Genomic DNA, 288,358 nt, shown 5'->3' with positions numbered 1-288,358 from the left:
AGGAGCAGATGGTCAGAAGACCTGGGGTAAGGTTTGACCTCTCTGTCTCCCCCCCCCCCCCCCCATCATTCTTCCTAATTACTGCCACATAATTACCTGGTGTCTTGACCTCTGAATGCTCGGCTATGAAAAGCCAACTGACATTTACTCCTGAGGTGCTGACCTGTTGCACTGTGATTACTATTTTACCCTGCTGGTCATCTATGAACATTTGAACATCTTGAAGAATGATTTAAATTTTTTACATTTTAGTCATTTAGCAGACGCTCTTATCCAGAGCGACTTACAGTTAGTGAGTGCATGCATTTTTCATAATGGCCCTCTGTGATCTGGCCTTAATGACCATGTACTCTTATAATCTCCACCCGGCAGAGCCAGAAGAGGACTGGCCACCCCTCAGAGCCTGGTTCCTCTCTAGGTTTCTTCCTAGGTTCCAGCCTTTCTAGGGAGGTTTTTCATAGCCACAGTGCTTCTACATCTGCATTGCTTACTCTCTGGTGTTTTAGGCTGGGTTTCTGTATAAGCACACACACATATATACACACATACACTACTAGTCAAAAGTTTTAGAACTCCTACTCATTCAAGGGTTTTTCTTTATTTTTTACAATTTTCTACATTGTAGAGTACATTGCTTTTTCCATCTTTACTAACGACATGCCATGAGTAAAGCCAGTGTGTCTATGTATGCGGATGACTCAACACCATACACGTCAGCTACTACAGCAGCTGAAATAACTGCAACAATTAACAAAGAGTTGCAGTTGGTTTTGGAATGGGTGGCAAGGAATAAGTTAGTCCTGAATATTTCCAAAACTAAAAGCATTGTATTTGGGTCAAATCATTCACTAAACCCTAAACCTCAGCTACATCTCGTAATGAATAATGTGGAAATTGAGCAAGTTGAGGTGACTAAACTGCTTGGAGTAACCCTGGATTGTAGACTGTCATGGTCAAAGCATATTGATACAACAGTAGCTAAGATGGGGAGAAGTATGTCCATAACTAAGCTCTGCTCTGCCTTCTTAACAACACTATCAACAAGGCCCTAGTCCTACAGGCCCTAGTTTTTTCGCACCTACAGTCGTGGTCAAAAGTTTTGAGAATGACACAACTATTGGTCTTCACAGAGTTCGCTGCTTCAGTGTTATGAGATATTTTTGTCAGATGTTACTATGGTATACTGAAGTATAATTACAAGCATTCCATAAGTGTCAAAGGCTTTTATTGACAATTACATGAAGTTTATGCAAAGAGTCAATATTTGCAGTGTTGTCCCTTCTTTTTCAAGACCTCTGCAATCCGCCCTGGCATGCTGTCAATTAACTTCTGGGCCACATTCTGACTGATGGCAGCCCATTCTTGCATAATCAATGCTTGGAGTTTGTCAGAATTTGTGGGTTTTTGTTTGTCCACCCACCTCTTGAGGATCGACCACAAGTTTTCAATAGGATTAAGGTCTGGGGAGTTTCCTGGCCATGGACCCAAAATGTCGATGTTTTGTTCCCCGAGCCACTTAGTTATCACTTTTACCTTATGGCAAGGTACTCCATCATGCTGGAAAAGGCATTGGTCGTCACCAAACTGTTTTTGGATGGTGGGGAGAAGTTGCTCTCGGAGGATGTGTTGATACCATTCTTTATTCATGGCTGTGTTCTTAGGCAAAATCGTGAGTGAGCCCACTCCCTTGGCTGAGAAGCAACCCCACACGAGTGGTCTCAGGATGCTTTACTGTTGGCATGACACTGGACTGATGGTAGCGCTCACCTTGTCTTCTCCGGACAAGGTGTTTTCCGGATGCCCCAATCAATCGGAAAGGGGATTCATCAGAGAAAATGACTTTACCCCAGTCCTCAGAAGTCCAATCCCTGTACCTTTTGCAGAATATCAGTCTGTCCCTGATGTTTTTCCTGGAGAGAAGTGGCTTCTTTGCTGCCCTTCTTGACACCAGGCCATCCTCCAAAAGTCTTCGCCTCACTGTGCGTGCAGATGCACTCACACCTGCCTGCTGCCATTCTTGAGCAAGCTCTGCACTGGTGGTGCCCCGATCCCGCAGCTGAATCAACTTTAGGAGACGGTCCTGGCGCTTGCTGGACTTTCTTGGGTGCCCTGACGCCTTCTTCACAACAATTGAACCTCTCTCCTTGAAGTTCTTGATGATCCGATAAATGGTTGTTTTAGGTGCAATCTTACTAGCAGCAATATCCTTGCCTGTGAAGCCCTTTTTGTGCAAAGCAATGATGATGACACATGTTTCCTTGCAGGTAACCACGGTTAACAGAGGAAGAACAATGATTTCAAGCACCACCCTCCTTTTAAAGCTTCCAGTCTGTTATTCTAACTCAATCAGCATGACAGAGTGATCTCCAGCCTTGTCCTCGTCAACACTCTCACCTGTGTTAACGAGAGAATTACATTTACGTCATTTAGCAGACGCTCTTATCCAGAGCGACTTACAGTTAGTGCATACATTATATATATTTTTCCCCCTGTGGGAATCGAACCCACAACCCTGGCATTGCAAACGCCATGCTCTACCAACTGAGCTACATCACCTGCCAGCCATTCCCTCCCCTACCCTGGACGAATTGTGCGCCGCCCCATGGGTCTCCCGGTCGCGGCCGGCTACGACAGAGCCTGGATTCGAACCAGGATCTCTAGTGGCACAGCTAGCGCTGCGATGCAGTGCCTTAGACCACTGCGCCACTCGGGAGAATCACTGACGTGATGGCAGCTGGTCCTTTTGTGGCAGGGCTGAAATGCAGTGGAAATGTTTTTTTGTGATTAAGTTCATTTTCATGGCAAAGAGGGACTTTGCAATTAATTGCAATTCATCTGATCACTCTTCATGACATTCTGGAGTATATGCAAATTGCATTTACTTAAGCTGTTTTCTAGTTACATTTATTTGGATGCATCAATAACAATGAGCTAATGATGCGCGATTTCGCCTGGCATAGAAAATAAGCTCTCTCGTCAGGACACTGTTGTTCAGTGGAGCTAGCCAACAACACAGCTAACACAATCACTTCAAACTGAAGCTGGAAAGACTGCATACTAGCTGCATTTCGTTTTGTTTTACCGGTTTTCTATTGACATTTCTTTGTATATATCCATAAAAATGATGCCAGCTGATTCATGATTTCGACTGGCTGAGAAAAGCTGCCTGCCTGTCTGTCTCGTCCTGACTCCCAACACTATTATGGGACAGCTGGAGATCGGATTTCAATATTGGAACAATGTTGCAAATGTCGGAGAGACAGACAGCAAGTTTTATACAAATCTCTGCTGTTGAAAACCAAATGTTAGTCTAAAAGAAATGGGAGATAATGTCTAGATGCTTTCTATAGTGGAGATCAAGTTTATAGATTCCCTGGCTGGGCTGATAAGACAGTGGATTGCGCAGTCACATGGAACAGTGTAAATAGGCTTTTCAACATCATAGCTTTAGCCGATGGTAACTTGTGGAATAGACACCGGCTGGAATGCGGTTTTAATCGATCAGCATCCAGGATTAGACCCACCCGTTCTATAATAAAAAACAAAACACACCATTAATTAATAAACAAACAAATATAAGTAAGTACATTCAAGAATAATGGTTAAATGTTGCACAATCCAGGTTGTGAAAACCTTACATTTTATTTTTTTGTCAGTTTAGCAGACGCTCTTATCCAGAACAATTTACAGTTAGGGAGTGCATACTTTTGTTTTGTCATACTGGCCCCCCGTGGGACTCGAACCCACAACCCTGGCATTTCAAGGGCCATGCCCTACCAACTGAGCTACACAGGCCCTACTCAGATTCACAGCTGTAATCGCTCCCACAGGTGATTCTAACATGTATTGACTTTTGTGTAGATCTTGACAATTAAATAAATTTTAATCCGATTTTGTAACACAACAAAATGTGGAAAAAGTCAAAGGGTGTGAATACATTCTGAACGCACTGTATATTTATTTGAATATCTAATAAATACAATAGGGCAATTGCACCCCAGGAAGGCCCGAAAATATTGTTCTGGCAATTCTTACATAGAAAATTCATTGGGATGATGATGAAAGTGGCCTTTTAGACCTACAGTTGAAGTCGGAAGTTTACATACACTTAGGTTGGAGTCATTAAAACTCATTTTTCAACCACTCCACAAATTTCTTGTTAACAAAATATAGTTTTGGCAAGTCGGTTAGGACATCTACTTTGTGCATGACACAAGTAATTTTTCCAACAATTGTTTACAGACAGATTATTTCACTTATAATTCACTGTATCACAATTCCAGTGGGTCAGAAGTTTACATACACTAAGATGACTGTGCCTTTAAACAGCTTGGAAAATTCCAGAAAATGATGTCATGGCTTTAGAAGCTTCTGATAGGCTAATTTACATACTTTGAGTCAATTGGAGGTGTACCTGTGGATGTATTTCAAGGCCTACCTTCAAACTCAGTGCCTCTTTGCTTGACATCATGGGAAAATCAGCCAAGACCTCAGAAAAAATGTTTAGACCTCCACAAGTCTGGTTCATCCTTGGGAGCAATTTCCAAACGCCTGAAGGTACCACGTTCATCTGTATAAACAATAGTACGCAAGTATAAACACCATGGGACCACACAGCCATCATACCGCTCAGGAAGGAGACGCGGTCTGTCTCCTAGAGATGAACGTACTTTGGTGCGAAAAGTGCAAATCAATCCCAGAACAACAGCAAAGGACCTTGTGAAGATGCTGGAGGAAACAGGTACAAAAGTATCTATATCCACAGTAAAACGAATCCTACAGTGGGGAAAAAAAGTATTTAGTCAGCCACCAATTGTGCAAGTTCTCCCACTTAAAAAGATGAGAGAGGCCTGTAATTTTCATCATAGGTACACGTCAACTATGACAGACAAAATGAGAAAAATAAATCCAGTAAATTATTTGCAAATTATGGTGGAAAATAAGCATTTGGTCAATAACAAAAGTTTCTCAATACTTTGTTATATACCCTTTGTTGGCAATGACACAGGTCAAACGTTTTCTGTAAGTCTTCACAAGGTTTTCACACACTGTTGCTGGTATTTTGGCCCATTCCTCCATGCAGATCTCCTCTAGAGCAGTGATGTTTTGGGGCTGTCGCTGGGCAACACAGACTTTCAACTCTCCCCAAAGATTTTCTATGGGGGTGAGATCTGGAGACTGGCTAGGCCACTCCAGGACCTTGAAATGCTTCTTACAAAGCCACTCCTTCGTTGCCCGGGCGGTGTGTTTGGGATCGTTGTCATGCTGAAAAACCCAGCCACGTTTAATCTTCAATGCCCTTGCTGATGGAAGGAGGTTTTCACTCAAAATCTTTACACGGATCAGTCGTCCTGGTCCCTTTGCCCCAAAGCATGATGTTTCCACCCCCATGCTTCACAGTAGGTATGGTGTTCTTTGGATGCAACTCAGCATTCTTTGTCCTCCAAACACGACGAGTTGAGTTTTTACCAAAACGTTCTATTTTGGTTTCATCTGACCATATGACATTCTCCCAATCCTCTTCTGGATCATCCAAATGCACTCTAGCAAACTTCAGACGGGCCTGGACATGTACTGGTTTAAGCAGGGGGACACGTCTGGCACTGCAGGATTTGAGTCCCTGGCGGCGTAGTGTGTTACTGATGGTAGGCTTTGTTACTTTGGTCCCAGCTCTCTGCAGGTCATTCACTAGGTCCCCCTGTGTGGTTCTGGGATTTTTGCTCACCGTTCTTGTGATCATTTTGACCCCACGGGGTGAGATCTTGCGTGGAGCCCCAGATCGAGGGAGATGATCAGTGGTCTTGTATGTCTTCCATTTCCTAATAATTGCTCCCACAGTTGATTTCTTCAAACCAAGCTGCTTACCTATTGCAGATTCAGTCTTCCCAGCCTGGTGCAGGTCTACAATTTTGTTTCTGGTGTCCGTTGACAGCTCTTTGGTCTTGGCCATAGTGGAGTTTGGAGTGTGACTGTTTGAGGTTGTGGACAGGTGTCTTTTGTACTGATAACAAGTTCAAACAGGTGCCATTAATACATGTAATGAGTGGAGGACAGAGGAGCCTCTTAAAGAAGAAGTTACAGGTCTGTGAGAGCCAGAATTCTTGCTTGTTTGAAGGTGACCAAATACTTATTTTCCACCATAATTTGCAAATAAATTCATAAAAAATCCTACAATGTGATTTTCTGGATTTTTTTCCCTAAATTTGTCTGTCATAGTTGACGTGTACCTATGATGAAAATTACAGGCCTCTCTCATCTTTTTAAGTGGGAGAACTTGCACAATTGGTGGCTAACTAAATACTTTTTTCCCCCACTGTATATAACCTGAAAGGACGCTCAGCAAGGAAGAAGCCACTGCTCCAAAACCGCCATAAAAAAGCCAGACTACGTATTGCAACTGCACATGGGGAAAAATATCGTACTTTTTGGAGAAATGTCCTCTGGTCTGATGAAACAAAAATAGAACTGTTTGGCCATAATGACCATCGTTATGTTTGGAGGAAAAAGGGGGGACTTGCAAGCCGAAGAACACCATCCCAACCGTGAAGCACAGGGGTGGCAGCATCATGCTGTGGGGATGCTTTGCTGCAGGAGGGACTGGTGCACTTCACAAAATAGATGGCATCATGAGGAAGGAAAATTATGTGGATATATTGAAGCAACATCTCAAGACATCAGTCAGGAAGTTAAAGCTTGGTCGCAAATGGGTCTTCCAAATGGGCAATGACCCCAAGCATACTTCCAAAGTTATGGCAAAATGGCTTAAGGACAACAAAGTCAAGGTATTGGAGTGGCCATTTTAAAGCCCTGACCTCAATCCTATAGAACATTTGTGGACAGAACTGAAAAAGCGTGTGCGAGCAAGGAGGCCTACAAACCTGACTCAGTTACACCAGCTCTGTCAGGAGGAATGGGCCAAAATCCACCCAACTTATTGAGGGAAGCTTGTGGAAGGCTACCCAAAACGTTTGACCCAAGTTAAACAATTTAAAGGCAATGCTACCAAATACTAATTGAGTGTATGTAAACTTCTGACCCACTGGGAATGTGATGAAAGAAATAAAAGCTGAAATAAATCATTCTCTCTACTATTATTTTGACATTTCACATTCTTAAAATAACGTGGTGATCCTAACTGACCTAAGGCCTTGGAATTTTTACAAGGATAAAATATCAGGAATTGTGAAAAACTGAGTTTAAATGTATTTGGCTAAGGTGTATGTAAACTTCCTACTTCAACTGTATATATGCCTCCTGTAAGACCCTATGATCTGTGAACCGTACATGATGGTGTCATTACTCCTTATAGTGTGCTCTAACATATGTAGTATGTCTAGATTCTGAAATATAATCGTTCACGTGAATTTATTCAACATTACAAATATTAATATCTCAAAAGTATCCTTTTTGATTTTGCTTATTTTGAGACATTGTTTGAACAACGTACTCTTCAAACACGTCAAATTCCTTGAGTGGGGCTCTCTGGTACTTTGAAGTTATGATGAACTTCAAAATTGGGCTCTCTGGGTCATCGTTGAAAGAAATAATGCACCACATTACTGTAGCTACAAAACTTTGGGGAAAATCCCACAGGTCTGCTGTCAGGTTCCCCACATTATGCAATGCCTTTCCACTGTACTGGGCTCTATTTTGGGATTGCTTACACAGGATGAGGTTTGATCACGCAAATCATCACAAGTAAAGATCATCAATCTAAAAACATTCTCAAAGACTCTAAACAAATCTAAAGCAGTAGGTAGGTTAGTTCAAAGTAATTGTTTCCTCCAAAGAGCTGGGAAAGATACACTATATATACAAAAGTATGTGGACAACCCTTCAAATTAGTGGATTTGGCTATTTCAGCCACACATGTTGCTGACAGGTGTATATAATCGAGCACACAGCCATGCAATCTCCATAGACAAACATTGGCAGTACAATGGCCTTACTGAAGAGCTCAGCGACTTTCAATGTGGCACCGTCATAGGATGCCACCTTTCCAACAAGTCAGTTTGTCACATTTCTGCCCTGCTAGAGCTGCCCCGGTCAACTGTAAATGCTGTTATTGTGAAGTGGAAACATCTATGAGCAACAACGGCTCAGCCGTGAAGTGGTAGGCCACACAAGCTCACAGAACGGGACCACCGAGTGCTGAAACGCGTAGTGCGTAAAATTAGTCTGTCCTCGGTTGCAACACTCACTACCGAGTTCCAAACTGCCTCTGGAAGCAATGTCAGCACAATAACTGTTAATTGGGAGCTTCATGAAATGGGTTTCCATGGCCGAGCAGTTGCACACAAGCCTAAGATCACCATGCACAATGCCAAGTGTCGGCTGGAGTGGTGTAAAGCTCGCCGTCATTGGATTCTAGAGCAGTGGAAACGCGTTCTCTGGAGTGATGAATCGCGCTTCACCATCTGGCAGTCTGAAGGATGAATCTGGGTTTGGCGGATGCCAGGAGAACACTACCTGCTTCAATGCATAGTGCCAACTGTAACGTTTGGTGGAGGAGGAATAATGGTCGGGGGCAGTTTTTCATGGTTCGGGCTAGGCCCCTTAGTTCCAGTGAAGGGAAATCTTAATGCTACAGCATACACTGACATTCTAGACGATTCTGTGATTCCAACTTTGTGGCAACAGTTTGGGGAAGGCCCTTTCCTGTTTCAGCATGACAATGCCCCCATGCACAAAGCGGGGTCCATACAGAAATGGTTTGTTGAGATTGGTGTGGAAGAACTTGACTGGCCTGCATAGAGCCCTGACCTCAACCCCTTCTAACACCTTTGGGATTAATTGGAACGCTGACTGTGAGCCAGGCCTAATCGCCCAACATCAGTGTCCGACCTCACTAATGCTCTTGTGGCTGAATGGAAGTCCCTGCAGCAATGTTCCAACATCTAGTGGAAAACCTTCCCAGAAGATTGAGGCTGTTATAGCAGCAAAGGGGGGACCAACTCCATATTAATGCCCATGATTTTGGAATGAGATGTTCGACGAGCAGGTGTCCACACATTTTTGGTCATGTAGTGTATGTGGTTAAAAGGCGTGTTTTTATACGGATGTGGGGAACCTAAGTGTGCACTCTTTCAGTTCCCCCACAGCCAATATTGGCTTGCTCAGCTGCTCAAGCTGGAAAATCATTCCCATGCACTCCAAAGCTGACAATATTCTGTTGTTCATGAGTTCTGACTGAAATGTACAGCGCTTTGGGCTGTGCTTTGAGGGGCAGATCCAGCCTCCATGACCCATTGTGCGTGAGTCTGTGGGTATCTGTGTCTGTGTCTGTGTGTGTGTGAGTCTGCATGCTTCGACCTCCCAGGACAGCTGACCTCTCAGTGGCACCACTCCAACATAGACGCGGCTGGGTCATTCACCAACTAAGGAGATCCAGCAATAAGACAGTCGGTTTCATGTGGTCCTCTGTAGCTCAGCTGGTAGAGCATGGCGCTTGTAACGCCAAGGTAGTGGGTTCGATCCCCGGGACCACCCATACACAAAAAAAAAATGTATGCACGCGTGACTGTAAGTCGCTTTGGATAAAAGCGTCTGCTAAATGGCATATTATTATTATTATTTATCCCAAAGCCAGGTTAACCTCTCAGTCCAACCTGCCTCCTTATCTTTAGTGGCCTTTGGAATGATTTAGAATTCCTATCTGTGTAAAGCATAAGTACACCTGGTGATTCTCTTGTTTCCACTCACAAACTGCCTCAAAGTTACAATTCCCTCTCATCTCTGTTCTGCTGTGTATTGTATTTACTAGCGTTTTTGCAACATACAGTAAATAGAAAATGTATGGTGTAGTGTAGCATGTAGTGTCAGACAATACTCAGTGGGTTAGGATAGGTCGTTGCATGGGAACTAGGTCCCTATCCAAGCCCACCAGGATGCGTTGACTGTTTCGAGTGACTATTGATTTTCTGACTAAAGCAATGGCTTCATTAATATCAGCATTAGTCTGCCATCTGACGCTGATGGCTGGGAGGGGGAGCATGCAGACAATAAGACAGACATTTTACAGTATAAAGTATTATGCACATAACATTTAGAATGGCAGTTCGGCTGATATCCACTTCTTTTGATGCAGAACAGTGTTCAAAAAGAAATCCATCCAAAAACTAAATTGACTAAGCAGAGCCAAAAAGGAGATTTGCGAAATAAATGGAAAACCTAAAACCCGCAAGGTAAAACAATATCAACATTACTCCTGCCTAAGCACCCACAAACATAAACAGACATTAGCCTCAAATTCTCCTTTCATCGTTCAATTTAAACTTAATCTGTGAAATATGAGAGAAAAATCAACAGATCGCTTTTCAGCGGGCTTTCAAAACAAAAACAACAATGAAAGAAATATTATTTTCCTTTTAATCCGGGGGCACCAGCTTAGCAAAAACAAAAGCACGATCATGGGAACACACTGAGGAATAAGACTGCATACTATATCCACCGAAGCCAGCTCTCCAGAAAACTACAAAAGAAGAACAAAGAGAGAGACGGAGAGAGAAGAGAGAGAGGGAGAGAGAAGAGAGAGATGTAGAGGAAAGGGGGATTTGAGATCTATATTAAAACTGAAAATAGCTTTGAAAGATTAGTGACGGGCAGAATGCGGTGACAGCAATGGGATATGTGAAATGTGGATTGTCACTCTCTTCTGTGTGGATGTTTTTGATAGCAGTAGGGTTGACAAGCATCAACTTGAGTGAAAGTATGCAACACACGCTGAAAAGCCTTGACAAGTTTCTTTGAGGCGTGTACTCATCTTTTGGTGACTGAATAGAACACAAATCGGGATTATGAATTACACAGTGCAACTCAAACAGCTGGCATTGGGAGCTGATGTATATTTTGGCAAGATACTTCAAGGATGGATGTCTCTATGACTATGTAAATACTGAGATCTGTGCCTTTGGAAAATCTCACCTTGCTTAAAGCAAAGGTCAAATAGGGGGTGTTTATATTTGTCCTGTTTCACACATGTACAAGTGTGTGGTGAAATGGAAGTGTTTTTTGCATATCCCACTCCCCCTGAGAGTGAGGTCACGGCATGGGATCAGCCATTATTGACAGCAACCCGGAAGCAATTAAGTGCCTTGCTCAAGGGCAGATCGACAGATTGTTTACCTAGTCGGCTCGGGGATTTGAAGTAGCAATCTTTCGGTTTCTGACCTAACACTCTAACCGCTAGTCTACCTGCCACCCCTATAAACTTTTTGCTTTTGTTTTTAACAAATGTCCCACTGAGTGAACACCAAAAAACTAAAAATCTAAAATTAATCACTAATTAAGTCTATTTCATGACTCTGTCATTACGATGTAGGATTTTGTACAAATTAAAATAAACAAATTTTCTTTGTATTTTCAGCCTAGCGTGCGAAGCCGAAGCATCCAGAGATTTGCGTGGGCGAGAGTACGTCCCGTGCCCTGCACTTGTTTAAACCGATCACCATGGTCATCACAGTCTCTGCAGTTTTCTCTGTTGTCAGAGAGGCGTCTCACTCGGCAGCATTTGTCAGGATTAGACAGGGGTAATCCCCAAACAAACTCTATAGGATGTAATTTGGAGATGTGCGCTGGCACTGAAACTGTGTCGGCTTACCCCCCCAAAACCCCATCTTCCATCCCATCTCAGTCTAGATACCAGGCCTTAAAACATGTCACATCAAATCAAATTGTATTTGTCACACGAGCCGAATACAACAGGTGTAGACTTTACAGTGAAATGCTTACTTACAAGCCCATTCCCAACAATGCAGAGTTAAAAAGTAAGACAATTTAGATTTAAAAAAAAAAAAAATAGTAACACAATAAAATAACAATAATGAGACTATATACAAGGAGTACCAGTACTGAGTCAACGTGCAGGGGTACAAGGTAGTTGAGGTAATTGAGGTAACACAGTATATACATGTGGGTAGGGGTAAAAGTGATTAGGCAATCAGGATATATAATAAACAGAGTAGCAGCAGTGTATGTAAAGAGTGTGAAAGTCTATAAATCTATGTGTGTGTGTGTGTGTGTGTGTGTGTGTTTTTTGGAGTGTCAGTGTAGTGTGGGTAGAGTCCAGTGAGTGTGCATAGAGCCGATGTCTGATTTCTTGAAGTGATAAAAAATGTAAAACATTGAAAAAGACATTTCACAAATGGCACTATCAACTTCCCTTCAACCTATTCTCTCATCCCTCTCTCGCAGTCTCCCTCCCACCCCACGCCCATTCACTGCCTCCTCCAGGGAAACAGGCAGGCAGGAGGGAAGGAGAGACGCTCATGGAGGGGGGGCGAGAGGCCCTGTCGTTGACATCCATTCCAATGATTCTCAACACTCCACCGCTGTCACATCACCACCCGGCATTAAGTCATCATGTGTTCCACACAGGGGCTACTCTGTGGTCCCAGCCCCTGCCCCTCTCCCAGGCAGCCCTGTGCCCTGTGCCTCCCCTGCAGCACTCCTCTCTCCTCTCTCTCTCTGCCAGTAAGAGGACAGCCAGTGGAAAAAAGCCCCCCAGGGCCCACTGAAGATGGGCTCATAAATCAAACATGTGCCTGAAGCCTCCCCTCTTATTGCCGAGGGCAGTGCAGGCATTAATACGCCGCGGCTCGGGGGAGCTACCTACTGTGACCTCCCCTGGCTTCCCCCGAGCAGAAGGGCACGGTCCTCAGGAGCCAGAGTCAGCCCTGAGAGGGCCTCCCTCCACCAGTCACTTTACATTACATCCACACTGAGAGAGGGAGGGAAAGAGGGGGGTGAGTGAGCGAGAAGAGGCAGAGGGGGAGAAGGGGGTAGAGGGATATAGGTAGAGAGAGAGGAGAGAGAAGAGGAGAGATCAAGAATATACAGAAAAACCAAAAGAAAGAAAAGCAGCACCAGCAGTCCAGTGCAGCATGGGTAAAATCCACTGTGTACACAGACCCTTTCAAACACCACCAATCTTCATCGGCCAGACGGGAGGTGATATATGTGACTGTCTGCCAGCGTAAATTAGGCAGTCCAACCCGCTGTGTGGTAAAGCATGACGGGGGCCGGAGAGTGCACTAACTCAGGCAGCCAGGTGCCATGCGCACCGGATTCTCCCGGTGCTTTTAGCTGGCCCATAAATCACCGGCCGGGTACAATTAATCGCCAGCCGTCAGCGCTGGACGCACCAGCTGGCACCGCCGTCACCTGACCAGCAGGATGCCCGTGCAGAGGAGCATCCATGCCGAGCGGTTGGAATCAAGAAAAATGAGGCGAGGAGACCGACGGAGCCGAGCCCCTGTGGTCTCTCATTATTGTCCTCTGGGCCTCCTCCTCCTCCTGCTCCTTCTCGCTGAGGAGCAACTCGGGCTGCTCGCTGCTCACTTTTCCTCCGACCAAAGGGCACCCAGATTGTATTTCACGAGTCACTCAAGGGAAGGAGACAAAAAAACAAACAGAAATGATCCCCCCTGGGCTCCTCACACGTCTAAAGTCAGAAGTCTGGAGAGACAGCAGGCTTGAGGCAAAGCACAGGGCCTTTGAGGGGGGACAGCTTTGTATTCACAGTGATTCTAATGGGGTTATTTTACCGAGAGTAATGACTTGACTAAACTGGAGATTCCACTCGACTAAACTGGGGATTCCACTCGGCATTCAGATGTGGTTAACGAAAAACATAATGAATAGATTTTTTCGCAATATAGCTGAGTTGCTGGTGGAGAGCCCACTTATATGCTGACCACTGTGATTATGAGGAGCCGAGTGTGATTCAGAAGCGAGGCTCAAAAGGGAGGAAATGACATCAATATACAGCCCTACAGAGAGAGTAGCATAACCCTGAAACAACACTAACGTTATCCTCTTCGATGGGTGAACATGCCACGTTAAAGAAACTCAAATTATCAGAGAAGATACACAGCCAGATGTTTTTTTCCCTCTGCTCTGGGACGGAGACGACTAGCTGACAAACAGCAATGAAACTGGGTTTAAAAAATATATATATCAAAAAGTCAGATTTCGCCTGATGAGTCTATAATTGCCTTTAACGTGAGAATGGTGCTACTGTACGTCACTCATCTTGACTGACACAGCCAATTTTCTGTAGTTCCCCCACACACCACCAGCAGTTTTAGCTTAATTTCTTTCCTGCTGCACTTGTCCTCTATAGCGCCCTGTCTATCACTGTCTGAAAGAGAGGATTAGTTAGCCTAGCCCCCTCTCTCCTCCTGCTCAAGTGAATGTGCCTCTCATGACCACCTGGTGATGAATGGTAGGAAAGGTGATGTAAATGGGCTCTGGGATCAGTTCGGGTGGCAAGGTGAAGTCTGGCCTGGCAGACTGCCCCTGTCTCCCACCTCACCTCTTCATCCTCCCACGCCACTGGTCCAGGCAGTGATCCCCTGTGGGGCTTCCAGGTGCACATCTACTCCACAGACCTGCAGCCAGCCAGCCAGCCTACCTACATCATCAGCCTGGCATCTGTTTTGACAAAGTGTCCAATTCGATCATCACGTCTCAAGATCCTTGCTTGGACACAGTGGATATAGTCAGTCTAGTGTCTATTGCTCTTGCATCCATATCAAAGAGGTGAGATTCGTTGAGGGGTAAGATGACCCAACACAAAGTATCCTGCACCTGCCTTAAGCTGAAAAGCAATGCACATGATCTTATATCGGCTGTATTTCATCACACTTAAAGATAAGCTATATGAAACCACAATGTATGTCTTTAAGGAAGCTACAGTACAAAGAATAGAAACTGTAGCTTAAATACAGTACAGTATGATTATCTATTCTAGACTGTAGAAAGTTGCACAACTCCACTCTCTCCTTCCCCTCTCAACTTGCCTGTAGTAGACGAGGCTCAGCGGCAACCAAAACAACTGCTCTCTAATTTCCTGTGGGTCCCTGGTCTCTGCAGCTGTTGCTGTCACCCCCGCCCTCTTCCATTTCAACTGTAATCATGTAACCATGCAAATGCTGTGTGGTGAGAGGTTCGTGCTCCCCTCTCTGGGACATTATTCCTAGCTGTCAGAGCCCTTGACTTGACCACCCAGGGGAGGGGAGAAGAGGAAGTAATCACAGCCCAGGCCGGTGCACTCTGCATGCCGCAAGGCAGCCGCTCCAACTCGTAGTCCTTGACGACTTCACTAAAACATCCCATTTACAGTCAGACCCCATTTGGAAATGACAAATAGAAATCAATCAGTTATTTTTTATTCTACATCTACTTGTTTGGCTGACCGAAATGGCACCGGAGAAAAGGGAACCTTTTTCTCCCATGGTGCTGCTATTCTACCCACATCTCTGTGATATTCATAATTCATCATCTTCGATTCCTGACATCTGCCGCTGATTGTGCTGGTGAGGCTGGCTGGAATTAGCCACTCCTGGGAGCCGGCGCTAATGTGCCGGTGGGCATGCCAAAAGGAGGGTAGGGGGTTGGGGGTTGGGGGTTGAGGGGGGGGGGCCTTTCACACTCCTAACGTGTAATTAGGAGCCATTCTGGAGCGCTGCCTTCCACCATCAAAATTAGTTGTCTTTTATTAATCAGGCAGGCCAGCACAATGGCATGCTGGGTCCCCGTATAATCTAACACCAAATGTTGTTCTTAATTACATGGCTGGGGGTTAGGCAGCCCTTTTAGTAAGGAAAGGGCTGAGCTCTTATGTGTATGCCCCACCCCAGCACAAACATCAGACCGACTGAACACACACACACTCAACGCTCACACACTCCATAGTCAGACATACAGAATGTAAAATAAACGGACCATTAAATACATTTGCATTCGTTGAATGGCAGCTCCACTAGTGAATGAGATTATCATATATGTGATTACAAGTACTGGCCCTCCGTGTTTAGTGTAAGTGCTGTGACCCTGAATGTGTTGCCCATCAATGCTGATGCACTCATGACTAGTGATGAGGATGAATATGTGTGTGTGTGTGTGTGTGTGTGTGTGCCTTCTAGGCTTATGTGTAATACATACAGTGGCTTGCGAAAGTATTCACCCCCCTTGGCATTTTTCTTATTTTGTTGCCTTACAACCTGGAATTAAAATGGATTTTTGGGGGGTTTGTATCATTTGATTTACACAACATGCCTACCACTTTGAAGATGCAAAATATTTTTTTGTGTGAAACAAACAAGAAATAAGACAAAAAAACAGAAAACTTAGTCAATACTTTGTAGAGCCACCTGTTGCAGCAATTACAGCTGCAAGTCTCTTGGGGTATGTCTCTATAAATTTGGCACATCTAGCCACTGGGATTTATGCCCATTCTTCAAGGCAAAACTGCTCCAGCTCCTTCAAGTTGGATGGGTTCCGCTGGTGTGCAGCAATATTTAAGTCATACCACAGATTCTCAATTGGATTGAGGTCTGGGATTTGACTAGGCCATTCCAAGACATTTAAATGTTCCCCCTTAAACCACTCGAGTGTTGCTTTAGCAGTATGCTTAGGGTCATTGTCCTGCTGGAAGGTGAACCTCCATCCCAGTCTGAAATCTCTGGAAGACTGAAACAGGTTTCCCTCAACAATTTCCCTGTATTTAGCGCCATCCATCATTCCTTCAATTCTGACCAGTTTCCCAGTCCCTGCCGATGAAAAACATCCCCACAGCATGATGCTGCCACCACCATGGTGTTCTCGGGGTGATGAGAGGTGTTGGGTTTGCGCCAGACATAGCGTTTTCCTTGATGGCCAAAAAGCTCAATTTTAGTCTCATCTGACCAGAGTACCTTCGTCCATATGTTTGGGGAGTCTCCCACATGCCTTTTGGTGAACACCAAATGTGTTTGCTTATTTTTTTCTTAGACTTTTTTTTCTGGCCACTCTTCCGTAAAGCCCAGCTCTGTGGAGTGTACGGCTTAAAGTGGTCCTATGGACAGATACGCCAATCTCCACTGTGGAGCTTTGCAGCTCCTTCAGGGTTATCTTTGGTCTCTTTGTTGCCTCTCTGATTAATGTCCTCCTTGCCTGGTCTGTGAATTTTGGTGGGCAGCCCTCTCTTGGCAGGTTTGTTGTGGTGCCATATTCTTTCCATTTTTTTATAATGGATTTAATGGTGCTCCGTGGGATGTTCAAAGTTTCAGATATTTTTTTATAACCCAACCCAGACACAACTTTGTCAATGACCTGTTTGGAGAGCTCCTTGGTCTTCATGGTGTCGCTTGCTTGGTGGTGCCCGTTGCTTAGTGGTGTTGCAGACTCTGGGGCCTTTCAGAACAGGTGTATATATTCTGAGATCATGTGACAGATCATGTGACACTTAGATTGCACACAGGTGGACTTTATTGAACTAATTATGTGACTTCTGAAGGTAATTGGTTGCACCAGATCTTATTTAGGGGCTTCATAGCAAAGGAGGTGAATACATATGCACGCACCACTTTTCCATAATGTATTTTTTAGAATTTTTTGAAACCAATTTTGACTATTTTGTGTATGTCCATTACATGAAATCCAAATAAAAATCCATTTAAATTACAGGTTGTAATGCATCAAAATAGGAAATACGCGAAGGGAGATGAATACTTTTGCAAGGCACTGTAGTATGTTGCTGTAGCAACAGGGCACATTGAATAATAGACATGGCAAAACATTACTATTCCAGAAAGTGGAGAGTACTTTTACATTCATAGGGGGGAGAGCTAGGGCATTGATGAATCTCAGATTCTCTGAGTGACATATAGTGCTTATTCTAAATCGCTAACACCTACAAAAACTCCCTCCAATCTCTCCCAAATGCCCTTCATCAGAAAAACACCATCCTCACTTTCATTCCGAGAAGAGCGTCTGATTCCTTTCAACAGGCAGTGGATGACACTGGCCCTTCCTTTGTCCACTAGCTGCACTGCAGTGGGAGGTGTCACGTCACAGAGGTCATTACCGCCTGTACAGCCTATAGTCTGCATCTCAAATGGCACCCTATTCCCTACGTAGTGCACTATATAGGAAACAGGGTTTCATTTGGGAAACATCCATAGTCTGCCTTGGGATTCATCAGACAACACGCTTGACAAGAGAGCCTGTCAATCAAAGCATTATTGACTGGATGTATACTAGTGGACAGAATGGGGAGCAGCGTGTCAATAAGAGTCAGAGGTGTAAGGACATTATACACTAAGCATATTAAAGGTATAGGACGACCAATTTGATCACAAAAGGGTTCAGAGGGTCAGGGCTAGAAGGGATCCAGCTTTTGTCAGAATTGACTTTTCGTAGCAGGTTTAGGAGAACTTACGCAGCAGGTTAGGAGAATAAATGTGGCAGGTTAGGAGAATTAGGTTAATGTTAGGAAAAGGGTTATCTAAAATACTAATGAAATAAAATAATTGTGATGTAAATTTGACAAAAGATGGATCCCATCTAGATTTGACCGTTTCAGAGTAGAGGAGGGCTGATATAGGATCAGATTTCCCTTTAGATCATAATGAATAAGATGATATGTGTAGCTCAGTTGGTAGAGCATGGCGCTTGCAACGCCAAGGTTGTGGGTTAGATTCCCATGGGGGACTAGTATAAAAAAATGATGAAAATGTATGCACTTGCTCTGGATAAGAGCATCTGCTAAATGACAAAAAATTATTATATGGACCTGATCCTAGATCAGCACTCCTACTCTGAGATGCTTTGTGGATACAGGCTCTGCTTTTTAACCTTTTACTGCAGTGGGCTAAATCAGGGTCTCAGAGTGATTCTTGGTAGTCTTAGACAAATCTACTTTGAAACAAAATTATACACCTAGCACACATGGTTATGGGCTTAAAAAAAGACTGTACCATGTCAGATATAGAGTTGACATTTATTCAATTTTGAGTTTGCATCCCAATATTACACTTTATATAAATCACAGAAGACCGAAATATAACAAAACAGTTTGACATAGAAACATATAATCTTTATTAATGATGAAACTATGAAAAATATTAGTAACATTCCACCCATGAGACCAAAGAGGGCGCTTTTGGTCATTGACTGCAGGAAAGGGCTACCTTCTCCCTCACCAAGACAGAAAACAGTTACTTTCTAAAATGATCAGAACCCATAGTTTATTAGTATGTTGTGTAGGTCTATATGGCTTTGCTGCAGTGATCAGGGTAGACTTTCCAGCATGTTTTAAAATGGCATCGACTGTAGTGCTTCCAAGTGTGCCCCCACATTGTCACCCACCTCAGGTCTCCTCAGGGTTCCCCTGGGAGGGCGGGGAGGGCAGGTAGGGGAGCGAAGGAGCTGTACTGTCTCTGACCGTGAGCCACTGGGGAATGGAGGCGACCGACGGTGCGCTGAAGCCTGAGTGTGCTACCTGGGCTGTCTGTCACAGGGCTACAAACACAGACTTATGTGACACATGACAGGACAGCAGTTGAGGATGCAGCACTAGAAGTCAAGACCCGGGTGACAGTGTGGATGAGGTGCACGCTGCTAAACTCCATAACATCCCTCCCTCGACCACTGGAATCCCAGCATCTCTCTCTCTCCTTCTGTCTCTCTCTTGCCTGCTCTACTTCTCTCCTTTAAAACATGTCAGGGTCCTGGGTTCAAGCCCACAGCCATAGGCGTCTGAAGAGTGCCTGTGAAGTGTGACTGGCTCAGAGGAGGGGAGCTGGTGTGCTGCAGTTAGACAGAGAGAGCTTCACGAGGAAACCGAGACGAACAGGTTCTTAAGATGAATTTCCCACTCAACATTACTAAACTAAACTGATATCCAATTATGTTCCCCACATTGACAGGCTAACCGAGTGGTGGTGAGCCACACCAGAGCTCTTCAGCGCTGCAGTTTGGGCCTGGAGTGTCAGAATTGGCCAGGCACGAGGCAGGCTGAGAAACCCCAGGACCTTGAAAAATGTCATGAGGAGGCCGGAGTAAGTCTGCCGCTTGACCGAGCGATGGTCCACATGCTTGCCTGAAATCATGACATTGCCGAAGGGAGAAAAACACAATTTTATCATTCAGTGCCATTCGCACCCTCTCTCCCTGTCAAACATGCCATATGTCCCCATCACAGGTTACCCTGCTGGCTTATCGAATGTGACAGGGCTATTCACACACTGCTCCCAATCAGACAGCATCTCCTGCAGAAATAAAGGTGGTGTGGGGGGGTTATGAAAACGCTGCCACCTTGGCACAGTGATGGGCTGTCAGACAGCGGGCACCAACCTCCACAGGGCTCTGGCTGAGGACCTGCCAGCCGGGGGAGAGGGGCAAAGGGCCGGGGTCAAGATTTGGAGACACAAGGTATACACACGCACACACACACAGTCCAGTCACTAATGCAGTGAAAGTACAACAACTGGGTTCTGGGTTCATGTGAGGGCATGCTTGAGGGTGTGTGTAACGATGGCAATCTAACCTCTAGTCCATTTTCCTAACCACCAGCGATTTCGGGCACTAATTAGCATAATATGTATAAGATATTAATACGTACATTTTCACACAGTAAGTTGCATACACAACCGTTTGAAAGATGGGGATCTCCTCTTTCCGCCCGTGGTATTCAATCTCTGGCGTGACCAACAACACGGAAGCTTAAGCCTTCCATATAAGGGCAGTGCCCACCCACAACCTCCTTCTGAGGCTGAAAAAGATGAAAGCTACAGTGGGGAAAAAAAGTATTTAGTCAGCCACCAATTGTGCAAGTTCTCCCACTTAAAAAGATGAGAGAGGCCTGTAATTTTCATCATAGGTACACGTCAACTATGACAGACAAAATGAGGAAAAAAAATCCAGAAAATCACATTGTAGGATTTTTTATGAATTTATTTGCAAATTATGGTGGAAAATAAGTATTTGGTCAATAACAAAAGTTTCTCAATACTTTGTTATATACCCTTTGTTGGCAATGACACAGGTCAAACGTTTTCTGTAAGTCTTCACATGGTTTTCACACACTGTTGCTGGTATTTTGGCCCATTCCTCCATGCAGATCTCCTCTAGAGCAGTGATGTTTTGGGGCTGTCGCTGGGCAACACGGACTTTCAACTCCCTCCAAAGATTTTCTATGGGGTAGAGATCTGGAGACTGGCTAGGCCACTCCAGGACCTTGAAATGCTTCTTACGAAGCCACTCCTTCGTTGCCCGGGCGGTGTGTTTGGGATCATTGTCATGCTGAAAGACCCAGCCACGTTTCATCTTCAATGCCCTTGCTGATGGAAGGAGGTTTTCACTCAAAATCTCACGATACATGGCCCCATTCATTCTTTCCTTTACACGGATCAGTCGTCCTGGTCCCTTTGCAGAAAAACAGCCCCAAAGCATGATGTTTCCACCCCCATGCTTCACAGTAGGTATGGTGTTCTTTGGATGCAACTCAGCATTCTTTGTCCTCCAAACACGACGAGTTGAGTTTTTACCAAAAAGTTATATTCTGACCATATGACATTCTCCCAATCCTCTTCTGGATCATCCAAATGCACTCTAGCAAACTTCAGACGGGCCTGGACATGTACTGGCTTAAGCAGGGGGACACATCTGCACTGCAGGATTTGAGTCCCTGGCGGCGTAGTGTGTTACTGATGGTAGGCTTTGTTACTTTGGTCCCAGCTCTCTGCAGGTCATTCACTAGGTCCCCCCGTGTGGTTCTGGGATTTTTGCTCACCGTTCTTGTGATCATTTTGACCCCACGGGGTGAGATCTTGCGTGGAGCCCCAGATCGAGGGAGATTAACAGTGGTCTTGTATGTCTTCCATTTCCTAATAATTGCTCCCACAGTTGATTTCTTCAAACCAAGCTGCTTACCTATTGCAGATTCAGTCTTCCCAGCCTGGTGCAGGTCTACAATTTTGTTTCTGGTGTCCTTTGACAGCTCTTTGGTCTTGGCCATAGTGGAGTTTGGAGTGTGACTGTTTGAGGTTGTGGACAGGTGTATTTTATACTGATAACAAGTTCAAACAGGTGCCATTAATACAGGTAACGAGTGGAGGACAGAGGAGCCTCTTAAAGAAGAAGTTACAGGTCTGTGAGAGCCAGAAATCATGCTTGTTTGTAGGTGACCAAATACTTATTTTCCACCATAATTTGCAAATAAATTCATTAAAAATCCTACAATGTGATTTTCTTAAATGTTTTTCCTCAATTTGTCTGTCATAGTTGACGTGTACCTGTGATGAAAATTACAGGCCTCTCTCATCTTTTTAAGTGGGAGAACTTGCACAATTGGTGGCTGACTAAATACTTTTTTCCCCCACTGTAGATAGGAACATGGGGATAGAGTCCTCTGAGACATGTAGCCCTGAGGGAAAAAGTTGCAACGATAGAAGAGATGCATGGAGAGGCCAGAGATAGCCAGGTAAATTGGGCTAAAGAACAGAAGTTGAGTTTTGGAGAGACGCCATCAGTGCGTGCTCTGCAAGCAATATAGTAGATGAAGGCGTGGCAAGAGCATGGTGAACGGATAGACGTGGTTATGGATAGCGAGGAAGAAGGAGAAGAGCCGAGTGCAGTGGGAAGATGTGTGTTGAGGAAGAATGGTGCCAAGTACAAACCGTATTCTGCTGACTCTGATGGCTCAAAAATGTAACCTCACGAGAGTGAGGATGAATTACCTGTGGTGGAATGTGTGGTGAAGACCTCCGAGTCCGAGCCTGGCCCCGATACTCATGCAAAAGATGATTCGGGCCCAATGGGAGTGACATTTTTTGAGAAAGTAGATCCCGGTCTTTTGGCTGATCCATATGTAGTCTCAGGCTGGGTAGAAAATAAGTTGGGTACTGGTAAATTGGTGAGGGTAGCGCGAAGTGGAATTGTGATTATTTTCCATGTTTCTTTGCATCATGCGACTAGGGACAAGACCTGTGACTTGCTTTGTCTCCGGAGCAGGGCGCCTTTGAAAGGAGTGGTTAGTGAGTTGGAGTTAAGTGTTGAGGCGGAGCAACTGAAATGGAAAATTCCCTGTGTCTGTGACGCCCGAAGTTTTGTGCGATGCAGACCCGGTGGCGAGCTTGATGAAACTTAGAAGACATTGTCTGTCCTTTTAAATTTTGACCTGATAAAGTCATGTTAGGATATGTCAGTTATCCAGTGAGAGCTTTTGTGCCTAACCCACTAAGGTGTTTCAGATGCCAAGCTTATGATCATGTTGCAGCAGTGTGTAGGAGGGAGATTCCTAGATGTGAGAAGTGTAAAGGAGGGCATGGGACAAAGGAATGTGTAGTATCAGTGGGAAAAAGTGTGTGTGTCAATTGTGGGGGTGCCCATATTGCTGGGGATCAGAAGTGCCCGGAGCGAGAGAGACAGGTTGAGGTTGCCAGGGTCAGAGTAGAACAGAAGATGTTGTATGTTAAGGCAGTGAAGAGAGTAGAGGATGATAGGTCAAGGGTGAGTAGTAGGCCTAGGCCAATACAGTGTGATACAAATTTGTGCTTCAATAAGGCTGGCTTCTTAGCATTCATTGCCATGGTCGGCCTGGTGTAGGTTCAGTTAGGGTCAAAGTAGTGGAATGGAGTGGGGATTTTTATTTTTATGAAATAGTGGTAGGCCTATATAGGTGTAGGGTTAGTTGATTGGGCAATATTTTCCTTTTTCCTTTTTGTATCACAAAACGTAACGTGACTGACCACACACTACCACACAGTAGGTGGTGGCATTCACAAACAAAATATGCGAACGCCATAATACCAAAAAATAAGAAGAAGAACCTCCTTCTGAAATGGTGACGAGTTACACTTCGTTCGTGGCAGAGAACAGAAAACATCATGGACAAACTTGCTATATTCTGAAAGCTGATAGTCTACTGATTTCGATTTCACCCAAAAATAAGTATTTTATCATATGAGTTGTGCACTTGTCTGTGATTGATGAAAAGCTACAAATGGGGTATCAAATGAATTGTTAGGTTGTTCCGAACATAACCAGCCTATTTGCTGACCAAACCGGCCGCGTTGAGTGCACAGGCGTTGCAAAATAAATGTACACATACACTACCAGTCAAAAGTTTGGACACACCTAGTCATTCAAGGGTTTTTCTTTATTTTTACTATTTTCTACATTGTAGAATAATAGTGAAGACATAAAAACTATGAAATAACACATATGGAATCATGTAGTAACCAAAAATGTGTTAAACAAATCAAAATATATTTTATATTTGAGATTCTTCAAATAGCCACCATTTGCCATGATAACAGCTTTGCAAACTCTTGGCATTCTCTCAACCAGCTTCATGAGGTAGTCACCTGGAATGCATTTCAATTAACAGGTGTGCCTTCTTAAAAGTTAATTTGTGGAATTTATTTCCTTCTTAATGGGTTTGAGCCAATCAGTTGTGTTGTGACGTGGTAGTGGGGTATACAGAAGATAGCCCTATTTGGTAAAAGACCAAGTCCATATTATGGCAAGAACAGCTTAAATAAGCAAAGAGAAACGACATTCCATCATTACTTTAAGACATGAAGGTCAGTCAATACGGAACATTTCAAGAAAGTTTCTTCAAGTGGAGTCGCAAAAACCATCAAGCGCTATGATGAAACAGGCTCTCATGAGGACCGTCACAGGAATGGAAGACCCAGAGTTACCTCTGCTGCAGAGGATACATTCATTAGAGTTACCAGCCTCTGAAATTGCAGCCCAAATAAATGCTTCACAGAGTTCAAGTAACAGACACATCTCAACATCAACTGTTCAGAGGGGACTGTGTGAATCAGGCCTTCATGGTCGAATTGCTGCAAAGAAACCACTACTAAAAGGACACCAATAATAAGAAGAGGCCTGCTTGGGCCAAGAAACACGAGCAATGGACATTAGACCGGTGGAAATTTGTCCTTTGGCCTGGAGTCCAAATTGGAGATTTTTGGTTCAAACCGCCATTTCTTTGTGAGACAGGGTGTGGGTGAATGGATGATCTCCACATGTGTATTTCCCACTGTAAAGTATGGAGGAGGTGGTGTTATGGTGTGGGGGTGCTTTGCTGGTGACACTGTCTGTGATTTATTTAGAATTCAAGGCACACTTAATCAGCATGGCTACCACAGCATTCTGCAGCGATACGCCATCCCATCTGGTTTGGGCTTAGTGGGACTATCATTTGTTTTTCAACAGGACAATGACCCAACACACCTCCAGGCTGTCTAAGGGCTATTTTACCAAGAAGGAGAGTGATGGAGTGCTGCATCAGATGACCTGGCCTCCACAATCCCCCGACCTCAACCCAATTGAGATGGTTTGGGATGAGTCGGACGGCAGAGTGAAGGAAAAGCAGCCATCAAGTGCTCAGCATATGTGGGAACTCCTTCAAAACTGTTGGAAAAGCATTCCAGGTGAAGCTGGTTGATAGAATACCAAGAGAGAGTGTGCAAAGCTATCATCAAGGCAAAGGGTGGCTATTTGAAGAATCTCAAATATAAAGTATATTTTGATTTGTTTAACACTATTTTGGTAACTGCATGATTCCATATGTGTCATTTCCATATGAGCCACCTGAGCCAGGTCAAGGACAAGCCTAGCAGCGAGCCCCCCTGTGTAGCTCAGTTGGTAGAGCATGGCGTTTGCAACGCCAGGGTTGTGGGTTCGATTCCCATGGGGGGCCAGTATGAAAAATGTATACACTCACTAACTGTATGTCGCTCTGGATAAGAGCGTCTGCTAAAATGTAAATGTAATAGTTTTGATGTCTTCACTACTATTCTACAATGTAAAAATAAATAGTAAAAATTAAGAAAAACCCTTGAATGAGTAGGTGTGTCCAAACTTTTGACTGGTACTGTACATGTTATTCAATCATTTCCAAACTGCTTGTGCGCGTAGCCAGGCTCTATAATAGAACTTGGTTCTATTTTTTTGACCTGCTGCAAGTCCCGCCTCTCCCATCTACTCAATGGTTTTTAGGAGCATACTAACCCACATGTGCGATTGAACGATGAACAAGGTCCACACTCCAGTAGGTGGCGGTAATGTACATTAAAGTTTGTTGCCAACCGGCAACACAGAAGAAGACAAATGAAGCGGAGACCTTAAACAAAGAAAACTAACTAAAAACTAACTAGGTTTCCCATTTTATCAGTGGATGAATTGTCAGAGTTGGGAATACATGGTTTTGTGTTACTAAAAATGGGTCAAAATTCTACAAAGATCCAACAAAAAAAGGACTATATGCATTTCAGGTAAAATAACAACACAATGTTGATCCCCCACAACAAATTAGCTAGCAACAGCAAGCTAGCTAAATGTCCATTAATGTTTCATGTGTGTTTCGACCTGTCCCCAAATTAATATAGTTGGTTCACAGTTGGTTTTGGTATTTTAACCTGCATGTCATGAACGCATCTGGTGGGGATAGACAAGATCATGATGGCGCACGCGCGGAGCCAGTTTGGTCAGGGCCTAACTGTACGTGCTCCAAATAGCCTACATGCCAGTTTTGCCAACTTAGCGACTTTGTCGCTATATTTAGCGAGTATTCAGACCCCTCTAGCGACACATTTTCAAAAAATGGACTAGTTACAAATCTAGCGACTTTTTCTGGTGTTATTGGAGACTTTTGGAGACCGTGGGCCCCACCCCCGTCCCCAAAGCACTCACAGGCGGCCCAGTCCTCGCACAGCAGTCCCTCCCAGCTGCAGTCAGAGCAGGAGATGTTCACCCCTCCGCGTCCAGACTGCAAATGAATCGCGCATGCGGGAAGCCGCCGCTGGCTGATCGCGCCCTGGCTTACATTCAGGGCGGGATGTAACTGTAAAAAACTTGTCTCAAATAAATCACTGCACAAAAATAAATCACTGCATTTGACTCACACAGCCTCAGTCACTTACTCACCTCGTCCACTGTGTGTGTGCCTCTCTGTGACATAAGCTAAACATCTAGCTGGCTAGCTCATCATGTCTCAGTCTAAACTGTACACTCAAAAATACAGAAAGGAGTGGGAATCAAACCCTGAATTCAAAGGCTGGTTGAAGCCATTTATTGGAGATGATACACGGGCATACTGCCTGTATTGTAAGGCCGATTTCTACGCCAAACTTAGTGATGTAAAAAACACATGACAACTCAAACCATACTCAAAAGGCAAAGCCTTATAACAGTTCCACCCAAAACAAGCTGCCATTTATGGTTAAATAAATTGACTGCAAAAAAGGCTGAGGCCAGCATGGCATTAGCTATCGCTGAACACTGTTCAATGCTGGCATGTGATCACATTGGAGAAGCATGTAGAGCTGCTTTCTCAGACTCCACTGCTGCTACCCACTTCAAAATGCACAAGACAAAGTGCACAGAAATGATTAATGGTGTTCTAGCACCATACTTTCTGGAAAAGTTGGTCGCAGATGTGGGTGACAAGCGTTTCAGCCTCCTCCTCGATGAGTCCACGGATGTAAGTGTTTCTAAGTACCTGGGGGTTGTGATAAGGTACTTTAGTGACACCAAGCAGACAATTGTATCAACATTTCTGGGGCTTGTTGAGTTGGAGGGAGGAGATGCCCCATCTATAGACCGTGCTGTGGTGGCTTTCCTCGAGAAGTGTTGTCTTAAAAAAGAGAAACTCCTGGGGATATGGACTGACAATGCCTCTTTTATGACAGGGATTAACAATGGGGTCCATAAAGTGCTGAAGGAGGAGTATGGCCTCAAAGATCTGGTTCATATTCGCTGTGTGTGCCACTCTCTGCAGCTTGCTGTAAGTCATGCTTCAAATGCCACACGTTGGCTCTCCATTGAACCCGCGGTTTCACGCATTTTGGACCAGTGGGAGGAGCTTAGGCTGCATTTCGCAGTCACCAAGTCTCAAAGGGCAAATATATGGATACATCAGTCCCAAACCGTACCTTGGTTACCTTTTTGAGTCAAAGGCAGCTGAGCTCCACCTTGCGCCTGAGAATGAAAACAATGTCAGTGTGTAGCCTTCACCATCTCCCTCACTAATGAGTTGAGGGTGAGACTGCCGGACAACATCGAAGAATTGCAGTACGTGTCAGTTTTCAATGTCGAGGAAACTCTAAAGCACAATAAGAGCCCTGGAGAAATTGAAAAAATAGCCAAGCTCCTTGGCTACTCCCCTGCAGAGATAGACAAGATTGTCCAGCAATGGCGTGCCATCCATCTTAGTAAATGGAATGAGACAAAAAAACACACTGGGCTTCTGGAGTGAGATTTGTAAGTTCAGGGATGCAGCTGATATCAACCCGTTTCAAGAACTTGCCATGGCTGCTGTGTCTGTGTTGTCCTTGCCACACTTGAATGTTGAAGTCGAGAGAGTATTCATCCAGATGGGTGTGGTAAAAAGCAAACGTAGAAATCGGATGTCCTTGCAGACCCTTAACTCCATCCTGTACATTCGATATGGACTGAAGCTGTCTGGTGAGGCTTGCTATGAGCACCAGCTGCCTGATAATGTTTTGCAGCTTTTTGCCACATCAGCTGCTTACACATTTAAGTCAACTCCCTCAGTTGCTGAACCTGCCATAGAGAGCCTTGACCAAAATGACGATGACCCACTCCTTCTGTGAGCCAGCACAGCCTGTGTGTGTGTGGAGGGGTGTCTGAAAAAACAACAACAATGAACCTGAATTAGGGCCAGACTAGTTACCATCATTTTCTCACATTGCCATTGACAGTTTTTTCTATTGTCTCTTTTTGGTCCATTTAGATTGTAAATTTTTTTTTTAATGTTATGGTTAAAAATGTTCATGTTTTACTGTGACTTGTTGTAGGCTCCTAAGTGGACCATAAGGTTAAAAACCAAACCAAACTTAAGAAAACTAAACTAAAAATAAAAAAAGAAGAAAAACTAGTCATGGCTCATCCTATATAACTACTTGGCACCCCACTTAGTCACTGTTCTAGCCGGCTACCATCCGGTACTCTACCCTCCACCTTAGAGACTGCTGCCCTATGTACAGAGTCATTGAACACTGGTCACTTTAATAATGTTTACATACTGTATTCAAGTGATGGCTCATCCTATATAACTACTGCTGTACACACCTTTTCTATTCATATACTTTCCATACTGTCTTTACACACCATTATATGTATATATATTTATACTCAGTTCTCTGACATTGCTCATTCTGATATATATATTTTTTCTGTATTGTGTGTATTGTGTAGTTTTTTTTTGCACCTGCAAATCTGTGTACGTGACCAATAAAACTTTGATTTGATTTGATTTATGATTCTGGAGGATAGGGCGACCAACACGGAACATATGGAGGATAATAGCAGCGACTCGGACAGCTGTGATTCTGCAGAGGAGTTATCTTTTTAAGGGCTCCCTGGATCCTCTTTTGGATTATTATAAGTACATTTGATTTGGATTTGTTCTGGTTAGTTATGCATGTAGTGTCATTGCTTGTTTTTGGATTTGTGTTTTTTAGGACAAGTCTCAAATTGCATTCTATTCCCCCTATACAGTGCACTACTTTTGACCATGACACTATGGGCCCTGGTCAAAAGTAGTGCACTGCATAGGGAATAAGGTACCATTTGGGACTCAGTCTTAGCTATAAGGTCCAGGCTCAAAGCATTACTTTTGTTTTGGTTTAGATAACTAGCAATCTTTATCTTTTCATAGTAGGCTATGTTTTTACCTTAGTTAAAAAATATTGTGTGAGTGTACCACTGGGCAATACTGCTCAATGCTTCCGTGCCTTTGTACATATTTATCGTTTTTTGTGAGTGCACCTCTGTGTGCCTCAAATCAAATACATATTTCAGGCTTTGTATTTTGCACCAGTTTCCACTGTAATGTAATGTAGCTTTCAGTATGATAATTTATCCTCATTCTTCCTACCCAGTCAGGACACTGATGATGAATGGGAGCCAATAACCAGGCTGCGGGCCTGGTCCACTGTCTCCCCTGTTGGCACCCCTAGCCAACATCTCCAGCTTGACTGCTGCCAGCATTGTTGATTGTTTTGTGTGAGTGCACCTCTGCTTGGCTCAAATCAAATACACATTTCAATATGTCCCCAGGACACGGTTTTATTGTATATTGTTGAAAACATTGCCCTGCACCTCTGATATTTTGGATGTTTGAGGCCTCCGTTTTGAAAACTGCTTGACCATTTGTTTTTCTGTGAAGAAATGTTCTCAATTTTGTAACCGTTTTGTATGTCACACTTTGGGTACATGTTGGGCTACTTGGACATAACTCCAAAACATTGTTCAGCACTACTTCTTCATGTGATGTGAAACATTACTTTGAAAGTTTAAAAACATAACGGTTTTTATTTCTGCACCTTGTCTTGTGTAATTCCTATCTATGATATGAGCATTTCTATACAAACTACAAAGTGTTTCCTTTCAAACGATACCATCCATATGCATGTGCAGCAAATCATTCCTGAGTTATATACTTTTTAGTTTGGGTATGACATTATAGGCGGAAATTCACATTTTTGCCTGTGTTTAATTTGATAATAGAACAACCCTGCTGAGCTGAGCCATTCAGCCCCAGACACAACACTGCAGATGCAAAAATATTCAGCAAGTGAGCATTCAATTTAAAAGCAGGTTGAAAATTACATATATTCCCCCTATGATGATGATGATATGCATGGAGAAATAAATCAGAGTGCAAGAGGGAGAATAGATGAGAAACGGGGGAGACAGTATCACCCGATCTGTCATATCTTAAAAAGCGGAGGGATGTGGAGGGATGTGTCACCTCAAGTCTTCAAAAAAAAAGAGAGAGATAGAACCTTCCTGCCACATTCTGATATGAAAGGTTTCTGTGATTGCTAATCTATGCAAAACAGTGACTCATTCATAATGCATGAGAATGAAGAGATACCAATTTTGCAACGCTTTCAGATTATTAGATGTTATCGTGAATGCAGCGGATGAAATATGAACACTCCTACCTGTCCCATAGTAATTACATGAGTGGAGTGATCTAAACAGGCAGTGGAAGAGAGAGGGGGGGTGGGGGGGTGGTATGGCTGGTGTGTGTGTGGCCCCCAGTGGAGCACAGACCAACGGGATATAGGGATGTGGACACAGAGCTCCTAATAGGGATTAATGTGTTTCCCCCCATTCTATGAATCCTGTTGTACCCCTTGATTTATTCACTTTAATGCGGAATCTTTTAGAATGAGTGGTTGACTGGGTTTTAAATGGGCCATCAATCACACTGTGGTGACACGTGATTAAATACGAAGATCTTCATCCTCTCAAAACCTCGTCGACACACAACAGGATTAAATGAATTGGCAGGTATCCAAAGGAAAATTATGAGTATATTTTCTATTCATAAGGCAGTTCAAAGTATTCATGTTAGATAAGATGGCTCTTATTAAATTAATGCTAATCAAATTTCTGCTTGAATATTTGGGTTCTTTAGAGAGCCAAGTGTAATTGCATTGAGTTCTATGCCAGCTTCTTCTGAATGCGGGTGGTAGCATGACTAAAGAATTGGCATTCATGTTTGCATCGCTAGATTTAGAATAATAGATGCAATGAATTGTACATATTTCTGATTGAAGCTTCATAACCGAGAGAGATCAAGAGAAACCACTTCAATTGAGCAAGTTCAATATTATTTACTAGAATATTCACCCAAATGCTACAGTAGATACCATTCATTCTACAGAAGACAACCACACAACCTGAGAAATCATTGTTGCCATAGTTTTGGTGGGCATTTTTGACAGGGTCAGTTCATTTAACCATAACAACAGGAGCACAGCTGCTTTAGAGTTGGGGTGAACTTGACTTGTTCAGTAGAAACCTTAATATATATATTTTTTAACGGAGTTGGTGATGAGCTAGCCAGACCACGGGAATAAAATACAGCCTCAGTACTTCCTCTCAACCTTTTTAAAAAGCAGAGGAGCCCAATTCTTCTAAACTTCAGTGTCAAGACATCTGGATTGCACATGAAAGCCTTCTGTGAGAAAAAAAAAAACGCAGACAATTTTATGCTTTTACATTCCCGGTAACTTTGCCATAAGAGATTTGCTCTTAAAACGAGCAGAGCAGGGATGAGGGGTGGTATAAAAATCAATAAGGCTCTTCAAAGGCAACAAGAAAAAGCGAGGCCTTAGCCTGCAATTAAACAAGAGAGCTGCCGGCACTAAGGGGATGACATACCACTGTGTAGGTGTCCTCCGCTACTTCACACAACCAGTTACCTGATCGATGCAATGACATGAATATGGTATGTGGAATGGACACTAGTCATGTGCTGTGGTGGTCAACGCTCTCTATGTTGATGTAGTTCTGGTAACTCTGTCTAGTTATGTTAGTGCTCATGTGAGTCACAAGTGACCCATTGTTTTGCCACAAAGTGGCACCAATGTTTCAGTCCTCTTCAAATGAAGCGTGGAGACTCTGGGGAATTCTGTCACAGATTCTACCACACCCCGCTGGCTTTAATAGGGTCAGCAGACCCCTGCTTTCACCACAGCCAGTTGCCCCTGGCCCCCTCCACCCCCTTCACTTCCCCAAAAGGGCAACCTCCCCACAGGAGGGTCACAGAGCCCTAATGAGTGAGGGGGTTCGGAGGCTGATGTCTGTCAGCCGTCTGTCTATGCCTGTGTCTGGAGGCTGGGAGAGGATGGCCATGCACGTACGCACACACACTATCAACCCTCACCCAGACATATAGCTCTGTTCGTATACTATATTATACAATACACACATAAACATATGCATGTTTTATCCAGGAAGAGTAGCTGCTGCCTTGGCAACAGCTAATGGGGATCCTAAGAAACTACTAAATGTTAAAGACCACATACTGTACTCAAAATCTCCAACTAACATAGATACCGATATAATGACCTGTAAGGAAAAACATGCATAGGCAAACATTAGTCATGGCCAAGAACAAAGTGATATCTTGTCAGCCAGTTCCAATTGTGTGTTGAATGTGAATGGGTCCTGACAACATTTCACCAGCTCATTGAGACCAAAGGGATGGTGGTGCCATAGTGATCATGATTCATGACCACAACATTTCCCAAGCAAAATTAACCATTGCGTTACTCTTGCTTGAGCAGTACGATTTCTGCATCCCTTATTATTCTCCCACAATGATTCAAACACTGCAAAAATGTATATATTTTCTCCTGGGAGAACTCTTAAGGCTTTCTTAGTGTTTTCATGTAATCTCCAGTGCTGACATTCTCCCTCTATCCTTGACCCCCTTTCATTGCTCCTTCTGTTATCTGAAATAATGTCAGGGCCTTCTTAAAATCTATTCATCAGAGCAAAAAGAAGCTGGCACTGACATTGATAAAAAAATAACACATCTGTGCCTCGCAGGGGTAAAAGGAAGAGAGAGGAGAGAGAGAAGAGAGGAGAGCGAGAGAGAAGAGAGAGGAGAGAATAAAGAGGAGCTTCAAATGAAACAGGAACGGTTGGGCTGCTGTCTCCCTCTTGTCCCCCCTCGTCAATGCCATTTCAATTGAAAAGTGCAGTGGTAATTAAATTGCAGCGGGGGTTAGGGGCGACTGTGCTGAGCAGTGACGGGGGCAGCCCTGACATAAAGATGACACAATTCAGGGGGACGGAAGGGGCGACAGGCGGAAAGGGATGGAGGAGGGTGGGGGGCATGTGACAAATGCCGTTCATTCATACACACTGCCAGGTCCACACTACTCAATCTTCATGACATTTGAAATTAAATAAAATGGAGATTCAAGACTCAGATATCCCGAACTGACCTTTTCTGAAATTAGAAGTTTTCTAAATTAGGCTAATCCATATCTTATATGAATGCAGCATAGGCGGAAATTTCTGTTATGCTTAGGGGATGAGCAGTTAAGTAAAACATAATTTGAAGATGCCCGTGTGTGTGTGTGTCAGCACAAAAGTAAGTGTGAGTCACTGCTCGCCACAGAGCTGTTGATCCACATTAGGACGGTAATCCAGGCTCCCTGAAAAGCCTTAGAGATCCAGCCTCCCCTTCCTCATGTCCTACACCACCTTTCTCACTCAACATTAACAATGATCAAAAACAAACGCTTTCCTAATTTTGTAAATAAATCACTAGAAACATGGGATGCATATGTACCAGAGGAGGCTGGTGGGAGGAGCTGTAGGAGGACGGGCTCATTGTAATGGCTGGAATGGAATTAATGGAACAGCATCAAACACATGGAAACCACATTTGACTCTGTTCCATTTATTACATCCATTACAATGAGCCTATCCTCTTATTAGAAATCTTAAAGAAATCAGATAATGGCTGTCATTTTAAATTTCATACTCCGCTCTTGGAAAGAAGAGCTTCAGGGGCTGTCTTCAAAACATGGTCTCACCACAAAAAAAAAAATGGAGAAATTAAATTTTTGCTTTGGACCTTGAGAAAACAATTACCCTGCTATGCTTCTTGAGAAAGTGGTTTATGTTAAAAATCCATTTTGTATTTTTATTCTATGAATTCACTATAACTAGTCTTGGATGGTGGCCAAGTGTGCAATAGCTCCTTTAAAGACATACACACACCACTTATGTGACACATAGAAACAGTTTATTTTCTATTTTAAAAAGGTTAGTTTAACAAGTAATGCATCTGCCATGGCATTGTATTGACACCTGAAGCAAACACCGAATGACAATCTATCGCTCTGATTCGCTCAGTCCCTGTTGAGGTTAGTGACTTCTTACAATTTGCTGCCATCTATTGGACAAACGGATCACAGCACCCTCCTTTGAAATGAACAAGAAGTCAATGAAGGTACTGATATTCAAAAACAAGACTAAAAACCGCACACTGAAAAAAGACAGATGACCAACCTTGAGTTCAAAAACAAATAAGCACTAAAGTCAAGGTTGGTCACCCATCTTTGTTATATTTTTCAGTGTGTTTGTTTTTACTCGTTTTTGAATACTAGTTGTTCCTGCCAAAACCAGCAGCTAGACAGAGACTAGCTGAGCACAGGGGTTCTCTTGCTTTTCTGCAGCATCCTCTTTAGAAATGTCATGATAAGCTCATGCTAAACCTAAAAAAACTGTTCAAACCCACATCTGTAAACATTCATTTCAGGCCAGGGAAGGTTCATACAGGCCAGGGAAGGTTCATACAGAAAACTAGAAATCCACATTTCAAAGTGAGTGAGGTGTGATCATGAAATGGCATGATTTGAGAGTTAGAAAAATAAGTGATGAGCCAATATCCTCCCCTGACACAAAGAGTCTGTCTTGACTGTTGGTAGTCTAATAGACAAGTGCTATTAACAGTTACGCGTCATCCCATACTGTAACCAACTCTTCTATTGTTTGTTGTCATTCCTTAACAATAGAAGAGTTGGAAGGCCAGAGTCATGGAGCAAAGCTCCCCATTACCCTGTAGGGAGGGCAGTGGGCACACCCACGGCCAGTGTGTCTCAGTAGCGCGCTAAAACCTCCAGGACCTCCTCTTTCACAGCGAGGGGAGAGTGCTGCTGCACGCCTGCTGCACCGATACTGGTCTCCCAGCAGTCATAGCCACAGTCCCTCAAGTCCTGTATAGTATTCTGGACCACCGAGAACTCAGTTTCTATGAGAGGAAATCACAAAGACAAAGAAAAACAAACCATCACACACAGTGAGCTACATTTAAAAACACACAACTTGTTTTTGACCCTCCGTTCCTGCCTACTGCGCCAGAGGATTCATTTACATCTGCAGAGCTTGGGAGAAGGACTAGGGTTGCTACTGAAATGGCACCCCTCGGAGTCCGCACCCTAGGGTTCTGTGATGCGAGACTCCCACTAGGAGGTAGAGTCTGACTGCCGCTGTGAGAGCTGAACCCACAAAGCCCTCTCTAGCAAAACACCAGCGTGCCCAATAACTGGATAATCATTTGTAAACATAGGCTAAAATGCTTAGGGTGTAAATGTGTCAAATAGGGGAGCAATTTCCAAAAGTAAAAGTAGAAAGCCTCACAACATGCAGCAAAGGAAACGTTTGTGTGACCAGGGATTTGAGAGACTGACCCTCGAGGAGGGCATTTAACCTGAACCGCTTCATGATATCTGTGGTGCTGTGTGGCTCAGCTAGGAAGAGCATGGCACTAGCAATGCCAGGGTCATGGGTTCAATTCCCACTGGGGTCAAATATACCAAAAAAATGTATGCTCCCACTGTCTGTACTGTACAGTAAGTACTGTACTTTGGATAAAAGCATCTGAAATGGCTACTATACTGTATTATTATTAGTAGTATTTATTCAGCTGAAGAGCAAACCATAAGCTAAAGTACATCTTTATGTGGAGAAAAAACACTACAATGCTCATTAAAACTAAATGATAAATACGTAGCGCGTCATCTGACAGTGGTGGGTTTTAACAAGGCTGCAGGATACTTGACTGCATGTTTCTCTCGCTCAAAGCTGATCTGAGAGCACTGAGGAGAAAACACTTGACTAAACCTTTTGGAAAATGGCTGCAAACCACAAAAAATGGCCAACGCATGCTAGTACAACCTCACTTGGGGCTTTATTTAGGAGGTCGTTAGCGGATTAAAATTCAGTGTGTTACGGGCTGCAGGCATAAACAATGTAGGCAGTGGATTTTTGTGGAAGATAAGCGTGAAACACAGAATCCTCCTGGCTAACTGAACCAGCTCTCCTTCTCTATGCCGTCAGTTTGAGACTACAGAACTTTTACCTCAAATGAGGAAGAGGATGACTGAGGGTGACATTTTGGCACACACCCCATATCTTGGCTCTCCGTCAAATCAATATAATGGAGCCAAATCTACTGATGTGTCGCCATACAATCAGCATGCAGATGTCATTTCACAGATCTCGCTCACTGTTAAGAGGTCACACGATTCATAACAAATGGACAACGCAACAAGGCTCTCAGCAACTCCCTGCCCCAAAATGAAGGCGAGGGCCATAGATGGTGGCGATGCCAATGCCGTGTAAGAACACATAGGGGCGATTACTGTGAGCCAGATGAAAGTGTAGGGAGGCGTTATTAGCAGACAGCTACAGTACCTGGTCTAAGCAAGGTGATGCCACAGCCCCCTCCTCCGGCGCCAGTAAGCTTGCTGTGTAGCCCTCTGGCCAGGGTGACCCGGCACAGGGTGTCCAGGGTCGGGTGTCCGACACCAATCACGTTCAGGTGGTGCTGGTTGATGTCAATAAGCTCCTATGGGAGACATAATAGCAGCTGTGGGTTTTATATTATTTCATTTTGAATCTGTTTTGCATGAAAACACTATTTTGTTCTGTATTTAGGCTTTTCATGCAGCTGTAGTTTTTACCATGTGTAAGAGGAAGTCAATCATTTCTACACTGTGTCAGACCGGTAGTATCTACCTCACCAGAACACACCGTCCATAGGCAACATGCGTTTCCATACCGTACCTCCAGGACATTGTAGTGCTCTGGTGTGGGGGTGTCGCTGGCCATCTCTGTTATGGTCTGCTCACAGGCGCAGGAGACTGCATCCACAGACTCCAGTACAGGGTTTATAATAGAGGGAAACTGGAGGGGGGAAGAGAACAGCAAATAAACATACAATTCATACTTTTTACAAATAATTGGGAATTCAATGTAAAAGGAATTTAACAACACTAAATATACTTAAGGAAGTCAACAGTGCGGACTAAAGCAGCAAATATTCATATCGTCGCATCTAGTGGTCATATCATTCTTTAAAACAGCCAGTACATTTTGTATAGCAGCACAAAAAGTCAGTCACTCAGTGCTGAGTGAAAAATGTCACTCTTTCCCCCAATCATAACACTGCCAGTAACACCACCTATGCCAATCTAACGGAACAGAAGTGCTCACACCTGTGGGTGTCGCCTAGGCAACGGCACACAAGGGTGCTAGCTAAGTGCTTCTTCTCCATGTTTTATGAAGGCAGTCAATGCCAGGCCCCAGAGTGTCTTTCCCATGCAAATTAAAGCACTGGCGATTACACTAATTACAGGGCTGGGGAGGAGAACACAGTGGAGACAAGACCGCAGCCATTTAGTACCTTGTTCATTTTGTCCTTCACTCCAGCAACAAGTACCTTGGTGCTGCGAGGGACCTTGGTGTTTGTGAGTAGGATCCTTAACATTGGGACCCTGCAAGTGGGAAAATATTAAAGGAAAGTTACCAATATCATACCACATTGTGTACCTGTATTTATTCAGGTGTTGCTATTGTCCTCGTTTCCCTCATATGAGCGGCAATAGCAGAATGGAGTCCATAGAGTCCAAAGAGAGGGAGCACAGACTATCTTTCACATTAATTGTTTTGTGACAGCATGGGCAGTGTCATGGAGGGCTGTCCTTATTCTAAAGTAGTCCATTTTAACTTCATTGGGGATTTAATGCCACCTGCCATGCTGGAATAATTGTTCAAGAGTAAAATCCATTGGCTCCCACTGACCTGGATGACATTCTTTAATCCCTACACAACACAGTAGCCTACTTTCAAATATTGCCTGCTATCACAGTCTGTAAATCTGTCAATGTAAATTAGGCCCATTGACCATATTCACTGCAATGAAATGGAAAGGGATTGGTTTAGTGTACAGTACCTGCTTAAGGCTGTTATCTTCCCAGAATGGTATCTCAATATGCCACCTACAAGAGTCAAAGCAGTGATAGAAATGGGCATCAATCAGATACCATAAGAGTAATTTGAGCAAAATAGCATTTTTTCATTACATGCAGCACATTTCCCCACTGTTAACTGTAACATCTGCATCAATAACGTCTGCCTGCTCACAGAGATCATACAAGAAAAGTTGTGAGATAACTCCCGCTACAATACTGTTCAGTGCTGTTCTGCAGACAGAACATGTTGCCAGATTGTATCACACCATTCCATTGTATTCTCCACAAACACCATTGCAGCTTTCATTGTATCACACACCACAACACAAAGCTTTGTGGTACCGTGGGGTCTGTGCTGTTGCGTGCACAAGGCAGAGGGATCCGGCTCTTACCCCATGTCCCCACAGCGTTGTCCACCCCTGAGGGGTTCCCATGGATGATCCTCTCCCCCTGAAACGCCCACCTGTTGATTAGCTCCATCTCCACCTCATCCCACCTGTTGAAACACAATGAAATACAGAAGAAATGATTACAATGAGGATTTACACTGGCCCTTCAAGCCCTATCTACATAGCCCTGCTGTCCCTCACTCTGTGCTTGTGATGAGTCCAGCCATGCCCATATTGACAGGTGAGGACATCAGAAACAAAGTCCAAACTGACTTCCAGAATTTATAACGGACTAGCATCCTCCAGTTGTGGCAACAGATTTAAGAAAAATGGGGATCTGAAAACGATCAAAATCTCTAAAGATGACTGAAAAACAAAATGTAGGATGCTGGAGAAACTGCGGCCAAACGGAAGCAAATTGTTCACATTGTGGGCAGAATATATTTGCATTGTCTGACTGTCTGGAGGGTGGAATAGCATATACAGTGGGGAGAACAAGTATTTGATACACTGCCGATTTTGCAGGTTTTCCTACTTACAAAGCATGTAGTGGTCTGTAATTTTTATCATAGGTACACTTCAACTGTGAGAGACGGAATCTAAAACAAAAATCAAGAAAATCACATTGTATGATTTTTTAATAATTAAATTTGCATTTTATTGCATGACATAAGTATTTGATCACCTACCAACCAGTAAGAATTCCGGCTCTCACAGACCTGTTAGTTTTTCTTTAAGAAGCCCTCCTGTTCTCCACTCATTACCTGTGTTAACTGCACCTGTTTGAACTCGTTACCTGTATAAAAGACACCTGTCCACACACTCAATCAAACAGACTCCAACCTCTCCACAATGGCCAAGACCAGAGAGCTGTGTAAGGACATCAGGGATAAAATTGTAGACCAGCACAAGGCTGGGATGAGCTACAGGACAATAGGCAAGCAGCTTGGTGAGAAGGCAACAACTGTTGCCGCAATTATTAGAAAATGGAAGAAGTTCAAGATGACGGTCAATCACCCTCGGTCTGGAACTCCATGCAAGATCTCACCTCGTGGGGTATCAATGATCATGAGGAAGGTGAGGGATCAGCCCAGAATTACACGGCAGGACCTGGTCAATGACCTGAAGAGAGCTGGGACCACAGTCTCAAAGAAAATCATTAGTAACACACTACGCCGTCATGGATTAAAATCCTGCAGCGCACGCAAGGTCCCCCTGCTCAATCCAGCGCATGTCCAGGCCTGTCTGAAGTTTGCCAATGACCATCTGGATGATCCAGAGGAGGAATGGGAGAATGTCATGTGGTCTGATGAGACAAAAATAGAGCTTTTTGGTCTAAACTCCACTCGCCGTGTTTGGAGGAAGAAGAAGGATGAGTACAACCCCAAGAACACCATCCCAATCGTGAAGAATGGAGGTGGAAACATAATTCTTTGGGGATGCTTTTATGCAAAGGGGACAGGACGACTGCACCGTATTGAGGGGAGGATGGATGGGGCCATGTATCGCGAGATCTTGGCCAACAACCTCCTTCCCTCAGTAAGAGCATTGAAGATGGGTCGTGGCTGGGTCTTCCAGCATGACAACGACCCGAAACACACAGCCAGGGCAACTAAGGAGTGGCTCCGTAAGAAGCATCTCAAGGTCCTGGAGTGGCCTAGCCAGTCTCCAGACCTGAACCCAATAGAAAATCTTTGGAGGGAGCTGAAAGTCCGTATTGCCCAGCGACAGCCCCGAAACCTGAAGGATCTGGAGAAGGTCTGTATGGAGGAGTGGGCCAAAATCCCTGCTGCAGTGTGTGCAAACCTGGTCAAGACCTACAGGAAACGTATGATCTCTGTAATTGCAAACAAAGGTTTCTGTACCAAATATTAAGTTCTGCTTTTCTGATGTATCAAATACTTATGTCATGCAATAAAATGCAAATTAATTACTTAAAAATCATACAATGTGATTTTCTTAGATTCCGTCTCTCACAGTTGAAGTGTACCTATGATAAAAATTACAGACCTCTACATGCTTTGTAAGTAGGAAAACCTGCAAAATCGGCAGTGTATCAAATACTTGTTCTCCCCACTGTACCAGGACTCTGCTAGTGGTGCTGCAGCAGCTACTAAATGAACTACAGTAACTGTAGATTAAGACATATGGCTTACAATGTTTTATTCATTTGTTCCATTAAACTGCTATTGAGAGATTCCTTTAAATGATTAAATGTTAATAGATCCAGTAGGGTATTTGGTGTGAGTTCATTACCTAGCTGTGTTTTCCTGGTCACTCAGTGGAGAAGGGATGGTCCCACTGGCAGAAAGCATGGCTGCAGCCAGGCACACAGAGTAGGCAGCGCTGGACCCCAGACCCGCTCCAGTTGGCAACTCTGACCACACAGACACCGTCAGGCTGGGCAACTCCCTGAGATGGACGAGAACCATTAACCAAATTCAATCAATTACTGCAAACATTCTCAGCTTTGCTTGCTTACATCTAGGAATGTGACTGTAGTATGATTTATTCAGCCTGGTTGGGTATGGCTGGGTGAAAAACTATAAAATGTGGATGAAAAAGCTAAATTAAATGAAAATATGTCCTTGAAACCACACAAAAATGGTGCAATTGTTTTTACCTGCTAGTGTTTGTAAACAGGTTTTTGGGCACTCAATCTCACACAGAAACCTCACACTTTGCAACAGCTCCTACAGCAAAAACATCCCCAAAAAGCACATTTCCTTTGATCTTAATCCAACTGGCCAAAGGGCCTAGGCACAGCAGTCCTTTTTATTGTGAACGACTAGTGTGGTGTGCATATGTGCATGGGTGTGACTGCAGTAGACTTGCTCCGCTGTCAATGTCCATGACAGCCAGGCTCTTTCTGGGCAGACAGGACAGGAGGATGCTCTAAACTAATTAAGGACCTGCTTTCCCCAGGGACAAACACATCCAGAATTGTTAAGGCTGCAGCGTGAGCCCAGTGCCAGCCTCTCATTAGTGGCTGTCCGTCCTGTCAGAGCCTGTCCACCCCTCTCTCAGACATGCTAGTATAGCGCCGACCGCGTCAACCCACGATTAGGCCAACTCCTTAGCATCTACCCAGCTCCTAGCTGCCCAAGTCTTTCTCACTAGGATGGGGTCTGTGGTGTTCATTAGGGAATTAAAGGTTTGGTTCTTGGTACCAAGATTAGCATTACCTTATGTTAACAGGCCTATATAAATCAATTTGCTCCATCAGTTGTCTCTCTTACCCTGACTTGGCAAAGACACAGAGGTAGATGTAGAGGAAGGCTAGGATGGCCATGCTGCGAGTATCCAAGGTTCCATTTGATACACCAACAAAGTTTCGCAGCATCCTGACAAGCTCTGCATCAAGCTCATTCACATTCCCCAGCTCAGCTGTGACAGAATGACACAAATAGATATTACAATAGGAGAATTAAACAAAACAACCACAACGATACCTTCAGCTGTTCTTCTAGAACTTTGCCAATAGTTTTTGGGTTCAAATCCAGTTCAGGCTATCTCCCAAATTTGCTACGTTGGTGTCTAGTGCTGAGTGATTAACCTAAATGTCTGTTCTTTTTCGTTTTTTAAACTAATAGACTGACATCGGTTCAATTATTTGAATTCCATTTCGTGTGAGCTCAATGCGCACATACGTTGCACAGTTTTTCTAGAGATAAATCAGATCGAGCCTGAACTGTGCGATGTAGTATGGAGTTGTAGTTTCCAACAGGCCAATATTCTACATACTTTAGTGCATAAAACATGGTCATTAAACCATAATCGAGAGACGGAAGAGGAAGCAGGTCGGTTTGCAGGAACGTATGGCGGATGGTTGGAAATGGTGGTGAGTAGTGTGGACGAAGTCGAGGAAATTGAGAAAAGGTTGGAGAAGCAACAGCTGTGATGGAATGCGATCAATATGGGTGACAGTTCTGATGATATGGAGTGGGAGGATGAGGCTCAAGGATCTGAATGGTCTGTAATGGAAAGACATAGGAAGAAGAGAGATCATGATACAGAAAGCAGTGGAGCATCTAGTATAGAAAGCATAAAGAGGGCCAAGGTAGGAAGCAAGAGTAATAATGTGTCGGATTGGAAAGTTGTGATGGTGTTTGAGTCCACGGGGCCTCATTTACACCCTTTCCGATTAACCAATGCCATAGAGAAAGAGACAGGTGAATTCAAACTAGCCCAGTTCATTGGAAATGTTAGACTTATGCTAGATTGAGGGGAGTCATCATTGGGGTCCCAATATCTATGTCCACAGATGATATTAAAGAAAATGTGAAGGGAGGCAGAGTGATTGAGACCAAAAGGTTGATCAGTAGGAAAGAGGGTCAAAGAAGTGAAAGCTTATCAGTGCTGCTGAGAAGGTTTTGCCTGGAAAAGTACAGATAGGATTCCTTAGTTTCAATGTCAGAAATGGAAAGCAGAAATGCCAGGTTGAAGGTTATTGTGGATACGACAAAATAGTTAGAGAGTAACAGATGTTACTGTCGAAATGGTTGTTGACATGCTGAATAATCCTAAGGGTGGATTGTTTCAGCATGATATAGATTAAGTTTATTGGGGTTGGGGTGCTTGATTGGGGGGATGGTGTGGTAGAAGTTAATATGGATTGATTTCTTTTCTTTTCTTAGTAGGGCAGAATTAGGCAGACCATGATTGATCGCACACTCCAGGACAGTAGGTGGCGGCATGCATCTTAAACGTTTGTTTGCGGACTGCCATGATATCATAGAAGGAGAAAAATAATAAGAAGCAGCAGCATAATCCATTGCGCATCTACTAGTCTGGTATGTTTGGTCTGTGTTTCTTTTACGCTTGCTACAGAAGAGGAAGAAGAATGCGCGATCGTGAGGGGATATAGAGAGCAGCTGTTGCTTCACGAGGTATCTCTACCTTAAAATACATGATCTAGGTAAAAGATAGTTGGTATTCAGCAGTCATAATTGTATGCCTTATTTACTTTGAAGAACTAAAAAATGGTGATATTGTCAGAAAGCATAGGCAGCAGCTCCATAGAAATGAGATGACTTGGAATGAAATAATAAAGTCATTAAATAAAACAAATGTAATATACACAACTGAAATATTTTAAAGTAAAGTAATGTGCATAAATGGTTAATAAGTGATGAGCAGTAATGGGCAGTCACTACCATCATGGGACTTTTATTAATTGTTTTATTCTGTGTGGTTACAGCATTTAATCCAAATAATTGAAACCGAAAACGTAATTATCTTTGAATAATTTAACCAAAACGACCTCAAAAAGCCCTAATCGCTCAGCACTACTGGTGTCAGAAGTGGAATAGAGCTGCTGGGAGGCCATTATGTCCCACAACATGGATGCCAGGAACCTGAAGAGCAGGGACAAGCTTTCCGAAGGAAGGGGGGTAGTGTAGCAACCTTAGTACAACACCTACCTTGTCAAGAGGTTCAAGCCTCTTGGTGTAATGGCTAAGGTGTTGGACTGACAGGGACCAGGGTTCAAATCCCACTTGGGTTACCATCCAAATTCGCTACTGTATATTTCAATCTGCCAGCCCTACAACATCTCACCTCCAGAGTCAGGGAGCAGCTGTTTCAACGCGGTCACATCCCAACTGAGGAAAGTGTTGATGTTGGGGAGATTGATGCAGACTTTACTGGTGGATGTGGCCTGCAACCGTAGGTATGTGCGCAGGTTCAAACTCACAGCCAGAGCCACCTAGCACGGGTTGGAGAGAAAATACCTCTGAATTATTGTTGTGGTTACTGTCAAATCAATTTAATTTCAACAACCAATCTTCTTTCGGTGCACATAAAATAATACACTGTCTGTCCTGGGGGTCATATGATGAACAAATCTAATGAATACATGAGTGCATAAAGATGATGGATTGGCATGGACAACTATCTTCAGTAAGATATTCATACAATAAAGTGAATCAGGCTCAAAATATACTGAACAAACATAAACGCAACATGTAAAGTGTTGGTCCCATATTTCATGAGCTGAAATAAAAAATCCCAGAATTCTTCCATATGCAAAAAAAACGTATTTCTCTCTAATTGTGTGCACAAATTTGTTTACATCCCTGTTAGTGAACATTTCTCCTTTGCCAAGATAATCCATCCACAGGTGTGGCATATCAAGAAGCTGATTAAACAGCATGATCATTACACAAGTGCACCTTGTGCTGGGGACAATAAAAGGCCACTAAAATGTGTAGTTTTGTTACACAACACAATGCCATATATGTCTCAAGTTGAGGGAGTGTGCAATTGGCATGCTGACTGCAGGAATGTCCACCAGAGATGTTGCCAAATAATTGAATATTAATTTCTCTACCATAAGCCATGGCGTTTTAGAGAATTTGGCAGTATGTCCAACCGGCCTCACAACCACAGACCACGTGTAACCACGCCAGCCCAGGACCTCCACATCCAACTTCTTCACCTGTGGGATCATCTGAGACCAGCCACCCAGACAGCTGATGAAACTGAGGAGTATCTCTGTCTGTAATAAAGCCTTTTTGTGGCGAAAAACTCATTCTGATTGGCTGAGCCTGGCTCTCAAGTGGGTGGGCATATGCACTCCCAGGCCCACCCATAGCTGCGCCCCTGCCCAGTCATGTGAAATCCATAGATTAGGCCCTAATTTATTTATTTCAATTAACTGATTACCTTATATAAACTGTAACTCAGTCAAATCGTTGAAATTGTTGCATATATATGTATTCAGTGTATGTCTGTTGATCCTAGCAAATCACTGGCAGGTGTTAGAGATCCACCCACCGATACGATAGCTACTAACTAGAGCTCTACCGTTACTTACCTTGCCATGCACGACAGCGTGTTCTCCGTGGAGGATAGCTTTCCCTGGTGCAGACACGATACATTCCTTGATTTGCATTTTGATAGCAAATTCACTGTAGCAAAATGTAGCCTGCCAAGTAAATGTTGAATTGTTAGTAAAATAGCTAACGTTAGCAACCTTAGCTAGCTTTTCCCAGTTAATTCATCAGGAAAACGTCCTGTAGCTATATATAGTAATACCTCCAAACCACTCCGTATGATGAGGGGTTGTCTTTACAAACTCCCGTTGTATTTTTAGAAGGGATAAAGCGTCCTTATGAAGCTGTCAGCACTGTTTAAAACCATAATCTTGAAAACATCAAGCGACAGTGAATGGTCAACAGAACACAAGCAGCCAGCGGGGCATGCCACTGGTTTCATGTCCAATCAGCGCTAGAGGTAAGATGTACAGATATTTTGCTAGCCAATCAAAATCCTACTCTCTCCCTCGTGCCATTGGTCGTGTGATAAGATTGGCTCAGCCCACTAACATACGGATACCACCGATAGACAAGAGGCACAACGAGCGTTTTTATTTGATGTAAACATGGTTTCAATGATTACTAAGACATCTCACCTACGTTGTATCCTAAGAACAGGAACATGTTTAACTTTGAATTGGACAAAGACATCATTTGGATCAGAAAGAAGGTAGTTAGCTGTATGGTGTACCTCTCTTCTAATGCTACAATATTGTATCTTGTTTGGTAACTAGCTAGCTAGCTTTGACACCACTGTCAGCACACAGCTAGTTAGCTACACATTGTAGTCACACAGGTAGTGCAGTATAGAGAATGGGATCAATAAGAATGATTGTAACTAGATGACAGCTAGCTATGCTATCCAATAATGTTGTCTGCACTGATAGAGCTAGCCGAAAGATTTTTATTATCTTTTTCTCCTGGAAAGGTATGCCTCCAAAAGTGAGGGAGACAGCAGGACGCCCAAAATATACACTAAAACTGGCGATAAAGGTACATATGCAAGCAAGTCATTGCACATCGTATGGTCATTTCAACAAAGAATGCTTTGCTCATCTTCTTGTCATTGCCAAAGGTTTCTCTAGCACTTACACTGGAGAGAGAAGACCCAAGGAAGATCATGTGTTTGAAGCATTGGGAACAACAGATGAGCTGTCATCAGCAATAGGGTAATGTGATGTCCATTCCTTCTATTGGGTATTTTGCTTTGTTCCCCCTGAGTGAATGTATTCACTGTCTTGTGTTGTCTTCTACAGCTTGGCCAGAGAGTTTTGCATCGACAAAGGCCATACATTCACAGATCAGCTGGACAAGGTCTGAGTTTGAACTTATTCAGTTAATCTGGGTTGAGTAATGATGAACTTGTTATTTTTACTCAATGCTTACCTGCCTAACCCTACAGATTCAGTGTGTCTTACAAGATGTGGGTTCCAACATTGCCACACCTCGATCATCTGCAAGAGAAAGTCATATAAGTAAATATATTTCTGCAAATCATTTTGTAGAATCATTACACCCAGCTCACCCCAGCCAGTGGCCTTCACATTCTATTCATACTCTCTCTTATCTCACTCTTTCCAACAGAGAAAACCAAGTTCAGTTCCCAGCCAGTGATAGACCTGGAAAGCTGGATCGACGCATTCACAGAGGAGCTGCCACCACTGACAAATTTTATATTACCTGTAAGCACCCACACTGGATGAAACTTTTCTGCTTCTCAGAACTTTAATTTATAATGTGATGTGGAGTTGTGTGGAAGTATTGATGATATGTTTACAGGTTCAAATTACAAATAGTCTTACCATACTTCAAGGTAACACATCAGATGAGGTATTGCATATGTTAATCCATGTTTAAAGCAACTCAATACATGTGTATGGACATTTACTATGCAGTGATGTTAGTTATCAGGTCCCTTTGTGGGTGAATACATCTATGCATATTGGTTTGATGTGCTCCATATTTTTTACTTATCTCTGTCTGGTTACAGTCTGGAGGAAAGAGCAGTGCGGCCCTCCACATAGCACGGGCCGTGTGTCGCCGAGCAGAACGCAGGTCAGTTTGAGCTAATCATACGGTTGTTCAGACAACACTGTCCTAGAAACAGCCATATTAACTATAACACCAGTCTTATTTGTTCAGCGTTTCCCCTATAGTGCGGTCAGGTGAGGCCGATCCTGATGTTGCCACATTTTTGAACAGGTATGTTCATGGTATAAATGTGCAGATGCATCATCATGTGTTTTAGAAAGTGGTGTGCTCTAGCTGATCAACATTCACCTCACGTCTGCCCACAGATTGAGCGACTACCTGTTTACAGTGGCCAGGTACACAGCCATGAAAGAAGGTAACAAGGAGACAATCTACAAAAGACCTGAGTGACACACATCTACACATGAATGAACAGACTGGGGACCTTTTGTGAAACAACATTTATTCTGTTTCAAGGTTGAATTCGTCATTGGCATTGGTTTATGTGAAAGACAGATTGATGATTGAAGTTTGAATATCTCGTAATGGAACATTCCAAATAAAGACTTGAATCCAAGTTGGACTAGAGGCGAAACCTTAACGTACTGATTTGCTTTTGATAAAATGTGGAAAAGCTGCTACAACAACCTGTGGTAATGTGACACCAGGATAATACAGAAAAAAATAAATTGAATTCTATAAAGAAGCGCGTATGTTACAATCCTGTATTGTGTTTGAAGCACACAATGTACATCGCTGTATTTAAATGTCACAGGTTGGATCACAACTAGAAGCTTCTTTATCAAGTATTTCAGAGAGCACTGAATGAATATCTTAATATCACATATACATAGTATTTCTACTGATGGGCTATCATGCCATGCTGCAGTAAATAAACTTGATGATCACCGTGACTGCATTAGCATCATGTTCTACATCTCAAATGTAAAGTGCTGAATATATTGTCATATTGGAGACCTATCACAACTGGTCCTCAGAACGTACTGTAGGTTCAGATATCCTCTTTTCACAATGGGCTTTACAGCATGGTTTCAACAACTATGGTGGATGTGTAATCAAGCCAGCACAGTACAGCTCAGCCCGGCTCAGTGTTGTAAAACTTGCACACGGTCACAGTATCTGGCACCAGCCCTGGCTCTTCTGGGAAAGGCTACTGGCCCAGGTCATAAGTGACAGATTGTGTTCCTCATATGGTGGGTAGCGCAGGTAGGTGACACACTCGATGCACGTGCTTCTGAGCAGGCATGATTTCCTGTGCGAGAAGGTGTCAAAGCTGTAGCGCCCATGGTAGGAACCCATCCCACTGGCACCTGACGGGTAGAGTAAAAATATATTTATTCATTCACTATGGTGCTGCCTGTCAGACCTTATTATGGAAGAGAGAGATCACAAGTCCATGGTTGTGTTCAGTAGGGAGATTTTTTTGGTTGAAAATTGAGATTCAGTTCTTGACACAAACCGGTACGACTGGCATGTACTACCATACCCTGTTACATTTTGTCTTGCCCATTCACCCTCTGAATGGCACACATACACAATCCATGTCTCAATTCTTAAAAATCCTTCTTTAACCTGTCTCCTCCCCTTCATCTACACTGATTGAAGTGGATTTAACAAGTGATATCAATAAGGGATGGCAAGAGCATTCATGTTTTTTATACTCAGTGTATATGTCCAACAAGAACAGATTTCTGCTGCAAAACATTTGATTACAGTATGTCCTACTGAACATGACCCAGGTCTCTGTACTGAGAAGGGATGAAGACCTGAGGCATTAATCTGACCCAGGCAGACCATTCTCGAACCTACCTACTCCCCCAAAAGGCAGGACCACCATCAGGCTCTGCAGGACACTGTCATTGGAGCAGAAGCTCCCACTTGAGGTCTCACTCATTAGCCTTGAGATTACCTGCAGGGGAAGCAGAAAGAGGCATGACAGCCAGCGTATATTGTATGTGTATAATTGTGTGTAAGCTTGTGCCAGTCACCTTGCTGTTGCTAGAGTAAGCGTACACACAGAGAGGCTTCTCTCGCCGACAGATGAAGGAGATTGCCTCATCTACGCTGTTGACGGTCAGAATGGGCAGAACTGGGCCGAAAACCTCCTGCTGCATGATAGGGTCCGAGTCGATCACATCTGTCAGAATGGTTGGTGCTTCACACAGACAAATATTTAAAAAATTTAAATATGTACAACTACTGTGGTACAGCACAGACTATAAATCAGGTGCATATACCTGTAGGAATAGTTTCCTGGACACCAATTAAGCCTAATCCTGGACTAAAAAGCACTTTCAATGGAGATTCTCTGTTGAGCATGCTATTTTCACAGGACTATGCTTAATCTTTGTCAGGGAAACCAGGCCTTAATTTTGAAGAGATTCCACCTTCCTCATTCATTTACCAATGTATTTCTCTGCTTCATTCACTTGGCCTCCTACAGCCACTTTGCCAGACCTCCGCAGCGGGTCCGTGGTGCGGTGTAAGTTCTCCAGGTTCACCATGCGGCCAAAGCTCCTGGACTCCTGGGGGTCTGAACCATAGAACTGTAGGAGGCAGCAGCGCAGGGCCTGGAGCAGCTGTGTTTTGGCCTCGGCATGGCACAGGACGTAGTCGGGGGCTACCATACTCTGCCCGGCATTATGGAAGCGCGCCCAGGTGATGCGGCGTGCCGTAGTGGGGATGTCACACTGCTGATCCACGTAGCAGGGGTTCTTACCACCGCCCAAGACCAGGGTGACGGGTGTGAGCGTGCGGGCTGCTGCCTGTGCCACTCTGCCCCCGTCCTCACGGTTTCCTAGGGGAACCATTATTACCTCACACACAGAGCACACACTGCTTCTGATACAACAAAGATTAGGAAGCAAAATTCAGATAAGATGATGGTGACATTTTTAATCTGACCCATTTTTTACCGGTGAAGAAAACATGATCAAATGTGAGGTCCACTATTTCAGTCAGGTCATTCACTCCTGCAAGGGTCACATGGTAACACTCCTTTGAAAAAGAGCAGGAATGTTTGTAGGTTAAAAGGTATACTCGTGTATATGACAGGTTACCAAAACAGCTACCTGTGTAACATTAAGTTCAACTCACATTGTCCAGGTATGACGGTATGAGGTGGTGTAGCAGCTCTGATGTGTGAGAACTACATTCTGAGGGGTTGAGGATCACACAGTTCCCTAAAAAACAAACAGATACACAACACAACAGTACAACGATTGGCAAGCAACATTCAGTATTGAATGCAAATGGAGGAGCATTGCGTTTGAGTGTGTGACACTTTGTGTATTGTTACCTGCGGCAATGGCCCCAACAAGGGGTACCAGACAGAGCTGAACAGGGCTACACCAGGCCCCCACAATCAGCACCACCCCCAGTGGCTCACACACCACCAGGCACTCGTCCAGCGTGGTGGTCTGCACCAATCAGAAGAAGGCAGAGGGGAGGAGCTCACATTACCCAGCCAACGGAAAAACTCATGAGTCACAGGTGAAACGTGCATACAGTCACTGTTTGGCATGACAATTCCATAAGAAGTTGGCAATAGAGCAGAAACAGACTGGCACCCAGACTATTCTAAGCGGTTTTGGCGGATTCAACACAATACATTGCTTTGTAGCTGAGAGACAGCACATGTTCTCTCAAAGATCATTTAACTAATTGATAATCCAAACAATGATATTTTTAGTGCCTTTAAAACTTGTGTATTACTACAAAGTCCAACTAACCCACCCTCCACACCTGGTCGTGTTCAGTAGGGTATACATAGCAAAAGGTTTTGCAACAGAAAAAAAAACCTGGTGTTCTTACTGGACAAATTCAGGTAGTAGTACCTCCCCATTTCACTCCATTTCAAAACGTTTCTCCCAACTGAACACGATCCAGTATTCAGAAAACGCACACACAGGCACCCTGTACCAGTCTTACCAGGTTCCTCTCCACACGTTGCGGCTCCATCCACTTCTTGAGGTTGTTGATGGCATGAAGAGCCTCACTCTTCACCAGTGTCAGTTCAGACACCACAGTCTCAAACCGCGGCTGGCAAAACACCACAAACGCTCAGGTTTCAGACAGAACGTTTGAACCTATAAGGTCCTGATGCTACCCGGTTTCTTTACACTACTGATTACCTTGAAGATGAACATAAAATGGCACACAGTGATTTATTGGAGAACCAATGTCTGCCTTCTTCAGGAATGTTGATTCCCTAAAAAAATCACTGGGAGTAATAAAGGTGAGGTATATATATATATATATATATATACAGGTAAAAGTCAGTAAATTAGAATATTTTGAAAAACTTGATTTATTTCAGTAATTGCATTCAAAAGGTGTAACTTGTACATTATATTTATTCATTGCACACAGACTGATGCATTCAAATGTTTATTTCATTTAATTTTGATGATTTGAAGTGGCAACAAATGAAAATCCAAAATTCCGTGTGTCACAAAATTAGAATATTGTGTAAGGGTTACATTTTGAAGACACCTGGTGCCACAAAATAATCAGCTGATTAACTCAAAACACCTGCAAAGGGCTTTAAATGGTCTCTCAGTCCAGTTCTGAAGCCTACACAAACATGGGGAAGACTTCAGATTTGACAGCTGTCCAAAAGGCGACCATCGACACATTGCACAAGGAGGGAAAGACACAAAAGGTTATTGCAGAAGAGGCTGGCTGTTCTCAGAGCTCTGTGTCCAAACACATTAATAGAGAGGCAAAGGGAAGGAAAAACTGTGGTCAGAAAAAGTGTACAAGCGATAGGGATCACCGCGCCCTAGTCAAGATTGTGAAAAAAAACCCATTCAAAAATGTGGGGGAGATTCACAAGGAGTGGACAGCTGCTGGAGTCAGGGCTTCAAGATCCACCACCAAGAGACGCTTGAAAGACATGGGTTTCAACTGCCGCATACCTCGTGTCAAGCCACTGTTGACCAAGAAACAGCGCGAAAAGCGTCTCACCTGGGCTAAGGAAAAAAAGAGCTGGACTGCTGCTGAGTGGTCTAAAGTCATGTTTTCTGACGAAAGCAAATTTTGCATTTCCTTTGGAAATCGAGGTCCCAGAGTCTGGAGGAAGACAGGAGAGGCACAGGATCCACGTTGCCTGAAGTCTAGTGTAAAGTTTCCACCATCAGTGATGGTTTGGGGTGCCATGTCATCTGCTGGTGTCGGTCCACTCTGTTTCCTGAGATCAAGGGTCAACGCAGCCGTCTACCAGCAAGTTTTAGAGCACTTCATGCTTCCTGCTGCTGACCTGCTCTATGGAGATGGAGATTTCAGGTTCCAACAGGACTTGGCGCCTGCACACAGCGCAAAATCTACCCGTGCCTGGTTTACGGACCATGGTATTTCTGTTCTAAATTGGCCAGCCAACTCCCCTGACCTTAGCCCCATAGAAAATCTGTGGGGTATTGTGAAAAGGAAGATGCAGAATGCCAGACCCAACAACGCAGAAGAGTTGAAGGCCACTATCAGAGCAACCTGGGCTCTCATAACACCTGAGCAGTGCCAGAAACTCATCGACTCCATGCCACGCCGCATTAATGCAGTAATTGAGGCAAAAGGAGCTCCAACCAAGTATTGAGTATTGTACATGCTCATATTTTTCATTTTCATACTTTTCAGTTGGCCAACATTTCTAAAAAATCCCTTTTTTGTATTAGCCTTAAGTAATATTCTAATTTTGTGACACACGGAATTTTGGATTTTCATTTGTTGCCACTTCAAATCATCAAAATTAAATGAAATAAACATTTGAATGCATCAGTCTGTGTGCAATGAATAAATATAATGTACAAGTTACACCTTTTGAATGCAATTACTGAAATAAATCAAGTTTTTCAAAATATTCTAATTTACTGACTTTTACCTGTATATATATATATATATATATATATATATATATACACACTGCTCAAAAAAATAAAGGGAACACTAAAATAACACATCCTAGATCTGAATGAATGAAATAATCTTATGAAATACTTTTTTCTTTACATAGTTGAATGTGCTGACAACAAAATCACACAAAAATTATCAATGGAAATCAAATGTATCAACCCATGGAGGTCTGGATTTGGAGTCACCCTCAAAATTAAAGTGGAAAACCACACTACAGGCTGATCCAACTTTGATGTAATGTCCTTAAAACAAGTCAAAATGAGGCTCAGTAGTGTGTTTGGCCTCCACGTGCCTGTATGACCTCCCTACAACGCCTGGGCATGCTCCTGATGAGGTGGCGGATGGTCTCCTGAGGAATCTCCTCCCAGACCTGGACTAAAGCATCCGCCAACTCCTGGACAGTCTGTGGTGCAACGTGGCGTTGGTGGATGGAGCGAGACATGATGTCCCAGATGTGCTCAATTGGATTCAGGTCTGGGGAACGGGCGGGCCAGTCCATAGCATCAATGCCTTCCTCTTGCAGGAACTGCTGACACACTCCAGCCACATGAGGTCTAGCATTGTCTTGCATTAGGAGGAACCCAGGGCCAACCGCACCAGCATATGGTCTCACAAGGGGTCTGAGGATCTCATCTCGGTACCTAATGGCAGTCAGGCTACCTCTGGCGAGCACATGGAGGGCTGTGCGGCCCCCCAAAGAAATGCCACCCCACACCATGACTGACCCACCGCCAAACCGGTCATGCTGGAGGATGTTGCAGGCAGCAGAACGTTCTCCATGGCGTCTCCAGACTCTGTCACGTCTGTCACATGTGCTCAGTGTGAACCTGCTTTCATCTGTGAAGAGCACAGGGCGCCAGTGGCGAATTTGCCAATCTTGGTGTTCTCTGGCAAATGCCAAACGTCCTGCACGGTGTTGGGCTGTAAGTACAACCCCCACCTGTGGACGTCAGGCCCTCATACCACCCTCATGGAGTCTGTTTCAGACCGTTTGAGCAGACATGCACATTTGTGGCCTGCTGGAGGTCATTTTGCAGGGCTCTGGCAGTGCTCCTCCTGCTCCTCCTTGCACAAAGGCGGAGGTAGCAGTCCTGCTTCTGGGTTGTTGCCATCCTACGGCCTCCTCCACGTCTCCTGATGTACTGGCCTGTCTCCTGGTAACGCCTCCATGCTCTGGACACTACGCTGACAGACACAGCAAACCTTCTTGCCACAGCTCGCATTGATGTGCCATTCTGGATGAGCTGCACTACCTGAGCCACTTGTGTGGGTTGTAGACTCCGTCTCATGCTACCACTAGAGTGAAAGCACCGCCAGCATTCAAAAGTGACCAAAACATCAGCCAGGAAGCAAAGGAACTGAGAAGTGGTCTGTGGTCACCACCTGCAAAACCAGTCCTTTATTGGGGGTGTCTTGCTAATTGCCTATAATGTCCACCTGTTGTCTATTCCATTTGCACAACAGCATGTGAAATGTATTGTCAATCAGTGTTGCTTCCTCAGTGGACAGTTTGATTTCACAGAAGTGTGATTGACTTGGAGTTACATTGTGTTGTTTAAGTGTTCCCTTTATTTTTTTGAGCAGTGTATATATATATATATACACACACACATATATACACATTTACATAAGTATTCAAACCCTTTACTCAGTACTTTGTTGAAGCACCTTTGGCAGCGATTACAGCCTTGATTCTTCTTGGGTATGACTCTACAAGCTTGGCACAACTGTATTTGGGGAGTTTCTCCTATTGTTCTCTGCCGATCCTCTCAAGCTCTGTCAGGTTGGATGGGGAGCGTTGCTGCACAGCTATTTTCAGGTCTCTCCAGAGATGTTCGATCTGGTTCAAGTCCGGGCTCTGGCTGGGCCACTCAAGGACATTCAGAGACTTGTCCCGAAGCCACTTCTATGTTGTCTTGGCTGTGTGCTTAGGGTTGTTGTCCTGTTGGAAGGTGAAACTTCGCCCTAGTCTGAGGTCCTGAGTGCTCTGGAGCAGGTTTTCATTAAGGATCTCTGTACTTTGCTCTGTTCAGCTTTGCCTCGATCCTGACTAGTCTCCCAGTCCCTGCTGCTGAAAAACATCCCCACAGCATGATGCTGCCACCACCACCATGCTTCACCGTAGGGACGGTGCCAGGTTTCCTCCAGAGGTAACGCTTGGCATTCAGGCCAAAGAGTTCATTCTTGGTTTCATCAGACCAGAGAATCTTGTTTCTTATAGTCTGAGAGTCTTTAGGTGCCTTTTGGCAAACTCCAAGCGGGCTGTCATGTGCCTTTTACTGAGGAGTGGCTTCCGTCTGGCCACTCTACCATAAAGGCCTGATTGGTTGAGTGCTGCAGAGATGGTGTCCTTCTGGAAGGTTTTCCCATCTCCAGAGAGGAACTCTAGAGCTCTGTCAGAGTGACAATTGGGTTCTTGGTCACCTCCCTGACCAAGGCCCTTCTCCCCCGATTGCTCAGTTTGGCCGGGCGGCCAGCTCTAGGAAGAGTCTTGGTGGTTCCAAACTTCTTCCATTTAAGAATGATGGAGGCCACTGTGTTCTTGGGGACCTTCAATGCTGCAGACATTTTTTGGTACCCTTCCCCAGATCTGTGCCTCGACACAATCCTGTCTCGGAGCTCTACGGACAATTCCTTTGACCTCATGGCTTGGTTTTTATAGACAGGTGTGTGCTTTTCCAAATCATGTCCAATCAATTGAATTTACCACAGGTGGACTCCAATCATGTTGTAGAAACATCTCAAGGATGATCAATTGAAACAGGATGCACCTGAGCTCAATTTCAAGTCTCATAGCAAAGGGTCTGAATACTTATGTAGATAAGGTATGTTTTTTTATTTTCAAGAAATTTGCAAACATTTCTAAAAACCTGTTTTCACTTTGTCATTATAGGGTATTGTGTGTAGATGGATGAGGGGAAAAAATTATTTAATCAATTTTAGAATAAGGTTGTAACGTAACAAAATGTGGAATAAGTCAAGGGGTCTGAATACTTTCCAAAGGCACTGTATATATATATATATATATATATATTATATATTGTTGTTATTATCTACTGGTCTGCACCTTGTCAACCTCTTTAGCTCCTACTAAACTATGGAGGTTGTACTCCATCTGGAGTACAACCTCTGTACACCCACCTTATGGAGGTCCCTCCCGAGTGAATCCACAAAGTCACACTCGTGTTCCACCAGCATGCGCACAAGGGCTTCCAGTTGGGCCTGTCTGAAGCTCTCGTCGAATGCGCGGCCAGCTTGGAAGGCTGCTCTGGCCCTTTTCAGCAGCTCCACACACTCTAAAAGACGGGTCTTCATGCAGGGCTCCTCCAGCCTGTTCCTAAAACACATTAGACAAAAGCCAGTGTATTCCTATGTGTAACGAAAACGAGTCTTGTAGTTAGTATTACAGATTAAATCATATTCAGTACACCTTCTGTAGGTTAGGCTGCCATTCCTTTTGCATGCATAACATGCTCTTGCTTTGCCCCGCATGCTTCCTTCTACACTGTTATTCTGTATAATGTTAATCTCAAACAGGCTTACAGATACACTACATGGCCAAACGTATGTGGACACCTGCTCGTCGAACATCTCATTCCAGAATCATGGTAATTGATATGGAGTTGGTCCCCCCTTTGCTGCTATAACAGCCTCCACTCTTCTGGGAAGGCTTTCCACTAGATGTTGGAACATTGCTGCGGGGACTTGCTTCCATTCAGCCACAAGAGCATTAGTGAGGTCGGGCACTGATGTTGGGTGATTAGGCCTGGCTCGCAGTCAGTGTTCCAATTCCTCCCAAAGGTGTTCGATGGGGTTGAGGTCAGGGCTCTGTGCAGGCCAGTCAAGTTCTTCCACAGCGATCGACAAACCATTTCTGTACGGACCTCACCTTGTGCATGGGGGCATTGTCATGCTGAAACAGGAAAGGGCCTTCCCCAAACTGTTGCCACAAAGTTGGAAACACAGAATAATCTAAAATGTAATTGTATGCTCTAGCGTTAAGATTTCCCTTCACTGGAACTAAGGGGCCTAGCCCGAACCATGAAAAACAGCCCCAGACCATTATTCCTCCTCCACCAAACTTTACAGTTGGCACTATGCAGTCGGGCAGGTAGCATTCTCCTGGCATCCGCTAAACCCAGATTCGTCTGTCAGACTGCCAGATGGTGAAGCGTGATTCATCACTCCAGAGAAGGCGTTTCCACTGCTCCAGAGTCCAATGGCGGCGAGTTTTACACCACTCCATCCGACGCTTAGCATTGCACATGGTGATCTTAGGCTTGTGTGCGGCTGCTCGGCCACGGAAACCCATTTCATGAAGCTCCCAACGAACAGTTAATGTGCTGTTGTTGCTTTCAGCAGCAGTTTGGAACTCGATAGTGGCAACCGAGGACATGCGATTTTTACGAGCTACGCTTCAGCACTCGGCAGTCCCGTTCTGTGAGCTTGTGTGGCCTACCACTTCACGGCTGAGCCGTTCTTGCTCCTAGACGTTTCCACTTCACAATAACAGCACTTACAGTTGACCAGGGCAGCTCTAGCAGGGCAGAAATTTCACAAACTGACTTGTTGGAAAGGTGGCAACCTATGATGGTGCCATGTTAAAAGTCGCTGAGCTCTTCAGTAAGGCCATTCTACTGCCAATGTTTGTCTATGGAGATTGCATGGCGGTGTGCTCAGTTTTATACACCTGTCAGCAACGGGTGTGGCTGAAATAGCCGAATCCACTAATTTGAAGGGGTGTCCACATACGTTTGGCCATGTAGTGTATATGCCTGGTGAAAAGTGTGTGCCAAACAGAGGACAGGCCCTGGGCAGTATCCATACCATTAAACCCCCAGTATCAGAGGAAAAATGACTCAGCCAATCAGGTTGTCTGGAAACCTGTTGAATTGCATTTAATTCTACATTGGGCAGGAATTAGTGTTTGAATAAGGAAAGTTTCCTCTCATGACCTCTACAAGCCAGAATGGTGAATACAATTATATTTTAATGTACTTTACCGGTTGTCCTTGTGGTTGGTCCTTTGGGCGGTACGAATGTGCGACAATATATCCACAGGAAAGTATAATTACATACACTTTTCAAAGCGCTGGTAGAGCGTTTAGTTTTCTATCACCTGAAGCATGCGCACAAGATCCAAATACGTGCATGAGAGGCATGCATACTTGCCAAGCTGGTGCACATGTTTATATGGTTCTGTGCATGGTTCAGGTGATAGAAATCTGAATGCACTACTTATTATTATACTTTCCTGTGGATATATTGTCGCACATAGCTACGGCACCGACAACCGGTAAAGTACCTTAAAATATACTTTTATATAACATTCTGGCTTGTAGAGGTGGTGAGAGGAACATTTCCTGATTGAAACACTCATTTCTGCCCACCTAGACGTCGGGTTTCCAGGCAAACAATCAGGCAATCAAAGATATGAGAATCAATCAAAGATATGGTGGTCCTCTGTAGCTCAGCTGGTAGAGCACGGCGCTTGTAACGCCAGGGTAGTGGGTTCGATCCCCGGGACCACCCATACACAAAAATGTATGCACGCATGACTGTAAATCGCTTTGGATAAAAGCGTCTGCTAAATGGCATATTATTATTATTATTTGAATAATGAAGAAATGAAGTTGTTCGAAGCTGTCACAAACTTTTTGAAAGATAAGTAATATTGATCTAAAAGATGAACAAAGTTTAACAATATACCTTAAGTTTGAGCAACAAAAGTAAATCAATAAAAAACATTACTGCGTGTTACTGCCAAAGTGATTCAAGTGAATTTAGACAGAGATTTGGGATGTGTCTGACTAGTTTTAATGTAGGCAACTTACCTCCGCAATGCTTTGAACCAGCGCGTTGGAGGAGTACTCATGGTTTTTGAGATGCAATGATCGTTAAAATAAACTAAACTACTTTTTAAAGTGTATGAAGAGGACGCATTGAAATTCAGGCTCACCTGACCCAAATTTGAGTAGACTGACAGATAGGTCTTCGGGCATGCGCAGTAGCCTATAAACCGCTATAGCCTAGTCGGGGAGGGTTAGTGCTATCGCTTATCCTTGGGACGCCCTCCACCCTAAACCATAACCAGGGTTACAAAATTCCGCTAATTTCAATATATTCCCTGGTTTTCCCGAAATCCCGGTTGGAGTGTTCCCGGAATCAAGATGGAATAAGCAGGAAATCTGGACTCCTCCAACCAGGTTAACCATTTTAAATTTCAACGGGGTAGGGACGTCCCAAGGATCCCGGATAGCAAGGACCATTCAGGGAGGTGAAACGATCAGAACTTTGCAGATAGAAATGTAATAAATAGAAAACTGACAGTCTGACACACGAATCCATGACATAACCTGTTCTACACAGCTGCTATTTCATTATTTAATATATAAATACCTCTGCACTATACAGAACTTCTCCCGTAGAAAAGAATGGCTTGATTCCTGAAGAAATAAGACACACTCATTTTAGTTGTTAAGTAAAGTTTTTAGAATAAATATGGTTAACATGAACAGAAATATCTTACACATAGACATGTTTTACATTGAAATAACCTTTTCAACAACCTGTATTTCACATAGTGCAACCAGTTTCAAAGACACTTTTAAAAAGGAGGGAGGCAACAGTACTTTCATAGGAGTATGTTGCACATTTCCTGGATTTTTTTTTCTTCTAAAAAAGATAGCAAGATCTCATGACATCATTTAAAAGTGAGGAGCGACCTCATCAAACACAACAGGGATCTTCCATTCTCTCTTGGACACTGAACATTTCTGTCTCTCACTGCAGCTCCATTTCCAAACCTCATTTCTAATCTGCATCAGGCTGTTGAAACAATTGATTGAAAGAATTGATGGGTAACATTTAGTCAGACACCACTGAGGTCATTGACCACTGATTAGTCAGAGAGGCCACAGTCAGAGGCCCTTGGGAATGAAATATCACAGTCACAACCGACTGAAAATTGAGGTAAGATCTTTCCATATACTGTAGTCACTAATAGTTGTTATTTCAATTTGTCAATGAAATTGATGGCATTCATAACTGGGGGGAAATACCTGTAGATTGTACCCCTTAATATTACTATACACAGACAAATAGATCACAGATTTCAGTTCATTGGTAGATTTAAGTAGCGAAGCAATATAAAACCATATAGAACCTTGTTTAGTGGCCCATAAAATCCCCATATCATCATCAGAAAGGTGTTTTTCTGTTAACTAGTAATTAATGATTAATGGCGTGAGGTGTTTTATGCCTTCAACCAAAGATGACAACAACCAGAGCCGTATCTATGGTTGACCACAACCACGCAGTTCACACACGTACGCCACTCATGAAACAGTTCTGCATAAAATACAGAATCAACAAACAGGCTATTTATATTTCACTTCATTCAAATCAAGACCCTAAACTGCCTTGTCTCCCACCACCTTGTCACTAACAACTGCCCCATATAGTCTATTTTTATTTGACCCTGTTAATGCAACATTTTGCATGGTATAATTCCTTCTTATCCTTAATTTCAACGTTTTTTGTAATGTTTTTTCACACAAAAAGAGCAGGGTTTTCTGTGCAAGAGAGTGGTTAAGAAAATAGGGGGTCTGAAGGAGGGTAGATAGATACAAAAGCAATGCTTTCAGATTCAGGTGATCAACCAACCCATGACATCATGTTGTAGTATGGTTTGCTCCCTGTGTAACCCCTTTCCATGTGGATGTAAGGTCCACAGACACAAGGGTTGGCATGCACAGTCAGTGACAAATGACACCAACATTTCCTGGTTTGGTTGGTTGGTTTGTTTAGTGGTGGACACAGTAGAGAGAGCGTTGGAATTGAATTGTCTCTAAGCAGGCTCAAGTCCTTATAAATACCTTGTCCTATGTGTTTATGGCTTGATTCCATTTCGAAGAGACATGGTCATTCACAAACACCACACTTAGACATATGAGCTGGGGACACACGAGGCACTCAGCATTTTTCAGAGGTGTAGTGAGAATTCTTCTGTGAAATCCTAGTGTATAGAAAGATTTTCATCATTGACTTCACTGTAACAGATTTGTTTGGGAAGATCACATTCAGCAACATGCAATGCGGAAAAAACAACAATTGTAAAAGTTGTCTGCTGTAGTTATAGGACCCAGATATTTCACAGCAAATCATATAACACATTCAAGAGCCACTGATTCATTATCAAAAGCAACCAAAAAAAGAGACTCCGGAAACACGACAGAAGATAACGGGACATCGTTTGTCTGTATCAAACAACCGCATGATCAGCGAAAGTATTGACAGTGTCGTGTTCATTTTTTACATGACAGACAGGCATCACTTTGGGTTACAAATGCATTGCTGTGTAACATGAGTTCTAATTTCAATACATTAGAGAACAGAGATACAGGGTCCAATGCTTTTGTCAGGTGACTGACTGTAGTGTGTGTATATGGGGAGAGAAAGAGACAGATCGTCAGGATTTAATTCCTTAATTAATCCATGAGAGCCAATATAAATATATGACACAGGCGTCAACAGGCGACCACCTCTCCATGGTCAGAACTTGTTGTTGAACATGAGGCAGTGATTTGTCGTCTCTTTATAAAAAGGTGCTTTCGTCATGTTCAACAAGGCTATTAAGACTCATCGAATGACAGTTGAAAGTTGCATGGATAACATTGTATTCCAATAGATAGGAAACTTTGTTCTATGGTTTTGCTCCAGTGAGGAGTCTATTGCGTGTCTAATGGCTTGCATTGCATCTATATTGCTTTCCAGTTAATTTGACGTGGGAGTGCTAGATCCAAGTATCGTTCTATTAAGCCTGAGAAGAAATAGTAAAACATGGAGCCATTTTAGTTTGCCAATGTGTTAGGTAACACATTCTTCTCCTCCTTGTTACGATTATTAGCATGGGGTTGGTTTTCAGGAGCGTTAAAGTTGAGAGAGTAGAAAGTGACCGTTCCAAATGTGTTGCTCCCACAGCACTTGTTTCTTTAGCTACTTGTCTATTTGAAGAAAACAATCTAACATAGGCAATGACTACAACTTGTCAGAAAATAGGTTACCCTGGTTACACAGGCAGCAAATGGGCTTGAGAGCCCTTGAGGTGGGTGGAGTTTCCAGAATCCAGTCTGATTGGGGTAAAAGAGGGTGGAGCTCTTCTGGTTTCCTAGGCTGGGATAAAGGAAAGGGGGGTATCTTATGTGTTTTGCCTTCCGCTTTGGTGAAGCGCCACTGACTTGACTGACTCCCACCTCTAGCCTGGGTAAGGAGGACGCTCTTTAGTCGTTCTCCCTTTAGTTTTGCAGGCAGCAGGCCACAAGCAGGGGGGAGTTTATTTTAGGAGAGCTCAAAACCTGTGTTCATACTGGTGGCGTAGCGGAGCTTGTCACGCAGGATGCTCTTCTTGCTGTAGTTAGGCAGCTTGAGCAGGTTGAAGCAGGTGGACGAGGTGGGGAGGCGACCGCCTGGTTCCTTCTTCCGGATGGTGAAGAAACCCCGGAGGACGCTGCCTAGGGTGTCGCCAGTGTCCTACAGAGAGACAGGCGACAGGAGCACACATACACATGAACACACAGCGACCCAAAGTAGTCCCAAGGGACTGACTTCCCAAAGCTATTTTCTTCTTCAACAAAAAGGCCATAGTTCAATGGAGAGTAGCAGGGGTGCTGGTGTCGGTGTGCGGTTGTAGAGCTGGGACGATAAACAGAAAATGATCGACACTGATCACTTATCGCAGGCATTTTGCTGATATCGTTCATTACGATAAGTAGCCTATGCTAGAGAAAAGTAAAGTTTGAAATGAAATAAGTTTGCTAATATGGGTGATTGTTAATGGGACAATTGATGGCTACAACCATCAAACTAGTAGTAGTAATTTAAAAGGATAATTTTAAACTGGTGCACATTCATGTTATAAACTTATAGTTCAGTTTATCATTATCACATCAAATCAGGCAATTTATCACGCTATGGATTTTTGTCCATATCGCCCAGCTCTATGTATAAACATCTGACTTTAGACTACGATTACAGTGTTCTCACCTGATCGTCAGACACCTCCACACAGCGGATGGAGAAAGGGGGCTTGAGGTAGGCAAAACCTAGGAGGGGGGGTCTTGAACAGCTGGTGACAAACTGTAACTCAAGAACAACAACAATGGACGATCACATAACAGGTACAAGTCTCAAACTGGTGGCCCGCAAGCCGATTTAATGCAGTTAAATGAATGAATGGTAAAATGGTCCCGTGTAGCTCAGTTGGTAGAGCATGGCGCTTGCAACGCCAGGGTTGTGGGTTCGTTTCCCACGGGGGGCCAGTATGAAAAAATGTATGCACTCACTAACTGTAAGTCGCACTGGATAAGAGCGTCTGCTAAATGACTAAAATGTAAATGTAAAATAAAAAATGTGTAACATTTGGGGGTGGTTATTACCTTGAGGAACATGGCCCTTTCCTCAGCGGAGAAGTCACTGGACAGGATGTCCCACAGCCAGATGATGACCCGATGGCTGCTGTGGAAACCTCCATAGTAAACTGTGTGTTTCCTGACAACAAGAGAGAGACGAAGAGAGAGGGAGACAGAAAGAGAGAGAGAGAGCAACAGAGTGATAGAAAGAGATATCGAGAGAGAGACCATGTCAGTGAGCACCTACACCTTGGCTTCATTACCTTCTTACAAAGTCAGCTCATTGTCCGCGAAACAATGAAATGGGACATTCACACTATTTGAACACTGTGGATTTCAGGATTTCCCTAAAATCTTTTGAGAATTGGCAGGTTGAAGAGCTGTCGAGTAACAACAGTAGAGTGACGTGGAGGGGGAGAGGCTGGTCGGGGTGAAAAGGGTTGAAAGTTACGCACTTGAGGTCGTCCAGGTCAATCTCGGCGTTGTCCCCAGAGACGAGGCGCTGGACCTCGGGGGTGGAGAACATGTGCAGCCACTCGGGGTTGATGATGCTGCGGTATCCTCGGATGAAAGCTGCTGTCTGCTCCTTGATCTGCGTGTGCATGCGGAAGTGCGCCATCAGATGGATGTAGCTGATCCTGCAGCACGGAGAAGGTCAAAGGTAAGGTTAAGTCAGACTCATAACACCATGGCACAGAGGAGCAAACTTCTCAAGACTTCCGGGAACGCTTGCGAAGCAGACCAGGGTTGAGAAGTCAATGAGAGAAGTGAAAAATTCTTCCTTGTTAATTTCCCCTAAATCTAAAGGTACAACCTAGATTTGAGCCTATGTCTTAAGTAGTTGAACATGGTATTACTCCAACCTTGTGAAAGTGACAAACTGACACGTTTTCATTTTCGTCAAAAAACACTTTATATCGAAGAAGTGCCTTTGATTTGACGGCCTGCACATGCGCAGTTCAGCGAGAGACGACTGTTAGACCCGATGACGTATTTCTGCGCATGATTTTAGCTAGCCAACGTCGCCATGACATCGCCTACAAGCGTGATCAGGATTTTTATTGGAGAAACAGTTTCTGCCCATCTTCATACTGTACCGTCTAGAAACAACCCCCTAGCCCTTCCCTCCTAGCCACTTGTGAACATACAGTTGAAGTCGGAAGTTTACATACACTTAGGTTGGAGTCATTAAAACTCCACACATTTCTTGTTAACAAACTATAGTTTTGGCAAGTCAGTTAGGACTTTGTGCATGACAAGTAATATTTCCAACAATTGTTTACAGACAGATTATTTCACTTATAATTCACTGTATCACAATTCCAGTGGGTCAGAAGTTTACATACACTAAGTTGACTGTGCCTTTAAACAGCTTGGAAAATTCCAGAAAATGATGTCATGGCTTTAGAAGCTTCTGATAGGCTAATTGACATCATTTGAGTCAATTGGAGGTGTACCTGTGGATGTACAGTGGGGGAAAAAGTATTTAGTCAGCCACCAATTGTGCAAGTTCTCCCACTTAAAAAGATGAGAGAGGCCTGTAATTTTCATCATAGGTACATGTAAACTATGACAGACAAAATTAGAAAGAAAAATCCAGAAAATCACATTGTAGGATTTTTAATGAATGTATTTGCAAATGATGGTGGAAAATAAGTATTTGGTCAATAACAAAAGTTTCTCAATACTTTGTTATATACCCTTTGTTGGCAATGACACAGGTCAAACGTTTTCTGTAAGTCTTCACAAGGTTTTCACACACTGTTGCTGGTATTTTGGCCCATTCCTCCATGCAGATCTCCTCTAGAGCAGTGATGTTTTGGGGCTGTCGCTGGGCAACACAGACTTTCAACTCCTTCCAAAGATTTTCTATGGGGTTGAGATCTGGAGACTGGCTAGGCCACTCCAGGACCTTGAAATGCTTCTTACGAAGCCACTCCTTCGTTGCCCGGGCGGTGTGTTTGGGATCATTGTCATGCTGAAAGACCCAGCCACGTTTCATCTTCAATGCCCTTGCTGATGGAAGGAGGTTTTCACTCAAAATCTCACGATACATGGCCCCATTAATTCTTTCCTTTACACGGATCAGTCGTCCTGGTCCCTTTGCAGAAAAACAGCCCCAAAGCATGATGTTTCCACCCCCATGCTTCACAGTAGGTATGGTGTTCTTTGGATGCAACTCAGCATTCTTTGTCCTCCAAACACGACGAGTTGAGTTTTTACCAAAAAGTTATATTTTGGTTTCATCTGACCATATGACATTCTCCCAATCCTCTTCTGGATCATCCAAATGCACTCTAGCAAACTTCAGACGGGCCTGGACATGTACTGGCTTAAGCAGGGGGACACATTTGAGTCCCTGGCGGCGTAGTGTGTTACTGATGGTAGGCTTTGTTACTTTGGTCTCAGCTCTCTGCAGGTCATTCACTAGGTCCCCCCCGTGTGGTTCTGGGATTTTTGCTCAACGTTTTTGTGATCATTTTGACCCCACGGGGTGAGATCTTGCGTGGAGCCCCAGATAGAGGGAGATTATCAGTGGTCTTGTATGTCTTCCATTTCCTAATAATTGCTCCCACAGTTGATTTCTTCAAACCAAGCTGCTTACATATTGCAGATTCAGTCTTCCCAGCCTGGTGCAGGTCTACAATTTTGTTTCTGGTGTCCTTTGACAGCTCTTTGGTCTTGGCCATAGTGGAGTTTGGAGTGTGACTGTTTGAGGTTGTGGACAGGTGTCTTTTATACTGATAACAAGTTCAAACAGGTGCCATTAATACAGGTAACGAGTGGAGGACAGAGGAGCCTCTTAAAGAAGAAGTTACAGGTCTGTGAGAGCCAGAAATGTTGCTTGTTTGTAGGTGACCAAATACTTATTTTCCACCATAATTTGCAAATAAATTCATTAAGAATCCTACAATGTGATATTCTGGAGAAAAAAATTCTCAATTTGTCTGTCATAGTTGACGTGTACCTATGATGAAAATTACAGGCCTCTCTCATCTTTTTAAGTGGGAGAACTTGCACAATTGGTGGCTGACTAAATACATTTTTTCCCCATTGTATGTCAAGGCCTACCTTCAAACTCAGTGCCTCTTTGCTTGACATCATGGGAAAATCTAAAGAAATCAGCCAAGAAACTGTAGACCTCCACAAGTCTGGTTCATCCTTGGGAGCAATTTCCAAACGCCTGAAGGTACCACGTTCATCTGTACAAACAATAGTACGCAACTATAAACACCATGGGACCACGCAGCGGTCATACCATTCAGGAAGGAGCGTTCTGTCTCCTAGAGATGAACGTAATTTTTGCGAAAAGTGCAAATCAATCCCAGAACAACAGCATAGGACCTTGTGAAGATGCTGGAGGAAACAGGTACAAAAGTATCTATATCCACAGTAAAACAAGTCCTATATCGACTTAACCTGAAAGGCCGCTCAACAAAGAAGAAGCCACTGCTCCAAAACCACCATAAAAAAAACAGACTACGGTTTGCAATTGGAGTGGCCATCACAAAGCCCTGACCTCAATCCTATAGAAAATGTGTGGGCAGAACTGAAAAAGCGTGTGCGAGCAAGGAGGCCTACAAACCTGACTCAGTTACACCAGCTCTGTCAGGAGGAATGGGCCAAAATTCACCCAACTTATTGTGGGAAGCTTGTGGAAGGCTACCCGAAACGTTTGACCCAAGTTAAACAATTCAAAGGCAATGCTACCAAATACTAATTGAGTGTATGTACACTTCTGACCCACTGGGAATGTGATGAAAGAAATAAAAGCTGAAATAAATCATTATCTCTACTATTATTCTGACATTTCACATTCTTAAAATAAAGTGGTGATCCTAACTGACCTAAAACAGGGAATTTTTACTAGGATTAAATGTCAGGAATTGTGAAAAACTGAGTTTAAATGTATTTGGCTAAGGTGTATGTAAACTTCCAACTTCAACTGTATGAATGGATTTAATATATATATAATAAGCAATGATAGGTATAATACGCAATGCAAGTACATCTACTATGCCCATCAGATCCTTTTAGATCTCCACAAGTGTCTAAGGGGGGCTAGGGGCTAGAGGTTATTTCTGGGCGGGACCCATGTCATCATCCAACACAATTTGTTATAACTACAGGGACAATAAATACATCTTGTATTTGGCAAACGATGGTGTGAACATCAAACGGCTTTAACAACTTTAACATCTAAGTTTAGTTGTATATCAGTGGTTCTCAAACCTCTCCTCTGGGCCCCTTAGACGTTTCACCATTTTGTTGTAGCACTGAACTAGCTCACCTGATTGACCTAGTCAAGGGCTTGATGATTAGTTGACATGTTGAATCAGGTGGGCTAGCTCTGGAATAGATCAAATACACGGAATGGGTGGGGGTCCTCGAGGAGAGGTTTGAGAACCAATTACAGTATCTAGAAACTGGATCAGCATCTTGCTCACTTGTTTTCGTTTGTGACTGGCATCGTCTTTCCTCCAGGAATCAGCTCGTGACAGACCAGCTGCCAGGAAACATGAAGAGAGTATTAAAAGAGATAAGAGCAGAGTTCTGTTTTCCTGCATTCAGAGAAAGAATATAGTTTCTACCTGTCCCATAACATCCTCGTCATACGATAGCGTCAGTCCCAAATCACCAACATCCCCGTCGTAGCGCTGGAAAAGGACAAGACCAAGATCAACCACCCATTTTGAGTCAACTTCCACAACTTGGAGTGATATTGATCGCAAAAAGTAGCAACAAAGCAAAACAAACGTCTCAAATCTAAAGAGCGCAATTATAACCATAAACCAGGGTCGTGTTCAACAGGCACCAAGCGGAAGAAAACGGACTGAAACAGGGAGGGACCACCTGGACTTATCCAATCAGAAACGCTCCTTTTCGTTTTCAGTTGCAAAAATATGTAAAACTTTTTCGTTGCATGCTGTAATAAACACAATACCAGGGAATATACGACTATGATAGTTGGGGTGGGGGATGTTTCTGACCTTGATGGAGGTGAGGTTCTTGTAGAACTCAGAGTCCAGGGAGGGCAGCTCGTCGATGGAGCTGTAGAAGGTGCTGTGGTGGTGACCCATGACCTGGCTGAGGAAGAAGGAGGCGAAGGGTACGTCCACCACGATGCCCTGAAACACACACACACACGCGTTGATCTCATGGACTATCAGGCATTGCATCCATAGCTCCAGCTATGAACTGTAGTTACATTTCTCCAGACCCATCCCTCAGTTTTATAGGGGGGACAGTGGTGGGCAGGGCTTGTGGCTTTAAAAGGAGTACTTCTTGTACATATATGGCAATTTCACATGACTAACATCCTCTGTGAGCGTAGACACACCTCATACATTGCTTTGCCAAGCATCTTCCCCACAAACTCAAAAAGCTGCAGGTGGTTCTCGTGGATGTAGGACGTAGGAGAGGGGTACAGCCTCTCGTTGCCACTGGTGGTCTATGGGGGAAAATACATCATCATCATCATCATCAGCAGTGGCAGCATGGTTGACAGAAAATGGCTAAAAGCACCTTGTGAGAGTAAATCTTTCAAAGCCTATTGGTTCCGGTGCAAGATACAACATTCAAAATTATTTCAAAAGTATTTGAAACGAGGTCTGGAGAGCAAACCTTAAAGAGGTTGAGTGCCGGGTTGAAAACTTTCTTGATGATCTCTTCCAGGAACTCCTTGAAGACGCCGTCTTGGTCGATGCCGGCCTCGTCCACACCAAGGTCGTTGACAAACTTCACACGGATCACGCCTTTGATGGAGTTGACAGGCAACCGGCGGAGCTGGTCATAACCATCCTGTGTTCAGAAACAAAGAGTTTGGGTGTTCAGTTTGGGCTTAAGTCACAGCCACCATACCTGACTGTATTTGAAAAACTAGGCTCTGTACACTTGCATACAGAATGCATCCTAAGTGGTATTCTAGTGTGGGGGAAAACATGCAACAGATCGATACATCAATTTCATACCTCTAACATCCGTGAGCGGCGAATGGTGATATGGGTGACATGCGGAGAGGCGGAGCTTGTCTCCACCAATCCCAAGGTTTCCTTCTCCTTGGTGATAATGTTCCGGAACAGCAGAACCCTCTAAAGTGGGTAGGACAGGATTACGAATGGGAGTGAGACACTATGTACATATTGATAAGGACACGGTACAGTGAAACTACAACTACAGATGCCCCAGAGGGACAATATTCTTTCTGTGCCGACTCACGTTTTTGTGGGGAATGACGTGTGGGATGTACTGAAGTAACAGCTGAGCTCTCCTCTTACCCTTCTCCAGTTCTTGGAACAAAAGGCTTGGCTTCAGATCCCTGGACACAAGGGGTGAAAGAGTGTGTGTGTGTGTGTGTGTGTGTGTGCCTTTTCCAACATCACAATTGTCTCCTACAGATCAGACCTGGAACAAATACATAAGTCAAATACTTGAGATAGGCCCGATATTTCCCCGGTGTACAGGGTGGTCAAAGTTGCTGCTTTTGGCACTAACATTCCATTGGTTCCATTGTGGTGGGCAAGCTTCATCAAGCGCACCTCAAGTATTTGACCGCTACTGATCACTAGGATCACCTTATAAGGATTTGGGAAGTATTGGAGATTAGGATCAGTACGTTTCCGGAGGGGCACTTACTTGCGCAGCCAGTTGTCATCAGGGGAGAACCTCCTCCTGCAGTCCCGCTCGTAGAGCACCATCAGCCAGCCGTGAACACTGTGGAACAGGTCCAGCTTCTCCCCCTTGGCATTCTCTGTCACAACAACACACTAAGTTAATGCACACACTCACTAACCATATCCCCAAGCTATTTTTCATGGTGCCGGAACCCGGGATTGGCCTTTGAGTTTGACAAGAGTTCAACAGGGGAAGGAGGCGACTCACCTAAGATGCCGTCCCAGACCATCTTGTACACAAACGTGTTGAGAAACGAAGAGATGGTGACAAGCTCCTCTGTCTTAAACGATATCTGCTCCTCGTAAACCTCAATGTCATCCAGGATCCTGTGTAAGACATATAGTATAACGTGTCAGTAACTACAGAGATCCAGTGGGTCTGGGATAATGTATTTAGGGACAGTTTTCCAGACACTGATTAGTACTGGATTAAAAAACCTGTTCAATAGAGATTCTCCATTGGAAGTGCTTCTTAGTCCAGGACTAGACTTCATCTATATGTGGGAAACACTCCCATACTGGATGTGTCTATCACGTGTCTGTTAAATGGTAGCAATTAATTGAGCTCACGTGATGAGGTGTCTGGAGCAGTCACAGAACAGCATGAGCATGGCCAGCAGCTGCTTAGACTCCTCTGTGTCGTTGTTCAGGCACTCCATGAACAGCTTGAGGCCTCCCTGGGGGCCTAGCTCGCAGATGAAGGCCCACAGCTTAGGCAGGAGGTCGTCCAGGTAGGTTAGGCCTGAGGGCGACACCGCCAGAGACAACATGAGAGAACATATGTTGTGTGTGTGTGTGTGTGTGCCTCAAATCACAGGGACTCACCAGTGAGGATTTGCAGTCGTATCTGAGTGAGCGTGGTGAGGGCTGTCTGGTACAGTACACAGATACTGCACACCTTCTGCACCTCAGCGGAGTCCACTCGTCTCCCGCCGACCGGCTTCAAGATGTTGCGCACTGAAGCAGACTTCTGAAACGCCCGCTTAAAGAGGCCTAAGAGAAACCCATGTCAATCAGAAACCAATCCAATAAGGTTAGTTCATTGATAAGGTTTAGTTCATTGTTTTAAAACACAACCTATAATGCACTGTCTGGATTGATCGACAACAACCCAGGTAAGTGATTTTTTTGGGGGATAATAATGGTGTCAAACTAATTAACCCTTGAAATGGATTGTTTAAGTGCCTGGGAGGAAAACAACAGAAACTGAAATCCAAATTCGACTTACTCTTGACTGGCAGGTTGTTCTGTGACGTGGTAGGCTGTGACTGTGGTGGAGGCGTGGCCTCTTGGGTCTCAAGCTTTTTGCTGAGGACGTCACTGAAGAGAGTCCGGATCACAGGCATGCCCCACAGGTACTGCAGCTGCTTGGTGACCAGTGGCATGGACTCATTCAGACTGGAGAGGGGGACAGGGAGAGGGAGTTAAGATCCAATTTAAATCCATGACATTCAATGGCTGAGATCCCATTTCATAGCCTGGTCCCAGATCTGTTTGTGCCGTTTTTCTCCTATGGTCATGAGTTTGGCATGACAATGACCACAAACAGATCTGGGATCAGGCTACACCTTTCAGGTTCTGAGGATGTCCCACTGACCCGTAGTCTACAGTTTGGGAAAACCAGCCTAGGACCGGGTGCCAGTGAGTGAGGTTGGATTTCTTCTGGGACACGTATCTCTGGCAGTAGGACAGCATGTCCGTCAGGTCCTTCACAAAGTGGTTGGCCTCCTCCTCCAGGACTTTCTCATTGAGGTAGCCCAGGTGAATCAGGTTACCTACAGTACAACAGGATGAAACAGAGGCCCCGCAGAGCAGCAACCCCAAAGAACCGATTCAGTACGCTTCCCACAGCACCTCACAGAGAAAAACAAGAACGAGTGATGCAAAAAAAGGCAACTCAAACTTGCACACACACACAGTAACCAGTTTCCCAAACTCTGTCCTGTCCTGCCCCCCCCCCCCCCTTGCCCTAGCACTACACAGCTGATTCAAATAACCAACTCATCATCAAGCTTTGATTATTTGAATCAGCTGTGTAGTGCTAGGACAAAAAACAAAACGTGCACCAGGGAGGGCCCCAGGACCGAGTTTGGGAAACTCTGCCCTATAGAAGAGAATTAAAAACGATTGCCATAGAATAGCTATGTGAGTCAGTGTTAAGGGCCGTACCCAGTAAGCACAGTGTGTGGCTCCCCTCCAGGCAGACACAGATGTCGACACACTGCTCCTCGCGGCTCAGGAACAGGGTGAACTTCCTCAGCAGGTCGTGGGTCTGTATGGTGGCCATGCACTGCACAGAGACAAGCACACACTCAGAGGTGTTCTCATTGTACAAGCTATGATATGTCTACACAATAAAGGTTGCGTCTGAAATGGCACCCTATACCTTACATAGTACACTACTTTCGAGCACCCTATTCCCTACATACAGTGCACTAGGTAGAGAACAGGGTGCCGTTTCTTCATGCGAGTGTCTACCTCTGGGGTGATGGTGTTGATGTGGGAGACCACAGCTGGGACAGACATGATGTGGATGAGAAGAGACCTCAGCAGGTTGTCAGAGAAGTGAGCAGCAATGACAGGTCTATAAAATAGAGACAAGTTACACTAATGGCTCCTGAAGCTTCTTCGGCTCCGAGCATTCTAAAAAGGTAACCAAGCAGATCACACACTATGATAGGATAGGACTTAATTCTCCATGAAGCTAAAACACAGGATTCTTTTCTTACAACAAATCCAGTTACAGAGAGGGAACGTGAGCAAGCTGAAGCCTGGGAATCTACTGCAATAGATCTGCTCCAGGCTCTAGTGATGCAGAGACAATTGATCCATTGTGGTTCAATGGGGATTAGAGCACTTCCAACAACCACTCACCTTAATGCCAATGTGAATATTGCTGTGAGTGTGCCCTTGGTAAGAGAGGGCCTGGAGCGCGCCAATCCGTTGGTGAGTAGAATCTACCAGGGAATCCAAAAGTGACAGGTCACGTATTTTATTTATATTTATATTGCAGAAACAACCAATAAACGTCAGCAACCAGAGTTGGGTTCAATTCCATTTAAATTCCAGTCAATTCAGAAAGTAAACCAACATTCTAATTCTAATTTTTCCAAATTGAAAAGTATTGAAGAGAATATGAATATGAATGTTAGTGTACTTCCTGAATTGACTGGAGTTGAAATGGAATTGACCCCAACCCTGTCAGCAACATCATAATAATCGTTCTAAAAGCACTGGGGAGAAGATGGAAGATGCCGCGTGTGTAACTGTACCTGCAGTATTGAATAAAATCCCTTTTGATTGAGATGCCCCATGATGTTCTCACAGATCCGGGTCAACACTGGCCTGAGGGCCTCTCCTAGAACAGAGGAGGTAGAAAATGTGTCTTTTTTTATTTCAATATCAAGAGACTTGTGATAATAGAGGATGTGTGTGCACTGCAGCAGTGGTTTGACCTGAAACTGACCTTTCCCTCTAACTATCTTCCAGGTTGATGTGTCTGTGAAGGTCACCAGCATGGTAAGGTACAAAGTCACCAGCTTATTGTCCTGAAGGATGTCAGGCTACAGGAGACAGAAGTTACAATTATGACATTTCAATATTTAAAATGATACACCTGTTATCTTATAGAAGGTTATTTTCCTAAATATTAATATTTACCTTTAATTTTTTCAGGAAATGACAGGAGACCCACAGAACATCTTTGATCTGCTTGATCCATGGGATGGTGAGGTCTTTGGAAAGGGCCAATGACACATACCAAACCTGATCACCAAGGACACAATCAAGTCACAGACTCAATCACACTCTGGTTCATTAAACATCTGTAATCACTGATGATTAATTATAATCATACTCACTTTGGGCTCATTTTCAACCTCCATGCTAGCAAGAATGGAGCGACAAAGCTTCTCAAACCTCTGCGTAGCAAAAAGCATCATAGCTCGTTAGTTAAATGTACACTAAGCAATCTGCAGTAATCTCAAGTACTATATTGATACATAATCGTTGAAATGCCTTTCAGTTTGTAAGTAAATAAGAGACATCATCCAGTAAGAGACAATTAAAACATTCAAATCAGTTATAACAATGTACAAAACATATGTATATATTATAAGTGAGGGTAAAGTGTATGTGTTAAAGAAACTCACCAGTTTATCATCTTGACAATAAATGAATAACAACTTCCGTGCAATTTTAAAAATGGATAGTGCGTTTCTTTTTGTTGTCCCGACATCTTGAAAGAAGTCATCAACCTCTTTCCTGGTCAGAAAGAGACAGAATTCACACATTACTTCAAGGGTATACAGTTGAAGTCGGAAGTTTACATTCATCTTAGCCAAATACATTTAAACTTTTTCACAATTCCTGACATTTAATCCTAGTAGAAATTCCCTGTCTTAGGTCAGTTAGGATTCACCACTTTATTTTAAGAATGTGAAATGTCAGAATAATAGTAGAGAGAATGATTTATTTCAGCTTTTATTTATTTCATCACATTCCCAGTGGGTCAGAAGTTTACATACACTCAATTAGTATTTGGTAGCATTGCCTTTGAATTGATTAACTTGGGTCAAACGTTTCGGGTAGCCTTCCACAAGCTTCCCACAATAAGTTGGGTGAATTTTGGCCCACTCCTCCTGACAGAGCTGGTGTAACTGAGTAAGGTTTGTAGGCCTCCTTGCTCGCACACGCTTTTTCAGTTCTGCCCACAAATTTTCTATAGAATTGAGGTCAGGGCTTTGTGATGGCCACTCCAATACCTTGACTTTGCAGTCCTTAAGCCATTTTGGCACAACTTTGGAAGTATGCTTGGGGTCATTGTCCATTTGGAAGACCCATTTGCGACCAAGCTTTAACTTCCTGACTGATGTCTTGAGATGTTGCTTCAATATATCCACATAATTTTCCTTCCTCATGATGCCATCTATTTTGTGAAGTGCACCAGTCCCTCCTGCAACAAAGCACCCCCACAGCATGATGTTGCCACCCCCGTGCTTCACGGTTGGGATGGTGTTCTTTGGCTTGCAAGCAACCCCCTTTTTCCTCCAAACATAACGATGGTCATTATGGCCAAACAGTTCTATTTTTGTTTAATCAGACCAGAGGACATTTCTTAAAAAAGTACGATCTTTGTCCCCATGTGCAGTTGCAAACCGTAGTCTGGCTTTTTTATGGCGGTTTTGGAGCAGTGGCTTCTTACTTGCTGAGCGGCCTTTCAGGTTATGTCGATATAGGACACGTTTTACTGTGGATATAGATACTTTTGTAACTATTTCCTCCAGCACTTCACAAGGTCCTTTGCTGTTGTTCTGGGATTGATTTGCACTTTTCACACCAAAGTACGTTCATCTCTAGGAGACAGAACGCATCTCCTTCCTGAGCGGTATGACGGCTGCGTGATCCCATGGTGTTTATAGTTGCGTACTATTGTTTGTACAGATGAACGTGGTACCTTCAGGCATTTGGAAATTGCTCCCAAGGATGAACCAGACTTGTGGAGGTCTACAATTTTTTTTCTGAGGTCTTGGCTGATTTCTTTTGATTTTCCCATGATGAGGCACAGAGTTTGAAGGTAGGCCTTGAAATACATCCACAGGTACACATCCAATTGACTCAAATTATGTCAATTAGCCTATCAGAAGCTTCTAAAGCCATGACATCATTTTCTGGAATTTTCCAAGCTGTTTAAAGGCACAGTCATCTTAGTGTATGTAAACTTCTGACCCACTGGAATTGTGATACAGTGAATTCTAAGTGAAATAATCTGTCTGCAAACAATTGTTGGAAAAATTACTTGTGTCATGCACAAAGTAGATGTCCTAACCGACTTGCCAAAACGATAGTTTGTCAACAAGAAATTTGTGGAGTGGTTGAAAAAACGAGTTTTAATGACTCCAACATAAGTGTATGTAAACTTCCGACTTCAACTGTATTCCAAAACTAGTCTCAAGAAAGATGATATGTCCTCCTAATGCATAATGGCAAGTATTGCTTGTAAAGTTAACCTTATTTGCTTCTGGAGTCTGCAGCGACAGAGGAATCTCCTGACCAGCGCTTGGATAAGAGTGGCTGCTCTCTCCCTCTCTTTGTACCCCTTCCTCTCTTCACGCGCCTGCCTGGCTTTGTCCAGGAACTCTGACTTGGAACTCTGAGTTGCACTAAACATTGTGCACTGCTAAGGTCAGGCAAAATTGACAGATTTAGTTGCTGCAGAAACACAATAGTGATGAATATTCAAGGACAAAATAAAAAACTTAGATGTAGCCATTCACTGCAATAGAATAAGAATACATTCAAATTAAGGTAATGACATCACACATAGAAATCAATAAAGCAAAAACAGGCCATGGTGTGTTATACCTTTGTTTTTCTCTGGTGATCTTGCCTTGACCTTTGCGCTATGCTTCTGCAGTCATTTGAACATCCTCGAGATCCAAGTTTCCAGAAACCCTTCGAGAGCTATAGCTGCGCTTTGGTTAGCCCAGCAAAAGCAGATCAATTTGTCATCTCTATGAAAATAACACATAAAGAACATATGTTACAAGTTAGCACATCATTACAACTTTGAGACCATTTATGCTAGCTAGCCAACGTTAGCTAAATTGTGGATGTTCTGTCTGGTCTCAAACGATGACACATTCCTAATTTAGCTTGAAAGCAAGCTAGCTAGCTAGCAACATAAACAACATTTTAATCCACGACAAACTGACAATGTGGTACAAATCAAGAGTAACAGTTAGCTATACTCGCTAGATAACTACTAGACCCGACAAATAACTCGCTAGCTTGTTGTCGCCAACAATCTACTGTATTATGGTTAGTAACGTCAGCTAGCTGCTGATTAGCATAGCAGGCTAACTAACGTTAGCTAGCTACTTCGTCACCACCAACTGATTGATATAACTGAGCTACTTGCCAACGCATTTTACGAACATGAAAAACTAGGTAAAACATTACTCAACAATAACTTGCCGTTCACTGGCAATGACAACCTCATTAAGTAGATGCCTTATGCTGTTTCAAAATGTAAACAATAACAGGATATCCATACATTGATTGCAGCCATTAATCCTTGCACTTTCGCACTGAAAACATTCCGGGAGTGGGATGTATTTTTCTGATAGTAAACAATTGTTATGATATTTTCCATATTGATACACTGTATGTACACTGAAATTATTTTTGTTACAATTATTATTTTCTCTAAACTGCATCTCTTCAATTAAAGCTTTTGGAGCAATTTATAGAACTATGGGCATAAATTTAAAGCTAAAGAAAATGGGGGCGCTACTATCGGTTACTCCTTTGCGGGGCGGAAGCTAATTAATGACGTATGGCCACAGCTAGTTATAAATACGCTTGTTCGACATTACAGCCGACTGCCTACTGACTGATCAACAAATCACCTTGCATCATAAATAACGACTCATTATTTTTGTAGATCAGTCAGTCGCAATTTACCCATGATACATCTCGGTTTTGGCCCTTCAACACGGCCAATCGCATTGGTATGGCCCATTCCCAAATGGACCACTAGACCAGAAACGTCGTAGGGATGCAAGAGTCCCCTGATACAAACGTCCCCTGATACAAACGTTAGACAAAGATTCGGTTGGAGAGCCTCGTAAATGGCGTCCTTTGAGAAAGCAAGAACAAGATGTATGTTAGGAGAAGTGCAGTATTATCATAAGGAGAAGTATACTTGGATTACGGAGGAGGAATGGAGGGAAAAGGAGAGGCAGAGGAGGTCTAAGAGAGAGAGGGAGGAAGATTGTGAGCTTGAGTCGGTTAAAAATGTTTGTTAAAGAAGAATGGTATAAAATGTAAGCAGAGTGAGCTGAAGACAGGAGGAGAAATGGAAGTGAATGAGGGTGAAGTATCGGAGGTGGTAGGTGTGGTGAAGTACTCGGAGCCCAAGGCTTGCACTGAGGGTCAGGATAAAGATGAGTCTGTGACCGTAGGAGTTAAGTTTTTGGAAAAAGTGGACCCTTGCCTTTTGGCTGATCCATTTGTGGTTTCAGGGTGGGTGAAAAAATAGTTGGGTATAGTGGAATCGGTGAGGGTAACCAGAAGTGGTCTAGTGATACTTGTTTGGGTTTCTGTTGGTCAGAGGGAGAAGGCGATCGGAGTTAAACAAATGGGGGCAAGAAATGTGAATTGTTTCGCGCTCAAGAAAAGGGCGCCATTGAAAGGAGTGATTACTGGGGTAGCAGTAAATGTAAAAGTGGATCAACTGAAGGAGAAGATTCCCGGTGTGTGTGATGCACGTCGTTTGGTGCGACGCAAAAAGGGTGTCGAGAGTGGGGAAACAGAAGAGTCATTGTCTGTTCTTTTGAGTTTTGAAGTTGAGTCTTTGCTCAACAAAGTGAAGTTAGGATATATAAGTTATCCTGTATGAGCTTATGTGCCGAATACATTGATGTTACAGGTGTCAAATTTATGGGCATGTGGCAGCAGTGTGTAGGAGGGAGGTTCCAAGGTGTGAGAAGTGTGCAGAAGGGCATGAGACAAAGGAATGTGTAGCATTGGGGAAAGTAGTGGTATGTGGTAATTTTGGGGTGCACATGGGGCTGGGGATCAGAAATGTCCCGTGCGAGAGAGGCAGGTTGAGGTTTCGACGGTAAGAGTAGTGAAGAAGTTGTCATATCCTGAGGCAGTGAAGAAAGTAGAGGAAGATGGGTCAAGGGGGAGGAGTTGTGAGAGTAGTAGAGATGTACCAGTACAGAGGGATAGGCCAACAAGTGATGTTTCAGTAAGATTTGGATTTTTAGCATTTATAGCAATGGTTATTAATTGTACTGCAGGAATGGAATGGAAGTCGAAGAAAATTGAGATTGTGGAGGCCGCTGCAGAGAGGTATTTGGAAGTGCGAGACTTGACATCAGAAGAGTTACAGGGTGTGTTAAGTGGTAATGTCCCATCCTTTCAGGTTGAGGTAGGAATACATATATTTAAATAGTGGAGTAGGGTGGTGTTAATTGAGTATTTTTAATTTTTTTAATTTGTGAGTGTAGTGATAGATGGTAGGTTATTTCTTCATTTTATTTTTCAAGCAAAATTATAAGGGAGTTGTACTCCAGTCTAGTAGGTGGCAGTAATGCAACATATTGGATGCCAACCGCCGTTAAACATCATCGAAGAAGAACCCCCCCCCCCCCCCAGAGATTTGACAGGCGCAATCAATATGGGAATAGCTCAACCTTGCCCTCTGATAGGCTAGGTGAATGTTCACCAATCACCATATGCTTATACCAACCAAATCCTTTCAGCTCGCCACAAGAGTATAGGGTCTAGATTAACGCCCTATAAAGAATGAGCTTGTTAGACATTGCAGCCGACAGTTCAGGCGACTGACTGATCTACAAAGTCCATAAATAACTACTCATTATTATTTGCAGATCAGTTAGTCGGTCACAATTTACCCATGCTAGATTACGGTTTTGATCCTCTCGAACATGGCCATTTTACTTGGTGACTCTTTTTACTTTGTGTTGAAGTGTTTCATTGTATTAAGAATACTAAACTAAGAGTGAACTTTATAAACTTTAGAGAAAATGAGCCACTGCAGCATTTTAACAAATTCTGTCTATCAACCAATTTAGGAATGAATGATGAGACAAAATGCAGGGGAAAATAAAAGGGGAAATTATTAATTTGTTGGTGCGCACTTTCCCTACCTGTAATGACGTCATCAATTGTTTGCTGGTCCGGAAGTAGGTGATTCCTGGGGCTGGTGCTAGTACAAGTCTGTTGGCGGTTCTATGGTAAATATGACTGAACAATGTTGTTTTAAAACACATGTTAGTTAACACTTTCGGAATAGAAAACAACTGAATCAATGATCACTAATTGGTGAAATGTCGACGTTCTTGTCCTTTTGGCCTAAGTTAGCTAGCTAATGTTTAGCCGTCTTGGTTCAGGTCTCCTAGCTAGCTAGCTAGCTAGCTAACCGGAACCGGTAGTAAACGTTACGTGTTGTTTAGCCCAAGAATGTACTCTTAAGTTGTGTAGGCGAGGCTACCGTTACTCCTTGGTCCAAAGACCTTATTGCTTCTTTTGGACTGTAACACCAGTGTTACACTAGTGTATGCACTCTTATGTTATGCTAGGGAAATTGTGTTTCCATAGCTAGGGCTGACAGTGAGGATTTCTGAACATGGCCGGTATTAACAAATCATAGGCCCCGGGGCTTTGGGTTTTTATAGGCCCAGTTTTTATTTTTTTTCAAGGTCTCTTAACTTACTGTTGAGAGTTAGAATAGTAGGATACACAAGGTGCAATTTCAATTTTTTTGTGTACATCAGCAGTTTCTCTTATGACAGTCACTGACAGTCACTCAATTAGCCAGTGGTGGAAAAAGTACCCAATTGTCATATTTGAGTAAAAGTATAGATACCTTAATAGAAAGTTACCCAGTAAAATACTAGTTGAGTAAAAGTTTAAAAGTATTCGGTTCTAAATATACTTAAGTATCAAAAGTAAATGTAATTGCTAAAATATACTTAAGTATCAAAAGTATAAATCATTTCAAATTCCTTATATTAAGCAAAGCAGACGGCACCATTTTCTTGTTTTAAAAATGTACGGATAACCAGGGGCACACTCCAACACTATCTAGCAACTAATCCTTTCCGATCCCAAGTCCATAAGGGCCATTTAGGGTTAAAAGGTTGGGGTCAATGTGGGATTGAATGGACTAGCTTTCCAAAGCTGACCTGTCCATGGGGCTCATTTTCTTGTTTGCCATCTTGACACTTGACTTGGGGGTGTTTTGTGCCCTTGTCACAGGAAGAGATGTCAGGAGAGAGCGTGGTGAGCTCGGCAGTGCCGGCGGCTACAACCCGGACCACCTCCTTCAAGGGCTCCAGTCCCAGCTCCAAGTATGTGAAGCTGAATGTGGGCGGGGCGCTCTACTACACCACCATGCAGACCCTCACCAAGCAGGACACCATGCTCAAGGCCATGTTCAGCGGCAGGATGGAGGTCCTCACAGACAGTGAAGGTACTGTATCTGTCAGACCTCCATGGCACCACTCATCTCAGATACGTTTGGCGGGATCCAGAGGGTCTGAGTGAGGAGTCTTTAACACCTCTATTATTACACCTGTATTTTGCTATCCTGGTCCGAGATCTAGTTGTACTGTCTTGCCAACTCCTAAATGGTCAATGTCAAGAGTCACGAGCATAGGAGTTACACACAGTATAAACAGAACTGGGATCAGCCTAGTGTTAGCGGTCTAACATTTTAAAATAGCCTATAAGTTGATCTGGTGCTTTTCCCTGTCCAGGCTGGATCCTCATTGACCGGTGTGGGAAACACTTTGGGACGATTCTGAACTACCTTAGAGACGGTGCAGTGCCACTCCCAGAGAGTCGTCGGGAGACTGAGGAGCTAATGGCTGAGGCCAAGTACTATCTGGTCCAGGGCCTGGCTGATGAGTGTCAGGCTGCCCTGCAGGTACCGTCACCCTCAGAACTGGTATTTTCTCCTCGCACTTTACCCCTTTTCACACTACTGAGCTGAGCCAAACTGCACTGCACAGGCTTGGTTATACATCCACCATAGCTGCTTGAACCGTGCTGGAAAGGACATGTCAAAAGGAAAATATCAGAGCCAATACTGTTTGGGTTGGCACAATGGTGTGAAATGGTCAGTCTCACCCCTCCACCCACACTCTGTCTTCATCTAGCTCTACCTCCCACTGCCTCTACCTACTACACATACACCATTATGGGCCCAGCCAACTATGTTAAAAATCATATCCATTCTAGCTAAAATCTGTCTTTACCATTCAAGTATTTTTGTTTATTGGTGTTCTAGAACAAAGAGTCATACGAGCCGTTCTGTAAAGTTCCTCTGGTGACATCATTGAAGGAAGAACAAAGACTCATCGCCACCTCTAATAAGGTATTGTTGACCGAGTCACACATCAGAGTGAAGGACATGCCCAGTATTTACTAGAGAAGATCTAGTCTCACGTATTCAATTCAGACTGATGTTTTACTCTGTTGTTTTGGGTCTACACAGCCCACTGTCAAACTCTTATACAACAGAAGCAACAACAAATACTCCTACACAAGGTGAGAGATTCTTACACCTATTAAAGACATGTAAATGATAAATGTCAAGTGAAACATTTATGGTTTAAGTACAGTCCACATCCCAGGCTGACTACATTGTAGCCAGCTGCCAGATCTCACAACGCCTGGATAGGTGTTTAACATCACCTAACCACATCATATGATTTAGCAATCTGATGTCTGACTGCACAGTCGATGACGTGGCACGCAACAGGTGGTTGCTCTGCAAAGGCAATTACATGGCTGCAGTATAGTCGGCGTGGAACGCGACCTGTTATCACCAACCAGGCTTCCCCATCCTTCCCTCCATGCAGTAACTCTGACGACAACATGCTGAAGAACATTGAGCTGTTTGACAAGCTGTCGCTGCGCTTCAACAACCGCGTGCTCTTCATCAAGGATGTGATCGGCGACGAGATCTGCTGCTGGTCCTTCTACGGCCAGGGCCGCAAGATCGCTGAGGTGTGCTGCACCTCCATCGTCTACGCCACAGAGAAGAAGCAGACCAAGGTAACGCAAAGAAATCACACTCGGCAACGGCGTATAGTGGGATGTCATTGTTAAGGTATTTTAATGAGCACAGACTCAGCAACTACATCATGTCTCTGGCTTCTAGCTCTGATGGTAGAACTCCTCTAGTAAACTACCTCAATTTGGGAGTTTGTCGCTAACCTGCTGTTAGAATACTGTAAAATATTATACTTTAATATGCCATTGGGACATTTGCTTTGCAACAAAGTACAGGCATTCTTGGCATTCAGATAACATAATGACCAGGCAGACCTAAATACATAAACCCCTTCTCCAGGTGGAGTTCCCTGAGGCACGGATCTACGAGGAGACCCTCAACATCCTGCTGTATGAGTCCCAGGATGGGAGGGGTCCTGACAACGCTCTGCTGGAGGCCACGGGGGGCGCCGCTGGCCGCTCGCACCACCTGGACGAGGACGAGGAGCGCATTGACAGGGTCCGCAGGATCCACGTCAAGCGACCCGACGATCGCACACACCACCACCAGTAACCCCTGACTGACCAACCCCCTCGACCATGACCATCCAAAGCCCAGCCCATCCCTGTACATCTGATCCTGGACTCTCAGTGACCAACCCCCTCGACCATGACCATCCAAAGCCCAGCCCTGTACATCTGATCCTGGACTCTCAGTGGACCATGTGTGTGCCTTACTTCCAACACCCAGCACTTCTCTCTCTTTTTCCCCCACTCCTACTCTCACCCGTCCCCCACAGCGGGAGCCCACTGCTGAGGAGAGACGAGTGGAGGCTTCGTGTGAAGTGGTAAAGTTGTTTCATGTGTGTTTACATGTAGGCCATCTTGTTTTGTGTAGTGCCCTGAGGAAGAATATCTGAGTCATCCTAAATTGTTTGGGTGTTTAGTGTGAAGTGGCTCAGGGGGTGGTGAATGCTGAGTTTGGAGGTGTTATTGTTTTTTCTACTATGTGTGAAAATGAATTGGATTATGAATGGACATTTTACATTTACATTTTAGTAATTTAGCAGACGCTCTTATCCAGAGCGACTTACAGTGAGTGCATAAATTTTTTTTATTAATTTTTTTAAAAATCATACTGGCCCCCCGTGGGAATCGAACCCACAACCCTGGCGTTGCAAGTGCCATGCTCTACCAACTGAGCTACACGAGGCTCATACTGGACGTCACGTGTGTGGAATGGAAATGTGTCAGTGGTTATACTGGAGGGAATTGCAATCTTAGCATCATGCATTTTTCTGTGGTCCTTGCTATGTTGCAGCCAGAAGAACAAGAATCATGATGTCTGTTGCCGAGTTTCTGGATGTTTGAAGTGTATGGAGAAACTGTGATGGCAGTCACAGGTGTTCTACAAGAACAGTCCACCAGGGGGCAGTATTGAATCAAACAGACAATCTCCTGTCTGAGACAGCATCGCTGCCTGCACAGGCTTTTGTGTTCTATCAATTTCCAATTAAATTGTTGCATTTTCCTTTTGCCCCATTCTTGAATATCAGTCAATATTCAGTCGAATTAAAATATATCATACAATGGAGTACCTCCACTCTCCCACAACCTCTTTTTTTTTTTATGAATAGGATTTCCCATTTAACCCAACATCCCTTCATGCCATGTAAGTGATTTTTTTAAAGGAGAGAACTTGAGCTGTGGAGTGAAGTGTTACCCGGGCTGATTGAATGATGGAGCGCCAAGGCTGAAATGAATGGCTGAAACGAGAGCTCTACCCCCAAGGAGGGCTTTTAACAGGCAGAGAAATTAAACCTGTTAACCGTATGTCTACACGCTATGTGTCCCATTTTAACAAACAATACTTGTAGAAGGATTCATCTGTACAATTGTACCTCATGAAATGTTTTACATATATTTATACATACCCTATCACAAATAAAATATTTCTACAAGAATGTTGTTTGCGTTTGCTCTTTTAATTTTCTAATTGAAGTATAAAATGATGGTACATAGGGCTTCATTGTTGCAAAATCAATCAATGATTCCTATACAAGAGTGGCCTGATGGTTTGATATAGTGCAAAGAGATATAATTGACTATTTTAGAGAGGAATGCATTCTGCTCTCATTCAGCAACACAGTAATGTATCGTTTACAACTGAAGTACTAAACCAGCATACACATACGCCTCCCTTAGCCTTGAATTCACAAAAAGAAAAATCTGAATTGAAAAATACGTCATAGAACTGAAATCCATAGACATCATGACAAATGTGTAGGTTTGTGCTGTTTTGAGTCCCTTAAATTAACACTTGTCTCCAGTCAATTCTCTCAGACAGGATGGGTGCATAAGAAGGGGGATTTATTTTCTTAGGAGCTCCGCCTAGAGAATGCCATTAAATACATTGAGCCATTGGTTCAATGGTTTGTAGCTTTCATGGTTTCCTGAAAACAACAGCTGTAGGTCTGTTTTGGGATTCATCTCTATAAAAGTCAGCCTGATCCCAGATCTGTTTGTGGTGTCTTGCCAACTGGCTATTGAGTTAAATATATGCACAACACAAACAGATCTGGAATCAGGCTATACAGGAGCAGAATTCTAGGTCTAATCCAGATGTTGTCCACAGGTTCTAATGTGTTTGGTCAGTCTCCTGCGACCTTGTCCGTTATCTCCTTAGTGTGTCTATGTCTGCTGGGCCCTGAGCAGGTCACCGAGCCCTGGTCCGAGTGGATACCTAGAGTGACAAATATGTCATTCATTCAGAATGCACGTGTTGATCACCTGCGTCAAGTTCATTAGGGAATATAACGGAAAACACTGAAAAATCCTTTGCAATTAAATGAGACATTTGTATTGGACTCCTCCAGGTAGTCCCTCTTTGTTTCAGTCCATTTCTTCTGTTTGGTGCCTAATGAACACGATCCTGGAGTTGCCTGCTGCAAAAGGACTCCGCATTCCTTTTTTTAATGGTTGACCATGTCCATAACACAAGGTAGTGCATACAAACCAAATCAGACCACCATACAAATCATACAATCACTGTATCTTACTCCAAACATTTGTTAAAGGCCCAGTGTATTAAAAAATGTGATTTTCCTGTGTTTTATATGTACTTCCACACTATGAGGTTGGAATAATACTGTGAAAATGATGATAATGCCCTTTTAGTGTAAGAGCTGTTTGAAAAGACTGCCTGAAATTTCAGCCTGTTTTGGTGGGATGGAGTTTTGGCCTGCCTGGTGTAACCACCAGGTGGTAAATTAGTTAATAAACCAATAAGAAAGAGAGTTCCAAACCTCTCTGCCAATAACATCTAGTTTTCAGTTTTCCGCTACCCACTCAGACCACTCCCAGAGAGTCCTAGCAAAATTCTTGCTTGAGAAATTGCTCGTTGCTAAGTAGCTATTTTATTTATTTATTTTGACAATTTTAATTGAAAACAATCACAGTAAGGTACTTACAGTGCCTTGCAAAAGTATTCATCCCCCTTAGTGTTTTTCCTATTTGTTGGATTTCATGTAATGGACATACACAAAATAGTCCAAATTGGTGAAGTGAAATGAAAAAAATAGCTTGATTCAAAAACGGCTAAAAAATAAATAACGGAAAAGTGGTGCGTGCATATGTATTCACCCCCTTTGCTATGAAGCCCCTAAATAAGATCTGGTGCAACCAATTACCTTCAGAAGTCACATAATTAGTTAAATAAAGTCCACCTGTGCGCAATCTAAGTGTCACATGATCTGTCACATGATCTCAGTATATATACACCTGTTCTGAAAGGCCCCAGAGTCTGCAACACCACGAAGCAAGGGGCACCACCAAGCAAGCGGCACCATGAAGACCAAGGAGCTCTCCAAACAGGTCAGGGACAAAGTTGTGGAGAAGTACAGATCAGGGTTGGGTTATAAAAAATATCATAAACTTTGAACATCCCACGGAGCACCATTAAATCCATTATTAAAAAATGGAAAGAATAGGGCACCACAACAAACCTGCCAAGAGAGGGCCACCCACCAAAACACATGGACCAGGCAAGGAGGGCATTAATCAGAGAGGCAACAAAGAGACCAAAGATAACCCTGAAGGAGCTGCAAAGCTCCACAGCGGAGATTGGAGTATCTGTCCATAGGACCACTTTAAGCCGTACACTCCACAGAGCTGGGCTTTATGGAAGAGTGGCCAGAAAAAAGCCATTGCTTAAAGAAAAAAATAAGCAAACACGTTTGGTGTTTGCCAAAAGGCATGTGGGAGACTCCCCAAACATATGGAAGAAGGTACTCTGGTCAGATGAGACTAAAATTTAGCTTTTTGGCCATCAAGGAAAATGTCTGGCGCAAACCCAACACCTCTCATCACCCCGAGAACACCATCCCCACAGTGAAGCATGGTGGTGGCAGCATCATGCTGTGGGGATGTTTTTCATCGGCAGGGACTGGGAAACTGGTCAGAATTGAAGGAATGATGGATGGCGCTAAATACAGGGAAATTCTTGAGAGAAACCTGTTTCAGTCTTCCAGAGATTTGAGACTGGGACAGAGGTTCACCTTCCAGCAGGACAATGACCCTAAGCATACTGCTAAAGCAACACTCCAGTGGTTTAAGTGGAAACATTTAAATGTCTTGGAATGGCCTAGTCAAATATTTTGCATCTTCAAAGTGGTAGGCATGTTGTGTAAATCAAATTACATTTACATTTACATTTTAGTCATTTAGCAGACGCTCTTATCCAGAGCGACTTACAGTTAGTGAGTGCATACATTATATTTTTTTATTTTTTCATACTGCCCCCCCCCCCCCCCGTGGGAAACGAACCCCCAAAAAAATCCATTTTAATTCCAGGTTGCAAGGCAACAAAATAGGAAAAATGCCAAGGGGGGTGAATACTTTTGCAAGCCACTGTAATTGTAACCCAGAAATGGTTTGATATTGAGATAAAAACAGCTGCATTGGACCTTTAACGTTTCCTATGTTTGACATCATATCAATGTGATCACAGTCGTTTCAATATTTGCTTGTCTGTTCTGTGTATAATGCCATGAGGAAGCCAAAGGAAACAATATTTGTTATTCTTCTTCTAGCAGCTAAAATAAAAGTAAGCAGAAAGCATGTGATTCTAGCCAGCTGTGCACAAGCCTGATCCCAGATCTGAGGCAAAGGACGGTGGGCAATGGCCATAGGAGTTGTCAAGACAGCACAAGCAGGTCTGTGACCAGGCTCCCAGGCTCCTCTGAGCAGCAGCAATAGCATCACTCACCACCATGAGGTGTCCATTCTTGTCCTTGTACACCATGGACTCCTGGCCACTGCTGAAGTCCACAATGCCCTCTTTCCCCGCCTGTATCTGAAACTTGATGCTGAAAAACAACAACATTTTCATATTCATCCAGGACTCCATGGAAAACAGTGGCACGTGTTACGGAGAGGACTATCCTGGCTAAATAAATTAAAATGAAATAAAAATGTCAGCTCATCTGGCCACTTGATCCATTGGACTACAACTCAAAAAATCCATCCTGTTGTCAGCCACAGCCTCACCTGCCCTGGACCACGTTGATAGCGCTCTGCTTGTTGGCGACCACACTGAGTTTGGTCAACACTTCAAACAGGTGGTCACACTGCATGACCAGGTCCCCCTGAACATGAGGTCAGGACACATTGGGTAGCATTAAGGGTGTGTCTGAAATGGCACCATATTCCATGCCATTTCGGACGCACGTAGGATTTCATTCTAAACATATCCTGGTTAGAATCACTTGAAAAACAGAGGCACTACACTGACATTATCGAGCTATTATACTATGCTGTGTGAGTGTGTGGCGACAGTGTCCTCCTACCTTCTGCTTAACGTCTTCACTTGCAATATGGAAAATGATGATGCCGTCACTCAAGGTACTGACAGACACACCTGCAATGGAGTAAGCAGCACTCACACAGATCAGTACACTTTGAAACCAAATACTGTATATTATATATAATACCAGTATTTTCCTAATTTACACTTCAGTAGAATTTTCAACTAGTAATCCATTGTGAAAATTTGACATAGATGGAAGTTAGGATTCGCCCCACTGAGATCAAATCTATTTAGCAAGCGAGACCAGACAAGCTCAAACCCCATGCATCCCATCCATACCATGTTGGAGGCTCACCTTTCAGATTAGTGTACTGCACTCTCTGTTTGATCTTGGCCTCGTCCACCGCATAGGCAGCCATCTGCGTGAGGATGAGCTGCCGAGGTCGGGGTTTAAACCCATTCCTGTCATACTTCACCACTGGTACGCTGTACTGCAGAGCGAGAGAGAACAGAGATGGGAAAGAGAGAGGGAGGGAGCGGGAGAGAAAGAGAGAGAATATATGTTTAAATGATAGAAACATTCAAAAATATTATTAAGGGTTAAGGATACACTGCAATGCAAATGTCTCGATTACCTTGACGCGTTCATGGCGAATTATCTGCAGGACCTTCATATTGATGTCCTGTTCACCTGAAATTACAACATAGTGCAAAAGGTGGTATTTTATCCTAAAATACGAGTGAGTAGCAAATATCTGCTATTATATACTGACTGATCCTGGTGTCCACAAAGGGTTGGCAGACACTCTGTGGGTAGCTGTCCTTCTTGCCCTTGAAGATGACACTGGTGATCCCCTTGAGTTGAAGCTGGGAGGGTGAGACAATAAATGAACATAAAAAAACATAGAACTACATAAAGAACTCTGATTTATAGGATCTCTGTGATCACAAATATGTTACACAGCATAGGCTATACAGGGCACTAAAAAGGTAGGTTATACCACGTCATTGGCAGAACAATTGCTGTGCAACACGCCACTCTGGCGTCTCCAAGCGATAGCTTGTCACAAAAACCTGTCCAGCTGACGTTTTAGTTCAACTGTACACTCACTATGCCATTATGACCACAACACACTAAATACAACCTAACAATGCAACATAGAGCACTACAACAAAAGTATATTGTCTACTATGTCCATTATGTAAATCATGATTTAAAAGGGAAAATTAGGGAGTAATTCTGGCCTCACCTGTGCTTTCTGTTGTGCAGTGATCCCTCTGACGTACCTCGTCACCATGAGACGCATGTGGAGCTGACGCAGGATCGCTGAGGCCTGTACAAGTAGAGCAAGCACAGTCCAACAGACATGTTTCACTGAGCTTCCCCTTTAACACCAAACTAGCCGTCCTCAATTCAATGGAATTGAATTCCAATGTGAATACATACCTCCGTCAATACAGGTGGAGGGGTTAGCCAGCTGGTTTTATCCAGAACCGTTTTTGGGAGATTGTCTTTCAGCCTGTTTAGGTAGTTCTGTCTGACAAAGGCCAGGTATTCAGAGTTATCAGTAGTCTTTGCCTCCCCTCTGGTCATGTATCCTTTAATAAACCTGGAATAAAAAAGAATAGAATTAGTCATCTACAGTATTAATAGTAATACTGCCCTCTGTCCTCTGGGAATGTGCTGTAAATTATAGGCTTTAATACACTATGGACCTGTAGTATGTGGCATAAACTTCAGAGTATGAAGTTATGATATGTAATTTGGGTTGATGGATCAACATTGCAGTGTTAGACCCTGAAGATGTGATGTCGTTCTCCCTCCTCTTACTTCTTGATGACCTTGACAGCCCATTGTCTCCTCTCTTTCTCTTTCCTGGCTTGTACTCCTCTCCAGCAAGTCTCAATCTTGGTGGCTAAAGAACACATTACACAACAGGTATGAAATCAAGATGGAGAAAAATGTGAATTTATTGAATGTCTGTAGATTTAGTTTTACTTCAAACTACTCCATTTTGTTTGCATGGCGAGTAAAACTTAACATACTGTATCTTGCCTACAATGTTTCTGCTCTCCAAAAAGTCACACCATTTCTCCTATGTCATGTTACACACATTATATTATATAAAGCAGATGCTTTTATCCAAAGCAACTTACAGTCATGCATGCATACATTTGTCTACATATGAGTGGTCCTGGAAATCGAACCCACTATCCTGGTGTTGCAAGTGCCATGCTCTGCCGACTGAGCTACAGAGGACCACATCCATGTAGCTTCGCTGTCACTTACCAGCTTCTTTCTGTCTTCTGAATTCTCCTTTTTGCCGGTATCCCTTGTACTGGGCCTGAATCCTTGATGCTGTAATATAAATTCATAATATTGAATTCATAATATGCAAATATATAAAATCTTGATTTCTCTTAGCTTTCCTGCCCTTACCAAGTTTATGTTTGCAGACCTCGAAGGCATCCTCTGTGGCAAAAAGTGTCCTGGGGTGGCGGATAAATATCTTGGTTCTACAGTGAAATGGAAAAGTAACAGAGGTTTGTACGAACCAATCTAGTCGAGGATAAATTTGTTTCCCAAACTGCTCTCACCTGCCCATTTTGTACTCATCTGGTAGGTATCCCAGGTGCTGCACCAGCACTTCCACTCCTTCTGCAGCCACTCCTCTCCAATGGGGCCAGGTGGCTGGGCATAAGGGCTTGTATCTGGAGGTGGATCACACATCACCTCATTGTCCTAGATGTACAGTATTTGGAATGCCTGTAATGCCTTTGCTTGTTTGTTTTAAAATGCAAGACAATGTTCCCCAAGGGGATACAATAAATAAATACATTAATTATTTGATATCAACAGCTCAAGTAAAGGGCAAAGTCTCTCAAAGGTTCTGGTAGAATCATTAGCCGGTGAAGTCTAATGTTATAAGGAAATTATTGTTTCTACAAAGTAATCAATGTGGTCTACTAAAGCAATACGTTCTGTTGGCCTACCTCTGCAGGAACACCTCGTAGCGGCGTCGGTATGCAAAACCTGCCCGTCTGACCCTAAGGTGTTCCATCAGCCCCAGGTACTTCACTTGGTGCCGAACCAGCACGTTGTCAAAACGGCCTGCAGTGTGTGTGTGTGCAAAAAAAAAGAATGAAAGACATATTGCTTCATAAACACAGCTGACAGATTGAAGTTTGGAAGTGCCACCAGCTGGTGTTGATATGGTGCACGTGGTGGAGGTCAGAGGGTCTCTCACCTGGCTGTTTGGACTCGTTGGATTTGAGGCAGCGCACATACCAGGGCTCCTTAGACATGAGGATGTCTGTCAGTCCCAGCAGACTGCTCTTAAACTGGCTAGCAACCTACAGAGAAACAGGCCTAGGATCAGTTGTAGTTTATCTGTCAAATACACATGGATGATGGACCACAATAGGCTGCCAGTGACAGAGGTAAATTATGTTTAAATGCTGCATAAGGGGACAATAAATAATCCAATGTAAACACAGAGACATCTATTGCTTTTCTCAGCTGTCCGTCATTCTGAAAACTGTGTGTTCCTATCCAGCTATACTGTACAATATGTTATACTATTGAGGCCGTGTACAAGGCAAGAAACAATGTCATTGTGACTTCAGGGGGACAGAGGTGGGGAAAACTTGGTGAGCTCTCACCGTCTCTGGTCGCCGCCTGCTATCCGACTCCGTGGAAGCAAAGCACTCTCTGACTATGGCATTTTTAGACTGCCGCATCACCTGTGTACACACATACACACACACACACACCTCCCATCACAGTGGATACTCAAAACCCATTGGCCAAATTCACTGCATTCTCCTCCTCCTGTATTATGTACAATACTTCTACAGGAGAGTAAATAATTAAGGAAGCAATTGAAAAGAGTCCCTTCCTCTGCCCCGCCCCCCCTCCTCTCCTTCCTTCCTCCCCTGTCTCACAAAATCCATCAGCAGAAACCTGCAGACTTACATCTTTGATGTTTCTGTATAACATGTCGTTGTTTTTGTCGATGAACCCTGGGATGACACAAACAACAACAACATGCGAGAAAGAGCGGTGAGTGAGAGGGACACGTGAGAGTGGCAGTGAGATCTACTAGTAGGACATGTAGGGACATTGAGGAGCAGGGTATGCCACCACTGGGCCTGAGACCATGGGTTCCCTTACCCACAACGCAGTAGGTGACCTCCCCAGCATAATGCAGAAGGCGAAAGTCGCCCCTATCCAGCGTCTTACGTGTCTTCTTGTCAGACAGCTTGTGCCTGCAGTCAACGGGACAGAGAGAGAGAGGAAGAGAGGGATCAAGAGTGAGAGGCAGAGCCTAAGCTTTCTTACTGTGTCGACACACAGGTTGAGAAGAGGACAAGAGGTCCATCCAGGGCCGGCTCCAGGCAGAAGTGACATAAACGGTTGCGTAGGGCCCCAGGGCGCTAGGGGGCCCCAGACCCAAAACAATAATATACTGCATATACACTACCAGTCAAAAGTTTGGATCCACCAACTCATTCAAGGGTTTTTCTTTATTTTTACATTGAAGAATAATAGTGAAGACATCAAAACTATGAAATAACACATATAGAATCATGCAGTAACCAAAAAAGTGTTAAACAAATCTTCATATATTTAATATTTGAGATTCTTCAAATAGCCACCCTTTGCCTTGATGACAGCTTTGCACACGCTTGGCATTCTCTCAACCAGCTTCACCTGGAATGTTTTTCCAACAGTCCAACAGAATGAGTTCCCACATATGCTGAGCACTTGTTGGCTGCTTTTCCTTCACTCTGCGGTCCAACTCATCCCAAACCATCTCAATTGGTTTGAGGTCGGGGGATTGTGGAGGCCAGGTCATCTGATGGAGCACTCCATCACTCTCCTTCTTGCTCAAATAGCCCTTACACAGCCTGGAGGTGTGTTGGGTCATTGTGCTGTTGAAAAACAAATGATAGTCCCACTAAGCACAAACCAGATGGGATGGCATATCGCTGCAGAATGCTGTGGTAGCCATGCTGGTTAAGTGTGCCTTGAATTCAAAATAAATCACAGACAGTGTCACCAGCAAAGCACCCCCACACCATAACACCTCCTCCTCCATGCTTTACGGTGGGAAATACACATGCAGAGATCATCCATTCACCCACACCGCGTCTCACAAAGACACGGCGGTTGGAACCAAATATCTCCAATTTGGACTCCAGACCAAAGGACAACTTTCCACCGGTCTAATGTCCATTGCTCGTGTTTCTTGGCCCAAGCAAGTCTCTTCTTCTTATTGGTGTCCTCTAGTAGTGGTTTCTTTGCAGCAATTCAACCATGAAGGTCTGATTCACACAGTCTCCTCTGAACAGTTGATGTTGAGATGTGTCTGTTACTTGAACTCTGTGAAGCATTTATTTGGGCTGGAATTTCTGAGGCTGGTAACTCTAATGAACTTATCCTCTGCAGCAGAGGTAACTCTGGGTCTTCCATTCCTGTGGTGGTCCTCATGAGAGCCAGTTTCATCATAGCGCTTGATGGTTATTGCGACTGCACTTGAAGAAACTTTCAATGTTCTTGAAATGTTCCGTATTGACTGACCTTCTTGTCTTAAAGTAATGATGGACTGTCATTTCTCTTTGCTTATTTGAGCTGTTCTTGCCATAATATGGACTTGGTCTTTTATCAAATAGGGCTATCTTCTGTATACCCTCCCCCCCACTTTCTTGGTTACCACATGATTCCATATGTGTTATTTCATAGTTTTGATGTCTTCACTATTATTATACAATGTAGAAAATAGTAAAAAATAAAGAAAAACCCTGAAATGAGTATGTTTGTCCAAACCTTTGACTGGTACTGTATATCTATATTTTGGAAATCAGTATTCGTCTCAAGTTACTGTTGAGAGTTAGAATAGCAAGGTGCAAGTTCGAAATTTGTTTGTGCATCAGCTATTTTTATTTTGTTATACCAGTCACTCAATTAGCCATGTCAGCTAACAATGTTTAAATTGGTAAGTTATTCTAGCCAGCTATCTAAACTTGTAGTAATCATGGCCGAATAGCGACCGGGCACGCAGGGCACGTGCCCAGGGCCCCTGACCTCCAGGGGGCCCCCATTTATTTTGTTAGTCACTCTCACTCAGATATCATTAACATGGCATACTGAAAGTCATGGCAAAATGTGTAGAATTGCAGAAAATCTGCTTTAAAACTAAAATAAATCTCTCCACCCCATAGCAAATGGTTAGATTTCTGGGAATTTGCTGTAAAACTGATACTTTTTTTAGGGATTGGAACTTAAGTGATAAGGGAGGTTGAAGTAACACTGTTGTATATCCTTGAGAAAGGTTGTGTGTGATCAACATGTATGTATGCAGGACTGTGGTTCCGGGAGCGAGGGAACTCACGTGATGAAATGAGGGTGACTGCCCATTTTCTCTTCAAGCCTCTCCAGAAATGTGAAGTCAGTGGCCTCTCCAGGCCTCAGGCACTCTTCATCCTGAGAAAGCAACACGATCATCCCTTTCATTTCAGCCTATGTCATTCCCAAGAGCAATAGGATGCATTATGTTACTAATTTACTGTATGGGTTCAGTCCTGATCAAAAGTAGTGCACTAGATAGGGAATAGGGTGCCATTTGTGTGTCCTCACCAGTACTGAAATGATGCCCCTGTGTTTCTCCTCCACTAAATCACAGATAATCTTATTGTTGAAGAACTGGACAGGCTCCCACTGAAGATGAAAGGAAATAGATGATGGGAAGACATGTGTGAGTGATGGGAATACTACCTAAGCTAAACTCAGCATAAACACACAAGGCATAGCAGGACGCAACAATAACTATAACACCAAAGTAATACTATGATAAGGTCCAAATGCCATATTACACATGTTGACTAAATAGAACCGGATAGAATAGGATAGATAAATATCAGTGTGTGGAAAAATTACGTGTACCCCAATGCCCTCTGCCTCGTATTCCTCCTGCTCCGACTTCAAGGTCAGCTGGATAAAAAGCTGCTGCAGTTTCTCGTTGCAGTAGTTTATACAGAACTGCTCAAAACTGGAATGGACATACAACAGATATCAATTGAAGTGCACCTTAAAATGTTGCCCACCAGTTTCTACAATTTACTGCACAACCTAGTTCCACCCAGAGCCATACAGTGCATTTGGAAAGTATTCAGACCCCTTCCCTTTTTCCACATTTTGTTACGTTATAGCCTTAGTTTAAAATTGATTACATTTTTAAAACTCCTCTACACAAAACACCCCATAATGACAAAGCAAAAACTGGTTTTTAGAAGTTTTGCAAATGTATTAAAAATTAAAAACGGAAATACCTTATTTACATAGGTATCCAGACCCTTTGCTATGAGACTCAAAATTGAGCTCAGGTGCATCCTGTTTCCATTGATCATCCTTGAGATGTTTCTACAACTTGATTGGAGTCCACCTGTGGTAAATTCATTTGATTGGACATGATTTGGAAAGGCACACACCTGTCTTTATAAGGTCCCACAGTTGACAGTGCATGTCAGAGCAAAAACCAAGCCATGAGGTCGAAGGAATTGTCCGTAGAGCTCCGAGACAGGATTGTGTCGAGGCAGAGATCTGGGGAAGGGTACCAAAAAATTGCAGCATTGAAGGTCCCCAAGAACACAGTGGCCTCCATCATTCTTAAATGGAAGAAGTTTGGAACCACCAAGACTCTTCCTAGAGCTGGCCGCCCGCCCAAACTGAGCTATTGGGGGAGAAGGGCCTTGGTCAGGGAGGTGACCAAGAACCCGATGGTCACTCTGACAGCGCTGTAGAGTTCCTCTGTGGAGATGGGAGAACCTTCCAGAAGGACAACCATCTCTGCAGCACTCCACCAATCAGGCCTTTATGGTAGAGTGGCCAGATGGAAGCCACTCCTCAGTAAAAGGCACATGACAGCCTGCTTGCAGTTTGCCAAAAGGTACCTAAAAGACTCTCAGACCATGAGAAACAAGATTCTCTGGTCTGATGAAACCAAGATTGAACTCTTTGGCCTGAATGCCAAGCATCACGTCTGGAGGAAACCTGGCACCATACCTACGATGAAGCATGGTGGTGGCAGCATTATACTGTGGGGATGTTTTTCAGCTGCAGGGACTGGGAGACTAGTCAGGATCGAGGGAAAGATCGGAGCAAAGTACAGAGAGATCCTTGATGAAAACCTGCTCCAGAGCGCTCTGGACCTCAGACTGGGGCGAAGGTTCACCTTCTAACAGGACAACGACCCTAAGCACACAGCCAAGACAACGCAGGAGTGGCTTCGGGACAAGTCTCTTAATGTCCTTGAGTGGCCCAGCCAGAGCTCGGACTTGAACCCAATCTAACATCTCTGGAGAGACCTGAAAATAGCTGTGCAGCGACGCTCCCCATCCAACCTGACAGAGCTTGAGAGGATCTGCAGAGAAGAACGTGAGAAACTCGCCAAATACAGGTGTGCCAAGCTTGTAGTGTCATACCCAAGAAGACTTGAGGCTGTAATCGCTGCCAAAAGTGCTTCAACAAAGTACTGAGTAAAGGGTCTGAATAGTTATGTAAATGTTATATTTCAGTTCTTTTATTTTTAATGCATTTGCAAAAATGCCTAAAAACCTGTTTTTGTTTTGTCATTATGGGGTATTTTGTGTAGATTGATGAGGGAATAAAAACTATTTAATCAATTTTAGAATAAAGTTGTAACGTAACAAAATGTGGAAAAGGTCAAGGGGTCTGAATACTTTCCGAATGCACTGTATATTTAGAGTTCGGCCAACTTTTAAAACGGACGCAATGTTGATGCCATTGAGCTTTCAACTGATCCATTCATGACAAGTATTTGGATTCTACTTTTAATTCTAGAGGTTCAGTTACATAGCTTTGTTTAAGATTAAGAAAATTCCATAAACTGCTATTGGTCAATATTGCCCATAGGGAGCTAACAATGCTGCCATATGGAATTATTTGATTGTACTGTGTCATGTAAATGCATCATAATGCAGAAACCTCAATGTCCTAACTCTCTAAATACACTGCTCAAAACAATAAAGGGAACACTTAAACAACACAATGTAACTCCAAGTCAATCACACTTCTGTGAAATCAAACTGTCCACTTAGGAAGCAACACTGATTGACAATACATTTCACATGCTGTTGTGCAAATGGAATAGACAACAGGTGGAAATTATAGGCAAATTAGCAAGACACCCCCAATAAAGAAGTGGTTCTGCAGGTGGTGACCACAGACCACTTCTCAGTTCCTATGCTTCCTGGCTGATGTTTTGGTCACTTTTGAATGCTGGCGGTGCATTCACTCTAGTGGTAGCATGAGACGGAGTCTACAACCCACACAAGTGGCTCAGGTAGTGCAGCTCATCCAGGATGGCACATCAATGCGAGCTGTGGCAAGAAGGTTTGCTGTGTCTGTCAGCGTAGTGTCCAGAGCATGGAGGCGCTACCAGGAGACAGGCCAGTACATCAGGAGACGTGGAGGAGGCCGTAGGAGGGCAACAACCCAGCAGCAGGACCGCTACCTCCGCCTTTGTGCAAGGAGGAGCAGGAGGAGCACTGCCAGAGCCCTGCAAAATGACCTCCAGCAGGCCACAAATGTGCATGTGTCTGCTCAAACGGTCAGAAACAGACTCCATGAGGGTGGTATGAGTGCCCGACGTCCACAGGTGGGGGTTGTGCTTACAGCCCAACACTGTGCAGGACGTTTGGCATTTGCCAGAGAACACCAAGATTGGCAAATTCGCCACTGGTGCCCTGTGCTCTTCACAGATGAAAGCAGGTTCACACTGAGCACATGTGACAGACATGACAGAGTCTGGAGACGCCATGGAGAACGTTCTGCTGCCTGCAACATCCTCCAGCATGACCGGTTTGGCGGTGGGTCAGTCATGGTGTGGGGTGGCATTTCTTTGGGGGGGCCGCACAGCCCTCCATGTGCTCGCCAGAGGTAGCCTGACTGCCATTAGGTACCGAGATGAGATCCTCAGACCCCTTGTGAGACCATATGCTGGTGCGGTTGGCCCTGGGTTCCTCCTAATGCAAGACAATGCTAGACCTCATGTGGCTGGAGTGTGTCAGCAGTTCCTGCAAGAGGAAGGCATTGATGCTATGGACTGGCCCGCCCGTTCCCCAGACCTGAATCCAATTGAGCACATCTGGGACATCATGTCTCGCTCCATCCACCAACGCCACGTTGCACCACAGACTGTCCAGGAGTTGCCGGATGCTTTAGTCCAGGTCTGGGAGGAGATCCCTCAGGAGACCATCCGCCACCTCATCAGGAGCATGCCCAGGCGTTGTAGGGAGGTCATACAGGCACGTGGAGGCCACACACACTACTGAGCCTCATTTTGACTTGTTTTAAGGACATTACATCAAAGTTGGATCAGCCTGTAGTGTGGTTTTCCACTTTAATTTTGAGGGTGACTCCAAATCCAGACCTCCATGGGTTGATATATTTGATTTCCATTGATAATTTTTGTGTGATTTTGTTGTCAGCACATTCAACTATGTAAAGAAAAAAGTATTTAATAAGATTATTTCATTCATTCAGATCTAGGATGTGTTGTTTAAGTGTTCCCTTTATTTTTTTGAGCAGTGTATATGTCTCTGGTTCCACCTACCTGTTGACATAGAAAACCTCAAAGCCATATATGTCAAGGAGACCAATGACTGTCTTCCTTGACGGTTCCTGTCGAAAAAGGTTTCAGGAAACAGTGGTCAGTCACACAGATCACCAGTGCTCCTGTTTCATCTTGACATGAGCTTGTCACTTACAGTATCTGCTAACCTTATTCTCCATGGAATCATTTATCTTATTGACCAGCCAGGTAAAGGTGCGTCCATAGATGGCTTTGGCCAGGGCATCTCTGGCATAGATGGCATGGTCCACTGTGAATGGGCTGAGCACCTGGATGGTGATGAAAAAAGGAAAACATTAGATAACGTGACTTCCGTCTCGCTTCCGCATTGTCTCCGTGCTGCTGTGCTGTTTGTTGCTACTTGGCTACCTGCCAAACTATTCACGTTTTACTTTTAATAAACGTTTAATCAATCTCTGTGTTCAACAAATTTACCAACTTTTTAGTTTTGTCCTCACTCATCTTTTTTCGTTAAACTTTTTCACCCCGGACGTTTTATCCCGAGACAGAAGAGTCATTTTCCTGTGCGTTTTAGCTGCCAACTTTACTTTATTTTCCTTTTTTCCATCGCAACTTTTTTCCCTTATTCAACTTTTTCACTCCGGACGCTTTATCTGGACATGGTTCGTCAACATCTTCAACAGCCGAAGCTAAGTAGTAACATTAACATGATGTCTTCTAATTGCAGTCGCTGTACTCATAATATACAGGAGAACGATCGCCTTACGGCGAGAATAGCTGTGCTACAAGCCCAGCTTCAGACGCAATCGTTAGGCAAGGGTAATTTCAGTGTAGGAAAGGAAGAAACAGCGTCTGTGCCACCAGTAAGTACAGACAGTAACGTTAGTATAAATCCCCCCGCACAGTCCCCGCAGCCGGACAACTTTCTCATGGCTTCTGGAGGGAAATACTGTTGGAATGCTCAACCGGTGTCGCTCATTCAGCCGACAGAAACCTTCAACCGGTTTTCCCCATTATGTAGCGAGTCGGAGTCTGAGTCTGAGTCTTCTCTTGTCTCTACTCCTCCCGTTACGGGGTCTGAGACGCCGAAGGCTCCCACCATTAGCTCTGACAAATTGAAAACCCTAGTCATTGGCGACTCCATTACCCGCAGTATTAGACTTAAAACGAATCACCCAGCGATCATACACTGTTTACCAGGGGGCAGGGCTACCGACGTTAAGGCTAATCTAAAGATGGTGCTGGCTAAAGCTAAAACTGGCGAGTGTAGAGAGTATAGAGATATTGTTATCCACGTCGGCACCAACGATGTTAGGATGAAACAGTCAGAGGTCACCAAGTGCAACATAGCTTCAGCGTGTAAATCAGCTAGAAAGATGTGTCGGCATCGAGTAATTGTCTCTGGCCCCCTCCCAGTTAGGGGAAGTGACGAGCTCTACAGCAGAGTCTCAGCACTCAATCGCTGGTTGAAAACTGTTTTCTGCCCCTCCCAAAAGATAACATTTGTGGATAATTGGCCCTCTTTCTGGGACTCACCCACAAACAGGACCAAGCCTGACCTGCTGAGGAGTGACGGACTCCATCCTAGCTGGAGGGGTGCTCTCCTCTTATCTACCAACATAGATAGGGCTCTAACTCCTCTAGCCCCACAGTGAAATAGGGTGCAGGCCAGGCAGCAGGCTGTTAGCCAACCTGCCAGCTTAGTGGAGTCTGCCAATAGCATAGTCAGTGTAGTCAGCTCAGCCATACCCATTGAGACTGTGTCTGTGCCTCGACCTAGGTTGGGCAAAACTAAACATGGCGGTGTTCACCCTAGCAATCTTATTAGGATAAAGACCTCCTCCATTCCTGCCATTATTGAAAGAGATCGTGATACCTCACATCTCAAAATAGGGTTACTTAATGTTAGATCCCTCACTTCAAAGGCAGTCATAGTCAATGAACTAATCACTGATCATAATCTTGATGTGATTGGCCTGACTGAAACATGGCTTAAGCCTGATGAATTTGCTGTGTTAAATGAGGCCTCACCTCCTGGTTACACTAGTGACCATATTCCCCGTGCATCCCGCAAAGGCGGAGGTGTTGCTAACATTTACGATAGCAAATTTCAATTTACAAAAAAAAAAATGGCGTTTTCATCTTTTGAGCTTCTAGTCATGAAATCTATGCAGCCTACTCAATCACTTTTTATAGCTACTGTTTACAGGCCTCCTGGGCCATATACAGCGTTCCTCTCTGAGTTTCCTGAATTCCTATCAGACCTTGTAGTCATAGCAGATCATATTCTAATTTTTGGTGATTTTAATATTCACATGGAGAAGTCCACAGACCCACTCCAAAAGTCTTTCGGAGCCATCATCGACTCAGTGGGTTTTGTCCAACATGTCTCTGGACCTACTCACTGCCACAGTCATACTCTGGACCTAGTTTTGTCCCATGGAATAAATGTTGTAGATCTTAATGTTTTTCCACAAAATCCTGGACTATCGGACCACCATTTTATTACGTTTGCAATCGCAACAAATAATCTGCTCAGACCCCAACCAAGGAGCATCAAAAGTCGTGCTATAAATTCTCAGACAACACAAAAATTCCTTGATGCCCTTCCAGACTCCTTCTGCCTACCCAAGGACGTCAGAGGACAAAAATCAGTTAACCACTTAACTGAGGAACTCAATTTAACCTTGCGCAATACCCTAGATGCAGTTGCACCCCTAAAAACGAAAAACATTTGTCATAAGAAACTAGCTCCCTGGTATACAGAAAATACCCGAGCTTTGAAGCAAGCTTCCAGGAAATTGGAACGGAAATGGCGCCACACCAAACTGGAAGTCTTCCGACTAGCTTGGAAAGACAGTACCGTGCAGTACCGAAGAGCCCTCACTGCTGCTCGATCATCCTACTTTTCCAACTTAATCGAGGAAAATAAGAATAATCCAAAATTTCTTTTTGATACTGTTGCAAAGCTAACTAAAAAGCAGCATTCCCCAAGAGAGGATGGCTTTCACTTCAGCAGTAATAAATTCATGAACTTCTTTGAGGAAAAGATCATGACCATTAGAAAGCAAATTACGGACTCCTCTTTGAATCTGCGTATTCCTCCAGGGCTTAGCTGTCCTGGATCTGCACAGCTCTGCGAGGGCCTGGGATCGGGAGAGACACTTAAGTGTTTTAGTACTATATCTCTTGACACAATGATGAAAATAATCATGGCCTCTAAACCTTCAAGCTGCATACTGGATCCTATTCCTACTAAACTGCTGAAGGAGCTGCTTCCTGTGCTTGGCCCTCCTATGTTGAACATAATAAACAGCTCTCTATCCACCGGATGTGTACCAAACTCACTAAAAGTGGCAGTGATAAAGCCTCTCTTGAAAAAGCCAAACCTTGACCCGGAAAATATAAAAAACTATCGGCCTATATCGAATCTTCCATTCCTCTCAAAAATTTTAGAAAAAGCTGTTGCGCAGCAACTCACTGCCTTTCTGAAGACAAACAATGTATACGAAATGCTTCAGTCTGGTTTTAGACCCCATCATAGCACTGAGACTGCACTTGTGAAGGTGGTAAATTACCTTTTAATGGCGTCAGACCGAGGCTCTGCATCTGTCCTCGTGCTACTAGACCTTAGTGCTGCCTTTGACACCATCGATCACCACATTCTTTTGGAGAGACTGGAAACCCAAATTGGTCTACACGGACAAGTTCTGGCCTGGTTTAGATCTTACCTGTCGGAAAGATATCAGTTTGTCTCTGTGAATGGTCTGTCCTCCGACAAATCAACTGTACATTTCGGTGTTCCTCAAGGTTCCGTTTTAGGACCACTATTGTTTTCACTATATATTTTACCTCTTGGGGATGTTATTCGAAAACATAATGTTAACTTTCACTGCTATGCGGATGACACACAGCTGTACATTTCAATGAAACATGGTGAAGCCCCAAAATTGCCCTCGCTAGAAGCCTGTGTTTCAGACATAAGGAAGTGGATGGCTGAAAACTTTTTACTTTTAAACTCGGACAAAACAGAGATGCTTGTTCTAGGTCCCAAGAAACAAAGAGATCTTCTGTTAAATCTGACAATTCATCTTGATGGTTGTAAAGTCGTCTCAAATAAAACTGTGAAGGACCTCGGCGTTACTCTTGACCCTGATCTCTCTTTTGACGAACATATCAAGACTGTTTCAAGGACAGCTTTTTTCCATCTACGTAACATTGCAAAAATCTGAAATTTTCTGTCCAAAAATGATGCAGAAAAATTAATCCATGCATTTGTTACTTCTAGGTTAGACTACTGCAATGCTCTATTTTCCGGCTACCCGGATAAAGCACTAAATAAACTTCAGTTAGTGCTAAATACGGCTGCTAGAATCCTGACTAGAACCAAGAAATTTGATCATATTACTCCAGTGCTAGCTTCCCTACACTGGCTTCCTGTTAAGGCAAGGGCTGATTTCAAGGTTTTACTGTTAACCTATAAAGCGTTACATGGGCTTGCTCCTACCTATCTTTCCGAGTTGGTCCTGCCGTACATACCAATACGTACGCTACGGTCACAAGACGCAGGCCTCCTAATTGTCCCTAGAATTTCTAAGCAAACAGCGGGAGGCAGGGCTTTCTCCTATAGATCTCCATTTTTATGGAACAGTCTGCCTACCCATGTGAGAGACGCAGACTCGGTCTCAACCTTTAAGTCTTTACTGAAGACTTATCTCTTCAGTAGGTCATATGATTGAGTGTAGTCTGGCCCAGGAGTGTGAAGGTGAACGGAAAGGCTCTGGAGCAACGAACAGCCCTTGCTGTCTCTGCCAGGCCGGTTCCCCTCTCCACTGGGGTTCTCTGCCTCTAACCCTGTTGCAGGGGCTGAGTCACTGGCTTGCTGGTGCTCTTTCATGCCGTCCCTGGGAGGGGTGCGTCACTTGAGTGGGTTGAGTTACTGACGTGATCTTCCTGTCTGGGTTGGCGCCCCCCCTTGGTTTGTGCTGTGGTGGAGACCTCTGTGGGCTATACTCGGCCTTGTCTCAGGATTGTAAGTTGGTGGTTGAGGATATCCCTCTAGTGGTGCGGGGGCTGTGCTTTGGCAGAGTGGGTGGGGTTATATCCTTCCTGTTTGGCCCTGTCCGGGGGTTTCTTCGGATGGGGCCACAGTGTCTCCGGACCGCTCCTGTCTCAGCCTCCAGTATTTATGCTGCAGTAGTTTATGTGTCGGGGGGCTGGGGTTAGTTGGTTATACCTGGAGTACTTCTCCTGTCTTATCCAGTGTCCTGTGTGAATTTAAGTATGCTCTCTCTAATTCTCTCGTTCTCTCTTTCTCTCTGAGAACCTGAGCCCTAGGACCATACGTCAGGACTACCGGGCATGATGACACCTTGCTGTCCCCAGTCCGCCTGGCCTTGCTGCTATTCCAGTTTCAACTGTTCTGCCTGCGGTTACGAAACCCCTACCTGTCCCAGACCTGCTGTTTTCAACTCTTAATGATCGGCTATGAAAAGCCAACTGAGAGACCTGAGCCCTAGGACCATACGTCGGGACTACCGGCCGTGGTGACTCCTTGCTGTCCCCAGTCCGCCTGGCCTTGCTGCTATTCCAGTTTCAACTGTTCTGCCTGCGGTTATGGAACCCCTACCTGTCCCAGACCTGCTGTTTTCAACTCTTAATGATCGGCTATGAAAAGCCAACTGAGATTTATTCCTGATTATTATTTGACCATGCTTGTCACTTATGAACATTTTTGAACATCTTGGCATGGTTCTGTTATAATCTTCACCCGGCACAGCCAGAAGAGGACTGGCCACCCCTCATAGCCTGGTTCCTCTCTAGGTTTCTTCCTAGGTTTTCGCCTTTCTAGGGAGTTTTTCCTAGCCACCGTGCTTCTACACCTGCATTACTAGCTGTTTGGGGTTTTAGGCTGGGTTTCTGTACAGCACTTCGAGATATTAGCTGATGTAAGAAGGGCTATATAAAATAAAATTGATTGAAAAAATTGATTGATAACACCTAACCTGACAAGTAAGAGTGTGCACATTTACATCTGATTGAAACAGCTGAAATCATGAATGAGAAGGAGTACTGGGTTTAACACTAGTAAGTGCAGTTAATTATTCATTAATTAATTCAGTCATTACCCCTCCTCTCTCTCTCACCTCATCTGTTTTGGCCTCAATCTTCCTGTATGTCAGCCCCTCCTGCAGTACTTGAACATTGATCCCCAGCAACTACAGATGATCACACACAACACAAAGTCAGAAAAGTGTAGACAGACTGTGGTCTCTAGGGCTTTGGCATGGTGTCGTTGTGGAGTGTCCAAGGAATAACAAGGCTTACTGTTGACACCCAGCGGAGTTCTGTGTTGTTGTTCAATGTGGCATAGCCTTTGCTGTCAGCTTCAAACTGCACATTCCCTAAGTGGAGGACGCTTGCTATGATCCCAAATAGGTGCTGCAGAGAATGAAGACATGTGAGGCTTAGAGTTAGGGGTAGGGTTAAGGTTAGGGCTGAGGTGGTGCCCAGGTGTCTGTAAGCAGCATGTGAGGCTTAGAGTTAGGGGTAGGGTTAAGGTTAAGGTTAGGGCTGAGGTGGTGCCCAGGTGTCTGTAAGCAGCATGTGAGGCTTAGAGTTAGGGGTAGGGTTAAGGTTAGGGCTGAGGTGGTGCCCAGGTGTCTGTAAGCAGCATGTGAGGCTTAGAGTTAGGGGTAGGGTTAAGGTTAGGGCTGAGGTGGTGCCCAGGTGTCTGTAAGCAGCATGTGAGGCTTAGAGTTAGGGTTAGGATAAGGGTTAGGGTTGAGGTGGTGGCCAGCTGTGTGTAAGCAGCTCCCCTCACACACACACATTCACAAAGCAAAGGTATGTGCAGCATAGTACTGCACAGTATATTGCAATAAGATATACAGGACATTTGAATGAATGTCATCACAAAATCTGTTTCCACAAACAGTGTGACAGCAACTCACTTGTATGTCACTCTCGTCAAAGTCGATGACGGACAGGGCGTTTCTCACCGTCTTCCAGTCGTTCTTCTCATTGATTGAGGTCACATTGGCACACTCGTCCTGCTTGAGAGAGGGAGTTGCCATTATAGAGTGGCACCCAGCAGTTAGCCTAGCCCTAGCTAGCCCATCAATGGACCACGGTGGTTGCCCATACTTGCACCAGGTAGCTGTAGTGCTGGCAGTTGCTCTCAAGGCCTAGCTGATGCAGCAGGTCTTCCTCCCCTCCCTCCACCAGCTGGTAGAAGATGTGGAAGTTCCTCTCTCCGTGGTTCTGGTGGACCACTCTGGACTTCTCCAGCAAGTAGCTCAGGATATGGCCCCCCACGGCATCCCCCTGGAGGGTAAACATGTGATCAATTATCAATTAGCCTCAATGAACTGCTTACCAGACCTGGATCAGAATTCACAAATCGTCTCAGAGTAGGAGTGGTGATCTGGGAAACTCCTACAATGACAAGCTTTGTCAATACGGGTCCTGGGTTGAAATAGAATTGCTTTGGTCCATCAAAATCAAGTGGAGCAAAAGTATTTCAAGGAAAAACCAAAACTCATGTCGTCTGCTTATTATAAGAACATAAGCCCATAGTCTCCATCCATCCTTACCTGGATGTCAAACTGGATATCCATGTACTTTCCAAAGCGACTAGAGTTGTCATTCTTCAGTGTTTTGGCGTTGCCGAAAGCCTGTTGGGAAACACTGAGGTATCAATCACTGAGGGACTTACTACTGGGTATTTCCACGAAATGAGTCCCTTTTGGGTAGTGTAACTTGGTGAAAAAACACTTTTCATTTCACCTAATTTTAACATTGACGAGCACATGTTCAACTTAATAAGAAACATATTTTCCTATCTCAAGAGGTTATAAAAGAAATGACTATAGTAAGTACCTATTAAGTGCCAAATAAAGTAACAGGGTTGATTGGAACAGGGTTGACGATGTCATCTTAAATCGTCCATAAATCCCCTTGTGACAGGGGGAATGGAAGCTTGTTGTGTGCAACAGTGAGGGGCAATTGAATGCAAGCCCCACCAGAAAATGTCCAAAAAGAGTATAACCAGCTCACCTGCTTTTACACTATGATTTGACTATTAGATGTTCAATGTTTCTTTTGAAAAAAAGTTTTGAAAAAGGAACAGTTTCCCCATAAAAAAACGTTTTTAAAAAGGAACAGTTTCCCCAAAGAGAGTTCAGTTAACATAACAGGGTCGACCTTAAAATGAGGGACAGGTTTTGTTTTACCTTAAAATGAATCACTAATCACATGAAATAAATAATTATCTTCAGAAATGACTTTGTAAAAGCAACAAAATAACTACGGCTTTACAGTGATGGTGAAAACTTGGAGAAATGTTGGTTTAAATCTTTTGAGAAGTCACAGAGGGATATTAAAATAAAATAATATTAATAATAATACATTTTCCATGTGGTCTATATTAAAGGGCACTTCATTTAATATAACAAGCTTTTAAAATCCAATATTGGGGCACAATTTTTACTTAAAACATCAAAGGGACTCATTTCAGGGAACGACCCTACTATGTGACCCAGAATGTGCGATAGCCTGGTCCCAGATCTGTTTGTACTGTATAGCTATGATGACAATAAACATAGCACAGCACAAATAGCGAGACAGCAGAAACAGATCTGGGACCAGATCTGACCAGATGTGTGATAATAGTGAGTGATAGGAACAGTCCGATCAGACCTCCAGCACAGGGTTGGACACCAGCATCCGGTCCCTGACGCTGTCCAGTAGGGTGGTACTAGGGCAGCTCACAGCATAGTACTGCAGGATCTTCTTGGAAGCCTCTGTCTTGCCGGCACCACTCTCCCCAGAGATGAGGATGAAATGGTTGTTGGCCTCAGACATCATGGTGTGGTAGGCGTTGTCCGCCAGGGCATAACTTCAGAAAAATTGATTGTGTCAAGTGATATGCACATTCACATTCCACAATTAATCATTTCTACATCGATGCTGGGCCAATAAGGAATAAGAATAATGAAATAAAATCCTTTACATGTGATATGAAAAAAAATGAATTATGCACTCACTAACTGTAAGTCGCTCTGGATAAGAGCGTTTGCTAAATGACTCAAATGTAAATGTAAATATGCTGCTCCTGCACTTTATTCCTGCACCCAGACAGACGTCAGACAGCGATGTTGTATAAACATTGTATAAACGTTGTACCGTGTGTGGGCTTATCCCGTGGATTGGCATATCATCTCACGAGTGACAAACAATAAGATTTAAAAATGCAGATAGACATACACATTGGTGTGCTATTTATGTAACACACTCACATATGTGGTGGAAGCTCAAAAAAGTTGACACCCATGTATATATCCATCTGTTTTTTGCTGTAGATATCCAACTCCTTGTAGGGGTTCACAGACACTAGCAGAGTGCCTATATACGTCTGCACAGGAAGAAAAAACAGGTTTATATCTGTAAGTTGATAGTTCTTCAACATTCGCTAACAATCCCAGAATGTTGCTTATAAAATAAGTATTGCACCAAAATAGGGTCTGCAACTGGGTCTAAAGTGATGGCGTCATTATACGGTGCATTCGGAAAGTATTCAGACCCCTTGACTTTTTCCAAATTTTGTTACGTTACAGCCTTATTCTAAAATGGATTAAATTAATTGTTTTCCTCAATCTACACACAATACCCCATATTGACAAAGCAAAAACAGGTTTTTAGACATTTTTACAAATGTATTAAAAATAAAAAACAGAAATACCTTATTTACATAGGTATTCAGACCCTTTGCTATGAGACTCGAAATTGAGCTCAGGTGCATCCTGTTTCCATTGATCATCCTTGAGATGTTTCTACAACTTGATTGGAGTCCACCTGTGGTAAATTCAATTGATTGGACATGATTTGAAAAGGCACACACCTGTCTATATAAGGTCCCACAGTTGACAGTGCATGTCAGAGCAAAAACCAAGCCATGAGGTCGAAGGAATTGTCCGTAGAGCTCTGAGACAGGATTGTGTCGAGGCACAAGTCTGGGGAAGGGTACCAAAAAATGTCTGCCGCATTGAAGGTCCCCAAGAACACAGTGGCCTCCATCATTCTTAAATGGAAGAAGTTTGGAACCACCAAGACTCTTCCTAGAGCTGGCCGCCTGGCCAAACTGAGCAATCGGGGGAGAAGGGCCTTGGTCAGGGAGGTGACCAAGAACCCGATGGTCACTCTGACAGAGCTCCAGAGTTCCTCTGTGGAGATGGGAGAACCTTCCAGAAGGACAACCATCTCTGCAGCACTCCACCAATCAGGCTTCTATGGTAGAGTGGCCAGATGGAAGCCACTCCTCAGTAAAAGGCACATGACAGCCTGCTTGCAGTTTGCCAAAAGGTACCTAAAAGACTCTCAGACCATGAGAAACAAGATGCTCTGGTCTGATGAAACCAAGATTGAACTCTTTGGCCTGAATGCCAAGCGTCACGTCTGGAGGAAACCTGGCACCATACCTACGGTGAAGCATGGTGGTGGTAGAATCATGAGGTGGGGATGTTTTTCAGCAGCAGGGACTGGGAGACTAGTCAGAATCAAGGCAAAGATTAATGGAGCAAAGTACAGAGAGATCCTTGATGAAAACCTGCTCCAGAGCGCTCAGGACCTCTCCATTTCCATTTTTTATCATTATGGGGTATTCTGTGTAGATTGATGAGGAAAAAAAACAATTTAATCAATTTTAGAATAAGGCTGTAACCTAACAAAATGCGGAAAAAGTCAAGGGGTCTGAATACTTTCCGAAGGCACTGTACTGTATATCATAATGCTGGTACTAAGTCAACCACTTCCAAACTCACATAGATGAGGTCCTCACTGAAGCGTTTCTTCAGGTTGTCTAGGAAAGCGGTCTCATTGGTGTGGGCGTCCAGCAGGACAAAGTCCTGGATCCCCACGCGGTCTCGGGCGGTCAGAGCCCCCTCCATGTCCAGCTGGCCCTGGGTACCCTGTGTCTTATGCCCCTACAGCCAATCACACAGCAACCCCGCGTGTTATGAAAGGTACCTACTGCACATAAGGACTTGAAGAAGAAGATTAGCATTTCATAAAGGTATTTTGAGCTGCTTAGGAATGTTTTACTAAGTCCTTATGTAGTTCTACATTTACAGACATGCATCCATGGATAAATAAGAGGACTTAAAGAGGCACAGAACTTTTGGCTTTGGGGGTCCACTAATTAGAAATTCATTGGAACTGGGCACAGCTCTCCACCCCAATTTTTTGTTGTTGTTGTTTGCCTAAAACTAAGGATTTATGTAGTTTCATGAGATAAGAAATCGATTAACATTATATCATATGTATGTCATATGTATATGAACCATACAGCCAACATTCAAGCCAACATTTGACGTAAACAATTAGCAACTCTTCCTCCATAGTGCATATTTAAGTCAAGTTACAAAAGGCTCTTTAGTTGAACAGCAAAAAAGCACAAGCGGAGTCCCTGTTAGTTTTACTGAAACAAGGGCTCTGTGGCTCTCATGGGGCTTTGGAGCAGAGCCCTCTGATTGTGCCGAGGTAGTCTACAGACAGAAGGTAATGTTGGCTACAGAGCACATAGTACGGAGGTGTTGGCCAGCAGCCCATAGGCCACCACAGCTCAGACCAACCAAACACACCACCCTCACCCTGTGCAAATGGAACAGGGGAACCCGAAAACAGCGGCACATTTGAGAAAAGCAGAGTGGGAAAATGTTCAGTAATCTGTTTTGCATTCTCAACACCAACACTTGGACCAAAGGTTTTTTCACAGCTTTAGTAGGTTTTCTTTTTTTCTCCTTCTTTAGAAGGCAGAAATCCTTTGATTCTCAACTCTCTCTGTAAAAAAATAAAACATTTAAAAAAAGATAATCCATTGGATCTAATTGGCACAAAGCCCTTAGTACCCCCCCCCCCCACACACACACACACACACACACACACTCCCCCTCCCATTCCATAGCCCTTGTTACTTCTGAGAAAGGCCAAGTGTTTTTGTCCTGTAAATACCACGGAGCAGAGACAAAAAGGAGGTTTTTAAAATGCAGTCTACAATCCATTACATATATTCCCCCAGCATATCCATTCAGTAATTATTCATTAGAAAACATTTAACGTCACAGTCAATTTCACACTGGCCAGTTGAAACACAATAGAGGAGATTTGCCCTATTTTGGGGTGAGAAGGGGAGGGGGGTGGGGGGCGGTTGGACAGAGGAAGGGTGAGGGCAAAGGAGGGAGGGAATGGGGGGGGGGGGGCAGTATTTGTCTGATCTGAGAACCCTCTGAAACGGGGCCGTCTTGAGACAACGGGGCAGACTAAATGGCGCAGTAACGGTCTGTGTCCCGCTGTTTGCTGTGACACTCATTTAGTGTGCCCTGGGGGCGAACAATAGGGTCTTGTTCCAAGCAATCCTGTGCTGTAATTTGGACTTCATTACTCTTCTCACACCAAGGCCCATGGATGGAAAGAGGGGGGGCTGGTCAGATGAGTGTTTTTTTTCCACCTGTCAGCCAACCCCCCCTTCACCCCCGCCACCCAAATCTCACCCCCTCTCTTTAACAATACCCCTCACCCCGTGCCCCCACCAATAACCCTCACCGACCACCTCCCCACAGTCTTCCCCCACTTTAAGCCATTGAGACAGGTGAACAATATCATTGAAGGCACCCCATTTGAGACGTCAAAATCAATCTGGCAATGTGATGGTAGTGGTGTGTTTTTTTTTGTTACACTGCCCTCCTTCATGGGAACAAACATCTCTCAAGGCAGTGCAAGCAGACGATGTGCAAAGCTCAGGGACGGACGGACGGACGGACGGGACGGGGGACGGGGGGGGCTACTGTACAGCTCCATAACATATCATATGTATTATGACAATAATAAATAAATAAACTGTTAATACAGCTACTGTACCTGTTGAGGCACAATTTCTGTACTCAGAGAATGGCCACAGTAAACCAATAACTGTGTACAAGACACTGACTCTGTGAGGTAACTGTACTACAGCTGTGTGGACTGGCGACATGCTCATATTACTGAACACAATATTGCAGAATTCCATGGACAAATGCCTTTTTTCCATCTAGGCTATATTGAATAACAGATAGAAGTGACTCAAGTACTGTGTACCTAAAACACTCAGAGATACAAAGCCCATGAAGAACAGTGGAAAGAATAGTTACGTCAGGAACCCAATCAGCCATTCATTGTCAGATCAGATGACCAATTGTCTAAAGAGATGCCCCTTCATCTTGGTCTAGAGTGTCAACCAACATCGCCTGAAACAGTGGTGACCTCATCTCATCCCTGTGAGAGATGGATGCGGTAGGGGAAAACTAACTAACGAGACCCAGTGAAACATGGGTCATATTCATTAAGCACCAAAAGGAAAAATATGGACTGAAACAGGGAGGGACTACCTGAACTTGTCCAATAAGAAACGTGCATGTTCGTTTTCCGTTGCAAAACATTTTAAAACATTTTCCATTGCGTGCCCTAATAAACAGGACCATCATGAGACACTCAACTCCATGGCAGTCTGCTCCTCAGTCAGGAAACAGGAAAACCTGTCTCCTAAAGATGGAATGAGTCTGCCTCCCTCCATTCTTCTATTCTGCCCCGCAGCATGGCGGCCAATCTCTTCACTTGATCAGCAAGATCCTGTTACGCCCCACTAAAGGAGTGGGCCTCCATCCCTTTACGTAAGCACTCTATCTACACTCCACTGGCTGGGCCTCTATGCAACCCTTCTGAAAAAACACGGTCAGACAGTGAGCCCCCAAAGGCATGATATTGGTTATTTTATATTTTTAACTTTTAAAGATTTTTAACTAGTTAACTCTCTTGGGGGACAAGGAGCATCCCACATTTTTTTACAGACTGTCATATGAAAAGTTTACATCCTAGCTTTAAAAGACAAAATGGCACACAAACACTACATTGGAACCTTCAACCATACCTGCATTCTCCAAATCTGTATTGGTCAGTTCTCAGTCAAACTCAGGAATGGGATGCAGACATCCAGGTTGGCTCCAAATTCTTCATTCACCCTCGCTGGACCAGAGCTATATCACACGTGTGCTGCCTCTCCATGTCCTCCCATACCCTAGTCAGTCACTGTGGATGAATCACTGACAATTAGTTGGCAAAAATCAAATTCTGTAGAAATCCTGTATTTACAGTACAGTCCTTCCTCCTCTGTAGCCACTACAGACCCATCACTGAGGATCTACCACAGGGGTTGGTGGTGCTGTCTGCAGTGTGGTGGTGTGCTGTCTACCTGTGTGTTCTGCTCCTCCACACCTTGGTCGTACTGACCCAGGCTCAGGGTACTGCGGCCCGGCTGCTTAATCTATCATTCATGCCGTGGGGGATGGAGGTGGAGGGACAGGGAGATCTTATTCAGTGCTTACTTGAGTGTCTACTAGCTCGACGGGGTGTAACACAAAGATGCAGAAACACAATCCAATCCAACCCTCCTCCGAGTCTCTCTCGTCGTGTGTGTGTGTGTGTGTTCGCACCAGCAGCACAGCAACCCCCACTGACATAGCATAGGACCGGTTACTGATCTTTGATTACATTGCAGGCTAATTATAAACTAATCAAAGTATAGTTCAACTGGGCCTCCGCTATTTCAGAAGGGTCTCTGACTGCTGCTGCAAATGCCCATAGCAAAATGTAGCAAAATGTTTTGCAACACAAAACTAAAACAAGTGTTTCTAATTGGACAGGTTTAGGTAATCACTCCCTGTTTCAGTCCATTTAGTGACTAATGAATGCGATCCTGATATTACATCTTACAGCTCTCTGATCAGATGTCGTTGATTGTGGATTCAAGATTTTTTGCTTTGCTTGTGCACCATAGAAAACTACACACGCTTGACAAGAAATGTCCCAAGGTTTACAAGATATTCTCCAAAAGGCCTGGGAATACGAACATAATGTCCCTTTATCCTCTCCATTCATATATAAATCAATTTATTTACATCTTTGCCCTATAAACACACAGTTGAAAGAAAAAAGAAGAGACAACTTTTAAAATATAAACTTTAGCCAGAGACTGTCGGGTCGTATCAGGATGAGAGCGTTTGTGGTGTTCCCCCCATTGGCTATTCACAGGGAAAGACCACAAGGGAGCAGTAACCTGGTTACCTCAGTAACATGGTAACCTATAGTAGCAAACTCACATGCACGGATGCAAGCAAGTACGCATGCACACACGCACAGGGAGAAGGAGAAGCACAGGTGTCCGTTTCCACTGGCCCGATGACCTAAACGAGAGAAAATATCCAATTTCCCTCTATTTGTGGCAGTTCAAGCTGCTTCCCACCATTGGAGTAAAGTTAGACATAATGGATGTTCAGATGTTGCCCATTTCAATTATCCACCCTCCACTCCGAAAGTTGTCAGGGGGCTACTTCTGCCTGAACCCCCCGCCTCTCTCTCCCCAATCCGGCAGCCCAGCAATGCTTGTCCAATCTTAACAAGCTTTGCGCTACCCACTGGGCTCTGATTCAGCACGAGACCCGGTTAAATCCAATTACACAGGAGTCAGAGAGGTTGATTTTCCCATTAGAGATTCCATGCTGAGAATGAAGGCTGGATGATAACACTCACATCATCAGAACATTACTGCCAGGTCCCTCCCTCTCTTGCGCTACCTCTCTCTCTACCTTTCTCTCTCTCTCTCCCTCTCTCTCCCTCTCTCCCCCTCTCGCTCTCTCTCTCTCTCCCATTCCCCCTTTTCCTCTATCCCTCTCTTTCTCTCCCTTTTTCTCCCCTTTTCTTTCTTTCATAGTCCATCAAAGTAATTTTTTCAGAGCAGCGGAACGAGGGCCGGGCTCCCGTCTTCAGTTCATGTTCCAGCCGTGGAGTATACGGTCAGCAAGGTTAATTACTCCCTGTATACATTGAAGGCAGTTCTTTACTTTCACAACATTTCATGTCTCTGTCTGAAGCTACAGTATATGACATAAGAACCACCTGTATGTATTTCTTTCAACTTACAGTATGATTTAATTTGTATGTGAACAGCATTTTCCCCTATTCTGTATGAATAGCAACGGTCATGAAAATTGTTAAACCGTTTTAAAAACAATTTTAATAAATGCAACAGTTGGACAATTAACTTTTTGAATTTTTAAAATCCATCAGATATTGACTTAATTATAGCACATAAAACATTTTACTGGCACGGACAAATAATGAGTTCAGGGATTTTGGTAGGAATTCAAGTATTCCATTTATTGTCAAATGTTACTTTTTAAAAATAGAATGCACTCATATACAGTGCCTTCAGAAAGTATTCATACCCTTTTGACATATTCCAGATTTGATTGTGTTACAGCCTGAATTCAAAATGGATGACATAGATATTTGGTCTTTGCGAGCCATTGGAGAACCTCCCTGGTCTTTGCGAGCCATTGGAGAACCTCCCTGGTCTTTGAGAGCCATTGGAGAACCTCCCTGGTCTTTGCGAGCCATTGGAGAACCTCCCTGGTCTTTGTGGTTGAATCTGTGTTTGAAATTCACTGCTAGACTTAGGGACCTTACAGATAATTGTATGTGTGGGGTACAGAGATGAGGTAGTCATGTTAAACACTATTATTACACACAGAGTGAGTCCATGCAACTTATTATGTGACTTGTTAAGCACATTTTTACTCCTGAACTTATTTAGGCTTGCCATAACAAAAGAGTTGAATACTTATTGACTCAAGACATTTCACCTTTTATTTTTAATTAATTAGTAAACACTTTGTAAAACATAATTCCACTTTGACATAATGGGATATTGTGTGTAGGCCAGTGATTTTTTTCTTCTCAATTTAAATGTTTTATTCAGGCTGTAACACAACAAAATCTGGAAAAATTAAAGAGGTGTGAATACTTTCTGAAAGCACTGTATACATTTTCTAAATAAAAAAATAAAATAAAAATAATAATAATAAATCATTTTCTAATGGTATCAGGTATTTACAAATATTTTGTGTTAATATAAAGACAATTATATGTGCCTTATTTGCATAAATACACTGGGCGTATTTTCATATATGAATAGATTAACATAAAGGGGTGGAACATGGCTGCAACCACCAAAAACGTGGCTCTGTCTAGGCCTACTTGCACTCACCTGCACTGTCTAGACTGCCTCATTAATTACTGTTGTTGTCACGTTCTGGTGCATAATTCAACAAGTGTGCCAACAGCAGGATACCCTCGGATTACACCTATCTATACATAATTTACATAGTTTGCAAGATCAGACATAATATCACTATAATCCGAGTGTTCATTTTCAGAAGTTGCTTTCATTTCAGCGCATCTAATTTGTAAACATTTAAACTGTATTAAATTATAACTTTTTTCAATTCCACACAAAATGAACACCCATCAAAATAACGTTATTCTTCTCTTTCTTGTGATGAAAGGGTCGAGACGATGTCTTAAATCCCAGACGAAGCTTTACCGTTCTTATAGATGCAACGAAAAGACAATGTATTCCATGAGCCCATTTCAGCCATCACCAGGATGTGTTTGATAGGACCTTATAAACACTTCCGCGGGCGTGACGTTTATGGGAAAAAACGACTGGCACAAGCAAGGGTATAAAAGAGTCGCAGGAGTAAAATTAAAGCAATCAATCCAGCGATATTTAAGTGACAATCAGTAGCAGTGCGTGGGTAAAATCACTGGGGAAGCCAGCATGGTCAAGCAAGTTAATGTTTCCGACATTTTCAGACCACTAAACAACTATTGACTTAGAACCACAGAGTTACCGCAAGTAGCAAAGAACAGGAGCTGCCTCAACTATTCCAGCACCATTTCAACTTCAACATCATCAAATCAACTATGCTTAGTCTAATACAGTGACACCTAAAAGATACCAAAAACAATTTAGTCCAATCAACTTAAGCTAAATATGATGTCCATGGTTCTGAATTCTGTGTGCTTGCGTGCGTGTGTGTGCCATGTTCTTGAAAGTAGAAAAACATGTTGACTCACACTACTTATAGAGAAACGCTAATGCCATCCTCCTCTCTTTCATGTTGACAAAACGGTCTACCACTCTGTCATACAGTACACACTTTTATTTTTTGTTGTCCTAGGCTACCTGGCTAAAATGCTTGCTCCCTAGCCTAACTTCCATTCATGGATAACATTAGCTAGTTAACATTAGCCTTCTACATCTAGCTAGGTATTGAACTTTCATCCTCCCAGGCCAGGGGCACAACAATGTATGAATTAATGGTTGGATCAGAATGGAGAATTAAGTAAAACCACAAGTCCAAATCCCTATCTCCATCCATGGCTAATTTAGGAAAGGGCCAATTTTAGCTAGCTGGCTAGCTATCCACCTGAGATGCAACAATTCAAGTTTTTCTGTCAATGAGGTATGATCTCAATGGGATTTGATAGGAGTGATGCCAAATCCAAGCTGGCTTCCCGTGACACTTTTTTTGGTGCGCCAGGACCATTAACAGTTGAGCTCGCTCAGTTTAGCTCAAAGCTGATTGGCTAATTTTTTATACTTTTTTGTCAAGGGATGCCAGATGCTCGCTGGCTTCCCTTGTCTTCAGTGCTACGGGCGGCAACAATGTCATACTCGTTTGGACCAGACAGCATCAGATAGATGGCCTACATCTAGAGAGACAGAGGGGTGCTGTTTCGATCGCTCGGATGCATTCTCGTGTGAGATACATTCAGCCTCTTGTGAAGTGAAGGAAAATGATGAAACACAGAGACTAAATTATTTTATGTTTTTATTTTATTGGTCCATTTTTGGGGGAAGCCTGGCTTCCCTTGGCATCTATGAAAACACGCCACTTGACAAGTGGATTTTTCACCCCTCAAACACAGGAAATAGTTGACTGAAAAATACAGGTCCTCAGGTGGGCGGGGCATGCGCTTTGCTAGTATGAACAACCTGACTATACAGCACTGAATACAGCTCAGCTGTGATGATATCCTTTACACCACTTAAAGATCCACAATGCAGAGAAACAGGAAGGCACAAAGGATAAGGGTGAAAAAGTGACCAAAAGTTATTCCCAACTTGGTCGACCTTGCACTATGGCCATTGCACTATGCCCAATGGGCCCTGGTCATTTGAGTAATTTAGCAGATGCTCTTATAAAGAGCGAATGACAGTAGTGAGTGCATACGTTCTCGTACTGGACCACATGGGAATCGCACTCACAACCCTGGCATTGCATCACTGGTGAATGAGAAGGATACTTTTTCTCCATCTTACCCTCTAAGCCAGTGGTTCTCCAACCTCTCCTCGTGGATCCCAGCCGTTCCATGTATTTGATCTATTCCAGAGCTAGCACACCTGATTCAACATGTCAACTAATCATCAAGCCCTTGATGAGGTCAATCAGGTGAGCTAGTTCAGTGCTACAACAAAATTGTGAAACCTATTGGGGTCCCTGAGAAGAGGTTTGAGAAACACTGCTTAGCCAGTGTTTGTTAATCCTGGTTCTGAGAACCCAATGGAGTGCACATGTATGTTTTTGCTCTAGCACTACACACCTAATTCAAATCATCAAAACTGGATGATCAATTGATCATTTCAATCAGCTGTGTAGCGCTATGGCAAAAACTACAATGTGCAAGCCTTTGGGTCCCCAGGACCAGGATGAAGAAACACTGCTCTAAGCCTATGAAAAGGGCCGTCCTCCCCAAAGAACACACATGATTGGTCTTGACCCGGGTCACACAAAGGTCAACCGCATTGATCTCGCTAAAGCTGAAAGATGGAGGGTGTGTGATCTCCCAATACAATAGCATTGTGACAGAGGAACTGAAGCAACTTTTAGATGTTAGGTCAATGCAGCAGTCTCTCAGAGCACTGTCATCATCTGCCATGTCAAATAGAAGAGGAGGGATTGAATCTGTAAGAGAGAATTTAGATCAAGCCTGTCCGAGAGAGTCCCCCCTGCAGTTCAACCTCTTTCACTGCTCCCTCTCTGTCTGATGCTAACAGCTAGCTGCCTGTGTTGGAGCATATTGAGAGCTGACTGGTTCAAAGTAAATACATAATGGCGCTTTTTTAGTGTCCTCCTGACCCTACACCGTTACAACTTCATTGCCAGTCCTGAAGTAGTCCATCTTCGCTCTCTCTAGACCATTTTAGAACAACAGAATGGATGGACTAGCGGCAGTCACTTTTTGTAACTCTTTTTAGTGTTTTTGTCTTTTTCATAATTGAGTATAAATATGAGTATAATGTCATAATAGCATCTTGCAATGTCTAATTGGGTGTACTGATAGAGTCTAGAGATGTCTGGTCAACCACCTATTTTTTCATCTTCAATGGTCAGAGCAGACACTGATGTCGACCTACTGTAGTGTCCAGGATTTGTAGATACTCCAAAAACATCTCCATTACAACAAATGTGTAAACTTCAATATGTGTTGATGGAACCGTGGTTCAGTGGTCAAATCCCACTGTTTCCCCATTATTCCTGAGCAAAGGCACAAGAGAGAATGTCATCACTGTATTCTCTGAACAGGCAGTCGTTTACTGGGACATCCTTTTCTGATGCAGACAGTGGTGACTTTACTTGTGTAGGGGGATCTAGTGATCTGGGTCCGTGTTCTTAAAGCATCTAAGACTAGGAGTGCTGATCTAGGATAAGGTCCCCCCTGTCTACGCACTCCTGCTCTGAGATACTTTATGAATATGGGCCCTGGTTGATTGCCTTGGCTGTACTGTATGTCACAGACTCCAATCCTTAATCAGTATAATGTAACTAATGTAACCACTTCTGAAATCCATTGAGAGAGCAATGTCACAGTCAAAATGACATCAGCCTGTAAACACACAAGCAGAGCTGTAAATGTTTTGTTACATTTACATCTTTCTCTTGCTCAACATATTTTTTCACTTTCTCAAATTATGTATCTCAAAATAATTTCTCTCCACATATTTTTTCCTCTCTCTTAACATAATAATATAAAAAAGTCTGTAGAGATAACATTGTTACATATTTATGCAAGAGCTATAGGAAGACAATAGAATGGTCAGACTATAAAAATAAAAAAAACTAGATATGCTTGAAGCAGTGAAGGGGATTGTGGTCCCTCGGCAAATAATCTAAGTAGAGCCCTGTGAATAATACAGTGTAACCCCACGGGCTCTAGGACCTCGATTTTCTGGATCTTTGGGGAAGCTCTTATTTTGTCCGTTACGTTCATGCATGTAATCATTGATTGTGTCCATTGCGACAGCGTGATTTACCATCTGTGGTGTCCCAAGGGTTGACACTGCGTTCATTGGCTCTATCCCCACAGGCTTAGAGGAATTTGTGTTAATTTCCGGTTGTGAATTTTACTCTTATAGGTCTCTCAAATTCTAGTTGTGTATGTGAACGTGGACAACATATTGTAAAGTTGGTAAACCCACCAAAATAACAGTGAAATAGAAAACTTGTCCACCTTTCCTAAGTAGTTGTCCTTAGCAGTTTAGCCCATAAGAGCCTATTGCTTCCAATTTTTATTGTCACCTAAAGTAGGCTAAGACTGAAGTCGAAATACTGTGTCCCATAACACAGGTTGACATCACCAACTCAAATCTCTTCTGACAAGTGTCAACTTTGCAGCCCTGTTGTTTCCTTGGCTCCCTTTACCTCCCCTGCGCGCCTCCCAGCCTATTTTTCCCGCTGTTGTGCGGAGAAAAGACGCGGGTGCAGCGGCGGGGAAACAAATTGTCTGCAAGCACTCGCCTTTTAATTCACATTCATTCAGTTTCAGACGCTCACAAGTAGCGATAGACACCACCAGTCGAAGGTCTGTAATAACGACTATTGTTGGAATACTTGAAAACTGGAACTTGGGAGGACTGGACATTATATCGAAGGGAAATTGTATAGGGTACAAATATGCTATAGGACTACATTTTTCTTAATCAGTTATTCCTCTTATTTTTTCACATTTGTTTTTTATTTACATCATTGTTTTTTTTTTCTATCTAGCGCTGATTTCCAATTAAGACTGGGCAAAGTGATGCATTTGTGTTGTGTATTGTAGGCTATAGCGACGCATCAAAAGCGCACCTGCGCCTCGATCATGACCAAACAATTTATTTTAGCTGACTAACAAAAAGTACCACACAAGTAGGCTACCATATGTCTCCGTACAATGTCAATTGTCAACAATATTGGATAGAGACTGAGTGGCTGCAGCTATAGTGTGGTTTATTGTTTTGAAACCATCCTTTCTCAAATTCAGGGTCGTTTATCCAGAAACTGCACAATCACAGTTATTAAAGGAAGTACTAGCCTAGGTCTAAATGCAATAGTGCGAACAGACTGCATATTTTTTTTGTCCATTCGGATGGTGTACTGTCTTCCACGGAAGTCAATTACAAATTGTTACATTGGCAGCAGCTGTCAAACCCTTGGGATCCTGCCCCTTGAGCAACAAGAGGCTAGGTTGAGGTAGGTAGGCCTATTGCGCATGACAGTCTGCTGGACAGCTCCAGAGAGGGAAATTTAAAAACGGTTTTTGGGAAACAAGTGCAGCACAGTGAAAACACAGTAGGCTACACGGGCTCGTCAACAACTACATTTTTCTGCAGATTATCCTAAACAGGTAAGACTTTACTTTTTTCGGTATTACAAGGATGAATGTCAGCAAATAGTTTTGAGACTTTCAGTGAGAGGGGATTATTTAAATTAAAAGACGTTTCGTTTTTAAGTCATTTTCAGTAAGAGTGGGAAACGCTGCCATATTTTGGGATTCCACAGCAAGTCGTTTTTAAAAAACGGCAAAATAAATAGAAAAGCAATCTTTTTTGTTTTCTATATTGTAAAACGTCAATGTTATATTTATTTGAAGCATAGGCCTACATATGTGAACTGAGAATACACCTGTAACTTGTGTATAAAAAAAATCACAAAAGTATTGTTTGTTGTCTATTTTAATTTGCAATTGTTATGTTTTTGCCATGATAGCGGATATGATTGTCATTAGCTTATATCAGTATTGTTATTAACTGGTCCTAATCAGATTCAGATTGTTTTTAGAGCACATTCATTGTAGCTTATATGATTAAGAAATATATATAATAAGCTTATTTTCCTCCATAAGTAGTCTGTTTGATGTGTTAATATTTTATTTATCTAAAGGTCAGTATAATAGCCTATATAATGAGTAGACAAAACAAGGAAACTAAAAGGAATTCAAATTGTTATGTCAGTTTTTAAAACAGAAATAGGTCTAGGCCTAAATTACATTAAGTATTGACGGCTAGATGTCTTATGCAGAAGCACTTTTTCCTTGTTGCAGCATTATCAAATATCCCAGGAAATGATAGAAAGTGGAATTACGTCCAGGATGTCAGGAATTCTAGAACATTTAGGTCATCATCCCTCTCCACAAGACTACAGGTAAGACTGGATTTGTGAATTGTAATGATATAAGGTTTTTGATCAATGTTGTATCTTTGTAAAGTTGGCTACACTTAACAAAAAATATGAAAATATGATTCAAAATGTTCAGATATTTGTATTTGTATTTATTATGGATCCCCATTAGCTGCTGCCAAGGCAGCAACTACTCTTCCTGGGGTCCAACACAATTAAGGCAGTTATACATTTTAAAAACATTACAATAATTCATAACATATTTCACAACATATTAAGTGTGTGCCCTCAGGCCTCTACTCTACTACCACATATCTATAACACAAAATCCATGTGTACATGTGTGTAAAGTGCGTATGTTATCGTGTGTTTGTGTGCATGTGTCTATGTTTGTGTTGCTTCACAGTCCCCGCTGTTCCATAAGGTGTATAAAGACAACTCCAAGATATGTTTTCCAAAATCTCCCTATACTGTATTTTTAATCCAACGGTAGACGGACAGCCCTTTCAGTGAAGGGAGGGGGTGTATGAAAAAGGGGAAGGAAAAAACAGAAAGAATAAATGATTTTGTCTGAATTGATCTGTCAGAAACCATCAGCTCTGTTTACACTCCCGCTGCCGGCACACAGTGAGACTGAGCCTCTTGGCCCGCTGGCTCCAAGGGGGAGATGGGGCTCTCCGGGTCACTAGCGAGGAGAAGTGGCTCTCAATTAGAAGGAGGTGGGAGTGGGGTCTGTGTAGTATTGAACCTCTGGGAAAGCTGGTGCGACTTGTGCTAGACGGGGGACACTATAGATGAACATGCCATGCCTCGTTGAACATGCTCTTTATTGTGGGTTAAGTGGGGGGTGTAAAGGGGAGGGGCATCCTAATTGCTGTACAAATATTTATGGTGATTGGCCTAGGCCTAGAGATGCATGAATAAGCATGAAGAATGTGTTCTCATGAGTTTTACATATAAAATATGTGTTATATAGGCTATGACTGTTTCCAATCGTGTTTAAATGTTTTGATCAAATCCCACTAATCGTTAAAGGGATGTTCATGTTCTACTCAAATACAACCTAACATGATTTTTGTACCTTGGTTGTAGTCAATTCCTCATTCATTTAGAAAATGTGCCCAACACACCATACAAACACCCAAATCCTATATTACAAATGTACCCTTTCTGAAGGTCGTGTCTGCATTAGATTTTTGAAAAGTTGCGTTATCATGTTATAGGCCTAATCCACTTGCAGATTTTGATTTGATGCAACACAATGACAACATTCAAAAGTGGTTTGAACCCCAATAAAGTTCAGACATGTCCTTCCGGAAAGGATACTACTGTAATATGAGTTGGATTGGTCTGTTTGTAAGGTGTTTTAGACATATTTCAGAATGTATGGGGCCCTATGTTAATACTGACAAAACACAATGACTATCAAATACCTAAGTAAAATAAACAAAATACATATCCCCAAAACTGTCTTGGTTATCCGACTACAGCCAAGGTAAGTGGCAAATCATGTTAGGTTGTATTGAGTTTAACATCCCTGAAGACCAAAATAGTAATCTTGTTGGTATATGCTTCCATTGGAACTAGTGCTCTCTAAAATGTGTTTTACCTATTTGGATTTAGCCTTAACTCAGGGTTGCTGCTGGTGAGGCAAATATTTTTAGTTTTTTGTGTGTGTGTGTGTTTTTAAGAGAGAGAGAGAGAGCGCGAGCGCGCGTGTGTGTGTGTGTGTGTGTGTGTGTGTGTGTGTGTGTGTGTGTGTGTGTGTGTGCGTGTAAGTAGGCACGTGTGCATGTGTCTTTTTTGGGGGGTATGAGGAGCTCATACTACAAATCTCAAGTAGAAATAGGTGTCTCTGGTGTTGTCTGTGGTGTTGTCTGTGGTGTTGTCTGTGGTGTATAGTTTCACAGGAGCATCTGTCACTCTGCTTTGAAAGGGACGGTTATTCACAAGCCTTTACTAGCACATGCAGTCAAGGTGTCCAAAACCTTGTGCCAAGGCAAAGCTCTGGGTGAAATTATGTAATTTATTCAGGTGACAGGCTGAGTGAGCAGTGTGGCCTGACCTCCAACAACCCCACCCTCCTCCCCCCAGGCCCCTAGGGCCCTGTCTACTGCCCTTCTGGGTGGAGGGAGGGGGGATAGTGTGAGGGGAGAGGGTGGAAAGGGACAGGGAAGCAGATGGCATCCTATTTGTCCCTCTTGTATGAGGGCTGTCATTCCAACAGATTAATGCAAGGGCTGGTAAAAAAAAAAAAAAAACGGCAGAGACAATCAAGGAAGGGTCTGGGGGGAAACAATAGAGCCACGTGCCACCGGACAGATTTGTCGTTTGGGACACAATAGGTGATCATTTTTCAATAGACAAGGCCAACTGTTGCAGAGCGACATGTGCCGCTCTCCCATATTTTCAAATGATCTCATGCGCTGTTTACTTATGATTCAGCCAATGGGTAGAGGGAGATTGTAGTCACCTGATGTAGGGGTGATTTTGTTTGCAGTTGGGATGGGGTGGGGAGCGGGGGATCCTACAGTGTCCAGACCCACAAAGTAACTGAATAGTGAGTGTTGTCATAGCGACCCCAATTACTGAAGTATTCTACAGTAAGTGTGTGCAGAGACGACTGGAGAGGATTCAAGAGGATTCTTCTCTTTTCTCCCCGCAGAGCCCTCCTGTATTAACATAAATAATGAGCAAAAGCTGATTGGCATCCCATGCCCTGATTAAGCAGAAATTAAGCAGTAAATCTTAACCAATATTGTACGCAGGTATGGGAATTAATTGTAGACAAGACTAAATCCTCATTAGGTGGTGGTTATGTTGCAAATCTAGTGATCACTTTTGTATTTTTTTATTTGTATTTCCCAAAACTCAGGAAGTAGATGAGACCATTAAAATTGTTGATGAGGAAGGTCACAAGCAAGTTACTGAAGAGGGATTAATAATGCTGAGAATGTTGGCTTTTTATCCATAATGTTACTATTACAGTAATTAGCTAATCAAAAAGCTGTCTATAATCTACTTGTGGTAAATCCCAGATAAGATAATACTCCTGGATTATGATTCATTTTCACTTCTCCCACTCCAATGTTGAATGTATTACTATAGGTTTAATGGAATAAATATCTGTTCAGTCTGTGTCCTGTATATTTGCCTTAGATATAACCAGACCTGGGTTCGAATACTATTTATAAAGCGGGTACTTACACATTTGTTTTGGGGTTTGAACTTTTTTTTATTTTTTTTATTGCTTCCATGGCAACAATGATTTCAACTAGTATTTGAACCCAGGTCTGGATATAACCTACAGTTGTATGCTAGGCTGTGTATCTGAGTGGTTGTGTTGCTTGTGTCCCGTCCCTGAAGACTTCTGACCACAGACCCCTCCCAGCTTCGAGAGGATCTCCCTGGGGAACTTCAGTCTCTGTCTTGGCTCACATCTGTAGACGTTCCCCGGCTGCAGCAGATGGCCGATGGTCATGGTGGTGGCGGAGGAGACTTCAACGGGCCTTCCCAGGGGCAGGGGGGCAACCTGCTGGAACAGCAGACAGGTGAGACACACACACGCACACACAGACACACACACACCAATTGGGGGAGGCTGCACCATTTCAAATCCACACACACGCTCTGATTGGATAGTTCAGGAGTGCTGCTGGGCTCTGATGTTGAGGAGGACAAATTGACCAAAGTTTTATTACAGTTGGAAACATAAATGCCAACCTGGCTAATGAGACTGGCAAGACCAATATAATTATTAAAGTACAGTATAAGGGGATACAGACCTGGGCCTATGCTGATACTTGATAGGGCCATGGGCCCTGTTTTAATGCTTTACAAATGCATCCTTCCTTCTTATCTTCCTTGAAGCCCAATCATATATCCGAATGGTTGGATTGTTGAAAGTAATAGCGTGGTAGCCTTGCTCAGCCCTATCCAATCACTTGTGCTTACCTCGAGGAAGTGAGGAAGGAAGGATGCATTTCTAAAGTATTGGAGATTGGAGACTGACCTGGATTTTGTACTGCTTCCTTCCTCACAGCTCAGCTGAACAACATGACCATGACAGGGGGACAGGGAGCCATGATCCACCTACAGAGCAACATGCAGCACAGCCCCCTGGGAATTAACGTCATCACCGCCCACAGCGGAAATGTAAGTTATGCATCCTGACATTAATTTTAAAAAAATCATTTATCCAAACTGTTTTATTAATCAATGTTTATACTCCCAGCTAAAGTAAATCATATAGTAAATATACTAAACTTGCCCTGGGTCTATTCCACAGATGTCTCCATTCTCCATGAATGGGCAGCCCTCCCCGGGGTACCAATGCCCTGCCTCTGTCTACCAACCTACAGCCCAACAAGTGTTCACTCTGACCCAGGCTAGCCAGCAGGTAACTACGTCATCACTACAACTGGGCTGTGGATACAGTTTGTGAATTAGACATTAATTGTTACATATAATTATATAGTATTGTTAGAGTATTTAGTGTTACTATCCAGTTATAAGAGCAAACAGTGTATAACTAAATGACAATGTAACAACCTATTAATATAGTATTGTTACTAGAGTAATTACAGCGTTACTACATGGGTATAATGTAGTGTTAGAGATTACTCTATTCGTTTCCGGCCTACTGCTGATTAAGGGTTTGATGTTTAGATGGCATTAATTAAAACAACAACAAAAAAATTATAAGGTGAAAATAATACACAATACAAATATTCTAGATTGTTCTCTCATTTTCTCTCAGTGTTCTCCTGCTGGGCTCTATAGCAATGTCTCCTTCAACAACCAGAGCCTGTTCACACAGCCGCGCTTGGCTCCACAAAACCAGGACCTACAGCCCAAGTCTTTCCCCAAGCCCATCTACTCCTACAGGTGAACTTACCCCTGGGCCAAGGGGCATTACAGTAGTATTGTATTACCTGGGTCATATTCATTAGGGCACACAACGGAAAATGACAAGTTCAGGTAGTTCCCTGTTTCAGTCCATTTTCTTCACTTTGGTGCCTAATAAACATGACCCTGGTCTAATTATCAACCGCATGTAATGCATTTACTTCCTAGATTTATAACTAAACGGTAATATTGTCTTGCTACTATGATCCATCCTCAGCTGTTTGATTGCTATGGCTCTGAAGAACAGCAAGACGGGCAGTCTCCCCGTCAGCGAGATCTACAGCTTTATGAAGGACCATTTCCCCTACTTTAAGGTAAGACTTGAGCAGATCCTCTAAGGGCTGGTTTCTCGGGCCCAGTTTAAGCCTAACCCTGGACTAAAAAGCATGCTCAATGAAGAATCACAATTGAAAATGCTTTTTAGTCCAGGACTGGGTCCAGAAAACTGGCCTAATATTCAATAGGGATTGGGGAAGCAGAGATATTGCATGGAAGTAAGCACTGTGTTTAGTGAGTCGTCTAAAGGTCTCCTTCCTCTCCTTGTGTTTGTTTTCCCTGAAGACAGCACCAGACGGATGGAAGAACTCAGTCCGGCACAACCTGTCTCTAAACAAGTGCTTTGAGAAGGTGGAGAACAAGATGAGCGGCTCCTCGCGTAAGGGCTGCCTCTGGGCCCTGAACCCGGCCAAGATCGACAAGATGGAGGAGGAGATGCAAAAGTGGAAGCGCAAGGACCTGCCAGCCATCCGTCGCAGCATGGCCAACCCAGGTGAGACCACAGGGCTGACTGAGGCCTATTCACACATAACCTGGGTCCTGTTCATTAGTCACAAAAGAAAAGAAAAGGGACTGAAACCGGGAGGAACAACCTGGACTCATTTTCCTTTTCCTTTGCTAAATGTTTTTAAAAATCCTTTGTGTGCTCTATTGAACACGGCCCATCAATGAAGGACACGACCCACCACTAATGAAGATGATTATTCCCCCATGTCAATGTGGCAACTGTCATGGCTACAGTACAGTTGGCTATGTTCCAATCGACACTAACATGCTACATTTCTGTGGGCTGCGATAAGCAGCATCACAGAGAAAGAATCTGCTAAGTTTGTTGTTTTAAATGGACAGTCATCAGTCTGTCATCAGTTGCTAAACTTCACTGTTTTTCTCTCTCTGTCAGATGAGTTGGACAAGCTGATAACGGACCGGCCAGAGAGCTGCAGACGAAAGCCCATGGACCCCGGGATGACCCGTCTCCCCAGCTGTCTGTCCGGCCTATCACTGCCTGTCCCGGGCCAGATGCAGCCCCAGCCCGTGGTCACCCTGTCCCTGCAGTGCCTGCCCATGCACCAGCACCACCAGCTTCATGCCCAGCTCCAGGCCCATGCCCAGGCCAGGCTGGCCCCGGTGTCCCCCGCCCAGACACCCCCACTCCACACCGTTCCTGACCTCTCACACAGCCCCCTCGCCACCGAGCATCCCGGCAAGCAGCCTCATGACTTCTACAGTCTCCATGGTGACGTCAACGCAGAGGTGGACGCATTGGACCCCAGCATCATGGACTTTGCTCTACAAGGTGGGTAGCTATTGTACCTAGTAACAACATGATATACTGTTTTAACAATCCGCAAACCAATGTTACTTTGCATGGCAGTTGGCCATTTTCTTGTCTCTTAGAAGCAGTGATGACCAGTGACGTGACAAAATTAGTTTATTCTGTCCTCAGGTAACCTGTGGGAGGAGATGAAAGACGACAGCTTTAATCTGGAGGCATTGGGCACCTTCAGTAACTCTCCCCTGCGTTTGTCTGACTGTGACCTGGGCACTATGACTGGCAGCCTCCCTCCTGTCTCCAGCGGAGGCAGCATGCCCTTCTCAGACCTGCAGGCGACGGGCCTGTTCACCTCATACGCCGCCCTGGATGCCCTCTCCTCCCAGTACATGGGCACACCAGGCAACAGCAAGCCCATCACTGCCCTGCTTTAATGAAATGAAAACATCCCAACCACAGAGTGGAAGTTAAAAGATAGAGCTGTGCTGATGCATCACCAACAGAATCAAAATAGCTTTTCTTTTTGCACAGTGGCTCTACTTGTCAATCCCACTCCTGGCACCAACCCCCCCCATTGGTATTCTCTGTCCACAATGACAGTGCAACTTGTGTTGCCGTCTCCAAGCCACTACTTCAGATGGGAGAAAGAGGTTCGTTTGGAGACTGATTTGATTTGATCAAAATCATTTTAAAACCACACACATATACTGTAAGCAAGAGGAGTAACCAATGGTGGCTAAGAGGAAAACTGAAATTGGGAGCAAATTGACTAAAATATACGGACATCTCTGGTGGAACTTTGCCAAGCAAAGACTCAAGAACTGTCCTGCCCTGTAGTACACCAACTACTAACTTACCATCTGCTAGTTATTGTACCATTGGCATTCCTGTGTTTGTAAGCCTTACCATGGTACTGTTAGTTCCCTGTTCTTTATCTGTTGTCTGTATCATGCTAGGAAGTATTACTGTAATGTTTTATTTATATTGGAGAAAGGGAGGAATTTATCAAACACTGTTTACTGTATATATTTGTATGTTTCAAATCCCTTCTATCTCCACGGAAAAGCTTTTGTTTCTTAAACAGTGTTTCCCCATACATTCCAAAACACCAATATCAAAATCTGTCATAACAGCATTTGTAGACCATTTTACAAAGTTCAGCTTTGGAAAATATGCTAAAATTAGTCAAATTCTGAATTCATAATATTAATTGAATTATTCACATGATTCTTTATGACTAAAGGATGTCAGGCTACATGTACTGTAAAATTACGCAAAAATAATAAAATCACACTGGGTAAATCAGTTTCAGTTTCTTGCTGAAAATATATTCATTACATTTATTTACTTTCCCTCTTATTAGGGTAATGTACAGTAAATAGCAGATATTTTACATATATTATTGACACAATTTGAAATGGATATCTGGTATTTTGTTGAAGGCAACAGCAGGAGAAAAGCTTGGGGTCTCTTGGTTACAATTTTGTCATTTATCCATTGTACCATTGTCTGCCCCTGTTCACCTGAGTTTAAGCAACAAATAGCATTATATAAAACACAATGAAAACATGTACAAGTATTCATATCACATACAACAAGTTATCATAAATCATGGTCTTCTTTAGTGTCCATTTCTTCCAAATGAGCACCGTACAAATACTATAGGTGGGAATTTATCTACTGGCATTTAGATTGTTCAGCCAGACTCTGGTATACACCATCAGTAACCAGGTCTCCATCCACCCGTTTTATGCCAGTAAAGTACATGTTGGATAAAACAGGTGATGACAGGCCTGATGGAAACCACACATTTGTAAGTAAACTTTACAAATGTCGACAAAACAAAATACGCTAGACAAGGTGGGTTCTTTTTGTGTCTGTAAAATGTATTATGCGAGAAATGGCGGTGGAAATGCCTTTATGCGAAAATATTAATATAATAACCATCATATCAAAGTAAACTTGGAGTCACGTGATGACCTGTTGTGTGATCCTCCCACTACGACTCAGGAAAGCATGCAGTTTATTAGGCTACAGATTAAATAAATTATTATGAATTTCACAGGGTGGTGAAAGTACACGGTGATGAGCTTGATGTTCCTTTCCAATAAATATCGAGGGTCTTATTCTGGTGACATGATGATTGATGCTTGGCTGCCGTTTGACAAATAAAAATGATCTCGCTCTTTTTGTCCATAATAATCTCATCATGTTGGCTATACCCGCACTGTATCTGCCAGCTGTTGGCTAGAGCGCATGTGCCAAGACCAGAATGGGCACATTCGCTATACAACGCAATTTGTTTTGTCACAAAACCATCAGTAGAGTTGAAAATACTATGGAAATCCATTTAACACTGTATTTTTTTTAATTCGGTAAATGGGAATTTAACAGCAAAAGTGATTTTTTTTGTGCACACCTCATCACACACAGCCTTCTATCCGCAACAAGTCAATTTGATGGTAACACATCTCTGGTGGGAAAATGCACATATTGTTTTCATGCGCATTTTAGAATATTCACATGAAAACCTGTTGCCAATTGGATGGAAACCTAGCAATTGACAACAAAAAAATACAAATGAAATGACTCAGGAAAAACACAGGTGTATTTCTAATTCTGTCAAACACCGATAATACAATGAATGAAATTCAAGGGCACAAGAATAAACACTGGTGGTAAGTAAAAAAAAAGCTATTACTTGACTTTCAAATTGTACACGATTAGTCTTTTAAGGACTATACTGACATAAAAACTCATCTTTGGTTTAATTAGGGAAAGAAAACAGAAAATTCCCTGTCGTACAGGCTGCCATACATTCAAAGGTTAGCAATGAGAATCTTTATTAGAATACTGACAAAAAGGCCCATGGACCAATCTATTCAATTAAAGTTTTAAGATGTTACATTTTTCAAACATATGGGTTTTCCCATCCTATTGATAATGTGAATTTGAAATGCTAACGAGTAGTGCTGGTTCCCTCTGATCACAGCAATGTCAACAGCTACATGAAACCAGACCGTTCTTTAGCCTGCCTGTAGTGTCAGGTCGGTGGGGTTTGTAACTTTGATAATTTTGGAATAGGCAAGCTCAATCAAGCTCAGATACAGTATTTGAAATGATCTGAGATATTTGAACCCAGGCCTGCATGGAACATCCTAAGCACAGCATATAGTACATGTGCAATATACAGTGGCGGCTCCTGAAAAAATTCTCAGGGGGGGCAATTTTTCTGATGATTTAGGTGACCTACACACATTTTAAAAAAGATATGTCCAGCAACAACATGAAGACAGGGGCAGCATATAAGTCAATACCAGAAGCATTTATTGACTGATCTCAAAAGTGTTGGCTTACCAGGGTTGGTGGAGCCCTCAGTTTCATCTTTGCCTCGCAAAGCTAACTCAAACACTCCGCAAAACTTCACACACTGGATTAGCCGGCTGAGGATGTGGCGGTTCTTGCTAATGTCGTAGTAAATATATTTGTTATAGTGAATATGGAATATGATATGTTGAGTAAAATGTTGTGCTAAGATCTATTTAGGTCAGGAGCTGGTTATAAGTTCTGTTCCTATCCAATAACAATGGACAAAAGGGTCCTATCTTGTCAGCCTTGTCAGTTTCAGTTCTCCAGTAAACTTGTGATTATCAACACTAACCTCATCGTTGTGGCGGCGGACAGCTAGCCTGTATCCCTCATCCAGTTGAGTGGGAATGTTCACTCTCCCCAAAGCAGACAATCTCAAACAGCTATCCATGTGGGTCTTTGACAGCTCATGTTTCTTAATCTTTCCTGAAAGATGGTGCATGTCCGTTACACACCAGTCGCTGTCCAAGCGGTGCTGTCTGCCGTGCCGCCTTCAGGGTGAAAGAGTAAGCAGGGGGTAGCAGAAGACTGCATTAGCTACATCGCAGCCTGCTAGCCAGGTTTTTCGTTCGTACCAATTTTTGGAAAATCCTCGGGTGTAGGACTTCCCCCCTTTAGTAGAAACCTGTTGAATTATTAAATTTGGTCTGGGAGGTCCTAATTGTTTCGTTGCCAATTTATCTTCATTTGTTCGCCGACAAAAAGGAACTTCTTTCAAAGACACAATCGAGTTGCACTGAAGCCTAGCCATTTTGACAGTAATAGTGAATTGATTGACGCTGCTACCCGCTCTTTTCTTAGTTACGTTCATGGTTATGTTACGTATGACGAAAGCGCGTAAGTGCAAGCCCTCAGAAACCCATAGAGATTGTATTGAAAGCTCTGATATTTGAAAAAAATAGATTTTACATGGGAGTCTATGACAGACTTCTGGGCGATTTTCAACCTGACTGAAATCGCCCCAAAAGGGGGGGGGGCCATTTGAAGCACGACTTTAGCCTGATTGGACATTTAGTGGCACTGTGGCAGATCAGACGTCTAGATTACAACACTGATAACTACTGTTGCCGTGATATAATTGATTAGAAAAAAAATCCCTTCCTTTTCCCGTTTGGCAGTGCGTCGCCCATATCGCCCTATTGAACACACCGCCCCTGGCAATATATAGTGGCAGGGTGAATCTCTGCTGTGCCTGGTTACAGTGTGTGTGTGTAGCACTAACTAGCCCTAACCCTGAGAAAAAGCTTTAGTCTTCTTAGCTTTATTATCTCACCTGATTACAATAGAAGGTAGGAGGCACCGGAACAGATACTGGCCTTGGGGTCCAAACTCCACAGGTCTACTTCTCTAGTCTCTCTCCTATGCTACAACTACAGGGATTTCCTGCGTATGGCGTCGGGCAGCTCAGCTCAGACCTGGAGTTTAACTGGGGACCGTGCCGTCCATCGTGGCCAGCAGGTGGGAAATCTTGGCCCTCTGGGACGGAGTGATGGTCTGGCTCATGTGGATGATGCAGTCCATGGTCACCTCAGGGTTGGCCTGCACCAGGCTAGAATAACAGACACAGAATACACAATAGGATTACTGGTAGTTGCCAGCATATGCACACAGTACATTCAAGTGTGTGTGTGTGTGTGTGTGTGTGTGTGTGTGTGTGTGTGTGTGTGTGTGTGTACCTGCAGATGTGTTTTAAGGCGTGGTCCCTCTTCAGGTACTTGATGTTCTCTCTGATGGCCGATCGTGTGCCGTCCTCTTTGGTCAAATGTTTCTCCAGCCACTCCACCACAGCTTTATTGTGGTCCCAAAGGTACGCCTGGAAATGTGGCACAGAACCTCACTCTAAAACACTTCTACACACAATGGATTGAAGTGAAATAGATTGTATCTCCCACGCAGTAACCCAACATCTTAAACATTGGACCAAAAATAACTCCTTATGTTCAGAGGGTGACAATTGGGATTACATGTTTCAGACAGGGCTGCTACACTACAATAGCATAACACCACTTGTATCACATGAACAGAGACATTACGTTGTGACATCCATACCTGGACCGTGCCCTCTGTCTCCACAAACCAGCGGCGCAGCATGGACTGGATGTGGCCGTCACTCAGCTCCCGGTTAGCCTGCAGGACTTCACACTTCACCACGCCCTCCAGCAGGAGGCGCCGCAGACGCCAGTAGAAGAAGCTCCGCACGTTCTTCCAGTCCAGGACGTCCTGCATGCGACCACCGGGTTACATAGACCAGAACTGGTTTACATACACCACCACCGGGTTACACAGACCACCACCGGGTTACACAGACCACCACCAGGTTACGTAGACCACCACCGGGTTACATACACCACCACCGGGTTACATACACCACCACCGGGTTACATACACCACCACCGGGTTACATACACCACCACCGGGTTACATACACCACCACCGGGTTACATAGACAATAGAGTGAGAGGGAGGGACACTATTGCCCCTGTCCCATTGCAGGTACAGAGAATAGGACCGGGCATCACACATCTCCTGCCAGCCCTTGTGCTCCCTTTGTATTCTCCTTCAACTTTATTTTGCTTTGCAGTGTTGGCTCTGGCACCTTCCCTTGTTTCATTGACTATCATAACATAGAGTGTTGTTGCAAAACACTGGGAGGAAAGTTGTTTCTTACCGTGATGGCACCCTTCTCCTGCATCCTCCCGGGAGTGTCGTGGAGGTCCACAAACTGCACTGCCACCTGGTGGTAAATGGGCAGTAGGAACTCCTCTCTGGCACTCAGCTTAGCCTCCAGGTCCCGCCGCTGTTTGTCCGTCAGCTCCGGTGTACCTGGCCAGTCAAGAGGATTTATCAGCCAGTGTCTCCAATGGAAAGCGGAACATTTGTGTTTCTTATTGGACAATCCAGGTAGTCTTGTCCTGTTTCAGTCTGTTTCTTTTCGTTTGGTGCCTAATGACCCAGCTGTTTTTCCGAAGGGTTGACGAACCCCTTTGACTCTAGACATGGCAAAACTTCAACAATTGTTAAAATGCTAAAGAAAATAAAACATTATGCCTATTGTACATATTATGGGTGGAACTACAGGTACTGTTGTAAGAGTTTACCAAGCTGTTTACCAAGCTGTTCAGCCAGAACGGCGTAGACTGAGTCGATTCGGCGCATGGTCTTCAACAAGTCTTTCCTACGATACTTGATCTCAACAGTGCCCTCTGCTTCGAGCACACCACCCCTGGACAGAGAGTGGGAGAGGTGGAGAGAGAGAGAGAGAGAGAGAGAGAGGGGAGAAGAGAGGGAGAGAAGAGGAGAGGGAAGATAAGAAGGGGCGGGTAGAGAAGAGCGGAAGGAAGAGAGAGAGAGAGAGAGAGAGAGAGAGGGTAAGAGAGCAGCTCATTCACATTGCTGGGAAGCTTCTCTCCTGTGTAAATGTAAAAAGGCCCACCTGCTCTCCCTGTCTGCGTAGAGCTCCATGCACAGAGGGTTGATGGTGGGGTCGATCACCACCCAGGATCCCCCTCTCAGCTCGGCGTGCGGCGGGATGTAGATCAAAACGGGCTGGTGAAACTCACGCAGGCCATCCACAATGTAGGCACCGAACTTCAGCACCTGGTCATACATGTCTGAGAGAGATAGAGAAACGGACGTGCAGTTGTGGTTTTATTTGATTCTATAAATGTTGGGGTGTTTCAGTGGCAGTGAGTGTTCCAGTCAGTACCAGACCTGGGTTCAAATACTTTTTGAAATGTTTTAATATTTTGAGCGTTTGCTTTAATCTGCCAGATGGGCATTCCTTGCACTTCTTTAGACTTTTCTATTGGTCCCCTTGCAACAGGCAAGCTCAATCAAGCACAGATACAGTATGTGAAATTATTTTATATAGTATTTGAACCCAGGTCGGCCAGTCCGTACCCTTCATTCCCCCGGAGAAGCCTCTCCAGTTAGCGAACACCATCAGAGGCAGCCGCTCGCGGTTGAAGTCACGGATGGCCTGTGCCGTCTTGAAGGCTGAGTCCGGGAACCACACCTGGCCAGCCTGTTGCACCAGCTGAGAGAGACACACAAAGAGGGATGTTACACTCTGCTGCAGCTGTCGTATGAGTCTGTGTTACCTTGTCAGATCATGTTTCCCTTTTCTAAATGATCAAAGGCATCAAAACTTTATTAATGATGGCTTACTAACAGGTCGCCTTGGCATATGACACAAGCAGGTTCATTACATAATCATTAAAGCACACAACATACACTGAGTGCACAAAAACATTAGAGGGTTGTGCGGACAGTACATCACTGGGTCCGAGCTCCCTGCCATCCAGGACCTCTATATCAGAGCTCCCTGCCATCCAGGACCTCTATATCAGAGCTCCCTGCCATCCAGGACCTCTATATCAGGCGGTTTGAAAAGAAGGCCCGGAAAATCATCAAAGACTCCAACCACCCAAGCCATAGACTATTTTCTCTGCTGCCGCACGACAAGCGATACCAGTGTATCAAGTCTGGCACCAACAGGCTCTTGAACAGCTTCTATCCCCAAGCAATACGACTGATAAATAGCTAACAAAATAGCATGGACTATCTGAGTTTACCTTGTATCTTTATTGACCTTTTATTTCAAATTTTTGCAGTCTCTATGCACACACACACACAGTCACTCCATCATTTTCTCACTCAAACATCATATGCACATACATTTATACTGACTCTAAACACTCGCACACCCACTCACATACAAGCTGCTGCTACTCTGTTTATCTTATAGCCTGTTGCCTAGTCCTCTTACCTCTATACATTTCTACCACCATCACTCCAGTATCCCTGCACATTGTAAATATGGTATTGGAACTGACTTTTTAAATATTTCCTGTATATAGTATGCTTACTTTATTGTGTATTTCATATTACCTGTTCTTATTTCTCATGTGTTTTTTTGTAGTAATACATTGTTATTAATTATTGCATTGTTGGGTTTTGAGTTAGCAAGAAAGGCATTTCACTGTACTTGTGCATGTGACATTAAACTTGAACACCTTCCTAATATTGAGTTGCACCCCATTTTGCCCTCAGAACAGCCTCAATTCGTCAGGGCATGGACTACAAGGTGTCGAAAGCGTTCCACACGGATGCTGGCCCATGTTGACTCCAATGCTTCCCACAGTTGTGTCAAGTTGGCTGGGTGTCCTTTGGGTGGTGGACCATTCTTGATATACACAGGAAACTGTTGAGCATTAAAAACCCAGCAGCGGTGCAGTTCTTGATACACTCAAACCGGTGCGCCTGGCACCTATTACCATACCCCGTTCAAAGGCACTTAAATATTTTGTCTTGCCCATTCACCCTCTGAATTTCACACATACACAATCCATGTCTCAATTGTCTCAAGGCTTAAAAATCCTTCTTTAACCTGTCTCCTCCCCTTCATCTACACTGATTGAAGTGGATTTAACAGGTGACATCAATAAGGAATCATAGCGTTCACCTGGATTCACCTGGTCGGTCTATGTCATGGAAAGAGCAGTTGTTCCTAATGTTTTGTACACTCAGTGTACAATGTGGACACTAAGCCACTCACTCTGGCCTCAGAGTCCAAGTTGGCTGGATCGGCCGGGATAGCCACCTCAACGGTGCGTGTTTCCACAGCGATGACACCAATAGGAATCCCTCCTAACCTGTGGTGTTTTTTGTTACAAGTTAGTTGGCAATCTGCATTCCGAGCGCTAACATTTCAGTGATTCCATATCCTGCAGGTATTATGCTTTACATATTGTAAAGATGTATGGGCCTTTATAATGTCATATAATAACACTTCAAATGTTATGTCTCTCTCTCTCTATGTATCAAAAGCTTTCAACTGACTCAAAATGGCTGGTATTTAGTAAGGATTATTATGAGATTATTATAAGAAAAGTCTTAAAATGCTTTATAACTGCATCATAATGCATTGTACCTGCAGACTTTAAGTAACGTTTTACCCATACGTCTTCTGTAAGCATTTCTATCACAGAATTAATTATACGATTACAAGTTGCTATTGTGTGTATGTGTGTACAGTACACTCACCTGGCTCTGCCTACCACTACTGTCTGGGCCCAAGACCCCATTACCTCCATGAAGGAGCCATGGTCACAGAATCCACTCTGCCAGGCTCCTTTTACAGCTAAACAGCACAAACAGAGTTTATTTAGTCTTCCACATTAATATGTAAATTGTATTTAATTTTTTTAATGCACTTTAAATACAGTTTTGGTTTTGGTTCGATTCAAAACACAGTACACTACACCGTGGATTCAAAATGATAAGGACATATCCATGTCTGTCAACTCAGGGGGAAATAGAATCTGGGCAGAGTTAAGAGGGTTATGTATGTATGCTGCAGAGTGTGTGTCTCACTGGGGTGGGGCCTCCCGGCCAGTAGCCAGCGGGGGTCATAGGGAGCCTTGGTGGGGGTGAACTCAATCTCCCTCTCCACTGGGTCCTTGGGTGGGATCACCGGCACCGGAGAGTGCTTGTTCTGAAACCAGAGTAGAACAATGTTCTGAGATCTTCTATCTGGGGGTTGGTCGGCCGAGTTCGACCTCTTATGGGACATCTTTAGCCTGGTCCCAGATCTGTTTGTGCTGTCTTGCCAACTTGGCATCTCAGAGTAGAAGTGCTGATCTAGGGGGACCTGATCCTAGATCAGCCCTACTATGAGAAGCTTTATGAATATGGGCTCAAATCTGGGACCAGGCTAGGATGTTCTTTCTCTTCTTCAAATGTACCTTTGGCATAAAGGAGAGCCACTGGAGGATGGTGAAAACGCCCTCAAAGTCGTCGGGCACTGTGCTGTGTGTCACCCCGTTGTTGTGCATGATCTGGACGCCTCCCAGCTGGTTGTTGGAGGTGTACACCTCTCGGCCCAGGACCTGCAATGAAAACAGCTCCACTGTCAATGACACTGAAAATACCCCACATATCCAGTGGATTACATTCATCTGGTTCAGATGCTACGCAACAGTCCCAAGTGGTTGAAAAGCAGAAAACATGAATGGTTATTTAAAATAGTTTCACTATTTATGAAATATGAGACTCCTTAAAGGGGTATTTTAGTTAAAAACAGTCTTTTGACATATTCCTCGTCAGTCCACCGCTGATATGGTCTCAAAAGACCATTATACCATTGTATTATCCTAATAGCGGACCTGTGTTTAGTTCTTGGAAAAGTCTCACAGAGTGTCAAAAGCATGATGAATCCAAGCAGACGGGACAGAGGCATACCTTGTTGAGGGCTCCAGCCCCAGTCAGGATGATGTGGGAGTTTTCCACCTGGATGACCCTCTGCCCCAGACGCACCAGATAGGCCCCGATCCCAATGGCACGGCACGTCACCTGCAGTAACCAGGACATAACATGGCTTTAACATAAGCAATGAGGCATGGTAGGCCTAACCACCTGGGGTACCTAACCCCAGACGAAGAGACGTGTGTGTGTGTGTGTGTGCGATGTGTGTGCGTGCGTGTCTGTGTGTGTGTTGTGGTGATGTGACGTCTCCTCCTGACCATGCTGATGGTGATGATCTCGTCGTAGGCCTGGGACGTCTCCCCGGCGATGGTGCCTGATCCTCTAAGGTTCTCTACCCCCAGTCCCTCCTCGGTCCCTATGATATCAGTGATGATGTACCTGGAGTCCAGCCAATGGGATGGGCGAGTGAGAGAGAGTGAGTCAGCAAATCTCTGGGATAACAAACTGTGTTTGTTGGCTGTGCTATTTGATAAAGGGGTGAATAGCCCCATGTGAAGGGTATGTGTGTTCTACCTGGACTCCCCGTCCTCCTCCACATGGTGGCAGTGGACAGCGTTGGTGGAGCTGATGCGGGTGTAGTCCTGGGGCGTCAGGTACAGATACTTGAAACCCTACAGGTGGAGAAAACAAAACAAACAGTCATCACTCCCAAGGAAGAGGGCTCACACAGTGACAGAGACAGGGCATGTCTGTGTAGAGGGTGATAGTGGTTACAACATGATTACACCTTGCCATTATGCCCCACCGTGAATCTCAATAGCACCACCACTGCTCTGATCACAATTCTGTTTGTCCAACCTACTGTAGCAGACCATGCCACCAGCACATTCTAACAAACAGTTGTGCTAGGTGTAGGTTTACCAGAGATGCCATGCAGAGGGAAGGAATACAGGTAAGTCAGAATCTTATTTGTTTTGGATTACCATGGCCTCTGCTGCAGCAAATGAATTACATTTTGAATGAGTATTTCCAGCGAGTGTATTTTCTTTCCCCTTTTCCAGCATGGTATGCCCTTAAAAGTCTCAACCCTGCACCCAAATACCTTTTTACAATGACTATTGAGTTGAGCACGTCAATACTTAAATGGTCTGGCATAGAGTCTACTGGTAAGTAGTGCCCGGTGATAAGTCACCTTATAAGGGTCCTGGGGGTCGATCCAGGCCACCTGGAACATATGTCGTATCTCCTCGGCCAGGCCAATGCGCGCCCCGCTGTTGGCTGAGATGTAGATGCGTGGAATGCCCTCGTCCCGGGCCAGCTCCGAAGCCCGCAGGAAAAGCTGGTCCTCCTGGGGCCCGAACGAGCCAATCATGTAGGTGATGTCATTGCAGATGACGATGATGTCACGGCCCTCAGGATACTCCGCCGTCTTCATCCTCATCCGGAAGACTACCATTCCCACCTGGGAGGGAGAGCGGGGAGAGAGAGTGAAGAAGGGTATATGCAATTGCCATGAGGTTTTAGGACAACATAGGGGATTTAAAAGAAATAGGGTCCTGCTGTTCTCTGTTTTAGTTCCTTCCAATCCACGTGAGCATGCCATGTGTTCTACCTGGTTATCTCCAGGCAGGCGGTTCATCTGCACCAGTCGGTCCTGGGAGTCCAGCACCAGCTCAGTGCACATCAGCATGTCTTTAGGGTAACTGTCCCCTGGACCCCACAGCTTAAAGAGGGCCTATGAGACACAAAAGGTAAAACGTGGGTTAAAAAGAAATACAGCCCGCACAGTTTAAACAGAGGAAGGATCAAGTGTCAAAACGTTTTTACAGTGAGAGGGAGAGAGAGAAAAAGAGAGAGAGAGAAAGAGTGAGAAAGCGAGAGAGAAAGAGAGCGAGAGAGGCACCCCACCTGTCGGAACATCTCAGGGAAGTCGTAGACGTAGGTGGTGCCCAGGGTCTGGGCCTGGAAGCGTTTGGACTGCAGCAGGTCCTTGGTGACATAGGGATGGTTGATGAGCATGCCATGTAAAGGGCCCTGCTTGTCGTCGTATGACTGGAACATGATCTAGAGATCAGAACGGCGATGGAGGTCAGAGGTCAGCAGCAGCTGATTGCATTGAATTGATAGAGAAACTTAAATAGAAAGTGCTTATCAATGATTTGTGAAGCATCTAGTCTTTATGAAGTCTTTATGAATGCCCTATGAAACCTTTATTAATTGTAGAATCTTTACTCCTGCACTGCTTATTCAACATCATTTATCTTGCTGTGCAGTGTGTACCAATCTGTGCACACTGGCTGTGAGTGGCAATTTCCTGTACTCCAGTAAGCCAGTGAGCTGATCCTGTTTATAGTGCTCTTCCTGATATACCTACCTGTCCTGTTGTGGGGTCTGTGACTTCCTTATATAGGCTGATGTCCAGATTGTAGCCCGACTCGTTGGTGAGGAACAGGTGGATGGGGATGGCGGTCCCGGTGGGCGTCAGCCGAATGTTGATCTTCAACTCGGCCTGGAGCACCCGGAGCTTCCACAGCCTACAGCCGTAACGCATCACCATGGCGCGCACTGACTCCTCAATCTAAAAGGGGGAAGGGGGTGAGAGAGGACACAGAGAGGCAACACATACTGTATGGTTCATATACACATTATGTCAAATCAAATCAATTTACTACACAACAAACATAAGAGGATAAAAAACAAAAGAATAACAATAAAAACTGAAAGACTAAAAAGCACCCTAAGGAAAAGCAAAGCTAAAAAGGTGTGTTTTAAGATCTCTTTTAAATATGTCCACAGTTTCGGCCCCCATCAGGTTCTCTGGCTGGGGGCATAGTAACTAAAGGCTGCCTCTCCATGCCTCTTGGTCCTAGGCTTTGGGATAGTTAAAAGGCCAGTGCCACAGGACCTGAGGGACCTACTGGGTACATAACTCAAAAGCATGTCTGATATGTATTGGGGTGCATAATCGTGGATTGATTTAAAAACCAATAGAACCGGTGTAATTTGTGCTCTCAGTCTGGTCTTGGTCAGTACCTGTGCTGCAACAGTCTGTACAGTCTGCAGTTGACCAATGGCTTTCTTGGGTAGACTAGACAGGAGAGCATTACATTAGTCAAATCTGCTTGTAATAAAAGCATGGATGAGTCTCTCTGTATCAGCCTGAGATAGAAACGGCCGCACCTTGGCAATGTTCCTCAGGTGGTAAAAAGCTATTTTGGTCACATTCCTAATGTGTGATTCGAAATTGAGTTCAGAACCTAAAATGACACCTAGGTTTTTGGACCTGGTGTTTTATCTTTATTGCCTGTGAATTAAAATGTGGGGCCAGATTCTCTCTTTGTGCTTTGGCTCCAATAATAAGTACATCAGTATTGTCTTAATTTAGCTGGAGGAAGTTGTGAGCCATCCAAGTATCTAAATCATTAATACAGTATAATAATTTAACTGTCGAGCTAAAATCCTCTGGTGGCACAGAAATGTAAAGCTGTGTATCTGTCACGCCCTGGCTCTGGGGACTCTTATATGTTGAGCCAGGGTGTGTAGGGTCTATGTTTTGTGTTCTATGTTCAGTTTCTAGTTCATGTGTTTTCTATGTTGGCCGGGGTGGTTCTCAATCAGAGGCAACGAGAATCAGCTGTTGCTTATTGTCTCTGATTGGGAACCATACTTAGGCAGCCTGTTGTGCACTTGTGTTTTGTGGGATCTTGTTCCGTGTTGGTTTGTGTTGTTAACCGAGGACTTCACGTTTCGTTTGGTTGTTTTGTATTTTGTATCGTGTTGCCAGTACACTATTAAAAAGATGTACGCATATCACGCTGCGCCTTGGTCCAATCATTATGACGATCGTGACAGTATCGTCTGCGTAGCAGTGAAAATCAATCCCTTTCCACTAGATGTTGGAACATTGCTGCGGGGACTTGCTTCCCTTCAGCCACAAGAGCATTAGTGAGGTCGGGCGATTAGGCCTGGCTCGCAGTCGGCGTTCCAATTCATCCCAAAGGTGTTCGATGGGGTTGAGGTCAGGGCTCTGTGCAGGCCAGTCAAGTTCATCCACACCGATCTCAACAAACCATTTCAGTATGGACCTCACTTTGTGCATGGGGGCATTGTCATGCTGAAACAGGAAAGGGCCTTTCCCAAACTGTTGCCACAAAGTTGGAAGCACTGAATCGTATAGAATGTCATAGTAGGCTGTAGCGTTAAGATTTCCCTTCACTGGAACTAAGGGGCCTAGCCCGAACCATGAAAAACAGCCCCAGACCATTATTCCTCTTCCACCAAACTTTACAGTTGACACTATGCATTGGGACAGATAGCGTTCTCCTGGCATCCGCCAAACCCAGATTCGTCCGTCAGACTGCCAGATGGTGAAGCGTGATTCATCACTCCAGAGAACGCATTTCCACTGCTCCAGAATCCAATGGCGGCGAGCTTTACACCACTCCAGCCGACGCTTGGCATTGTGCATGGTGATCTTAGGCTTGTGTGCGGTTGCTCGGCCATGGAAACCCATTTCATGAAGCTCCCGACGAACAGTTCTTGTGCTGACGTTGCTTCCAGAGGCAGTTTGGAACTCGGGAGTGAGTGTTGCAACCAAGGACAGGCGATTTTTACACTACGCACTTCAGCACTCTGCGGTCCCGTTCTGTGAGCTTGTGTGGCCTACCACTTCGCGGCTGAGCCGTTGTTGCTCCTAGACGTTTCTACTTCACAATAACAGCACTTACAGTTGACCGGGGCAGCTCTAGCAAGGCAGAAATTTGACAAACGGACTTGTTGGAAAGGTAGCATCCTATGACGGTGCCACGTTGAAAGTCAATGAGCTCTTCAGTAAGGCCATTCTACTGCCAATGTTTGTCTATGGAGATTGCATGGTTGTGTGCTCGATGTTATACACGTCAGCAACGGGTGTGGCTGAAATAGCCGATCTCCACTCATTTGAAGGGGTGTCCACATACTTCTGTATACAGTTGAAGTCTGAAGTTTACATACACTTAGGTTGGAGTCATTATAACTCGTTTTTCAACCACTCCACAAATTTCTTGTTAACAAACTATAGTTTTGGCAAGTCGGTGCATGACACAAGTAAATTTTCCAACAACTGTTTACAGACAGATTATTTCACTTATAATTCACTGTATCACAATTCCAGTGGGTCAGAAGTTTCCATACACTAAGTTGTCTGTGCCTTTAAACAGCTTGGAAAATTCCAGAAAATGATGTCATGGCTTTAGAAACTTCTGATAGGCTCATTGACATCATTTGAGTCAATTGGAGGTGTACCTGTGGATGTATTTCAAGGCCTACCTTCAAACTCAGTGTCTCTTTGCTTGACATCATGGGAAAATCAAAAGAAATCAGCCAAGACCTCGGACAAAAAATTGTAGACCTCCACAAGTCTGGTTCATCCTTGGGAGCAATTTCCAAACGCCTGAAGGTACCACGTTCATCTGTACAAACAATAGTACACAAGTATAAACACCATGGGACCACGCAGCCGTCATACCGCTCAGGAAGGAGACGCATTCTGTCTCCTAGAGATGAACGTACTTTGGTGCAAAAAGTGCAACTCAATCCCAGAACAACAGCAAAGGACCTTGTGAAGATGCTGGAGGAAACAGGTACAAAAGTATCTAGATCCAAAGTAAAAAGAGTCCTATATCGACATAACCTGAAAGGCTGCTCAGCAAGGAAGAAGCCACTGCTCCAAAACCGCCATAAAAAAGCCAGACTACGGTTTGCAACTGCACATGGGGACAAAGATCGTACTTTTTGGAGAAATGTCCTCTGGTCTGATTAAACAAAAATAGAACTGTTTGGCCATAATGACCATCGTTATGTTTGGAGGAAAAAGGGGGGACTTGCAAGCCGAAGAACACCATCCCAATCGTGAAGCACAGGGGTGGCAGCATCATGCTGTGGGGGTGCTTTGCTGCAGGAGGGACTGCTGCACTTCACAAAATAGATGGCATCATGAGGAAGGGAAATTATGTGGATATATTGAAGCTTGGTCGCAAATGGGTCTTCGAAATGGACAATGACCCCAAGCATACTTCCAAAGTTGTGGCAAAATGGCTTAAGGACAACAAAGTCAAGGTTTTGGAGTGGCCATCACAAAGCCCTGACCTCAATCCTATAGAAGATTTGTGGGCAGAACTGAAAAAGCATGTGCGAGGAAGGAGGCCTATGAACCTGACTCAGTTACACCAGCTCTGTCAGGAGGAATGGGCCAAAATTCACCCAACTTATTATGGGAAGCTTGTGGAAGGCTACTCGAAACGTTTGACCCAAGTTAAACAATTTAAAGGCAATGCTACCAAATACTAGGACAGAGAGCTGTTTGGCATCTGTGTTGGCTCTAAGATCATTTACCACTTTAACTAAGGCCACCGTCATGTACGATTATTCACTTCTTAACTCCTGAAACCACACAATCCTTAGTTGTATGTTTTTGCTCATGGGCCTGGGGAGGTGTGCTCTTTTCTGTCCAATGAGGTCATTTCGGACCTGTTTTGGTCCAGGAGCACCCCCAGATGCAAAAGTTTTGCATAGTCCTTTAAAGATGGAATATTCCGAAAAGGATTGTCGTCAATCACTTAGTTAAGTGGAGCCGGCAGAGCAGATAGGAGGCCAGGCACAGGCACACTGACCTTGGAGGGGTCCATGATGACGGTGGGGACAAAGTTGAGGAAGATGTGGTTGCAGTCAGTGCGCACGTTGTTGTTGCTGAAGGCTACCTCCAGCTCATCCATGGCCTCCAGGAGAAGACGCTCACCCTCATTGTGCAGGTACTCAAAGGATGCTTCCTGGAAGAGAGAGAGAGAGAGAGGTGCAAGAGTTATGTGACAAAATTATTAGTCTTAGCAAGACAGAAACCTTTTATCTCAAATATAAGGGTGCAAAATCAATACATGTATTTTTAAAGGGATACTTTGGGATTTTGGCGATGAAGCCCTTTCTACATTCCCAGAGTCAGATTAATTTGTGGATACTAATTTTATGTCTATTTTTATGTCTTTGTGTCCAGTATGAAGGAAGTTGGAGGTAGTTTTATGAGCCAATGCTAACTAGCATTAGCGCAATGACTGGAAATCTATAGGTATCTGCTAGCATGCTAGTACAGTAGATACCCATAGACTTCCAGTCATTGCGTTAACGCTAGTTAGCATTGGCTTGCGAAACTAACTAACTTCCTTCATACTGGCCACAGAGATATAAAAATGGTATCCACGAGTTCCTCTGACTCTGGGGGAGTAGATAAAGGGCCTCATGGCCAAAATCCCTACGTATCCCTTTAACTTAATGTGGCGTTGACTCCACCACCCCCCCCCCCCGTACCTTTGTGATGAGGTCAGAGTGGCGGATGATGGCTCGGATGAAGAAGCGGTAGTCGGTGACCTCGGCACCCTCCTGCACGCGGGCAGCGCCCAGGTACAGGTGCATCTTGTGGTTGGCACAGGGCACGGCTGTCAGGTCAAAGTTACGCATGCGGTTCAGCTCCAGCTGGAAGGCCAGAGCAGGCTCCAGGTTCCTGTAGATACGGTCCTCCTGGAACTGGGGGAGAGAGGGGGGGGGGGGGGGGGGGGGAGTGTTTTACAAGTTTACTAGTGTTTTAAGGTTGTTCATGTATAACAAATGTCCTGTTATTGTGAAAATTATTTTGTGTAAATATGTTGTTGTTTTTTACCCCGTCTCTGGCTCTGAAAGTGAAGAACTTGGGAAATTCCCTCTGGTAAAAATCAGAGAGAAAAATTTGATTAATCTTGGTTGTATTCATTAGGGCACCAAACAGAAGAAAAGGGTCGGAAACAGGGAGAGACTATTATTGTCCAATAAGAAAGGATTGTTTTAATTTTCCATTGCAAAAATCTTTGAATATGACCCTACTTTTATTAGCCATAGTTTAATAGTAAGTTAATGTTAAGTTAATAGTACATCAATCATAAGTTATAGAAACATTTTTGTAACCTTTATTTTAGCAGGCAGTCCCATTGTTACCAGCATGCACACAACTTACAAAATACAGTTGTGGGGAAATCTGTAGATTGTAAGAAACTAAAAGGTGATTTACCTAACTCTGAGGAGACCGAAGTGATTACCAGAGTTAGCCATACCTGAGACCGGGTGTGGTAACTCGTACGTCTGAAGGTTATTAATGATGTTAGGTACGGCGAGAGTTTTTGTAAAATATAAATAAAAAGAGAGCAATAACTCAACCTACATGACTTTGGAACAGTAAAGAATGCAGTGTACAGAACATGTCACCTTGTAATAAAACGAAGAGCGCTATGTCTAACGGCATCTAACGGCATTACAAACTTTTACGGCAGTGGGCTAAATCAGAGTCACGCAGAGTATTTCTTGGTAGTCTTAAACTAATCTACTTTGAACCAAAAGTATACTCCTCACACACATGGTTATGGTCTTTAAAAAAAGAAGACACATGTACCATGTCAGACATAATGAGTTGAAATGTATTCAATTTTGAGTTTACATTTCAATATTACACTTTTCTGCAATTGTATAACTCATTTCATGCAATTCTACTAATTTTGCCATGGGGTGGAGAGAAAAATGTGCGGTTTTACAGAAAATGTCCTGCAATTCTCCACATTTTGCCATAGGGTGGAGGCAAATGTTTGCAGTTTTTAATATGATAACTGATGATCAATGGGCCCCAACCCGGTCTGTAATTCGACCATGCTTACTACAAGTTTAGATAGCTGGTCGCTAGATTAATTTACCAATCAAAAAATAATAATCTGGCATGGGCTAATTGAGTGACTGCTGATGCACAACCAAATTTCTAAATTGCAACTTGTGTATTCTATTATTCTAACTCTCAACAGTAAGTTGAGACCCCAACTGAGTTCCTAAAAAAGTAGTCTTAAAACAAAACAAAAAATGAATTGGTCCGCGGGCCTAGAAAGGGGGGCCACCAGTTGCCCATCCCTGATATAGATGATGTAGCCATAGTCTATGACCGGTAGGAACGTTGACTGAATGATCTGCTTTCTACTATTAAGTGAAAGGCAGGACCTATTTCTACAGAAGAAGCCAATGTTTTATCTCAGCTTCTTAACTAACTCATCAATATGCTTTTTAAAAGATAGCTTACTGTCCATCCAGATGCCCAGATATTTGTATGCAGGAACACCATCAATGGAGGCACCATCCAAGGTACATACAAAAATATTTTGACAAGCAATCCAAGTAGGGTCAGTCTGAACATCTCAACGTTGGTTTAGAGTTGATAGCTTAGACGGTGAAAGAGGACACAGGTCTAGAAGTTTGTATTTTTTTTCACCATTCTAGCCTATGGCCCTTTTTTTTTGCCATTAAAATGCATTGGTATTCATAGCAACGACTTTGTTTGAGCTGCTCAATGAGGAGACATGAGAGAGCTTTGGCTGACATTAGATAGCTACTTTTCGTCACTCTAAACTCCAACAATCAGCTGTAACTTTTGATTGGTAGCAGATAATTCTGTTCTGATTCCAGATTTGAATAGCAGGGAAGTAGACCAAGATGTCATACCCTCTAACCTTTTGTCTAACTTGTTGGGGAAGTGGTCAAAGGAGCTGATTTGTGTCAAAAGTTGCATTCACAGTGAATGGAATGTTGGAAGTCATGATGTCACAATGGAAGCCTTAGAATGTTGAAGAAATCCTATTAAAGTGGATGAAGTTCAATAAGTTTTAAAAGTATAATTAGTATCAAAAAAGTTGTATGCAATCACACTATTCAAGACCAGTCTGCTTGTTTTAAAGTTTGAATGGCGTTTCTAGCTTAAACGGTGTAAGAGGAGTAGCATTCTAAAGAATAACTAGAAGTCAGAAATAAGTGGTCCAATATTTATATATCCAAGCCACACGTATTAATAGTAAGAGATGACGGAGTACTACTCACAATTGTATTCAACAACAGCAAAGGGAATTTCTCAAATGTAGCCTCGTACGACCATCCTGATCTCGCAAGCTTACATTCTGTTTCGCTACATGGATTCCGTGCAACAGAATGTAAGCTTGCGAGATCAGGATGATCGTACGAGGCTATTTCAAATGGTCTTGTAGAAACATCTTACCCTCTGTGTGACTAAAAACGTGATCCTTCGGATGCCGTGCTCAAAGAGTAAAACTTTCTGTAATAAGAAATAATCATATCAAGTATAATCCTAGTGCAGAAATCATAGGACCCTGGGTTAATAATGAAGGGGTGAACCCCTTTAAGATTCCCCCTATGAGAGAAATCCATAATATTATTTGGGGGGATGAACAGCGCTGTTGACCTTAGACTGGGCGAAGGTAGCGAATGCTGTGACCAAGGCATCGTCATTCTCCGTGTCCGCCGACTTGATGGACACATTGATGATATGGATGGGGTTCTCCCTCATGTTCTGCAGGAGCGTAGGGGAAATAATCAATCACAGCTTAGTGAGAAATCTCAGCCTTCTCCTCATTTACCAAATGATTCTCTTAAAGATACTCTGTGTACAATTCATTAACATAGATGATAACAATATAATATAAATGTATTCTATTATAACCACACAAATCATTAGTATTAGGCAAACAGTATATATTTTCTGTCTAATGAGGTCATTTCTGGACAATATTTCGGTCCATTTAGGGGACCCCTTGTGGGCGGCTTGCAGACACCACCAGAGTCAAAAGGTCTGTAAAGCCTGTGTAACACGATCCCATCACATGGTCACCTTGCAGTTGTCCTCCTCGTAGAGGCTGGGGCAGGCCTCGGAGAACAGCGTGCTCTCCTGGTGCGGGTCAGCAAAGCTGGAGATGACCTCGTCAAAGTTCCTGCACACACACCCAGTGGATGGACACACATGTCAGGTCAGGACAAGGCTTATTATTACCCTATATTACCCAGCCTACATATTTCTACCATGCAAACCTGACATCCAAGAGTTGTTCTCTGTGGGTTTTTTTACCTTTTGAAGTCTTTAAAACACTGGAAGGCCACCATGGCCCCCATGCGCTGACAGGGGGGAGAGAGTGCCCCTTCTAGGAAGAGTTCGCTACCCTGCCGCCTCATCTCAAACTGCCCTGCGCTGTTCACCGGCATTGCCACCCTGAGGGGAGGGAGGACATACTGGTGACCCCTGGGTAGGTTTGGGTTGAAGCACAGGGAGCAATGTTCAATTAAGGTTGGGGGTTTGCTTTGCTTCAGCACTAGCCATGGTGAACAACCATCGACACAAATTAGTGTAGGCGCTGGTGAGGAACTGACAGCAAGTTTACATCACGATGCCAACAGCATACTGTACCTGTTTTCTTTCCACAAAGCATAACAGACAGCAATGTCTTTGTTCACTAGACACTTTTTTTGTTTGATAATACATTTGATAATATGAACTGATTGACTGATTGTGTTTGATTTAACAGTATCAACTGATTATGTTCGATTGAAAGTGGTGGGGCAGATTACTACAGTGGCCTATGAGGGTCAAATCAGCCACTGGTAGAATACTGAATCCCCTTTTTGTCACAAAGGAATCACACTGTCAGGCTAAGGTTTTAAAAAGGCATATTGCATACAGTAGGTCAGACAAACTAAATGTGCCTCCCAAAAGCTACTAATCTCTATGAAAGTTGAGAAAGACAAACAATAAAAACATTTTTTTTTTTAGGAAGGACGTGTTAGAAAGTCCTTCGGCAAAGGTTTACAGTTTCAAAAAGAGAGGGGGAAAAGCATGCATTGCTAGGAGACATACACAGACAGAGCCAGACACCGTGTGTCAGGATGCCTGGAAGGAGGAGCTGTACTTTACCTGTTCAGAGTAGGGCTGCTCCCTCTGAAATCAGATATTTGGCAGGTGAATGTTAGCAGTGGATGATCCACCTTAAAGCTCTTCCTTTACCTCTATGCAATTTTATTAGTTTCAAAGCACTTTATGACATACTCTAGCTTTGCACACATGAATAATAACCATGAAAAATAATTCTAAAGTTTAAAAGTTAAAAGCAGCTTATGGGTAATTGTATTTCTGTGTGTGATTAAGATCTATTGTGATCTATCAGGTTGCAATCACGAAACCTGACTTATAACAAAACAGAAGAGCAGAGGGAAAAGTCAAGCCTCTGCAATCAGGCCCGACTTTCAGTCAAATATAATTTTAGCCACTTCGAAAATCTATTTTCAAAAACAATCTGTAAGAAAAACATTTTTTAAACAATAACAATAATTTAAGTCCTTTTCCTGGTTTGTGGAATCTAAGTGTTGGAAACTTGAGAGCAATCTGATATAACAGTTAATCCCAATAGTGTACCTCTGTCTGACTATTTGCCCCAAAGTGGCGGTGGGAAAACGACTAAATTGAGGGTTTGTTCCAAAGAGGAGAGGGTTGGGGGGGGGGGGTGAGGAAGGACAGAGATGGGTCTCCTGCACTGCCAAAATGGAAGGAGCAAACAGACTGTACCATGACCAGGGGTTACAGGCTTTATTAGTGCTCTCAGTATAGGGACTGAACAACATGTTCTCAGAGATGCTGAGCAGGTAGAGTAGAGTGGATTATGTGTCGGTTCGGGCGGAGTGAATCACTCAGGTGAATCACTCTCTTGTTGTTGGGGAGAAATGGGAAACAGGAGCAAGTCAATGAGAACCAGAGGAATACTGGACTACAGAAAAATAGTGTAAAGACGTACTGAAAAAACTTTAAAACACATCTCGATTGGCTCATTCACTAACAAAGGACAGCGGAGTCACTCACCACCTTCCGGAGACATTTGAAACCCCACCTCTTTAAGGAATACCTGGGATAGGATAAAGTATTCCTTCTAACCCCCCCCCCCCCCCCCCCCCCCCAAATTGTAAAGTGGTTATCCCACTGGCTATAGGGTGAACGCACCAATTTGTGAGTCGCTCTGGCTAAGAGCGTCTGCTAAATGACGTTAATGTGCCCTTGAGCAAGGCACTTAACCCTAATTGCTCCTGTAAGTCGCTCTGGTTAAGAGCGTCTGCTAAATGACTAAAATGTAAATGTAAATGTAAAGGTACCCCCTAACAAAGATACCCCCTAACTAAGATACAATAGATTTCCATTCACATTGCTTAGCATAATTAAAGCCTTATGTGGTGAATAGTGAATTAACTATAAACAACTTTTCTTTCGACACATGGGAGAGTTGTAACTTTGGGTTGTAAACTAACTGTCTTTTCACGGTCTGTTTTCGAATCCCCCAGTTTATGCCAAATTGCACCCACCCTGTTCCTTCTATCTCAACTCACAGGCTTCTTACTGTTCACTTTTTGGCACAAGGAGATAGCTGGCAGCTATGGAACACTTGTACCTGGCAGCTATGGAACACTTGTACCTGGCAGCTATGGAACACTTGTACCTGGCAGCTATGGAAGCCATGTATTGTATGTGGCAACGATCAAAATGATCTGAACTCCATAGTGTGTTTGGTGTAGAGCTGCTTTGTGACGTTGGTAGAGAACTGTTGTCTGCGGTGGCTGGGTACCTGTTGGGGTGGGATGACGGCAACATGAACTGGAAGTCTACAGCACACGTCCCGTCCTGCAACTGGTGATGCTGGAGGCTGTTCAGCTCGTAAGCAATGTAGGCCCTGCGCACGTACACCTATTGGGAGGGGACAGCGGGAAGTGAACATAAAAGGGAGAATTTTAGTGAAATGATCTACATCAGGATGAAGCCAAATCCGGTTTATATGCTGTTCACTATGTTCACCTCCAAGGCAGCCATGCACACCACCCGGTTAGAGTGGTAGAAGAAATTGGGCAAGACATCGAAGATGGAGGTCTCAGACAGGATGAGTTTCTGCCGAGGGGAAAAGCAATATTATCCTTTAGGTCTTCGGTAAGTATAAAATGTTTTTGCTGTTTTGGATAAATCGCGGGAAAGATTATGCTCACCTTCAGATTCTCTGGGCAGAACTGGTGCCCATACCTGTCAATTGCAGACAGAAAGATGGACTCCACCTGGTTTTGCCTCAGTTCATAAGAGGGCAGATGGGATGCTATCAAAACCTGCAAAATACACACTAGTCCATCAATATCTATTGTTTTGTAGCTACTAAACTGCCTATATAAGTGAATAACATCTATCATCTTATCTGACTGAAGTCTTAGAATGTTGAATAACGGTACATTACATTGTGGGAAAACGTCATTCAGTACAAACAGTTGCGAAATGTACCTGTCTGGCACGCAGGGCCACCTTGGAGTTCTCCATCTTGTTGAGCTGTGTGAGCTCGTTCAGGATGGCCATTAGCTCGTCTGTTACGGTGGGGTCCCGCCCAAACAGCTGATCCTAAACATCACCAGGGACACACAACCCACTCCCTATTAGCATTGGAGAGATGTAAACATGGCCCCAATACAACAAACTGCAGATGAAGGAAAACTGCATTGCGGGTTCACTGAAAATACGTATTATAACATTGTAGAATAATAGGGAAGACATCAAAACTATGAAATAACACATATGGAATCATGTAGTAACCAAAAAAGTGTTAAACAAATTAAAATATATTTTATATTTGAGATTCTTCAAATAGCCACCCTTTGCCTTGATGACAGCATTGCACACGATTGGCAGTCTCTCAACCAGCTTCATGAGGTAGTCACCTGGAATGCATTTCAATTAACAGGTGTGCCTTCTTAAAAGTTCATTTGTGGAATTACTTTCCTTCTTAATGCGTTTGAGCCAATCAGTTGTGTTGTGATAAGGTGGGGGGGGGGGGGGGGGGTATACAGAAGATAGCCCTATTTGGTAAAAGACCAAGTCCATATTACGGCAAGTAAAGCTCAAATAAGCAAAGAGAAACAACAGTCCATCATTACTTTAAGACATGAAGGTCAGTCAATACGGAAAATGTCAAGCAATTTGAAAGTTTCTTCAAGTGCAGTCGCAAAAACCATTGAGCGCTATGATGAAACTGGCTCTCATGAGGACCGCCACAGGAATGGAAGACCCAGAGTTACCTCTGCGGCAGAGGATATGTTCATTAGAGATACCAGCCTCAGAAATTGCAGCCCAAATAGACACATCTCAACATCAACTGTTCAGAGGAGACTGTGTGAATCAGGCCTTCATGGTCAAATTGCTGCAAAGAAACCACTACTAAAGGACACCAATAATAAGAAGAGACTTGCTTGGGCCAAGAAACACGAGCAATGGACCTTAGACCGGTGGAGATTTGTCCTTTGGTCTGGAGTCCAAATTAGAGATTTTTGGTTCCAACCGCTGTGTCTTTGTGAGACATGGTGTGGGTGAATGGATGATCGCCGCATGTGTATTTCCCAACGTAAAGCACGGAGGAGGAGGTGTTATGGTGTGGGGGTGCTTTGCTGGTGACACTGTCTGTGATTTATTTAGAATTCAAGGCGCACTTAACCAGCATGGCTACCACAGCATTTTGCAGCGATACGCCATCCCATCTGGTTTGGGCTTAGTGGGACTATCATTTGTTTTTCAACAGGACAATGACCCAACACACCTCCAGGCTGTGTATGGGCTATTTTACCAAGAAGGAGAGTAATGGAGTGCTGCATCAGATGACCTGGCCTCCACAATCCCCCATCCTCAACCAAATTGAGATGGTTTGGGATGAGTCGGACCGCAGAGTGAAGGAAAAGCAGACAACAAGTACTCAGCATGCAGTGGGGAAAAAAAGTATTTAGTCAGCCACCAATTGTGCAAGTTCTCCCACTTAAAAAGATGAGAGAGGCCTGTAATTTTCATCATAGGTACACATCAACTATGACAGACAAAATGAGGAAAAAAATCCAGAAAATCACATTGTAGGATTTTTAATGAATTTATTTGCAAATTATGGTGGAAAATAAGTATTTGGTCAATAACAAAAGTTTCTCAATACTTTGTTATATACCCTTTGTTGGCAATGACATAGGTCAAACGTTTTCTGTAAGTCTTCACAAGGTTTTCACACACTGTTGCTGGTATTTTGGCCCATTCCTCCATGCAGATCTCCTCTAGAGCAGTGATGTTTTGGGGCTGTCGCTGGGCAACACAGACTTTCAACTCCCTCCAAAGATTTTCTATGGGGTTGAGATCTGGAGACTGGCTAGGCCACTCCAGGACCTTGAAATGCTTCTTACGAAGCCACTCCTTCGTTGCCCGGGCGGTGTGTTTGGGATCATTGTCATGCTGAAAGACCCAGCCACGTTTCATCTTCAATGCCCTTGCTGATGGAAGGAGGTTTTCACTCAAAATCTCACGATACATGGCCCCATTCATTCTTTCCTTTACACGGATCAGTCGTCCTGGTCCCTTTGCAGAAAAACAGCCCCAAAGCATGATGTTTCCACCCCCATGCTTCACAGTAGGTATGGTGTTCTTTGGATGCAACTCAGCATTCTTTGTCCTCCAAACACGACGAGTTGAGTTTTTACCAAAAAGTTATATTTTGGTTTCATCTGACCATATGACATTCTCCCAATCCTCTTCTGGATCATCCAAATGCACTCTAGCAAACTTCAGACGGGCCTGGACATGTACTGGCTTAAGCTGCAGGATTTGAGTCCCTGGCGGCGTAGTGTGTTACTGATGGTAGGCTTTGTTACTTTGGTCCCAGCTCTCTGCAGGTCATTCACTAGGTCCCCCCGTGTGGTTCTGGGATTTTTGCTCACCGTTCTTGTGATCATTTTGACCCCACGGGGTGAGATCTTGCATGGAGCCCCAGATCGAGGGAGATTATCAGTGGTCTTGTATGTCTTCCATTTCCTAATAATTGCTCCCACAGTTGATTTCTTCAAACCAAGCTGCTTACCTATTGCAGATGCAGTCTTCCCAGCCTGGTGCAGGTCTACAATTTTGTTTCTGGTGTCCTTTGACAGCTCTTTGGTCTTGGCCATAGTGGAGTTTGGAGTGTGACTGTTTGAGATTGTGGACAGGTGTCTTTTATACTGATAACAAGTTCAAACAGGTGCCATTAATACAGGTAACGAGTGGAGGACAGAGGAGCCTCTTAAAGAAGAAGTTACAGGTCTGTGAGAGCCAGAAATCTTGCTTGTGTGTAGGTGACCAAATACTTATTTTCCACCATAATTTGCAAATAAATTCATTAAAAATCCTACAATGTGATTTTCTGGATTTTGTTTTCTCAATTTGTCTGTCATAGTTGACGTGTACCTATGATGAAAATTACAGGCCTCTCTCATCTTTTTAAGTGGGAGAACTTGCACAATTGGTGGCTGACTAAATACTTTTTTCCCCACTGTATGTGGGAACTCCTTCAAGACTGTTGGAAAAGCATTCCAGGTGAAGCTGGTTGAGAGAATGCCAAGAGTGTGCAAAGCTGTCATCAAGGCAAAGGGTGGCTATTTGAAGAATCTCAAATTTGTTTAACACTTTTTTGGTTTCTACATGATTCCATATGTGTTATTTCATAGTTTTGATGTCTTCACTATTATACTACAATGTAGAAAATAGTAAAAAAGAAAAGAAAAACCCTTGAATGAGTAGGTGTTCTAAAACTTTTGACCGGTAGTGTATGTTATGAATTTACAAAACGTACGATATGTAACGAATTTGCTAAATGTACAATATGTTATGAATTAGCAAAACGCACGATATGTTACGAATTTGCAAAACGTACAATATGTTTAGATTTTTGCAAAACGTTTGTGTTATGAATTTTCTAAACTTACAATATGTTACGAATTTGCAAAACGAATTATATATTACGAATTCTAGCTAGGAGGCTAACGTTAGCTAGCTGGCTAACGTTAGCTAGGCTAGGGGTTTGGGTTAAGTTTAAGAGTTAGGTTAAAGGGTTAAGGTTAGGTATAGCTAAAATGGTTAAGGTTAGGTTTAGGGGAAGGGTTAGCTAACATGCTAAGTAGTTCCAAAGTAGCTAAAAAGTTGTAAGTAGTTGAAAAGTTGCTAATTAGTTAAAATGCTAAAGTTGTCAGTGATGACATTCAAACTTGCAACCTTTGAGTTGCTAGACGTTTGCGTTATACGCCCACCCCTCCAGTTATACGCTCACCCCTCCACCCTGACCAACCACACTACTTTCGTTTTTGCCTTAAGTAACCATCTGTCGCCTCCTGAGTGGCGCAGCGGTCTAAGGCATTGCATCGCAGTGCATCGCGACCGGGAAACCCATGAGGTGGCGCACAATTGGCCCAGCGTCGTCCAGGTTAGGGGAGGGTTTGGCCGGCCGGGATGTCCTTGTCCCATCGCGCTCTAGCGACTCCTTGTTGCGGGCCGGGCGCATGCACGCTGACTTCGGTCGCCAGTTGTACTGTGTTTCCTCCGACACATTGGTGCGGCTGGCTTCCGGGCTAAGCGAGCAGTGTGTCAAGAAGCAGCGCGGCTTGGCAGAGTCGTGTTTCGGAGGACGCATGGCTCTCGACCTTCGCCTCTCCCGAGTCCGTACAGGAGTTGCAGCGATGGGACGAGACTGTAACTACCGATTGGATATCATGAAATTGGGGCAAAAAAAAGGGGTAAAAAGCAAGAAAAATAGAATAAATAAATAAGTAACCATCTGTCTTATGTAACCATACCAAACGTAACATATCATAATACACTGAACAAAAATAAAAACGCAACATGTAAAGTGTTGGTCCCATGTTTCATGAGCTGAAATAAAAGATCCCAGAAATGTTCCATACAATACAAAAAGCTTATTTCTCTCAAATGTGGTACACAAATTTGTTTACATCCCTGTAAGTGATAATTTCTCCTTTGACAAGATAATCCATCCACCTGACAGGTGTGGCATATCAAGAAGCTGATTAAATAGCATGATCATTATACAGGTGCACCTTGTGCTGGGAACAATAAAAGGCCACTCTAAAATGTGCAGTTGTCACACAATGCCACAGATGTCTCAAGTTTTGAGGGAGCGTGCAAATGGCTTGCTGACTGCAGGAATGTCCACCAGAGCTGTTGCCAGATAATTGAATGTTCATTTCTCTACCATAAACTGCCTCCAACGTCGTTTTAGAGAATTTGGCAGTACGTCCAACCGGCCTCACAAGCGCAGACCACGTGTATGGCGTCGTGTGGCAAGCGGTTTGCTGATGTCAACATTGTGAACTGACTGCCCTATGGTGGCAGTGGGGTTATGGTATGGGCAGGCATCTGTCACCAACAGATGCATATCTGTATTCTCAGTCATGTGAAATCCATAGATTAGGGCCTAATGAATTTATTTCAATTGACTTATTTCCTTATATGAACTGTAACTTAGTAAAATCTTTAAAATTGTTGCATGTTGCGTTTATATTTTTGTTCAGTATAATTTGAGTGTCCTGGATTTACATTTACTATGTTACGTCTCGTCTATGAGACCAGGCTGGGTTTCAATATCCAATGACAAAGTCAAGTAGAGGAACAGCTTACAGGTTGTGTTGGTTGACCCCTCCGATATAGCATAAACATTTGCGCAATGCAGATTCCTTTATAATGATTGAGGCTAAATTGATGTTTAAGCTTCACGTCATTGTTCTTCATCAAGGCCGAGCTGTGGGTGTTTAGTTGAGAGAGTAGCCTTACGATAAGCATGGTGACCAGGATGTTCTTTTTGGAGACTTGGGCGTGAGAAAAGATGCTCTCCAGCACAGGGGTCATGTCAGGCTTGTACTGCTCCCTCAGGTTGATCACACATTTGTCGTAGTGAGCTGTTCACAAAAGGAAAAATATTGGCATACCATGTATCACCACAATATTAAATAACTAATACAACAGCAGGATACAGTCTATGTCTTGATTATATCCACAGTGTAACACCAATCACCTTGCTGGAACTGCATCTCCACCTGAAGGTAACGCTTGAGCAGATCCAGCACCACAGACTTCATGTAGCCCCGGATTCCACTGCGGTACCTGCGGCACATTCATATCACAGTCCACTCAAACATTATATATCTGAAGTCATGTCTGTTATGGAGTGATGATTCAGATGTGAAATAAGAGAAGTGGGACCTCTGCACCAGCTGGACGATACTCTGAGTGTTCATGAAGAACACTTCCCGGTCAGCCTTCCTCTGTAGGGTGGCCGCATGGCTGTCCAGGATACAGGCAATCTGAAATGGAGGGGGAACAAATTCAGCAGGCGTAATGTAGAAGAATTCAATTAATTAGCTGAGAAGTGGATGCAGTGCACTGTGCACATATTCAATTCCCAGTCCCAAGTCTGATCAAGTGGTGGCGATTGTATGGTGCCTGACTGTAAGAGTTGGCAAGACAGCACAAAGAGATCTGGGGACCAAGCTGCTACTAATGTACTGCGGGGCCACTCACTTTTGCGAAGTAAGAATGGTCAAACGGAGCATATCAATTAGGATTCCAGGCTAAGTTACTCACCCTCTGGCTGGGGAACTGGCAGAGCACCGAAGTGATGTTACTGGCGTACTGGGCCATGACCTTGCGGATGGCCTTCTCCACACCGGGCGGGATACGGCTGGACACGCTGGTCATGATCTCCTGCAGCTCCAGCAGGGGCAGCGAGGGGTCCCGCAGGGTCTTCATCAGGGTGCCCACCCACTGCTTCACCTGAAGGGGTGGTGGGAACATACTGTCATCACACCCCCTTATCACACCCCTGTCCCAGAGCTCAATCAACATTCCCATTCTACAGTGTGCACAAGGCATGCAATTACCCGCATTCCAACTTGTCTTTATAGCAATCTTACAAAATGTACGTGGTTCCCGAGAAGATAAAACACTTCTTTGGGGCATTATGCGATCTGATAATCTGCGCGACTACGATAATAATGTCAACCTGGAACGTGGTGGCCACTGTATTGGTACGTGCAGTGCTGCAGTAGGTGGAGGCCCTCACCTTGTTGCTGAAGTAGGGCTCGGTGAGACAGTAGCCGTCCATGACCTTGACGAGGTTCTCCAGGACCATGTGGAAGACCTGATGGAGCTTCTCCCCCACGATGGGCAGCGGCTGCTGGGCTGGGAGAGAGGCCGTGTTCAGCTCCACCTAGGAAATCCACAGGAAGACAGAGATTCAGATAGAAACAGCCTCCAAATGTGGAACTGACCACTGTGTCATCCCTGCTATTGACTGGCTGACTGATGGGACTGTTGTGTAGGTGGATTGTTGTCCATGCTTATGCGAAGGCGTGTGATTTACATGATGTATGTTTTAAACCTATTGCAGTACTATGTGATTTGTATTGTTTTATGTGATAAGAATGCCTACTATAATAGCTGTGTTACAGGTATTGTCCCAAATGGCACCCTATTCCCTATATAGTGCAGTATATAGGGAATAGGGTGCCAGTTCAGATGCAGCCATAGAGTTGTATTGAAGTAGGTGAGCGGGTAACTTGCTGGATGGATGCTGCTGGGGTCGTCCAGGTCCATGCGTGCCACCACACAGCCAGGCTCCAGCACCGCCCCATGCCTCTTCACATAGCGGACACAGCCAGACTCCACCACCGTCAGTGTCATCACCATCTTCATCACCTGCAGACGCACCGCAGAAGTCACGAACACACACACACACACACAAGACTGACTACCCATGTAATGATTATCTAATTATGATCAAAAGCAAACCTGTAGACATACAGTATGTTCTCATGGAATCCTCGCTCACCTCGATCTCTGCATACGAGTTCCCTGCACAGATATGGCCTCCGTCCTCCACCAGGTACAGCAGGAGTTTACCAGCAGAGGACGACCTCAGCACTGTAGGGTCCTTCTCCTTCTCAAACACACACGTCTTGTTGCCAACAGTGATCCGGTAGCTAGAGGGTTACAAATGCATACGTTCATGATGGAGAAAGATTAGACCTAATGGCCCATCCATCCATCCTTTCCGATTTGAGATAGACAGGAAGTCCCACCTGTCCACATCCTCCTTCATGTAGGTGGTGTAGCTGCTGCCGTTGTAGGAGAGCAAGAGGCCGCCGTCGCTCAGCCGGTGGACATCGATCTCAATGTCCGAGCCATTCATGATGACGACGTACGTGGTGGGGGACTGGCGAGCCACCTGTCAGTCAGAAACAAAGTTGAAGTCTTATTGGTTGATAACTCTGAGGGGCGAATCCTAACTTCCACTTGAGATGAATTTTACTTAGTCTACTATTGACATCAATGCATGACTAAGTGAAAATTTGATTGAAATTAGGATTAGCCCCTGAGAGGATAAAATCAAGTCATGAGAGAGAATGAGACAGGTGTAATGTGAGGTCTTCGTACCTTGAGGCAGTATTTGACCCCCTCGTAGATCAGGTCCACCTCAACAGTATTGAGCAAACTGGCTGCAGGCAGCACCTGGCCCCTACAGAAGGACATTTCACATACTGGATTTAGACATGTGTTCAACATTACAGCAATAACACATTGGACTGACAAGGGTGACATTCAGATTCTCTTCCTTCTCCCCGAGGTGTCTACTTGTTCACTCCCCCTCAAGGATTTATAAGCATTGCACTGGTTGTAACAAATATGGTAGATAAACACTCAATCTAACTCTATGCCAATCCAATACTTTTCCAGCCTTGAGGGGGAAGGAACGATTGCACACTTATAGTAGGCCACCTTTCCAGTGAGTGCAGGAAGTCGGACATGCTCTTCCTGAAGCTGGTGTCCGCCACGTGTAACGACCCGCAGACAACGCCCAGCACGGTGTCTGGCCTCTCCGCCTTAAGGGAGAACACACACACGTTGGAGATTTGTTTTTATCCAACTGTAGCCTAACAGGATTGACATTTTTAAGATTTACGTTTCTATTCCACAAGGGTCCTCTACCTGAACTTTATCTGCGATGAGATTATCCAACCAGCCGGTGTCGATGTCGTTGTTCCTGAAGCTCTCTGTCTCCAGCAGCTTAATGAGGTACTCCACTGTGGTCCTGAAGTCCCCACGGATACACAGCTCCTTCATGGCCACCACCATGTTCCTGCGCCACCACACAGTAACCACCACCACTATCACCCCCCAGGTATGGTAAGACACCAACACACACACACCATCAACTCATGCAGAATTCCAAATGGATCCGAGCCTAGCCCATACACCCAAATCACGCCTGTAGATCTGAGAGCACTATGATAATACCTTCACCTTGCCTTCTGATTGGCCAGGTGGAAATGTCACCATATTGCTTCCACCTATCATATCCTCTCAGGTCTACAGGAGTGGCTAGGGAGTAGGGGCTAGCGGTCGATAGGGACTTCATCATCAGAAGAACTGATTGTCTAGTCTACAACACAACAAGGCAAGGAAGGACTCACGAAATGGCCTCCTCTCGGTTCTCCCCCCAGGAGAAGCAGTGGCCGAACTGGGAGTCGGCAAACTCATGCAGCCCCCCGGTAGCCCCGACACTGAAGTAGCCCCACACGTTCTTACTGCTATGGAAGTTGAGCTCCTGCACTGTGCCCGAGCTGGGCTTGAAGCCCTGCAAGTGACAAGGAGGGAGGATGGGTCAGATGTGAGCCTACAAAACCCATGCCATCTCTCGTTAAGAATATGGCCGGCCAGCCCTGTAGAATGAAGAATGCACACCTGGTCTGGGTTCTCGCTGGTGATGCGGGCCGCGATGACGTGTCCCCGGGGACTGGGGACACAGTCGGGGGCCTCAAAGTTGATGGTGGTGTCCCCCCAAGGGGTCTCTCCATAAAGCATGCGGATGTCTTTGATTCTGTGGAGAGGGATCCCCATGGCTATCTACAACAAAAGAGACTGACCAAGTTAACATTGTCTATTCCCAATCACAGTTCCTAAAGCTTTCAGAACATAACATCTCAACAACCACATTAATATGACATAGCAATTTTACTGAGATTGCGAAAAATTATGGAATGCGACCATTAACTAAGTCAAAGGACGAGATTAAACCCTGACATCTGGCTGCAGCGTACCTGGAGCTGGGCGGCGGGCAGGTTGACATCCCCGATCATCTCTGTGCAGGGGTGTTCCACCTGCAGACGGGGGTTGAGCTCTAGGAAGTGGAAGCTGCCGTCCTCAGAGAAGAGGTATTCCACGGTGCCTGCGCTCACGTAGCCCACCATCTTAGCCATCCGCACTGCATACTGACATGGGGAGGGAGAGGGGGTTCGTGTTCATTAGGCACCAAACGGAAGATAACTGACTAAAATAGGGAGGGACTATGTTTTCCGTTGTGTGCCCTTATGAACAAAACTATGGAATAGTGAAAAGGCTGAAAAACAAGTCTCTAAATGTCAAAGTGGAGAATCGTCATTACAGTGGAGAACATAATGTCAAGGAAAGGCCCTCTATGTCTCACCTGCTCCATGTGGTCAAAGGTGGTGGAAGATGCTATGGTGGCCGGGGCCTCCTCGATGATCTTCTGGTGTCTCCGCTGGATGGAGCAGTCTCGGCCAAACAGGGAGATGGCGTTGCCGTACTGGTCGGCGAGGATCTGTACCTCCAGGTGACGGGCATGCTGGGCCAACTGCATGACGAAGATGGGCGAGCTGGGCACCTCCGCCTGCACCTGCAGATGGATCCATCCATTGATTTGTATTAGACAAAGTTGTGCTAATTATGGTCCTTGGACATGACATCCCCATGCAGTGTGTGTGTGTGTGTGTGTGTTTCAGCTGTTATATGCAGCCTAGCTGTGTGGAGAAGGTGCTTTTTGTATCCTTAAGTGCCCTTTTATCCAATACCTTTGAATTGTTCGAATCCTTTTTAATGTAATTTGTGGATTCAAATTAAGTATTTAAAATGTGTGTGTATGTGTGTGTGCGTGCGAAATGCGACAACACAAACCTGTCTAAAGAAGCTGGCAAAGTCCTCAGCATTGTCCACCTTCCGTATGCCCTTGCCCCCTCCTCCTTCTGAGGCTTTGATAACCACCGGGTAGCCAATTCTGTCTGCTCCCTTTAAGGAGAAAGCACATTGAAGATGAAAGGTTTTCAGCAACCCTACCCTTGAAATCAAATATTTTATTGTTAAAACCAACGCGTTTCATCTTCATTTTGCTCCATTGTTCATGAACCTTGGTTTGAAAGCAAAGTAGGGACAGTATTTAATTTTGCTCAGGAAACAATACATGGAAATACATAGTTTCAGACATCTTAAAGGCCGTTATTTCTCCAGTGACTATTTGTCATATGCCTACAAAGGATATCTCTATGGTTTCAGCATTGGTGATGGCGTGGGGATGCTTACCGCCAGTCCATCGTCAACATCACGCACGCAGCCGAGCACGTAGACCTCCGGAGGCACGCTGATCACGTGGCCGAGCCTCTGGTCCTCCTCTGTCCAGTCTACTCTCAGACCTACAGCACACGCAGGAGAAAATAACACGAGACCTTGCTCAGGACAAATCCGCTGTTATGAATAGAATAGAACAGAATCATCTTCAAAACCGTTAGTGTTAAAACACAACAGTCAGTCACCAAGTCAGAATCCTAATACTGTCTGTAAGTCTTATGTAATACCAGATGGGGGGTGTGGGGAAGGAGTTAGGATGCAAGGGGTCTGGGGGTAAGTGTGCAGGGAGGGGGGTACATCACCTGATCCACTCCAGGGCAGGGTGGGGATGTCTGCGCTCTGGGCCACGATGGAGGAGGCCACCTTATCACCCAGGGCCCACATGGCCTTACTGGACGGCCCTGAGACACACAGGCACAAATGAAATAACAAAATAAAAACCATATCTACATCATCACACCACAATGAATGCTGCTTGTGTTGTAATGCGAGTTAACCATCCAATAATCCACAAACAGCTTCATGCCGGGCTGTACCTAAGAAGGAGATTCCGTTCTTGTCCAAGAGCTCAGGCAGTTTGGGGTTCTCAGAGGCGTGACCCCACCCAACCCAGACTGCCTGTGAACAATAAGAAAACAGAGATCAGAGTCGGAGCCATGAAAATATAATTACTAGAAGGAACAAAGCCCCTCAGACCAATTTGACAGCAACATTCATCGGTGCACTCAATATGGCTGCCGGTCCACCCATCATAGAACATTGTGACTTGATTTGGAATTGGTAATGTCCCTTCTAGTAATTGTATGGTCAGAGCCAAGTTGAGACACAGGCGATATCCATTCAGACAAACACTAATAAGTCTTCCACCCATTTCACAGCAAAAACCCATTCTCCTGTGGGTGAGAGCGGAGGTGGAGGAGCACCGTCTGACCTGTACAGGGATCCTCTTGGCGATGTCCACGATCAACTCTACGTTGGCATAGTTGTTGTTGTTGGCTCCGCCGGGGACCGGTACATAGTGGTCCGCCATTTTGATATACTCTATAGAAAAGTCACACACCGTCACACACATACAGTCACATCAGTTATTCATGAGAAGCTCACACGGAAAGCATTTCCTTGGAGTAATTGAGTGACTCGCTGTCGACTTTATCTCCAGATGTGCTGAGAGGCACAATGGAGCTGATAATGATGACCTGCTAAAACATGTCTCACTGACCTGCGTTGGCTTTCAGGTCCTCGGGTGTGACCATCACCACAAAACGGATGGTCCTCTCATTCCGGAACATCTCATAGGACCAACGGCGGATGGAACGCATACATTTGACCGCTGCTATGCCATTATTAGCTATCAGCACCTTGTGAAAGAAAAAAAGTGTGAGAGAGAGAGAAAGAAAAAGAAAGAAAGAGAGAAAGAAAGAAAGAAAAGAGTGAGAGATTGAGAGAGAGATTGAGAGAGAGAAAGAAAGGAGAGAGAGAGGAGAGAGAAAAAGATAAGAAATTAAACAGTACTCAACTCAAACACCTTTTACACTATATTGTTGACTTAGTCTGTTGCTCGTAGCTTGACGAGGAGTTTAGTCAAAAGCGACACAAATGTTGTTACGCATCCATAAAAGGCACAGACAGAAAGGGAGGGATATCTTACCTTATCTATCACACGGTTTCCACCGAAGCGGGTGACAAACTCAGCCGGCGAGGCCACGGTGAAGTCTCTTTGCAGTTCAATTTTTCGGTGCTCACGACCCTTCTTCACCAGATGTGGTTGAGACATGCTAGGCCTGGAAAGAGAAAACAGACAAGTGGTTGTCCAAGAGCACAAAAGCATTAATGCTGCACGCTTTTTCTCAATATTTCATGTTGTAACCTACGTACAACTCAAGTAAAACGTCAAGCAACTGGCAATCACTAATTTCTGTGTTGGGACAACTCTATGCATCATGTAAAGTAGGTCCCGGTAAATTAGGACGTAGGACTTCTAGAAGAACATTCCCATCCAGCAAGCAAGTTCACCAACATCGGACTCACAGGCCAAACCCAGAACAGTGAGAAACAGCAGCATTGGACCTTCACAGCAGTCAGCCAAAGTTCAGTCTCTACAGAGGGTAGTGGCTGTGCTATCACTGCTCAGGTCACAAGTGCATGTCTTACCTTCTCTGTAAGCCAAAGAGCTTGTCAGCCATATCCTACGCAAGGTGTTCAGTCTACCGTGACAGACAAATGTTTCAACTCGGTGACAATCTGACAGGCTGCAATACAACTAATGCTAATCCTCTCTGTTACCTACAGAGGTTCCTCAGTGGTTCCGGTACTGTCACTGCACATATAAACAACGCTCCCCTGACCACAGAGACAATCAAAGGTTAATGTGTTATCAGCAAAAATACATAGCCTAGTTACACAAGCCCTTAACCCTATCATTTGTGGCAGAGCATTTTACCATCTCTCCATTGTACCAAACCACCAATAATGTTCACATGGACCAAGTTCATATGAACAAGATATGATAATGGAAACAATGCTAACTGCACTCAGTTAGGCCGACACGTAAGCTTCAATAAAAAACAGTGATACTAGCAAGAGCAGTGTGCAGGTTGCTCTTTTCTTTTAAGTTATCTCTTTGCTACCATGCACCTGCAAAAAGATAGCTCAGATGTGCAAGTGACTTTTTGAATTTTGAACTGCAGTCAGTTAAAATGAACCTGGATATGGGTTTTCGTTTTCAGGTCAAAATGATCACGTGATGAATAAATTAGAAGCCAGACTTTCAGAATATCTGCCTATATTATTGAAAAGCGACATAAGAGGGAACAATAAAACAATATGATGTTCACTACCGAGAATGATCAAACACTGAACAATACAGGGACAATTCCACAGTAATGAAATTACGCTTGGACTCATGCCAAACAAAAACCATTGATTTCAAAGTTGAACAAACCATACAATTCTATGCAAAATGACTACTTTTAACAATTTGCACAGAAAAATGTACTAAAACTAATTTAGTGGTAGAACTGTGCCGATGCAAACTTTGATAATGGAATTACGGTAAAATCTCCGTCAGGTTTTTCTGCGAACATGTTTTCCAAAAACTCTTATATACTGTATCTCCTCTGAATTAAGATTCAAAAATGTCTGCAGAAAGAATGGGGTGTCAGCTATGGCAAGGCACCTTGAGTTTGAAAAAATATATTTTGGTTATTGAACTACAGTAAGTGAAGTGGATTTACACCTAGTAACAAAATTACGGTAACAGAATTACAGTAACGAAATTACATCATGGGTCCCTGATCAGTACTACACAGAAATGCATAATTATGGATATGAATGTCATTCTCCTCATGTTTCACAAGTTTAGACATCACAGCGCAGCACAGCAGAGCACAGTAGAGTACAGTGTAGTACAATACAACACCGCACAGCAGAGTACAGTAGAGCTCATTACAGTACAGTGTCGTAGAGTACAGTACAGTAGATTATAGTTCAGTACAGTACAGTAGAATACTCTATTTTTCTTTACTGTACTGTATCGGACTGTACTCTACTGTCCTCTACTCACTGTACAGTATTGTGCTGTACTGTACTATATTGTACTGTACTCTCCTAAACGAAATATAAAAGTGCTGATATTAGTTGGCAGGGGACTTTACGTCAATGTTATTGTGTTTTCATGTATTTCTATGGAGTGAGATTTGCTTCTTTATTCTGTAAGTGTGTCTACCCCGATTTGTGTGTATATTGAACATAACTCACAAATAAAACTATGATCTGTGAATATATCACAATATTTCATAAATAAAACCATAATCTGAAATTATATAAAAATGTTTCACCAATTAAAGAATAATCCGTGAATATGTAAAAATATTACAAACTAAACCATAATCCGTGAATATGTAAAAATCTTTCACAAATATTCACCATAAATAACAAATAAACCCATGATCTGTAAATATATTCAACATAGCTCACAAATAAAACTACAATTTGAATAAATGTAGAACGATTTGTGAGTAAATGTTCAGAAATCTCAACATTTACAACTGTGGAATGTACATTTGCGCATTCAAAAAGTGCTTGTGCTTACAGAATTTAGTGAAATGTTTTCCACCTGTCAATGTATTACAATCCACAAATGTGGGTTCAGATGGGAATCGGCTATCTCCATTCATTGGGATAATCTTTGTGTCACGTGACATGCAGACTCTGCATTGCACGGCATTCTCATTAAGCTATTTCTTGAGAGAAAAATGTCTAGCTAGAATAATAAAAAACAACTTCATGAAATGTGAGTATAACGTTTATTTATTCAACAAATTATTTTCAACAAATGACTTTCATATGAATGTTAAATTCGATCATTGAGGCATGTAACACCGAATGTGTGCTTTCGACATCAGCCCACTAGCCAAGCTAGCTAGTGGACTAAACCCCACTCCATGGTGAAGGAAGTTTCTGATGAACTTCACCAACGGAGTGGAGCCGAGACCAGGCTTTGTGGAATCTAGCTCTGACTACATCAATTCACCCAAGATCAATACTTAAAAAAATTAAAATTATGAAACGCCGACCTTATACCTTTGTTTGTCCTCTGTAGTTGCGTGCCTTTGTTTGTTTGTTTTTCTATAAAAAATGTTAATGAAATACAACCACCGACTATTTGTTCATTGATGTTGTTTTATGATAGCAACTCAGCGCAAATGCGCATGTGCCAATTGAATCTCAACAAGGAAACAGTCGGTGGTGCTATTTATAAGAAAAAAAACTCTAGACCACCTTTACTCCACACAGAGACGCATACAAAGCTCTCCCTAGCCCTCCATTTGGCAAATCTGACCATACTTCTATCCTCCTGATTCCTGCTTACAAGCAAAAACTAAAGCAGGAAGTACCAGTGACTCGCTCAATGCGGAAGTGGTCAGATGACACGGATGCTACGCTACAGGACTGTTTTGCAAACACAGACTGGAATTTGTTACGGGATTCATCCAATGGCATTGAGGAGTATACCATCTCAGTCACCGGCTTCATCAATAAGTGCATCGACGACGTCGTCCCCACAGTGACCGTACGTACATTTCCCAACCAGAAGCCATGGATTACAGCAACATCCGCACTGAGCTAAAGGCTAGAGCTGCCGCTTTCAAGGAGCGGGACACTAATCCGGACGATTATAAGAAATCCCGCTATGCCCTCAGACGAACCATCAAACAGGCAAAGCGTCAATACAGGACTAAGATTGAATCCTACTACACCGGCTCTGACGCTCGTCGGATGTGGCAGGGCTTGAAAACTATTACGGACTACAAAGGGAAACCCAGCCGCGAGCTGCCCAGTGACGCGAGCCTACCAGACGAGCTAAATGCCTTTTATGCTCGCTTCGAGGCAAGCAACACTGAAACATGCATGAGAGCACCAGTTGTTCCGGACGACTGTGTGATCACGCTCTCCGTAGCCGATGTGAGCAAGACCTTTAAACAGGTCAACGTTCACAAAGCCGTGGGGCCAGATGGATTACCAGGACGTGTAATCAAAGCATGCGCGGACCAACTGGCAAGTGACTTCACTGACAATTTCAACATCTCCCTGACCGAGTCTGTAATACCTACATGTTTCAAACAGACCACCATAGTCCCTGTGCCCAGGAAAGCTAAGGTAACCTGCCTAAATGATTACCGCCCCGTAGTACTCACGTCGGTAGCCATGAAGTGCTTTGAAAGGCTGGTCATGGCTCACATCAACACCATCATATCGGAAAACCTAGACCCACTCCAATTCGCATACCGCCCAAACAGATCCATAGATGACGCAATCTCAATCGCACTCCACACTGCCCTTTCCCACCTGGACAAAAGGAACACCTACAGTGGGGAGAACAAGTATTTGATACACTGCCGATTTTGCAGGTTTTCCTAGTTACAAAGCATGTAGAGGTCTGTCATTTTTATCATAGGTACACTTCAACTGTGAGAGACGGAATCTAAAACAAAAATCCAGAAAATCACATTGTATGATTTTTAAGTAATTAATTTGCATTTTATTGCATGACATAAGTATTTCATACATCAGAAAAGCAGAACTTAATATTTGGTACAGAAACCTTTGTTTGCAATTACAGAGATCATACGTTTCCTGTAGGTCTTGACCAGGTTTGCACACACTGCAGAAGGGATTTTGGCCCACTCCTCCATACAGACCTTCTCCAGATCCTTCGGGTTTCGGGGCTGTCGCTGGGCAATACGGACTTTCAGCTCCCTCCAAAGATTTTCTATTGGGTTCAGGTCTGGAGACTGGCTAGGCCACTCCAGGTCCTTGAGATGCTTCTTACAGAGCCACTCCTTAGTTGCCCTGGCTGTGTGTTTCGGGTCGTTGTCATGCTGGAAGACCCAGCCACGACCCATCTTCAATGCTCTTACTGAGGGAAGGAGGTTGTTGGCCAAGATCTCGCGATACATGGCCCCATCCATCCTCCCCTCAATACGGTGCAGTCGTCCTGTCCCCTTTGCAGAAAAGCATCCCCAAAGAATGATGTTTCCACCTCCATGCTTCACGGTTGGGATGGTGTTCTTGGGATTGTACTCATCCTTCTTCTTCCTCCAAACACGGCGAGTGGAGTTTAGACCAAAAAGCTCTATTTTTGTCTCATCAGACCACATGACCTTCTCCCATTCCTCCTCTGGATCATCCAGATGGTCATTGGCAAACTTCAGACGGGCCTGGACATGCGCTGGCTTGAGCAGGGGGACCTTGCGTGCGCTGCAGGATTTTAATCCATGACAGCGTAGTGTGTTACTAATGGTTTTCTTTGAGACTGTGGTCTCAGCTCTCTTCAGGTCATTGACCAGGTCCTGCCGTGTAGTTCTGGGCTGATCCCTCACCTTCCTCATGATCATGGATGCCCCACGAGGTGAGATCTTGCATGGAGCCCCAGACCGAGGGTGATTGACCGTCATCTTGAACTTCTTCCATTTTCTAATAATTGCACCAACAGTTGTTGCCTTCTCACCAAGCTGCTTGCCTATTGTCCTGTAGCCCATCGCAGCCTTGTGCAGGTCTACAATTGTATCCCTGATGTCCTTACACAGCTCTCTGGTCTTGGCCATTGTGGAGAGGTTGGAGTCTGTTTGATTGAGTGTGTGGACAGGTGTCTTTTATACAGGTAACGAGTTCAAACAGGTGCAGTTAATACAGGTAATGAGTGGAGAACAGGAGGGCTTCTTAAATAAAAACGAACAGGTCTGTGAGAGCCAGAATTTTTACTGGTTGGTAGGTGATCAATACTTATGTCATGCAATAAAATGCAAATTAATTACTTAAAAATCATACAATGTGATTTTCTGGATGTTTGTTTTAGATTCCGTTTCTCACAGTTGAAGTGTACCTATGATAAAAATGCTTTGTAAGTAGGAAAACCTGCAAAATCGGCAGTATATCAAATACTTGTTCTCCCCACTGTATGTGAGAATGCTGTTCATTGACTACAGCTAAGTGTTCAACACCATAGTGCCCACAAAGCTCATCACTAAGCTCCCTCCCTCTGCAACTGGATCCTGGACATCCTGACGGGCCGCCCCCAGGTGGTAAGGGTAAGCAACAACACATCTGCCACGCTGATCCTCAACACTGGGGCCCCTCAGGGGTGCGTGCTTAGTCCCATCCTGTACTCCCTGTTTACCCACGACCGTGTGGCCAAGCACGACTCCAACACCATCCTTAAGTTTGCTGACGACACAACAGCGGTAGGCCTGATCGTCAACAACGATGAGACAGCCTATAGGGAGGAGGTCAGAGACCTGGCCGTGTGGTGCCAGGACAACAACCTCTCCCTCAATGTGAGCAAGACAAAGGAGCTGATCGTGGACTATAGGAAAAGGAGGGCCGAACAGGCACCCATTAACATTGCCGGGGCTGAAGTGGAGCAGGTCGAGAGTTTCAAGTTCCTTGGTGTCCACATCACCAACAAACTATCATGGTCCAAACACACCAAGACAGTTGTGAAGAGGTCACGACAAAACCTTTTCCCCCTCAGGAGACTGAAAAGATTTGGCATGGGTCCCCAGGACCTCAAAAAGTTATACAGCTGCACCATCGAGAGCATCCTGAACGGTATCACCGCCTGGTATGGCAACTGCTCGGCATCTGACCGTAAAGCGCTACAGAGGGTAGTGCGTACGGCCCAGCACATCACTGGGGCCAAGCTTCCTGACATCCAGGACCTATATACCAGGCGGTGTCAGAGGAAGGCCCACAAAACTGTCAAAGACTCCAGTCACCCAAGTCATAGACTGTTCTCTCTGCTACCGCACGTCAAGTGGTGCCGGAGCGCCAAGTCTAGGACCAAAAGGCTCCTTAACAGCTTCTACCCCAAAGCCATAAGACTGCTGAACAATTAATCAAATGGCCACCCAAACTATTTACACTGCTGCTACTCGCTGTTTATTATCTATGCATAGTCACTTTACAAATTACCTCGACTAACCTGTACCCACGCACATTGACTCGGTATCCCCTGTATATAGCCTCGTTATTGTTATGTAAACTTCATGTTTTTTACTTTAGTTTATTTAGTAAATATTTTCTAAACTCTATTTCTTGAACTGCATTGTTGGTTAAGGGCTTGTAAGTAAGAATTCTACGGTAAATACCTGTTGTATTTGGCGCACGTGACATACAATTTTATTTTATTTGATTAACGTTTATTTAAAAAGTATGGATTTCAGCAAACAAAGCAAGGCACGCAACTACAGAGGTCAAGGTGGGTGTATCATAATTTTAAAAAAAATTGAAGTATTGACCTTGAGCGACTCGATGTAGTCGGAGCTAGATTCCACAAAGTCTGGTCTCAGCTCCAATCCGTTGATGAAGTTCATCAGAAACTTCCTTCACCACGGCAGTGGTGAACTAGCTAACGTTGGACACTACCGATAGCTAGCAGACGATCTCGTCAGCTGTTTAGATGAACAACCAAGTTAAACTAAATAGCTAGTTACAGTGGGGGGAAAAAGTATTTAGTCAGCCACCAATTGTGCAAGTTCTCCCCCTTAAAAAGATGAGAGAGGCCTATAATTTTCATCATAGGTACACGTCAACTATGACAGACAAAATGAGAAAAAAAATCCAGAAAATCACATTGTAGGATTTTTAATGAATTTATTTGCAAATTATGGTGGAAAATAAGTATTTGGTCAATAACAAAAGTTTCTCAATACTTTGTTATATACCCTTTGTTGGCAATGACACAGGTCAAACGTTTTCTGTAAGTCTTCACAAGGTTTTCACACACTGTTGCTGGTATTTTGGCCCATTCCTCCATGCAGATCTCCTCTAGAGCAGTGATGTTTTGGGGCTGTCGCTGGGCAACACGGACTTTCAACTCCCTCCAAAGATTTTCTATGGGGTTGAGATCTGGAGACTGGCTAGGCCACTCCAGGACCTTGAAATGCTTCTTACGAAGCCACTCCTTCATTGTCATGCTGAAAGACCCAGCCACGTTTCATCTTCAATGCCCTTGCTGATGGAAGGAGGTTTTTACTCAAAATCTCACGATACATGGCCCCATTCATTCTTTCCTTTACACGGATCAGTCGTCCTGGTCCCTTTGCAGAAAAACTGCCCCAAAGCATGATGTTTCCACCCCCATGCTTCACAGTAGGTATGGTGTTCTTTGGATGCAACTCAGCATTCTTTGTCCTCCAAACACGACGAGTTGAGTTTTTACCAAAAAGTTATATTTTGGTTTCATCTGACCATATGACATTCTCCCAATCCTCTTCTGGATCATCCAAATGCACTCTAGCAAACTTCAGACGGGCCTGGACATGTACTGGCTTAAGCAGGGGGACACGTCTGGCACTGCAGGATTTGAGTCCCTGGCGGCGTAGTGTGTTACTGATGGTAGGCTTTGTTACTTTGGTCCCAGCTGGACATGTACTGGCTGCAGGTCATTCACTAGGTCCCCCCGTGTGGTTATGGGATTTTTGCTCACCGTTCTTGTGATCATTTTGACCCCACGGGGTGAGATCTTGCGTGGAGCCCCAGATCGAGGGAGATTATCAGTGGTCTTGTATGTCTTCCATTTCCTAATAATTGCTCCCACAGTTGATTTCTTCAAACCAAGCTGCTTACCTATTGCAGATTCAGTCTTCCCAGCCTGGTGCAGGTCTACAATTTTGTTTCTGGTGTCCTTTGACAGCTCTTTGGTCTTGGCCATAGTGGAGTTTGGAGTGTGACTGTTTGAGGTTGTGGACAGGTGTCTTTTATACTGATAACAAGTTCAAACAGGTGCCATTAATACAGGTAACGAGTGGAGGACAGAGGAGCCTCTTAAAGAATAAGTTACAGGTCTGTGAGAGCCAGAAATATTGCTTGTTTGTAGGTGACCAAATACTTATTTTCCACCATAATTTGCAAATAAATTCATTAAAAATCCTACAATGTGATTTTCTGGATTTCCTTTTCTCAATTTGTCTGTCATAGTTGACGTGTACCTATGATGAAAATTACAGGTCTCTCTCATCTTTTTAAGTGGGAGAACATGCACAATTGGTGGCTGACTAAATACTTTTTTCCCCACTGTAAGTATTCAGACCCTTTGCTATGAGACTTGAAATTGAGCTCAGGTGCATCCTGTTTCCATTGATCATCCTTGAGATGTTTCTACAACTTGATTGGAGTCCACCTGTGGTAAATTCAATTGATTGGACATGATTTGGAAAGGCACACATCTGTCAATATAAGGTCCCACCGTTGACAGTGCATGTCAGAGCAAAATCCAAGCCATGAGGTCGAAGAAATTGTCCGTAGAGCTCTGAGGCAGGATTGTGTCGAGGCACAGATCTGGGGAAGGGTACCAAAAAAATTATGTGGCATTAAAAGTCCCCAAGAACACAGTGGCCTCCATCATTCTTAAACAGAAGAAGTTTGGAACCACCAGGACTTCCTAGAACTGGCCGCCCGGACAAACTGAGCAATCGGGGGAGAAGGGCTTTGGTCAGGAAGGTGAACAAGAACCCGATGGTCACTCTGAGAGAGCTCTAGAGTTCCTCTGTGGAGATGGGAGAACCTTCCAGAAGAACAACCATCTCTGCAGCACTCCACCAATCAGGCATTTATGGTAGAGTTGCCAGACGGAAGCCACTCCCCAGTAGAAACGCACATGACAGCCTGCTTGGAGTTTGCCAAAAGGCACCTAAAGACTCTCAGACCATGAAACCAAGATTCAACTCTTTGGCCTGAATGCCAAGCGTCAGGTCTGGAGGAAACCTGGCACCATCCCTACTGTGAAGCATGGTGGTGGCAGCATCAAGCTGTGGGGATTGTGGGGATGTTTTTCAGCGGCAGGGACTGGGAGACTAGTCAGGATTGAGGCAAAGATGAACGGAGCAAAGTACAGAGAGATCATTGATGAAAATCTGCTCCAGAGCGCTCAGGACCTCAGACTGGGCGAAGGTTCACCTTACAGCAGGACAACGACCCTAAGCACACAGCCAAGACAGTGAAGGAGTGGCTTCGGGACAAGTCTCTGAATGTCCTTGAGTGGCCCAGCCAGAGCCCGGACTTGAACCCGATCTAACATCTCTGAAGAGACCTGAAAATAGTTGTGCAGCAACGCTCCCAATCCAACCTGACAGAGCTTGAGAGGATCGGCAGAGAACAATAGGAGAAACTCCCCAAATACAGGTGTGCCAAGCTTGTAGAGTCATACCCAAGAAGAATCAAGGCTGTAATCGCTGCTGAAGATGCTTCAACAAAGTACTGATTAAAGGGTCTGAATACTTACAGTACCAGTCAAACGTTTGGACACACCTAGTCATTCAAGGGTTTTTCTTTATTTGTAATATTTTCTACATTGTAGAATAATAGTGAAGACATCAAAACTATTAAATAACACATATGGAATCATGTAATAACCAAAAAAGTGTTAAACAAATCTAAATATATTTTATATTTGAGATTCTTCAAAGTAGCCACCCTTTGCCTTGATGACAGCTTTGCACACTCTTGACATTCTCTCAACCAGCTTCCTGAGGTAGTCACCTGGAATGCATTTCAATTAACAGGTGTGCCTTGTTAAAAGTCAATTTGTGGAATTTCTTTCCTTCTTAATGCGTTTGAGCCAATCAGTTGTGTTGTGACAAGGTAGGGATGGTAAACAGAAGATAGCCCTATTTGGTAAAAGACCAAGTCCATATTATGGCAAGAACAGCTCAAATAAACAAAGAAAAACAACAGTTCATCATTACTTTAAGACATGAAGGTCAGTCAATCTGGAAAGTTTCAACAACTTTGAACATTTCTTCAAGTGCCGTCGCAAAAACCATCAAGCACTATGATGAAACTGGCTCTCATGAGGACCGCCACAGGAAAGGAAGACCCAGAGTTACCTCTGCTGCAGAGGATAAGTTAATTAGAGTTATCTGCACCTCAGATTGCAGCCCAAATAAATGCTTCATAGAGTTCATGTAAGAGACACATCAACATCAACTGTTCAGAGGAGACTGCGTGAATCAGGCCTTCATGGTCGAATTGCTGCAAAGAAACCACTACTAAAGGACACCAATAATAAGAAGAGACCTGCTTGGGCCAAGAAACACGAGCAATGGACATTAGACCGATGGAAATAGACCCTTTGGTCTGATGAGTCCAAATTTGAGATTTTTGGTTCTTTGTGAGACGCAGAGTAGGTGAACGGATGATCTCTGCATGTGTATTTCCCACTGTGAAGCACGGAGGAGGAGGCGTGATGGTGTGGGGGTGCTTTGCTGGTGACACTGTCTGTGATTTATTTAGAATTCAAGGCACACTTAACCAGAATGGCTACCACAGCATTCCGCAGCGATACGCCATCCCATCTGGTTTGCGCTCATTGAAGTGACCCATGAAAATAATTTGTAGTCCAAGCAGGTAGCACATACAATTTCCCAGTGTGCATCTGGCTACACCAGCTGGGGTGCAACGTCTGTCCCTATGTCTCCATGGTGATTTGATTTGTGATCAACCCCAGGTGCCCATATGTGGAGACCAATGGGCAGGTGCTCCTTGACTGCCTCACCAACTGGAAGAGCGCAAGTCGACGACAGTGCTACAACGTGATTTTGTTTAGTTATTTGTTTTGATAGTGCTCGGTGAATGTTTTGTTGATTTATTTTTTATTAGAAGAAGAATTTAAAAGTTATAGAGCAGTGGTTAGAAAATAAAAAGAGAGAGAGATTGTGTGTGTGCATGTCTGTGTGTCACGTCTCCTCCCGTTGCTTCCCTCCGGCGCTCTGATTCGCCAGTCTACTGAGCCACCGGTCTGAGAGCACCACCCCGGCAACACAGGAATGGAAAACCAACGCACCCTAATCACCTCCAGCGCACCCGCACCTCATCACCACCACTTTATAGCCCTGGACTGTTCAGTCATTAATGTGTGTAATTGTTAGCGTCGTGTCGTTTACTCGCTCCTTGTAATTCTCTTTCTCATTGTTAAGTAAACCTTTACCTTGTTGATTCCTGCGTCTGCATGCTGCCTCTTCGTATCCTCAGTACTCGTCACACTGTGTGTGTCGCTCCTAAGTGTTTTCAAGTGTGTACATTATGTGTGTGAGCATGCATGGGTTGAATGGAGTGGCATTGAAGAGGGATAGTACTGTTGCACCATCATGATCGATCTAATTTCCTAGTTTGTTAGAACTGCTTTTACTTTTTGTCAGGTGCTGGCCAACCTGTCACTGCTCGTCACAGAAATTAGTTCTGCATTTCAAAAGGAACCAGCCCTCTTTTGCCATGTATCCAATCAGAGCTCAGATGCTACCTACTGCATCACACTCCGTGCACATACAGTGTTTTCGGACACTGGCAGGTAAATTGAGAAGGGTGCTCATTCCTTCATATAATAGACATATACATACTGAACATGATTTAAAAAATATTTTTGCTATTTTCACAATCACAATTATTGGCACACTTGCTGGCGTTGGCGAGAAAGGGCTGGGTTTTGATGAATAAACAAGTTGTGGGTGTGTTGAGGCTTGGCCCCTCACTGGCCAATCAGAACGTGCTCCATGGCGAAATAATGCAGACCATTTAGGGTTTTAAGCATATCCAAAACAGGGCCTGCATGGCTAAAGGCATAGATAAAAAGGGAATGTCAGCTCACTGTTTTATTACTGTTTTTTATTATATTTTAATAAAGCTTTGGTGATTAAGATTTACTTCCAAGCGGTCTCAGGAGCCAAACCCCTTATCGACAGTCTTGACTACTTCGCGATTGCATTGGGCAGACAAAAAAAGCCTTAATTGAGAGGAGGGGAGGTTATGCTTGGTTTTTAATCAAATAAAGTGACATGGAAAAAAACATAACTTTTTTATGTTTCTAAATACAAAGTATACAGGGACCAAAAGCACATTATTCTACTCTTGTTCCATGCGCATATGGGCAGTGTGCGTCACGGCTGGATAGGCTGCGTTTCCACTGTCAAAATTCATACCATAACTGAGTTACCACTAAAACCAGCTTGTGGTTGGTCTTAAATATCCCTATCAGCGCTGCCTGAAATTAGCACTTTGGATCATGATTTTAAGGACACACCTCAAATATTTCCACCACATCTGAGCGCAAGCGAGCTGATATAATAGGTCAATTGCCTAACCTGGTGTTAGGGCTGGAAAATGCCAGTGCGCCAGTTTTTACATTACGAAATTGCAAACTAACGTGTGTTTGACACTAGCGCCGCCAGACGAAAATAGAGCCCCTGGTGTTAAACCTTTCCATGTTTTCCTCTGTCACACCACTCCTCCACTGGCTTCCTGAGGCTGCTTGCATCAAATGTAAGACTCTGTTGCTTGCATTCAGTGCAGCGAGAAGCACTCCTCTTCTCTTTGCAACAGTGAACATCTAAATAGAGGATAACATTTGTGTGTGTTTGTTTTTTCACGCTGATGCTTCCCATCACCCAGATTACATTGCCACTTCATGTGTTGCCTTGTAAGTGTTTGTGACTGAACTGATTTAAGGTGTGTTACAAATATAAACCATACACTCTTTGACACAATCCCTGTCTCCATGATGGATAACTACCTGGAACTATGAAGTGCTCCTGATAGGGAATGATTATGATGATGTTTTCACATGTTATTTGTCTTTTTGTCCTGTGAAGCCAAAGATAATGTTTCACATTAATATAGTGACAGATTGATTCAGGTTTGAAATCTTATCATTTGAAAGTACATTAGGCTTATATTGCAAAGAATAGCAAAAGGCACTTGAATTAAGTGGAGCAGGTCGAGAGTTTCAAATTCCTTGGTGTCCACATCACCAACAAACTATCATGGTCCAAACACACCAAGACAGTTGTGAAGAAGGCACGACAACACCTTTTCCCCCTCAGGAGACTGAAAATATTTGGAATGGATCCCGAGATCCTCAAAAAGTTCCTGACTGGTTGCATCACCGCCTGGTATGGCAACTGCTCGGCATCCGACCGTAAGGCGCTACAGAGGGTAGTGCGTACGTCCCAATACATCACTGGGGCCAAGCTTCCTGCCATCCAGGACCTATATACTAGGCCCCCCAAAAAATTGTCATCACCCAAGTCTTAGACTGTTCTCTCTGCTACCGCACGGCAAGCAGTAACGGAGCGCCAAGTATAGGTCCAAAAGGCTCCTTAACAGCGTCTACCCCCAAGCTATAAGACTGCTGAACATTTAATCAAATGGCCACCCGGACTATTTACATTGACCCCCCCATCCCCCTTTGTTTTTACACTGCTGCTACTCGCTGTTTATTATCTACGCATAGTCACTTTACCCCTACCTACATGTACAAATTACCTCGACTAACCTGTACCCCCACACATTGTCTCGGTACCGGTACCCCCTGTATATAGCCTCGTTATTGTTATGTAATTTTATTATATTACTTTTTATTTAATTTTCTACTTTAGTTTATTTAGTAAATATTTTCTTAACTCTATTTCTTGAACTGCAATGTTGGTTAAGGGCTTGTAAGTAAGCATTTCACGGTAAGGTCTACCTACACCTGATGTATTCGGCGCATGTGACAAATAACATTTGATTTGAAACTGACTTTTCAAATACACAGAGCATGTGCAACAAATTACTTGGCAAGGTAGGTTGTGTTGTGTCCTCTGTGTGTCCAACACCCCAACAAAACACACTTTATCTTAAAAACGAAACAAACGGGTGGTGCGTGGAATGCTTATCAATCCAATGATTTAATATGATCATTCCAAAAATGTGTTTCAGTTTCATAAAAAAAACAACATGTAATCCACTCTTGTAATTTAATAATAGAAACTGAGTTACAATTTCTTATTTTCTACACATTCAAATGTTTATATAGTTTTTACAATTGTATAATTTACCTTGTGTTGTTTAAAAAATGAAAGTTGAAATATTGGTGTGGCTAGGAAAACCGAGTGTTTTCTAAATACACTACCTGAACAAAGGTATGTGGACATCTCATTCCAAAATCATGGGCATTAATATGGAATTGGTCCCCCCTTTGCTGCTATAACAGACTCCACTCTTTTGGTAAGGCTGTCCACTCGATGTTGGAACATTACTGCGGGGGCTTGCTTCCATTCAGCCACAAGAGCATTAGTGAGGTCGGGCGATTAGTCCTGGCTCGCAGTCGGCGTTCCAATTCATCCCAAAGGTGTCCGATGGGGTTGAGGTCAGGGCTCTGTGCAGGCCAGTCTAGTTCTTTCACACCGATCTTGACAAACCATTTCTGTATGGACCTCGCTATTTGCATGGGGGCATTGTTAGGCTGAAACAGGAAAGGGCCTTCCCCAAACTGTTGCCACAAAGTTGGAAGCACAGAATGTCATAGTAGGCTGTAGCGTTAACATTTCCCTTCACTGGAACTAAGGGGCCTAGCCCAAACCATGAAAAACAGCCCCAGACCATTATTCCTCCTCCACCAAACTTTGCAGTTTGTATTTCTATTTATTATGGATCCCCATTAGTTTCTGCCAAGGCAGAAGCTACTCTTCATGGGGTCCAGCAAAATTAAGGCAGTTATACATTTTTTTAACATTACAATACATTCATAACAGATTTCACATATTAAAAGTGTGCCCTCAGGCCTCTACTCTACTACCACTTATCGATAACAGAAAATCCATGTGTACATGTGTGTATAGTGCTTATGTTATTGTGTGTTTGTATGCATGTGTCTATGTTTGTGTTGCTTCACAGTCCCCGCTGTTCCATTAGGTGTATTTTTATCTGTTTTTTTAATCTAATTTTACTGCTGGCATGAGTTACTTGATGTGGAATAGAGTTCCATGTAGTCATGGCTCTATGTAGTACTGGGCGCCTACCATAGTCTGTTCTGGACTTGGGGACTGTGAAGAGACCTCTGGTGGCATGTCTTGTGGGGTATGCATATGTGTCCGAGCTGTGTGCCAGTAGTTCAAACAGACAGCTTGGTGCATTGAACATGTCAATAACTCTCACAAATACAAGTAGTGATGAAGTCAATCTCTCCTCCACTTCGAGCCAGGAGAGATTGACATGCATATCATTAATATTAGCTCTCTGTGTACATCCAAGGGCCAGCCGTGCTGCCCTGTTCTGAGCCAATCGCAATTTTCCTAAATCCCTCTTTGTGGAACCTGACCACATGACTGAACAGTAGTCCAGGTGCGACAAAACTGATAATGCTGTTAAGAATGCAGAGCAGCGCTTTATTATAGACAAACTTCTCCCCATCCTAGCTACTGTTGTATCAATATGTTTTGACCATGACAGTTTACTCCAAGCAGTTTAGTCTCCTCAACTTGCTCAATTTCCACATTATTCATTACAAGATTTAGTTGATGTTTAGGGTTTAGTGAATGATTTGTCCCAAATACAATGATTTTAGTTCTGGAAATATTGAGGACTAACTTATTCCTTGCCACCCATTCTGAAACTAACTGCATGCCAGTGGCATGTCGTTAGTAAAGATTGAAAAAAGTAAGGGGCCTAGACAGCTGCCCTGGGGAATTCCTGATTCTACTTGGAGTTTGTTGGAGAGGCTTCCATTAAAGAACACCCTCTGTGTTCTGTTAGACAGGTACATCTTTATCCACAATATAGCAGGGGGTGTAAAGCCATAACATAGTCTATCACAGTGCCATCCGTTTTGTCACCAAAGCCCCATATACTACCCACCACTGTGACCTGTACGCTCTTGTTGGCTGGTCCTCACTACATATTCGTCGCCAAACCCACTGGCTCCAGGCCATCTATAAATCACTGCTAGGCAAATCCCCGCCTTATCTTAGCTCATTGGTCACCATAGCAACACCCATCCGTAGTATGCGCTCCAGCAGGTATATCTCACTGGTCATCCCCAAAGCCAACACCTCCTTTGGCCGCCATTCCTTCCAGTTCTCTGCTGCCAATGACTGGAACGAATTGCAAAAATCTCTGAAGCTGGAGACTCTTATGTCCCTCACTAACTTTAAGCATCAGTTGTCAGAGCACCTTACCGATCACTGCACCTGTACACAGCCCATCTGAAATTAGCCCACCCAACTACCTCAGCCCCATATTGTTATTTATTTTTCTCATTTGCACCCCAGTATCTCTATTTGCACATCATCTCTTACACAACTAGCATTCCAGTGTTAATACTAATTTTAATTATTTAGCACTATGGCCTATTTATTGCCTTACCTCCATAACTTGCTACATTTGCACACACTGTATATATGTTTTCTGTTGTATTTTTGACTTTGTTTTGTTTTACACCATATGTAACTCTGTGTTGTTGTTGTTTTTTTTATCGCACTGCTTTGCTTTATCTTGGCCAGGTCGCAGTTGTAAATGAGAACTTGTTCTCAACTGGCTTACCTGGTTAAATAAAGGTGAAATAAAATAAAATAAAAACACATACATTTTTCAAGCAACAGACTATGATCTATAATGTCAAAAGCCACACTGAAGTCTAACAAAACAGCCCCCACAATCTTTTTATCATCAATTTCTTTCAGCCAATCATCAGTCATTTGTGTAAGTGCTGTGCTTGTTGAATGTCCTTCCCTATAAGCATGCTGAAAGTCTGTTGTTAATTTGTTTACTGTAAAATAGCATTGTATCTGGTCAAACACAATTTTTTCCAAAGGTTTACTAAGACAGGCTGATTGGTCGGCTATTTGAGCCAGTTAAGGGGGCTTTACTATTCTTAGGTAGGGGAATAACTTTCGCTTCCCTCCAGGCCTGAGGGCACACACTTTATAGTAGGATTCAATTGAAGATTTGGCAAATAGGAGTTGCAATATCATCAGCTATTATCATTATTATTATTATTATTATTATTATTATTATTGTCTGCAATTATCCTCAGTAATTTTCCATCCAATTTGTCAGACCCCGGTGGCTTGTCATTGTTGACAGACAACAATACTTTTTTCACCTCTTCCACACTTACTTTACGGAATTCATAATTATTTCATAATTTGGTCAGATCTAGTTGGCAGCATGCATTCGGGCAAGTAGAGTTCTCCTGGCAATCCGCCAAACTCCGATTAGTCAGTCGGACTGCCAGATGGAAGCGTGATTCATCACTCCAGAGAACGCGTTTCCACTACCTATAGAGTCCAATGGCGGCGAGCTTTACACCACTCCAGCCAACGCATGGCATTGCACATGGTGGTCTTAGGCTTGTGTGTGGCTGCTCGGCCATGGAAACCCATTTCATGAAGCTCTAGACAAACAGTTATTGTGCTGACGTTGCTTCCAGAGGCAGTTTGGAACTAGGTAGTGAGTGTTGCAACCGAGGACATACAATTTTTACACGGTAAGCGCTTCAGCACTTGCCGTTCCCATTCTGTGAGCTTGTGTGGCCTACCACATCGCAGCTGAGCTGTTGTTGTTCCTAGACCTTTTCACTTCACAATAACAGCACTTACACTGGCTTGCGAAAGTATTCACACACCCTGGCATTTTTCCTATTTTGTTGACTTACAACCTGGAATTAAAATTGATTTTTTGGGGGTTTGTATCATTTGATCTACACAACATGCCTACCACTTTGAAGATGCAAAATATGTTTTATTGTGAAACAAACAAGAAATAAAACAAGAAAACTGAAAACATGAGCGTGCATAACTCTTCACCCCCCCAAAGTCAATACTTTGTAGAGCCACCTTTTGCAGCAATTACAGCTGCAAGTCTCTTGGGGTATGTCTCTATAAGCTTGGCACATCTAGCCACTGGGACTTTTGCCCATTCTTCAAGGCAAAACTGCTCCAGCTCCTTCAAGTTGGATGGGTTCTGCTGGTGTACAGCAATCTTTAAGTCATACCACAGATTCTCAATTGGATTGAGGTCTGGGCTTTGACTAGGCCATTCCAAGACATTTAAATGTTTCCCCTTAAACCACTCGAGTGTTGCTTTAGCAGTATGCTTAGGGTCATTGTCCTGCTGGAAGGTGAACCTCCGTCCCAGTCTCAAATCTCTGGAAGACTGAAACAGATTTCCCTCAAGGATTTCCCTGTATTTAGCGGCATCCATCATTCCTTCAATTCTGATCAGTTTCCCAGTCCCTGCCGATGAAAAACATCCCCACAGCATGATGCTGCCACCACCATGGTGTTCTCGGGGTGATGAGAGGTGTTGGGTTTGCGCCAGACATAGCGTTTTCCTTGACCTTCTTCCATATGTTTGGGGAGTCTCCCACATGGCATTTGGCGAACACAAAACGTGTTTGCTTATTTTTTTCTTTAAGCAATGGCTTTTTTCTGGCCACTCTTCTGTAAAGGCCAGCTCTGTGGAGTGTACGGCTTAAAGTGGCCCTATGGACAGATACTCCCATTTCCGTTGTGGAGCTTTGCAGCTCCTTCAGGGTTATCTTTGGTCTCTTTGTTGCCTCTCTGATTAATGCCCTCCTTGCCTGGTCCGTGACTTTTGGTGGGTGGCCCTCTCTTGGCAGGTTTGTTGTGGTGCCATATTCTTTCAATTTTTTTAATAATGGATTTAATGGTGCTCCGTGGGATGTTCAAAGTTTCTGATATTTTACTGAGATCATGTGACACGTAGATTGGACACAGGTGGACTTTATTTAACTAATTATGTGACTCCTGAAGGTAATTGGTTGCACCAGATCTTATTTAGGGGCTTCATAGCAAAGGGGGTGAATAAATATGCACGCACCACTTTTCCGTTATTTATCTTTTTAGAATTTTTTGAAACAAGTATTTTTTTTTATTTCACTTCACCAATTTTGACTATTTTGTGTATGTCCATTACATGAAATTCAAATAAAACTCAATTTAAATTACAGGTTGTAATGCAACAAAATAGGAAAAACGCCAAGAGGGATGAATACTTTTGCAAGGCACTGTACAGTTGACCGGGGCAGTTGAAGCAGGGCAGACATTTGATGAACTGACTTGTTGGAAAGGTGGCATCCTATGATGGTGCCACGTTGAAAGTCACTGAGCTCTTCAGTAAGGCCATTCTACTGCCAATGTTTGTCTATGGAGATTGCATGGCCGTGTGCTCAATTTCATACACCTGTCAGCAACGGGTGTGGCTGAAATAGCCGAATCCAATCATTTAAAGGGGTGTCCACATACTTTATACAGTGCATTCGTAAAGTATTCAGACCCCTTGACTTTTTCCACATTTTGTTACGGTACAGCCTTATTCTAAAATGGATTAAATTGTCCCCCCCCCCCCACTCATCAATCTACGCACAATAACCTCTAATGAAAAAGCAAAAAAAATAATAATTTAAAACAATTTAAAAACTGAAATATCACATTTACATTAGTATTCAGACCCTTTACTCAGTACTTTGTTGAAGCACCTTTGGCAGCGATTACAGCCTCGACTCTTCTTCGGTATGACACTACAAGAGTGGCACACCTGTATATCCGGGAGTTTCTCCCATTCTTCTCTGCAGATCCTCTCAAGCTCTGTCAGGTTGGATGGGGAGCGTCGCTGCGCAGCAATTTTCAGGTCTCTCCAGAGATGTTCAATCGGGTTCAAGTCCGGGCTCTGGCTGGGCCACTCAAGGACCTTCAGAGACTTGTCCCGAAGCCACTCCTGCATTGTCTTGGCTGTGTGCTTAGGGACGTTGTCCTGTTGGAAGGTGAACCTTCAACCCAGTCTGAGGTCCTGCTCTGGAGCAGGTTTTCATCAAGGATCTCTGTACTTTTCTCCTTTCATCTTTCTCTCGATCCTGACTAGTCTCCCAGTCCCTGCCACTGAAAAACATCTCCACAGCATGATGCTGCCACCACCATGCTTCACCGTAGGGATGGTGCAAGGTTTCCTCCAGACGTGACGCTTGGCATTCAGGCCAAAGAGTTCAATCTTGGTTTCATCAGACCAAATAATATTTTCTCATGTTATGAGAGTCCTTTAGGTGCCTTTTGGCATACTCCAAACGGGCTGTCATGTGCCTTTTACTGAGTGGTCTCCGTCTGGCCACTCTACCATAAAGGCCTGATTGGTGGAGTGCTGCAGAGATCGTTGTCCTTCTCGAAGTGTCTCCCATCTCCACAGAGGAACTGGAGCTGTCAGAAAAGTTTTTATTGAATCTATTTTAGAATAAGGCTGTAACGTAACAAAAGGTGGAAAAAGTCAAGGGATCTGAATACTTTCCGAATGCACTGTATAGTATATGTGATTCAAGAGGACGGTACCATGCACGCACGCACGCACACACACTAAGTTTCCCCCTTGCAACGTCATGCTACACTCTTCTAAACGGCCATGGTACGTTATGAGCAACACAACCAAATTAAGAAACTCTCTTGACTACGAAGAGACCTGGGGTTGTCTGCTCTCCGAATTCGCTACAACGTTCTGCTGCGTAGGAGAACACTTTCATAGCCTAGTAGTTTAGCTAGTCTAACAGCTATGCCTAGGCTATTATGACGAAAGGAACGTTCAGAGTAGGGAGGAGCAAATCTGTGCTTAATGGTAGGCTAGGCCTATGATGACCTTTTCGGATGTGCTTTACTAACAGTATTTACTTAAGGCAACTATCCTAACGACTGTAGTACTGAGTGCACCCAATTGAAATGAATTATCTTGGGATCAGGAGACCACGGGGGCTGTGTGTGTGTATGATTCCCATGTCGCAGCAATTGTAGTAAAGAACAAAAAGGCCCATGAAAGGCACTGAATATGCTCCCAATTACCACCTTTATTGACAATCTTTCAATCCACAAGGATCTTCGTCATCAGGTCAAACGGACTGATGCTGACATCTCCAAATAGCCCACATATTCCACCCCACATGACCATTACGCACATGGTCCCCGATTCCGACCTGATTTAAGCGCATGTAAATAGAACTTCATTCCCTTTTCAGGCACTTTTCTCTCTATGCATATTCTGACCTTGAACTTAAGCATGAGAATAGCATGCTATTTACCTGCTATTCGTTCGGGGGTGGAGATTGAATAAATGAAGGTGTGGTGACCTTGACTTCATTCCCTCATAACTCCACCACCTTTATGCAAGAGGAAATCATGATTAAGGTTGAACCTGCCGGTTCCAAGTGCAAGTGGAAAAAGCATCTACATTCTTTTTTCCGATAACAGCATTCTCCATGCACTGTAATTTACAACTTTATAAGAGCTATTGATAAGAACTATGTCAATTAGTAATCCGTTTGGATAAGGGAATTGTAAATATATATTTGACCTTATAATTGCTGGAGACAAATGTGAAACCAGTCATATGGCAGCAAACTGAAGCATATCAACTTTCCCACAGTAAAGTTTATGAAATGATGTGCCATTATGCAGAATTCAAAATGTTACAGCCTTTTAACTTGCAGGGATGGGCACTCTTGAATGTCTTAATTACAGGCTAACCCGACTCTGTTTCATATTTATATCATGTTAAACATTAGCCACTATCAGTATCGACCATCAGTAGGCCTAATAACAACACATACTCAACTGACAATTCACTGTTAGTTCCCTTCAGTTTGTATAGACTACATTATAATTCCATTTAATTATATTGTTTCGTTTACCTTCATTTCATTCCTCTGTAAACACTGTCATGGCCATGTGGTTGTTGCTGAGGATCATTACTAACAGTTCATAATAAAAAATAAAAATACAATTAAAAAGACAGGTAGGCTAATTAAATCGTTATTTTTTATATTTAATATGCCATTTAGCAGACGCTTTTATCCAAAGCGACTTACAGTCATACGTGCATACATTATTATTATTTTTTTGTATGGGTGGTCCCGGGGATCGAACCCACTACCTTGGCGTTACAAGCGCCGTGCTCTACCAGCTGAGCTACAGAGGACCACAATGCAATGGTTATGGTGCGGAGCGCAGACCAAGCCATAAGTTTGAACCCGACACATGGCGCAATACTTGGCTGTGTCATCACAGTTCCATGGTTAGTGCAGGCAACAGACAAGGGTATAGCCTACTATTGTACACTATTCTCCCTATTATAATTATATGTACACTAATCTTCCAACATTACCATGGGTTAACGAACTGAATGTGGCAATTTTCTGAATGAATCAAACAACATAATTTTTTATTCATCAACATATTTTGTGCGTAAAGGCTCTCCAAATCCTTTTTTATTTTTTATGATTTATACATACTTTCCTTACCCTAAAATGTGCCTAAATAATCTACAGGATCTGACTATTTTTATTATTTCTATTTTTACCAGTTGGTGTTGAAACTGAGGCCATAGGCTATATTTAGATGGCTTTCTTTCATTGATCCCTATTTCTGAACCCATTCTCTGATGTATTCTAGTCGGTTGTCAAAATTCTATTGAAAGATACACCGTATTTAAAGGGATGGCTGATGCTAAATGTATTGAAAACCCTATTGAATGAAAACTCCACAAGAAAATCTGTTGTCCAGCAAGTAGGAGGGTTTTCAGTGTTTGAATTACATTTCTTCAGCACGCGCAAGGGAACCAAGCCTGCAAAGTCTGTTATGCACCTACATAAGGTAAGTCTGAATACTAACTACTGAGAAGTGCATAAGAAAGGCATCATTTCCTAAGTCGGAATCGGGCCCATTGCACATAGTAGGTGTGGAAACAATTCAAACATGGCTATGCAAAAAGCACTTTTACTGGATAATCAGCCATCAATAATCAGTGTTACATGTGGTAAAAAATAATTACATGCATAAATACCAATCGGGCAGAGTTACAACCCATGCTACAGTAAAAATTATTATGTTGAAAACTGTTAGAGACCATTACACGCAGGTGGTGGTCGTAGATATAATAACGCATTACCTACTTCAAAACAACTTATGTACTTGTGGTAAGCTGCTATCCATGATATGACATATAAATGTACCATAGGCTATTTACCTTAGAAAAGGTCTGATGTGAAACTCTTGGTTAAGACCTTTTGGTGACCTAGTTGACAAACGGTGAATCCAATACAACACTCTTATCAATAATAAATGATCTTTGTCTCCCCACCTCCTAGGAACCTTGACATGTTCAAGACCAATGTATCTCAAAGAGCTAATGTTTTCATGGGCCTCCATTAATGTGCAGCCACAGGGTTCCTCTGATCAAGAGTGCTCATATTACTCCTGTGTTCTGCTATCCTTGTTTTGTTTTTCTTACAAAGCATAGAGCACAAATACACTTTATCAGGTATACCACATTTTTTTTAGAACCCGTAGGCCTAACGATGCTCTTAATGGCCTTGCACGTGATGGTGTGATTGAACATATACACTCTTAGAAAATAAGGTGCTATCTAGAACCTAAAATGGTTCTTCGGCTGTCCCCATAGCATAACCCTTTGAAGAACCATTTTTGGTTCCAGGTAGAACCCTTTCCACAGAGGGTTCTACAAGGAACCCTAAACAGTTCGACCTGGAACCAAAAAGGATTATCCTATGGGGACAGCCGAATAACCCTTTTGGAACCCTTTTCTGTAAGAGTGTAAGGTCTAGTGCATTTATTCATGAAATTACACTGGGTATATCGGCCACATCTGTAATTGCCGTCTGGCACATTGTCTAGGAAGGTGCCACGTTGCGCAGTTGGAAGATCAGACCTAGCCACCATTTGACAGTGACCGATGTTGGGCGCGCATTTGAAGACTAGCAGCGGGGGTTCTTTAAATGTATTTTCCAGTTGCGGGTCAGTGTTCAAGATGTGCCTGTGATTTTTAATAATATGGTCTAACTGTTTGCCAAGTGGGGAGTTTTAAAGGAGGCATTGGGCTCGTTGTTCAGGGGGGGGGTCTGGTTTGGGAGTGTGAGTCTGTCAATATTTTTTGTAATGGTCCCTTAAGTCATGCAGCCATTACTCTCGGTTACGCAGCTGTCTGAAGCGTTCATCCAGACAGTGCGCTTGTTTGTCATAGTCACTATCTGTAGCCTACTACAGATCATACAGTGAGGGAAAAAAGTATTTGATCCCCTGCTGATTTTGTACGTTTGCCCAATGACAAAGACATGATCAGTCTATAATTTTAATGGTAGGTTTATTTGAACAGTGAGAGACAGAATAACAACAAAAAAATCCAGAAAAACGCATGTCAAAAATTTTATAAATTGATTTGCATTTTAATGAGGGAAATAAGTATTTGACCCCCCACGTTTCTTGTAGTTGGCCACCAGGTTTGCACACATCTCAGGAGGGATTTTGTCACACTCCTCTTTGCAGATCTTCTCCAAATCATTAAGGTTTCAAGGCTGACGTTTGGCAACTCGAACCTTCAGCTCCCTCCACAGATTTTCTATGGGATTAAGGTCTGGAGACTGGCTAGGCCACTCCAGGACCTTAATGTGCTTCTTCTTGAGCCACTCCTTTGTTGCCTTGGCCGTGTGTTTTGGGTCATTGTCATGCTGGAATACCCATCAACGACCCATTTCCAATGCCCTGGCTGAGGGAAGGAGGTTCTCACCCAAGATTTGACGGTACATGGCCCCGTCCATCGTCCCTTTGATGCGGTGAAGTTGTCCTGTCCCTTTAGCAGAAAAACACCCCCAAAGCATAATGTTTCCACCTCCATGTTTGACCGTGGGGATGGTGTTCTTGGGGTCATAGGCAGCATTCCTCCTCCTCCAAACACGGCGAGTTGAGTTGATGCCAAAGAGCTCCATTTTGGTCTCATCTGACCACAACACTTTCACGCAGTTATCCTCTGAATCATTCAGATGTCCATTGGCAAACTTCAGACAGGCCTGTATATGTGCTTTCTTGAGCAGGGGGACCTTGCGGGCGCTGCAGGATTTCAGTCCTTCACGGCGTAGTGTGTTACCAATTGTTTTCTTGGTGACTATGGTCCCAGCTACCTTGAGATCATTGACAAGATCCTCCCGTGTAGTTCTGGGCTGATTCCTCACCGTTCTCATGATCATTGCAACTCCACGAGGTGAGATCTTGCATGGAGCCCCAGGCCGAGGGAGATTGACAGTCCTTTTGTGTTTCTTCAATTTGCGAATAATCGCACCAACTGTTGTCACCTTCTCCCCAAGCTGCTTGGCGATGGTCTTGTAGCCCATTCCAGCCTTGTGTAGGTCTACAATCTTTTCCCTGACATCCTTGGAGAGCTCTTTGGTCTTGGCCATGGTGGAGAGTTTGGAATCTGATTGATTGATTGCTTCTGTGGACAGGTGTCTTTTATACAGGTAACAAGCTGAGATTAGGAGCACTCCCTTTAAGAGTGTGCTCCTAATCTCAGCTCGTTACCTGTATAAAAGACACCTGGGAGCCAGAAATCTTTCTGATTGAGAGGGGGTCAAATACTTATTTCCCTCATTAAAATGCAAATCAATTTATAACATTTTTGACATGCGTTTTTCTGGACTTTTTTGTTGTTATTCTGTCTCTCACTGTTCAAATAAACCTATAATTAAAATTATAGACTGATCATTTCTTTGTCAGTGGGCAAACGTACAAAATCAGCAGGGGATCAAAGACTTTCCCCTCACTGTACGTATGCAACTGTATTGGCTGATAGGGAGGCTCTTTTTCAGGGGTGTAGGGTGGGAGCAACTCCGTGTAGGGAATTCCAGTCCGTCAGCTTCCTAGGTCCATGCTAAAGCCACCCCCTCCCTCTTTATCTAAATGTCCAGAAAACTTGTTTCATGCGCATCAAATGTGAGTGTGAATTTCAGATGTTCACTGCTTGTACACTTGTGATTATTGATGATTGATTATGCGTAAAGTGCTTTTGGTATAGCCATGTTTTGAATGGTTTCCACACCCACTATGCGTAATGGTCCGGTGGGGTGGAATACATATATTTAGGGATGAGCACTCAGTCCGTTTGACCCCATTGGGTTGACCTGACGAAGATCCTTGTGGATTGAAACATTGTCAATAAAGGTGGTAATTGGGAGCATATTCAGTGCCTTTCATGGGCCTTTTTGTTCTTTACTACAATTGCTGCGACATGGGAATCATACACACACACAGCCCCCGTGGTCTCCTGATCCCAAGATAATTCATTTCAATTGGGTGCACTCAGTTCTACAGTCGTTAGGATAGTTGCCTTAAGTAAATACTGTTAGTAAAGCACATCCGAAAAGGTCATCATAGGCCTAGCCTACCATTAAGCACAGATTTGCTCCTCCCTACTCTGAACGTTCCTTTCGTCATATAGCCTAGGCATAGCTGTTAGACTAGCTAAACTACTAGGCTATGAAAGTGTTCTCCTACGCAGCAGAACGTTGTAGCGAATTCGGAGAGCAGACAACCCCAGGTCTCTTCGCAGTCAGTGACAGTGCCAAGAGAGTTTCTTAATTTGGTTGTGTTGCTCATAACGTACAATGTCCGTTAGAAGAGTGTAGCATGATGTTGCCAGGGGGAAACTTGGTGTGTGTGGTACCATCCACTTGAAACACATATTTAGAAATCACACAGTTTTCTTAACCACACCAATATTTCAATGTACATTTTTCAAACAACACAAGATAAAGTATACAATTGGAAAAACAATATAACCATTTGAATGGTTAGAAAAATAAGACATTAAACTATTCAATTTCACGAGTGGATAACAAAATGGAGAAAAGGAAACAGTGGATCAAATTTTTTGTAAAATCATATTTGATCATTGGATTAATAAGCATTCCACGCACCACCAATAACTTTTTTAAACACCAGATGACACAACAATCTAGCCCAGTCATTTGTTGTGCACACTCTGTGTATTTCAAAATGTCCGTTTCATTCAAGTGCCTTTTGCTATTCTTTGCGATATAAGCCTAATATACTTTCAACTGATAAGATTTCAAACCTGAATCAATCTGTCACTATATTAATTCAAACTTTGTCAATGTGAAACAATATCTTTGGCTTCACAAGACAAAAAGACAAATAACAACATGTGAAAACATCATCATAATCATTCCCTAACAGGAGCACTTCATAGTTCCAGGTAGTTATCCATCATGGAGACAGGGATCAAATCAAATGTTATTTGTCACATGCGCCGAATACATCAGGTGTAGACCTTACCGTGAAATGCTTACTTACAAGCCCTTAACCAACAATGCAGTTCAAGAAATAGAGTTAAGAAAATATTTACTAAATAAACTAAAGTAGAAAATTAAAAAGTAATATAATAAAATTACATAACAATAACGAGGCTATATACAGGGGGTACCTGTACCGAGACAATGTGTGGGGGTACAGGTTAGTCGAGGTAATTTGTACATGTAGGTAGGGGTAAAGTGACTATGCGTAGATAATAAACAGCGAGTAGCAGCAGTGTAAAAACAAAGGGGGATGGGGGGGTCAATGTAAATAGTCCGGGTGGCCATTTGATTAAATGTTCAGCAATCTTATAGCTTGGGGGTAGACGCTGTTAAGGAGCCTTTTGGACCTATACTTGGCGCTCCGTTACTGCTTGCCGTGCGGTAGCAGAGAGAACAGTCTAAGACTTGGGTGATGACAATTTTTTGGGGGGCCTAGTATATAGGTCCTGGATGGCAGGAAGCTTGGCCCCAGTGATGTATTGGCCGTACGCACTACCCTTTGTAGCGCCTTACGGTCGGATGCCGAGCAGTTGCCATACCAGGTGGTGATGCAACCAGTCAGGAACTTTTTGAGGATCTCGGGATCCATTCCAAATATTTTCAGTCTCCTGAGGGGGAAAAGGTGTTGTCGTGCCTTCTTCACAACTGTCTTGGTGTGTTTGGACCATGATAGTTTGTTGGTGATGTGGACACCAAGGAATTTGAAACTCTCGACCCGCTCCACTTCATTCAAGTGCCTTTTGCTATTCTTTGCAATATAAGCCTAATGTACTTTCAACTGATAAGATTTCAAACCTGAATCAATCTGTCACTATATTAATGTGAAACATTATCTTTGGCTTCACAGGACAAAAAGACAAATAACATGTGAAAACATCATCATAATCATTCCCTATCAGGAGCACTTCATAGTTCCAGGTAGTTATCCATCATGGAGACAGGGATTGTGTCAAAGAGTGTATGGTTTATATTTGTAACACACCTTAATCAGTTCAGTCACAAACACATACAAGGCAACACATGAAGTGGCACTGTTATAGGGGTGATGTCATCAGCGTGGAAAAAAACACACACACACATTCTTTTTACAGTGAAAAAAGTAAAGGGGTGTGAATACTTTCTGAAGGCAATGTATGTCTTATCACAACAAATGAGCACCCTTCTCAATTTATCTGCCAGGGTCCGAAGACTCTGCATGTGCACTGGAGTGTGCTGCAGTAGGTAGCATCTGAGCTCTGATTGGATACGTGGCAAAGAGGGCCGTTTCCTTCTGAAATGCAGAACTAATTTCTGTGATGAGCAGTGACAGGTTGGCCATCAACTGACAATCAAAAGGAAGACGAGGAAATTAGATCGATCATGATGGTGCAACAGTACTATCCCTCTCCAATGCCACTCCATTCAACCCATGCATGCTCACACACATAATGTACACACTTGAATACACTTAGGAGCGACACACACAGACATGCACACACATAATCTCTCTCTCTCTTTATTTTCTAACCACTACTCTATAACTTTTATCTTCTTCTATTAATAAAAAATACATCAATAAAACATTCACCAAGCACTATATAAACAAAATCACGTTGTGGCACTGTCGTCGACTTGCGCTCTTCCAGTTGGTGAGGCAGTCAAGGAGCACCTGCCAATTGGTCTCCACATATGGGCACCTGGGGTTGATCACTATGGAGACCTAGGGACACACGTTGCACCCCAGCCAGCTCTGGGGGTGTGTCTGGTGGAGCCAGATGCACACTGGGATATTGTACGTGCTACCTGCTTGGACGAACAATTATTTTCATGGGTCACAATAAGAGGGAGGGAGACGGTAGTGAAAATGTTCTCAAAGTGACAAGTTAGCCTATGCCTATCAGATTACCATCATGTGGAACTGAAATAGTTGTTGGGGAAACCTGTGGTTGAGACAGAAATTTAATGGTAAAGAGCAACTGCCCCTAGAAAACAACTTCTTATTTATGTGGCATCGATATGAGTCAGAAACATTTATTCTACTGTCAAAATTGACTACAAAGTGTAAATAGGATAATTTTGGTCATAAAGTGAGTCTGGTCCAAAACAGAGTTTTGTACCCGAGTATGTCAAAACGTAAATTAAGGTTTGGTTCATTTCAATCCTGCCCACACAGCTGGCAGCACACAAGTAATCATCAATTCGGAGTGCAGCTGCATGCAACCTGACTGACTTGTGTATCCCTATGACTTTGGATGTCCCTATGGGGCTAGTTGGGGACCATCGGTAAACTACACAACGTACATGGGACAATATGTTAAAATTCCAATAGCTACAAATTTAAATGACTTAAAAACCTCAAACCAACTAAAATTGTAGAAATTCATATACAAATATTGAAAGCATTTAATGAGAAAACTAAAAGGTGTAAAACATGAATATTTTGTCTCATTTACATTGTGAAATAAATTGAGTGACGGTCCCTAACTAGCGCCGGATAGGCTATCCAAAGTCAAAACCAACTTTGACACGGTCGCACACCAGACAGCTGAAGCTAATTGGCGAAAGAATTTGAATAAATCTTCACACCTGCGAACACACACACACACACACACGAGACAACCACATCAAACCCCAAAACCAACTCACGTTGAATTCAGTCATGGCCGCTAGTATTTCTTAATGAACCAGATTTAAAACGAGGCCAAATCAGGAAGTTCAGCCGCCCTTTAAGATTCTGCGTCATTTAAGGCAGGCACAGGGCAATCAATAATCGCACTAGTCTTTTGTTTTGTCTGTAATAATAGTCAATAGAACAATGATGGGTTCAATGCCCCTCTTGTCCAGCTATCAGGAAGCAATTTGTTTACTTGACTGTAGTGCTGCTAAAGGCACTTGAAGGCTGAGTATGGCATTCCAGTTGTGGTTGGTTAGCTAACGATCTACTTCCCCCCACGTTGACAGTAGCGAGTTCTAGTGACAATAAAATGGTAACCCATTTCTCAGAAGTCGGAACACTCAAGAGGCAAAGCACAGCTGCAAACCATTGGGAGTGGCTAACAAGCCGTTGCATGGCTTGAAAACCAGTCATTGCTTGCAAGCAAGCCTACATGGAGCTGAAAACAGCTATTTAAAAATATATCAGATAATATTACAATTTCTTACCTCCACACCAGTCGGGAAAGAGTGCTTTGTCCTGAAAACAAATTATTTGCAATATTTCTCATTAGCTGGCTAGCCAGATCACAAAGTCAGAATTTTTAAACTGAGCAGATGTTCATAATTGACACATTCCTGAATTAACAATTAACTAGCTTTGGTTGTTTGTCTAAACAGCTGACAAGATCGCCTGCTAGCTATCGGTAGTGTCCAACGTTAGCTAGTTAGCTTGGCTTGTGGGCTGAAGTCGAAAGCACACACACTCGGCGTTGCATGCCCCAATTATCAAATGTAACATTCATATGAAAGTCATTTGTTGAAAATGTTAACATAATTTGTTGAATAAATAAACGTTATACTCACATTTCATGAAATTGTTGTTTATTATTCTAGTTAGAAAGTGTTCTCCCAAGAAATGGCTTAATGAGAATGCTGTGATGTCATCGTGACACGAAGATTATCCCAATGAATGGAGATAGCCGACATTCATCTGAAGGCACATTCGTGGATTGTAATACACATTTTTTCGCCTGTCGATTGTATCAAAATTCTGTAAGCACAGAATACAGATCCACAAGTACTTTTTGAATGCGCAAATGCACATTCCATAGTTGTAAATGTTAAGGATTTCTGAACATTTGCTGACAAATCGTTCTACATTTGTTCAAATTGTAGTTCTATTTGTGAGCTATGTTGAATATACACTGACTAAAAATATAAACGCAAAGTGTAAAGTGTTGGTCCCACATTTCATGAGCTGAAATAAAAGACCCCAGAAATGTTCCATATGAACAAAAAGCTTATTTCTCTGAAATATTGTGCAAAATTTGTTTACATCCCTGTTAGTGAGCATTTCTCCTTTGCCAAGATAATCCATCCACCTGGCAGGTGTGGCATATCAAGAAGTTGATTAAACAGCATGATCATTACACAGGTGCACCTTGTGCTGCGGAAAATAAAAGCCCACTCTAAACTGTGCATTTTTGTCACACAACACAATGCCACAGATGTCTCAAGTTGAGGGTGCGTGCGATTGGCATGCTGACTGCAGGAATGTCCACCAGAGCTGTTGCCAGAGAATTGAATGTTCATTTCTCTACCATAAGCCGCCTCCAACGTCGTTTTAGAGAATTTGGCAGTACGTCCAACTGGACTCACAACCACAGACCATGTGTAACAATGCCAGCCCAGGACCTCCACATCCAGCTTCCTCACCTGCGGGATCGTCTGAGACCAGCCACCTAAACAGCTGATGAAACTGAGGAGTATTTATGTCTGTAATAAAGCCCTTTTGTGGGGAAAAACTCATTCTGATTGGCTGGGTCTGATTCCCTAGTGGGTGGGCCTATGCGCTCCCAGGCCCACCCATGGCTAAGCCCCTGCCCAGTCATGTGAAATCCATAGATTAGGGCCTAATGAATTTATTTCAATTGACTAATTTCCTTATATGAACTGTAATTGTTGCATGTTGTGTTTCATATTCCTGTGCTGAAAATGTATTAGTCAAGCTCCACCATTACTTTGTTCAATTTGCCCTCTGGTGAGAGGGGCCAAATTGTGAGAGGGAATTGTTGGCATTTCCCTGACTTCCTCTTTATAGGGGCTACACGTGCCAAGACCAGCACTGCTCAGTTACATAACACACACAACCATAGCCACAACGTCAACAGAACAGCCATCATTGTTTAATACATATTCTGTCTACCAACTCAGACAAACCAACTATCAAGTATAAAACATGGTAAATCACTTCTCTGGACATTATTATACAGTTCTGAAATCGCAAACCCTGAAATAAGCTGTTGTCTGAAACCTGCAGTCCAAGAATCAGAGAAAAACAGAAGGCTACTTAAAAAAAGCAAAAAGGAAGAAACTAACCTGAGATACTGAAACCAGCAGTTGAAGCTTCCATCACCCTCCATGGCAGACTGTCTCTGGTGTGTGAATGGCGGAGTTGAAATCTAAGACCAAAACAATACGATCTCCACCAGTCACTTCCTGCGCTGAGCGACGCCCTCCCCTCACCCCTCCCACAGGCATATCAAAACATCCTTCAACCACAGAACCATATGGAACGGGGAACAGAACACTACAGTCTCTCTCTGTATGTGTGTCTGTGTGTGTGTGTGTGTAGCAGACCTGGGTTCAAATACATCTGCATTGCTTGCTGTTTGGGGTTTTAGGCTGGGTTTCTGTATAGCACTTTGTGACATCTGCTGATGTAAAATGGGCTTTATAAATAACATTTGATTGATTGATTGATTGATTTGAGTATTTGTTATTTAAATACTTATTTTGTGTGTATTTGAGTGTATTCTAATAATATGACCAGAATCAAATGTAATTGATACAGAGGTTCAATCAGTAAGGCTGATCTGAATGGATAGCTCACTTCAGTAAGCACAATATAAATTAGGGGTTCACAACAAAGCTGTGAAACCTATTGTTATTCTTAGATTTTTTTTTTTTTTCCTTGACATGGTCAAATAACTCAAGCATAGGTTGGTAACTTTTGTTCTAATTTGGTACACAGAAACTAGTGGCCATGAGTAACTTGGTCAAAAAGAATGGCAGACTGGCCAATAGGTGGCGCTGTTATAAGCCGTCTCACTTAAACCTTAATATCTGCTGCCCCGTTTGACCTAGACTTGAAACTTTGTATGTAGATGTCTTTCCTCATACTGAACAAATTTGCCTGAAGGACCCATAAGGTCCGTCAGGATAAACTTTCCTCCATCTTGGAAATTTCGGAAAACCTGAACAATGAGTTCAAAAAACACCATATTTGTAGGCCCATGGTACATCTCTTAACTTAGTTTGAGAAATCTAAGGGATTGATTACGAGATGGCTGAGTTATTGATCAATCAGAAAATCAGATTTTATGTGTCCATTTACAGTGCCTTCAGAAAGTATTCACACCCCTTTACTTTTTCCACATTTTGTTGCGTTACAGCCTGAATTTAAAATTGAGTCAATTGAGATCGTGTCATTGATCTATACACAATACCCCATAATGTCAAAGTGGAATTCTGTTTGTAGAAAAAAAATTTTTTCATTAAGCTGAAATGTCTTGGGTCAATAAGTATACAAACCCTTTGTTATGGCAAGCCTAAAAAAGTTCAGTAGTAAAAAAGTGCTTAACATTTTTTTGCGCATTATAAATTGCCTGGACTCATTCCGTGTTCAATAATAGTGGTTAACATCATTTTTGAATGACTACCCCATCTCTGTACCCCACACAAACAATTATCTGTAAGGTCCCTCAACTGAATTTCAAGCACAGATTCAACCACAAAGACCAGGGAGGTTTTTCAATGTCTAGCAAAGAAGGGCACCTATTGGTAGATGGGTAAAAATAAAACAAGCAGACACTGAATATACTGTACATTTGAGCATGGTGAAGTTATTAATTAGGCTTTGGATGGTGTATCAATACAAAGATACAGGCGTTCTTCCTAACTCTGTTGCCGGAGAGGAAGGAAAGTGCTCAGGGTTCACCATGAGGCCAATGGTGATTTTAAAACAGTTCCAGAGTTTAATGGTTGTGATATGAGAAAACTGAGGATGGATCAACAACATTGTAGTTACTCCACAATACTAACCTAAATGAAAGAGTGAAAAGAAGGAAGCATGTACAGACTAAAAATATTCAAAAACATGAATCCTGTTGCAACGAGGCACTTCAGTAATAATGCAAGAAATGTGGCAAAGAAATTAACTTTATGTCCTGAATACAAAGCATTATGTTTGGGGCAAATCCACACAACACATCACTGAGTACCACTCTTCATATTTTCAAGCATGGTGGTTGCTGCATCATGTTATGGGTATGCTTGTCATCGGCAAAGACTAGGGAGTTTTGTTTTAGGATAGAAATAAACGGAATACAGCTATAAGCACAGGCAAAATCGTAGAGGAAAACCTGGTTCAGTCTGCTTTCCAACAGACACTGGGACACAAATTCACCTTTCAGCAGGACAATAACCTAAAACACAAGGCCAAATCTACACTGGAGTTGCTTACCAAGACGACGTTGAATGTTCCCGAGTGGCCTAGTTACAGTTATGACTTGAATCGGCTTGAAAAATCTATCACAAGACATGAAAATTTCTCTCTAGCAATGACCAACAATCAACTCGACAGAGCTAAAAGAATAATGGCCAAATATTGTACAATCCAGGTTGCTCTTAGAGATGTACCCAAAAAGACACACAGCTGTAATCGCTGCCAAAGGTGCTTCTACAAAGTATTGACTCAGGGGTATGAATACTTATGTAAATTAGATATTTCTGTATTTAATTTGCAAAATATTCTAAAAACATGATTTCACTGTCATTATGGGGTATTGTGTGTAGATGGGTGAGAAAAACAATATATTTAATCCATTCTGAATTCAGTATGTAACACAACAAATTGTGGAATAAGTCAAGGGGTATGAATACATTCTGACACTGTAAATCAACTTCACAACGGCATATCAACTAGAAACTTTTTCGGGTCATCAGACATTACCACGATGAACCATGTTAAGTTTGGCATTGAGATCTTAAAAAATACGGAAACTTAACAATTCAGTTTTATGAATATGTAATGCTTAAAATAATCATAAAAAAATCTTCTCATGGACAAAAACTCAGATTCACTCAAAATGTGGTCTTTGGACTCATCACAATAATCCCTAAAGACCAAGAAAACAACATTGATGCATTCAAAGATGGCCACACTTTACCAGTAGGTGCATATTAATACAAACAATAATATGCTACAATATGCAAAAAATACTTTGGTTCCGGTGTGGGACATCTGTTTTTGGGAGATGCTGGGTTATCGCATATCCGGTTTCGAAATGTCCTTTCGTAGGATACCTAGGTTGAAGCAGTGTTGTGTTCGAGACCACCTAAAGCGAGACCGACGATTCAAGACCAAGACCGGAACAAATAGAGTCCGAGTCAAGACCAAGACCGGAGGGGGGTGCGAGACCGAGTCAAGACCGGTAGGGGGACAAGGGGTCGGAGACCGAGTCAAGACCGAGACCAGAAAAATGTGAGTCCAATTCAAGACCATGATTGTAATTTTGTCAAATCACCACCATACTAATTGTTCAAAATGTCCAGTATTTCTGTGTTCATATTTCAGAACATATGGATTCTTTAGACATTCAGAATAGTGAGAAAATGCATACTGAGGGAAAATACAGCCACTCTACAAATTATTACTAACCCAAACACAGTAGGGAACAATGGGCCTTCTACACCTTCAAAGAAGGTCTATGGATTTATAAAATAAGTATTATAATAATAATAATTATTATTATATTATTCTTTTCAATGATGTTCTGATTTAACCTATTCAGTTTTTGATTGAAAGGAAAGGGTTAACGCTGAAGAGAAAAAAGATCCAATCAGGATTTTTCTTTGCTGGTCTCTGGGGAGATAAATATAGCTAGCTAAGTAAGCCATTGGCTAGGCCATCAGAAGTTAGATAAAGGCATCTGCCATTCAACTGTATTAGGGCAACATTTTGGAGTGGCAGTGGAAGCAACCAATCACATTTTGACTTAATGGGTGGGACCATTTTTGCAAAAACTTCTGCCTTCTTGAAGGCCAACAGGTCACTGCGCAATAGCGAGCATTAGTTTTCACACGGTCTAGCTAGCTAGCTTTTGTTGTCAGCTAGTTTGCAGCGGCTGCAGCAGATGTTATCAAAACGCAGCAGGTGTTATCAAAGAGGATGTTGTTGCTAATTTGTTAGCTTCTCCCTTTTCAAGAATAACTTTCAACAAGAAGTTAAGTTTGATCATTAGAACGCATTCACCAAAAGCCAAAAAATACACCTGAATGGATTTCTGAAAACATGTAAACACCACGGGAGTCCTCTTACATTTGGGAACTTTACAGTCCTATTGGTCAAACAACCATGAAAAGATAGGCTCTCGCTCCCTGTTATGATGAGTTTCTCTGGTATCAAGTAGTTCATGATGCAAGAAGATATTTAACACTTAGATGGAGAGTTGATACAAATATTTAATAGATTCGGTACCGGGTTTGTCTAACAAATGGCACATGCTTTGTCTTTTGTCATACCAACCCTGGACAAAGGAAATCTCTCAGTTTATATACTTCATGTTACACGTTTCTTCAACAACATCTTGTAACCATCAGTTGGCACTCCCTTCTTTGATGTTATTACCTTTTATCCCAAGTCAGTATATCCCATCTATCAATCATTCTAAGATAAACACCAGTAAGCTTCCTTGACATACTGGAATCCTTGTTATTCGGACTGTGTGGCACCAAGAGTCACTCATCTAATAAATGTAACCTTGTTCCCACGACACCATGAAAAGACATCATAACACTCCCTCAGTTATGAACATCAACAAGAACAACAATGTTAGCCAGAGCAAGATGTGCTAAAATCAAACGAAGGAACATTAGATAAACCCTCTCAAACTTTTTCAGCTAGTTGGCCGTCAAACTTGCACTGATAAACGATGGTGAATTGTAGCCTCCTCGTCCTTCTGCAGCTTGCCTGCTAATGCATGCTTGTCCCAACCAAGCACCCAAGCTAACTGGCTAAAGTTGGCTAGCTTCCAGACACAACTGAGAGAACATCTCACTCTGACAATGTTTCTCGCCGTAGCAGAGCTGGTTAGGCCGTTTACATGTTATCTAGAGCGTTCTTGACTAACTACAGTTGAAGTCGGAAGTTTACATACACCTTAGCCAAATACATTTAAACTCAGTTTTTCACAATTCCTGACATTTAATCCTAGTAGAAATTCCCTGTTTTAGGTCAGTTAGGATCACCACTTTATTTTAAGAATGTGAAATGTCAGAATAATTGTAGAGAGAATGATTTATTTCAGCTTTTATTTATTTCATCACATTCCCAGTGGGTCAGAAGTTTACATACACTCAATTTGTATTTGGTAGCATTTCCTTTAAATTGTTTAAATTGGGTCAAACGTTTCTGGTAGCCTTCCACAAGCTTCCCACAATAAGTTGGGTGAATTTTGGCCCATTCCTCCTGACAGAGCTGGTGTAACTGAGTCAGGTTTGTAGGCCTCCTTGCTTGCACACGCTTTTTCAGTTCTGCCCACAGATTTTCTATAGGATTGAGGTCAGGGCTTTGTGATGGCCACTCCAATACCTTGACTTTGTTGTCCTTAAGCCATTTTGCCACAACTTTGGAAGTATGCTTGGGGTCATTTGGAAGACCCATTTGCGACCAAGCTTTAACTTCCTGACTGATGTCTTGAGATGTTGCTTCAATATATCCATAATTTTTTCCTTCCTCATGATGCCATCTATTTTGTGAAGTGCACCAGTTCCTCCTGCAGCAAAGCACCCCCACAGCATGATGCTGCCACCCCGTGCTTCACGGTTGGGATGGTGTTCTTCGGCTTGCAAGCTACCCCCTTTTTCCTCCAAACATAACGATGGTCATTATGGCCAAACAGTTATATTTTTGTTTCATCAGACCAGAGCACATTTCTCCAAAAAGAATGATCTTTGTCCCCATGTGCAGTTGCAAACCGTAGTCTGGCTTTTTTATGGCGGTTTTGGAGCAGTGGCTTCTTCCTTGCTGAGCGGCCTTTCAGGTTTTTACTGTGGATATAGATAATTTTGTACCGGTTTCCTTCAGCATCTTCACAAGGTCCTTTGCTGTTGTTCTGGGATTGATTTGCACTTTTCGCACCAAAGTACGTTCATCTCTAGGAGACAGAACGCGTCTCCTTCCTGAGCGGTATGATGGCTGCATGGTCCCATGTTGTTTATTGTTTGTACAGATGAACGTGGTACCTTCATGCGTTTGGAAATTGCTCCCAAGGATGAACCAGACTTGTGGAGGACCACCATTTTTTTTCTGAGGTCTTGGCTGATTTCTTTTGATTTTCCCATGATGTCAAGCAAAGAGGCACTGAGTTTGAAGGTAGGCCTTGAAATACATCCACAGGTACACCTCCAATTGACTCAAATGATGTCAATCAGCCTATCAGAAGCTTTTGAAGCCATGACATCATTTTCTGGAATTTTCCAAGCTGTTTAAAGGCACAAATCAACTTAGTGTATGTAAACTTCCAACCCACTGGAATAGCGATACAGTGAATTATAAGTGAAATAATCTCTCTGTAAACAATTGTTGGAAAAATTACTTGTGTCATGCACAAAGTAGATGTCCTAACCGACTTGCCAAAACTATAGTTTGTTAACAAGAAATTTGAAGAGTGGTTGAAAAACAAGTTTTAATGACTCCAACCTAAGTGTATGTAAACTTCCGACTTCAACTCTATTACTTTTTTTGCCTGCGTTTACTGACATTGGTCATATTGAGTGGGTGTTGCGCGTTCGTAAATTCCTCAGTTGTTCTGCGCTATGGCACACTCAGATGAGAGTGCTTTGAAATCGGAGTAGATAGCCAGAGTGAATTTGCGAACACGAGAGATGCTAACTGCAAAACAGCCGTTCAAGTTCTTGCTAGCTAACCAAATGACACCTGTATCTCTAGGTGTGTATAACCACCGAAAAACGATATGAGAGGGAAAAGTCATTCACTCACCCACTCCTCCAATGGCATGACATGACATCCTCCTAGCAGCTAGCTAACGTTAGGCTCCGTGTTTTTAGCTTGCTAAATAAATAGATACGCTAGCCTATTAGCCACGTTATGACTGACTTGTGATCATTGCCCTTGCTAGTTTGATTGTATTGACATTCCCAGCATTAGTTTAATTTGTCAGTTTTTGTCCAGAATATTGAGTCATTGAAATTGAAACAGTGCATCCGGAATGGAGGCAGCAAACAATGTACCAGGCCAGCTGTGATTTACAACCTGATAGCAATATTTTTTGGACTACCAAGAAATGTATTGGTGAATTAAATGAATCATGCATTGAACTGCATCCATTTATTCTGCCAACAATGCCTTAGTGTACGTCATTTTTAAAACCTCTTAAAAAAAGTTGGTTTTGTAGCATAAACTGGGAATTTGATATTTTTGACTGATATTATGATTGTCTGTTTGTTTCATATCTGCAAAGTAGTTAAAACACTGTTAGTTCCACTTTAAACTTTAGGTCAGCAGTTACTTTGTGTGCTAAATGGGAAGTAATAGTTGTAAATTTAGATTGGGAAATGCTTAATGGTTGTGTTTTTGTATTCTTATAATTGGGACCTGCTGGCTTATTATGTCCGAGTTTATGGACTGCTTATCCTTTAACATCATGCTGTGTGTGACTGCTCTCTTTCCATCGGCCCTATGCAGTTGTGCCTACTCAATTATGCCAAAAGTTGTCAAATGGACCGCCCCACGACGGAAAGGCACCCTCTGAAAATCACACTTTTTTAAATAAGTCCACAACAATGCTTAAACCACATCAATCTGATTGGGTGGGCCTGTCAGGGCTTGGCTCCCCAGTGGGTGGGCATCTGTCCACCCCATACATGTCTACGCCCCTGAAGCAAACAGCACATGATGATAATTACGCATCACAAATAGCCTACTAACCAACACTTCGGACTAAGCTATTTCAATACCTGGTTTGCATACCCATTGTTGCCTTTGCATACCCAAATGTTGTTATCATTTACTGGTAGATATCGTAAATTGAAAACGGCTTTCCTACCCTACCGGCTACCGATGTCATTCGTCTGTGAGCTGCTCCATGCCAAAACCGTCTGAGAGCTGCTCCATGCCAAAACCGTCTGTGAGCTGCTCCATGCCAAAACCGTCTGAGAGCTGCTCCATGCCAACACCGTCTGAGAGCTGCTCCATGCCAACACCGTCTGAGAGCTGCTCCATGCCAACACCGTCTGAGAGCTGCTCCATGCCAACACCGTCTGAGAGCTGCTCCATGCCAACACCGTCTGAGAGCTGCACACTCTTGCTGCCTGCAGATGATATTCTGCTGAAACTAGGCTGTGTGCGCGAAGCACATGAATATATTTCTCGTGCTTTGCGATTGTGTTGGCTACTTTTCATGATTTCTCTATTGTACTACATAATTGAGAAGTCGTATACCTCCACTACTTTGATACGCATCAGTAGGTATTAAGAAGTGAGTATATGCAATGCCCACTGGAGAAAAGAAAAAAATGGTTTATACATGCGTATACCCTCCACTACACCACTGGCCATTTGTGTTTTACAAAAAGTGCACTCTCCTACGTGAGTGCGCTGGTATTACGGTTGCTGTCCTTTCAGAAACACGAACCTGTCACACACTGAAGGCCTATAGGTTCGCCACTGCGCAAACATGTATATATATATACTCCTGAGTGGCGCAGTGGTCTAAGGCACTGCATCGCAGTGCTAACTGTGCCACTAGAGATCCTGGTTCGAATCCAGGCTCTGTCGCCGCCGGCCGCGACCGGGAGACTCATGGGCGGCGCACAATTGGCCCAGCGTCGTCCAGGGTAGGGGAGGGAATGGCCGGCAGGGATGTAGCTCAGTTGATAGAGCATGGCGTTTGCAACGCCAGGGTTGTGGGTTCGCTTCCCACGGGGGGCCAGTATAAAAGAAATATGTATTCACTAACTGTAAGTCGCTCTGGATAAGAGCGTCTGCTAAATGACTAAAATGTAAAATGTAAATGTAAAAGTCTGTTAAGATAATGTTTCAAGAAAGAAGTGTATATATTTGGCCTGGTGAAGCGATTTTATGCGCTGACTGAATGGAAGCTGAGAGTTTTTTTACTCGGCTGGTCTCGTGAACAAATTACAATCCTCACTGACCGAGTCAAGACAGAGTACAAATGTATCCGAAACGGAGACTCAATATGTGGTCTCGAGTACTACAACACTGGGTTGAATATATATTTTCGACCTAGTAGGATTCCCTGAGGCAAAGTCATTATATCCATTGAGTGATTGGTTGAGGCTTCTTGGGTGCGTGAGTCCTTACCAAACATGGCAGACAGTTACTCTCGCCTTGAATCGGAAACCACGTGAATCGTGACTACCAACTTCAATGACATTTAACTTAAAATTAAAAGGCGAATGTAACATTCCCGCACCCCAAAGAGGTCTTGCTAGCTAGCGAATGAGTAATCTCAGATGTTTTCTTGTTTTACAGCTCAGCTAGCTAGCGAAATGCTAATTTGTGACGCTAGCTAGCTAGCTAGCTAACGCGTTAGCTAGACTGCTTCTAGACTCGGGAGCTCATGGGGGCTTCAGGAGCCAGTGGGTTAGATGATTCCACCATGGGCAACAACAACTGGCTACTATAACTGAACCGATGGACATGGGGCAATGACATTATGTACTTCCTTAGAAGTGTTAATATAAAGTCACTGAAACCTTAGGATGGCTGCACCAGACCAGTTGGTGGCAATATAGATGTAATTGGCACCATAGGATACTAGAGCAATAACCTGATCAAGTGGACTTTGTCCCATGCAAATGAATGTTAGATTTGAATTATGCAGACGAACAATGTGAATTATCGTGATTAGTATAATCACATTTTGTTGCCCTATTATGTCAAATAAAATCCAATTTTATTCGCCATGTGCTTTGTAAACAACGTGCTAAAATCGCCACTGGTAATAATAGATACATATTGTTACTCATTGTGTATATATTGGCTATGTACAAGGGGTACCAATACCGAGTCGATGTGCAGGAGTACGAGGTAATTGAAGTAGATATGTACATACAACTAGGAATAAAGTAAACAGTATCAGCAGCGTATGTGATGAGTCAAACAAGTTGGTGCAAAAAGGGTCAATGCAGATAGTTAAATATTTAGCCAAATAGCTACCCGGAACTAACTATTTAGCAGTCTTATGGCTTGGGGGCAGAACCTGTTCAGGGTCCTGTTGGTTCCAGACTTGGTGCATCGGTACCGCTTGCTGTGCGGTAGCAGAGAGAACAGTCTTTGACTTGGGTGGCTGGAGTCTTTGAACATTTTTAGGGCCTTCATTTGACACCGCCTGGTATAGAGGTCCTGGACGGTAGGGCGCTCAGCCCCAGTTATGTACTGGGCTGTACGCACTACCCTCAGTAGCGCCTTGCGGTCAGATACCAAGCAGTTGCCATACCAAGCGGTGATGCAGACAGTCAATATGCTCTCAATGGTGCAGCTGTAAAACTTTGAGGATCTTAGGTCTCATGCCAAATATTTTCAGCCTGCTGAGGGGAATAGGTGTTGTTGTGCCTTCTTCAAAACTGTGTTGGTGTGTTTAGACCATGTTACGTGAATTATTTAACAAACTATTTTAGTGTCTCTGTGCGTCTCCCAAAAGGTTCTAAGTCTTTTGGGATTTAAGTAACGCCCAGAGTCCCGGTCTGCATGGTCAGAGATATTTATTCATTGAGAATTCTGCCATCACAATTTCAGAGTCCATCTTTTATACTCATACGTCATACAAAAAAGAAATCCCTTCCCTCTGTAGGCGGGCTGTAGTTTTCCACTCTAAAACTGCTCTACTGACCTTCAGTTCACACACACACACATATACACACATGCATACACACATACACACACACACACACACACACACATATCCTACTCCCTGCATTACTCAGTTATTGCCGTTCTCACAATATTCTGCACCATGTTTTCATAACAGTTTCTCCCCTCCCTAAATTGGGAGGCCTCTTTATCTTAGTTTCTCAGTTGTCTTTGTTGTCTGGCCTAACTCTTACTCACATTGCTTAATAGTGGCTCAATGCCATAGCCTTTACTGGCCCTACACTCACACATTTCTAACACATTATATACAGTTTCAGGGTGTAATAATTAGTCATTAATAATTAATCTATCAGACCATGATAGGTCCTTAGTGATGTGGACACTGAGGAACTTGAAGCTCTCGACCCACTTCACTACAGCCTGTGATGTGAATGGGGACGTGTTCAGCCCTCCATTTCCCGTGGTACACGATTAGCTCCTTTGTCTTGCTGCCGTTAAGGGAGAGGTTGTTGTCCTGCCACCACACTGCCAGGTCTCTGACCTCCTCCCTATAGGCGGTCTCACCGTCATCGGTGATCAGGCTTACCACCTTCGTGTCATCGGCAAACTTAATGATGGTGTTGCAGTCGTGCGCTGCCATGTAGTTGTGGGTGAACAGGGACTACAGGAGGGGACTAAGCACGCACTCACCACCTGGGGGCGTCCCGTCAGGAAGTCCAGGATCCAGTTGCAGATGGAGGTGTTCAGTCCCAAGGTCCATAGCTTAGTGATGAGCTTTTGGGCACTATGGTGTTGAACGCTGAGCTGTAGTCAATGAACAACATTCTCACGTAGGTGTTCCATTTGCCCAAGTGGGAATAGCAGTGTAGAGTACAATAGAGATTGAACCATGAACGAGCGCATCAGCTGTTCCAGACGACTGTGTGTTCGTACTCTCCGTAGCCGATGTGAGTAAGACCTTTAAACAGGTCAACATTCACAAGGCCGCAGGGATTACCTGGACGCGTACTCAGAGCATGTGCTGACCAGCTGGCAAGTGTCTTCACTGACATTTTCAACCTCTCCCTGGCTCAGTCTTTAATACCTACATGTTTCAAGCAGACTACAGGAAAAGGAGGGCCGAGCATTCCACCATTAACATCGAATGGGGCTGTAGTGGACCGGGTCGAGAGCTTCAAGTTCCTTGGTTTCCACATCACTAAGGACCTATCATGGTCTAAACACACCAACACAGTCGTGAAGAAGGCACAACAACAACACCGCTGAAAAGATTTGGCATGGGACCTCGGATCCTCAAAAAGTTCTACAGCTGCACCATCGAGAGCATCGTGACTGGTTGCATCAATGCTTGGTATGGCAACTGCTCGGCATCCGACCGCAAGGCGCTACAGAGGGTAGTGCGTACTACCCTGTACATCACTGGGGCCAAGCTTCCTGCCATCCAGGACCTCTATACCAGGCGGTGTCAGAGGAAGGCCTTAAAAATTGTCAAAGACTCCAGCCACCAAAGTCAGACTGTTCTCTCTGCTAGCGCATGGCAAGCGGTACCGGAGTGCCAAGTCTGGGACCAAAAGGCTCCCTAACAGCTTCTACCCGCAAGCCATAAGACTGCTGAACAGTTAATCAAATGGCTACCCAGACTATTTGCATTGACCCCCTTATTTTATTCTTGTTAATTCTTATTTTTTGCACTGACTCTCTTGCACAGGCTTGATGTACACTCACTGGACTCTTGATACACACACTACACTGACACTCCAACACACACACTGCTGCTACTCTGTTTATTATCTATGCATAGTCATTTTACCACTACTTACATATTACCTCAATTACCTCGACTAACCCATACCCCTGCACATTGAGTCGGTACTGGTTCCCCTTGTATATAGCCTCGTTATTGTATTGTGTTACTTTTTTTCAACTCTGCGTTGTTGGTTAAGGGCTCGTAAGTAAGCATTTCACGGTAAGGTCTACACCTGTTTTATTCGGCGCATGTGACAAATAAAATGTGATTTGAACGTAGTGAAAAGTGGATATTTTATTTGGTAAAATTAGAAACCTGAAGTCCTTCCACTTGCGCAGTCAGAGTATTACAGCTGTGAGAGTTTATTTAAGTATTTTGGAACTCTAATGTGGAGTTTACCAACTGAGATTGAAATCAACATGGTAACGCTTTCACTGATTGCACATAAAGGAAGATAGATCCTCCATGATAGAGGGCTTGCTTTGTTATCCAACTGATCTTCTGTCCTTTTTGTCATCCTGTGAACCCTGTTCATTGCAATGTTTGCTTTTTGTCCCCACCCCCCACTTTTGATCTGAAATCACCAACAAATTAATTTGCACTTTATGCAGATAAAGTGTTACAGTTAGTAATGTGTCAATATTTATCTTAAATTTTCTATGACCTAGGTAGCCCATTAATATATAGCACAACTTTGGATTTCATCCCCGTCTCATAATCGAATGGTTTAGACCGTTTGGAAGTTTTGATGGACTCAGAGTGAGCTTCTCCTCTTCTCCTGCTTCAACCATGCAGTGCGGGTAGCAAAGGTGATTGATCATTTCATAATGAGGATACAACTTTATCCTATACACTACCAGTCAAAAGTTTTAAAACATCTACTCACTCAAGGGTTTTTCTTAATTTTTACTATTTTCTACATTTGTAGATTAATAGTGAAGACATCACAACTATGAAATAACACATATGGAATCATGTAGTAACCAAAAAAAAGTGTTAAACAAATTATAATTGAGATTCTTCAAATACCACCCTTTGCTTTGATGACAGCTTTGCACACTCTTGGCATTCTCTCAACCAGCTTCACCTGGAATGTTTTTCCAACAGTATTGAAGGAGTTCCACATATGCTGAGCACTTGTTGGATGCTTTTCCTTCACTCTGCGGTCTGACTCATCCCAAACCATCTCAATTTGGTTGAGGTTGGGGGATTGTGGAGGCCAGGTCATCTGATGCAGCACTCCATCACTCTCCTTCTTGGTCAAATAGCCCTTACACAGCCTGGAGTTGTGTTGGGTCATTGTCCTGTTGAAAAACAAATTACAGTCCCAATAAGCCCAAACCAGATGGGATGGCGTATCGCTGCAGAATGCTGTGGTAGCCATGCTGGTTAATTGTGCCTTGAATTCTAAATAAATCACAGACAGTGTCACCAGCGAAGCACCACCACTCCATAACACCTTCTCCTCCATGCTTTACGGTGGGAAATACACATGCGGAGATCATCCGTTCACCCACACCGCGTCTCACAATGACACAGCGGTTGGAGCCAAAAATCTAAAATTTGGACTTTAGACCAAAGGACACATTTCTACCAGTCTAATATACATTGCTTGTGTTTCTTGGCCCAAGCAAGTTTCTTCTTCTTATTGGTGTCCTTTAGTTGTGGTTTCTTTGCAGCAATTCAACCATGAAGGCTTGATTCACACAGTCTCCTCTGAACAGTTGATGTTGAGATGTGTCTGTGACTTGAACTCTGTGAAGCATTTATTTGGGCTGCAATTTCTGAGGCTGGTAACTCTAATGAACGTATCCTCTGCAGCAGAGGTAACTCTGGGTCTTCCTTTCCTGTCGCGGTCCTCATGAGAGCCAGTTTCATTATAGCGCTTGATGGTTTTTGCGACTGCACTTGAAGAAACTTTCAAAGTTCTTAAAATGTATTGGCTGACCTTCATGTCTTAAAGTAATGACGGACTGTCGTTTCTCTTTGCTTATTTGAGCTGTTCTTGCCATAATGTGGACTTGGTCTTTTACAAACTAGGGCTATCTTCTGAATGCCAAGAGTGTGCAAAGCTGTCATCAAAGCAAAGGGTGGCTATTTGAAGAATCTCAAATATAAAATATATTTTGATTTGTTTAACACTTTTTTGGTTACTAAATGATTCCATGTGTGTTATTTCATAGTTTTGATGTCTTCACTATTATTCTACAATGTAGAAAATAGTTTAAAAAAGAAAGAAAACCCCTTGAATGAGTAGGTGTTCTAAAACTTTTGACCGGTAGTGTATATCTAAAATATATGTATATACACTGCTCAAGAAAATAAAGGGAACACTAAAATAACACATCATAGATCTGAATGAATGAAATAATCTTATTAAAGACTTTTTTCTTTACATAGTTGAATGTGCTGACAACAAAATCAAACAAAAATTGTCAATGGAAATCAAATTTATCAACCCATGGAGGTCTGGATTTGGAGTCACACTCAAAATTAAAGTGGAAAACCACACTACAGGCTGATCCAACTTTGATGTAATGTCCTTAAAACAAGTCAAAATGAGGCTCAGTAGTGTGTGTGGCCTCCACGTGGCTGTATGACCTCCCTACAACGCCTGGGCATGCTCTTGATGAGGTGGCGGATGGTCTCCTGAGGGATCTCCTCCCAGACCTGGACTAAAGCATCCGCCAACTCCTGGACAGTCTGTGGTGCAACGTGGCGTTGGTGGATGGAGCGAGACATTATGTCCCAGATGTGCTCAATTGGATTCAGGTCTGGGGAACGGGCGGGCCAGTCCATAGCATCAATGCCTTCCTCTTGCAGGAACTGCTGACACACTCCAGCCACATGAGGTCTAGCATTGTCTTGCATTAGGAGGAACCCAGGGCCAACCGCACCAGCATATGGTCTCACAAGGGGTCTGAGGATCTCATCTCGGTACCTAATGGCAGTCAGGCTACCTCTGGCGAGCACATGGAGGGCTGTGCGGCCCCCCAAAGAAATGCCACCCCACACCATGACTGACCCACCGCCAAACCGGTCATGCTGGAGGATGTTGCAGGAAGCAGAACGTTCTCCACGGCGTCTCCAGACTCTGTCACGTCTGTCACATGTGCTCAGTGTGAACCTGCTTTCATCTGTGAAGAGCACAGGGCGCCATTGGCGAATTTGCCAATCTTGGTGTTCTCTGGCAAATGCCAAACGTCCTGCACGGTGTTGGGCCGTAAGCACAACCCCCACCTGTGGAAGTCGGGCCCTCATACCACCCTCATGGAGTCTGTTTCTGACCGTTTGAGCAGACACATGCACATTTGTGGCCTGCTGGAGGTCATTTTGCAGGGCTCTGGCAGTGCTCCTCCTGCTCCTCCTTGCACAAAGGCGGAGGTAGCAGTCCTGCTGCTGGGTTGATGCCCTCCTACGGCCTCCTCCACGTCTCCTGATGTACTGGCCTGTCGACTGGTAGCGCCTCCATGCTCTGGACACTACGCTGACAGACACAGCAAACCTTCTTGCCACAGCTCGCATTGATGTGCCATCCTGGATGAGCTGCACTACCTGAGCCACTTGTGTGGGTTGTAGACTCCGTCTCATGCTACCACTACAGTGAATGCACCGCCAGCATTCAAAAGTGACCAAAACATCAGCCAGGAAGCATAGGAACTGAGAAGTGGTCTGTGGTCACCATCTGCAGAACCACTCCTTTATTGGGGGTGTCTTGCTAATTGCCTATAATTTCCACCTGTTGTCTATTCCATTTGCACAACAGCATGTGACATTTATTGTCAATCAGTGTTGCTTCCTACGTGGACAGTTTGATTTCACAGAAGTGTGATTTTCTTGGAGTTACATTGTGTTGTTTAAGTGTTCCCTTATTTTTTTTGAGCAGTGTATTTTGTTTCAAGCAAAACTACCAAAACTATTGCTCATGGTGAACCTGAACAATCAAAATAAAATCTAGTGTAATCCCTGATCAGCATACACTGAGTATACAAAACATTAAGCACACCTTCCTAATATTGAGTTGCACTCAGAACAGCCTCAATTCGTCAGGGCATGGACTATACAAGGTGTTGAAAGCTTTCCACAGGGATGCTGGCCCATGTTGACTCCAATGCTTCCCACAGTTGTGTCAATTTGGCTGGGATGTCCTTTGGGTGGTGGACCATTCTTGATACACAAAGGAATCTGTTCAGTGTGAAAAACCCAGCAGCATTGCAGTTCTTGACACAAACTGGTGTGCTTGGCACCTACTACTATACCCCGTTCAAAAGGCAATTAAATATTTTGTCTTGCCCATTCACCCTCTGAATGGCACATACAGTGAGGGAAAAAAGTATTTGATCCCCTGCTGATTTTGTACGTTTGCCCACTGACAAAGAAATGATCAGTCTATAATTTTAATGGTAGGTTTATTTGAACAGTGAGAGACAGAATAACAACAAAGAAATCCAGAAAAACGCATGTCAAAAATGTTATAAATTGATTTGCATTTTAATGAGGGAAATAAATATTTGACCCCCTCTCAATCAGAAAGATTTCTGGCTCCCAGGTGTCTTTTATACAGGTAACGAGCTGAGATTAGGAGCACACTCTTAAAGGGAGTGCTCCTAATCTCAGCTTGTTACCTGTATAAAAGACACCTGTCCACAGAAGCAATCAATCAATCAGATTCCAAACTCTCCACCATGGCCATGACCAAAGAGCTCTACAAGGATGTCAGGGACAAGATTGTAGACCTACACAAGGCTGGAATGGGCTACAAGACCATTGCCAAGCAGCTTGGTGAGAAGGTGACAACAGTTGGTGCGATTATTCGCAAATGGAAGAAACACAAAATAACTGTCAATCTCCCTCGGCCTGGGGCTCCATGCAAGATCTCACCTCGTGGAGTTGCAATGATCATGAGAACGGTGAGGAATCAGCCCAGAACTACAGAGGAGGATCTTGTCAATGATCTCAAGGCAGCTGGGACCATAGTCACCAAGAAAACAATTGGTAACACACTACGCCGTGAAGGACTGAAATCCTGCAGCGCCCGCAAGGTCCCCCTGCTCAAGAAAGCACACATACAGGCCCGTCTGAAGTTTGCCAATGAACATCTGAATGATTCAGAGGAGAACTGGGTGAAAGTGTTGTGGTCAGATGAGACCAAAATCGAGCTCTTTGGCATCAACTCAACTCGCTGTGTTTGGAGGAGGAGGAGGAATGCTGCCTATGACCCCAAGAACACCATCCCCACCGTCAAACATGGAGGTGGAAACATTATGCTTTGGGGGTGTTTTTCTGCTAAGGGGACAGGACAACTTCACCGCATCAAAGGGACGATGGACGGGGCCATGTACCGTCAAATCTTGGGTGAGAACCTCCTTCCCTCAGCCAGGGCATTGAAAATGGGTCGTGGATGGGTATTCCAGCATGACAATGACCCAAAACACACGGCCAAGGCAACAAAGGAGTGGCTCAAGAAGAAGCACATTAAGGTCCTGGAGTGGCCTAGCCAGTCTCCAGACCTTAATCCCATAGAAAATCTGTGGAGGGAGCTGAAGGTTCGAGTTGCCAAACGTCAGCCTCGAAACCTTAATGATTTGGAGAAGATCTGCAAAGAGGAGTGTGACAAAATCCCTTCTGAGATGTGTGCAAACCTGGTGGCCAACTACAAGAAACGTCTGACCGCTGATTGCCAACAAGGGTTTTGCCACCAAGTACTAAGTAATGTTTTGCAGAGGGGTCAAATACTTATTTCCCTCATTAAAATGCAAATCAATTTATAACATTTTTGACATGCGTTTTTCTGGATTTTTATGTTGTTATTCTGTCTCTCACTGTTCAAATAAACCTACCATTAAAATTATAGACTGATCATGTCTTTGTCAGTGGGCAAACGTACAAAATCAGCAGGGGATCAAATACTTTTTTCCCTCATTGTATACACAATCCATGTCTCAATTATCTCAAGGCTTAAAAATCCTTCTTTAACCTGTCACCTCCCCGTCATCTACACTGATTGAAGTGGATTTAAAAAGTGACAACAATAAGGGATCATAGCTTTCACCTGGTCAGTCTATGTCATTAGGAAAGAGTTCCTAATGTTTTGTACACTCAGTGTATAGCCAGATGAGAGTTGTCTCCGGTGAATTTTATAAAAATAACCTAGTAATAGACAAATGCTACATTTGGACTGGTTCGGGGTCCCACGGACCGATCCACTCATATCTTAAACATTTGAACCAGAGACCAATGCGTATCAGTGAATCGTTGTTATATCCCCTCATAGGGCTACCTGCATCACAGCATCTCCGAGGACAATCCCTTGGAGATGAGGGCATTCCCTAAATTATTTTAATAAATGTTCATACTTGCATTTTGTCTCTGTTGTTCATTCAGTTAAGCATGTCCTCGATTGAACTACCTCTATTGGAAGTATTTGAAAGCATTTTCTAATAATTTCCTAAAAATAGCCTACTATTTGAAAGTATTTTCTAATACTTATTTTAAATACTATTTTCAAATATCTAGGTTAAATGCATGGGAGTGTATGAGTCAGTGTATTTGAGTATTTTCAAATACTTTCCAAATGAATTTCCAAATACATTCCAATTTACTACTACAAATAAAACAAATTGAAATATTTACTTTCAAATGTCTTTGAAAGTAATTGAAATACCCTAAATAGTATTTGAACCCAGCTCTGGTGTGTAGACGTGTTTGACAATCTTATCTGATATTTCTCACACACACGCAAAAACGCGCGCACACACACACAGAGGGTGGATGTATCACGTTCTCATTTAAGTTAAATACAACTTGTCCCTTCACAAACTACCAAACTAAAGCTTATTGTGACCTTCTAGCACATCGTAAACAAAAACTTGGGAGGCAAATCCTTCCATTTAGCAAACTGACTGAAATTGCCAAAACATAATTGGTACGTGTTAGGTGTAGGCCTACACAGTGGCATCATGTCAGTCAGTGCTACTCATAGGCCTATGCTACTTCACAATGTGGAAAAACTATAATTCCTGAAAACACATGGAAAGCTATCTTTGTTAATGTTATCTTACCTCTCTCCCCTTTCAGTTTCACCTCCATGGTGATTCCTGCACATGCGGCTCAAGAGTACAAACAAACAAGCTTTTCAAAACTCGGCTGAGAGTGGACTGGGGCGGTCAAAGCCAACTGAACCTGCGTCAAGTAGATTTAGATATGCTCAGCAGACAGCTGACCAAAAAAGTATCAACAATAGCACCTTGTGCTCTATGCCTAAAGGCTACATACAGCAAGTCAAATGTATTTGCACAGAACTTCCAAGGGACGTAGAAACGTTTGTCTAGCACACATACAATATGTTGTTGTGTGCCCTCCTGGGACTCAGACCCTGGTTCTCAAAGTCAAAGACATTTGTTCCATTAATAGTGCAGAGAGGTGAGGCATGCTACAATAACACAAGTCACTGTCAGCATGCATGCTGTGGTCAGGTGATCACAGGCAGCTTGTTGTGTGGATACAGCATGGGGCAGCAATAATACCACAATGTGGCTGGCAAGTTTGCCTCTGGCCTGGCCAACACTTGGTCTCGCCTGTTGGGCAACAGTGCAAACACTTGGTCTCGCCTGTTGGGCAACAGTGCACTCTGCTGATACCGAGAGGCTACTGCACTGACAGGCAGCCTCACCTCACTAGTCAATGAGCCACGGGCTAATCTTTTGAATGATCCATTGATTCTTAACACTGGGTTAATGGAGCAAGCACTTGCATTCACTATCAACACGTTCTGAACTAAGAATTAATTTCCGATGTCATCGGAGTAGAGAAAATGAAGATGTCTAAACCTGTTTATTCTATACTGAAAAAATATATACTGAAGGAAAATATAATCGCAACATGTAAAATGTTGGTCCCATGTTTCATGAGCTGAAATTAAAGATCCCAGAAATGTTCCATACTACAAAAAGGTTATTTCTCTCAAATTTTGTGCACAAATTTGTTTACATCGCTGTTAGTGAGCATTTCTCCTTTGCCAAGATAATCCATCCACCTGACAGGTGTGGCATATCAAGAAGCTGATTAAACAGCATGATCATTACACAAGTGCACCTTGTGCTGGGGACAATAAAAGGCCACTTGAAAATGTGCGGTTTTGTCACACAATGCCACAGATGTCTCAAGTTTTGATTGAGCTTGCAATTGGCATGCTGACTGCAGGATTGAGGCCGGTTGGACGTACGGCCTAATTCTCTAAAACAACATTGGAGGTGGCTTATGGTAGAGAAATTAACATTAAATTCTCTGGCAACAGCTCTGGTGAACATTCCTGCAGTCAGCATGCCAATTGCATGCTCCCTCAACTTGAGACATCTGTGGCATTGTGTTGTGTGACACAAATGCACATTTTAGAGTGGCCTTTTATTGTCCCCAGCACAAGGTGCACCTGTGTAATGAGCATGCTGTTTAATCAGCTTCTTGATATGCCACACCTGTCTGGTGGATGGATTATCTTGGCAAAGGAGAAATCCTCACTAACAGAGATGTAAACAAATGTGTGCACAAAATTTGAGAGAAATTAGTTTTTTGTGTGCATAGAACATTATTTCAGCTCATGAAACATGGGACCAACACTTTGCATGTTGAGTTTATATTTTTGTTCAGCGTAATATGAAAATGAAGTTAACTTAAAAGAAGTAGCACAACATGCTATGGCCTACCTCATGCCAGGGGAGGTAGGGGTTGATGTTACTGATGTAACTTGCTGTGGGGGGTAGAAGGTGGTTGAGGTTGCTGATACAGTTTGTCGTAGGCAGGAGGTGGCCGCTGCCTGAGAGGAACCAAAACCTGTAGGGGGTTTCATGGTCAAATCTTCATCTGAAGAATTGTCCTCTGATGCTCCCAGGATGAACTTGAGGCGCGCTCGTCGAGCCTCTGGGCCGGAGATGAGCTTGGGCCTGATCGTTCTACTGGGAGGCTGAGGGACAACGAAGGGAGGTGACGGCTGTGTGTGCTGCTCTGTAATTTCCTCTGAAGAGGCCTGAGGAGGCTGGGAACCCCCTGCCCTGGGTATCATGGAACCGACAGTGGGGTCAGTGTGGGTTAGGGGACGGTTGGCCCCACTATCTGTTGAGGTAGATGCTGCAAGACCCATGGGTGTGGAGTGTTTAGCAGGGAGTGGAGCAGGGGTGTGTGCAGCCGCAGCGGGTCCATCGGCCGCTTGCATCTCCTGCTGTGCTGCAGGGGTTCCACAGCCAGTCGCCGTTTCCGCCCCTTTCTCCAGCATCTGCTTGACCTTAATCATCCAGAGTAGCCACAATATCAGTAGTAATCTCAAGAGTAGAAGTGGGAGCATTCAGACATCCTCTTGAAACTGCAAAATAAAAATAAAAACGATGTATGATTCTTATCCAAATGTCCTGACTGTACCAACTTTGTTATCATTAGAAAATAAATATGGATTCAAATGAATTATGCGACTGCCTCAGATAAGGAATTCAGTAAAGTGCACAAGCAACGGTTTCCATATAAGCAAAATACCTTGTAGAAAATCTATTCTGAGTCGTTCCATGTCATTTCAGCAAGCCATGACACCCACCATCACAAATTGTTCTGAAATTGTTTCTGTAGTTAGATTAGCATTCATGAAACATTATTTTGTTGACATTTTATTTGATCTGAGAAATTGAGATAATTGATTGCAACCCAAATTGGCCCTTTTGATTTATAGGATTCACATAATATTCAATAAATATAGTACCCAACATCTGATTTGGACCAAACTTCTTCCTACCATTGAGTAAGACATGAGGAATCCACTGAAATGGTAATGAGGAATACAACAAAAGCCACCCACGGACGCCCCACACCAAACCCACCTCAACAACCAGTATACAGTATCAGTTCACTATGTCTAACAAGTAGTATGGAACTATGGCTTGGAGTATTGCTTCTTCATCCTATGTAATGTATTCCCTGTGAATCTGGTGATGTAATTTTTTCCCATTCTGAATTGCTTTCATGGAGGACTGGCTTGAATTGTGAAGATGACCACACAATTTATTTTATCATGAGAAAAAGCTATTGTTTTTGTACCCAAAGTTGCAAAGAAAATGTTCTGATCCATTTAATAAACACAAGAGTCCAGCAAAATTGATACAAGTGTGTGGCAGTAGCAGGAACAGTGTCATCTAGTGGGAAAAACCTGGTACTTTCACACTCATTTATGGTAAATAATGCAAGCGACTTCAATGGCTAATTTCTCTTAACGGGGGGACAAATCACCAGATTCACAGGTAATACATTACTACAGCTCCATACTACTTGTCAGACATAGAGAACTGACACTGTATACTTTTTGTTGGGGTGGGGTGGGATTGGTGTGGGGTGTGGGGGGTCCGTGGTTGGCTTTTGATCATTTTATTGGATTCCTCGTCTTATTCATTGTTAGGAAGAATAATGGTTCAAATCGGATGTTCGGTACTATATTTATTGAAGATTATATGAATCCCTTATATTAAAATGGCCAATTTGGGTGCAATCAATTAGCTTTATTTCTCAGAGATCATATTACATTTCAACATAATAATGTTTCAGGAATGCTAATCTTATCTTTTTCTAACAACAGAAACGATTTCAGCACAATCTGAGATGGCGGGTGTCATTCCTCTTTCTTCTGCTTTGTGAGGTGGAACGACCCCAGATTGTTTTCTCTCAATGCTTTCCCAACACTACACTGCGATAACAGACTACGTGGAGGTTGACCCAGACTACGTGGAGGTTGACCCAGACTACGTGGAGGTTGACCCAGACTACGTGGAGGTTGACCCCAACCACTGTTCAAGGGTCAGATGTCTTCTTTATCCCGCTAATATTTACGGTCAGGCAGTAAGGTAATCCGATCCCAGATCTGTAGTTAGAAGCAACTTCTACCTCATAAGGAGATGGACAGTCTCTGAAAGCCCAGACACAAACAGGAATGTAAACTACAAGCAGGCAAAGAAACATGCCTGTTTTGGCAGTGCACAAGGTAACTTTTGCAGTGTTTTTAGGGTCTAGGCTAGTGAGTAGGCCAGGGTTCTTCAATTCCGGTCCTGGAGGGCCGAAACACTTCTGTTTTTTATTTCTACCTGGTAGTTAATTGCACTCACCTGGTGTCCCAGGTCTGAATTAGCCCCTGATTAGAAGGAGAGGATGAAAAACAGAGGTGTTTCGGCCCTCCAGGACCAGAATTGAAGAACCCTGGAGTAGGCTATTCCTTCACTACTACTTTGTGACCGATAAACAACCTTACTCTGGCAGCTGATGAGAGAGAGCTGAGTGGATTTCATTCACACGAACACAGCTAACATCGGTTGTTGTGACACATGGAGGAAAGGTCAGCAGTGAGGGAATAAAATGTGGAGGGGGAGGGACAAGCCCAAGAATGTACTCTTAAGGAATGTAGGCGAGCATACCGTTACTCCTTAAGGTCCAAGGACCTTTTACGTTATTTTCCGAGGTAGACTGGCTCTGGCAGCAAAAACAGCCAGATACTCCATCTAAACGTGAATTGAGATACGGTTCTAGAAACATAAAGCACTTTACTTTCATACAGGGGTGAAAGTAAGCCGATATGGCGTCCCGGCAAAATAAATAGTGGGGGTATGCCATACCAGTAAAACATGAGCCTATCACAATTAACACAAAGTACCAAGAAAAGATGAGTGGCCTAGACTGAGGCATGCACGGACAACAGTGGAAGCATCAATTCATCAAGTGTAGGCCTAATGACAATTGCAGAATGTCATTACAATACACTTAGTTGTTTTGTAACAGATGTCTCTTAACATTAAATAAAATTGCGGGTGTACAGTGCACTGTTTGGATGCTGGAATAATTTTGTGAGAGGACAAACATCTGCGGTTCCATGTGTCACTCAGATGAAAACATCATGATTGGTTGTGTTTATGCCACATTAAAAAGGTAATGCATGTTGAAAGTAATACATCTTTACTAGGCCTAGGCTACTAGGCCCACAGAGATCAGGGATTCTATATGTAATTCTATGATTACACCTAGGCTATAAAAAAAGGGTGCACGCGCTTGGGTGTCCGATACCGGTAAGAAATCAAATCTACTTTCACCCCTGCCTTCATATCACATCAAAATAATTTCAAAAATACAAAATATACACTTACTGTACACTGTTTTAACCGGCTGTATCAGTTGCAGCTGACAGTATCTTTCAGTTAAAACACGTTTCTGGCAACCTCCTTCCGTTACACACAGGTGTTCGTAGCATGCTAGATGGCTAATTAGCACAGGTGGCCGCCTCAGTCTTCCGTAAACACGTGCTGTAACATGGAGATATGGCTGTGTGGGAACACTAACCCTATGAAAGGTGTACTAATTTAACCTTTATTTTTTATGATTTCTCACTGATATGGAAGATACGTTACTTATGTTTCGAAAACCGTACCGCAAGCGATGCGTGTTCACGCTCAGATCGAGCATCGGCACTCTTAACAAAAGTCCCCGGAAAGTCCCCCGGACCTTCATCAATAGGCGCTAAAGGTAGTTAGCATCTGGGACATGGAGCCAGGCAAGTCATGTAGCATAAACCAGTGGTTCTCAAACTTTTTGGGGCCGGGACCCCTTTTGTGATAGCAAATTCATCAGGGACCCCCTCATAATCAGAACACAACTTGAGTTAGATAACAAATTGCATACAATAAGTTTTACTATGACTTCAGCAGTGCATGGCTGGACGAACCAAGTCTCGGGCCCTGGGAATAAACATTTTATAGGCCCGCCTCTTGGCATCAGAGAGAAAATGTTACAGTTGTCAAGTATATAAGAAGTATTTAGTTGAAAAATGTATAATTGGTGGAGTACTGTGGATACCCAATATCCCTTTGAGCCTACCAGGCCCATGTTGCCCAGGGTTAAGAACATACACTGCTAAAAAAAAAATTAAGGGAACACTTAAACAACACAATGTAACTCCAAGTCAATCACACTTCTGTGAAATCAAACTGTCCACTTAGGAAGCAACACTGATTGACAATAAATTGCACATGATGTTGTGCAAATGGAATAGACAACAGGTGGAAATTATAGGCAATTAGCAAGACACCCCCAATAAAGGACTGGTTTTGCAGGTGGTGACCACAGACCACTTCTCAGTTCCTATGCTTCCTGGCTGATGTTTTGATCACTTTTGAATGCTGGCGGTGCTTTCACTCTAGTGGTAGCATGAGACGGCGTCTACAACCCACACAAGTGGCTCAGGTAGTGCAGCTCATCCAGGATGGCACATCAATGCGAGCTGTGGCAAGAAGGTTTGCTGTGTCTGTCAGCGTAGTGTCCAGAGCATGGAGGCGATACCAGAAGAAAGGCCAGTACATCAGGAGACGTGGAGGAGGCCGTAGGAGGGCAACAACCCAGCAGCAGGACTGCTACCTCCGCCTTTGTGCAACTGCCAGAGCCCTGCAAAATGACCTCCAGCAGGCCACAAATGTGCATGTGTCTGCTCAAACGGTCAGAAACAGACTCCATGAGGGTGGTATGAGGGCCCGACGTCCACAGGTGGGGGTTGTGCTTACAGCCCAAAACCGTGCAGGACGTTTGGCATTTGCCAGAGAACACCAAGATTGGCAAATTCGCCACTGCGCCCTGTGCTCTTCACAGATGAAAGCAGGTTCACACTGAGCACATGTGACAGACGTGACAGAGTCTGGAGACGCCGTGGAGAACGTTCTGCTGCCTGCAACATCCTCCAGCATGACCGGTTTGGCGGTGGGTCAGTCATGGTGTGGGGTGGCATTTCTTTGGGGGGCCGCACAGCCCTCCATGTGCTCGCCAGAGGTAGCCTGACTGCCATTAGGTACCGAGATGAGATCCTCAGACCCCTTGTGAGACCATATGCTGGTGTGGTTGGCCCTGGGTTCCTCCTAATGCAAGACAATGCTAGACCTCATGTGGCTGGAGTGTGTCAGCAGTTCCTGCAAGAGGAAGGCATTGATGCTATGGACTGGCCCGCCCGTTCCCCAGACCTGAATCCAATTGAGCACATCTGGGACATCATGTCTCGCTCCATCCACCAACGCCACGTTGCACCACAGACTGTCCAGGAGTTGGCGGATGCTTTAGTCCAGGTCTGGGAGGAGATCCCTCAGGAGACCATCCGCCACCTCATCAGGAGCATGCCCAGGCGTTGTAGGGAGGTCATACAGCCACGTGGAGGCCACACACACTACTGAGCCTCATTTTGACTTGTTTTAAGGACATTACATCAAAGTTGGATCAGCCTGTAGTGTGGTTTTCCACTTTAATTTTGAGGGTGACTCCAAATCCAGACCTCCATGGGTTGATAAATTTGATTTCCATTGACAATTTTTGTGTGATTTTGTTGTCAGCACATTCAACTATGTAAAGAAAAAAGTATTTAATAAGATTATTTCATTCATTCAGATCTAGGATGTGTTATTTTAGTGTTCCCTTTATTTTTTTGAGCAGTGTACATTGTAGATTAATAATATCACATTGTATTGTATTACACCCACTAAACTTTTTCCACGATCCCTTGGCCAAAATTAGTTTATTTCTTAAATTTTTTGACCCCTTTTTCGCACCAATTTCATGACATCCAATTGGTAGTTACAGACTTGTCCCATTGCTGCAACTCCCGTACAGACTCGGGAGAGGCGAAGGTCGAGAGCCATGCGTTCTCCGAAACACGACCCTGCCAAGCCGCACTGCTTCTTGACACACTGCTCGCTTAACCCGGAAGCCATCCGCACCAAGGATACACCATACAGCTGGCGACCGAAGTCAGCTTGCAGGCGCCCGGCCCACCACAAGGAGTCGCTAGAACGCGTTAGGACAAGGAAATCCCGGCCGGCCAAACCCTCCCCTAACCCGGACGATGATGGGCCAATTGTGCACCGCCTCATGGGTCTCCCGGTCACGGCCGACTGTGACACAGCCTGGGATCGAACCCGAGAGAGAGAGAGAGAGAGATCTGGCCGCAGACCCCCTGCAGTACCTCGTCCACGGACCCCACTTTAAGAACCGCTGGCCTAAACAACAGTGGTATGGGATGAAGCAAAATTATACCATGTCGCATACAAAATCTGTAAAGCAAGACATCCTTGCTACCCTCACATTCCCACAAAAAGGCATGATCTTCTCTGCCAAGTTTGACCTTCAAAGTGAACCTGGCTCAGAATGGTGGAGGGACATTTGTACAATCCTTTCCTCTGACATGCTTGAGTAGATGGCTGAGCAGTGAGCACAAACACGTATGACCATTAAAGAGTTTACATCATATAGACTAGGTCAAAAGTGATAGCCCGTTAATCAATGTTTCAGAAAGCTAGTACTTTTGTAGATTACCCTATCTCGGACAATGATAACAGTAGCCTATCAATCTCTCTCTGGATTTAGCCTACAACATTTTCAGGGGCAATTCTACATTTTCACAACAATGTTGATGTATATTCGTGGATCTGAACAAGTTTAAACTCCCCAATGCAATAATATGTAGTAAACATTACTAAAACAACTTGGCGGTGAAAATGGGCTTGGACTAGTCATAATAGTGGTGAAACTGTATGGAAGCAAGAATAGCCTGGTAACTACATTCTTGGCTACAGCGTTTTTGAGAGCTAACTTGTTCGATGACCGAACAAGTAGCTGTAGCTAGTTCCTAAATTAACTAATTAGTCGTAGCCTTACCTCTACCGTCTTGCTCGTGGTGATGCTTATAATCGTGATGTCTACCGTGGCCACACGTGTGCACCAGATAAACAACAGGGGTGTACTAATTTGCCCAAACAGTTTTTGAAACTAAAATTAGAGTTTCTATTGGACAAATTCAGGGCCCCTCCCCGTTTAAGAAACGTTTTGCAACAGAATCGGCGTAATGAATACGCCCTTGTTGAACGCTAGCAAGTAACGTCGATGGGTTACGAAGTTCATACACCGTATCGCTTGCACCCTTTTGTCCACAGCATTCTGAGCGAAAAGAGTACACATCACGTTGCTGTGATTCATGTATTTGACAAGAATATCCTTCTTCCAGTGAGTGGCCTATCAAATCTCAATTTCGGGTTGCGATTGTTATTGATGAAGCAACATGTATGACATGTCGTGCTGCTCAAAATAGTTTAGGGTTGACGTAAAAATAATCCATATTAAGAGGCGCTACTCACCACCTATGATAGCGTTAAATGTAACCTCCTTGTAAGTAACTGTAGCTACAGCAGTGCCAGTTCGATATGAATTTATCATTAGTGACAAAATTAAAACCTTGTAGGTATGCCAAACAATATTTCCATAAATCAATCAATTATGAGCGAGCCAGGGGTAGATGTCTAAAGTTAGCCAAGGGTGCGTTCGTAAATTCACTCTGGCTATCTACTCCGATTTCAGAGTACTCGTCTGAGTGTGCCAGAGCGCAGATGACTGATGGATTTACGAACGCGCGACACCCGATGATGAATATGGCCGGTGTCAGTAAACATCTGCAAACAAACGCAATTAAATTGTTGCCAGCAGCAAAGTTAGTCACTAACGCTATAGATAACATGGAGACAGCCTAACCAGCTCTGCTAGGGCGAGTAAAATGGTCAGTGAGGTGTTCTCGCATTTGTGTATGCAAGTAGCTAGCAAGCTAGCCAACTTTAGCCGTTAGCTTGGGTGCTTGACTGCCGTTGTGAGGTCAGAACGCTTGGATCAGCCCTAGGTTGCAACCCTACTCCTCGGCCAGAGCGTCCAGTGTGCACGCTCTGAATTTAGGAGCAGACAATCTGACAACTCTGAATTTACGAGCGACCTAGAACACACCCTAAATCTAGTATTGCATGGATGTTGTGACCGAAATAGTGTTATGATTATTTAAAACATCTCTGTGCTGCTGAACTTTTTTCACGACCTGTAAAAAAAACTAACACTGCCCCTACTGTGTGAAATTAATTTGCTTTGCTGGCTTTAGCAGTTGCTACTTTTAAGAGGGTTCTTGCTATCCGGGATCCTTGGGACATTCCTACCCCATTCAAGTTGTCTATGGTTAGATAAGGGTTGGGTAGGGACATCCAATCAGGATTTTCTTCGGTGGTCTCTGGGTAGTAAAACCTAGCTAGCCCAGCCAGCCATTGGCTAGGCCGTCAGAAGCTGGACAGAAGGCCTCTGCCATTCAACTGTATTATAGCAGAATTTTGGAGTGACAGTGGAATGAACCAATCACATTTTGACTTGCAATGGATGAGGGCGTATTTATTTTTAAAGTGACGTGTCTTGGCCTTCACTACTGAGAGGTAATTCATATATAATAAAGAATAGTAGGCTGTAAGTGGCGGCAATATACTAATAGGTTGTAAAACCTTGAAGAAGAAGAGCGTGGTGCAAGAGAAAATAGTCAGTGTTGCAAGTAGTGCTTTTCCCACTCTAACGCTAGTAACTTTAGCTAGCTTGTGTTGTAGTAGTGTGACAATGAGTGCGGTTACATGCACACAAAAATGCAATTATTGTGGATAGTCAGATTTAATATAATAGTTCTGTTAGAAATTGCGTAATTCAAATCTGGTATTGGAATAAAAATCAAGAGATCTTCAATCCAAGCTTAATTTATTATATGCAAAATGTATGTATGATAAGTATGAAGGTTCGTATACGGGCTCACTGAAAAACCACGCAGGGCAGACAGAGAACTGATCCATTGTTCTAAGCTCTTCTTCAAATACTCTGACAGAAAGCCTCCACCTCTTCTGTTGGCCAACCAGAGCAAAGGACTGAGTGTGGTCCAGACTCCATTCAGCCAATCCGTTGGCGCAGGGGTTGGTCCCAACTCCTCGGCATTTCATTTGTTGCCAGGCATAGTTGCTATGATAATAACCTGCGGAGTCTGCACCCAAAAGACACCATTCCACTGTACTCCATGTTCAAGGACAGTTTCACAGACTACAAAGAGAGAGTGTTCGTATCTGTAAGAAATACAAGTCTTATCTGTCCTACCCCTAACGTTCCTTACATGAATAACAACAGCCTGTTATGTGAAACAATTTATATCAGTATAGTTCATTAATGCATTCCTTCCAAGCTATTCATCACATACAGATCCAATTATGAGAAAAATAGAACCCAACAATTCCCCCTTTTGACTCCCTCTAAGGTGTCACTCATTAAAATACAATACAAACAAAAATAAACACTTTTATTAATAGACAATTTGATAATAAAAGTCCTTCAGTCCTTCCATCTACACCCAACTTGCAAACGGTTGGCTACAAGTCACCCAGGCACTTCAAACCTTCACATAAGGAAAGACAAACATTCTCAATGGTTAACTTGATTAATAAAGCATAAAACACAGGATTAATAGAACACAAAACATAAGATTATTAAAACATAAAACACCAACAGGGAAGTAAATTTTGGCCCCCTTTAGACACCCTCTAGAGTGTCACTCCACCAAGCCTGGTAGGTCATATCCTTCATTCCTTAGGTCGGAGTCCGGGATTGGGCCGTATCTCACCATCTGTTTGGAAACCACCTTCTCCATCTCCTTTTCTCACCAACCCTCAGACACAGGAAATAAGACAACATCCACAAAGAACAAGTATACCCATAGAAGCTATAACTTCACCCAGAATAGTTACAACAATAGTTTTCCATTCACCAAATATGTTATCAAACCAACCGTTTATGGAGCTATCAATACCAGAGTTCTCAGCCAGTTCGTTCGCCAGCGTGGTGATGGTCACTCAAGCGCTTTGGTCACGGACCCGTCCGGTGCTGTGTTGTTGGAGATGAAAGTACAGCACATATATCCAAACAGAACACAAACCCCGTCCCGCTCAGCCAAAAGCATATCTAAAGCTATTCTATTCTGCCATGTCATTAAGCTAGTTGCCGCTGTCTGCTCAGCTAATCCCTTTATTGCATCACGATTGTGGTTTATAAATCTTTTGCTGGTTATATTAAATATAATTTATCCAATCTACATTTTTATTAATTGTTGACCACCAGAAAATACTTGATTCAAACCCAGCTGCGATCTGATTGTGGATCCCATCAATATATATCCTTTCATCAAAGGATCCCGGGAGGAGGTCCTACTTTCTACGTGACAACTCACCAGTCTCTGACACGTTTGATTGTTTGCGTATGTAGGTGAGTTCACAATCAGTTATCACCACACAACCATCAGATGTCAGCACGGGTCTGGTTTTGGTTCCTAAAATCCTCTGGCTGCAACAAAGAGGAGAGATTAGTCATGGTCTCTTTTAGTTGTGATATTCTCTGTGTGGTAGCAGGAGCTAAGAGGCCCTACCCTATCTTATCTTACAATTAGAATCCCCTGTGATTTCAAACTGAGGCAACCCAGGTCGGGATGACTTTGTTATCGGGGGAAACAGATAGTGCAAGTTACCATAAGACTCTTTCACCACATTCCCAGGTGGCTTGCATGGAGGATAAACCTGACAGAGAGTCAAAGCCTGTCAAGGGGAACGGAGTAGTTGTTAACCTTGGTTTGGCTGTCCTACAGGCATAACAGTCCTCTTTAGACCGTATACTGAACCCATTCCAACCACAGGTTAAAATCTATTTACTCCGTCTCCATCTGTACTACTTCCTTCAGGTCTATAGTTTGCACTGTCTCACTACCTCCCTCAGAGAGGTTTACTCTATAGGGTGCCCCAGTTGAAGAAGATATCTCACTTGTCAGGTCTGTAATCTGTTTTAGCATAATTCAGACTTTCAGACAGTACCTACCCTCATATGGGTCGCACTGCCATTTCTGATAATTCCCTACTTTCACAATACTCCACCTGTCCCTAAACTGTGTATGGAGATTGGTGATGTCCTTCCCTAAAGTCCCTAGTATTTCCCCTTTCCCTACGTCTAGCTGTCTCCTATGCCTTTTCAACTTGTGTTAGGTTAACTACCACTTCTGGCTGAAACAGGAGGGTCCGTGTGTGTTAGGAATATGGCCCCCACAATCAGACAGCTACCTACCGTCGGGAGACCTGTGAATCCCCACCCTCGCCCTGAGAACATGTCAGACGCCAGAGGCCAACCCATTGCTTCACCTTCTATCGAACTCACACAGGGATGATCAGACAGGGTAAGGGAATCTTCGTTAAGGAGCCAACCCCCGAGCCCTAGTGGTGATCGGATCTTTCTCCTAACTCTGTGTTTGTTCGTCAGGTGTAACTGGGTTTACCTTTTTGCAGTGAGTGACATGCACCCAGATGGATCTCTCAGCTATTCTGCTGGCAAAGGCAGTACTTGGTAGGGCCCTTCCCGCCAGGCCTGATTCAGTCTCCTGGTTAGATAGAGTGGGTCACCTTCTCCTTTAGTTCACCTGTGGGGCACAAAACCTCTGACATACAGGTGTGGTTAATAAACTATCATACATGTGTTTTTTTTTTTTTTAAGTATTTTGTCCTCTCCTTCGTATATATTTAATATATATTTTTTAAAGTATTTTGTCCTCTCCTTCGTATATATTTAATATTTAATCCAACCATTCCCCTTTTTGACACATGATTTGGCCATGTGTCAATATTACCACCTATCTAAACAATCACTTTAGTTAATATTGGTAATTCATTATCCAATTGCCATTCCTCCACTCTCTCTTCTGTTATTTTATGGTTCAAATCAAATATATTATTACCAAATTATAATCTTCTTCACAATTTGCACAGTATTACAAATTACCCTCAACTTAGTAAAATAAACTATCTTAAAGTCCTCCTCTCATGCCTTTAGAATTTACTAGTGTGTATGATTAAAATAACACCAGAAGGTTAAAACAGAGTTCAGAGGCAATTGAAATCATTTAACGAACTGTTTAATCCCATAGTATACTAAACATTACCATTATTCTAAATATTTCATAAATGTTAGTTATCCCAAGTGTTCATTAAGTCCTCATGACATTCATTCTCATAAGAAATCATATATACCCCAAACTCAGCCAAAAGCTAAAAAACTCCATAAAATTCACTGTGTGCTCCTCTAAGACCTATCACCCTTGACCTGCTGAAACCCCCCCAAAATTGAAACAACAAGGCTTTATAAACATCATACTAGGTGTGTTGTTTTTTGTTTGAAAAACCCAATTTGAAAAACAACCACAAATAGCCAGGCCTTAATTTGGTAGCTCACTTTTATGACCTAAATACTGCCTAACTTCACTACTGCTCCCCTAGCCCTAGGCAACATTCCAACGAGATGAGCTAATCTCTTTCTCCTGGTTATCCCCAGTCTTAACCCATTAATAATTGTTTGTATCAATCTAATTCCTCATAACTAATCTATAAAACCACTCAAAATTCCTAGAGTATACAATGATTATTTAATTGTTTACCCTAACTCTGCTACATGTACCAAAACATTTTATTTTCCCGCTAAACCATTTCAGTTCGCTATTCAATTTATTTAACTGTTCTCTCTGATTATGCCCTAATTAATAAAACAAATACTTGCTATCGTTGATTAGCATACATTTAATGATGTTCCTACCATCTGAACTATACTGTCTCTCACCCTCCCCTTGCTCCTTCGGGGAGAGCGCATGGTAACCATATAACATATTTTCATAGACTTTTCTAGAATACTTCTATTTAAGCTATCTAATTCAACCTTTCACATTTCTCAATCCACATAGTAATCTAGGTATATAGCCCCACTGCGAAAGCTTTGTCTACTGTCCCTACCTGTGTTCGAACCAGGGACATCGCCAGTCACTCCACACCATCTACGATTCTCTCAAAGTAAATACTTTCACGTCGCACATCCAGCCACGTCATCACCCCCGTCTAGCCAGCCCTTCCGTCTCAAACACCCTAGTAGCCAAAATAAAACACACTCTCTAACAGCGTTCTGCATTTACCTCTATCATCGGGTTCAAGAACTAACGTAACAACATTAACTATTCTCTATTGCTGTAGTAACGTCTTGTTTGGTTCAGTTTATTTATTACGGAGTGTCCATAATACTATAATAATACATAATCGAATTCCCCTCATGCATACAGATTTCACCTTATGCCATTGAAATGCCAAATAAACCATAATAGTTCAATGGAGCCCCCTATTGGCTCTCCCCTACCTATACATTACTTCTATAACCACATTAGTTATGGTCCGATTAGGCATTAAACCTTATCACATGATCAAACAACGCCACAACCTTAAACTCATATGGGGCGGCAGGCAGCTTAGTGATCAATAGCGCCGCGCCAACAACCGAGAGGTCGCCGGTTCCAATCCCCGAGCCGACCAGGCGAAAAATCTGCCGATGTGCCCTCGAGCAAGGCACTCAACCCCAATCGCTCCCTCAAGTCGCTCTGGACAAGAGCGTCTGCCAAATTACCAAAAATGCAAATGTAAATATTCTCTACTTTCTCACCCATCTCATCCCTCGTCAGAAACCCACAGGCACCTCTCAAATAATCACCCCGTGGTGTTCCCAGCCAACTCCAGTCTTTCCTCGCTCCAAAAGCCACACTTTCGCTCTCTCCAGCCCCTCCCCTCGCAACTCTCTCTCCAGTGCTCGGGTGGGAGCAGGCTCCTTCGAGGAGCTGTGTTAGTGTTTCCAATATTCTGTGGTTATTTAAAGTATTTTAGTCTATTTATGTAAATCAAATCACTCCCACCTAATTAGTCAAAGCTGGTGCATGTTTATATTGAAACGATAAACCAAATTATTTCAATCTAATTGTTTAACCAGTATTTTGCAGGGTCAAACGCCACAGTTCAATCATATCAGCTCAAACGTTTCAGTTCAGTCACACTAGTCATTCATCACTTTAGCTTTATGTTCCTAATTGTTATTAACGGGTTATATGGTTTAAGCAACCACAAACCCAACAGTTATCCCCAAATTTATACAGTTTGGACAGGCACAGACGTCTTTGATTCCCAATTAGTTTTCTATCAAGGTATACAGGTTTATCATTCACACTCTCATGCATACGTCACCCCTGTCTTAAAGAATTTTAAGTGTCTCCTTTGAACCTAGTCATTTCTAGTCTGAACTGATATGTGCCATAGCGTCGCACTGCCTATTTATTTAAAGTACCTCCTATGGGTGTCTTTTGTTAACGTTTGCACAATTTAAACTTTATTTCCTAATTGTAATTCTCATTATTTACTGTTTTAAAATATTGTTTGTATTCTCAGCCAAAATGGTACACAGTTATTACACAGTTAAACGTAGTATACAGTTATCACACTCACTCACAATACACAGTCATAATCCTATCACAGTCATAAATGACACACTTACACTCGACACACAATCGTAATTCTTTGTCACACAACTAAAGTTTCTTAGGACACACAGATAACAAAGGTATACAATGGGGCACACAGCCACCTCTACTATGGGGCACACAGCCACCTCTACTATGGGGCACACAGCCACCTCTACTATGGGGCACACAGCCACCTCTACTATGGGGCACACAGCCACCTCTACTATGGGGCACACAGCCACCTCTACTATGGGGCACACAGCCACCTCTACTATGGGGCACACAGCCACCTCTACTATTCCATGGGTTTAACCATCACAATTATCAAACATTTGCATAGTACATTATGAAATCGAAGTAGTATACTGTAATTGTTATTTATAGTAGAATAGGGTTCACTTACATCAAACAGGTGTTTCACAAAATTAATTTGGATAAAGCCAATGTGCAAAACTTCAGTTATATTACAATAGGTGTTTTGCTTACCTTTTTAGAAGCCCGGGCAATTTGTGAAACACACGGTTCGAAGACAGCGATTGTCCAATAGGCTGGATGAATTCCAGCGAAGTGAAGTTCCGCTACCAGATCACAGTCGGAGGTCACCAATTGTTAGAAATTGCGTAATTCAAATCTGGTATTGGAATAAGAATCAAGAGATCTTCAATCCAAGCTTAATTTATTATATGCAAAATGTATGTATGATAAGTATGAAGGTTCGTATACGGGCTCACTGAAAAACCACGCAGGGCAGACAGAGAACTGATCCATTGTTCTAAGCTCCTCTTCAAATACTCTGACAGAAAGCCTCCACCTCTTCTGTTGGCCAACCAGAGCAAAGGACTGAGTGTGGTCCAGACTCCATTCAGCCAATCCGTTGGCGCAGGGGTTGGTCCCAACTCCTCGGCATTTCATTTGTTGCCAGGCATAGTTGCTATGATAATAACCTGCGGAGTCAGCACCCAAAAGACACCATTCCACTGTACTCCATGTTCAAGGACAGTTTCACAGACTACAAAGAGAGAGTGTTCGTATCTGTAAGAAATACAAGTCTTATCTGTCCTACCCCTAACGTTCCTTACATGAATAACAACAGCCTGTTATGTGAAACAATTTATATCAGTATAGTTCATTAATGCATTCCTTCCAAGCTATTCATCACATACAGATCCAATTATGAGAAAAATAGAACCCAACAGTTCGAATAACTATTCCCCTAATAATCCTGTTTACATGGACACATCTGAAATCAGGCTACCTGATGGCACTCTGATAAATGCAGAAAAATCGGCAATCAAAAATAAACGTTCTACCACAGGGAACACATTATTTTTGGGAAGCATATTTTATTCTGAGTTCGGACATATAAAGTTTGTATGTGAAAACTACTTCTACTACACATACATTCAGTCGTTCCAGACTCACTTCACTCGCACTAAAGAGGGAGGCTCGCTCGGCTGGTGCTAGCACAGCTGGAACGCCGATTAAGGTGTTTACATGTCCTAATAATTTGAAAGATTGCTTAGAAAACCAGGTGTTTTAATTGGCGTATGCTTACTTCGATTTTGGCATTACGCCAATTAAGATAAGCAGAGTAAGGTGTTTACGTTACTATTGCATAATCTGCCTACTGCCATAATTCGTTTTAATACCGAATTATTAGTGTGCATGTAAATATACTCAATGGCAACGGCGGCTGCAGCAGCTGTTATCAACTTCAAACTGGATGTAGTTGCTAATTTGTTAGCATCACCCTTTTCAAGATTCATTTTCAAATTGAGTTTACAAATGATCATCATCTGGTGAGTAGCACTGTTTTTTGATGCAGCTCTCTTGCAGTTATCTACACTACATGGCCAAAAGTATGTCGAACATCTCATTCCAAAATCATGGGCATTAATATGGAGTTGGTCCCCCCTTTGCTGCTATAACAGCCTCCACTCTTCTGGGAAGGCTTTCCAGTAGATGTTGGAACATTGCTGTGGGGACTTGCTTCCATTCAGCCACAAGAGCATTAGTGAGGTCAGGCACAGATGTTGAGCGATTAGGCCTGGCTTGCAGTCGGTGTTCCAATTCATCCCAAAGGTGTTAGATGGGGTTGAGGTCAGGGCTCTGTGCAGGCCAAACTAGTTCTTCCACACCGATCTTGACAAGCCATTTCTGTATGGACCTCGCTTTATACACAGGGGCATTGTAATGCTGAAACAGGAAAGGGCCTTCCCCAAACTGTTGCAACAAAGTTGGAAGCACAGAATAATCTAGAATGTCATTGTATGCTGTAGCATTAAGATTTCCCTTCACTGGAACTAAGGGGCCTGAACAATGAAAAACAGCCCCAGACCATTATTCCTCCTCCACCAAACTTTACAGTTGGCACTATGCATTGGGGTAGGTAGCGTTCTCCTGGCATCCGCCAAACCCAGATTCTTCCGCCGTACTACCAGATGGTGAAGCGTGATTCATCACTCCAGAGAACGCGTTTCCACTGCTCCAGAGTCCAATGGCGGCGAGCTTTACACCACTCCAGCCGACGCTTGGCATTGTGCATGGTGATCTTAGGCTTATGTGCAGCTGCTCGGCCATGGAAACCCATTTCATGAAGCTCCCGACAAACAGTTATTGTGCTGACGTTGCTTCCAGAGGCAGTTTGGAACTCGGTAGGGAGTGTTGCAACCGAGGACAGATGATTGTTATGCGCTTCAGCACTCGGCGGTCCCGTTCTGTGAGCTTGTGTGTCCTACCACTTCACGGTTGAGCCGTTGTTGCGCCTAGACGTTTCCACTTCACAATAACAGCACTTACAGTTGACCGGGGCAGCTCTAGTAGGGCAGAAATTTGACAAACTGACTTGTTGGAAAGGTGGCATCCTATGACGGTGCCACGTTGAAAGTCACTGAGCTCTTCAGTAAAGCCATTCTACTGCCAATGTTTGTCTATGGAGATTGCATGGCGGTGTGCTCGTTTTTACACATCTGAAATAGCCGAATCCACTAATTTGAAGGGGTGTCCACATACTTTTGTGTGTATATATAGTGTAAGTAAATTTGTCCCAATACCTTTGGTCCCCTAAAATGGGGGGGTCTATGTAAAAAGTGCTGTAATTTCTAAACGGTTCACCCGATATGGATGACAGTCAGCACTTTAACCTCATTGTCATTATTATATCATTTCAAATCCAAAGTGCTGAAGTACAGAGCCAAAACATTAAACAAAATTGTCACTGTCCCAATACTTTTGGAGCTCACTGTACATAATTTATACACACACACACACACACACACACACACACACACACACACACACACACACACACACACACACACACACACACACACACACACACACACACAGAAGTCAGCTCAGACAGATCCAGCTCAGAGAGGCCCAGCTCATGACCTCCATCAGCAGCAGATTTTAATTTGGAATGGAAAATGAATGTGTTTATGCAACAAATGTTAGTGCATCGAATCGCGTCGATTCATTATTCTAATCAAACCGAATCGCACCAAATTGTTTCAAACTAAAACGCATTGTTCCTGTATCGTATCAGAGCCCATGTATCTAGATAGTATGAAATCGTTTTGAAAGGGAAAGATGCAGATCCTTAATGAACACCACCCTTTGTTTCACCATGGCAGTACATGGCACGGTCTCGTATGGTATCTTTATATAGTGATTCTAACTTTACAGATAACACCCACCTATCTATTCTCCGTGGCTTTTGATGCCAATTTGACCACTGTTATGTTACCATACTTGTCTGTGGCACTTCAGGAGGCCTCTGGAGATGGACACAGACATTATATGGTGCGTCCTGCCCAACACCTTCCCCGAGAACTTTGTGGTGAAGACGAGCAACGAGAATAAGCCCAAGGTGACCATCTCCTACCCGGGAGCCATGCTTAACATGATGGTGAAGGAGGGCTTCACGAACGACCAGGAACTGGTGGACCCCACCTCACTGACCTACGAGACGCGGGCGGAGAACAGCATCTTCTACTAGGTGGACGGGCCCTACTTGGTCATGATCCTGCCCGCCTCCGAGGAGGAAGGGAAGAAGCTGAAGAAAAGGTACATACAGTCGATACTGTATACAGTCGATGAGAGAATATGGCGAATGTCGGTTGTCCTTAGTGGACCATGTGGGAAAATATTAAATTCTGTATTTACCATATAGGCCGGTTGGCAGCATTGAGATTTTGTTTAGCTGATGATAACATTCTGCAGATAATAACATTGATAATAACATTATCCTGATAAAAACATTGACTATAACATTGATAATAACATAACATTCTCCTGATAATAACATTGATAATAACATAATTGCATTATCCTGATAACATTAATAATATGATAATAACATTCTCCTGATAATAGCATGAATAATAACAAGATTGTCCTGTGTTCAGGTACGCTGTGTTCCAGCTCTGGCTGAGCTGAAGGGCATTGAGGTGAAGAGGAGAGGAGAGCTGCAGCTTATCGAGATGTTCCAGTCGTCTGCGTTCGAGACCTTCCTCAAAGGCACCACTCTGGAGGAGGTCTATGACTCGGTGGCCAAGGTGGCAGACTATTGGCTCGACATTCCCCCATGTCAGATTGAATGTAAAAAGTTACATCAACAGGACCACGTTCAGTAGGCAAATGTTTTAGAAAGTTGCAGATATAAATGTCAATATTAGAGCGCTGACGTGAGCCATCATTGGATGCTACATGTCAGAGAGGCATGTTTGTTCTACATTATATATTTATATAATAATAATAATAATATGCCATTTAGCAGACGCTTTTATCCAAATAGACTTACAGTCATGTGTGCATACATTTTTACATATGGGTGGTCCCATACGTAAAAATATATGAATGTTCTACAACCTTGTGCCCTGATGGGTTTGTATTTTGCCCAGGCTGCCAAAATGGCGGACGCAGAGCTGTTGGAGCTCATCTCGGAGAACCGCTCCATGTCGCGGAAGCTGGAGGACTACAGCGAGCAGAAGTCCAACACCATCAGCACGGCCAAGCGGCTGGCTGAGTTCCTGGGAGACCAGATGGTGAAGGACGCCGGGCTGAGCTGGTGCTACATCATCTCCCGCAAGCCAGAGGTACGGGGAGATGATGTAGCGCCAGCTCAGCCCGGCGTCCTTCACCATCTGGTCACAGAGAGCTGAGGCAGGCAGGCTGACAGTCAAGGCTCATCATTTTAGATTTTGTCTTCAGCTCATTTTAGCATAGTGTTGCTTATTGCTAATAACAAACAATGGTGAGGTGTTAATTCCAGAGACACAGTTAGTTACAGGACAGGTTAACTTTTATTTTACCAAATCATACTTTTTGATAACTTTTTTTTTGATTTCACCTGGTTTTGAGAAACTTACCCCACCAACAATATACTTCCTCTTTGCTCATTCTTCAGTATTGGGGCTACGGAAAAACATGAACAAAGGCTCCAAAAACACCCAAATAAGTCATTTTAGAAACGGCAAAGCTCTCAGTATAATGATGCAGGTCTTTAGATGTTGTACACATGAAATTGTGTAATTCTAAACTTTATCTGCAACGTTATATTCCATTTTGTTGGACTCAAGTGATTATTCAGAGGAAGGAGTGCTGGAAGAGGCTGTGCCTGGTGGACTGCGAGGCATAGCCCGTGGGTGGAGGGGTGATCCGGGACGCGGCCCCGCCACATGCCTGGGCAGCATCCCCCGCCACACAGCATCCTAGACATGCCCTGGCAGATTGTACAGGTGGGTTAGGTTAGGCCTAGGGGTCAAATAACACATTTAGTTAGGGCAGGTTTCCGGGACACAGATCAAGCCTAGTCCTGGACTAAAAAGCATGCTGTTCAATGGAGACTCTGTTGAAAGTGGTTCTTTGTCATGGACTAGGCTTAAACTGTGTCCATACTAACTGAAACTCAAAATCCCATTGCCTTTTGTTTGAGAATAGTTTAATGGTGTCCATAGGCTGTTTTCAGAACTCAACAATGCTAAATAAATGTGAACTGTATAGAACAAAGAGAAGACATATATATATATATATATATATATATATATATATACAGTGGGGGAAAAAAGTATTTAGTCAGCCACCAATTGTGCAAGTTCTCCCACTTAAAAAGATGAGAGAGGCCTGTAATTTTCATCATAGGTACACGTCAACTATGACAGACAAAATGAGGGAAAAAAATCCAGAAAATCACATTGTAGGATTTTTAATGAATTTATTTGCAAATTATGGTGGAAAATAAGTATTTGGTCAATAACAAAAGTTTCTCAATACTTTGTTATATACCCTTTGTTGGCAATGACACAGGTCAAACGTTTTCTGTAAGTCTTCACAAGGTTTTCACACACTGTTGCTGGTATTTTGGCCCATTCCTCCATGCAGATCTCCTCTAGAGCAGTGATGTTTTGGGGCTGTCGCTGGGCAACACGGACTTTCAACTCCCTCCAAAGATTTTCTATGGGGTTGAGATCTGGAGACTGGCTAGGCCACTCCAGGACCTTGAAATGCTTCTTACGAAGCCACTCCTTCGTTGCCCGGGCGGTGTGTTTGGGATCATTGTCATGCTGAAAGACCCAGCCACGTTTCATCTTCAATGCCCTTGCTGATGGAAGGAGGTTTTCACTCAAAATCTCACGATACATGGCCCTATTCATTCTTTCCTTTACACGGATCAGTCGTCCTGGTCCCTTTGCAGAAAAACAGCCCCAAAGCATGATGTTTCCACCCCCATGATTCACAGTAGGTATGGTGTTCTTTGGATGCAACTCAGCATTCTTTGTCCTCCAAACACGACGAGTTGAGTTTTTACCAAAAAGTTCTATTTTGGTTTCATCTGACCATATGACATTCTCCCAATCCTCTTCTGGATCATCCAAATGCACTCTAGCAAACTTCAGACGGGCCTGGACATGTACTGGCTTAAGCAGGGGGACACGTCTGGCACTGCAGGATTTGAGTCCCTGGCGGCGTAGTGTTTTACTGATGGTAGGCTTTGTTACTTTGGTCCCAGCTCTCTGCAGGTCATTCACTAGGCCCCCCCGTGTGGTTCTGGGATTTTTGCTCACCGTTGTTGTGATCATTTTGACCCCACGGGGTGAGATCTTGCGTGGAGCCCCAGATCGAGGGAGATTATCAGTGGTCTTGTATGTCTTCCATTTCCTAATAATTGCTCCCACAGTTGATTTCTTCAAACCAAGCTGCTAACCTATTGCAGATTCAGTCTTCCCAGCCTGGTGCAGGTCTACAATTTTGTTTCTGGTGTCCTTTGACAGCTCTTCAGTCTTGGCCATAGTGGAGTTTGGAGTGTGACTGTTTGAGGTTGTGGACAGGTGTCTTTTATACTGATAACAAGTTCAAACAGGTGCCATTAATACAGGTAACGAGTGGAGGACAGAGGAGCCTCTTAAAGAAGAAGTTACAGGTCTGTGAGAGCCAGAAATCTTGCTTGTTTGTAGGTGACCAAATACTTATTTTCCACCATAATTTGCAAATAAATTCATTAAAAATCCTACAATGTGATTTTCTGGATTTTTTTTCCTCATTTCGTCTGTCATAGTTGATGTGTACCTATGATGAAAATTACAGGCCTCTCTCATCTTTTTAAGTGGGAGAACTTGCACAATTGGTAGCTGACTAAATACTTTTTTTCCCCACTGTATATATATATATATATATATATATATATATATATATATATACACTGCTCAAAACAATAAAGGGAACACTTAAACAACACAATGTAACTCCAAGTCAATCACACTTCTGTGAAATCAAACTGTCCACTTAGGAAGCAACACTGATTTACAATACATTTCACATGCTGTTGTGCAAATGGAATAGACAACAGGTGGAAATTATAGGCAATTAGCAAGACACCCCCAATAAAGAAGTGGTTCTGCAGGTGGTGACCACAGACCACTTCTCAGTTCCTATGCTTCCTGGCTGATGTTTTGGTCACTTTTGAATGCTGGCGGTGCTTTCACTCTAGTGGTAGCATGAGACGGAGTCTACAACCCACACAAGTGGCTCAGGTAGTGCAGCTCATCCAGGATGGCACATCAATGCGAGCTGTGGCAAGAAGGTTTGCTGTGTCTGTCAGCGTAGTGTCCAGAGCATGGAGGCGCTACCAGGAGACAGGCCAGTACATCAGGAGACGTGGAGGAGGCCGTAGGAGGGCAACAACCCAGCAGCAGGACCGCTACCTCCGCCTTTGTGCAAGGAGGAGCAGGAGGAGCACTGCCAGAGCCCTGCAAAATGACCTCCAGCAGGCCACAAATGTGCATGTGTCTGCTCAAACGGTCAGAAACAGACTCCATGAGGGTGGTATGAGGAACCGACGTCCACAGGTGGGGGTTGTGCTTACAGCCCAACACCGTGCAGGACGTTTGGCATTTGCCAGAGAACACCAAGATTGGCAAATTCGCGACTGGCGCCCTGTGCTCTTCACAGATGAAAGCAGGTTCACACTGAGCACATGTGACAGACGTGACAGAGTCTGGAGACGCCGTGGAGAACGTTCTGCTGCCTGCAACATCCTCCAGCATGACCGGTTTGGCGGTGGGTCAGTCATGGTGTGGGGTGGCATTTCTTTGGGGGGCCGCACAGCCCTCCATGTGCTCGCCAGAGGTAGCCTGACTGCCATTAGGTACCGAGATGAGATCCTCAGACCCCTTGTGAGACCATATGCTGGTGCGGTTGGCCCTGGGTTCCTCCTAATGCAAGACAATGCTAGACCTCATGTGGCTGGAGTGTGTCAGCAGTTCCTGCAAGAGGAAGGCATTGATGCTATGGACTGGCCCGCCCGTTCCCCAGACCTGAATCCAATTGAGCACATCTGGGACATCATGTCTCGCTCCATCCACCAACGCCACGTTGCACCACAGACTGTCCAGGAGTTGGCGGATGCTTTAGTCCAGGTCTGGGAGGAGATCCCTCAGGAGACCATCCGCCACCTCATCAGGAGCATGCCCAGGTGTTGTAGGGAGGTCATACAGGCACTTGGAGGCCACACACACTACTGAGCCTCATTTTGACTTGTTTTAAGGACATTACATCAAAGTTGGATCAGCCTGTAGTGTGGTTTTCCACTTTAATTTTGAGGGTGACTCCAAATCCAGACCTCCATGGGTTGATACATTTGATTTCCATTGATAATTTTTGTGTGATTTTGTTGTCAGCACATTCAACTATGTAAAGAAAAAAGTCTTTAATAAGATTATTTCATTCATTCAGATCTAGGATGTGTTGTTTAAGTGTTCCCTTTATTTTTTTGAGCAGTGTATATATATACTGTATCTTGTTAATGCTCTTCTATTGAACAACAGCCCTAAACACAGAAGTGTTTGTGTGTGTGAGTGACTGGATGTCCTTTTCATTTCCTCCCTCCCCCAGATTGCAGAGACCAGTCACCCTGGGCTGTATAAGCGCTGGGCTATGATCGGCAGTGACCTGCACTGCATGAAGCTCAACATCCCACGGGTGTTCTACGTCAACCAGAAGATCCCCAAGTAGGAGGATGGAGCTACATACAAGAAGGTACATCACATTTCATCTCATGATGGATCGATTGATTGATAGATCTATGACGAGCTCCCTCCACTGACCGCTCAAGCTTCCTGACCTACTCGGCCCTCTAATGACCGCCCACCTACTCATGAATGATATGTTGTTATCTTTTAATTGAATGACTTAATTTTGTTGCTTTGATATTCTTTGTAATTAAAAGCACTTTAAAGTTATTACTATTATTAGTATTTTCATCATTGTTATTATTATCATTATTAGATGACTGAGAACTTTGGTGTTTGTTTTGTGCAGGTGAACTGTCTGCTTCCACGCTCCAACATGGTGTACTACCTGCACCAGTACTGTGTCTCAGAGGACATCAACGAGATCAACGCAGCAGACCTCTCGGCCTCAGACAATGAGAGGTCTACGAGACGCAGGTACCTAGGGGTTAGGATAGGAGACCATCTGTCTTGTTCCTCCACAGTGCTTTGATGTGGCTCTGTCGCAGCCGGCCGCGACCGGGAGACTCATGGGCGGCGCACAATTGGCCCAGCGTCGTCCAGGGTAGGGGAGGGAATGGCCGGCAGGGATGTAGCTCAGTTGATAGAGCATGGCGTTTGCAACGCCAGGGTTGTGGGTTCGATTCCCACGGGGGGCCAGTATAAAAAAATATGTATTCACTAACTGTAAGTCGCTCTGGATAAGAGCGTCTGCTAAATGACTAAAATGTAAATGTAAATGTATGTGTATAAGGAGCAGTTACTGGGGTTAAAGGATTGTGCTTTATTCCCAGATCCAGTGTTCTGTGTCTCGGTTTAGATGAGAACATGTTAACATTTCATAGTTAGGGTAATATAATCAATGGCTGTGTTTGAGCGTTAGTCTCCATGTGTATGCCAGTGAGTGTGGTATGAGTTGTAGAGTGGGTCATGTTTGTTAGGGCACTCTACTATTTCCCAATGCGTCCTCCGTATAGGTGAGATCTATTTGGAATCTTTCTTCGCCTGTCTAAGTTATTGTGTGACTTCACATTTAATGTATGTACTATAATGTTCTGTAAATAACCCTAAACGTGCCATTTTATTCCATTTGGTGCCTAATGAATGTGACCCCTGATGCGGAATGTGATGGAAGTTGAGCGTTGAATCCGTGTCATTGTGTTGTGTCTTCCTCAGGGAGCGTCTGACACATCTACCTGTATCACTACAGCCAGGGCCACAAAGCCCTGCTCGGCCTGTTCATCCCCTCACAGTGCAAGGCCAGCGTCTTTGTCCTGGACACAGTAAGACCACACCCACATCTACTCTGTACCCAAACAGCATACACATCACTGATCTCCCCTTAAAATAGTTGACTTTGCCCTTGTAATGCTACAAAACACGTGAAGTCAGAATTATTTTAAGTCATTTTCCCTTTGTCTTCTTCCCCTTCCTACCGTAGGTTAGTAGTAACCAGTAGTAACCAGATACCTGACCTGAGCACGCTGTACGGGACAGAGCGCAAGGCCCTGCTGGAGAAGACCAGCGAGGAGCTCCTGCCCCCTGAGAAACGCACCTTTGAGGTAGTGGAAAAATAGACACAGTTACATATGGGGATATTATTTTTGGAGATATATCGTATCATTTTGACAATATCACAATATTATTTTTGTGCTAGTTTGCTGTACCTGCACCAAAAGTATTTTTCCTTCATAGCTTGTTATCCATCTTCTTTTTAAATAGGGAGCCAATTAGTTTCAGCACTTTTATTTCCATGACTAATCAAAAGTTGTTTTCTCATGTCTCTCTCTTGTCCCTCTGCAGCAGACATATGATGAACAATATGTTTGGATCATTGAATTGCAATAATATCACAGTATTGAATCACAATACATATAGAATCGTGAGTATCACAATACATATCGTATCGGCACCTAAGTATGGTGATAATATCGTGCTTGTGAGGTCCCTGGCAATTCCCAGCCCTACTTTGAGGTGTGGGCTGAGAACGACGTCAAGGCCATCCACCGCGCCCTGAAGCGCATACTGCTCAACTACAAGGTACCTCCATCCACTGCAGCCCTCTGTCACTGCATGATTCTGTCACTATGTCACTCTCTGTATGTTTTTGTTCTCTGATGTGTTGCTTTAAAGTTATAGTTATATCTGTAGTTATATCTGCCTAACACAGATTAAGAATGTTAGTCAGGATAGTGCAGGGTTGTGTTCTGCAACAGTGCAGGTAGTCCCTCCCTGTTTCAGACCGTTTTCTTCCGTTTGGTGCCTAATGAACACAACCCTTGTAACACTATTGACTATTGTCCTCTCTCTTCTCCCTGTCTCCAGGAGGAGCGTCGCGGGCTCACCCTGATCGTAGTTCAGTCCAACTGGGAGCTGCGGCGGCAGTGGCAGGCATGCTGGTGCTGGAGGAGTTCCCGATGGTGCCAGTGCATGTGGTGGACGAGATCAGCTACAACATGCTAACTGGCAGCGCCACGGTGCCCGTCGCATGGTCCACCACTACCTCAACCTGGACAGCTGCCTGTCCCAGGCCTTCGACATGCTCGGGTGGATAACACAGCACACCGTCTGTCTGCTGGCTCTCTACACCTAGAACAGTCTAAACCACAGAACTGGAAGCAGATTGCACAGAACAAAGCAGCAAGGATTGTTTTAAGGTGGAGATATGGTTATTCTGTTGTAGTCATGCACAATGCTCTTGGTTGGTCATCAATCAATAAGATAATTTTAAAAAACATGTTTATTTTATTTCACAATGTACAGTGGCTTGCAAAAGTATTCACCCCCCTTGGCATTTTTCCTATTTTGTTGCCTTACAACCTGGAATTAAAATGGATTTTTGGGGGGTTTGTATCATTTGATTTACACAACATGCCTACCACTTTGAAGATGCAAAATATTTTTTCTTGTGAAACAAACATGAAATAAGACAAAAAAACAGAACTTGAGCGTGCATAACTATTCACCCCCCCAAAGTCAATACTTTGTAGAGCCACCTTTTAGCAGTTACAGCTGCAAGTCTCTTGGTGTATGTCTCTATAAGCTTGGCACATCTAGGCACTGGAATTTTTGCCCATTCTTCAAGGCAAAACTGCTCTAGCTCCTTCAAGTTGGATGGGTTCCACTGGTGTACAGCAATCTTTAAGTCATACCACAGATTCTCAATTGGATTGAGGTCTGGGCTTAGACTAGGCCATTCCAAGACATTTAAATGTTTCCCCTTAAACCACTCGAGTGTTGCTTTAGCAGTATGCTTAGGGTCATTGTCCTGCTGGAAGGTGAACCTCCATCCCAGTCTCAAATCTCTGGAAGACTGAAACAGGTTTCCCTCAAGAATTTCCCTGTATTTAGCGCCATCCATCATTCCTTCAATTCTGACCAGTTTCCCAGTCCCTGCCGATTGAAAAACATCCCCACAGCATGATGCTGCCACCACCATGCTCCACTGTGGGGATGGTGTTCTCAGGGTGATGAGAGGTGTTGGGTTTGCGCCAGACATAGCGTTTTCCTTGATGGCCAAAAAGCTCAATTTTAGTCTCATCTGACCAGAGTACCTTCTTCCATATGTTTGGGGAGTCTCCCACATGCCTTTTGGCGAACACCAAATGTATTTGCTTATTTTTTTCTTTAAGCAATGGCTTTTTTCTGGCCACTCTTCCGTAAAGCCCAGCTCTGTGGCGTGTACGGCTTAAAGTGGTCCTATGGACAGATACTCCAATCTCCGCTGTGGAGCTTTGCAGCTCCTTCAGGGTTATCTTTGGTCTCTTTGTTGCCTCTCTGATTAATGCCCTCCTTGCCTGGTCCGTGAGTTTTGGTGGGCGGCCCTCTCTTGGCAGGTTTGTTGTGGTGCTATATTCTTTCCATTTTGTAATAATGGATTTAATGGTGCTCCGTGGGATGTTCAAAGTTTCAGATATTTTTTTATAACCCAACCCTGATCAGTACTTCTCCACAACTTTGTCCCTGACCTGTTTGGAGAGCTCCTTGGTCTTCATGGTGCCGCTTGCTTGGTGGTGCCCCTTGTTTAGTGGTGTTGCAGACTCTGGGGCCTTTCAGAACAGGTGTATATATATATATATATATATATATATATATATACTGAGATCATGTGACAGATCATGTGACACTTAGATTGCACACAGGTGGACTTTATTTAACTAATTATGTGACTTCTGATGGTAATTGGTTGCACTAGATCTTATTTAGGGGACCACTTTTCCGTTATTTATTTATTCAAATTTTTGGAAACAAGTTATTTTTTAAATTTCACTTCACCAATTTGGACTATTTTGTGTATGTCCATTACATGAAATCCAAATAAAAATCCATTTAAATTACAGGTTTTAATGCAACAAAATAGGAAAAACGCAAAGGGGGATGAATACTTTTGCAAGGCACTGTACACCATTTAAAACTGCCAAATAACATTCACAACAATATTCAGTTGGTAAGACATTCAGACATTCAGTAAATACTAGGAATAGATTGTCCACCATCTATGTGTTATCCAGACAGACAAGAGAAATAGGCTAAATTACATTTTGATTCAGAGCAATAAAGAAATTGAATAATTTATCTGAGCAAACCAGAATCCTTTCAATACATAAATTCAAACAGTACTTTAGAACCATTTAAATATAATAAATTGGAAGGTTGTCTATCATTTCAGACCGTTAGAGTATTTATCTGGTCAATATGTCAGTGTATTATGTCTGTTTGTAACAGTGTGTTATGTGAAAATGTGATTGTATTTTAATGTTTAAGGACTCTTGGAAGATTAGTCCAAATGAGGACTAAACGAGATCCTAATAAAATCAAAAATCAAACCTCTCTTGCTGTTTCTCTGTCCGTCTCTGTCTCTCTGTGTGTCTCTCTTTCTCTCTCTCTGTCTCTTTGTGTGTGTCTCTCTCTTTCTTTCTCTCTCTCTGCTCTGACTGGTGGCTGGGCTCCACCGTGGTGTACGGGAACTTTAACCGCATCCTGCTGTGTACCAAGAAGAGAAAGATAGACGACGCCATTGGCTACGTTGCTACCCTCCCAATGTACTACTATCTCTCTAGAACTTTGCTGTTTTATAACATATCAATATGCTGGCTATGTAAATATCAAAGCCAATAATATTTTTGACTAATAAACAAATGGTGCTTATAAAGCAGTGATGCACGGTTGCCGAGTGATGGCAAGCCCTGTCTAGTTCATGAATGCTTTAATAAATAAGGGTTAGAGCTAGATCACATGGGGTAAAGGGAACAAGCACTAACCATAAATTAATAGGCAAGGTTTTGTTTTATATGACAATGTTTTATTTTTTGACTTTCTCTGACAAAAATATCCTCAATCATTTTCCTTGTAGTATTCACTCCCGGGAAATCTTCCATTCCCTCTCACTCCTTCTCCCACTGCTGGGAGATCCTTACAGGACGCTGCCCTCCAGCGTCCTGTATGGAGAGGTACATTCTAGTTCTACTGGCCCTGCTTTTTAACCGATGTGTTTCCCATGTCTCATAAGAAATTAAAAAGGCAGGGGTAAAAATGACACTCACCACCTGCATAGACTTTCAGAACGGGACAGCCCAGAAGAAGAAAGGAAAGGGGGTGGAGAGGAGGAAGCTGACGATGAGGAGGAGGATGGAGATGATGAGGTGGAGGAGCTGATGGAGAGCAGCTGGAACATCATGCAGTGTCTGCCCCAGACCGCCTCCTGTCAGAAATCCTATATCATGTGTGCAGTGTTTGATCCAGAATGAAATGGAGTGGGTGCGTGAGCACAGCTCCCTGATTTCCTGCACTCATCCAGCCGTCCTTTTATCATGTCTCCTCTGTTTCCTCTCAGCCTACATCGCTGCCGTTTACCACAGCATGCGGGAGGAGTTAAGACGCAAAGCCCCAGGAGCCACACCCATTAAGAGCTGGGGGAAGCCAGGCTTCCCAGCAAGCAGCAGGAGACTCCAGCGCTCTTCCCGATAAGTAACGAGAGAAAGAGGTACCACAAAGCCACAAGTTATATTTATGAAAAAACTGAAGAGTCACCACAGCAGATCTCTAAGGTGATCTGGGTTTGTGTCTCATCTCCAAATAGGCTTTAGATCCACAACCTACTCCCTGTGACTACTAGCTAGCTGCAGCGTTCAAAAGTCTCCCCTAGCTGGCCTACACTGGAGAACCCAGCATTACCTGATTATTAGCCAGCTATAACCTTCAATAGTCTCCCCCCCTATCTAGCCTACCAGACTGCAGATGAAAATAAGCTGTCTCTCCTCCGACCCCCACAGGTATGATCTCCCTTCTCCCAGGAGTATGTGTTCAGCATGCTGATCCAGAACTTATTCAGCATAACCCAGAAGATCCAGAAGAAGGTGACAGGCAGCGGTGGAAAAAGTACCTAATTTTCATACTTGAGTAAAAGTAAAGATACCTTAATAGAAAATGACTCAAGTAAAAGTTAGTCACCCAGTAAATTACTACTTGAGTAAAGTCTAAAAGTATTTGCTTTTAAATATACGTAAGTATCAAAAGTAAATGTAATTGCTCAAATATACTTACCTATCAAAAGGTAAAAAGTAAAAGTATGAATAATTTAAAATTCCTTATTACGCAAACCAGATGGCACAATTTTCAGTTTTTTTTAATTTAGGGATAGCCAGGGGCACACTCCAACACTCGGACATCATTTACAAATGAAGCATGTGTGTTTAGTGAGTCCGCCAGATCAGAGGCATGTGACACTCTGGCTCCGGGACTTTTATATTTGAGCCAGGGTGTATTTGTTTTGTTGGGTTTTGGTTTGGTTATGTTGGGTTTTGGGTGTATTTCTATGTTTGCAGTTCTGTGGGGTTTATGTCTAGGTTTGGTCAATGACTCCCAATCGGAGGTAACGAGTGTCAGCTGTCGGCTCGTTATCTCTGATTGGGAGCCATATTTAATCTGATTGTTTTCCTGTGGGAATTGTGGGTTTTTGTTCCAGGTTCAGTATTTTGTCACTGTTGGACTTCACTATCGTCTTTTGTTTTGTAGTTACGTGCTTTCTTTATTAAAGTCATCATGTTCACTCAACGCGCTGCGTATTGGTCTGCTCCCTTTATAGACGATCGTGACAAGGCAGTAGGGATGACTAGGGTTGTTCTTTTGATAAGTGTGTGAATTGGACCATTTTCTGTCCCGCTAAGCATTCAAAATGTAAGGACTACTTTTGGGTGTCAGGGAAAATGTGTGGAGTAAAAGGTACATACAGTTGAAGTCGGAGGTTTACATACACTTAGGTTGGAGTCATTAAAACTCGTTTTTCAACCACTCCACAAATTTCTTGTTAACAAACTATAGTTTTGGCAAGTCGGTTAGGACATCTACTTTGTGCATGACACAAGTAATTTTTCCAACAATTGTTTACAGACAGATTATTTCACTTATAATTCACTGTATCACAATTCCAGTGGGTCAGAAGTTTACATACACTAAGTTGACTGTGCTTTTAAACAGCTTGGAAAATTCCAGAAAATGATGTCATGGCTTTAGAAGCTTTGGATAGGCTAATTGACATCATTGGAGTCAATTGGAGGTGTACCTGTGGATGTATTTCAAGGCCTACCTTCAAACTCAGTGCCTCTTTGCTTGACATCATGGGTAAATCAAAAGAAATCAGCCAAGACCTCAGACAAAAAATTGTAGACCTCCACAAGTCTGGTTCATCCTTGGGAGCAATTTCCAAACACCTGAAGGTACCATGTTCATCTGTACAAACAATAGTACGCAAGTATAAACACCATGGGACCACGCAGCCGTCATACCGGTCAGGAAGGAAACGCGTTCTGTCTCCTAGAGATTAAAGTACTTTGGTGCGAAAAGTGCGAATCAATCCCAGAACAACAGCAAAGGACCTTGTGAAGATGCTGGAGGAAACAGGTACAAAAGTATCTATATCCCCAGTAAAACGAGAGTCCTCTATCGACATAACCTGAAAGGCCGCTCAGCAAGGAAGAAGCCACTGCTCCAAAATCGCCATAAAAAAGCCAGACTACGGTTTGCAACTGCACATGGGGACAAAGATCGTACTTTTTGGAGAAATGTCCTCTGGTCTGATGAAACCAAAATAGAACTGTTCGGCCATAATGACCATCGTTATGTTTTGAGGAAAAGGGGGGTGCTTGCAAGCCGAAGAACACCATCCCAACAGTGAAGCACGGGGGTGGCAGCATCATGCTGTGGGGGTGCTTTGCTGCAGGAGGGACTGCTGCACTTCACAAAATAGATGGCATCATGAGGAAGGAAAATTATGTGGATATATTGAAGCAACATCTCAAGACATCAGTCAGGAAGTTAAAGCTTGGTCGCAAATGGGTCTTCCAAATGGACAATGACCCCAAGCATACTTCCAAAGTTGTGGCAAAATGGCTTAAGGACAACAAAGTCAAGGTATTGGAGTGGCCATCACAAAGCCCTGACCTCAATCCTATAGAAACTTTGTGGGCAGAACTGAAAAAGCATGTGCGAGCAAGGAGGCCTACAAACCTGACTCAGTTACACCAGCTCTGTCAGGAGGAATGGGCCAAAATTCACCCAACTTATTGTGGGAAGCTTGTGGAAGGCTACCCGAAACGTTTGACCCAAGTTAAACAATTTAAAGGCAATGCTACCAAATACTATTTGAGTGTATGTAAACTTCTGACCCACTGGGAATGTGATGAAATAAATAAAAGCTGAAATAAATCATTCTCTCTACTATTATTCTGACATTTCACATTCTTAAAATAAAGTGGGGATCCTAACTGACCTAAAACAGGGTATTTTTACTGGGATTAAACGTCAGGATTTGTGAAAAACTGAGTTTAAATGTATTTGGCTAAGGTGTATGTAAACTTCCAACTTCAACTGTATATCATCATTTCAAGTATAGTTTCCTTCAAGCTATGCATCCATCATTATGTCTTGAGCAGCTGTGTGTGTGTGTCACAGGATAATGGCCGAAACTGAGCAAATGGAATGGCATCAAACACCTGGAGACCATGTGTTTGATGTATTTGATACCATTCCACTAATTCTGCTCCAGTCATTACCATCAGCCTGTTCTCCCCAATTAAGGTGCCACCAACCTCCTGTGGTGTGTGTGTCTGAGTGTGGTTGTGTGCTCATGTTTGTGGGTGTGTTCTCCCTTTTTCAGTTCGTTTTCTGTTTGGCGCCAAATGAACATAAGTCATGACCCAGGTTCACTTGAACCAATGCCAACTTGCAGCAGGCTCTTTTGAATCGATAGCTATTCAGTGAAACCAGTTCTCAGGAAATTGTGTTCTCTGACCATGGGCTCTATTTGAACAAATCTAACGCAATGGTAAATCTAAGCGCAGGTGGTAGCGCAATAGGTTCAGGGGTGTGTCAGAAATATTTGTACTATCACAATTATTGGCGCACATGCTGGCGTTGTCGAGAAAGGCCTTAGTTTTGACGAATAAACAAGTTGTGGGTGTGTCGAGGCTTGGCCCCTCACTGGCCAATCAGAACGTGCTCCATGGCGAAATATGTGGTTGCTTCAGGTTGTGTATTCAAGGTCTTTCATGTATTGCCTTGGAATTAACTCCAATTCCAATGTTAGTCCGTTATAATTTGTTTAAATGGCTTACAGAAACATTTTACATTACATTTACGTCATTTAGCAGACGCTCTTATCCAGAGCGACTTACAGTTAGTGAATACATTTTATTTTTTTTATACTGGCCCCCCGTGGGAATCGAACCCCCAACTGCTGGCGGTATTCAAATGCAGCATGGGCTGAATGGACAGGATGGGCATATTGCTAACTTTGAGACAAACTAGCTTTGATGTGACAATAAATGATGATCATGCATCTTTATTCCTCTATGCTTTTCTATACAGTAGCTAGCTGTAAAAACAACATATAAACAACGACATTTCTTGACCACCCATGTACTGTAAACGTAAATGAGTTGCCAATCGCATCAATCAGCTTTCCAGTCTTTACTAGTCTCCAGCCAAAATTGTAGATATGGTGTGTTTTGCCTTTGTATAGGAAATATCATTGATGACAAAAAATATAGGCCAACTGTCAATAATAACTTTTTGTAAATGACATAACCGACAGTTTCTTTTTTCATTGCACATTTACCGAAGGGAAGTCTTTTTTTTTTTTTCCTCTGAAACCCTTTCAATCGCATATATCTGTCTTGTTTATCGTTGCCCCAGCCATGGTAAGTAAGTCATTGATTGAGTGCTGAGTGCTGAGATATGGAACCCCCATCAGTCCTAAACATCCTGTGGTGCCGCTTCCTCTGGAATCGGATGCTAATGTGGCTCAAAGGAATAGTCTGAGCTTTTATTTAATGGTTTTTACGCACTGATTTTGCCACGGACTACATTCTTCTCACCCATTTATCCTCTCGGTCTGAGGGCTTTCAGGACCATGATCTCCCTGGAAATGAGCTAACAATGAGTCCTGCAAGTCATGTCTCTCTGCCTGTCTGCCATTAGAACAAGATGCAGCTGCATTGTATTAAATCAAATCTAGCTTTATTTCAAGTGTATTTTTAATCACACAAGCTAACATATGGAATTGTTTTAAGATGGTCATACCATGGATCATTTAGCTATTTGATTTGGAATTTTAGGACCCCTGTAGGTATAAAGGAAAACAAACAAAAAATTATTCAATATTGAATTTGCCATTTTCTACCATAGCCCAGAGAAACGCATTCAATAACACATTAATAAATGGCAAAACAGACAGGCACAGTCAAAAACAATACAAGCTAACAAATTGAATTGTTTTAAGATGGTCAGACTATGGACCGTTTAGCTATTATATTTTGAATTTTAGGACCCTGTAGGTATAAAGATTCTTTTTAAATACATGATTGAATTTGCCCTTTACTACTATAGCCCATAGAAACGCATTCAATAACACATTCATATATGAATGGCAAAACATGATTTTGGCCCCGTTTTAGCTGTTCCAGACAAGTTTTTGAGAGCTGCCAAAATCCCAATGTTGTTGCCTCCTCGGTGTGCGCAGCCGTCACTGACGCTTGTTTAATGTGAGCTGGTCAGAGACGCAATCCAAGGGCTACGGATCTTGTCTTTGAGCTGTCCCAGACGTCCCGATATTTTGGTTTTATCCGCACAAAATCTACAATGCTCTTGTAGTGTAAGATGTGCAAAGACACATTTTGAGAACAGCGATGACATTGATTCGCATCTTCCAGAATGTGTAGACTCTAGAGCAGGAGCGATTACTACTACTAGTATTTGTCTGTCCTTGCCTTTAAAGTGGCAATGTGTAACTTTTTGGGCGACCAGACCAAATTCACATAGAACAGATCTACCGCTTCTTAGACTTTTCTATGTGTGCTATTTCTATGCTTCCCATTAAGTTTCGTTTTTGCGTCTTTTACATTTGGTTTTGTACATCAGCTTCAAACAGCAGAAAATGCAATATTTTTGGTTAAGGAAAATTTATTTAACAGCTGTTATTCAATTCAATGTTATTCAATTGAATTATAAATATTGTCTAGACATTTCAACTCTGTATGGCAAGCGTGAATGTCTGACTGAAAACGTTTGAGGCAGCTTTGAGCCACAGCTTGCTGTAGCTATGTTAAATCTAATCGCATCATTGTTTTCGCAAAACAGTGTGGTATCGACAATCCTCACGACCAAGTGAAGAATCTTGTAGTGTGTGACACCCCTGTGCCACATCGTTTAGTGTGTGCACCACTTCATTGGCAAGACAAAAAAATATACAGGAAAGGCCGTCGTTTAATGTGAGAGGCTCAGCCATGTTAGGATTTTGAGTTTCTGTGGATGCATTTTAGTTTGTGTGGAATCAGAACATAGAAAGCTATCAGAGCCTGCTGCTCCAAGACCTGCGCTTTATCATTACTATACTGCTGATGTTGAGCATGAGTTTCCAGGAGTTGAAATTACAGTTTAGTGCAGAAGTGCTTGGCTTTAGAATTTGTTGATTTAGCCTATCTAGAGTGATGATGATGAGGAAGAGTGCACATTCATCCCTGGGTCTCTTTGTTGTGGTCATCTGTAAAGAAAAAAGCCACTGGTTATGGCATCTCCAAGTCTAGATCAAAGTGATCTTAACCCATCAACCTCCATCAGGATAACCTCATTGTCCCAGAGAACTCACTTTGCTTACTGATGGGCATTTCTCTCTCAGACCAGTAATCTGATTTCACATCTACACTGGAGCTGAGTCTTACAATTAGATTGGTTGTATTGGGTTCCCTGCCGACAGATAGCTTGTCTCAAATGATTGAGTGAAGTACTTACTGTACAGAGCCCAATATACTTACCATATTCCTTACCATAGTCATTGTGGCTGTCAACAGACAACAGTGGTCCATCTATTGCACAAGACCAGAGGAGGCTGATGGGAGGAACTATAGGAGGACAGGCTCATTTTAATGGCTGGAATGGAATAAATGGAACAGTGTCAAACACATCAAACATATGGAAACCACCACACTGGGCACACACTGGTTGAATCAACATTGTTTCCACGTCATTTCAATGAAATTACATTGAACCAACGTGGAATAGACATTGAATTGACGTCTTTGCCCAGTGGGACATGTTTGACTTAGTTCCATTCATTCATACCAGCCATTACAATGAGCCCTTCCTCCTATAGCTCCCCCCACCAGCCTCCTCTGCACAAGACAGTCACTGATCCAGTAGACCTAAGACATGAGTCCTTTTCGATATCAATGTTTCTATTCTTCACTACGAGTCCAGATGGATTCACACTTCCCCACAATCTTGTTATAGAAACCATTTTGTGGGAAATGTCATCATTATTTAATTACTCTCTCTGAGAGTAGCTCTCCTCTTAGGCCTCTCGCTCAGCATCAGTATTCTACATGAACATTGAAGGAGGGAATATAGGAGTCCCAGAGACTATTGTCCCTGAACATAATATACTGAAATTGCCTATCATCATCTTTTTGATTCATCCATTGTTTGAAATGCGTAGTTTTGTGTTTTCAAACCAGAAAACTGATCTACCAAAATATTGTTTCTTTATTTCTTCCAATCTGATCTTTTTACAGTATATTATTGACTGGCAGAGATCACAAGTTATAAGTTGATGATGCTAGACATTTATTGTTGTGTTTGCATGTATTTTATAGCTTATACAGTTATTGACCTGGTTCAGGGTAGACTGTAGAAAGAGGGTTCTCAGTATAATGTACTCCAACATGTTTAGCTGATTGTGATTCAATTATTTAGTTTAGTTTTATGGGTTGGATTAAATTCCGATAATTTGCAATTATTTGAGATTCAGTTGGGGTCAGTACCATTTCAGTCCCTGTCAGTTGAACTGGACATGGAATCTCTCCATTGGAGTCTAATTCAATTCCTGAATCAACAGGAATTTTCATGAAAAATGTACACTAACCCATCATAGGAGATTGCTTTTAGTGAAAGAACTGGTGGCACTCTAACTAAGTAGGATGTCTTAGTGGTCTTAGCTGTCTTTCAGTTAAATCCCGCAGGGACATAGGTTGCCCATCAAGGAGGTCTCTCTGAGGACATCTGAGACTGCTTGGGGGGAAAGGCCGTCTGTCTGTCCCGTCCGTCTGATCAGCAGTCAGGTGTCTGAGGAAGAGCATCATCCATGCATGTGGCCAAAGACTGATGTGGCCAGAGGGCACTGTTGGGGGGGACGTCACAGGGCCACTCCCTCTGACAGGTCTGAGTGGGTGGAGCCATAGCTGATGATGTTGAATTCTGTGGGAATTGTGAGGGTCTGGCTGGGGTTGGGCACTTTACTGTCCTGTAGAAATATACAGTCAGAATAACATAACATTTCTTTGGAAGAATGCTAACTCACAGATAGGGACTAAGACTGAAATACTATATTATATGAATACTTTTACACATTAAACTCCTATATTCTTTGGGAGCTACATTACCTAACTGGATGTGCAATCAATGATAAGGGCTATGATATAGCAGAAAATGGTTAACAGAATAAAATAAATATGATCATGAATATATGTATAGAATCAAATTGTTTTTTTCTTACATCATCAAACTTTCTGCCACTGTAGATAGCGTTCTTGTCAATGAAAGTGAGCATGATCCAGTCACAGATAATGGAACACTGGAATGAATAAAAGTAACGTCAATGAATGAGTAGGAGTTGGCACAACCATTACTGGAAGCTGGTACTGTACAAACAGATATCAACTCATACCACAAGAGTGCTGAATCAAACTCACTATTCCAACTGATGTCATGGCTGTCACTGTGTTGATGATAGTTGGGATGATGCTGAATCGTCCAGCCTGGAGATGAATTATTACAGAGTATGACATTGACTAAGTGCATAACCGTATGTCACTAACTAATTGTTCTGATCAACTGGTTATTGATGAATTGAGTACTGATGAAGGAGGTTAAAGGAGCAACTTCTTACATGTCCATGAACTATGACATCAAGACGAATCCCAAAGGCCTTGATAAGTGTCCGGAACTCTTCTCCATCTTTGCTGTAATACTTGGCAAATCTAAACAGAATTGTCAAAGTCAAACAACCATAGAAAAAGGGGGAAAGAGTCCTCCATGCCTCTTCATTACCAAGATACAGCAGAAATAGTCTCAAAATATTACAGTAGGTCATGTAAATGAGATGGCAAGAGTAAAGAGATGGTCGTATTCACTAAGCACCAAACGGAAGAAAGCTGACTAAAACAGGGAGGAACCACTTGAACTTGTCCAATAAGAAATACTTGTTTCCGGTTTCTGTTGCAAAACATTTGCTGTGGTGTGCACTAATGAATACGACCCAAGCATTCACAAGATGCTATGAAGAGGCTCACCTGAAGTTGTAACCAGAGCTGGGCAGGTTCTTCCGAAGGTCCAGGCGACGAAATGAGTATGTGGGTTTACACTCCGAGGGGTCCAGGTCAAGGTCACACTTCCAGTTAATGAAGACCCCAATCACTCCCCCCTGACAGGATACAATCCATTAGCTCTCTAACTAAACCATTACAGTGCTCTATCCAACACAACTTCACATTCCTCACTATTGTTGATTGTCTTTTTTATTTTTTATTGCCATGATCTATTATTTCCGTTATCAGTAATCACTGTCAGATTCAGAAATATTAGAGACACACATATTGTTAGAGACATTAGACCTAGATGGAAGATTGTGTCTTTGTGTGTCCTGTGAGCCCTGAATAATAAGTGTTCTCTATACTTAATATGATTTGTAAAATGGGATATACATTTTGACTGTATGTACAGTGCCTTGCAAAAGTATTCATCCCCCTTGGCGTTTTTCCTATTTTGTTGCATTACAACCTGTAATTTAAATTGATTTTTATTTGGATTTCATGTAATGGACATACACCAAATAGTCCAAATTGGTGAAGTGAAATGAAAAAAAAAATCAGGGTTGGGTTATAAAAAAAATATCAGAAACTTTGAACATCCCACGGAGCACCATGAAATCCATTATTGGAAAATGGAAAGAATATGGCACCACAACAAACCTGCCAAGAGAGGGCCGCCCACCAAAACTCATGGACCAGGCAAGGAGGGCATTAATCAGAGAGGCAACAAAGAGACCAAAGATAACCCTGAAGGAGCTGCAAAGCTCCACAGCGGAGATTGGAGTATCTGTCCATAGGACCACTTTAAGCCATACACTCCACAGAGCTGGGCTTTACGGAAGAGTGGCCAGAAAAAAGCCATTGCAAACACATTTGGTGTTCGCCAAAAGGCATGTGGGAGACTCCCCAAACATATGGAATAAGGTACTGTGGTCAGATGAGACTAAAATTGAGCTTTTTGGCCTTCAAGGAAAACACTATGTCTGGCGCAAACCCAACACCTCTCATCACCCCGAGAACACCATCCCCACAGTGAAGCATGGTGGTGGCAGCATCATGCTGTGGGGATGTTTTTCATCGGCAGGGACTGGGAAACTGGTCAGAATTGAAGGAATGATGAATGGCGCTAAATACAGAGAAATTCTTGAGGGAAACCTGTTTCAGTCTTCCAGAGATTTGAGACTGGGACGGAGGTTCACCTTCCAGCAGGATAATGACCCTAAGCATACTGCTAAAGCAACACTCGAGTGGTTTAAGGGGAAACATTTAAATGTCTTGGAATGGCCTAGTCAAAGCCCAGACCTCAATCCAATTGAGAATCTGTGGTATGACTTAAAGATTGCTCTACACCAGCGGAACCCATCCAACTTGAAGGAGCTGGAGCAGTTTTGCCTTGAAGAATGGGCAACAATCCCAGTGGCTAGATGTGCCAAGCTTATAGAGACATACCCCAAGAGACTTGCAGCTGTAATTGCTGCAAATGATGTCTCTACAAAGTATTGACATTGGGGGGGTGAATAGTTATGCACGCTCAAGTTTTCTGTTTTTTTGTCTTATTTCTTGTTTGTTTCACAATAGAAAATGTTTTGCATCTTCAAAGTGGTAGGCATGTTGTGTAAATCAAATGATACAAACCCCCAAAAAATCCATTTTAATTCCAGGTTGTAAGGCAACAAAATAGGAAAAATGCCAAGGGGGTTGAATACTTTCACAAGCCACAGTATGTATATTGCGGGTGTAAACGTACAGTCCTGCAGAGCTCGCTGAACTTCTCCCTGGCCTGTTCTGCGATGTAACCCAGCCGGAAGATGGGGCAGTAGGGGTGTTTCTCCTCATTGTAATGACACTTATTCAGATATTTCTGCCCATTTCGTTTGTTTGGTTTGATGTTTCCTCTGCCAAAGAGATAAGAGAAGATTGCTTGTAGAAACAGTTGAGACTGCATATTTGACGGGGATACAGTTTCCTATATCATACAGTTCTTTAAATCACCTACTTATGGCTCCTTGTCAGTGCATTGAACTTGTATTGCAGCCTGATGTGCGTGTGTGTGTGTGTGTGAGTGGGTGCGTGCATGGGTTTTGCATTCTGTGTGTTGTTGAGGTTGATGTGTGTGTGACTGTGTGTCTGTGTACATGCATGTGTGTGTGTGTTGTTGAGGTTCATACTATACCTCAGCACTTTAAATTTGGGGAAATGGATGGCATTCTTGATGTAAACAGTGAAATTGATGGCCTCTTCTAACGCCGGCTCCCTGGAGGAGACAACAACAGCTTAGACCCTTGTGCTACAATTATTTTACAAGTGAATTATTCCAGATTAGGGAGACAGTAGTTCTGTTTTTGACTACCTCCTATTTAAAATGTAATATTGATATTGACCCTTACCGTATTGCCGCATAGTCCTCAATAGGACACCAGGTCTGAATCTCACAGGTCTTGAAGGTCTGGTTGTAATAGGGAACACAGCGCCCAGTTCTCTGTCCTACAGGAAACACATCAGACTAAATGCATTAGCTGGAAAAACCATATACTGACAGACAGACAGACAGACAGACAGACTCATAGAACATCTGGCTTAGTGAGACTTTTCACTTCATCCCCTCCTTTACAGTGCGTACCATTGCCATCGAAGTCCACTTCTCCTGAGATGCAGTCCGAGTCCTTTGAGCAGTTGGCATTGGGAACGGTAAAATGCTAAGAAAAAAAGAAAACATCATAGTTCAGACGGCAGCATTAACTGGCTTTCCTTCTCTGTGATGGTATCTTTTCCAGGAGACAGTGCTAGTTGCAATAGTAGGGTATGGAGCAAAGCACACAACTCAATATAAAGCCCTAGTATTGATCATGTGAAAACGACTGCAGTTTTTATTTAGCTCATATTTGGTTTCAGGAGAACACATGAGTGTGGGGAATGGTTGTGACCTCTCACCTCAGCACACGTGCCTTGCCTCTGGTTGTGTGTGACGACTCGTCTCAGTATTGTGCTGATCACGTCACCGCCCTGCAGGTGCAATGCCACACAGAAGAATGTACAGTATATGTTGGTAATCACATTGGCTACATGTTAAAAACATACAGTAGCTAGCTACAAATTGCATCTTCTATAGGACATCTATTTGACCTATAATCCTTTCTTTATGAACAAAGAGACAAAGTGCATGTTCAGAATGGACTGCATTGCAGTCGGTGACTGCAAGCTGACTGATCTACAAATCACCTTTTATCCTAAAATATCTACTATTATTTATAGATCAGTCAGGTTGCTCTATCAGTGATCTTGGGACTGAGCGAAATTGATGCTCTCAAGTGGGCTTACCTCTGAGGGTCGGACATATTCCACCATGTCCAGAACGTGGTCCCCCTGCAGTGCTGTGCCTTTCATTTTAGTGTAGACTGAGCTCTCTGGCCTCGTCTCACTGTCCTGATAGGCTTTCTGACTGATAAAGACATACCTGTAGTAGGGCGATATGACAGATGCAGATTAACTTCTGTTCTGAGGACAAATTCAATCCCTCCAGGGTGATTTTAATTGCACTTTACTGTATTGCCATGCTTGTGCTTATTCAGACAATGAAGATATCAATTCAGATCTCTTATGGGTTATGATATATAGATTTTGAAGGATACTTAAAAATGATCAACTTTATTTGAAATGTTTGAAAATCCAATGCTGAAATATAATGTTTATCAGTACAGTAGACAGAGAGACATCTTCCTCTAAAGGACCATTAAAAAAAACAAAATCTATGAAAATTGGCCTATTTGGATCACATTACACAATGATGGTGGTCAGTAATGGCCAATTAGAATACAGCTGTCCCGCTTGACGACATTAACCTGTACAGTGGGGAGAACAAGTATTTGATACTCTGCCGATTTTGAAGGTTTTCCTACTTACAAAGCATGTAGAGGTCTGTAATTTTTATCATATGTACACTTCAACTGTGAGAGACGGAATCAAAACAAAGATCCAGAAAATCACATTGTATGATTTTTAAGTAATTAATTTGCATTTTATTGCATGACATAAGTATTTGATACATCAGAAAAGCAGAACTTAATATTTGGTACAGAAACCTTTGTTTGCAATTACAGAGATCATACGTTTCCTGTAGGTCTTGACCAGGTTTGCAGACACTGCAGCAGGGATTTTGGCCCACTCCTCCATACAGACCTTCTCCAGATCCTTCAGGTTTCGGGGCTGTCGCTGGGCAATACGGACTTTCAGCTCCCTCCAAATACTTTCTATTGGGTTCAGGTCTGGAGACTGGCTAGGCCACTCCAGGACCTTGAGATGCTTCTTACGGAGCCACTCCTTAGTTGCCCTGGCTGTGTGTTTCGGGTCGTTGTCATGCTGGAAGACCCAGCCACGACCCATCTTCAATGCTCTTACTGAGGGAAGGAGGTTGTTGGCCAAGATCTTAAGATACATGGCCCCATCCATCCTCCCCTCAATACGGTGCAGTCATCCTGTCCCCTTTGCAGAAAAGCATCCCCAAAGAATGATGTTTCCACCTTCATGCTTCACAGTTGGGATGGTGTTCTTGGGGTTGTACTCATCCTTCTTCTTCCTCCAAACACGGCGAGTGGAGTTTAGACCAAAAAGCTCTATTTTTGTCTCATCAGACCACATGACCTTCTTCCATTCCTCCTCTGGATCATCCAGATGGTCATTGGCAAACATCAGACAGGCCTGGACGTGCGCTGGCTTGAGCAGGGGGACCTTGCATGCGCTGCAGGATTTTAATCCATGACGGCGTAGTGTGTTACTAATGGTTTTCTTTGAGACTGTGGTCCCAGCTCTCTTCAGGTCATTGACCAGGTCCTGCCATGTAGTTCTGGGCTGATCCCTCACCTTCCTCATGATCATTGATACCCCACGAGGTGAGATCTTGCATGGAGCCCCAGACCAAGGGGTGATTGACCGTGATCTTGAACTTCCATTTTCTAATAATTGCACAAACTGTTGTTGCCTTCTCACCAAGCTGCTTGCCTATTGTCCTGTAGCCCATCCCAGCCTTGTGCAGGTCTACAATTTTATCTCTGATGTCCTTACACAGCTCTCTGGTCTTGGCCATTGTGGAGAGGTTGGAGTCTGTTTGATTGAGTGTGTGGACAGGTGTCTTTTATACAGGTAACGAGTTCAAACAGGTGCAGTTAATACAGGTAATGAGTGGAGAACAGGAGGGCTTCTTAAAGAAAAACTAACAGGTCTGTGAGAGCCGGAATTCTTAATGGTTGGTAGGTGATCAAATACTTATGTCATGCAATAAAATGCAAATGAATTACTTAAAAATCATACAATGTGATTTTCTGGATCTTTGTTTTAGATTCCGTCTCTCACAGTTGAAGTGTACATGTGATAAAAATTACAGACCTCTACATGTTTTGTAAGTAGGAAAACCTGCAAAATCGGCAGTGTATCAAATACTTGTTCTCCCCACTGTATGTGGTTACCATCGATGCATTTAATTGCGAGTGAAATGCATTTCCTCACCACAAAGGGGCTATTCTCAGCGAATGACTCATTTCACATCACAGTGGCTTGTAAAGCTATTGAAAGCAATAATATGGGTACACTGACAGAACATTCGATCTGACCTTACAAGCCAACCTATATTTTTTTTAAGGTACCTTTCTTTTCTTCTTATGCTTTCCAATACCAGACTTAACGTTGCCTTGTTTGGCAAAATATCTGCATTATCTAAGGCAGGTCACAGATAATGCAACAGAAATACTCTATCACAGAAAAAGTCAGGATAGTTACACACAAAAACAACACTAATTCAAATCACATTTTTGTCTATCTATTTTTTAATGCATGCATAAACAGGAGGCCAGTGCTTACCAGATGAAATAGGTGATCACAAAAACCTGAACCCCCCTATATATGACTCCAAGTTTTTTGTTTTTAACCACCATTACCTTCGGGGTCTCATAGTCCCAGAAACCAATAAAATAATCCTTTATAAACTCAAGCAGTCCCATTATGATTTCTGAGTTTATCAGCTGTCTGTTCAGATGTGAGGTCCTGAGTGACTTGTTCGCAGATACTTCCAAGCTTGTGTAATGAGTCAGTCAGTCAGTCAGTCAGCCACCCTCTCTCTCTCTCTCTCTCTCTCTCTAACGCCCCCTGCCTCATCCCCTGTTGTGCTGTTCTCAAAAATGAATTGCATGGATAAATTCAAGATAAAATGTGATTCACTAATTTGGTTGATTTTTCATGGTAAAGATTAAATATAGTGTTTGTTTTCTTTATTCAGACCTACACAAAAAACACACATTTTATTTCTGCTGGTAGCTGATAGGAACACTTCTCTCTCTCTCTCTCTCTCTCTCTCTCTCTCTCTCTCTCTCTCTCTCTCTCTCTCTCTCTCTCTCTCTCTCTCTCTCTCTCAATTCAATTTAAGGGCTTAATTGGCATGGGAAACGTATGTTAACATTGCCAAAGCAAGTGAAGTAGATAGTAAACAAAAAAGAAATAAACAATAAATATTAACAGTAAACATTACACTCAGAAGTTCCAAAAGAATAAAGATATTTCAAATGTCATATTATGTATATACAGTGTTGGAACAATGTGCAAATAGTTAAAGTACAAATGAGAAAATAAATAAACATAAATATGGGTTGTATTTACAATGGTGTTTGTTCTTCACTGGTTGCCCTTTTCTTGTTGCAACAGGTCATTGCTGCTGTGATGGCACACTGTGGTTTTTCACGCAGTAGATAAGGGAGTTTATCAAAATTGGGTTTGTTTTCGAATTCTTTGTGGATCTCTGTAATCTGAGGGAAATATGTATCTCTAATATGGTCATACATTTGGCAGGAGGTTAGGAAGTGCAGCTCAGTTTCCACCTCATTTTGTGGGCAGTGTGCACATAGCCTGTCTTCTCTTGAGAGCCAGGTCTGCCTACGGCGGCCTTTCTCAATAGCAAGGCTATGCTCGCTGAGTCTGTACATAGTCAAAGCTTTCCTTAAGTTTGGGTCAGTCGCAGTGGTCAGGTATTCTGCCACTGTGTACTCTCTGTTTAGAGCCAAATAGCATTCTAGTTTGCTCTGTTTTTTTGTTAATTCTTTCCAATGTGTCAAGTAATTATCTTTTTGTTTTCTCATGATTTGGTTGGGTCTAATTGTGTTGTTGTTGTTGTCCTGGGGCTCTGTGGGGTATGTTTGTGTTTGTGAACAGAGCCACAGGACCAGCTTACTTAGGGGACTCTTCTCCAAGTTAATCTCTTTGAAAGTTTGGGAATCGCTTCCTTTTAAGTGGTTATAGAATTTAACGGCTCTTTTCTGGATTTTGATAATTAGCGGGTATCGGCCTAATTCTGCTCTGCATGCATTATTTGGTGTTTGTCGTTGTACACTGAGGATATTTTTGCAGAATTCTGCATGCAGAGTCTCAATTTGGTGTTTGTCCCATTTTGTGAATTCTTGGTTGGTGAGCGGACCCCAGACCTCACAACCATGAAGGGCAATGGGTTCTATAACTGATTCAAGTGTTTTTAGCCAGATCCTAATTGGTATGTCAAATTTTATGTCCCTTTTGATGACATAGAAGGCCCTTCTTGCCTTGTCTCTCAGATCGTTCACAGCTTTGTGGAAGTTACCTGTGGCGCAGATGTTTAGGCCGAGGTATGTATAGTTTTTTGTGTGCTCTAGGGCAACGGTGTCTAGATGGAATTTGTATTTGTGGTCCTGGCAACTGGACCTTTTTTGGAACACCATTATTTTTGTCTTACTGAGATTTACTGTCAGGGCCCAGGTCTGACAGAATCTGTGCAGAAGATCTAAACTCAGCAAAAAAAAGAAATGTCCTCTCACTGTCAACTGCGTTTATTTTCAGCAAACTTAACATGTGTAAATATTTGTATGAACATAACAAGATTCAACAACTGAGACATAAACTGAACAAGTTCCACAGACATGTGACTAACAGAAATTGAATAATGTGTCCCTGAACAAAGGGGGTCAAAATCAAAAGTAACAGTCAGTATCTGGTGTGGCCACCAGCTGCATTAAGTACTGCAGTGCATCTCCTCCTCATGGACTGCACCAGATTTGCCAGTTCTTGCTGTCAGATGTTACCCCACTCTTCCACCAAGGCACCTGCAAGTTCCCAGACATTTCTGGGGGGAATGGCCCTAGCCCTCACCCTCCGATCCAATAGGTCCCAGACATGCTCAATGGGATTGAGATCCGGGCTCTTCGTTGGCCATGGCAGAACACTGACATTCCTGTCTTGCAGGGAATCACGCACAGAACGAGCAGTATGGCTGGTGGCATTGTCATGCTGGAGGGTCATGTCAGGATAAGCGTGCAGGAAGGGTACCACATGAGGGAGGAGGATGTCTTCCCTGTAATGCACAGCGTTGAGATTGCCTGCAATGACAACAAGCTCAGTCCGATGATGCTGTGACACACCGCCCCAGACCATGATGGACCCTCCACCTCCAAATCGATCCCGCTCCAGAGTACAGGCCTCGGTGTAACACTAATTCCTTCGACGATAAACGCGAATCCGACCATCACCCCTGGTGAGACAAAACCGCGACTCATCAGTGAAGATCACTTTTTGCCAGTCCTGTCTGGTCCAGCGATGGTGGGTTTGTGCCCATAGGCAGCGTTGTTGCTGGTGATGTCTGGTGAGGACCTGCCTTACAACAGGCCTACAAGCCCTCAGTCCAGCCTCTCTCAGCCTATTGCGGACAGTCTGAGCACCGATGGAGGGATTGTGCGTTCCTGGTGTAACTCGGGCAGTTGTTGTTGCCATCCTGTACCTGTCCCGCAGGTGTGATGTTCAGATGTACCGATCCTGTGCAGGTGTTGTTACACGTGGTCTGCCACTGCGAGGACAATCAGCTGTCCGTCCTGTCTCCCTGTAGCGCTGTCTTAGGCGTCTCACAGTACGGACATTGCAATTTATTGCCCTGCCCACATCTGCAGTCCTCATGCCTCCTTGCAGCATGCCTAAGGCACGTTCACGTAGATGAGCAGGGACCCTGGGCATCTTTCTTTTTGTGTTTTTTAGAGTCAGTAGAAAGGCCTCTTTAGTGTCTTACGTTTTCATAACTGTGACCTTAATTGCCTACCGTCTGTAAGCTGTTAGTACCTTAACGACCGTTCCACCGGTGCATGTTCATTAATTGTTTATGGTTCATTGAACAAGCAAGGGAAACAGTGTTTAAACACTTTACAATGAAGATCTGTGAAGTTATTTGGATTTTTACAAATTATCTTTGAAAGACAGGGTCCTGAAAAAGGGACGTTTCTTTTTTTGCTGAGTTTAGGTGCTGCTGTAGGCCCTCGTTGGTTGGTGACAGAAGCACCAGATCATCAGCAAACAGTAGACATTTGACTTCAGATTGTAGTAGGGTGAGGCCGGGTGCTGCAGACTGTTCTAGTGCCTTCGCCAATTCGTTGATATATATGTTGAAGAGGGTGGGGCTTAAACTGCATCCCTGTCTCACCCCACGGCCCTGTGGAAAGAAATGTGTGTGTTTTTTGCCAATTTTAACCGCACACTTGTTGTTTGTGTACATGGGTTTTATAATGTCGTATGTTTTCCCCCCAACCCCACTTTCCATCAATTTGTATAGCAGACCCTCATACCAAATTGAGTCAAAAGCTTTTTTGAAATCAACAAAGCATGAGAAGACTTTGCCTTTGTTTTGGTTTGTTTGTTTGTCAATTAGGGTGTGCAGGGTGAATACGTGGTCTGTTGTACGGTAATTTGGTTAAAAGCCAATTTGACATTTGCTCAGTACATTGTTTTCACTGAGGAAATTAACTAGTCTGCTGTTAATGATAATGCAGAGGATTTTCCCAAGGTTGCTGTTGACGCATATTCCACGGTAGTTATTGGGGTCAAATTTGTCTCCACTTTTGTGGATTGGGGTGATCAGTCCTTGGTTCCAAATATTTGGGAAGATGCCAGAGCTAAGGATGATGTTAAAGAGTTTAAGTATAACCAATTGGAATTTGTGGTCTGTATATTTTATCATTTCATTGAGGATACCATCAACACCACAGGCCTTTTTGGGTTGGAGGGTTTGTATTTTGTCCTGTAGTTCATTCAATGTAATTGGAGAATCCAGTGGGTTCTGGTAGTCTTTAATAGTTGATTCTAAGATTTCCATATTTTTTTGCTGTTTGTTCTTTGTTATAGGGCCAAAAAGATTGGAGAAGTGGTTTACCCATACATCTCCGTTTTGGACAGATAGCTCTTCGTGTTGTTGTTTGTTTAGTGTTTTCCAATTTTCCCAGAAGTGGTTAGAGTCTATGGATTCTTCAATTACATTGAGCTGATTTCTGATATGCTGTTCCTTCTTTTTCCGTAGTATATTTCTGTATTGTTTTAGTGATTCACCATAGTGGCGCAGTGGTCTAAGGCACTTCATCGCAGTGCTAGCTGTGCTACTAGAGATCCTGGTTCGAATTCAGGCTCTGTCATAGCCGGCCGTGACCGGGAGACCCATGGGGCGGCGCACAATTGGCCCAGCGTCGAACAGGGTAGGGGAGGGAATGGCCGGCAGGGATGTAGCTCAGTTGGTAGAGCATGGCGTTTGCAATGCCAGGGTTGTGGGTTTGATTCCCACAGGGGGCCAGTATGAAAAATAAAATTATGTATGCACTCACCAACTGTAAGTCGCTCTGGATAAGAGCGTCTGCTAAATGACGTAAATGTAAATGTAAATGTAAATGAGTAGGCTCAGGTTTTCCGGGTCTCTATGTTTTTGGTTGGATAGGTTTCTCAATTTCTTTCTTAGGTTTTTGCATTCTTCATCAAACCATTTGTCACTGTTGTTACTTTTCTTCGGTTTTCTGTTAGAGATTTTTAGATTTGATAGGGAAGCTGAGAGGTCAAATATACTCTTTAGGTTTTCTACTGCCAAGTTTGTCCAGGAAGTTGTCTAAAAGGGATTTAATTTATTGTTGCCTTATTGTTTTTTGGTAGGTTTCGACACTACTTTCCTTCCATCTATAGCATTTCTTAATATTATTCAGTTCCTTTGGCTTTGATGCCTCATGATTGAGTATTGCTCTGTTCAAGTTGACTGTGATTTTGCTGTGGTCTGACAGGGGTGTCAGTGGGCTGACTGAACGCTCTGAGAGACTCTGGGTTGAGGTCAGTGATAAAGTAGTCTACAGTACTACTGCCAAGAGATGAGCTATAGGTGTACCTACTCTCTCTCTGTGTGTGAAATCAAAATCAAATCCAAGTTTATTTGTCATGTGCACAGGTTACTGCGGGTCTAAACTGAACAGTGAAACGCTTACTTGCCGCTCTTCCTCAACCGTGCATATATTGTAGAGTAACAATGCAAATCAATGTGTGTGTGCTTGCGTGCGTCTGTGCGTTTTTGAATGAATTATGAATGAATCCTTCAGAAATTCAGCTCGCTGCTATTTAATAGATATACGGTGTTTAAACATTGACTGGTTTACCTTTTAATGGTTGAATTGCTTTAAAACTATAATTATATTCAGGCCTAAAAATGACCGCTTGAGGTGTCGGGGTCCTGTTAGCTCATTCCGCGCATGTCACCAGATATGCTTGTCACACAACACGTGCATCAGCCACGGTGGTCTTTCTTGGCGCTTGTGTTTACATGATTGTTTACAGAAGTAGACCTACACATCTAAGACATTTACAGAATAACACGAACAGATATTTTGTAAATGGGGGGTCTACAGAAAAAGAAGGTAAGGATGTCACTGTTTGTCGGATTAATTATCCAACAATTTAGTTAGCTACGTACTGCTAAAGTTAGCAAGCTCAGGCTGTTTCTCTAAGCACAGAATTATGAGTTTAGGCCGAAAAGGTTTAGCTAGCTAGCCATTACTAGCTAGTCAGCTATAACATATCATCTATCTAACGTTAATAATCTAGCTAATTGTGTAATCGCTAGCTAGTGTGATACACTTCTATGTACCTAACTACTCAACTATTGTATTTCCATGTCTGTCTAGTCTTGGAATCTTGTGCTGTTGATGCATATTGTGTTTTCATCCCTGCTAGCTAGCTAGGTAACGTTAGCCTAGCTGCTACATCTTCACCTGCCTGGTGCATAAAATTGGCAGTAGAGAGAAAAATACTGATATAAATACTAAATACTGATAATTGTTTTGCAGAACATTGTCAGCATCAAGCTTTTTACTCTTAAGTCTAGTTACACGTTTTCTAGTAATAAGAATGGCATACACTAACTAAAAAATAGGTTTCTCCAATACCTCACACATTTGTCTGACTTTCTTCAAGTCTTGTGAGTAACTGTAAACCCATGTGTCTTGTGTTAGTATGAGAGGGGCTCTGCCACCAACTACATCACAAGGAACAAAGCCCGCAAGAAGCTGCAGCTGAGCCTGGCAGATTTCAGGTACTTAGTACTACAGACCCACAGCAACCTGGGTCGTATTTATTAGTGTTGATCGTATTAGTGTTGTTGTTGGTCGTATTTATTGTTGTTGTCCCTCCCTGTTTCAGTCCGTTTTCTTCCCTTTGGTGCCTAGTGAATACGGCCCTGTACTCTGGCTGTGGATATAATCACATGCTTGCCTTTGGTATCAGTTTCTGCAATGCCAAATTGACAGTCTCTGCATGTTCATCCACTGTTCCACACAGACGCCTGTGCATTCTGAAAGGCATCTACCCTCATGAACCCAAGCACAAGAAGAAGGTGAACAAGGGTTCCACGGCCCCCCGTACATTCTACCTGCTCAAAGACATCCGGTTCCTCCTGCACGAGCCCATCGTTAGAAAATTTAGAGAGTACAAGGTAATGTTTTATACTATTGATTTGACTACGAGATACAGATATTGTTACATTTTGTGTGTTTTTACTGTTATTTACATTTTCCAGTCAACCATTTTCAAATCAAGGTGAAAATCTAGTAATGCTGGCTTTTCTTGTTCTCTTTGGTAGGTGTTTGTGCGTAAACTGAGGAAGGCCTATGGAAAGGCAGAATGGACTGGGGTGGAGAGACTGAGAGATAACAAGCCTGGCTATAAACTGGACCACATCATCAAGGAGAGGTGAGGTCTCAATCCACTGCAGCGCCAATTGCAAACAGCAGACGGCAGTGTTGAGCATATAATTACCTATAGAAAATAATAATGTAATAGGATCTCTGTGGTGTTGGGCCCTGTTTATTGCTCATGTCAGCATAACATTGGTAAAGGATGTCCTACATGTGTGTTTATCTGAGGATTGTGTTTGACTCTATTTGTGTGCCAGGTACCCCACATTCATCGATGCCCTCCGTGACATCGACGACGCCCTCTCCATGTGCTTCCTGTTCTCCACCTTTGCCCGCACGGGAAAGTGCCACGTCCAGACCATCACGCTATGCCGACGCCTCACTGTAGAGTGGATGAACTACATAGTCACATCTCGCTCTCTCCGGAAGGTAGGAAGGATGAGTGCAGACGTGTCCTCACAAACATAAAGAGTTGGTCCTCAATGAAAATCTCCAGGTTGTGGATAGACAAAGTGCAGGCATGATTTATTAAGTAATGATACGGACTGTTACAGGTACAATAGCCTCTGAAATGGATTTGTCATTACAATTTTATATACACGTATACTTAGCAGTGTCAGAAGCCTATAATTGTAAGTGTTGTGAAAGTGATTTTCTTTTTTGGTGGTTACTAGTCCACATTGGATATGTCAGAATGAGATGCATGCTATTTGGCAAGAGAATAACTGATAGTTAATATGCTAAATGGCTTATTATATTATCTAGTTGCAGCACACTTGACGTTGTTTTGCTTTCCCTGGCAGGTTTTCATCTCCATCAAGGGGATTTACTATCAGGCAGAGGTTCTTGGACAGCTCATCACCTGGATCGTGCCCTACCAGTTTGCCCATGATGTAAGTGCTGAGTTATAATAATTATAATATGCCATTTAGCAGACGCTTTTATCCAAAGCGACTTACAGTCATGAGTGCATACATGTTTGTGTATGGGTGGTCCCGGGTATCGAACCCACTACCTTGGCGTTACAAGCGCCGTGCTCTACCAGCTGAGCTACAGAGGACCACCCATACACAAACATGTATGAGTGACATCATAGCAGCTCAAAGAGCCATTTCAAATGTATTCAGTCACTGTGTTGAAGGCCCAATTTAGTATTTTTTTTATTTAACCATTATTGTATCAGGTAGACCAATGTATTTTTTACAGATGAGCCCTGAATTACAAATTACAGAAAATACACACATCAATATAAATACAAAATGCAAGCAGAAAGAACAACATGGTCATAAAAAACAAACACATTCATCAGTAATAAGGTCCTCAATCAGCCAGAATTGCCCTAGAGGCACCAGAACATCAAATGTATGATCATTTTGAAGATTGTTCCACAAATAAGGTGCAAGAAAACAACTAAAAGCTGATTTACCTAACTCAGTAGAGACCAAAGGACTTTCCAGAGTTAACCATCCGTGAGACTGGGTGTGGTAACTCGTATGTCTAAAGTTTAGTAAAGATGTTAGGTATAGTGGGACTTTTTGTAAAAGGGCTTTATAAATGAAAACATAGCAATGTGTCAACCTACGTGACATCACCATGCTTCACCAAAGGGATGGTGCCAGGTTTCCTCCAGACGTAACGCTTGGCATTCAGGCCAAAGAGTTCAATCTTGGTTTCATTAGACGAGATAATCTTGTTTCTCATGGTCTGAGAGTTCTTTAGGTGCCTTTTGGCAAACTCCAAGCGGGCTGTCATGTGCCTTTTACTGAGGAGTGGCTTCCGTCTGGCATAAAGGCCTGATTGGTGGAGTGCTGCAGAGATGATTGTCCTTCTGGAAGGTTCTCCCATCTCCACAGAGGAACTCTGGAGCTCTGTCAGTGACCATCAGGTTCTTGGTCACCTCCCTGACCAAGGCCCTTCTCCCCCGATTGCTCAGTTTGGCCGGGCGGCCAGCTTAGGAAGAGTCTAGGTGGTTCCAAACTTCTTCCGTTTAAGAATGATGGAGGCCACTGTGTTCTTGCGGACCTTCAATGCTGCAGACATATTTTGGTACCCATCCCCAGATCTGTGCCTCGACACAATCCTGTCTCTGAACTCTGACAATTCCTTCGACCTCATGGCTTGGTTTTTGCTCCGACATGCACTGTCAACTGTGGGACCTTATATAGAAAGGTGTGTGCCTTTCCAAATCATGTCCAATGAATTGAATTTACTACAGGTGGACTCCAATCAAGTTGTAGAAACATATGAAGGATGATCAATGGAAACAGGATGCACTTGAGCTCTATTTCGAGGCCCATAGCAAAGGGTCTGAATACTTATGTAAATGAGGTATTTTTTATTTATTTTATAAATTAACAAAACATTCAAATCCTGTTTTCGCTTTGTCATTATGGGGTATTGTGTGTAGATTTATGAGGATTTTTATTTATATAATCCATTTTAGAATAAGGCTGTAACATTACAAAATGTGGAAAAAGTCAAGGGGTCTGAATACTTTCCGAATGCACTGTATATTTGCCAAATCTCTTTCTTGGGGCCTGGAGATTTAAGTTTCAATTGATTAGAGAGCTTGACTTAAGGTTAATGATGGACTGTTTGCAGAAGATAGTGATGAGGTTCTTTTGAAAGACAACCAGGCTCACGTTTCAGGGAAAGTCAGGTTTGTGACAACTTTGTAAATGGTTGATAGGACATTGTTATAAACAGCCCTTTAGTGGTGAAATGCTTAAGTGCTCTTAGAACTAATACTGCCATTTGCTCTTTATTAAGGCAAGTTAACCCATAAGAGTCTAAGCCTTGTCTAAGTCGGGGAGGGAGGGAGGGGGTACTACTAAGCTATATGGAATTGTTTTAAGAACGTCATACCAAGTATCATTTTGCTAATTCATTTAGAATTTTAAGCCCCCTAGAAGTATACTTTAAAACAATTTTTTAAAACATTTATTGATCAACATTTTTATTTGTCCTTGCTTTGATTAGCCCTTAAAAAACGCATTGAATAACAGATTCACTACATGGAACAAACATCAGTCCCCCCCCCCCCCCCCAAGAAAGTTTGTTCTGAAGTGTCTATCCTATATCTAAGAGTTATAAGAAAGATCAGGAAAAATGTTTGGGACATGTATTTAACCCCTTATTTTTGTCACTAAACAGTCTCCATATATACTTCCATTAACTTTTTTGATTGGTCCCGGGGACCTTCAGACAAGTCTTGTGAGGCCTGTGGGCGTCCTAGAGCAAAACAACCAACATGTTCGTGAGTCTCACCTTTACACAGAGGGGTCATATTAGTTTTTAGCCCAAACTGTTCGGATGCTACAGACAGAAGTTGTCAGATCGGCTGTACCGACTCAGACGAGTCCCAGGAAGCAAAACGGAGAACACCATTGTGGGTCATAATAGGTTTTAGGCCAAACCGTTCGGACGCTACAGACGATTTTGTGAGAAGATGTGGTATGACAAAACACTGCTCTAGCTCTTTCACTGCAGATGCGGAAGTTCTAGACGGATGCGGTGGATTGGCACGGATCCAATGCAAAAAAACATCTCTACCTTAAATTTAGGGATTTTTATGGGGATATATTTTATGTTAATTAGATTTCTGCGGGGTGCAGACATCGACATTAGGGGGTTAAAGACTTTACGTTGATGCTGTTAATTGTGTTTAAATTATAGGAGCTTGACAAGCAGTTGATGGGGACTCAACATTGACTCTACAATAAAAGCTTTCAGACTAATAATAATAATCTGTCTGTCCTTTCTCCCCCAGCACCCAACAGATGTGGACTATAGAGTAATGGCCACCTTCACAGAGATGTACACCACCCTCTTTGGCTTCATCAACTTCCGCCTCTACCAGACCCTTAACCTGGTCTACCCGCCCAAGGTACCCCAGCACCTGGCCTGAACCTGGGTTGTGTTCATTAGGCACCAAGGAAAGAAAACAGACTGAAACAGGGAGTGGCTACCTTAACCTGTCCAATAACAAATGCTTGTTTTTGTTTCCTGTTGCAAAACCTTTTGCTACAGTGTGCACTAATAAATATGATCCCAGATAACCATTTCAGCCATTGCACATCATAAGCGGTGCTTTTTTAATTTAAATAATCATGTTCCTTCTGTTGATGAACATGTCTTGTCTTGTAGTGTACAGAGATCATTGGCCTGCTAATTGTTGTGTGTCTGAGCTGTTGCTAACTCCAATCCTCCCTCCAGCTGGACAGCAAAGCTGAGTCAGAGCTAAAGGCAGAGCACGAAGAGGATTATGCCATGGACTCTGAGAGCTACTTGGAGGTGGGCCTTTCATCACTGTTATGATATTAATAAATGAGTCAACGTTATATTAGCTTGATGATTCCTGTATATGTACGACAGGACAGCCAGCCCTCTCTTCATTGTTGTGGGCTACCTGCCCTACCTTGATGGTCCTCTGGCAGTAGAGATGTGTAGTTTGTAAGCGGTGTGTGGAACACTGAACAGGTGCGTTTCATGCTCTCCACAGAAACTGTCTGCCCTGAGTGCCAGTCTGGCGCGTGTGGTTGCCACTGCAGAGGAGGAGGAGAACCAGCTCGACCAGTTCCCTGCCGACGGGGTAAGGAGACACACTGAATAAACTAGCTACAGTGGGGGGAAAAAGATTTAGTCAGCCACCAATTGTGCAAGTTCTCCCACTTAAAAAGATGAGAGAGGCCTGTAATTTTCATCATAGGTACACATCAACTATGACAGACAAAATGAGAAAAAAAAATCCAGAAAATCACATTGTAGGATTTTTTAATGAATTTATTTGCAAATTATGGTGGAAAATAAGTATTTGGTCAATAACAAAAGTTTCTCAATACTTTGTTATATACCCTTTGTTGGCAATGACACAGGTCAAACGTTTTCTGTAAGTCTTCACAAGGTTTTCACACACTGTTGCTGGTATTTTGGCCCATTCCTCCATGCAGATCTCCTCTAGAGCAGTGATGTTTTGGGGCTGTCGCTGGGCAACATGGACTTTCAATTCCCTCCAAAGATTTTCTATGGGGTTGAGATCTGGAGACTGGCTAGGCCACTCCAGGACCTTGAAATGCTTCTTACGAAGCCACTCCTTCGTTGCCCGGACAGTGTGTTTGGGATCATTGTCATGCTGAAAGACCCAGCCACGTTTCATCTTCAATGCCCTTGCTGATGGAAGGAGGTTTTCACTCAAAATCTCACGATACATGGCCCCATTCATTTTTTCCTTTACACGGATCAGTCGTCCTGGTCCCTTTGTAGAAAAACAGCCCCAAAGCATGATGTTTCCACCCCCATGCTTCACAGTAGGTATGGTGTTCTTTGGATGCAACTCAGCATTCTTTGTCCTCCAAACACGACGAGTTGAGTTTTTACCAAAACGTTCTATTTTGGTTTCACCTGACCATATGACATTCTCCCAATCCTCTTCTGGATCATCAAAATACACTCTAGCAAACTTCAGACGGGCCTGGACATGTACTGGCTTAAGCAGGGGGACATGTCTGGCACTGCAGGATTTGAGTCCCTGGCGGCGTAGTGTTTTACTGATGGTAGGCTTTGTTACTTTGGTCCCAGCTCTCTGCAGGTCATTCACTAGGTCCCCCTGTGTGGTTCTGGGATTTTTGCTCACCGTTCTTGTGATAATTTTGACCCCACGGGGTGAGATCTTGCGTGGAGCCCCAGATCGAGGGAGATTATCAGTGGTCTTGTATGTCTTCCATTTCCTAATAATTGCTCCCACAGTTGATTTCTTCAAACCAAGCTGCTTACCTATTGCAGATTCAGTCTTCCCAGCCTGGTGCATGTCTACAATTTTGTTTCTGGTGTCCTTTGACAGCTCTTTGGTCTTGGCCATAGTGGAGTTTGGAGTGTGACTGTTTGAGGTTGTGGACAGGTGTATTTTATACTGATAACAAGTTCAAACAGGTGCCATTAATACAGGTAACGAGTGGAGGACAGAAGAGCCTCTTAAAGAAGAAGTTACAGGTCTGTGAGAGCCAGAAATCTTGCTTGTTTGTAGGTGACCAAATACTTATTTTCCACCATAATTAGCAAATAAATTCATTAAAAATCCTACAATGTGATTTTCTGGATTTTTTTTTCTCATTTTGTCTGTCATAGTTGACGTGTACCTATGATGAAAATTACAAGCCTCTCATCTTTTTAAGTGGGAGAACTTGCACAATTGGTGGCTGACTAAATACTTTTTTCCCCCACTGTACCAGGTGGTCAGGGGTGTGTTCGAACCAATGCCTCCCACATTCACCTTTCATTGTTTCCATTTAGAAATCACTTTCTTTCCCAAATCTTCAGGACGTGGGTGGAGGAACTATTTGTAATGTCCACTCATCTTAAATGAATAGTTCTGATACAAAAGTCATCCCCGATATTTGATGTTGATGTCCTTATAAATCAATGTTAGGTCAACAGAGAAGGGGTCATTCTTTCCAATGTATTGTGTACTAGGCATTTAAATGATTGCTAAAGAGCTACATGAAAAAGAAAGGAAAAGTTCCACCAAAGCATTCACCTTATTATGGTGCATTTCCAATGAGGATTTAGCCTGGTGTTTCTCTGTTTCCATCTACGCGGACTGGCACCCGTGTCTCTCTGGGCCATGGCTCCTGCGGACCTGCTCTAACCTGGAGCCAAGACAAGGCCCTGGGTACTTTTCAGTTTCATTTACATAACAATGGCTACCTGTGAACCAGGGTTTCCGTTCGAAATGTGGCGCCGAACATTTGACCTGCAACATTTTAATTTACCGGACATTTGAGAAATCTGCCGGACCAATATGCATTGGGTGCGAAACCTGATTAGGGCGTCCACCCACGGTGCTCAGAATGACAATCACATTTAGATTATGGTAATTCATATTAACAGAACATGCAAGTTGAGGATGTAACGATGTGCGGTCCTTCTTACCAAATTCTGATGTGCACTTTGAAGATGTTAAAATAACTGTCCACATTTAATTTTCCTCAGCCAACAAGACGAGTAATGAACAGCAAAATCACTAGCCTATGTCAATCGACTATCCCCTATAGTAGAAAAGTTTACCTATTCTATTGGTCAGCTTGTCGAGAAATAAATAGCCTATTCTAAACACTCTGGGACAGTTGTGGGAAAATAGCAGAGTTGTGGACTCGAGTCACATGACTTGGACTCAGGTCTGACTCGAGTCACAAATAAAATAACTTGAGACTTGACTCGGGACTCTACTTTGACTTGAGACTGATGACTTGAAATTATCTGGCCAGGTTTTGTCACTCATTTTGTGGCACAGAGTCTACATGGATTACGCTACACGCAGCCAGAGACAGTAGCCGGAGCATCGCCTTAAAAAAACAAACTGCAACAGATTGGCTAGTGAAATGCGCACTCTGATTGGACCAGCAAACTGTCAATCAACACTGGTTGGGTGAGCTAGCGAACAGATTGATTTGCTCTACAGCTATAGGATCGGCGGGTGCAGACGTCAAATTGTAGGGAGAGGAGGATTGCCATGATAAATAAGCAGCTCCAAAAAATGTTGATCAAGAATATTAACGGTTTACTTTGCAAGCTCAACAGCAATGGGGCAACAATTACTAGCATAGGCCTACTGTTCTTTTGGTATGTAACAATTGCTTGACATTGATAATTTACATATGAAGCTTGCATTTGGAATTTGTTGTTAAAATGAATTATTACTGTGGCGCGGCTCTTCACTTACACTCTCCAAACTCCGCCAGTGGAGAGTGCTTTTTCTTTTCTCTTGTTGAAATGTTTGCTGTTGCTTTCACATGTTTAAATGCATAGGCCCTATCTGGTAAATCTATATTCCATCTAATACTACAATAATTGCTAGCGTTTCATCATTCCATCCCTGTACTGTTTATTGCAACATGTTTGATAGACCTACGATACATTTTCAGTTTATAGGCAACTATTTCTTACCCTGCTCTGAGTGGGTGTGATGTTTACAGCAGTGGAGCTATAGGAGGACGGGCTCATTGTAATGGCTGGAATGGAATAAACTGGGGAGCACACCTCTATGGTTTAGAGGGATGAGGTGTTTGTAAACAACATGAAGAAACCAATCCCACTCCCCAGGAGGACCTGGAGAACATGGAGGCCAGAGAGAAGGAACAGAAAGAGCAGGAAGCCCAGAAGAGGCTTTTCGAGGGGCTCAAATTCTTCCTGAACAGGGAAGTTCCCAGAGAGTCACTGGCTTTTATCCTGAGGTGAGAACCAGCCCACTACCACACACACCCAATGTTGTATATAAACCCTGGATTGCTGATGCTATGTATTGGCCATCGAGAGGCTTTGAAACCTCCTCCCCAGTAGGAGCAGTCCTCCATAGGAATGAATGGAATTCTACAGTATTCCAATTACATTAATTTTTTGTTGTTGTAGTGGTACAGTAACATTAGTAATCTCAAAAGTATGCTTTAAGGAAAAAGTTTTTATATTAATGTTTAGCTCGCGTAATATAATGTAAAAGTATGCATTAAGATGTCTAATAGAATAAATGTCGCAAACGAATGTAGACATTAATAAATGCATTTCTATAGCATAAAATAAATTGCTTACAATGGTGGGGCAGTGCCAAGATGGAGGCAAGGTGGCTTCAACACAGCGCCCCCTATCTGTCCTCTAGTGTGTGTATCTAGAAATCATTGCACACACCCCAGCCAGTCTGGGCTGCTCGATCATGTTATGGCACCTTGCTTTGAGTAAAAGCAAGCTGAAGGTTTTAGGGACTGGTTCCATGCCACACGCACCTCAAAGAAGAGCTTTGATACAGAGTGAAGTGAACCATTGTTTATTTTTATTGATCTCCATCCCTCTCTGTCTGACAGGTGTTTTGGTGCCGAGGTGTCATGGGACAAGTCCCTCTGCATCGGTGGTACCTACGACATGACTGACGAGACCATTACCCATCAGATTGTGGACAGGCCCGACATAGACAAGCAGTACATCAACAGGTGAACAGGGCCTGACGGATCTACCAGTTTATTTGCAGTCATTACAGCTGTTGCAAATGTCTTGCAATTCATAAAAGATCTTGACATGAATGATATATATATTTTTTAACGGGATACAACCCAGACCCGGCACCAGAACGATCAGTTGGATGGGCATTTCATTTCCAATAAGGGGGTCGTCTTTTTTCAAGAGACCTCCTATATTGGCACTCGCTTGCGCGTTTACATATATTTTTTATGGACGTAATAGTGAAGACCATAGGCAGCTTGTGAGTTTCAAATTTGGGAAGCTGACAATTTATCCTACCATTTCTACCGAGCTGCATGCCAGTTATGATTAATTTTATGTGTATTTTCGTGGAACAGTTTTATTTCAATAATAACGTTTCTCAAAATCATTGCCATGTGGTTAATCATAGAAATCTGAAGTAAAATGATAAACATCTAAAAGTTCAAATTCAACTATGGCGAGAGCACTAGCCTCTGCCATATGGACATTGATACACTTTGATCCACTGGTGACTAAAGAAATGAGAGCATAGAACTCAGAGCTGCAGCAGTAGGCCTATAACTTCCAAGTAAAATACATAGTCCTAAAGCCGACAAATACAAACAGTAGAAAATATGTTGATAAATTCTCTATTCTGCCTGTCTGCCTCCCTTTCTATCTGTCTTGACTTGAGCTATTGCTAGTGAAGTGCAACATTGTATCAAATCATCACTTGGTCCAGCCCATTGCTAGCAAAAGTGCAAAATTATATCAACTAGCATTGGGCTTATACTGGACAGATTTTGGCGAGAGTGAGCCCTCTCGCTTCGCCTCTTCCTCTCTGCTGAAACTATATCACCGGAGAAAGCACCCGAGCGAGCGAAACAGTGCCCCTCTATATGTAGCCCATGTATCTGATGCTGTCTGGCCAGAAATAGTATGACATGCCATACTCCTTTGGTCCAAAACAGCATCAGACACATGGTCTACACATACTGAGACAGAGGGGCGCTGTTTCGCTGGCTCGGATGCTTTAACTGAGATTTATGCTTCTATCTGTCGCGTCTCGGTCAAATACATGATCAATATTTTATTTGGACGGGCAAGGAGGTACGGTAGGGCAGGCCATAACGCCGGCCCTGATACAACCCCACCCCTCTCTTTCAAATCACCAAATTTCTATTCAGCCAAGCTATTTTCCAAGGCTACTTACAGACCGAAGGGACCAGAGGCTTTCTGTTTGCTTGCCCGGCTGCTAACGCTCACTCTGGTGGTGGGGGGGGGGGGGGGTTCTCCTCCTTCAGTCCCCCCACAGAGATGGGCTCAGCTCATCCCCACAATGCCCCCTTTCAGAGGGCTCTTCCTGCTCTGGTCGCTCAAAGCCCCCTGTTATCGGGGTGGGTCGGGGCGGGCGGCAGAGTCACGCGTGACAGACCATGTCCTCTTCCTTTATGCCTCTTCATAGAGCTTAGCTGTACACAGGGTACATAATGCCTCTATTATGGGCCTGCTAACTCCTGCCCACATTCATTTGGATGTTGTGTTTACATTCGACTGTTGTGATCAATGCATACGACACATCCACAACTTGCTAATGTGTAAATGGTCTCAAATCTTTATGGAATGTTGAAATGCTACTTTCAATGGTGGGTTGACTTAACTGACTGTGCATAAATATCCCAATGGATCCAACCTGGCACAATGGAATAGTCCCAAAGGTGCAAACCCCACCCATCTGGTACTCCAGACAAGTATTTGAAAGAAGACAACTATTATTTGAACCCAGTTTGATATGTATCTGTGTAGAAACCTTGTCCGTAAAGGAGACAGGCTGGTGTGTCTGATGGTCGTGTTCTGTTCCAGGTACTACATCCAGCCCCAGTGGGTGTTTGACTCGGTCAACGCCAAGATGCGCCTGCCCGTGGAGGACTACTTCCTGGGGGTGACGCTGCCGCCCCACCTGTCGCCCTTCGTGGAGGAGAAGGACGGCGACTACGTGCCCCCGGAGAAGCTGAAGCTCATGGCCCTGCAGCGAGGCGAGAAGCTTGGTAAGAGCTGAGCATCTCCATGGCTTCACATGTTTCTGTTGGGCCTGCATGATGAATATTCACATGTTTCTGTTGGGCCTGCATGATGAATATTCACATGTTTCTGTTGGGCCTGCATGATGAATATTCACATGTTTCTGTTGGGCCTGCATGATGAATATTCACATGTTTCTGTTGGGCTTGCATGATGAATATTCACATGTTTCTGTTGGGCCTGCATGATGAATATTCACATGTTTCTGTTGGGCTTGCATGATGAATATTCACATGTTTCTGTTGGGCCTGCATGATGAATATTCACATGTTTCTGTTGGGCCTGCATGATATATGTTGTGTATAACTAAAATATTCAACCATTTTTTTAAATGTTAATCTCAGTACAAGAGGAGGAGGAGGAGGAAGATGATGAGGAGGAGGAGGAAGAAGAGGACAATGATGAGGTGGACGATGACGAGTTGACTGAGGAGAAGAATCTGAAGAAGATGGAGGATCAGCGATCCCATGGCAAGGTGAGAGAATTGTAGCAGTCTCTACATGTTTGACCATCTGAATGGCCTATTTCATCCAACATAAAACAACACTGTTATCATAAGGCATTGGCGTAGTGCACAATGGGAATAGGGTGGCATTTTGGACACACACTAAGATGTATCTCTCCTGTCCCAGCAGACTCTGGCAGTGAAGGTGACCCCTGGCAAGGTGAGACCCTGGGAAACTGGTTCCGTGGGGAACAAGGTGCGCCTGGAGCAGGAGGAGAAGGCGGAGGAGAAGCGTCTGGCCATCATGATGATGAAGAAGAAGGAGAAGTACCTGTACGACAAGATCATGTTTGGCAAGAAGAGGACGACCCGAGAGGTGAGGCCCCTCCACTTAACACCTGCCTAACTGGCATGGCACCTCACAAGCCTCCCTCACTGCGTTCCATCTCCAGTCTGTACGTGGGTGTAGATGACTAGATAGACACGCCATGTAGCGGTCAGACCCATCAGTACTGAGCCAGTCTCACAGCCAGCCATATTAATATACATGGAGCTAGCAGTGGAGGACAGCTCATAATAATGGCTGGAATGGAGTCAATGGAATGGTATGAAACACGTCAAACGTGGTTTCCATGTGGTTGATTCCATTCCATTGACTCCATTCCAGCCATTATTATGAGCCGTCCTCCCCTCAGCAGCCTCCACTGGGAGGTAGAGAATCAGACCCGATTGGGCATTTTGGGTAAACTGGCAGTGTACTTTCCAGCAGGCTGCTCTCTGTGTGCCTAGTACCTACTTATTGAGCTGTAGGAATGATGTTTAACAGGGTTTGAATAGCCGTGCCCTGGAAAGCTTGCACACTTATTTTATTTTAAGCAATTCAACATTTTTATGTAAATGTCATGTTATCGAAGAGTCCAGACACGTAAAAAAAAATTTATTAGCGATTTTGCCTGGTTTTGAGAAACTTACCCCACCCGCAATAGACTTCCTCTTTGCTCATTCTTCAGTATTGGGGCTACGGAAAAACATGAACAAAGGCTCCAAAAACACCCAAATACGTCATTTTAGAAACGGCAAAGCTCTCAGTATAATGATGCAGTTCTTTAGATGTTGTACACACAACATTTTATCCGCAACATTATATTCCATTTGTGCGACTCGAGCGGTTTCCCCTAGCAGCTGTGCTGCTTCTCTGTGTAGCCTGCGCAGCGCAGCACAGCTTACCGATCGAGTCGCATATTTATCATACAAAAGAGCCCAAACTCCCAAGTGACTATTCAAATGTTTACTCAACGAAGATGTAACAACTGAATACACACGTTCAATACAGTGCAGTGTCTACTTATACCCTTAGCTCTCACCCCCTCCCTTCCACAAAGATGTACTTTTCCATCACCCAGGATTTCTCTGTGCATATCACAGGACTTCTTATCAGTAAGGAGAGGCCTTGCCTCCCGAGTGGCGCAGTGGTCTAAGGCACTGCATTGCAGTGCTAGCTGTGCCACGGCTCTGTCGCAGCCGGCCGCGACCGGGAGACCCATGGGGTGGCGCACAATTGGCCCAGCGTCGTCCAGGTTAGGGGAGGGTTTGGCCGGCAGGGATGTTCTTGTCCCATCGCGCACTAGCGACTCCTGTGGCGGGCCAGGCGCAGCACGGTCGCCAGGTTTACGGTGTTTCCTCCGATACATTGGTGCGGCTGGCTTCCGGGTTAAGCGGGCATTGTGTCAAGAAGCAGTGCGTCTAGGTTGGTTTTTGTTTCGGAGGACGCATGGCTCTCGACCTTCGCCTCTCCTGTGTCCGTAGGGGAGTTGCAGCGATGGGACAAGACTGTAACTACCAATTGGATACCACAAAATTGGGGAGAAAAACGGGTAAAAACAAAAATTACAAATAAAAAGTAAGGAGAGGCCTTGAGTTATTGGGAGTACACATTACTACAGTCCATAAGTCTTCTGATACAGAGTTTGAACCTAACAGCAATGTTCCCTCTAAGCTGCGTGCGCAGCTCCTCTCGGACTGCCGTGCAGAAGAAATATCAGCCCGTGCAGAGCACGAGATTGAACTTCACTCAACTTTCTAGAATTGATAGTTCACACTATCAACGTTTCTCTCTACTGTGGGAATTTTGCTTGAATCAATGCGATATTAGCCACTTTCAATGTAACCATACTGAAACAAAATGAACTATGCAAAACTAACTGTGCGAGAGATTTTCTTGTAGGTACCAATCAGAGCGGCATTAGGCCCATATGCAAATTGCCATATATGGATCTGTGCCATTCACTTTGAACTGGACTGTGTTTAAAGCATGAGCGGTCTCAAGAGCTACATTAGCCACATGTGCACAATTGTTCATATCCTTTGCTAGTTAGTGAGTTATTAGCTCAGTTATTGATAATTTGTAGTCAGCAATGGGGGAGTGATTGCTTCCTACAAGAGCACAAAACGTGTGCATTTCTAGCCCTTTGAAAAGTGAGTCAAATAAATAGCTATTTTTTTGTCTTAAAGGGGTAGTGTTGTATTTTGAGACAGGCTTGAATACGCTAAGTAGGCAGAAGGTAGCATAATTCTTCTGATTCTCTGTAGTAATGGTATGGGAATAATGATGCATTTTATTTGGTAAAGTTGTTTCTTGCATCAAACACAACAACAACATTCAGTCACCTCCTCGTCTGAAGGACAAGTGGATAAGCTGGTTAATGTCAAGCCCTGCATGCTTTTTTCAAAAGTCTCATAGACTGTAGGCCTACATTGAACACCACACATTGCTACTGTAGGCTGAATGATAGAACTGCTATTTCCATGTTAAAATGTTATGGGATGCATTTTCTCAATTTTTTTATTTTTATGGTAAGCCAACATTATGATCAAATAGCCACAGTAGCCTACTTGACCACTGTTAAAACTGTAACTTAAAGCGGGTACAGCCTCAGTGTCAACAGTAAACGTGCGCCAGAAGTCGCACAGAATTTTCAATGTTCAAGTTTGCGCTCGGCAGACCTGAAATTTGCTCAGTGCCTAAAATTTTTTTGGGGAACATTGCCTAACAGTACTTTTTATCTCTAAGGATATAAAAACAATCTATTCATAATAAAAATATATAATGATATAAAATGGTAAAGGTAATATAAAACAGTAATTTACAATCTATCAAATCCTTTAAAGGGCATGTGACCTTGGTTGCACACCCATGAATTCTAGAGTCACTCCACTGTTCATTAACTCAATCGGATTTCCCTTCGCAGGCAAACAAACTGGCTGCCAAGAGAAAGGCCCACGAAGACGCCAGCAAGGCAGAGAAGAAGCAGAAAAAGGCCAAGAAACTGTAGCCACCTAACAGTGGATATTCATCAAGGACTGCTTTTGATTTGTATGGTTGTCAATCATCAATCTCATGAAACTCATGGGTTTATTATGAAAAAATAGTATGAATTGGTCCCATGGAGATTGAGATCAGTGTTAGTATCATTTGTCACGAATGTTGGCAGGTAGAAATGCTGGAGGAGTCACATTGTTGCAAAATATTATCCACCCTGCCTCGTCAACCATTGTGAGGTGAATTTCTGCTTTTTTTCCACAAAGATTTTTCCACTGATTCACCCCATTTAAATATATTGAATATGTAATTAAATGGGGTTCTGTGTACTTAAGTAGAAGAACTTGTCAATTTACTGTTAATGACTCTAATAACATGAACGACAAGCCCCACTGTCATCAGGGAAATTAACTTTGTATGAAATCTATACTTTTTTTGTATACTTTTAAAGAGGTAGGACACTTTTTGCTTGATGTGTAATTCTAATAAATTGTTTTGTTTAAAGTGGCCCACTTCTTTGCGATGCATAGGGTAACGCTGAGTTACCCATGTGAACTTAATGTATTTTCTTATTTTCTGTCACATTACAACCTTTTCTCAAGACTTTCCATTATGGAAGTTTAAGTCTGTGTCCTATTGTAGTTAATGACTTCCTTCTATTCACTGTACCACTCACTGGGAGTCAAATAATGTATTGGTGCTGTCTGAGCAGCCTTCTGGGTTTCAAATATGCTGGTGGTGGCACCGTCAGACCAACTCTGATACCAAAGAGGTGGAATCTGACGCCACATCATGAGGACTGTGGCGTGGACAGAGGCTGAGGGTGCCATGTTACCACTCTAGCTTTTTCCACTCTCCTGAGCTGGCCTGATTGCTGAAACCATGATGTGAAAGCACAGTTTGGGTTGGCCCGCTTTGGGTAAATTAGGCATGTGGTGGGGGCTGAGTGTGGTCCACTGTCCTGGCCTGTGGGTGGTGATTACAAGGGACTGCCCTCTGATGCTGTGATCTCAGTGGGCCAGAGACCAGGCCAGTCATGCCCTCCCTCCCGCTATTCAATCTCCTTATTCACTGACTGACCCCCGACCTCCCCACTCACCAGCATGCCTCATCTGCAT

The 288,358-nt window shown here is 43.3% G+C and overlaps 10 protein-coding genes across 11 annotated transcripts; 4 read left to right on the top strand and 6 right to left on the bottom strand.

The window, feature by feature from the left end:
• Positions 1-34,347: 34,347 nt before the first annotated feature.
• On the bottom strand, positions 34,348-45,954 carry mvk (mevalonate kinase). 2 transcript variants are annotated; one of them, XR_014614227.1, is made up of 12 exons: positions 45,803-45,954; positions 45,582-45,692; positions 44,324-44,471; positions 42,004-42,151; positions 41,021-41,176; positions 38,768-38,871; positions 38,357-38,402; positions 37,808-37,898; positions 37,189-37,308; positions 36,817-36,970; positions 35,004-35,371; positions 34,348-34,629 (listed from the first exon to the last, which is right to left on the bottom strand). XR_014614227.1 is itself a non-coding variant. In XM_084176896.1 (11 exons), exons 2-11 carry the CDS (start codon positions 45,657-45,659, stop codon positions 35,220-35,222), a joined length of 1,197 nt encoding a protein of 398 aa, XP_084033022.1. In that variant the 5' UTR covers positions 45,660-45,692; positions 45,803-45,954; the 3' UTR covers positions 34,348-35,219. The 2 variants fall into 2 exon arrangements, 1 of the variants encoding a protein (XP_084033022.1); XM_084176896.1 differs by having other exon boundaries at positions 34,348-35,371.
• Positions 45,955-46,126: 172 nt separating this feature from the next.
• Positions 46,127-48,651, top strand: mmab (metabolism of cobalamin associated B). Its single transcript, XM_084176898.1, has 9 exons — positions 46,127-46,252; positions 46,511-46,575; positions 46,658-46,751; positions 46,839-46,896; positions 46,985-47,057; positions 47,167-47,264; positions 47,573-47,637; positions 47,725-47,784; positions 47,880-48,651. The coding sequence occupies exons 1-9, from the start codon at positions 46,149-46,151 to the stop codon at positions 47,962-47,964; spliced, it is 702 nt and encodes a 233-aa protein (XP_084033024.1). The 5' UTR covers positions 46,127-46,148; the 3' UTR covers positions 47,965-48,651.
• aldh3b4 (aldehyde dehydrogenase 3 family, member B4) lies at positions 48,004-59,456 on the bottom strand. Its single transcript, XM_084176891.1, has 10 exons — positions 59,316-59,456; positions 56,623-56,818; positions 51,505-51,615; positions 50,873-50,993; positions 50,671-50,756; positions 50,490-50,571; positions 49,979-50,371; positions 49,563-49,729; positions 49,384-49,483; positions 48,004-48,884 (listed from the first exon to the last, which is right to left on the bottom strand). Exons 1-10 carry the CDS (start codon positions 59,354-59,356, stop codon positions 48,685-48,687), a joined length of 1,497 nt encoding a protein of 498 aa, XP_084033017.1. The 5' UTR covers positions 59,357-59,456; the 3' UTR covers positions 48,004-48,684.
• A 2,260-nt stretch (positions 59,457-61,716) lies between these two features.
• On the bottom strand, positions 61,717-77,605 carry LOC311141525 (ubiquitin-protein ligase E3B-like). Its single transcript, XM_084176880.1, has 28 exons — positions 77,530-77,605; positions 76,928-77,076; positions 76,573-76,742; positions 74,716-74,827; positions 74,425-74,484; positions 74,225-74,329; positions 74,031-74,127; positions 73,837-73,922; positions 73,439-73,521; positions 73,043-73,148; positions 72,734-72,854; positions 72,162-72,339; positions 71,793-71,962; positions 71,390-71,557; positions 71,135-71,306; positions 70,773-70,891; positions 70,527-70,641; positions 70,110-70,209; positions 69,863-69,982; positions 69,516-69,692; positions 69,232-69,342; positions 68,882-69,019; positions 68,483-68,548; positions 68,339-68,397; positions 64,346-64,528; positions 63,918-64,029; positions 63,526-63,618; positions 61,717-63,012 (listed from the first exon to the last, which is right to left on the bottom strand). Exons 3-28 carry the CDS (start codon positions 76,731-76,733, stop codon positions 62,821-62,823), a joined length of 3,204 nt encoding a protein of 1,067 aa, XP_084033006.1. The 5' UTR covers positions 76,734-76,742; positions 76,928-77,076; positions 77,530-77,605; the 3' UTR covers positions 61,717-62,820.
• Positions 77,606-80,271: 2,666 nt separating this feature from the next.
• Positions 80,272-84,626, top strand: kctd10 (potassium channel tetramerization domain containing 10). Its single transcript, XM_084176897.1, has 7 exons — positions 80,272-80,331; positions 81,356-81,569; positions 81,856-82,025; positions 82,389-82,475; positions 82,596-82,648; positions 82,963-83,158; positions 83,457-84,626. The coding sequence occupies exons 1-7, from the start codon at positions 80,329-80,331 to the stop codon at positions 83,667-83,669; spliced, it is 936 nt and encodes a 311-aa protein (XP_084033023.1). The 5' UTR covers positions 80,272-80,328; the 3' UTR covers positions 83,670-84,626.
• Positions 84,627-88,220: 3,594 nt separating this feature from the next.
• Positions 88,221-110,493, bottom strand: myo1ha (myosin IHa; the record flags this gene model as incomplete). Its single annotated transcript, XM_084176163.1, has 30 exons — positions 110,338-110,493; positions 108,817-108,932; positions 108,218-108,416; positions 107,113-107,193; positions 106,664-106,843; positions 106,471-106,569; positions 105,845-105,958; positions 105,664-105,735; positions 99,706-99,825; positions 99,539-99,606; positions 95,848-95,953; positions 95,542-95,622; positions 95,297-95,388; positions 93,076-93,170; positions 92,878-92,924; positions 92,565-92,645; positions 92,150-92,255; positions 91,896-92,013; positions 91,500-91,613; positions 91,342-91,418; positions 91,192-91,260; positions 90,733-90,817; positions 90,349-90,511; positions 90,152-90,235; positions 89,675-89,768; positions 89,537-89,592; positions 89,257-89,392; positions 88,942-89,012; positions 88,643-88,740; positions 88,221-88,461 (listed from the first exon to the last, which is right to left on the bottom strand). Exons 1-30 carry the CDS (start codon positions 110,461-110,463, stop codon positions 88,221-88,223), a joined length of 3,189 nt encoding a protein of 1,062 aa, XP_084032289.1. The 5' UTR covers positions 110,464-110,493.
• Positions 110,494-122,084: 11,591 nt separating this feature from the next.
• Positions 122,085-129,787, top strand: foxn4 (forkhead box N4). The gene is made up of 10 exons (XM_084176894.1): positions 122,085-122,116; positions 122,813-122,913; positions 126,256-126,440; positions 126,932-127,044; positions 127,178-127,288; positions 127,649-127,776; positions 128,015-128,111; positions 128,359-128,566; positions 128,975-129,370; positions 129,521-129,787. The coding sequence occupies exons 2-10, from the start codon at positions 122,834-122,836 to the stop codon at positions 129,778-129,780; spliced, it is 1,578 nt and encodes a 525-aa protein (XP_084033020.1). The 5' UTR covers positions 122,085-122,116; positions 122,813-122,833; the 3' UTR covers positions 129,781-129,787.
• Positions 129,788-133,810: 4,023 nt separating this feature from the next.
• On the bottom strand, positions 133,811-227,616 carry LOC311141524 (acetyl-CoA carboxylase-like). Its single transcript, XM_084176879.1, has 54 exons — positions 227,550-227,616; positions 220,550-221,202; positions 166,726-166,858; positions 166,297-166,435; positions 166,009-166,118; positions 165,614-165,695; positions 165,380-165,478; positions 165,033-165,142; positions 164,631-164,741; positions 164,143-164,352; positions 163,757-163,927; positions 163,401-163,562; positions 163,130-163,293; positions 162,645-162,795; positions 162,435-162,538; positions 162,093-162,174; positions 161,738-161,883; positions 161,488-161,638; positions 161,220-161,354; positions 160,720-160,866; positions 160,242-160,430; positions 159,861-159,961; positions 159,673-159,761; positions 159,432-159,556; positions 154,098-154,211; positions 153,815-153,928; positions 153,630-153,719; positions 153,403-153,521; positions 151,710-151,733; positions 150,870-151,010; positions 150,636-150,735; positions 150,210-150,317; positions 150,006-150,062; positions 147,609-147,650; positions 147,260-147,475; positions 146,572-146,727; positions 142,296-142,499; positions 141,830-141,985; positions 141,534-141,656; positions 141,114-141,383; positions 140,495-140,592; positions 140,239-140,359; positions 139,958-140,068; positions 139,462-139,605; positions 139,091-139,211; positions 138,761-138,857; positions 138,273-138,369; positions 136,616-136,751; positions 136,149-136,326; positions 135,826-135,938; positions 135,384-135,538; positions 134,765-134,935; positions 134,392-134,528; positions 133,811-134,264 (listed from the first exon to the last, which is right to left on the bottom strand). Exons 2-54 carry the CDS (start codon positions 221,182-221,184, stop codon positions 134,138-134,140), a joined length of 7,386 nt encoding a protein of 2,461 aa, XP_084033005.1. The 5' UTR covers positions 221,185-221,202; positions 227,550-227,616; the 3' UTR covers positions 133,811-134,137.
• Positions 227,617-258,273: 30,657 nt separating this feature from the next.
• On the bottom strand, positions 258,274-265,437 carry LOC311141466 (P2X purinoceptor 2-like; the record flags this gene model as incomplete). Its single annotated transcript, XM_084176805.1, has 12 exons — positions 258,274-258,381; positions 258,634-258,711; positions 258,830-258,895; positions 259,027-259,117; positions 259,430-259,560; positions 261,195-261,342; positions 261,621-261,701; positions 261,835-261,931; positions 262,068-262,143; positions 262,379-262,450; positions 262,766-262,901; positions 265,298-265,437. The coding sequence occupies 12 exons, from the start codon at positions 265,435-265,437 to the stop codon at positions 258,274-258,276; spliced, it is 1,224 nt and encodes a 407-aa protein (XP_084032931.1).
• A 5,549-nt stretch (positions 265,438-270,986) lies between these two features.
• LOC311141273 (pescadillo homolog) lies at positions 270,987-287,862 on the top strand. Its single transcript, XM_084176543.1, has 15 exons — positions 270,987-271,155; positions 271,750-271,829; positions 272,075-272,228; positions 272,376-272,485; positions 272,688-272,859; positions 273,234-273,323; positions 276,200-276,316; positions 276,646-276,723; positions 276,932-277,021; positions 280,528-280,658; positions 281,280-281,405; positions 283,258-283,442; positions 283,821-283,951; positions 284,112-284,297; positions 287,170-287,862. Exons 1-15 carry the CDS (start codon positions 271,132-271,134, stop codon positions 287,251-287,253), a joined length of 1,758 nt encoding a protein of 585 aa, XP_084032669.1. The 5' UTR covers positions 270,987-271,131; the 3' UTR covers positions 287,254-287,862.
• Positions 287,863-288,358: the final 496 nt, after the last annotated feature.

This window comes from Coregonus lavaretus (assembly GCF_964263955.1).
Source record: "Coregonus lavaretus genome assembly, chromosome: 14".
NCBI classification, from domain to species: domain Eukaryota; kingdom Metazoa; phylum Chordata; class Actinopteri; order Salmoniformes; family Salmonidae; genus Coregonus; species Coregonus lavaretus.
Note: the sequence above shows the minus strand (reverse complement) of the source record. Positions and strands in the feature narration are given on the sequence as shown.

Bases quoted from the DNA above. Each gene is read 5' to 3' on its own strand.
- kctd10 (XM_084176897.1), top strand. The intron at 81,570-81,855 runs GTACTGTATCTG...TTCCCTGTCCAG, and splicing joins GGTCCTCACAGACAGTGAAG to GCTGGATCCTCATTGACCGG. The intron at 82,476-82,595 runs GTATTGTTGACC...GGGTCTACACAG, and splicing joins TCATCGCCACCTCTAATAAG to CCCACTGTCAAACTCTTATA.
- mmab (XM_084176898.1), top strand. From the start codon at position 46,149: ATGGTTTCAATGATTACTAAGACATCTCACCTACGTTGTATCCTAAGA. The intron at 46,752-46,838 runs GTAATGTGATGT...TGTCTTCTACAG, and splicing joins GAGCTGTCATCAGCAATAGG to CTTGGCCAGAGAGTTTTGCA. The intron at 47,785-47,879 runs GTATGTTCATGG...GTCTGCCCACAG, and splicing joins GTTGCCACATTTTTGAACAG to ATTGAGCGACTACCTGTTTA.
- LOC311141524 (XM_084176879.1), bottom strand. From the start codon at position 221,184: ATGCTCCCACTTCTACTCTTGAGATTACTACTGATATTGTGGCTACTC. The intron at 163,928-164,142 runs GTGAGACATAGA...TCCCCATGTCAG, and splicing joins CCTTTGACCACATGGAGCAG to TATGCAGTGCGGATGGCTAA. The intron at 135,539-135,825 runs GTAAACAGCTTG...TTGACTGGCCAG, and splicing joins CGTTCTGGCTGAACAGCTTG to GTACACCGGAGCTGACGGAC.
- mvk (XM_084176896.1), bottom strand. From the start codon at position 45,659: ATGCAAATCAAGGAATGTATCGTGTCTGCACCAGGGAAAGCTATCCTC. The intron at 42,152-44,323 runs GTGAGATGTTGT...ATTCTGTCACAG, and splicing joins GCTGCTCCCTGACTCTGGAG to CTGAGCTGGGGAATGTGAAT. The intron at 36,971-37,188 runs GTACGGTATGGA...TGTCTCCCATAG, and splicing joins AGCACTACAATGTCCTGGAG to GAGCTTATTGACATCAACCA.
- foxn4 (XM_084176894.1), top strand. From the start codon at position 122,834: ATGATAGAAAGTGGAATTACGTCCAGGATGTCAGGAATTCTAGAACAT. The intron at 122,914-126,255 runs GTAAGACTGGAT...CCGTCCCTGAAG, and splicing joins CCCTCTCCACAAGACTACAG to ACTTCTGACCACAGACCCCT. The intron at 127,289-127,648 runs GTAACTACGTCA...ATTTTCTCTCAG, and splicing joins TGACCCAGGCTAGCCAGCAG to TGTTCTCCTGCTGGGCTCTA.
- LOC311141525 (XM_084176880.1), bottom strand. From the start codon at position 76,733: ATGTTTAGTGCAACTCAGAGTTCCAAGTCAGAGTTCCTGGACAAAGCC. The intron at 70,642-70,772 runs GTGAGTCGCCTC...TTGTTGTGACAG, and splicing joins GGTCTGGGACGGCATCTTAG to AGAATGCCAAGGGGGAGAAG. The intron at 69,020-69,231 runs GTGTGTCTACGC...TGTGTGTTTCAG, and splicing joins TTGGCAAAGCAATGTATGAG to GGCATCGTGGTGGACGTACC.
- LOC311141273 (XM_084176543.1), top strand. From the start codon at position 271,132: ATGGGGGGTCTACAGAAAAAGAAG. The intron at 276,724-276,931 runs GTGGGCCTTTCA...TGCTCTCCACAG, and splicing joins ACTCTGAGAGCTACTTGGAG to AAACTGTCTGCCCTGAGTGC. The intron at 283,443-283,820 runs GTAAGAGCTGAG...TGTTAATCTCAG, and splicing joins GCAGCGAGGCGAGAAGCTTG to TACAAGAGGAGGAGGAGGAG.
- aldh3b4 (XM_084176891.1), bottom strand. From the start codon at position 59,356: ATGAGTACTCCTCCAACGCGCTGGTTCAAAGCATTGCGGAG. The intron at 50,572-50,670 runs GTGAGTTGAACT...TCTTTTTCAAAG, and splicing joins TACCGTCATACCTGGACAAT to GAGTGTTACCATGTGACCCT. The intron at 48,885-49,383 runs GTAGGTTCGAGA...TCTACCCGTCAG, and splicing joins CCTGCCTTTTGGGGGAGTAG to GTGCCAGTGGGATGGGTTCC.